Source organism: Schistocerca serialis, chromosome 2 (genome assembly GCF_023864345.2).
Source record: "Schistocerca serialis cubense isolate TAMUIC-IGC-003099 chromosome 2, iqSchSeri2.2, whole genome shotgun sequence".
In the NCBI taxonomy this organism is placed as follows: Eukaryota; Metazoa; Arthropoda; class Insecta; order Orthoptera; family Acrididae; genus Schistocerca; species Schistocerca serialis.
Window position 1 is genome coordinate 1,055,441,324 of NC_064639.1, and position 253,547 is coordinate 1,055,694,870.

The 253,547-nt window shown below is 43.1% G+C and overlaps 1 protein-coding gene and 1 pseudogene across 1 annotated transcript; both read left to right on the top strand.

The window, feature by feature from the left end:
• Window positions 1-26,026: 26,026 nt before the first annotated feature.
• Window positions 26,027-243,545, top strand: LOC126458507 (clavesin-1-like). Its single transcript, XM_050095601.1, has 8 exons — window positions 26,027-26,182; window positions 81,761-81,911; window positions 137,641-137,735; window positions 174,608-174,758; window positions 213,742-213,935; window positions 218,607-218,717; window positions 241,299-241,443; window positions 243,257-243,545. Exons 2-8 carry the CDS (start codon window positions 81,773-81,775, stop codon window positions 243,316-243,318), a joined length of 897 nt encoding a protein of 298 aa, XP_049951558.1. The 5' UTR covers window positions 26,027-26,182; window positions 81,761-81,772; the 3' UTR covers window positions 243,319-243,545.
• LOC126459433 (5S ribosomal RNA) lies at window positions 174,103-174,220 on the top strand (annotated as a pseudogene).
• Window positions 243,546-253,547: the final 10,002 nt, after the last annotated feature.

Consider the following 253,547-nt stretch of genomic DNA (forward strand, 5'->3'; position numbering starts at 1 on the left):
AACCTCTAATAGTCGAATTAGTACGTCTTAGTACGTGGTCCTGTGGAACCATGAAAGTCAATGGAACAACATTATTATTCACTTAATACAGGTGCATAATAGAGTATCCACTTATTAATGTAATATACATGTGGGAAAATTAACATTGTGAGATGCCAACGCCTGAAGTACTTGACCTTTATTTGAAATTGTGTTAATTTATAGGGAAAAAGTGGCGGTGGCAACTAACTCCTTTTTTTTTTAGGGAAAAGCCAAGTTTAGAATTTGGGGAAACACTGTGGAACTCGAGTGCAGAACGTGTACTCAAAGAAAGAAAAATTAAACTGTGGCCTAACGTGCACTATTAAAACCAAACTTTGACTCTTGATTCTGTAGCCTACGTTATTATTATTCTCAAGAAATAATGAGACTAGGGAATAGAAAGAGAAATAGATTTTTCTCCCATTTGATAAGAAATCTTTCAACTGTCAAACATAAATGTAACATATAATCCAAAACAAGAGTCAGTAAGTTAACATATAAAGATCGTAGTATCTATAAACTAGTAGCGTATTCTGGTATTGTGAAAAGAAGTAACTAAGATATTCCAAGGTTACGGTAAGATGAAAGTTAATTCAATAAAAAATAATTTTGATAAAGTTTAAAGGAATATAATTAGTTTTATGTCCTTTAAGCTCGTTAGAAATAATCGCTTTAGTAGGTATAATCCAGAGTTAGTGTGTGTTCTCTGACTAGATACAATACCGCTGAGTTATTACTTCACTAATAAAACGAAAGATATTAGCTACGTGAAGAGCCATTAGCCTAACGCAATATTTGATTCTTCTTAGTGGAATTAACCCCCCCATGAACCATGGACCTTGCCGTTGGTGGGGAGGCTTGCGTGCCTCAGCGATACAGATAGCCGTACCGTAGGTACAACCACAACGGAGGGGTATCTGTTGAGAGGCCAGACAAACGTGTGGTTCCTGAAGAGGGGCAGCAGCCTTTTCAGTAGTTGCAAGGGCAACAGTCTGGATGATTGACTGATCTGGCCTTGTAACAATAACCAAAACGGCCTTGCTGTGCTGGTACTGCGAACGGCTGAAAGCAAGGGGAAACTACGGCCGTAATTTTTCCCGAGGGCATGCAGCTTTACTGTATGATTAAATGATGATAGCGTCCTCTTGGGTAAAATATTCCGGAGGTAAAATAGTCCCCCATTCGGATCTCCGGGCGGGGACTACTCAAGAGGATGTCGTTATCAGGAGAAAGAAAACTGGCGTTCTACGGATCGGAGCGCGGAATGTCAGATCCCTTAATCGGGCAGGTAGGTTAGAACATTTAAAAAGGGAAATGGATAGGTTAAAGTTAGATATTGTGGGAATTAGTGAAGTTCGGTGGCAGGAGGAACAAGACTTTTGGTCAGGTGACTACAGGGTTATAAACACAAAGTCAAATAGGGGTAATGCAGGAGTAGGTTTAATAATGAATAAAAGAATAGGAATGCGGGTAAGCTACTACAAACAGCATAGTGAACGCATTATTGTGGCCAAGATAGATACGAAGCCCACACCTACTACAGTAGTACAAGTTTATATGCCAACTAGCTCTGCAGATGACGAAGAAATTGAAGAAATGTATGATGAAATCAAAGATATTATTCAGATAGTGAAGGGAGACGAAAATTTAATAGTCATGGGTGACTGGAATTCGAGTGTAGGAAAAGGGAGAGAAGGAAACGTAGTAGGTGAATATGGATTGGGGCTAAGAAATGAAAGAGGAAGCCGCCTGATAGAATTTTGCACAGAGCACAACTTAATCATAGCTAACACTTGGTTTAAGAATCATGATAGAAGGTTGTATACATGGAAGAACCCTGGAGATACTAAAAGGTATCAGATAGATTATATAATGGTAAGACTGAGATTTAGGAACCAGGTTTTAAATTGTAAGACATTTCCAGGGGCAGATGTGGACTCTGACCACAATCTATTGGTTATGACCTGTAGATTAAAACTGAAGAAACTGCAAAAAGGTGGGAATTTAAGGAGATGGGACCTGGATAAACTGAAAGAACCAGAGGTTGTACAGCGTTTCAGGGAGAGCATAAGGGAACAATTGAAAGGAATGGGGGAAAGAAATACAGTAGAAGAAGAATGGGTAGCTCTGAGGGATGAAGTAGTGAAGGCAGCAGACGATCAAGTAGGTAAAAAGAAGAGGGTTAGTAGAAATCCTTGGGTAACAGAAGAAATATTGAATTTAATTGATGAAAGGAGAAAATATAAAAACGTAGTAAATGAAGCAGGCAAAAAGGAATACATACGTCTCAAAAATGAGATCGACAGGAAGTGCAAAATGGCTAAGCAGGGATGGCTAGAGGACAAATGTAAGGATGTAGAGGCTTGTCTCACTAGGGGTAAGATAGATACTGCCTACAGGAAAATTAAAGAGACCTTTGGAGAAAAGAGAACCACATGTATGAACATCAAGAGCTCAGATGGAAACCCAGTTCTAAGCAAAGAAGGGAAAGCAGAAAGGTGGAAGGAGTATATAGAGAGTCTATACAAGGGCGATGCACTTGAGGACAATATTATGGAAATGGAAGAGGATGTAGATGAAGATGAAATGGGAGATACGATATTGCGTGAAGAGTTTGACAGAGCACTGAAGGACCTCAGTCGAAACAAGGCCCCCGGAGTAGACAACATTCCATTGGAACTACTGACGGCCTTGGGAGAGCCAGTCCTGACAAAACTCTACCATCTGGTGAGCAAGATGTATGAAACAGGCGAAATACCCTCAGACTTCAAGAAGAATATAATAATTCCAATCCCAAAGAAAGCAGGTGTTGACAGATGTGAAAATTACCGAACAATCACTTTAATAAGCCACAGCTGCAAAGTACTAACACGAATTCTTTACAGACGAATGGAAAAAGTAGTAGAAGCCGACCTCGGGGAAGATCAGTTTGGATTCCGTAGAAATACTGGAACACGTGAGGCAATACTGACCTTACGACTTATCTTAGAAGAAAGATTAAGGAAAGGCAAACCTACGTTTCTAGCATTTGTAGACTTAGAGAAAGCTTTTGACAATGTTGACTGGAATACTCTCTTTCAAATTCTAAAAGTGGCGGGGGTAAAATACAGGGAGCGAAAGGCTATTTACAACTTGTACAGAAACCAGACGGCAGTTATAAGAGTTGAGGGACATGAATGAGAAGCAGTGGTTGGGAAGGGAGTGAGACAGGGTTGTAGCCTCTCCCCGATGTTACTCAATCTCTATATTGAGCAAGCAGTAAAGGAAACAAAAGAAAAATTTGGAGTAGGTATTAAAATCCATGGAGAAGAAATAAAAACTCTGAGGTTCGCCGATGACATTGTAATTCTGTCAGAGACAGCAAAGGACTTGGAAGAGCAGTTGAACGGAATGGATGGTGTCTTGAAGGGAGGATATAAGATGAACATCAACAAAAGCAAAACGAGGATAATGGAATGTAGTCGAATTAAGTCGGGTGATGCTGAGGGTATTAGATTAGGAAATGAGACACTTAAAGTAGTAAAGGAGTTTTGCTACTTGGGGAGCAAAATAACTGATGATGGACGAAGTAGAGAGGATATAAAATGTAGACTGGCAATGGCAAGGAAAGCGTTTCTGAAGAAGAGAAATTTGTTAACATCGAGTATAGATTTAAGTGTCAGGAAGTTATTTCTGAAAGTATTTGTATGGAGTGTAGCCATGTATGGAAGTGAAACATGGACGGTAAATAGTTTGGACAAGAAGAGAATAGAAGCTTTTGAAATGTGGTGCTACAGAAGAATGCTGAAGATTAGATGGGTAGATCACATAACTAATGAGGAAGTATTGAATAGGATTGGGGAGAAGAGAAGTTTGTGACACAACTTGACCAGAAGAAGGTATCGGTTGGTAGGACATGTTCTGAGGCATCAAGGGATCACCAATTTAGTATTGGAGGGCAGCGTGGAGGGTAAAAATCATAGGGGGAGACCAAGAGATGAATACACTAAGCAGATCAGAAGGATGTATGTTGCAGTAGGTACTGGGAGATGAAGAAGCTTGCACAGGATAGAGTAGCATGGAGAGCTGCATCAAACCAGTCTCAGGACTGAAGACCACAACAACAACAACAGTGGAATTAAGGATCTAAAGACGATCGTGCTGCTGTAAGGTAAATAAAGAAAAGCCATTTCTTTTTTTTTTTTTTTTTTTTAGATCGAGTTGACAGCATTTATAAACAGAATAAGTTAAGCGATGTTTGCAGTCAGAGATTTTTCATCGTATAACATAATAACAACCGTTTCGAAGCGTTTGAAGCGTCGTACTTAATTTTTGAACGTGCAGAAATACATTTATGTAACACTACCGTTAAACTTGGTAGTATAAACTGAATATTAAGGAGAATAAGAGTATAGGAAAGTAATTTTTACGAGAGTGGTGTGTCAAAATAATTTAGTTTACCAAAATCGTAGTAAATGTTTGAGATAAAGTCTGTTTAGTCTGATGTAACGGATGTTTGCATTAGCGGTTATTACAGTCAAGAAACGTTTAATTCCATCTTGGTTAGATATGTTCACTCCAAAGGTTGAATGTTTACGCAGACACAATTTGTTATGTATTGCTACTAGGAGATAAGAACTAAACATAAAAGCGATAGGACATACTTTGGGCCATACATGCGTTAAATCCATTGCAGACGACATTTGAAAGCGTTTGAGTTCCTAAGATCTGCTATATGTTTGTAAGTACGTGTTAAGTATTCCTTTCATATATGTTGCTGTGACTGTGCGTACCATTTAGAGCTTCAGAAAGGTTTTTTCACGTGATTTTATAGATTCCTAAATTTGTAAACTTTTCTGTCTGCTTATGGTCTGAATTAGTTTCTAATGTAGCTTATTTTGCGGACAACGCTATTTTCAATTTACGTGACTTACGTAGTTTCGGTTTTTTTTTTTTACAAATGTTAGCTACGAAATGAATACTGGCAACACATCTGCTTGCACCATTAATTTCTTTCACAGATTCAGTATTTTGTTCCATTTTTCCTATTGGTTTCTTCATTTTCTGTGTAATTAACTGGGAACGTCGTTAGCCACTGCAATTTTCCATTGTGATGTCCAATGCCCTCTCTCTATTCTCTTTGTAAAATGGAACTTTGTTGATTATGTACCATGGCTTTAGGCTTCTCGTGTCCAACTTGATGTGGCAGGTATTGTGATGTTCGAAGTTGTCTTTTTCCTGTATGTGTCGGAGTTATGTGTGTTGTTATGATTTTATAATTCGTATTGCTGCTCAGGTACATTCCTTTTATTTAAAGTGATAACCCAGTAATTTTTCCGCTTCTTTGTTTTAAACAAATCGTAAGTTTAGCCTATTTCAAAAAGTCTTCGAGTAATTTTAAATTTTGTTAAGAATCAATCGCTCAGTTCAGTTCATTTAAAGGTATTTTGTTAATTGATGACATTAATTTATTCATGTTATTTGTGGTTGAGCTCCGTGGCTGTGAATATAATTAATCGAAGAAATGCAACAATCATCCACTTGCTGGCTGCTGTATTTCTTCAAATAATGGATGACATTAAGGGTAGGCTTAGTTGTGTGGGGAATACAGGTGGTTGTGAAACAGCTTCCACCCACTAAACTTAATGTTTAAATATTTGCTTTTTTTGCTATCAACAGTTTGTTAATCTTCATATGGCTGCAGTGCCTTTTTAAGGATAAATGCGGGTCCCCTATAACGCGCTTAGGTGCCTAGGTATCCTCAAGCAGAAAATACGACTGTGAACATGAAGTTAAACTTCCCATCTACATAATTAAAAAAATTTTTTTTTACTCTGCTGCTTCAGTGCATGAAACAAAAAATGTAAGAGATGATCAACGTTCCCTCTCATAAATACACAGCAGCCGTCTGAATTTGAACATCCTGTTCGAAACAGGTAGTGTCATAGAGCAAGAAAATTATTTTATTATTTCATCACTTTGGTGGCTAACATCAGTTTAACAGTGAGTACATATATTCCTGAGTGTTTGAAAAAAAAGATACTCTCTAAAAATAAGGTCAAGATCCAAACAAAGCCTTGAATTAATAATTAGCTACGAGAACGCCACTGGCTATAGGTTGTATTGCGAGGCCACTGGGACTCGTGAGAGCGGTTACGGGGCCGGAGTATAAAATCTACGGCAAGTAAACCGACAGTTTAGTCCGCTGTGAGCGGGGCCGGAGTATAAAATCTACGGCAAATAAACCGACAGTTTAGTCCCCTGTGAGAGGAACTCGGCATTGCTGCAGTTGACACCGGCATGAAACAGAGCGGACGCGACGCGAAAGACAAAAATATATGACGTTACGAGGTAACTACAATGTGATGCCTTAACATTAGCGCGGTTTTATTCAGGAAACAGTCTGACATATTGGTTAAGAAACCACCGATATAATTTGACAAAAGAGGAAATTTTCAAATCTCACTAAAGCCAATTTAAAAATTATAATGAAACAGAAGAACAGGGGTTGTGAGGTTCAGTGGCAGAGTGCTGATCTAAACCCTTCGGGTTCGATCCCCGATCAGCTCTGCGACTGTCTGTCTCGTATTAATTATTTCATCTCCGAATAGATTATTAATCTCAAAAAGGCCGAGCTGCACCACTGACTTCCCCTTATAACTAAGGGGTAGATTAAGTCGGTTGATAGGCTGGAGGAAGGTAACGATGTACGACCTCGAATGGGACCATGCTTAGTACAACAATGCAATATTCCACCCAACCTTCGGGTTGACGACAGCTTTGCCTTTAGGAAAATGTATCTGTTACATTTACCATCATATTTATATATTTTTGGATTCTTTCGAGAGTACACCGGAAGTAATCGAAAATATGAGACAATAGAGGAAATGACGCAACATTTAGATACCAGAAACTGCTAAATAAGACCACGTATGATACTGGGTAGCATAATGCCCTTCAGTGGCAAAAAAAAAAAAAAAACCTCCTTATCGTTAATTTGTAAGCTGATGGTCAGATTCGGAATTGCTATAGTTTCAAAACATTGTTAGCAAAAAGATTGGTGCTATTATTAATAATGATTTAAGTATTATTTAAATGATATACAAAAAAGGTATCTGGAAAGATCGTCATACGTAACAGTTGACAGTTATCTACTACTGGCATTAGCATGCGGGTTCGCGAGTATCTAAGATAAGTATAATTATTTATATGGACAAGTTGTTTACATCTGTGAATGTAGCGACAGCGAATAATCACCAAGGAATGGGGCAACGTGATTAACGCAATGAATTCGTATGCTGGAGAACTGACAACCAAATCTCCATTCAGGAACTGTCTTTAGGTTTGCAATTGATTTCCTTAAGTCAGGAAAATGCCGGAAATGGTCTTAATGGGTTGCGGTCCATTTATTCTTGCATTATTTGTGAATATCAGTCAAACCGAGTTATTTCTCCGTTTCTAGGCCTTTGGATGCAGTGAGCTATTACACCCTAAACTTCATCATAGGTTTTTTACTTAACTGGACAGGCCACTGCTAGAGTATATATGCACCTTTTTTCTTGAACCGGACCTTAATACATGATCAGTTATCCCCCTTACTCTACCTGTTCACAGTAACTCAGTCTTTGTGCTGCTTGCCGATTCATGACGGATACCACTCTCGTTACACAATTTTCTGCTGCTGTTGATTGTTCTGGGGCTCCGTTTATCTATGGCGTATTAAACAGACCTTTCTCCTCGTCCCTATTTTTAGCTGTCTTCTCTTAGATCGATTGGAGCTGATGTGTAGTCGTTTTTAACTCCCCTCTTCGTGTTCTACAGTTTTGATATGGGCGCGTATGGCCATAGTTGTTTTTGCGCCCTAAAACAAAACAAACAAGCAATATTACTCTGACCAGAAAACCTTGTCTTTGTCCCATTTCACATCTCTGAATCGCACTGCTTTGCATTTTCCTTTCTAGCTTCCCAACCACATTCAGATTTCTGACATCCCATTCTCCAAATCGTGGCATGTTATGCTTTCGTTGGTTATTCAGTTTTCTCGTGGTCACTTCGCCCTTGGCAGCCCCGAATATCCGAATCGGAGACTAACCAGGGATCATTTGCCAATGGAATTATCATCCTGGAAGTTCTTCAATTGCAGGCTACATATCCTGTGGATAAAAATTATGTCTCTTTAATGCAGTCGTTTACAACGCCTTCTGCATTTTCACTCTGTCCATCATTGTTGCCTATTCCGCCAACGAGGGGCAGTTTTCTACCCGCCCACCCCGACGGCAACAGGGGGCCCCAAACCTCCGTTCGCTTCTCTCTGACAAGGCCGCTGGCAAAAAGAAGGTGACTAGTTATACCGGAAATTTGGAGCCGCCGTTACTGATGATTTATACATTAAATTTAAGTAGTACCTGAGATCGAACAAGGGACTCGCGATGTTTAGATTACTAGTCAAGTCAACCCGTAGACATACACAATTTCCTCTTTAAACTAACATCATTCCTTGTATACAGTACTTTCTTGTACTGATAATTCTAAAAACAAACTCTCATAATTATGAAATTTCAATTTTACTCAACTTACCAGACAGACATGGTAGTACCGGAGTATCTAATGGTGTCATGGTGTTCATGACGTAACACTTTCCATTTCCGTCAGCGTGCTTCTCCAGTCTAAGTCATTATATGGAGAATAGAAAAGAGTAAGGGAAACAAACGACAGTATTGGTGTTAAAGTAGTCATTCCAGTATATTCATGAATTAGCAAGATTTCTGCTACATTCGAATATTTATCAAACATGAAATGAGTATACGTTTATATTTTGGTCTTTATTGACAGAAATCTATATACCTTTGCCATACAATCAACATAACATGCGCTTGTGAACACAGATCCTCGTTGAAACTCGCTATGCTTAGCCTCAACAGCACTCAGCGATGGTTAGCTTCTTCTCGCATCCGGCAAGCGTCATCTCTGGAGAGGCCGTCAATATTTCACCTTTTGCTTGTATGCAGAGAGGCATTACCGCCGTCTCCAAGAGAGATGAATTACTTGGTTATTTTTAGGTTCTCAGGCTCACGCCCACGCAATAAAACACCGTTACGTAAGACCCCTACATCGACTTACAGCAGTAAGCAGTTTTCCAATATATATCTAAATACTGAGAATTTACAAATGTGGTTTGTAATCATGTTTACGTTCTACTTTCATCCCTCTCCCGAACTCCCTCTCTATAATTAGTCCTGCGCAAGGACGAGACGTACTTATTTCGAACGTGACTTGGGGAAATATATAAAATCTAATTTAATTGAATGGATGGGTATTTGGCCCTTGTTTGTCGTGTTTGCTTCAAGTGATGCACCGACCTCAGTCTGATAAGTTAAGATTGCCATCAGTGTGAAGGTTGATTTGAGTAGCACAGTGCTTTACTAGGCACGGCTCTGTAGGATTTTGCATGCCCTTGCCATCCTACGACCTTAGAAGTGACTTATCCAGTCAATTATAGGGGAACAGTGTTTTTTGCTTGTATTCACAGCCGCTGAAAATATTCTGAAATAAGCAGTTTTCTTGCTGCAGGTAATTTCATTATCTGAGTTAAACACTTCATGTCATTTCATTTGCGATTAACTAATTTCGCCTCCTATAAATAAAGAGCGCGGTGCAAGCACACAGCGTTTCTTTCTTTTCTTTTTTGTGACGTTACTTCGTAATGAACAAGGTCGTGAAATTATCTAAACCTAAATGAAATGAAATAAAGTGTTTATTTCAATTATTTATTTTAAAAAATTATCTTCGCGCATTAAAATAAATTTCCAAGAACAGTGGAGGTCGTTCAGTTGATATAGACTCTCAATTACGGTGCAACTGCAACCTGGCATTTTCGTACATACACATCAGCATACAGACGAAAGAAATTACAAGAAAAAAACTCCCAGGCCCAATTTGGGACTGAACCTTGGAATTCGGGAGCTATGTTCTGATACACGTTTACCCAAATTAATTCCAAAAACTCTTTTCAGTTCCATTGTGGCGGTGGCTGAAAAGAAGGTAGGATGGAAAATTAGGATTTAACATCCCATCCCCCGTGCCTAGATACCTCCACAAGTTGAAGTTTTCAGTTAATGACAAAAATGGTCAGACGCTTGATTGAGAGGCAAGCTACGAAATACACTCTAAGAGAAGAAAAGATGCATCACGAAGGAATTATCCGAATGGGATGGAAATCGGCAGAAATCATCCAATTTTTGTGAAATTATAATCATTTGTTTGTCTGTCCATGTGAATCACTTCTGTCGACTTCTGTTCAATTCGCATAGTTCCTTCGTGGCGCATTGATTTTCAGTTTTTTTATTTTATTTATTTTTTCTTACGGTGTAAATTCAGCCCGTCACCTAAGAATGTGACCGAGGCTACAAAATTTATCGAGCCCTCCATTCTCCTCCGGATTCATTCACCTTGATCCACTTCATATGGTAGGAGGTTATCTCTGGGCACCTAAAATGCAAAGGATGGCTTACACCAACAATAATCCCAGCACATACTAGGGCATAACTTAAGTGACGTAGAAACCTCTCATTTATTTGCTCGTTAGATTTTACGCCAATAATTAATCCAAACTGTTATACCGAGTTGCAAAATGTAGCATTGGACAATATTTATGCACACAAATTTGTGTGTGCATTATGAAAAAAGAGTGAACCATGTGGAATACTTTGTGCCACAAGATTGACTCGCCGTGCTTGATAAACTTCTGAACCACGTCGGCTTTAGAGAAGAGACGGCTCATATCTCATGGCATAGTCACAAGTATTTTAATTTATCCGAGCATAAGAAGCTTTCCATGATATTTTAGATGAAATGAAATGAGGTCCCATGAGATCCGCACCGCCGTACTAGGCAAGGTCCTAATGGAGGTGGTTTGCCGTTGCCTCCCTCCGACCGTAATGGGGATGAATGATGATGATGATGATGATGATGATAAAGACGACACAACAACGCCCAGTCATCACGGGGCAGGTGAAAATCCCTGACCCCGCCGGGAATCGAACCCGGGACCCCGGCTCGGGAAGCGAGAACGCTACCGTGAGACCACGAGCGACAGACAATATTTTAGATAAATGTAGTTTTTGCCTCGGACATGAACTACAGACCCGATGCACGATAGATAGACGGACGGCAGAAACCTGTTTTCCATGCAAACGGGTTACTGCAGCTACTCCGTTTCCATGCCGCCTCATCGGAAACAAGCTCTGCGTCTAAGGAATTACAGTATAAAACGTAATAACAGTTTACCTGGCGCCGGCGGAGAAGCTGAATGGACATCTTATAAACACCGTGACTCACGATAAGGTACATTGCGCAGGACCGTCTGCGGTAGGAGCTAAACAGACGGCTCCATGTGTGTAGGAGGAGTCGCGAATAATGCTGCTGACTGGCAAAAAGCCGGTAACTGGATTTCAGTCATCAGGATGACGCAGCATTGTTGCTGTGGTTTCTGCGTCACTCGGCACCATCAGCACTGTTTGTCAGCAGTTGAAGCAAATAGAGCCCGCGCTAAGCAGTTGTGGGACGTGTTAAAAAGACCCCAGTAGCACAACACAAAGAGGCCATTGACCACTATGCCACTTGACAGAAATTCTGAATTCACCGATTCTGTGAGGAGAACGTCTTCCCATAAATTTTCACAATATATTCTGTCGTTTTATGGAAAAAGCGTAATGATTCCAGTGCGCAGGCAAATACGTTTTATGTTTCTTATGCGACGCCTGGCTTTCTGAGAGATGGCACGTATTTGCCTGCGCACTGGAATCATCACTTATATATATATATATATATATATATATATATATATATATATATATATATATATATATATAAGTGACGTATACGTACAAACTGAACGTTTAAATATCGCTTAGCAAAGGCTGAGAAAGCTACAGATAATATTATTTGACAACATCGTGTCCTCTAAAATCTGAAGACAGTACAGCGTGGCGGAAGAAGCTACATTAATGTAATCGCTGAATGGCAGGCACCAAAAAGAAACTAAACAAACATACAGCTGTATTCAGGAATAAATCCTCGCTGCGAGGGATTAGTAACCCAACAATGAATACGTTAAAAACAAATTCATGCACGTAGCTTCATACTGAGGCGACCTGCGAAAACAGGGAAGAAAAACAATGTGGAAAACGGTAATATGCACCGACAGAAACGGAAAGTATTATACCACAAAGCAGGCGAGATGCGAAGATATTCATCACCTAACCGGTGTTAATTCCTGCTCGGAACTGATTTCCATCACCATCACTACGGAGCGACATGGGGCATTGGCAAGGCACTTCACTCGCTTTGGGGAGGACCGCGGTTCGACGCCGTCGGGTTATCCTAAAGGGTTTTTCCGCGGTTTCACTGGGATAACAGCATGGTCCCTTTAAAAGGTTGCGGACGATGGCCTTCTCCATGACCCTCCCAATCCGAGTTAACGCTTTTTCTTCAATGATCTCGTAGTTGACAACACGTTAACCCTTTCGTGGTCGACTGAACATACATACTCCACTTAAGTAGTGCGTAGTTTTCAGCACTGTGATGTCTGAGTCCTATCTCTCTCTAGAGCTACCACCTAGCGAAAATCTTCTGGAACTTTGAGAAAAATGCTACAGACCATGGGCTAGACATATAGAACGCTTTTTATCCAAATAGTAGTGTGTTTTTTGACTTGTCCTATATTAGAGTACAATCTTTTGGTATTTGCGTTCAAGCATGCACACGCTTGAAGGTTTGCACATGCATGCATAATCGAAATTCGATCAAACATGAAGGCTGTGCATATGTGCTCGTCAAGCATACATTTACGTATATGGCGGTCTTATTACAGACATTGTTTTGAAATAATACTACAGTCGACAGAACGAAATTTTCACTCTGCAGCGGAATGTGCGCTGATATGAAACTTCCTGGTAGATTAAAACTGTGTGCAGAACCGAGACTCGAACTCGGAATCTTTTCCTTTCGCGGCACAGAATGTAAAACACATTTTTATCGTACGTGGTATGTCAAGCCACCTTAAATTTTTTATGTAAATTTGTATGCGATGTTTCATGTTTTTGTTTGCGAAATGTTTGGCACAAATTTGTTATAATTTTTCCGTATTTATCATCCTGATAAACTCACTCTATTAACAAAAATTTGATGTTTAATATCCTAGGTTCAAATGAAAAAATAGACCTAGGTAAGTTTGTGGGACACATGTGTACAACCTGTAAGGGGTCCATAGGCCCTTACTATAACTTTGCACTCGGCACAGGTCGATAGGGCGAACAATCGATTGTGACGTGTTGCGAGAGCGAGTGTCGAGATGCGCCAGTGTGGTTGGCGGGTGTATGTGTGTGAAGGCTATTGTTGAAATACAGGGCTTTAACGGAGAAGGGTGTCGCCATCGCCGTGGTTAGACCCCTATATAATAGATTAATACCGGGAAAGTGAAGAAGTATCATTACGAAAGTGATCAGTGACGTTACTAGTGCCGATATTTGGTTTCGCGTCTACCGCGCCGACCTAACCTTGGATTGCAGTGTTGGATGCAGTGATGGATTAGCGTGTGACGATAATGGAAAATGAAGAAAGCCTGTGCTGAGATTAGCCGTCATTAGATATGTATGACGAAGGCAGTGGCTATCTCCTTTTTGTGTTTTGAGAAGAATATAAGTTCGTAATTAGTAAAACTGTGTTGGTGTTCCTTTACCAGACATTCAGTATTATAGTATTGAACAGGACGAACTGGAAAGTAACAACTTCCGTAGCAGTCAATTCCGTTTGCCAGCCCCATTAGGTTCACGGTCATGTTACTAATAAATATTGGACTGCTATTCGATCAGATCAGGTCGGGATAATAAACGGAGGTGTTACAAACCACATTGTTTCTCGAATTCGGACAACACAGGGTTCTTTTTTTAGTATTGATAACAGTTGACAATTCTTGACGTTTTGACGTTTTATTTCTGAATAAGTGTAAAATTAGTTTTAAACACGATAAGTTTAAATCAGAATCTCCCGCTCTTCCTTCCCTAATAACAAAGTGGCAGAAAGAGGGGTTTGGAGGTGGGAAGAAAACCTCTATATGTTTGTGGAACTCCAATTTTTCTGGTGCACGTCATGTAGCAGGAGCTCTTGGACAAGTACACCGGTGTGCAAAACGGAAGGGCGAAAGGAACTTCCACATGATGCGTCACTGCCAAGCAGCAGACCTCGATGTAACTTGGACTACACTCAGAAAGAACTGCTACAATATAGTACAGAATGTAACTGAAAGAAACACGCAATGAGACTAAAAGAAATGACACTTTTCAAAGACAATAATTACCCTGCAGTGCCGTGATATATGTTTTGCCTCCTGGACACTGCAAAAGGCAGGACATGGTTCTTAATAGGGTATACGGTCACCACAGACGGCACAACGGTAGGTTCTTACACTCATTACACATTCAGCGGTTCAAAAATGGCTCTGAGCACTATGTGACTCAACTGCTGAGGTCATTAGTCCCCTATAACTTAGAACTAGTTAAACCTAACTAAACTAAGGACATCACAAACATCCATGCCCGAGGCAGGATTCGAACCTGCGACCGTAGCGGTCTTGCGGTTCCAGACTGCAGCGCCTTTAACCGCACGGCCACTTCGGCCTGCATTCAGCGGTGGTAGATAGTGGTCTGTGCCTCTGGTAATTTGCTTTCTGTGACTTGTTAAAATGTGCACTGCAGTAGAAAATCCCGTGTTTGTGAGGTATGTTCTATGATCATGTTTTTGTTGGCAAAATACTGCAAACGAATTGAAATTTGTCAAAGATTGACAAAGTTAAGGCGGGCGATACAAAACAAGTTCCAGGGGAAATTTAGCGTAAAAGTTTTGTTTTTTCACGATAACGCACGTCCACATTTGGCCAACCATACCCAAGAGCTTCTACATGGTTGTGGATGGGAGGTGTTTGACCATCCACCATACTGCCCGGATTAGACGCCAAGCGACTACCACCTTTTCCCAGCAATGAATACATGGCCTGCTACACAACGCTTTGATCCTGACGCCGAAGAGCAGGCCAGTATTAACCAGTGGTTGGAATCGCAAGCGGCAGATTTCTAAAAAGACAGTATTGGAAAGCTTGTGCCACAGTATGATAATTTGCTCAGTTTGAACGGCGATTATCTAGAAAAATAGCTTAACTGTATCTTTAACTTGTATGTAATAAAATGTGGTTTTTCCATATTGTTAATTTTTTATTTCGAAAGTCCTGTTACTTTTAGGATAGCCCTCGCATTTACCTAAACCTCTGCGACAGTTTACCTGTATCACCCCTTACCCAGAGTTGAGTGTTTCAAAGTCTTCATTGAGATATAAACTACTGCATCTTTACTTAGTTGGCTGAAGATATTAATCCTTATACTCGTTGTTGCTACAACTAACTCATGATCACTGATTCCGTTTTCAACTTGCACTCTTGATGGAAGTCACGTCTGTAGGCTGCAGCAGGTCTATGAATTTCCATCACGAATGGACTTCACGGAAGATACTTGGTACTGGTTGCGCGAAGTCTTGTGATGCACACAACTTACAAAACTGTAATGATCCCCAGTGATTTTTGCTATTACAGCCTCTTACAATGTAAGTGAAACATACGTACTAGAGAACTGAGATTTTCACTTCAGTTTTCGCTTACATCTGAGGGACAGTCTTATGAGCTTATGCCCATACTTGTTACCGAATCATGCCAAAACAACCTTATAGGCAGTTTCAGTTTCTGTCTCGGTGTATTTGGGTTTCTTATCTAAAAAATGGTTCAAATGGCTCTGAGCACTATGAGACTTAACATCTGAGGTTATCAGTCCCCTAGAACTTAGAACTACTTAAACCTAACTAACCTAAGGATATCACACACATCCATGCCCGAGGCAGCATTCGAACCTGCGACCGTAGCGGTCGCGCGGTTCCAGACTGAAGCGCCTAGAACCGCTCGGCCACAACGGCCGGCGTTTCTTATCTACTGCGACGAATACACCAACATTTCCCATTAGCTTATTGTTTCGCTATACGCATAGATTTACCACCAATCTCACTGCTGTCAGTTTCAGGTTTTAGGCAATTTTCTGAAGCTAATATCATGTGAGCTGCACTGCTTTTTAGGAGTGCTTCGAACTCTGGTTCGTTGTTGCGTATGCTTCGATAGTTATCACTAGGATTTTAGTAGCTTTGGATTTTACACTAATACGACGGATCTGCTACGGGTAGCATTATCTGGACTGCAGGGTGAGCCACCAGGTCTATACAACACTTGAGTGGACGCCACACACCGTCAGCTAGCTGGGGTAGCAGTCTCTGATGTGTCGTGATCACCTTGTCAATTTAAGGAGATCTTACAGTTCTCAATCCTATCGCACAAGTCCAGGCAGTCATAGCCTGGCACATCAAACGATCTTCCAAGTCTCTGGCTCGAGCTTTCCATTTGACTCGGAACACCTTCTTCAACACGCAAAACGAGGTCCTCAGCTACAGATATTGAGTGCAAAATGTAGTCCTTCCCATCCCTTGCTGCAGATTTATTAATGCGTCCCATTATTCGCTGTATCTTCGAACTGGCACCTATCCTTTTATGTTTGGCTTTCGCTTACATGGAACTACCCAACAGATGAAGTGTATCTTACTGGTTCAGTTTCAGTTTCAGTGGAAGACAACAGTTCGAACTTCTTGGTTGGAGGATGGGTGAACCCCCCTGAATTCTACCTTGTCCCTGTCTCATCCATACACCACTCACAACCGAGTAGACGAGTGGTAATAGATCCTGTACTTCGTTTACAGGATGCAGTTGTAAGTAGACTGTTTAGGTTTTTATGTTGGTAACGTCACGTAGCGTTCTGCATGAAAATCACTGGCTGTACTGTGTGCAGTCTGTGGCTGGTTGGCATTGTTGGAATATTCGCTATTGTAGTGTTGGGCAGTTGGATGTGAACAGCCCATAGCGTTGCGCAGTTGGAGGTGAGCCGCCAGCAGTGGTGGATGTGGGGTGGGAGATGGCGGAGTTTTGAGAGCGGACGATCTGGACGTGTGTCCATCAGAAAGAGTAAATTTTTTAATACTGGATATCATGAACTGAGGACTGTTGAACACTATTAAGGTAAATACATTGTTTGTTCTCTATCAAAATCTTTCATTTGCTAACTACGCCTATCAGTAGTTAGTGCCTTGAGTAATTAGAATTTTTTATTTAGATGGCAGTATTGGCGCTCACTGTATTGCAGTAGTTCGAGTAACGAAGATTTTTGTGAGGTAAGTGATTCATGAAAGGTATAGGTTATTGTTAGTCAGGGCCATTCTTTTGTAGGGATTTTTGAAAGTCAGATTGCGTTGCGCTAAAGATATTGTGTGTCAGTTTAGTGTTGATCAGAATAAGTAAAGAGAGTAATGTCTGAGTACGTTCAGTTTTGCTCAGCTGTTTGAAAATCAAATAACGCAGAGGTTTATCAGCACAGTAATTCATTAATTTTTCTAAAGGGAGGTTTCACAGTATTCATAGGAGAGGATAGTACTTGAGATACCTTCGGTATTTGTGGTCTCTTGGCAAACACATTCGAAGCAGCTTCCAATAGCTTAACGATAGTCACAATGATTTACAGGTTAGTAATACAGCAACCAGCTCATCTGGTTCAAATGGTTCAAATGGCTCTGAGCACTATGGGACTTAACTACTGTGGTCATCAGTCCCCTAGAACTTAGAACTACTTAAATCTAACTAACCTAAGGACATCACACACATCCATGCCCGAGGCAGGATTCGAACCTGCGACCGTAGCGGTCACGCGGTTCCAGACTGTAGCGCCTATAACCGCACGGCCACTCTGACCGGCCAGCTCATCTGGCGCCTAGAGACACCCCTCACGTGAAATTCTCTAGTACTTTGTGTTACAGCCTAACCAGTGTGAAGACATAGCCATTAATGATAGATAATGTTTTTCTACTTTTCTGTCATTTGTTTCGCTTTCTTGGACTGAATATTCATGTCTTTGATGATGTAGCACTGCTGTTTTTGGTAATAATGTTAAAAGATAACTACAGTTTATTTCTTTTTCTCTAAAGGATAAATCTGTTTTCTTATTATTACCTGGACATGGAAAGACTTTAAATTCTGTTTATTTTATCTGCATTTGTAATATTAATTGTGATTTGAAGAACTGCTATATAAATCGCAGGCATGAAACCATTGAGACAAATATCGAGAGTGGCAGTGGAGCAGCTATATATAGTGAGGAAATGTTAATCAGTACGTTTGCGGCAATAAGGCGAGACATGCGTTGTTCATTTGAGATGCAAGAAACGACTGACTGTTAACATTACAGTCGCAGAGCGTAATTAAAGTTGAAGTGATCATTATGAGCAGAAGGATCGTAGGGTTTGAGTAATACTAAATGGAATGTGTCTCAACAGGTACTGACGATGCTTTCGCGAGTAAACACTAGTTATTGGTATCATGTGAGTGAAACTGTTTTTTTTTATTTAACCGCAACGCGAGAGCCAAGACTTCATAAAACTGTGTGTTGTAATTGTCTTCTTAATGAGCAGCCGAGTCTTTTGAAGCCGTAATTGTCGCGGTGAACATAATTAGAATTATGGATCAAGTGTACGAGCGGTTTTACTGATCGTGAATTCGCGATCGCGGTAGTCATTTGTAAACATGACGAAATTACCACGAACGGTTGGCAAAGTACTGAAACGAGAATTTAATGTGTATAACGAGTAATTAAAGTCCACATGCTGAACCTGAGGATTTTCACCAACAACAGCGTCTACTCAGCCAGTGGCCTGTCAAACGCCACTGCGGATGACTTTGCAGCATAATCGAAAAGAGGCTTCACCAGCATACGTCGCTGTGGAAATAGGACAAACAGAGTTACTTGCTCTGAGCACTATGGGACTCAACATCTGAGGTCATCAGCCCCCTAGAACTTAGAACTACATAAACCTAACTAACGTAAGGACATCCCACACATCCATGCCCGAGGCAGGATTCGAACCTGCGACCGTAGCAGTCGCGCGGTTCCGGACTGAAGCGCCTAGAACCGCTGCCGGCAAACAGAGTTACTATAATAACTTAATCTATAACTTCACAAGCCGCCACTGTCATCTCAACGCGCCGTCTCTCCAACAACGAACAAAAAAGTTCAAATGTGTGTGAATTTGTATGGGACCAAACTGCTGTGGTCATCGGTCCCCAGACTTATACACTACTTAAACTAACTTACACCAAGAACAACACACACACCCATGCCCGAGGGAGGACTCGAACCTCCGACGGGAAGGGCCGCGCAAAACAACGAACAAATAAGCTTCATTGCCGTGCACTCTTCCCAGTTAAAGACTAATAGAATTCAACAGTTCATATTGTAAATCGTTTGTTTTATTATAAAACTAATTTCTTCCTTATTCTTCTCATAACTTTTGATACACGAATAAAATAACTTAAAGTGAATTACGAGGGTTGGAACTTTAATAGTGGCGACTATTTATTTACATCTCGTACAAAATAGATACGTGTTTCAATGTTTTACTGACCTTCAAAGTAGTCACCAGCATTGTGTACAACCCGTTGCCAGCGATGTGGAAGTCGTAGGATACTCTTAGCAGTGCCAGTTGTGTTGACAGTTCGAGCGGCGTGTTCTATTGCCCGACGAATTTGTAGCAGTTCTGAAGCGAATGCCGTGAAGTGTTTCTTTCAGTTTAGAGATCGAGTTGAACTCACAAGGGCTTAAGTCAGGGGAGTGCAGTAGGTGGTATAGCAGTTAGCAGTCCCATCAGTCAAACAAATCAGTAACACCTTGCACTGTACGTGCTTGAGCATTGTCCTGCAAAATGATGGTCAGGTCCTGCAGAAAGTCTCATCACTTCTGTATCTAAGCTGTTCGAAGGTTGTGTTCCAAAAATGAACGGCGTAGAGACAGAAGTGATGACACTTTCTGCAGGACCTGACCATTTTGCAGGTCAATACTCAAGCTCGTACAGTGCAAGCTGTTACTTATTTGTTTGACTGATGGGGCTGCTAACTGCTAAACCACCTTCTGCACTCCCCTGACTTAAGCCCTCGTGAGTTCAACTCGATTTCTAAACTGAAGGAAACACTTCACGGCATTCGCTTCAGAACTGCTACAAATTCGTCGGGCAGTAGACCGCGCCGCTCGAACTGTCAATACAACTGGCGCTGCTAAGAGTATCCTACGACTTCCACATCGCCGGCAACGGGTTGTACACAATGCTGGTGACTACTTTGAAGGTCGGTAAAACTTTGAAACACGTATCTGTTTTGTACGAGCTGTAAATAAATAGTTGCCACAATTAAAGGTCTATCCCTCGTATTAACATTCAATGTACCTTTGTTGTGACCCACCATTAGTTATAAGTATTTTTCTTTCACTTGAACTATCTCTTTCTTTTAAATTAATGTTACTACAATTTGTATACTTTTGTGTGCCTCTTGAGGGGATGTGTTACAAACACGTGTGCAGTGGTATTTTCAGAGTGAATTGGTATACCTCAATGTTTGATATGGTCGAGCGCGGAAATCGGTGCGTCCGCAATTAGTTTCTAGACGCTGACGAATAGCATTAAAGCTGTTTGTTCGCTATTGGTCCGAGATTCGCGGTGACGAAAGACTGAATGTGATGGCTGTCAAACCATTCACGATCAATAACACGGTAGTTGCTGATTTCACACATAAGTGAACATTGTGTAGTTTAATCTTACATTGTTTATGGGATTAGTAGCAGTATTGTGTGTGATCTACATAATTTAGTGATCAGATGGAATCACATTCTCCACGTGCACCCAATACTGAAGTGAAACGAGTTCTTCTGGGATGAAATACGAGTAATCAGACATCGTCTCAATTAGGTCATTTCTAACAAAACCTTGTGTAAGTACACTGTCTATAATCTCGCGGAGTACTTCCCTGGCAACCGTTTTCTCCACACCAGAGGTTCCCCACCACAACCCATTTAGGATTACGAAAAGTGGAGTTTTGCGTTATGATGATCATCATTATTTTCAGAATGTAAAAAATTCGTCCACCGGCTACCGGAAACCGCCCTCCGGAGTCCACATCAGCCCGGAAGAGGAAGCGAAGTGCACCGGCAGATTTTCATAGCTCCACCCCATACTACAATGAAGCGCCAAAGAAGCTGGTATAGGCATGCGCATTCGAATACAGAGATATGTAAACAGGCAGAATACGGCGCTATGGTCGGCAACGCCTGTATAAGACAAAAAGTGTCTGGCGCAGTTGTTAGATCGGTTACTGCTGCTACAATCGCAGGTTGTTATCATTTAAGTGAGTTTGAACGTGACGTTATACCCCGCGCACGAGCGATGGGGCACAGCATCTCCGCGGTAGCAATGAAGTGGGGATTTTCCCGTAGGACCATTTCACGAGTGTACCGTGAATATCAGAAATCTAGTAAAACGTCAAATCTGCGACATCACTGTGGCTGAAAAAAGATCCTGCAAGAACGGGACCAGCGAGAAATGAAGTTCAACGTGACAGAAGTGCAACCCTTCCGCAAATTGCTGCAGATTTCAGTGGTGGGCCATCAACAAATGTCAGGGTGCGAACCATTCAACGAAACATCATTGATATGGGCATACGGAGCCGAAAGCCCAGTCGCGTACCTTGATGACACAACACAAAGCTTTACACCTCGCTTGGGCCAGTCAACACCGACATTTGACTGTTGATGACTGGAAGCATGTTGCCTGGTTGGACGAGTCTAATTTCAAATTTTATCGAGCGGATGGACTTGTCAGGGCATGGAGACAACCTCATGAATCCATGGATCCTGTATGTCAGCAGGGGACTGTTCAAGCTGGTGGAGGCTCCCTAATGGTGTGGGGGATGTGCAGTTGGACTGATATGGGGCCCCAGATACGTATAGATACGACTATGACAGGTGACAAGTACGTGAGCATCCTATCTGTTCACCTGCATCCATTCATGTCCATTGTGCATTCCGACGCACTTGGGCAATTCCAATAGGCCAATGTAACACCCCACACATCCAGATATCCAGAAATGCTACAGAGTGGCTCTAGAAACACACTTATGATTTTAGACACTTACGCTGGCTACCAAACTCCGCAGACATGAACATTGTTGAGCACATCTGGGGTGCCTTGCAAAGTGCTCTTCGGAATAGATCTCCACCCACTCCTACTCTTACGGATTTATGGACAGCCCTGCAGGACTCATGGTGTCAGTTCCCTGCAGCACTACTCCAGACATTAGTCGAGTCCATGCCACGTCGTTATTCGCCACTTCTGCGTGCTCGCGGGGGCCCTACACGATATTAGGCAGGTTGTTGTTGTTGTGGTCTTCAGTCCTGAGACTGGTTTGATGCAGCTCTCCATGCTACTATATCCTGTGCAAGCTTCTTCATTTCCCAGTACCTACTGCAGCCTACATCCTTCTGAATCTGCTTAGTGTATTCATCTCTTGGTCTCCCTCTACGATTTTTACCCTCCACGCAGCCCTCCAATACTAAATTTGTGATTCTTGATGTCTCAGAACATGTCCTACCAACCGATCCCTTCTTCTGGTCAAGTTGCGTCACAAACTCCTCTTCTCCCCAATTCTATTCAATACCTCCTCATTAGTTATGTGATCTACCCATCTAATCTTCAGCATTCTTCTGTAGCACCACATTTCGAAAGCTTCAGTTCTCTTCTTGTCCAAACTATTTATCGTCCATGTTTCACTTACATGGCTACACTCCATACAAATACTTTCAGAAACGACTTCTGACACTTAAATCAATACTCGATGTTAACAAATTTCTCTTCTTCAGAAACACTTTCCTTGCCATTGCCAGTCTACATTTTATATCTTCTCTACTTCCACCATCATCAGTTATTTTGCTCCCCGAATAGCAAAACTCCTGTACTACTTTAAGTGTCTCATTTCCTAATCTAATTCCCTCAGCATCACCCGACTTGATTCGACTACATTCCATTATCCTCGTTTTGCTTTTGTTGATGTTCATCTTGTATCCTCCTTTCAAGACACTGTCCATTCCGTTCAACTGCTCTTTCAAGTCCTTTGCTGTCTCAGACAGAATTACAATTTCATCGGCGAACCTCAAAGATTTTATTTCTTCTCCATGGATTTTAATACCTACTCCGAATTTTTCTTTTGTTTCCTTTACTTTTTGCTCAATATACAGATTGAATTACATCGTGTTGAGGCTACAACCCTGTCTCACTCCCTTCCCATCCACTGCTTCCCTTTTATGTCCCTCACCTCTTGTAACTGCCATCTGGTTTCTGTACAAGTTGTAAATATCCTTTCGCTCCCTGTATTTTACCCCTGCCACCTTCAGAATTTGGAAGAGAGTATTCCAGTCAACATTGTCAAAAGCTTTCTCTAAGTCTACAAGTGCTAGAAATATAGGTTTGCCTTTCCTTAATCTTTCCTCTAAGAAAAGTCGTAAGGTCAGTATTGCCTCACGTGTCCCAATATTTCTACGGAAACCAAACTGATCTTCCCCGAGGTCGGCTTCTACCAGTTGTTCCATTCCTCTGTAAAGAATTTGTGTTAGTATTTAGCAGCTGTGACTTGTTAAACTGATAGTTCCGTAATTTTCACTTCTGTCAACACCTGCTTTCTTTGTGATTGGAATTATTATATTCGTCTAGAAGTCTGAGGGTATTTCGCTTGTCTCATACATCTTGCTCACCAGCTGATAGATTTTTGTCAGGACTGGCTCTCCCAAGTCCGTCAGTAGTTCCAATGGGATGTCTACTCCCGGGGCCTTGTTTTGACTCAGGTCTTTCAGTGCTCTGTCAAACTCGTCACGCAGTATCGTATGTCCCATTTCATCTTCATCTACATCCCCTTCCATTTCCATAACATTGTCCTCAAGTACATCGCCCTTGTATAGACCCTCTATATACTCCTTCCACCTTTCTGCTTTCCCTTCTTTGCTTAGAACTGGGTTTCCATCTGAGCTCCTGATATTCATGAAAGTGGTCCTCTTTTCTCCAAAGGTCTCTTCAGTTTTCCTGTAGGCAGTATCTATTTTATCCTTAGTGAGATAAGCCTCTACATCCTTACATTTGTCCTCTAGCCATCCCTGCTTAGCCATTTTGCACTTCCTGTCGATCTCATTTTTGAGACGTTTGTACTCCCTTTTGCCTGCTTCATTTACCGCGTTTTTATATTTTCTCCTTTCATCAATTAAATTCAATATTTCTTCTGTTATCCAAGGATTTCTACTAGCCCTCGTCTTTTTACTTACTTGGTCCTCTGCTGCCTTCACTACTTCATCCCTCAGAGCTACCCATTCTTCTTCTACTGTATTTCTTTCCCCCATTCTTGTCAACTGTTCCCTTATGCTCTCCCTGAAACTCTGTACAACCTCTGATATAGTCCGTTTATCCAGGCCCCATATCCTTAAATTCCCACCTTTTTGCAGTTTCTTCAGTTTCAATCTACAGTTCATAACCAATAGATTGTGGTCAGAGTCGACATCTGCCCCTGGAAATGTCTTACAATTTCAAACCTGGTTCCTAAATCTCTGTCTTACCATTATATAATCTATCTGAAACCATATAGTATCTCCAGGGTTCTTCCATGTATACAACCTCTTTCACGATTCTTGAACCAAGTGTTAGCTATGATTAAGTTATGCTCTGTGCAAAATTCTACCTGGCGGCTTTCTCTTTCATTTCTTAGCCCCAATCCATATTCACCTACTACGTTTCCTTCCCTTCCTTTTCCTACTGTCGAATTCCAGTCACCCATGACTATTAAATTTTCGTCTCCCTTCACTACCTGAATAATTTCTTTTATCTCATCATACATTTCTTCAATTTCTTCATCATCTGCAGAGCTAGTTGGCATATAAACTTGTACTACTGTAGTAGGCGTGGGCTTCGTGTCTATTTTGGCCACAATAATGCGCTCATTATGCTGTTTGTAGTAGCTTACCCGCACTCCTATTTTCCTATTCATTATTAAACCTACTCCTGCATTACCCCTATTTGATTTTGTATTTATAACCCTGTATTCACCTGACCAAAAGTCTTGTTCCTCCTGCCACCGAACTTCACTAATTTCCACTATATCTAACTTTAACCTATCCATTTCCCTTTTTAAATTTTCTAACCTACCTGCCCGATTAAGGGATCTGACATTCCACGCTTCGATCCGTAGAACGCCAGTTTTCTTTCTCCTGATAACGACGTCCTCCTGAGTAGTCCCCGCCCGGAGATCCGAATGTGGGACTATTTTACCTCCGGAATATTTTACCCAAGACGACGCCATCATCACTTAACCATAGAGTAAAGCTGCGTGCCCTCGGGAAAAATTACGGCTGTAGTTTCCCCTTGCTTTCAGCCGTTCGCAGTACCACAACAGCAAGGCCGTTTTGGTTAGTGTTGCAAGGCCAGATCAGTCAATCATCCAGACTGTTGCCCCTGCAACTAGTGAAAAGGCTGCTGCCCCTCTTCAGGAACCACACGTTTGTCTGGCCTCTCAACAGATACCCCTCCGTTGTGGTTGCACCTACGGTACGCGCATCTGTATCGCTGAGGCACGCAAGCCTCTCCACCAACGGCAAGGTCAATTGTTCATGGAGGTAGGTCTCTTTAATTTTCCTGTAGGCAGTATCTACCTTACCCCTAGTGAGATAAGCCTCTACATCCTTACATGTGTCCTCTAGCCATCCCTGCTCAGCCATTTTGCACTTGCTGTCGATCTCATTTTTGAGACGTTTGTATTCCTTTGTGCCTGCTTCATTAACTGCATTAGGCAGTTGTACCAGTTTATTTGGGTCTTCAGTGTTAGCTCCGCCCCATACTACCTCCTGAATAAAACGAGAAACGCGTGTAGGGACGGTTGCGGGTGACCCTGAGGCGGAAGGCGAGCACGCGGCCGGTATTCCGCGTGAGTGCCGCGGCGAGGTGCGGCGCGGCGTCGCAGATTGCTGCGAGTAGTGGGGGCAGAGAGGCCGGGCTGCGTGGTGGAGGCGGCGGCGGGCATTAGCGGCCAGAGCGCCCGCGGCCCACGCTCCGCAGTCGACAGTCGCGCGCCGGCCGCCGCCACGACCGCCACTTTGCACGCTGTCCCTGCCACCGCACAGCCGCACCACGCCGTCTACAGGTAACCGTCGGCTCCCACATCTACATCCATACTCCGGAAGCCACCTGACGGAGTGTGGCGGAGGGTACCTTCAGTACCTCTATCGGTTCTCCCTCCTATTCCAGTCTCGTACTGTTCGTGGAAAGAAAGATTGTCAGTATGCCTCTGTGTGGGCTCTAATCTCCCTGATTTTATCCTCGTGGTCTCTTCGTGAGATATACGTAGGAGGGAGCAATATACTGCTTGACACCTCGGTGAAGGTATGTTCGCGAAATTTTAAAAAAGCCCGTACCGAGCTACTGAGCGTCTCTCCTGCAGAGTCTTCCACCTGAGTTTATCTATCATCTCCGTACCGCTTTCGCGATTATCAAATGATCCTCTAACGAAGCGCGCTGCTCTCCGTTGGCTCTTCTCTATCTCTTCTATCAACCCTATCTGGTACGGATCCCACACTGGTGAGCAATATTCAAGCAGTGGGTGAACAAGTGTACCGTAACCTACTTCCTTTGTTTTCGGATTGCATTTAATTAGGATTATTTGAATGAATCTCAGTCTGGCATCTGCTTTACCGACATCAACTTTATATGATCATTCCATTTTAAATCACTCCTCATGCCTACTCCCAGATAATTTATGCAATTACCTGATTCCAGTTGCTGACCTGCTATATTGTAGCTAAATGATAAGGGATCTTTCTTTCTATGAATCCGCAGCACATTACACTTGTCTACATTCAGATTCAATTGCCATTCCCTGCACCATGTGTCAATTCGCTGCAGATCCTCCTGCATTTCAGTACAATTTTCCATTGTTACAACCTCTCGATATACCACAGCATCATCCGCAAAAAGCCTCAGTGAACTTCCGATGTTATCCACAAGGTCATTTATGTATATTGTGAATAGCAACGGTCCTACGACACTCCTCTGCTGCACACCAGAAATCACTCTTACTTCGGAAGGCTTCTCTCCATTGGGAATGACATGCTGCGTTCTGTTATTTCGGAACTCTTCAATCCAATCACACAATTGGTCTGATAGTCCATATGCTCTTACTTTGTTCATTAAACGACTGTGGGGAATTGTATCGAACGCCTTGTGGAAGTCAAAGGGATCTACCTGTGAACCCCTGAGTCTTGTGGACGAATAGCGCGAGCTGGGTTTCACACGACCGTCTTTTTCGAAACCCATGCTGATTCCTACAGAGTAGATTTCTAGTCTCCAGAAAAGTCATTATACTCGAACGTAATACGTGTTCCAAAATTCTACAGTTCCCACCTCGAGGACTCGTAAGCCCCTGATTGTTCATCAGCGTTGCCGTTGTTTCACTGGAATCGGTTACCACACGGGTCTGTTCTGGATCCATCGCTTTTCTAGATATGCAGGGTGTCTCAAAATTATACCAACTAAACAAATGGTTCAAATGGCTCTGAGCTCTATGGGACTTAACTTCTGAGGTCATCAGTCGCCTAGAACTTAGAACTACTTAAACCTAACTAACCTAAGGACATCACACACATCCATGTCCGAGGCAGGATTCGAACCTGCGACGGTAGCTGTCGCGCGGTTCCAGACTGTAGCGTCTAGAACCGCTCGGCCACCCGGCCAGGCTATACCGACTAATTTCTAGGAGATGTAGAAGGATGTTGGAAAATAAAGATAGGATCTCGTGTCCGGAAACGTAATCCAACGTCGCTACAAAACGTCGAAATTATAGGCACCCTCGCCTGTGTGTGTATGTTTATGCGATTCCATGAAGGTGTTACAAACTTTCGAGATAATGGAGAAGGATAAGTGTATCAATTTGAGTTGAGAGACCCTGATCCGGAAACGAACGACTGGAAAGCTATAAGCGAAAATCCTTCTGATACCTCTGACAATAGAACACATGTACGGGTACTGTCGTTGCTAAGATTGCTAGATTTCTGGGTAGGCTACTTTCAGATTTGGAAGTACTGACCAAAACAAGAAAAAATTTGCAGTAAATATGGGCTCAAGAATGCGTACCTGAGGAGCTATAAGCACTGTTCATCTTCACTACAGTGAAACACGTCTCATCTATCGAAAAATTACTTACAGCTCCTAAATAAGCATTTTAGAGCCCTTGTTTATTAGATATTTTTTCTTATTGTGATCCATACTACCTGCTCCGAAAGTAGCCTGCCCTACAACCGTATCAACAACAATACTGTTACATGTATTTCACTATTAAAAATCCTGCCTCAGGCATGGATGTGTGTGGTGTCCCCAGTTAGGTGTAAGTAGGGGACTGATGACCTCAGCTGTTAAGTCCCATAGTGATTAGAGCCATTTGAACCATTTTTTCCACTATTAAAGGTATCAGAATCGTTTTCACTAACAAATTTCCACTCGTTCGTTTATGGACCACAGGGTCCCTTTCATCACGTTGATACGTTTATCATTCTCCAGCAACCCAGAAAATCTGTATTATCACGGAATCTCCCTGTGTATACATAATATACAGGCACCGGCACCTATAACTTTGACGTTCTGTAGCATCGTTGGATGACGTTTCCTGACACAAGTTCCTACCCGCATTTTCTTCCTTGAAGTGTGTCGGTGTAATTTTCAAATACCTTGTGCGTCATGATTTACCACTAAACATGAAAGATGACAAAGTTGTTCTGTTTGCAGATGACGCAAGTGTTGCTGTGAAAGGCGTGGAACGTAATACAAAGGGTTGTCAGTGACATCAGTACTGGCTTTGAGAAAACACATTAACTCGTAGCAGCGAGAAAAGAAAGACTGAGAAAGAGAGAGAGAGAGAGAGAGAGAGAGAGAGAGAGAGAATGAGGGGGGGAAAAATCAGTGCATGCATTTTCTGATACGGGGCTCTTGTAAAAGCGAGGTTTTACTGTCGAAAGATGATCAAACAATCATTGAAGAATTGAGGACAGATGGAAGGTTTTCTTGGAAGTCATACGTTCAAGATCTCGTGCAGGATCTAAATGATGCTGTCTTTACTATAAAAATAATTTCCATTGTCTGGAACTGAAACGCAAAGGCTTGTTTACTTCACTTGCTTTCACTCTACAACTTCGTGTGGTGTTACGTTTTGGGGCAATTCGGTGCACTCAGCAAGTATATTCTTAGCTCAGAAAAGCGCGATCAGGCTGACCTGTGGTGTCAGTTCGCGAACTTTGTGAAGGCTGTTGTTTAAGTGTCACGGCAAGTTTGACTCTATCCCTGTAAATATATTCCAGCATGGGATTTCTTCTCGACAATATAGACTCTCATTTAGTGAACAGTAGAAGGAAAACGATATGCACTTCGATAATACACTGTAAGCTGTTACACACACACACACACACACACACACACACACACACACACATTAAATAACTGGTGAAGTTGCTATATACATGACTATGGGTTGACGACTCGTGTTTATATTGGATGAACCCGATGTCCATGGTCAAATTTCGTGAACATTTTATATTTTGGAACAGGCAACTCATGATCTCCGGTGGCTAGCTATACAGCAATAACGTAAGTATGATGCATTCGGTGTGTTACCCCATTTGCATTTGTTTCTCTGAACATAACTTCAGGTCGGTGGAAAAGTCTGTAATACGCAATCATAAAAAAGTGCAGCGGCAATACAGGATCCGGTTTCTCGTAGGCGTTATGTACAAATGGAAAGGAACCGGGACGTGGTTACAGTCGCTGCAAGATTAGTCCAACATGCGGCGTTGTGATCTTTGATTGCATTCACTGACAGCGTCCATGAGCTGCATGCTAGCCAACTTTTCATCAATAAGCCTATCCAGACTGTTGAATAACATTGTCAACATGCAACAAACACCACCGAAAAAACTAAGCGAGCCGTACCGAATGCAAGGTTGAAGGCGAAGAGAGAAAATAAATGCGCGTGAGAGAGAGGACGAAATGCAATTACTCCGTGATCAGCCACGTGAGACCAGGAATCACTTGTAACGAAGAACTCAGAAAATATTCCTGAGTAACATCCTAATTTTTGTTGACGTTCTGGCTCATCCTGGACTTTACGTAACCGAAGAGGGATTTGTCGTTTAATCCTAACATGTAAAGTATGCAAAAGGCGGTGAGAAGCACTGAGTCTTTTTATGTTTTCGATGGAAACAAATCCAACTCTAAGTTTGTTTATGACAATTTACTGGCCTTAAAGTAATATCTTTTTACAATTTACATAAGTCTCTAATACGAAAAACAAAAAAAAAAATATGAACAACTAGGTAGTGCTCCACGCCTCTTCCTCCCCCGCCTTTCCCCCATTAAATTTTTCGTAGTTTACATAAAATATATGTAAATCACAATGACAAAATACTTGCCGGAGATCCGTCTTACTTAACATAATTGTTTTCAATTTCAAAATGCGTTAAATGTTGCGCGAACGTAGACTTCGGGTCACAATATAGTTAAATTACCACAACCTTTATTCCGCATTGGCTTTAGTTTGATTTGCTAACTCTTAACCAAATTTTCACCTTGCGTCCTAATCTACACTCCAGGATGCATTAAAAATGCATCATCACAACCTGGGTTTGACGGTGGACCGGGCGCTATCATATTCTGGCAAAGACTGTATCGGCAGTTCGTGTTTGCAACCTATTTAAACGATTGACAGGATCACCGAGGCTAAATACACGCTCATATAATGGGACGCTTTGTCAACGCTGCCGCCGTAGTTCTAAATACAATGGAGGCAGTTCACACGAAAAAACGGCTGAAATTAACCGTTGATAATGTCTTCCGGTTCTGAGAGATCCCCTCCTACGTGAAGTTGACATTTATTACTCTGTTTTCATTTGTGTGGATGTCGACTTAAGCTTTGTTCCTTGAAGAATGGAGGCAAAGCTTACTCGTATTTGTTGTTTCACAAGCTATGCCCTTTACTGAAGAGCGAAAGAAACTGGTACACCTGCCTAATAACATGTAGGGCCCCCGCGAGCACCGAGGAGTGGCGAAACAAGACGTGGTATGGATTCGACTAATGTCTGAAGTAGTGCTGGAGGCGATTAACACCATGAATGCTGCGGGACTGTCCATAAATCCGTAAGAGTGGGTGGAGAGCTCTTCCGAAGAGCACTTTGCAAGGCATCCCAGATGTGTCCAATAATATTCATATTTGGGGAGTCTGGTCGCCAGCGGAACTGTTTGACTCAGAAGAGTGTTTCTGGAGCCACTCTGTAGCAATTCTGCACGTAGGGATGTTGCATTGTGCTCCTAGAATTGCCCAAGCCCGCATCTCGTGGTCGTGCGGTAGCGTTCTCGCTTCCCACGCCCGGGTTCCCGGGTTCGATTCCTGGCGGGGTCAGGGATTTTCTCTGCCTCGTGATGGCTGGGTGTTGTGTGATGTCCTTAGGTTAGTTAGGTTTAAGTAGTTCTAAGCTCTAGTGGACTGATGACCATAGCTGTTAAGTCCCATAGTGCTCAGAGCCATTTGAACCATTTTGAATTGCCCAAGTGCGTCGGAATGCGCAATGGACAGGAATGGATGCAGGTGATCAGACAGGATGCTTACGTACGTGTCAACTTCCAGAGTCGTATGTAGACGTATCAGGGGTCCCATATCACTCCAACTGCACACGACCCACACCATTCCAGAGCCTCTACCAGCTTGAACAGTCCGCTGCTGGCATGCAGGTTGTCTCCATACCCTTACACGTCCGTCTGCTCGATAAAATTTGAAACGAGACTGGTTCGACGAGGCAACATGTTACCAGTCATCAACATTCCAGTGCCTCTGTTCACGGGCCCAGTCGAGGCGTAAAGCTTTGTGTCGTGCAGTCATCATGTGTACATATCGATGATCTTACGTTGAATGGTTCGCACGCTGATACTTGTTAATGGCCCAGCGCTGAAATCTGCAGCAGTTTGCGGTAGGGTTGCACTTGTGTCACGTTGAACAAATCTCTTCAGTCGTCGTGGGTCCCGTTCTTGCAGGACCTTTTTCCAACCTCAGCGAAGTCTGAGATTTGATGTTTTACTGGATGCCTGATATTCATGATACACTCGTGAAATAATTGTTCGGGAAAATCCGCACTTCATCGCTACCTCCGAGATGCTGTGTCCCATCGCTCGTGCGCAGGCTATAGCACCACGTTCAACCTCACATGTTGATAACCTGCCATTGTAGCAGCAGTTCGATCTAACAAATGCGGCGATGCTTGTTGTCTTATATAAGCGTTGCCGTCCGCAGGACCGTATTGCCTGTTTGCATATATCTGTATCTGAAATCGCATATCTATACCACTTTGTCGCTTCAGTGTAAAGGGCATCAATAAATTTCATATGCCACAATTAATGGCAACAAGCCTTTGCAGTTGCTCTGTTGCACACCAACTCTTTTTAAATACACAATTTGTGATGATCCAGCAGTCATTATGAATAAAAACGCAAAGGAATTAGACATTGGCTGCGATTAGGCATTGATTGAAATCAATGGGTACAAATTTTCAACTTTTCCTATTGATTTCAATCAATGCCTGCTTGTAGCTAATGTCTGTAATTCCTTTGTGTCTTAAGTATCTTCAAATTCATCAGCCAGCCAACAGTTCAGTCAGTAAAGAAGGAAACCTCTGTAACCACGAAACTGTTGCCCTCTAATAAACCAAATGGCTGTATAACGAAGTTAAGCAGTTAACATAGGAATTAGTTATATAGAAGTGATTCGCTGCACGTACCACTCTCTCAAGGAAAGACCGCTAAAATACGTTTCTTTGACAGCGTTGATGGAAACTAAGATCACGTCAGCAAATCTTACGGCGGGTAAAGACAAATTACTCTGAGTAATCAGCTTTCTGAGAGATCGAAGAGCTTAAATAATATGATCATTCATGGAAGCTTTTCTAAAAATATTTCTATAAAACAAGAAATCTACTTAATTTGTTTCATTAATCCGAATTGGCAGTATGCGTAGCTGTTCGTTTTTTCTAATCGTCCAAGATAAAGCAATTCAATTATATCCCTATCTGAAAACTATGGGGAGTTTGCTAATCTTGGACCGATATCTATTAAGTCGTTTTCCCCAGATCTAAGACCGACTGGACTAAAAGAACCTAGTAAATTACGCTGGATGGTGAATGTTCAACAAAAAGTAGTAGTATCAGATAGCGTTAGAAAACGTAATAAAAACGCTAATGTTCTCAACATATTAGAGCGATTGGCAGGTGGAGTACATAGCACTAAAATACTGCTTGCTGCTGACGCTCTTATCTATAGCTCTTAGGACGAGTGTAAGGTTCAAATGGCTCTGAGCGCAATGGGACAACAGCTGAGGTCATCAGTCCCCTAGAACTTAGAGCTACTTAAACCTAACTAACGTAAGGACATCACACACATCCATGCCCGAGGCAGGATTCGAACCTGCGACCGTAGCTGTCACGCGGTTCCAGACTGAAGCGGCTAGAACCGCTCGGCCACTTCGGCCGGCCGATTGTAAGGAAGCGAACGACTTCCATAGTAATTAAATCTGGTATAACGAAAGACAACTTCGTTGATGTGGAAGGCAGCACCCGTGACAAAGAAAAGAACCTTTGAGTATCCAGGCAAGATCAGAGGTCAGCTTCTAAAAACTGGCACATAAGTTAGGGACCTGAAAATAACACTACGAAGCTGTTTGAAATGGAAATAGCACACTAATAGTGAAGCGGAATTAAATATTTATTGCGAGGATCCACCAAGGGGTCAGCATAAAAAACGATTGTGCCACATTTTAGAGATGTTAGTATTAGCGAGAATTTATCAATTACGCATGGCAACAGCAAACTGAACGGATCAAAGTCTTACTACGGGGATCGTAATAGGTCAGTGAATCCCCTACGAAAACGCAGTAGGGATTCTCAATGATGAAAAAAATGCGGTTGAGTAAATTTGAACTCTCGGTATTGGAAAAACTATACAATAGTTCTGCTACATCTGTGGCATATCAGGTGCAAGGATCGTAACCGATAGTAGGCCGTGTATTGACGCATGTAACAGACGATCAGTGAAGAAATGAAGAAATGAAAGAAAACGAAAAGTCGATACCGGTGTGGAATACCTGCCGCTATGCTCTAAGCAGTGACCTGTAGAGTATAGGCTATAGCGAGAGTTCCGTTGATTCTCGTTCAACTCCACTGGCAGATGGCGTTGTGCGTTACGAATCAGTTCGTTAAAACACCAAGAGCGAACGTTTCAACAAGTCAGGCAACATACTGCATCCTCCCATACACAACTCGCACAATAAGGATGATAAAATCCTATAAACTAAAGCTATAACAGACTTGTAAACAGTTCTTCCTCCCGAACACCTTTTGCGTATAGAATAGGAATGGGGGGGAATGCATATTGTCTATAACGTACACTCCGCCACAAAGCATAAGGTGGCTTGCGGGTGTAGATGTGGATGGATATTTCTGTATATGCTTCCTTCATGTTAAATACATGATACCTCACCCCACTATGTGACCATGCACTAGTTTCTTTTCTTATGGAACATATGAGACGCAACAGCAATGATAGTTCTATTACGTGGAGTTCAAGACAAATCTGTTCATACGACAGTATTGAAATGCAAAATTTAGGTGTTCAAAAACTACTTTCTGGAACAGCAGCAAATATAGCAATATTTTAAATGAGCTGTTTAGTCAGAACAAAACTTCAATGAAAAAACTGAGTACATGGTTGTGATTGTTTCAAAGTAGGTTTCTGGACTCAGGAGTAACTGGGCGGGTATAAACCCCTCCGCCCGCTCCCCCCTCCCCCCCCCCCCCCAACCATATCGACTTAGATTTTTCCGTTAACTTTCTTCATTGAATGTTTAGGAGGCTCAAGGTGACATTCAGTGACTAAATTCGAAATTGTCCCTACGACTTTTTCCGTCATTTCTCGCTTCCTTCACTTACGGAAGTGGCGTGAAAGAAAGCTGCACAGTGGCTCAGAGGCGTCTTTAAAATTTATGTCAGCCAATAACTGACGGAGTAAGTTGATATTGTTGAAGGAAAGGACGAGTTTACGACCACCCTATAACTCCTAGCAGAGTTTTGCGTTGAATTAAGGAGTCTCCACTGGGGGGGGGGGGGGGGGGGGGGGCCAACCGCAAAACCCTGGGTTTGGTGTGGGGCGGCGGTGGGGTGAGTAGACTGCTGTAGCCTGTTGTGTGTGGGGTTGTGAACCACTAAGGGGTACGGCGGGGACGAAGCCTCTCCGTTGTTTTTAGGTCCCCAGTTCTATAAATAAACAAATACATCTTGACACAGTTTTCAACTAGGACAGACATCCGTCTTTTCACATGTCACAAGTACTCGTGATCCAAATAGGCACTAAAAAATACGACTAACGACTTATCACTCTAACAAACCTTGTTGGTAATCCAGTAATTCACAACAAAATTAATAAACTCAAGTACCTGCATTCAGACATGTCGATTGGGATGTCAGTGGTAAGTGAAGTGAATTGTGGGGCGGGGAGGGGGGGGGGGGAGGCATCTACTCTCTAATTCACTAGGTAAATTCAACGAACTCGTTTTACTAAACTACTTGTCTGAATAATTCTCTCCAAATAAGTTACTAAATAATTCACTACTGGACTAATGACTACTGCGAACCAACCTTTCTTCCAGTCACAATAATTTTAGTGGAGAGAGTGCAAAAGCACTTGTCAAACAGATTATGGTTATATCTCGTGTGTGGAAGTACTGTTAAGTATCTGAGTCGAAATCTGCCCTTGCGTAGCAAATTAAAAATTAAAGTTTTGGGCTTTGCTGGGACGTGAAACTGAATTTTAGACTTTCGCAGCTATTCTTCCTCGGAGGTCAACAAAACACGTCTCACGGCTGCATTGAGGAATTATCTTTTTCGCCGGCTAGAGTGGCCGAACGGTTCTAGGCGCTACAGTCTGGAACCGCGCGACCGCTACGGTCGCAGGTTCGAATCCTGCCTCGGGCATGGATGTGTGTGATATCCTTAGGTTAGTTAGGTTTTAGTAGTTCTTAGTTCTAGGGGACTGATGACCTCAGAAGTTAAGTCCCATAGTGCTCAGAGCCATTTGAACCATTTTTGAATTATCATTTTCAACACGAAAAGGAAGATTACTCTATCAACCCAGTAAGTGTGTGAACAGCTTACTCGTGTCTCAAAAACCAATCCTCCGATGTAGCCTTCATACAGTAGTGTCTTAATCGGCAGTAAAAGATCAGTAGCACTGGCCTAATAAATATGTTTGATAAAACCTTCTTTTCCTTTCCTTTCGGCCATCCAGATTTTTCTTGATTTTTCTAAATTATCTTATGCAAAATCTAGAACTACGAATTAAACGAGCCACCAACAATTCCCTCTGCTAATCAGTTCAGTTGAGCTATTGTTTAGTTTCTAAAATTTTACTGTTGACAAGATATTGCATAGTAAGCTTCCTTATCCCCATTAATGCACTGAGAGAACTTAAAAGCACTTCGTCCTGTAAAGTGGGCGTATGGAGCCTTATTAATTCCACCGTCATTACAATTCTTGAGTTAATGTGTCTTCGTTTATTCATGGTGGAAATGCACTGGACAGTCAACATTAATTCTGTTGAAATCAGCAATTCTGGCACGACGGGTGAAGAGTAACCAAAGGAAGGAAATAAGTCTTTTTTTATTCATCGAAAAAAGACAGTTGTTGGTTCTCTGTTTGTTATCCCTGCGATAAATCTGCTGTCTCCCCATTCTAAATCTCCAACAACGCTTACTGTCAGCATTATAAAGAAATAATAAATACCACACGGGAATAAACACATTCTATACTTTGTCGTTTCGTACACTCACACCCTGCCATTACTGAACCTAAGCCTCGGCTAAGGCTACAGGTCACTAATAACGCAGATCAATTTTAAAATGTTTAAAATATACTGTACAATATTGAGTTAAATTTCAAATTTGCAAGTCGCTCTTTCACCCATACATGTAATATTTCTTCAGTTTCAAATTTACACATTCTCCTTGAAGACACAGACAAACGCGTATGGTATTAACTGTTACAACCTATGACAATACAAATGTTTTGAATGCTTTAGCATCTAACGGAAAAAAATACTCAGCTCGTCAACAGCTCGTAAGTGCTGCTGTACTGATACCAAGTGTTATTCACGTGGATCCCTGCTGCTTCGGCAAGTGGAATCCCCTGATGTCAGTCAGCAGTTGCTTTTCCTACTTTTACATGTTAAAGAGGGCGGTACGCCATTCTGCACAATCTAAAGAGACGAAACGTGAAGAAAAAGAAACGAAAATAGCCCTTGAATAAACCACATAATCAACTGACAAAGGGACAAACCTACAGCATTTGCAGTTGACATAAGCTTTGTGTGTAAGACGAGGTGTACGTTCCGTAAAAGCGCAAGTGGGAGGTGATCTATTCTACTGACTTTCACCTGCGTTCCTTCCGCAGAGAAACGACACCTTACCAGATTGTCTCTGCCTCTAGCATCACCGGTGCGGAGGCTGTTCGGTGATTCCATATTCGCCAATGTTGCTTTTACCGACACGCTGAGCACTCTCTGGCAGGCGTGTACGTTTCCGGCATATCCCGACTTGGAGCAGGTAGGAACAGAGATTGTAGCGAATCTGTTCTGAGAGTTCTCCGTGTTTTCCCTAAATGAAGGTGAATGCTGTGATGGTTCTTTTGAAAGGGACACGGCCTATTTCCATCACCCTGTCAGAGACTGTGCCCTACCCCAACCTGTGTCGAAGGATACTGTGGGAAATGTAATGCGCTCCTAAAAAATATCGCGTACAAGACTATAGTGTGACAAATTTCAGAGAATTCTTCTAGTGAAACTTCCCGGCAAATTAAATTGTGGCGTGTCGGAACCCGAACAAGGGACATTGCCTTTCGCGAGCAACGCTCTTACCCAGCACGATTCACGATCCACCTTCACCGCTTTTTTCCCCTCACTTCTGGAACCTTTGTTACCCTTAGGTTAGCCCTTATCAAGCAAGCTCGACAACGCACTGAACGAATTCAGAGACGCCCTGCCAGGATCCTAACGAATCGGTATGGTGCACATGAAAGGCAACAGAGATGCTCGGCGTATTTTAATTAAAATTCATGGATGAAAAATAAAGCTGTTCTCACGAAAAAGTGTTGGGTACTACAAAGAATGATTATTCGAAGACCATTATGTTGCCACCATCGTACACCTCGTGAAGGGATTAAGAGAATAAGATGAGAGAGATTAAATCGTGTACAGAGATGAATAATTTCCCCTGGCTCAATACGCGAATGGAATGAGACAGTAAGTCTAGAATACTGATAACGTACACTCCGCCATGGCCTGTACTACACCTGGTCATATACATACGTATGTACTTTGTACCTACGTATGTACCTTGTCGTCGACCTGTTTTTTGACTCTAATCTACATTTCTTAAGGAAGCCGGAACACTAAAAAAGGAAAAGGCTCCCAACGTTTGGGGAATTCATTACTCCAGAAAAAATCTTCGCGGATGTGTCCCTCCATCTCCTTTTGCCGATACCATTATTTTCATTGTTGCTATTGGCATATTCTTTATCTGCACTTCACAGGAACTACTATCTACAAAACCAACAACAGCACCTAGGTTTTCGTTCGATATAACAGATGCAGTGGAAGTTTCTGCTAAGTAATGTAGCGTTGATGGAAATGCATTTCTTCAATAGTTTCTTCTCTCAGAGCACGTGTTGTAAAAATCATGAATAAGCGTGTTTGTTTCAGAATTCTAATAAAAAATGGTTCAAATGGCTCTGAGCACTATGGGACTTAACATCCATGGTCATCAGTCCCCTAGAACTCAGAACTACTTAAACCTAACTAACCTAAGGACAGCACACAACACCCAGTCATCACGAGGCAGAGAAAATCCCTGACCCCGCCGGGAATCGAACCCGGGCGTGGGAAGCGAGAACGCTACCGCACGACCACGAGCTGCGGACTTGTAATAAAAAATCATTGCATAAATTTTTGTTTCTAGGACATCCACAACATGTTCTGCAACATGTTCATGGTAAACATATCCACCACATTTGTAAAATTCTTTTATTGACCGAAGTCTAACACGACAAAAGTCGCCACGTTTCGTGGTATTAGCCCCATCATCATGTGTATCTGAAATTTAAAGTACAAAATGGTTGTAACCTGTAGTGTGATTTGTGCTCTAACTTTGATCTAGCACGTGATTTCCACCTGATGTCCTGTGGTGGCTTTATTTTCGTAGGCTGTGCGCATTGCATTCCTGTTGACAATTTTTGTGTAAGAGGCATTCTCCCAAAGCCCGCTTGAAAGTTAGCGTTACTTGCAGTTTGGGATGCTATTATGACGATCCTCCTACGGTACATGTTTGCTAACTACTTGTTTGGGCATGGACATGACGTCCTACTACTGCTAGGTAGACTATTTTTTAATCATTTTATTTATTACTTTGTAAATTTTATTTCTTAATTTTTTAGTTGATTGAAGGAGTAGATTACAACTATTGTTTTACTTTAGATTCCACATATACTTGATGAAAGACTTATAAAAGCATTTTAGAACTGTGGCAGATTTGTTTACCATGAAAAAGCTTTGCGGTTTACAGAAAGAAAAGCAACTAAAGTAAAATTTTGAATTAACCTGGACGAACCACATGGAGAGATGTCTTACGTACAGTAAGTGAAATGTAGAATTTTAACGTTCTAGGCAAAAACACTAAACATCTCCTATTTGAAACTTCATGAGTGATTTCGTTTATCAGACCTGGACTCAAATCTGATTTAGCACAGTGTTTCAATTTACCAGTGGTTTTCGTTGCCACGCACAAGCCGCTGCTCACGCCAGAGCTAGTAACCATTGTGACACTTAGGAACAATGAAAAATGAGTGTCAAGTTGGAGCATTTAAAGGACAAAGCACCGTACGCAGAAGAGAGCGTCTCTCACTGGAGCATTGTGGTCGTTGACCGCTTCGGAGCGGCGTTCTCTTCCGTGTCAGCCCCGCGGTGTTCAGTGAACCCTGACCGCAGCTCTCGCAGACCGCACGGGAGCGTCTGTTCGTGCTGTAACTCGCGCTGATAAGCAGAGAAACTTACTGTCTCGGCAGTTACATCTCTGTACCCAGTTCTCACTGTGTAAGCACTCAGCCCCATGTCGGGGACATTAGTGAGGGGGGCAGAACCAGGGGCAAGAAGAAAAGGAGACGCGGGCGAATTCGCGGAACTGGTAATCACTGAGAAACGTACGAGCGTGTGGGTGGTCAAGAACTTAATTCTCATTCCTCAAAGATTTATTAGAACTGAAGATCTGAGATTTATGCAGCTCAGCCTTTAACTTTTAATATTGCTATCACACGTAAGTAACTTGGCATTATTCTTTGTGGTTTACGTTGTGTTTGTGAAACAGAATGGGTAGAGACCAACAACTGCACATCAGCATTACGAAATTTCCCATGTTCAAATCAATGGAGCTGAACGGCCGTACAATTTAGAATGTAAAATGTATGCGATTGTTAGTTTCACTCATGGAGGCATATAACGTAGGTATTTTGTGTTGTGACTTGGCAAGGCAGCCAAGCCACTAGGAGGTAGCCGAAAGGCACGCGTTTAAGCTCACGCAGGCTGGCGTGAGGTCTGGAACAGTTAAAGGAATAGAGACTAGCAAAATAGGTACGTAGCTTCTGGAATACTTAACTTTAACCCATAACTGGTGAACATCGGTCTGACGGTACATGCATCACAAGATAAATAGCAAATGATAATGGCGCCTTGCTAGGTCGTAGCAAATGACGTAGCTGAAGGCTATGCTAACTATCGTCTCGGCAAATGAGAGCGTAACTTGTCAGTGAACCATCGCTAGCAAAGTCGGCTGTACAACTGGGGCGAGTGCTAGGAAGTCTCTCTAGACCTGCCGTGTGGCGGCGCTCGGTCTGCAATCACTGATAGTGGCGACACGCGGGTCCGACGTATACTAGCGGACCGCGGCCGATTTAAAGGCTACCACCTAGCAAGTGTGGTGTCTGGCGGTGACACCACATTTTGAACGGACCCCGCAAGTTTCAAATGTGATAAGAAAACTTCACCAATTTAACTTCTTATTTTCAGTAGAAAAAAGCTCTGTTATAAGATAAAAGCCAGAGGAATCGCTCCTGCTCGAAAATTTGGACCATAATTCTGGTACTGCGCAATTATGATCTTCAGAATGTACAGCTTTTAAGCTTCGAGCGCCCTGACTCTTCGTCAATCGCTCTGCCCCAACGAAGCCGCGTAATGCCCGAGAGCGAAGTATTGTACGGTAGAGTGAGTACTAGGTTTATGTCCATAATATCGATGAACCAACAAGCGATAGAAATACGGAAACTGCAGGAGCATTACGGAATGACGTTTAAATTGCAACGTCTTATCGCCAGAGAACGAGAGCTCCTGAAACTCGTGACCGATAAGCATATTTATATGCCGCTGTTCGACTAATTTCTGTACAAAGCGAACGAAAGCGAATGTGCTGTTACTTATCTGTTCCAGTTTCGTTGCAGCAGTCATAAACAACTTCACGAATGAAGACGTGCTCGATAAAGAGCAATAGAGTAGATTGATGTTCGATGCTTCTTTAAGTGACAATGACGATAATGAGGTTGCCCTTTCACCAGGGTGAAGAGTCGAACATCTTCACTGGTACAACGGGGCAAGGATGTAAATAAGAGGTAATTAGTTATAATGAAGCTTGGTGTTCAAATGGTTCAAATGGCTCTGAGCACTATGGGACTTAACATCTATGGTCATCAGTCCCCTAGAACTTAGAACTACTTAAACCTAACTAACCTAAGGACATCACACAACACCAAGTCATCACGAGGCAGAGCAAGCTTGCTGTGCAAGCGTCATATCGTCGGTTACGACTTTACCCTGTCCGTTACAGATGACTGTATGAGACGGGCCGCCACCTTTTGGAAAAGTGGAGAGAAAGGATACCTGTCTTTCAAGACGGTCAAGGGGATCTATGCGTATTAAAACACGCAGCAGAAGCCCCTGAATCATCTGAATTATCAACACCGTCGTGTGCAATAAGGTACTGTCAACAGCTGGATGTATTAAAGGGTTTTTTGGCCATAGGTTTAACAACTCGGCACGACTTCTGGGTGTCGATGCGAACTTCTGAAAGCACAATAATATGCGATCTCTTCTTGGAAAACATCGTTCTTTCGGCCGGTCTTCCACTACGTATGGTATCGAGGTGGCTACGCCAGTGATCATATACACTGCTGGCCACAGTAAATGCAACACCCTGACGGAAGCATCCGAATCAAGTGAAATTTACACCATGAGTTTGCAGCGATGAGATATGCAACTGATTAGAATTGCAGCGCAGACGCACATCACGCGCGCCTGTGGCGCCACCTCATAGCGCCATTTAAGGCTTGGCGATTTCGACGAGTGTACGTTCGGCACGTGTGTTTACCTTGTGGTTGTTTCACAAGACGATCAGTTATGTCTCGTAGACAACAGCGAACATCGTTTGATCAAGTATCCGAGTTCGACAAAGGAAGGATAGTGGCTTACCGAGATTGTGGATTATCATACAGAGAAATCGCTAGTCGTGTTGGACGAAAACAAACAACTGTAAAGCGGATATGTGACCGTTGGATGCAGGAGGGTACGACGGACCGACGTGGTCGATCGCATTCACCTCGGTGCACCACTGCACGTGCTGATAGGCAAATTATGCGCATGCTAGTGACGGATCGCTCAGTGACGTCCCGAACCATAGCACAGCACATTGCGTCTGTAACGCATCATCCAGTGTCTGCGCGTACCATTCGACGCCGTCTACAGCAGAGTGGTCTGTCCGCAAGACGTCCATTGCTTCGTCTACCATTGACGCAGAACCACAGACGTCTCCGTCGCCAATGGTGTGATCACAGACGGATGTGGACGGCAGAGTGGAATGACGCTGTCTTTACTGACGAGGCACGCTTCTGTCTGCAGCACCACGATGGTCGGATTCGAGTGTGGAGACACCGTGGAGAGAGGATGCTGGACAGCTGCATTATGCACCGCCACACTGGTCTTGCACCGGGTATTATGGTATGGGGCGGTATTGGATATTACTCTCGCACGCCTCTAGTACGCATTGCCGGTACTTTAAATAGTGGCGCTGCATATCCGAGGTGCTGGAGCCAGTTGTCCTTCCTTACCTTTAGGGCTCGGCCACAGCCATATTTCAACAGGATAATGCGCGACCACACGTGGCACGCATTGTCCAAAGGTTCTTCGGCAATAACCAGATCGAAGTGCTTCCCTGGCCGGCTCGCCCTCCGGATCTTTCGCCGATAGAAAACATGTGGTCCATGGTTGCTCAACGAGTGACCCAGATTACATCCCCAGCTGCCACACCAGATGATCTTTGGCAACGTGTGGAAGCTGCTTGGGCTGCTGTACCCCAGGAACACATCCAACGTCTCTTTGACTCAATGCCGAGACGTGTGGCAGCGGTGATCTCCAACAATGGCGGCTACTCTGGCTACTGATTCTGGCAGGAACCACATGTCACAGACATCTGTAAACGTAATCATTTGATACTTGGTCAACATGTTATCTGCAAAATAAATTTTGTTGTGCTACCTCTTGTCTTTCTTGGTGTTGCATTTACGGTGGCCAGCAGTGTAGTACTTTATGAACATCCAGCGAAATACTTTTCTGACTTTGGTAATGTAGTTTGCTCGTGGACAGCTCGATATTTCTAATCTATAGCTGATGTCAGAGATTACTTTACTTTGAAATTCATGTAGCGATTCACAAATGGAGTGTAAATGAATGTCATTAAAGTAGTAGTGTAGCTCTAGGTAATTGTTAACATAGCTGTTTCGCGTTGTTTCCTTTCAATTGCAAAGCTGACGCTGTTAAAATAAGTGCATTTTCAGGAGTTATATTTTCAACGTGACTGGAGTGATTAAAATGTAAATCAAATGGTTCAAATCGCTCTAAGCACTATGGGGCTTAACGTTTGAGGTCATCAATCCCCTAGAACTTAGAACTACTTAAACCTAACTAACCTAAGAACATCACACACATCCATGCCCGAGGCAGGACTCGAACCTGCGACCGTAGCAGCAGCGCGGTTCCGGACTGAAACGCCTAAAACCGCTCGGTCACAACGGCCGGCAAAATGTGAATCAAAAAACATTTTCATTTCATAACGATTCTTCAGTTACTTATGTTAACTTTGATCTATAACTGCTGCAGAATACCGGTATGAGAATATTGTTAAAATAATATTGAACGTATATGTGCGTGAGGTTCTCATGTGCTCATATTACTCACCTCTCTTTCACGTTACGTAACATTTTTTCTCGAACAGTATTGCAGTAAACGTTAGACTGGTTTGTTCAACCACGGTCCTCTTCCGTCGCCTTCAACATCTTGCGAATAGGAGGGCTCAGGTTGTCAGTCTGCAAAGCAGTACTTGGCGCTCGGGCAATAGGCGGCTGCAGTGGAGCGGAGTGAGTGAGAAACGATCGGTGGGCGCGAAGTTTGAAAGCTCTACATTCAGGAGGTCATAACTGCGTACTATCAGAGCTATGGGCCAAATGTTCGGATATCTTGCTAGTGTGATGATTCCTCCTTAAAATATGAGGTCAATTTGTGATGTTTGTGAGAAAGTAGTTGACATATACTAGCTAAGGAGAAAACATGTGTGAGACGTGATAACATGCAGGAAACTAGGCCTATCATCATTACTAAGTAATAATCAGAGAAGTGGTCATTAACTAACAATGTGGACAAGTAAACATATTTTATATGTTAACCGCCGGCCGGTGTGGCCGAGCGGTTCTAGGCGCTTCAGTCCGGAATCGCGCGACTGCTACGGTCGCAGGTTCGAATCCTGCCTCGGGCATGGATGTGTGTGACGTCCTTAGGTTAGTTAGGTTTAAGAAGTTCTTCTACGTTCTAGGGGACTGATGACCTCAGATGTTGAGTCCCATAGTGCTCAGTGCCGTTTGAGCCATTTTATATGTTAAGCTAATCATCCTGCTTCGTGAAGATTTCTCTTAAATGTTTAATTTCCAAAAGTTGTTCTACAAAAGCTCGCTGCAACCGTCCTCTGAAGACCTTTCTCTTTTTGCTGGTCATGCTGCTTTCACGGCCACAGTGATTGTAGAAGAAAGCAGCCATGTTCATATTACACAGTATCTTTGTAATCTGTGTCCTTCCACTTGACATGAGTCAGCTAACTGCATGTGTCTCTCCGCTGTCGCTTGTGTGGTGGATTTTTGCTTAGTTGTGTTTCAGACGAGTCTTCTTATAAACAGCTTTTGTCACACCTATTGCTGCTACATGCCTGTTGTCTCAGAAGTAGTGAAATCCCGAAAGCCGAGCTGAACCAGCTGCCCTCGCCTGTCGCGACAGCTGTCCCCGCCTCCACTGCTTGCTTTGAGACGACGTGCGCCACCTTTTACGGTAGGCATTTTCTATTTGAGTAGCTAAAATGACTTGACACTTTCAAGAATGACTTACGGTTGTGCACTTGTCAGGGTTTGTGAAATGTCTGTTCACGTCTTCACTTAGTTGACAGAGGACAATCTTTAGCCTGAGGCCCAGTTCATTCACACTCCGTCGCGTAGTTCCGGTGCAGCCGCAACTGCAGTTGTACAGAATGTCACTTATTGATGCGGTGTCCATGGACAGCACTCCTTAACTAAGATCTCCAGTGTTTAGAAACTGTGTGCAATTAGTGGAGAGCGTAAGGGAGTGTAAGAGATCTAACGGTAAAAAGCGTTGAGAGATGATGTCTGGGATAGTTGGTTACCATCGTCTTACTGAGATTGTTCTCTTTAGCTCGCATCATTTTCATTGTCGTAACTTGCTAAGGCTCGATTAATTTCTCTTTTTACTTGGTCTTTAATTAAGATCCATCTCCTTTTCGTAGTCTTATGAATCAATGCAGCTCCGTATGTTTAATTTGATGCTCTGACTATGCCAGATGGGTTATCGGTTCATTCTTCTTATGTTATTGATACAAACGGGTCTTACGCACAAAAACTTAAACTGTGTGTCTACAAACGGAAATGCATAATAGCAAGATTTTCATTATCTTTAGACGCCATCTCGCGTCAGGACTGATAACTCAGAAATTGACAGGTCAATGAAACTCACGATCTCTATATTTCGAGCCTTTGTTTTTGTTTTGCTACCATCTAAAGTATTCCTTTGTGGCTGTCTTAAATTAGGGGTCTCGTACGACGCTACTGACAGTACATTCTCATTTGCTATCGACTTCATCTGTTGCCTCTTCGTGTTCATTCCCTCTTTCTGAACATCTTACATAGATACTTCACTAGGCTGCTAAAATCATACAGATTAGTTGTTAATTATACTGACTCATAGCCAATCATCAGTACATAATATAAAATGCCTTAATGCATAGTATTACCAAACATTTAAATTCTCGAGATCGGTGCTCAGGAAGCCTTCTGCCCGACTTAATGTCGCAACTTAAGCCTTCCCTTCTCGCAGTCTGAGAGGCATACACTCACGCCAGCATAAACGCCGCAGACGTTACGCATATTTCCTCGTATCTTTTTACTCTTTCCAAGAATGTATCCGCTAGCCACATTTGGATTTACTGAGAGTGCGTGTCGACTCTATCGGCATTTCAAGGGCTGCTATGCAGGACTTCTCTCCCGATCTGAGGAATTTAAATGTAGATGTAGGACAAATTGTTCGACTTGAAGACCTTGTCGCTCCTTCATATAATCCGTAGTCTGGGAATAAGAGAGGTTTTTTTATATTCTGATAGTGTTCTGATTTACTTTAGTTTCTAGAGATTACATAATGGCTGCATCGGTATCATGGCTTGGGGCCACGCATTCAGGTTACCATGTAAACGAACCAGGACGTTTGTTTCAACATTCTTGATGGGCAAGTGTTTTTCACTCGACGACATTTCCATGGTGATTGAAAAAGCCGTGTTCACAGCGTTCCAAGCACACATTCCTGTTTTGAACAACAATCGGGTACTCTATGGCACCTCGACTGTGATGCGCTAAATCATCCTGTCTCAGTCATAGGCGGATAAATCGTAGCAATCAGCTTCTCATTCATACAGTCATCAATGGGTTACCGCCATTTCAAATGGCGTATATGAAGAAACTAAACGCTTCTCCTCGCTGAACTCAAATCTTTATCAAGTCTGTAGTTCAGTCAACGTAAGTTGATCCGCGACAATTGCAGTAGGCTGGGCGTGGCAGCTTTTGGGCCTATCTCAACCAATAACGTAACTCGATTTTGTAAAATTATCTTTGGCAACGCTTCATTGTCATCACACCCCTGTAGACGCCTAACGTTTTCGCCTGCAGCCGTTAGCTCTTCGCAGCTGAAAGGTGGGAACAGTGCTGCGACCTGGGATCTTCTTAGACCGTGTCGACTCTAGAGGCGGTGATATTTCCTGTATGTGTGTATGTGTGTGTGTGTGTGTGTGTGTGTGTGTGTGTGTGTGTGTGTGTATGTGTAGAGGGGGGGGGGGGCAGGGAAATATTCGGCGTGCTAATGTTGCGTCCAGTGTGCTTACGAAACCTAAAAGTTTGCTAAGCATCAAAATTAAAGATGATTCAACAAGACATTAAAGAATTCTTCTATCTAAGAGTCGTAAAGATCACGTGACGGGTACGAAACAAGGAACCATTGAAAAAAAGAAGCGTAAATTGGAAGCGTTTCAAATTTGTGGCTGCATAAGAATGCCAGACCTTACTGAGATTCACTCTGTACGATGTCAGAGCTATTAAACATCTGAGGACGCAATTCTAAAGAACCCTTACACTCGAAGGAATAGTAACCTGTACAAAATCTACCTACGTATTTAGGACATTGGAACTGGTACGCAGAGAGATAAACAGGGAAAAAGCTCGCCATGTTACATTGCTGCACATCACTACGAAACAAGGATCCAATTGGTACATGGTCTGTTAAGTCCTGCTGAATGTGTCTGTTAGTTAAACAATAATTTCCTGGTTTGTGTAGTCGGCTGCACGGCCTATCGTAAGCATGTTATAGGCTGCGTGATATAGGAGGAATGTTCATTTTTCATTAATTATGGAAAATATGCGTGAAGAGATTCGCAAATATCCCCGATGGAGGATGACGGCTGAAAATGATGGACAATACATTCGCTTACTTACTTACTTACGTACTTACTCACTGGTCATACCGGACTCGAGAGTCCATTACCGCAGCAACATATTTTCGCCATCTGTCCCTGTCTTGGGCTATTTCCATCCATTCACCTTCAATACCTAGGCTTCTCAAATTAGCCTTCACATTGTCCTCCCATCTACGCCACGGTCTCCCCACAGGACGTTTTCCTTCTAGGTGCCCTAACAGTGCTCTTCACGCTGCCCTGCCCTCATCCATTCGAGCTACGTGACCCGCCCATCGCAGCCTACGTGATTTAATAATACTGATTATGTCAGGGCTTGAATAGAGCTCGTGAACCTCTTCGTTACGCAGTTTTCGCCACTCTCCGCTAATGTCATCCCTTTTCGCTCCGAAAATTTTCCTCAAAATTTTGTTTTCAAATACTCGAAACGGCTTTTCATTTTGCACAGTGAGAGACCAAGTCTCACACCCATACAGCATAACTGGTAGAATAATAGTTTTGTATATTCTAATCTTTAAATTCCTAGACAATATCCGTGATGAAAGTAATGTATTCAGTGAGAGGTAGCACACATTTCCCGCCCGTTATCTCTTCTTCAGTTCGGATTCAGTCTCATTCCTCGAAGTGATGTCCACGCCTAGATACTTAAATGTGTTCACTTTTTCAAATTGCATGTCTCCAACTCTTAACATTTCCTGATCTACTGCTGCTGGCATTCTAGTAGTAACCAGGTATTTAGTTTCGTCTTCACTTATCCTTAGACCTACATCTTCACTAGTCTTGATTAACGCATTCGCATTTGCTGTTACAGATTCTTTCCTATCGCTAATGATGTTTAGATCATCTGCATACCCTAATATGTTAATATTTCCATTTAACTCCACACCGTCTGAATTATCTGCTGCCATTCGTACAATATATTCTAGGACTAAATTAAAAAGTAGCGGAGACAGGGCATCTCCCTGCTTAAGTCCGTTCTTTATTACAAATTCTTCTGACTCCAATTTCCCCACTCGTACTCTACCTTTTGTGTTTTTAAAACTCGCTTCTACAAGTCTAACATACTTCTTTGGTATTCCAAGTTCCAAAAAAATTCTGTACAATTTTTATTGCAATACTGAATCATATGCTTTTGTAAAATCTATGAGAAGATTATGAACTGGCTTATTGTATTCCCATTTCTTTTCCAAAATTTGACGCGGGGTGAATATTTGGTCTATAGTTGATCTGTTCCTCCGAAAGCCGGCTTGGTAAACCCCCACAGTTTCATCTGCATATGGTGTAAGCCTGCTTAGCAGAATATTCGAGAAAATTTTGGAACATAGTGGTAATAGTGATATCCCTCTATAATTACTAAAATCCATTTTGTCACCTTTCTTAAAAATTGGCATCAGAATCGACTCCTGCCACTCTTCGGGTATCATCTCTGAGTTCCATACTTTAGTTATCACTTTGTGGACTACTTCCACCAATTTCTGTCCCCCATTTTTAACTAATTCTGCGGTTATGCAATCTGATCCTGGTGCTTTGTGGTTTTTCAATTTGTTGGTTGCATCTCTTACTTCCTTTAACGTTGGCTCAGGTATCTGGGGTTCTGCTGTATGTATTTCGTACGCCTGCTCATATCCTGCTTCCTGGTGTACATTTAATAGATGCTCAAAATACGCCCTCCGTTTACTTAATATAGCACTGGGGTCTATCAGTATTCCCCCAGCATCCCCTCGAAGTGCATTTGTCCTAGCCTTGAAGCCCTTCCTATACCAATTTATGTCTAGGTAAAGTTCTCTAATGTTTTTGTTTTACTGTTTGTTTCCATTTTTGTAATTTGATTGTTCAAATAATCCTTCTTCTTTGCCCGTAGCCTACGACCAACTTCCCTTCTCAAGTTCAAGAACTGCTCTCGTTTTCTGTCTCCCATTCTATCCCAATCTAATCGCGCTTTTCTCCTTTCCTTTACCAATTTCTTGCATTCCTCATCAAACCACGGTTTCCTCCTGCTCTTCTTAATTGTACCTATTGTGACCTTCGCTGCCTCTTTGATATTATTCCTCACAGTGACCCACTGTTTATTTACATCCTCGTTTTGATCTTCGTGTGTCCTGAGAGCATCAAACCTATTTGAAATTTCTATGATGTACCTCCTTCTAACGCTTTCATCATTTAGCTTGTCAGTGTCGAACCTAACAAGTTCTGCACTGTAACAACTTGATGTTGCTGTAGATAGCCGCTGGTGAACTTTGGCAACTACAAGAAAATGATCAGAATCGCAGTCTGCTCCCCTGAAAGTCCTAACATTTTCTATACTAGTGTGCCATCTCCGATCTACAAGAACATGATCAATTTGGTTTCGGGTGTGTCCATCCGGAGAGACCCAGGTTGCTTTATGAATGTCCTTCCTTTTGAAATATGTGCTCTGAACAATCATGTCTTTTGAAACAGCAAAATTAACCACCCTTGTGCCATTATCATTCGAAATGTTATGCAAACATTCTTTCCCAATGTTTCCTCCTTCCCTATCTTCGCATTAAAATCACCTATGATTAATTTTGTATCATACGAGGAGAACTCATCCCACAGTTGATCTAGTACTTCATAAAAGCCGTCTTTAACAACCTCTTCAGTGTCCTCAGTTGGTGTGTGTGCATTAGTTACTACTAGTCTATTCCACCTGCCGGACAACACTGTAACTGATAGTCGGTCACTAATGAACCTTATATCTCTGATTGCGTGAAGCACTTTTCCCTGTACTGCGAAACCTGTTCCGAAACTGTGAGCTTCCGAACCTCCATAGAAAACTGTATAGTTACCCCTCTTTATGCTACCCTCCCCCTGCCACCGAGTTTCTTGAATAGCTGTAATGTCTACATCGTATCTATCTAATTCGTCTAATAATGTCTGGAATGTACCTGGCCTGCTCAAACTTTTAACGTTCCATGTTCCCAACCTGAAAGTTCCTTTTGGCCTGAATCTCTTCGAAGTAGGTTCCGCCCGGAGATCCGAATGGGAACCTAGTTTACCTCCGGAATATTTTACTTCAAAGGGACCCATGCCCATTAATGTTGCTTGATTCTTGATGAATAGATTTGATAGTAAGAGAAGAAGAAACAGGGATGGTTCATCACGCCATCGCCTGCTTCCCACCGGCTGTCCGCGACTGCTTATTTTTTGTATTCGCAGCTATCCTTCATATCTGAAGGCCGTATCCCCTATCCGCAACCTGAGGACGCGCTGTGCCGTGGTGGTAGGGGCCCACGAGACAGGACAATACATTCGCAGTAATAATTATTTGTTCAACACTTTCATTCTCAACACACCATTACCTTCCCTTTTCTCACATTTTATGATAACTGATGCCATTCCTACCTTGCTTGCCATTTAGAGCACTCGAAATTTTCACGCACACCGCTCATTGAGCGCAGTTTTTTGAAAGGGAGTAGATGTAATTTCAGTATGTTGTGTGCTAGTTTTAGATAGTGGTCCCAAATAATTGTTTCATAGGATTGTTAAGGTTCAGAGGAGTGGTGCTGGTAAGGGTGGAGGTAAAGTCTGAGGGACAAAAACTGAAAAAAGTCAATCCCTGGTTTCATCAAGGACCAGTCGCCTTGCTGGAATAACATTCTGGCTTACAGCACTATTACGTTTTTCCTGGCATCATCTATGCGGCCGGCCGAAGTGCCCGCGCGGTTCTGGCGCTGCAGTCTGGAACCGCGAGACCGCTACGGTCGCAGGTTCGAATCCTGCCTCGGGCATGGATGTGTGTGATGTCCTTAGGTTAGTTAGGTTTAACTAGTTCTAAGTTCTAGGGGACTAATGACCTCAGCAGTTGAGTCCCATAGTGCTCAGAGCCATTTGAACCATTTGAACCATCATCTATGCTTTGCACAACCCTTTCGAAATGCCCTACTTCTAATGGTAATTGCACATCCACAGTAGTTAGTGCATGTTACAAGCACTTTGCCGTGCACTAACAGTGGCTTGTTTTCCACTTACAAATAAGTAATTTTTCCATAAAGTTGTTATGTTGACACCTTTGGACGTCTCGCGTGACACAAACAATAGTTGCGCAGTGTAGCTCCTGTTAATTGCATGTCACGCTGTCTGGTTTGGAAGTTACATTTTGCGCAAGCGCTGAGTGTTGTGTTGTTTTTCATTACGTATGTTTACTACTGAATGCTTCGCCCCCCCCTCCCCCACTTCCCCCCCCCTCCCCCACCTCCCCCCCCCCCCCCGCCCTACAGGTTGATGCCCAATGATAAGAGCTTCCATGCTATACATATTTGGTTTCTCAAGAACAGCCGTCTCGGATATGACGTCATCCCATTTCAGGTTCATGATATATCTTAGCTTCTGTTGGTTGAAGCGTTCTAGTTTCTTCAGATCACAGCGATATAAGGTCCAGGTTTCGCAACCATATAGCAGGGTGGAAATGACTACAGCTTTGTACACCATCAGTTTGGTGTACAGTGTTAGGTCTTTATTCAGGAAGACACGCTTTGTAAGACTTCCAAATGCTACATGGGCAGCACGTAATCTATTCTCCACATGCAGTCCGATAGTACGTCAGAAAGAAGGAAGGCAGCTTAGAGTTTAATATCCCGCGACGACGAGGTTGGAGATGGAGCACTGAGTAATGAAGAGCAACAAAATTCGTCGTGTTTTTTCAAAGTGACGTTCCAGACTTGCCGCAAGTGATTTAGAGAATGACAGGAAACATTTATAGGGATGGCCATAGGGGGATATGAACCTCCATTCTCCTGAAGACGAGTCTACTGTCCACTACGCCCCCCATTTGGTCGACGCTTAACTAACGAGAGTCGTGAGCCAACGAGATTGTCGTATGACCACTACCACGATTAAAACTTAACAAAAAGAATAATATGGGTTTGTTTGTAGATACTACTTTGAAGTGTTGGTAGTCCAACGACCTTTATGCCTAATTCCATTGTCGTCTTGTGTAAAATTTTTTGAATCGTACTGGAAGTTAATTATACAAAAAAATATGCGAAAGAAAGAGTTTGTCCTATTTATTGTGGTAGCCTTTTTCGAAAAACAACTTCGGCCAGTTCAAACGTGGAAGCTGAGGTAGGTGAAACTCTTAAAAACTCGTGTTCTGATCGTAGGGGGTACGTTCACTTCTGGCTATTTGAGCAATGCCGCAATTACTGTCTACGGAGATTTATTCCGCATTTGTGTTCAGTTCACAACTGCAAGCCGTTTTTGAAGTTTATTAATTTAAAAGTAATGCCTCTTTCCAAACACTTACAGGAAGGAAGGCAAATAAAACAATGGATACAAGGCTGCCGTTCTTGTCAGGAAATAGACGAAGTAGGAAAATAGTTCTTGTATTGTAGGATTCCGCTACATACAGTCTAGTATTTATCAGCACGAATTATATATATAATTTTAGTGACGAACGTGCTCTTGAACTGTTTCAAGAAACGCGTTTAAAATTTTTGTGCTATTATTCTCCACATCTAGCGTCAACATTTGTTTATTTGTTATACACAGTGTTCGGAAAATACCGTTACAGACATCTAGGACTTACAAAAGTGATTGAGTACATAATTTTTTGAATAAGAACAAATGTCCGACTACGTACCGTTTCCGTTCTACGACCGTTTAAGTTAAACATCTTAACTCCACTTCTGCTCGAGGAATTTATTAGGTAATAGTTCGAAAGGAAACATGACTAAACGTCCATTTATCACTGAAGCACGTTTGCATGTATTAACACTTAAACATTATGTGTTTACAGTATACCGCAACAAAAAATAACACAGCGTGTTGTACGTACAGAACAGCACCGATGCATTACAGCAATGGCTGGGTGTGGTGACCACCAACGATGTTGCAGACATTGTACCTGCGAAGCATGTGTTGACACACTCTCTCCATCTCACCTGACGTCTCTTCGATTTCTAGTGTACCGGTCAGAACCCGAGCCAGCAGATCTTCCTCTGTCTCCAGAGGAGTGACGTAAATTAAACTTTGCATACGGTTTCGCGAGAAGTACTGCACGTGATCGTATCTGCCCTATTGCGTTCCAGGGCAAGCATGTCAGACTTTTTCTCTCTCTCTCTCTCTCTCTCAGCAGAGGGTTACATATACCCGAACTGAAACCATCGCAGATCGGAAACATTCCGCTTCCGGACATAGGTTCCTGTTCAAAATATTATGCACTCTCTCCCCTCTACAAGTCCTAGAAGTTTGTAATTGGAATTTATGAACATCCTGTATAATCGTTGATGCAGATTTAGTTCCTATTGCCGCGCGGGATAGCCGCTCGGTCTGGGGCGTCTTGTCACAGTCCGCGCGGATCCCCCCGTTTGAGGTTCGAGTTCTCTCTCGGGCGTAGGAGTGTATGTCTTCCTTAGCGTAAGTTAGTTTAAGATAGGGACCGATGACCTCAGTAGTTTCCAATTTAGTTCCTATTGGAAATCGTCTTTAGATTTATGTGCCAGTTTAATAAATGGAAGCCCTAAGCTTGCACTTCATAAAAGACGTCTTTAACAACCTCTTCAGTGTCCTCAGTTGGTGTGTGTACATTAATTACTACTAGTCTATTCCACTTGCCGGACAACACTGTAACTGATAGTAGGTCACTAATGAACCTTATATCTCTGATTGCGTGAAGCACTTTTCCCTGTACTGCGAAACCTGTTCCGAAACTGTGAGCTTCCGAACCTCCATAGAAAACTGTATAGTTACCCCTCTTTATGCTACCCTCCCCCTGCCACCGAGTTTCTTGAATAGCTGTAATGTCTACATCGTATCTATCTAATTCGTCTAATAATGTCTGGAATGTACCTGGCCTGTTCAAACTTTTAACGTTCCATGTTCCCAACCTGAAAGTTCCTTTTGGCCTGAATCTCAGGAGAGAAATGAAAACTCGGATACGGGTATCAGCCGACGATCGGACTGTATTATGAAGCACCCGAAGAATTGTTAGAGACTCAGTCTGTCAGTGTAACAGCAGTTTTAGCTACGGAGGGCTGTCGTAGGCTGTGGCCACTCTGAGTGGGTGTTACGAAGTGCGCCGCCGCAGGCGCCAAGTTCGCTGTGGCAGCTGCGGCAACGGGAGTAGTAGCCTCGTAACACGTGGCCGGGCTGCGGACGTAATCCCTCTTGCTGACTCCCACGTCCTCTCTTAGCTGGCTTCCCACGCCGTAAGGGCCTGAAATGCACGCTCCGCAGCGTGTTAAGGTAAAATCCACCGTTTTTCTAACTTGATTAAAAATTATAGATTAAGGATAGGAGGTCTAGATTGACTACAACATCATGCTTTTTTCGTGTTTCCTGGAGACCTTTGTTATTTTTTAAATTTCACCACGACATACTCTTTACGGTCATGACAATGTTAAAATGATCATGTTCGATCTAAATCCATATTTCTTTATAAAAACCCTGTTTCATATAGAATATTCCTGCAGTTATTTACTGAATGTGTTTGAACGTACTTGTGAAACCAGTCGACAGCCTAGCTTGAAAACAGGAACTGATCCTGGATTCCAGGTATAAGAGCTTTCCGCTGTTTGACAGTTCTGAAGTTATGGTTGCATGATTTTATTTCTGCCGCAATCGCCATAATCTTAATGTTTAAGAAAAATGGGAAAAATTACGAAAGGAAATGCAGCTTGTACTCTTGTCGTTCGGTTATGATAAATGACTTACATGAGAACTAAATTTTATTACTGAAACAGTGTCGGAAGTAAGTCTAAAATTCGGAGTTCACACGCAGCACCAAAACACGCCGAGAAACTGTCTATTGAACGTCTGCGGAGTTAAAAGCCGCGAAGCAGGAAATCATGAGGACGTAGCTGCAATGTTAGGACACCTGACCTGGGGCAAAATGTGATGAACACTGGAAAGCGACCGCCGTGTCAGTACCAGGCAGTCGGCATGCCGGTACAGGTTAAGCCCGACGACCATGCGGAACATTCCCCATGACAATTGTTACTACCCGTATCACTCACATTATGTGTAGTGCTTACTAGCGACAGAAATTCGACATTTACAGCACTTTTGTCAGCGGTTTCTTCACCAGAAAACCACGATTCGGGGATTTGTCATCCATCCTATTCACAGATGAGGCCATCTTTACGTGGAAAATGGTTCAAATGGCTCTGAGCATTATGGAACTCAACATCTGAGGTCATCAGTCCCCTAGAACTTAGAACTACTTAAACCTAACTAACGTAAGGACATCACACACATCCATGCCCGAGGCAGGATTCGAACCTGCGACCGTAGCGGTCGCGCGCTTCCAGACTGAAGCGCATAGAACCGTACGGCAACATCGGTCGGCCTTTACGTGGAGTGTTATTTTCAACTTCCATAAGCCGTCTGTGGGATAGTATGCAAAACCCCCATGGTATGATGAAGCGAATTATCAGCATCGGTGCAGCCAGAATGTGTGGGGCGGAATAATTGGCGACCGTATTTTTGGACCAGTCACCCTCCCACGTCGCCTAACAGGCCGGAAATATCTCCGTTTCTTACGGATGACTTTGCCTCCCCTGCTGGAAGAAGCGCCAGTGATGATCAAAGGACTGTGCGGCTGCTACATGATTGTGCTCCAGCCCACTTCGCCGCTAACGTCCGGACGCACCTCAGTCGTGTCTTCCCTCGTCGATGGATCGGACGAGGGGATCGAGTTGTACGGCCTGCTAGTTCACCGAATCTCAACCAGTGCGAGTCTTGGTTACGGGGCCATCTCAAAACTATCGTGTATGTAGGGTCCATTCCAGATGTGGAGACACAGGAGCGGGCAGCGTATTCATGCTGCCTTCTACACTTAAACACATGATGTAACTGTGGCTGCATAGTACCATACGTATTAGACTTCAGTCTCTGCGACAATGTATGGCTGAACAAATGCCCTCTAGCGTGGAAACCATGCATTTCCGGAAATAAGTTCATTGTGTGTGTGTGTGTGTGTGTGTGTGTGTGTGTGTGTGTGTGTGTTTTGAGATAGAAGATGCGTTTTCAGTCACCAAGCTAGCAACTATTCAGAAACTGAGCGTCACAGAAAGTCAGTACAATGCTAATGGTCTCGCAAAAGGCATTAAAACTGAAGGAGAGAACAACCTGCCACAGGCAGGTTTAATAACCTTTACTTTATTATCGTGACGGGTTTCTCGCCCCACTCGTTTCATAAGTGTCAGAATCGTCAGCAGCACGTCCTCTGGTCCAGTACTAATATTCTTATGGAGTACAGTGGCAGACCACAGGCTGTTGACGATACCGACGCTGTACTGGGCCAAGTGTAGCAAATGAAGGGTATAAGGGCTCGTAGCTGGTAATGGTAATTAAAGTTTCTTAAAAGTATTTCCGGCTGGTGGCTCCGGTATCATCAACAATATAGCCGGATGAAAACCGCGGAGTGTAGCAAGATACAGCTTGGATAAGGATTCTTTGCACAGATTTTCTGTCACGTACATATCATCAGCATATCAATGTAGTGAGAAAAATCTCGAATAGATGACAGCCTCACAATATTCGGAAATAGAAAACAGTAAAAAATGTACATGTCGTATGGCATTATTGGCTTGGCAACCACGGGATGGGTTCCGTGCACATCGGCCCCTTTCTTATATGCGCGAATATTGTCGATTGTTTGTGTGTAGGTTACAGGTGAGTATAATGAATGCGTTTATAGTGTAGGGTAGTCCTGACCTTAATTTCGGACGGAACTCGCCGGAACGGCATTCCGGCACCTCCCAGGGAACTTTTATGGACTCAATGGGGCAATAGGCATCGGAGATCAAAATAGCACAGCGTTACTATAACTTGCCGCTGCACGGGCACCAGGCAACGTGACAGAGTATCGATTGTCTGTTGTTTACGACTGCCAGCAACCTCAGATCCACAGTATAACCAGGATAAATTGAGCTTCGTTCCGAAACTGTGATCGGTACAAATCGTCTTCGTATTAAACTCTACAGTTTTCTTGTTTGAGTTTGAGAACAGTATTGTGTAAAAAATTACCTCACCCTACGTTCTATCACAGGCTTCCACAAATTGAGACGTGATTTTTATGGCACGGGGAAGGGAGGACGTGTTGTGTGTTGTATGGTTGATGAGGTCCGTTCCAACACCTGAAACTTTTAAAATTAAGCACTGATATAGTGATAAGATTGTGTTGATAACGATAACGACGACGGCGACGACAATGAGAAAAGGAAAAAGATGAAAGCCGATGCCGGCACATAGCCCACTCCTCCCTGACAGCGCTAATGAGATCCCTACCCGACGGACAGGTCTTAAAGTGTCACACACCCCCGCTAAATGAGACACTGTGGAGAGGTTTGAAATTTAATCCGGAACAATGGAGCGAAGTCCAGCGATCAGGAACTTTGGCAACATCTCTCCTCCTCTTGTTGGCTAAATACTGATAGTGAAAATTTCCCACCAACATTTTTCATACCGATGTACCTCAAGAGTTCAGCGCCATCGCATAGGCCTACGTATAAGTTACCTCGTGTACAGAGGCGGGTCACCCTCCACCAAACACTGCGACTTATAGATTACATAAATATCAAGTAGCGCAGTTGGCAGACACATTAGGAGCATGATAAGCTGTTGTGTCAAATGGAAACACATGCTTGAGAACCTGTCAGGAAGACTTATTTCATGTGTGGAGGGGCGACATCACGTGCAAGGAACAGTTTTACTTTCCCAGCTTAGTCTCTCCACGGGCAAAATGAGAATGACCACAGCAGTAATCGTGTTGTCTTGAGGACTACCTCAATGCTGCTCAAAGTGCTTTTCGCAAATGCAGACGACGGCGCAGCGGCAGTTCACGGGAGCCAATCGGCCAAGGACGGAGATCGGAGCGTGACACTGCCCAGGCGGAGCTTTCACTCGCGCCAGGAACACACGTCCTGCTTGCACTCCAGTAGCGCGAACTGGAACTGCCTGCTTGATGATAGTTCTGTGTGGTGCTTAAAATTTTTTCGGCGCAGTGAGCATTCGTTGTTGACTGGAGAGTGCAGCCGGTCGTCGTTTACTACTGTTGTGTCTGGGCACCTCCAAGACACATTCAGGTGAGCAGTCGAAGACATTCTACACCCTGAGGAAGGTCGCTGCAACATGACCAAGGGATTGGACATTTTAGTATTTTATAATTTCAGTATTTTAGCTTATCATTTTAGTATTTTAGCATTTTATAGGGTGACACGGAAGCATACTATATTGAACTGGAAAAAACTGAGACATGAGTTAACATACGAGGTGCGATGATAAAGTAATGAGACTGATGTGAAAAAAAAGTTTACCGTTTTAGTCAAGTTTAGTGTTGTCACCTTCAAAGTAGTTCCCTTCTGATTGCACACACTTTTTCCAGTGCTTCTGCCATTGATGGTAACATTTCTGGGACTCATCTTCTGTAAAATTCTCCAAGAACCTCGTCACAGCGTTTTGAACATCTTGTGTTGTTTGGAAATGGTGTCCCTTGACTGCCGTTTTGACTCTTGAAAATAGAAAAAAGTCGCACGGAGCGATATCTGGTGAATAAGGTGGCTGTGGTAGTACTGAAATTTCTTTTTAGGTTAAAAATTGCTGTCCTGACAGAGCAGTATGGGATGGCGCATTATCGTGATGCAGAATCCAACTATCAACTATGTTGGCACGGACACGAAGAACTCTTTTATGAAGTCTTTCTAAAATTTCTTTGTAATAATATTAGTTAACTGTTCGTACAGGAGGCACCCACTCTTTATGAACAATTCCCTTGGAATCAAAGAAGCGCACAAGCATGCATTTCACTTTTGACTTTGACATGCGAGCTTTCTTTTGGTCTGGGTGATCCCTTTCAGCAACATTGCGAACTTTGGCGTTTTGTCTCTGGGTCGTAGTGAAAAAAAAAATAATTTTTCATCACCAGTGATAACACGGCTCAACAATTCTGGAGTGATTTCCGTTTGCTGTAACAGATCGGTTGCCACATTTTTCCGTGTTTCTCGCTGTTGCACAAATCTTTCTCATACCAAGGTCTTCAGTTATTATTAGATGAACAGTTTCTCGATTGATGTTCAGTTCTTCGGCAGTCATTTTCACGGATAATCTTCGATCAGATCGTACGAGTTCGCGCGCCGTGGGCAAGTTCACATCCATCCGTGAGGTTGATGATCGTCCACTGCGGTCTCCATCTTCAACATTCGTTCTGCCTTCACTAAACATTTTATGCCGACGAAAAACTTGAGCTCTTGACATAACCTCCTATCCAAAAGTTTTCTGTAGCTTACCATAAGTTGTCGTCGTGTTTTCAACCAATTTAACGCAATAAAAATGGCATACCGTTGTGCAGTATTATGCGGTTCCATTTCCGTGACGAGAGACACAAACACTTGTTAACTTATTACAGCACAACTCACGATTGAGAAGTTGCATCGATGTGCTGCTTGGACTAGAAGCAGCTAATAGACCAAGGTCAAAGATATTGTGCCTACGCAATCCTGCAGGGTTGCCACATCTTGCAAAGAAAATCAGTCTCATTACTTCATTGTCGCACCTCATATAAAGGGCCCTAGGTTAGCTGCCAATATCTTGGGCGCAGAAACGTACTAAATTCAAGGTATGGAGATGCAGATGAAACAAATTAATGAAAGGGTTAAAACATTCGATAAATGTACGCTTATCATGTAATAAATACATTTGTAAATCAGGGACCGATTTCACTGTGCTTAGACATGACTCAGTATTTGTCAAGTGGGAGTCGAAAATGGGCCATCTCACGACTCGACGTGGTCCGTTCTTGCGTGAAGGGGAGTCTGACGTGGTGCGTCGAATGTTTCTTTGTTGTTTGGCGACGATTTGAGAGCCAATAGCTTTCATCTTCGTTGTTCAGAGGCTTCGAGGCTACGGCCCGGAGTTGCTTCCACAGTGACTGACCGCCGTCCGCTATCCACTTCAGGTTGCACGCTCGGCTGCCGAGCGTGGCGTTCCTGTGTGTGCACTGCCAGAGGCTATTGCCCGCGGTAATTGTCTCGCAGAAGCGGTGTTACTGCAGTGTTTGGAGGTGGACGTCAGACGAGATAAACACAGTGCACAAGCACTGAGCTGCAAGTTAAACCCATTCAAAATAGAGCGAAAAGGAATATGTCAATAAGTGACAGTGAATATTAATGGAAGTAGGTATCTGACATCGGAAAATTTTAAGCAATGGATTGACAGGCCTCCATAAGGCGAAAGAACAGGATGATTTTCAGGCAGTCATAGACAACCCGAATCATCCGCCACATCGGCATTGTCATGGGCGGACCGAATTTACAGTTCCATCCAATGACTGACAGACGTTTCGTGACCAAGCCTCTGTATTTGCCCAGAGCGAAAATTTCAGAACTTGTGGCGGTCGCTGTATGACTAGAGAACTCCCGCTTGTTCTCATGTGTTCAGTGCCGTGCGGTTTCCAACACTCGCTGTGATGTCCGCACCAACAGACTGTTTCGAATTTTTGGCTGCTTTCCTGAGTAGTCCAGAAAGCATCCACACGCCAACCAACCTGCTCGCTGTAACGGGATGCCTGTGCTTCGTGCAAGTGCCTGCAAGTGTCCCTGACTTACCGGGATCCTACTTGCCGCCCGTCGACTTTGTGCATGGCAACCCTTCTCAAACGAGCCACACACTTCATAAGTACGTGAGTGACCTGAGAAAAGAATACGCGCCAGCTGCGAACATACCTCCTGCTACAATGCCCAGCGGTGAGGTATTACAAAACCCTGACTGATTTTAGTTAGTCTAAGTACGGTAAGAAGAAGAGGCTAAAATCTTATTTACTCTTATTTACTCTGAAGTTTAGAGTTGATTGCCATGTCGGTCTCCGGATATTTCTGCGCACTTAACGTGACTTTAACAAACCGTGAAACTACTTGAAGTCAAAAAGTCACGTTGTAACCTCATCAGATTGCAAGATTGTCGGATGAAAGTTATGGTCGTTGAACAGGATGCGCGTTTAGATCAACTCTCGGTTAACTGCTACTGTACTTTTTAATTAAAGAAAACCGCACTCAGTAGATTATGGTGAACGTAGGTATTTTAAGATGAAGCCCTTGGCATATAGCTAACATTTTCACTTTTTCTCTGGGCTCCACATTTGTTTCGCAGTATCGAAACTTTTTTTACTTGCCAACGCTATTTAGCCACTATCAAGAATAAATCGCTCTGAAATTACGAGAAGTTGTTACAGACGGTCTGTAGTCAATACCTTACTTCTGGATTGTGGTATCACTATTCAACATTGGGCGCTAATGACCATAGAAGTTTTGCGCCCTAAAACCACAAACAAAAAAAAACAAAAAAAAAAAAACAACTATTCAACACAAATAGTAGATTTAGATAGTAAGACTACGACAACATGTTCGTTGTCTATGGTTGCCTACAAGAGCTCTGCTAGCAATATCGTTTGAAACGCTGTCCGAGCGGTTCTGGCGCTACAGTCTGGAACCGCGCGACCGCTACGGTCGCAGGTTCGAATCCTGCCTCGGGCATGGATGTGTGCGTTGTCTTTAGGTTAGTTAGGTTTAAGTAGTTCTAAGTTCTAGGGGACTTACGACCTCAGCAGTTGAGTCCCATAGTGCTCAGAGCCATTTGAACCATTTTTTTGAAATTCTGTGTTCGATTCAGAGGGGCATCTTGGAATGAAGAGAAACACCTTCCACAGTGAAGATTCGACTGTTTTCCTGACAAGCGAGTTATTTTGCCAGTCGCCAGACCTGTTCTTAGTGAAACAAACAAATCTCGGTGACCTTCATAAAAGAGAAGCCAACTCCTCCCCTGATTAACAAATTTTTCTTCTGTTCTTCTACTGCTGCTACTACTATTATTACTACTGATGACGACGAAGTGTATTCGACATCTCCAGCCCCAGTGTCTTAACATCACATTGAGCTACCGATATGCATGCGACAGCATACGCCACCTAATACTCGTATGTTCCAAAACGCGTCGCATAAAAAGGGGATTCTTTCGCCTCATACCTCGGGTTCTGTTGGTGATAGATACGGTCAAGTGTTTTGGATAGGCTTTGGGCTAGGGACCATTTGTATACCCAACAGAAGGATCATCTGCCCTGCTGTGGCAGAGAAAAGAAGTAACACAAAAATTGCGAATATGTTGACGTTTAAAAGAATCTAACTGAAAAGTGGGATGCCAGCTACATCATTCTACCTTCCTCAGCACTTTTAAAAATTCTCACAAAAATTTTGGCATGTGAACTTATTCGCGCTTTTTATGCTGAGAGAGATGGAGACAGTGGCAGTAGAAAAGAGACGGAAACGTAATAAATATTGGAAAATAGTAGACAGTGGTTGTGGTTTGGAAAGAGCGAAGGAGACTGTGACAGTGTGAGAGAAAGAGAGGGACACAGTGGCAGTGGAACATAGTTGACAGTGGTGGGAAAAGAGTGAAGGAGACGAATGAAGAGACAGAGAAAGTGGAAATGGGTAATAGATAGTAGTAATGACAGTGTATGCAGTGTATGGCAATCACAACGAGGAAAAGAGGTAATGACAGTGAGAAGAGACAGCAGCAGTGGGAAGAAATAAATGAGATAATATCAATGAGAGAGGGAGAGAGAGAGAGAGAGAGAAAGAGAAAGAGAGACCAAGAGGGAAACAGTGACAGTGGGAGGAGACAGTTGTGATAGGAACGAAAGGAAACTATGGCTGCGGAACGGGAGACAGTGACAAAGAGAGACAAAAGAGATAATGACAACGAGGTGGGCTGAATGAATGAAATGAATGAGTGAGTGAATATGAGAGAGAGAATGCGCAAGTGGGACTGGATGGGTGTGAGCGACTTACAGCAAAGGATTAGTGGTTCTGAACGAGTTAGTTCAAATGGTTCTGAGCACTATGCGACTTAACTTCTGAGGTCATCAGTCGCCTAGAACTTAGAACTAATTAAACCTAACTAACCTAAGAACACGACACACGTCCATGCCCGGGGCAGGATTCGAATCTGCGACCGTAGCGGTCGCCCGGTTCCAGACTGTAGCGCTTAGAACCGCACGGCCACTCCGGCCGGCTGAACGAGTTAGTTAGGGGAGCTTGTGGCAATGGGGTGAGTTGCATGTTGAAAGCAGTGCGAATATGTTCACGAGCCAAAATTTTGGTGAAAATTTTTGAAGGTGCTGAGGAAGACAGAATGAGGCAGATGGTACCACACTTTTCAGTTCGATTCTTTTAAACGGGAGCGTATCTGTCTTTCCTGTGCTCCGTCATGAGCATTTTTCCGTTGGTATAACATTGCTTAAGCTTATGGGAATGTGATAAATTTAATTAATTTACTTTTCACCTCAAGTTGAACGAGATGTAAGATTAGTAGTTTGTAGAATACTTCAAAGTTGCGTTACAAAACGGTGGGAAACGTTTCATCTGCAGCGAAGTAGTGTGCAGTCGCACTGACGTGCCCAGCCTTTTTGTTCAGCCGTTTTCCATTTCTCTTATGCTCCACGCTTGGGTACTCGTTCATACTGACTGTAGAGCTTATAAATTTCTTGTAACACAGTCACACGTTAAATATCTAGGAGGAGGGAGGGGGAGGGGAAGGAGAGAATGACATGAATAGCATATATCAGCGAAGTACACAAATTGTTTTTGTACCTTTTCGTTATTTTACACTTTGCAGCTGTATTTATGTATCGGATAGGAGGCCTCACTCTCTCTCTTACTTAGACCCATTAGACCCACAGTTAGTCTGGTCGGTGTACTAGATCAAGAGTCGTTAATCCATGTCCAGATTTAATCCAGGTATGACTCACCACCTCGTCCAGAAGCAAGCTCCCTACTATTTTCACTGTGTGGCTAGGTTCGCACTGAGCAATCTTGTACTGTAATCGCTTAAAAACCGTGTCGGAAGAAACCTAGATCCGCCCCGGAGGCGCTGCAGCATGACTCCGTACCGAGTGGCTTGTGCAATGCTACTTCTCGTACAGCCGGCGCGAGATAAAAAAAAAAAAAAACATTTGTGTGGCGCAACGTAATGGACTATCACGTCGCTGTCCCAATTTGGCACGTGACCTTCGTCCGGCGCGCTGCTGCGGGCACCGCTCGCAAACTGAGGTTTCTGCGATCAAAGTGGGTAAAGGTCGGCGTTCGAATATCTGTGCCATCGTTACATCCAAATTATCACCCTCAGACATTGCGTAAGTAACAGTCACTTATACTGTTTACATTCACGCGGGAAACGTCGACATGACTGTTAACTGTTTCTTTCACTTTTATCGGGTTCCGCCTAGCCATGCGAACCAAGACTTCTTGACCATGGAACGAGCCTGTACGTAGTTCAGTGGTTAGCTAATTTACAGACAAAAGAATAAAACTAAAAACATTGAGTATACGAATAAATAATAAATTACTAATAAGTTATCAACTACTGCGAGGAACTCCTGTACAGAATCCTAGTAGTGCGCCTCAAGGTAACTATTGAACTTAGTCGAAGGTTTGGGGTTAGTCAATTAACTATTCATTTCTACTGGATGTGCTTATTGAAAATGAAACCTGTTGAGTAATGCATTCCCCTCTGTACCACGCTTAATGGAGTTCTGTGAAATTGCAAATTTATTCCTCATGTTAAAAAACATGGAACGGTTTCTGTGAATGCACGAGGGTATTCAGAAAGTAAGTTACACCTGATTATAGCAGGACAAGTAACTTTTATTGCATGCTGCACTGCGGCACTGCTCTTGTTGCGCGGTGGTCTTAACGTGGAAGTGTGCGTTTAACTTACACCCTGAAGTCCCTTCGCATATACTTGACATATATTTCTTTCCCCGCAATTTACTTGCCAGAGTTAGTCCTTCAGATATATTGAATAAAAGACACCATTTAACATGTTTTCACAATAATGATTTCCTTCGACCACGAATGTCGACAGTTATACAGCTATGAACCCTTGGCGTTTCGTTCTCATCTTAGGTGTGCCCTGTAGACACTTCATTACTTGGGAATGACTTTAGACTGCCAGTGGTGGTGGTGGAGGTGGTGTTGGTGGTGGTGTGCTCCGTCCACAAAGCAGAGCAATTGCAGAAATCCTCCAGGCTTTCCGCCATACATTTCGTAGCTGTATTTATCTTGATGTCAATTACCTAATATCTTCTTCTTTCTCTGGCCCTCTTCTGTCACCATTCCTTCTAGTGCATCTTTCCTTACTCAGTCTTTTCTGATACTGTGCCCTAACCAATTTATTTTCGTCCGCTTCATTGTTTCCAGTATTTTTCTTTTCTCATACGCCTTCTGTAATACAATCATGTTCACTATTTTATCTGTAAATTCCACATCTTCCATTCCTTTCTAAATTCACATCTCAAAATACCTTACACATTTCTCCTCTACGCAGCAATATCCCTGTATCGGTACCAGACAGTGATACACTGTATACAAAACAATTCATTAACATTTTCCTTAATTGTTACTTTACTGCACCACAGAAAATATTACTGCTTCTGCAAGACATTTTCAATAGTTACTCTCATTTTTATTTCATGACTGCATGACGTGCTACTAATAATTTTGCAGCCTATGTATCTGAAACTATTTCTTCCATTAACTCATCACAAAATTTAAGTTGTCTTTCGTTACTTGGCGTGTAAAAATCATTATCTTAGTATTCTTTGTTTATCTTCTTACATTTTACTCACAACTGGTGTTTAGTTCTTTTCATGTACTGTTAATTTTAATCTCACTATCCTTCTCCCTATTGCCACATTCTTTTATTTGTAGCAGTTTTTATCATCTAAACGCATGTTGAACAGGGGAAACACGACGACCTTGCCTAAACCCTTCCCCAATTTCGATTGTCATCTTCTATGCATACATACTTTTACTCTGTAACATACAGGTTGCTTATTAACTCCGCTGCAGAGTGAAAATCTCATTCTGGAAACATCCTTCAGGCTGTGGCTTAGCCATGTCTCCGCAATATCCTTTCTTCCAGGAGTACTAGTTCTGCAAGGTTTGCAGAAGAGCTTCTGTAAAGTTTGGAAGGTAGGAGACGAGATACTGGCAGGAGTAAAGCTGTGAGGACCGTGCGTGAGTCGTGCTTGGGTAGCTCAGTTGGTAGAGCACTTGCCCGCGAAAGGCAAGGGTCCCGAGTTCGAGTCTCGGTCCGACACACAGTTTTAATCTGCCAGGAAGTTTTATATGAGCGCACACTCCGCTGCAGAGAGCAAATCTCATTCAGGTTGCTTATTAGTCTTCTTTTCTTTCCAGTTAACTCAGATCTTCAGAACATCTAAAAGTTTAGTCCAAGGAACCCTGTCAAACGCTAATTGCCCTGCATGCTGCACGTTGTCGGATTTGTTTTCTTCGGAATTGGCACCATCAGTCTTTCTGTGACCACTCATCTTTCTTGTACATGTTAATGGGCAAACTCAGTATTGACGGTGTTTAAAACACTTTTATGTATCTTGACTTGTTTCTCATCTAATTTTCTACACACAAGTGCGAACGAACTTTACGTTGCTACGAACACATTGGTGTCTGATTATGTCGTCTCTTTCTGGGTGTTTGTGATACCCGATGGCGGAACCACTATCCGTATTTTCATATTCTATACTTCTCCACTGTGGCAATACCTCCCACACAGCCATAAATAAGACAGTTATTGGAAGGGATATTCTAAAGTGTGTTATTAGCCTTTCAACTGTTATGTTTTGTCTGCTTCTGGTTAGAGATGTTTTTCCAGTGTGCCCATAGTAAATTATACTCTGCACTAAAAAGCAAAATTCAGTCTTTCAGCTCAAGAACCATACCTACATCCAGTTTCCTTGTCTTCAATTCTTGAACTTCTCATTATTTTGTTTTCATCACTATCACGTTTTATTTTATACTGGATTATACAAGGGATTAAAGTTGGTCGTGATTGCATTCCCATTACATAGCAGCTTGTTCGCAGCTTTATAATTACAGCAACCTGAACAGCATTTCTAGGAACAACTTCTCCAATATTATAGCTTCATTTTTTTGTGAGTGCCTTTCGAATGCATTTTCATCTGCAGTTCACAGAGAATTGTAGAAATCACAGGTCTGTCTTAGACGCCACTGACCTTCACTGAACACTCTGATTGGCCGTTATAACTACTATGAGTTGCCAGTAACCAGAGATTCGTGTACGCTAATTTCAGAACAGGTGTTGAAGATTTTCATAATCTTTATGCCTCTTTCAAGTCCTCGTGTCTTCTTACTGCGGCTATGCACAATGCTTCAGGTACTGCAACTCCGTGCAAATCTATGCTAGCTTAATTGTCATTCCATTCCTCTATAGAATAACGTTTACTTTACAAGTTTCAGTGATGGAGTCATGCTGCAATTTTAGTATATTCTGATCACGAGTAAACTCAAATCGTGGAGTGTTCCTAAAATACTAATACGAGGGTTGGAACTTTAATAGTGGCAACTATTTATTTACAGCTCGTACAAAATAGATAAATGTTCCAAAGTTTTACTGACCTTCAGACTAGTCACCAGCATCGTGTATAACCCGTTGCCTGTACCATCCGAGCTCTGCTTGACTCATTGCCCAGGCGTATCAGGGCCGTTATTACGGCCAGAGGTGGTTGTTCTGGGTACTGATTTCTCAGTATCTATGTACCCAAATAGCGTGAAAATGTAATCACATGTCAGTTCTAGTATAATAAATTTGTCCAATGAATACCCGTTTATCATCTGCTTTTCTTCTTGGTGTAGCAATTTTAATGGCCAGTAGTGTATCATCCAGTGACTGGTTCGGTCAAAAGAAAGATTGCGGGAAGGCAAGAGTTTCTAAAGGGAACGGGTAAAATGTACAGTGAGCTGAGGGTAATTGTTACTAACTATCAATCTACAGACACACAAAGCTCTATTTTAATTTTCTGTTGGGAGTGATGTACGACTAGCTCGTGTACATGTTGCGTGCGGCATGAAACGGTATTCCAGACGTGGGGCAGGACGTTTCGCCAGCACCGGCGCTGCCTCCGGCAGCTGCGGAGGAGTCAAGGCGAACCGCAGCTGCAGGCAGGCTATCGCGTCCACTGGTCGTTCCCGCCTCTCGTTAAGGCGGAGCGCCTGGCCGCCAACTTCTTTCGACTTAACTTAGCACACGTCTGAACGAGGAGCTGATATACTGTAATGGCAATCACGTCAGCAAGACGTAATATCGAGATAGCGAGGACGTAACTACTGTTACGGTCACTGTGTAGCAAAAGGAGTCTGAACGATTGCGATCGCGTTTCGCAGACGCATTAGCAATTAGCGAATTTCTCGTTGTATTAAGGAGGAGCGGAAATGAAGTAAAGGGGTGCTGAGAGGTGGTGGTGGTGAAAGAATCCCTCTCAGCATCTCATATAGGGAAATTCGTTTGGTGTAAATGCCAAATGCTGTGAATGTTTTTCGTGAAAAAGGAGACAATGAGAGGAAATAAAATCCCTCATACCCTCACGTTCAAAATGTAGCTTGTCTGACCAGAGGCGAACTAGTAAGCTAACGGAGCAATCTGCATCTGGAAGGATGAATGTGGGAATCATATGCCACGAGTGATAGGATAAGCCACTCATCGAGGTGTGGTACGCCATAAATGCTACTTTTTTTTTAAATCTTTATTACAAACCGTAATAATTATACAATATCAACCCACTTCCTTATCTGATTAGTGGGTCATAATAATTATACAACTGGTACTTATATTGCAGCTAGTTACAATTTTCAGGTGAGCTACAGTTAGTATTACATACAATGGGCATTTAATGTCTAGATGTCTAGTATCTAGGACTTATATCTATTTGTTATAACTAGTTCCTATCGCCTGCAGCGTCACATGTGTGCCAGTGAGATATAAACCCACTTTTGATAGCCTTGCTCATCGAGCTAAAGCCGAAGAGCGTGCCCCTGGCACCGGGCAGGCCACGATGTTGATTCGCTGCAGTTCCCTACCATAATTTTCCTAAGCTAAGCCCTACAAACAAACTTGTCCTGCGTCAAATCCGGTGCATGTCCTTATCGGTAGCATTGACCCCCACTCCCCCTAATCCTGCTATTTACAAAGTAGAGGAGTTTTGCTATTTGGAAATCAACATAACTGAATATGGCAGAAGTACAAACTATATAGCCTACAATTCAGACTGGCGACAGCAATAAATGCATTTCTGAAAGAGAGAAATCTGCTGACACCTTATATAAATTTACGAATTAGTGAGACTGGTGGAAGTATTTATCTGGACTGTAGCCTTATATGGAAGTCCAATGTGGACGATAAACAGTACCGACAAGCAGATAGTAGAAGCTTTTGATATTTTGCTTTGTTGCAGCGTGCACTATTCGAAAGAACTGAAGAAAGGTGGGCTACGGAGGATGATGTGGGCAAGAACCGATCGTCGCATTGTTGGAGGTACTATACCAGAATTCGCCTGAAGTCATCCGCGTAAAATTCGACGAACCAGTGTCAGATCAGTGCGACGGACATCAGAGCTCCACAACAACGGGAAAAATTCACTGATGGGCATAAGAGGGCTTAACAAGCGAAAGTTACCTGAAACGGGACTGCTGTTTCATGACAGTGACAACATATGCCTCGAAAGAACAAACAGTAAAATATCAGACTTCCTGTAAACCAGACAACTGCAATGTAAGAACCTCAGTGGTGGACTGACTGAAACACTGTGTACTTAGTAAGGTAAACATGCAGTTTTGCCGCCTTTTCCATACAGCAGAATACATCTGCAGATGGAAATTGGCAGAAAAGCGTACTTCTGCCTTATTTAAACCAGAAGTATGGCCAAGTTTCTTTACTAGTTTAATCAGACGTATCGTCATTTTCAATGGATAACCACAGCTTCACTTAACTCTACATTAGCCAGATTTGACTATTTTAGGGCATTTTTCGCCTACATTGAAAAATTAATGGCTAGTGTCCTCTCCCAAAACATTTTTTTATGGATGTGATACATTCCCAGGAAGCCAAAGTTGACCCAGGGTCATGTAACGTGGGTACAAGCCGTTATTCACCTAGTTGGATGTGGGAAAACACCTAAAAATCACATCCCGACTGGCCGGTACATCGGCCCTTGTCATTAATCTGCCGTACGGTTTGGATCTGGGGCCGGCGCACCTCCCTGAATCACAAATGTGGCGATCAGCAACGGTATTTGGTCGTGGAATTTGTATTTTTGTATTTTCCTGAGCCCTGTAGTTCTTACGCAGAAAAAGTCTGTCAGACATCGTTGTTGACTGCGAGACAACAGAAGACTGCTCAGATGACCAATCGTTTCAATCTTCGCACTCGTGTTTGAATGACAGAGATGATAATACTTACTGTCAGCACACTGCCTACTTCTCTCCATCAGCAGCAAGGTAGCCGTTAAACTAACTGATCACCTTCAACACTGTCACAGAGCAAAACACCATAAAACGCTTTGAGATGTTTAAGCAACTGCAGTTGTGTACCAGTATGGTGACCAGAGACCGTGCGCCAGCAACTCCCTCTTTCTCGCAGGCCAGGGACGGAAGATTCCGTTGGGATACAAACCAGCTGCCGCCAGGAACGAGTCGACACTGTCGAGCTACGGAGGCAAGCCAGTTCTTACATAAAGCAGCTGACAGTGTGCCGGTCAGACGTAGCACTTACAGGATGCTGATCTAGTTTGTCGCTGACTTTCCACAATGGCCCACATGCGTGGTGGGACAGTCGCAGATGCATCGCACAAAAAAGATGCACGATAGAAAGAAAATCTCTGCGTTTACGAGCTTCACGATCAATGACTGAATGCGTCCTCTCTTTATGGCATTAGTGCAGCTGTGAAAGATACTGAACTTGGAGCTTGTACTGGTCGAGACTGCTACCTACCTCGTGATGTTTTAGTTTTTAAGACTCTTACTTCGTATGATACTAAAAGACAATCTTCTTAAGATGGTCGTTGTATTACGATTTGTGACACTTGTTTACATTTGCGCTTGTTTAAACCAAACATGGATGAACGTTTCTTAGAGCGAGGTTAGCCGGCCGGGGTGGACAAGCGGTTAAAGGCGCTACAGTCTGCAACCGCGCGACCGCTACGGTCGCAGGTTCGAATCCCGCCTCGGGCGTGGATGTGTGTGATGTTCTTAGGTTAGTTAGGTTTAAATAGTTCTAAGTTCTAGGGGACTGATGACCTTAGAAGTTAAGTCCCATAGTGCTCAGAGTCATTTGAACCATTTTTTAGAGCGAGGTTAACGTTTGGTACAATAATCACATTTTTCTGTGAAATTTATCAGTACATTCACAAGGGAAGAAATGTCGTGCAGCAACATGTCTACCTCATCTGTCATCTTCGCACATTTCAGAGGCCCCCACTTCGAATGTTACACTTTAATAGTGGTAACTATTTATTTACAGCTCGTACAGGTACAGCTGCCCATGCGGCTTCAACACGATACCACGGTTCATCAAGAATAGTGACTGGCATATTGTGACGAGCCAGTTGCTCGGCCACCATTGACCAGACGTTTTCAATTGGTGAGAGATCTGGAGAATGTGCTGGCCAGGGCAGCAGTCGAACATTTTCTGTATCAGAAAGGCCCGTACAGGACCTGCAACATGCGGTCGTGTATTATCCTGCTGAAATGTAGGGTTTCGCAGGGATCGAGTGAAGGGTAGAACCACGGATCGTAACACATTTGAAATGTAGCGTCCACTGTTCAAAGTGCCGTCAATGTGAACAAGAGGTGACCGAGACCTGTAACCAATGGCACCCCATACCATCACGCCGGGTGATACGCTTTCAATGTGCGTTCACCGCGATGTCGCCAAACACGGATGCAACCATCACGATACTGAAAACAGAACCTGGATTCATCCGAAAAAATGAGGTTTTGCCATTCGTGCACCCAGGTTCGTCGTTGAGTACACCATCGCAGGCGCTCCTGTCTGTGATGCAGCGTCAAGGGTAACCGGAGCCGTGGTCTCCGAGCTGACAGTCCATGCTGCTGCAAACGTCGTAAAACTGTTCGCGCAGATGGTTGTTGTCTTGCAAACGTCCCCCATCTGTTGACTCAGGGATCGAGACGTGGCTGCACGATCCGTTACAGCCATGCGGATAAGATGCCTGTCATCTCGACTGCTAGTGATATGAGGCCGTTGGGATCTAGCACGGCGTTCCGTGTTACCCTTCTGAAGTCACCGATTCCATATTCTGCTAACAGTCATTGGATCTCGACCAACGCGAGCAACAATGTCGCGATACGATAAACCGCAGTCACGATAGGCTACAATCCGACCTTTATCAAAGTGGTAAACGTGATGGTACGCATTTCTCCTCCTTACGCGAGGCATCACAACATCGTTTCACCAGGCAACTCCGCCCAACTGCTGTTTGTGTGTGAGAAATCGGTTGGAAACTTTCCTCATGTCAGCACGTTGTAGGTGTCGCCACCGGCGCCAACCTTGTGTGAATGCTCCGAAAAGCTAATCATTTGAAAATCACAGCATCTTCTTCCTGTCGGTTAAATTTCGCGTCTGTAGCACGTCATCTTCGTGGTGTAGCAATTTTAATGGCCAGTAGTGTATATGGTCTAACGTGAATTCAGAACCGCGGGATAACACAGCATTTTTCACATACACAGATACAATCCATCGTCGTCCCTTTTTTCACGTCTGACATTTCTGTGAACAATACCAACTTGCAGTATGATTCGTAGTTCACATTTGGCCGTGGGTCCGCCCGTTACGTGATCGGTGAGCGAACACAGAGGTTGCTGGAACGCAAGCGTCCACCAGACGCGTACCACCCCCAGTAGGAACATGGCTAGTAAACCGCTGACGTGTTCGCATGAACATAGGGTGTGAGTTTCGTAACATGACGGCTATATATTGCTTTGTGATGTTTTTCCATTTTTCTGGCACTGCTTCGTTCTTATTTTATTGAGAGTACGGAATATGTTTGCTCGGAAGCAAATATTTTCGGATTTCTCGCTCACTAGCTGGCCAAACCAGGAAATATTGCTGCGTTCTCTCCATAGTCTTCCATATAATTTTGTATTCCCTCCCACACGCACACAATGTATCCTATTTTGCGAAATTTTAATTGAGACCTTTGCTCTGTCAGTTTCGTTTATTTCGAGCATCATAAACAGCAAATAAAAAATCTACTATGTCCTGTCGGACAGATACGACGGGACAGTGGAGACTACCAGCGAGTGGCAAGCCGAGAGTTGGGTTCAAATGGCTCTGAGCACTATGCGACTTAACTTCTGAGGTCATCAGTCGCCTAGAACTTAGAACTACTTAAACCTAACTAACCCAAGGACGTCACACACATCCATGCCCGAGGCAGGATTCGAACCTGCGACCGTAGCATTCGCGCGGTTCCGGACTGAAGTGTCTAGAACCGCACGGCCACTCCGACCGGCCGAGAGTTAGGGTCGGACGGGAAGCGTGTCCGGAAGACAGGGGCGCTAAGGAGACCACTCACGTAAAGCGCGAAATCGGGGTTCGAGTCCTGGTCCGGCAAAAATTTTCAAATTTCACCGTTGAATTATTTCAGTGCACAACTGCGGGCGACGTCGGTCCCCCATTTGAATAAAAAATGTTATACAGAGACTTGACTTCGATTTAAAGATCCCATAATTACCCAACAACTTGTCCATGGTTAAGCGACGCACAAATAACAAAATCTGTTGTTTCCTTACGTTGTCGTTCTCACTGTGAAGGTGTTTTATTTGTGTACAGTGGCCAAACATAACCAACTGTTGCTTGAAGTTGGACCACCATCGACCCTCATATTTTAGTACGAAAAGCTCGAGAGGGATTCAAATGACACCTTGCTCAGGACTAAGAGTAATACAAAGGTGTCCACAATCGCTATTTTCAAATTTTATGTATATTTTTTGTAATGAGAGACACATGTAGAACATTAAGTACTTGCTAGCACATCCTAGGTCCGCTGCAGTAAATATTAGTGTTTTTTTGAGGAATGTAATACAAGGTAGCACACAAATAATATTCAGATCGGATAGTATCAGATTAAAAGTATAAGGATGATGGCTCTGAGCACTATGCGACTTAACTTCTGAGGTCATCAGTCGCCTACAACTTAGAAATAATTAAACCTAACTAACCTAAGGATATCACACACATCCATGCTGAGGCAGGATTCGAACCTGCGACCGTAGCGGTCGCTCGGTTCCAGACTGTAGCGCCTAGAACCGCACGGCCACTCCGGTCGGCTATAAGGATGAGAATTTGAGCATGTCAATTAATTAATTAGCGGTAATACTAAGAACAATTGAAATGGCACACTCACTCACAATCAGTATTAGGGAAGTCCATTAGAAGACTTAGCTTTGGTGGAAGGGTTCTGCGAAGATACACTGAATATGTAAAGGAAATCACAAGACACGAGTGCTATCTACCCTCATCATGTAGGCTTGACGACAAGCATTGAGTATGTCCAGACACGTGTTGCTAGGACCTTAATAGGTCGGTGTAAGCCATGTCAAAGTGTAGCAAAAATATTCCTTGGGTGAACTATCAAGTTCTCGCGAAAACCACCTGGGTAAATTTAGAGAACTTTATCTCGTGAGGACTGTACACCTTGCCATCATCGAATATCACACGTAGGTGTCACGACATAAGAGCGATTTGAGCACGTACAGAGACTTGTAGACACTCTCTCAGAACATGAGTGGCGTAGGACAGAAAATCGCAAGCCACTCTACAGCGCACAGCGGAAGGTTCCATCGTGTTAACGTCATCGATTTTCTTTGCGGTTCAGTCCAGGAAACGAGTGTCCATCTCCAGAGATTTCGTCGTCTACGGTACGTTAGTCTCTTCCTTCTTTTCTTGTACTGAATGTGGCTGTCTACATGCCTATCTACATGCTTAAATCTCTCATCTTTTGATACGTGCGAGAGATACATGGGTGATAGTGTAATGGTCGCGCAGATTTACCCAACGGGATCCGTGAGAACTAGATGTGGATGTAGCGTAGCTCTTTCGGGGAACAGTACCTTGACTACATTGTATATTATTAGAAGAGGGTTACTATTCGCATAGATAGTGATGTGCTACGATCTGCAACTGTAAAAAAGGTGTTTGAAAACTCTGCAGCATTTCTCATTCCTAATGCGACTCCGTACCGCGAGGAATGAGCATTTACGACCACTGCTTCACTATCACAAAATATTCCATTTAGGATCCTCTAACATCTACTTAATTTTGGCTGTAGAGGACAAAAGGTGACACTTCTTAAGGATCATAATGTGTATGTATAACAGCTAATCAGTGAAGTGACAACTAGCAGAAAGTTCATGTGCTCGGAAAAGTGGTTTTCGGTTCTCGTTCGCCAACGGAGTCCTCGTTGCAGTCTATGTTCTTTGTCCTTCCACGCTGCAATCGCGGAATTAAAGGAGAACGATGGTAAAACTGTCCTCTGGACATAACCACCTAATTTTTTAGTACATTGTCGTTAATATTTAGTGTTGAAAATCATCTTTCCATTAGTTTTTGTACGTATAGGACATAAAATACGGCGTTAAAACGCATAATAAGTTATAATAAAGGAGGGTGCAATCTGCAGTGATCAGCGTTAAGGAACGCCTCCCAAATCCAAGACTCACTCGCACGCCTCCCTATTAACGCACTACGAGCGAGCTTTTGCCAGTGACTGGCTGCAGCTGAGCTGTGCCCACCACACTCTTCTTTTGAATCATTCACAGAACTTCCCAGCTCTTGCGCTTTGTTAAGTCACTAATCATCCTTCCAGAATTTCTACCCTTCCAGCTTCTGTTCTGTTGGTGTACATGTATCCCAATACGTTTTAAACCAAAATTTTAATTTCGTTTATTTCAAGGAGAATGTGTTGGTACTGGATGTAGATTTGTATCAAGTCTGCGTAAAGTTATCAAAACATAACACTCGCTTTTACGCACCACCCATCTATCACTCCTCCTCCTGCCCCCACCCCTTTCATTTTCCTACAAGCCTTTGGCTTAATTGCAGACTGGAAATGAGAAAAACTGGAAGAGCGAAATGTCAAACTGTAAGGTACATAACTGGAAAAAACATGACAGATTAATGTTAAAAATCATTTTATTTGAAGGACAACAAATTGTCAAAGTTTCACATAGTTTGTAATGTCTGACAGAAGAAGTAATACAAAAGTGTAACAAGTTTCGCATTTAAAAATTATAAATATGAAAATTTAGATATAGACGCTTCATTTCCAATGATTCGCTGAATGTGCTCAGCCTCACCTCACTTATTTCTGAGCAATAACAAAGAACTCGGTACTGGCAACACTGACACAGTGCCCCCCCCCCCCCTGTGGACTAACAACTCTTTTGAGAGTACGTGCGTGGCCCTACCTTGCAGTACTCCTTCCTTTTCCGCGATGCACGTCTGTCCTCCTATTCTTTCTCCCCTCCCTCGGGTATCATGTCTTGTGAACACTAGGGAAATCGAAACTTGTGAAGGTATTGGAAGACTTAGGGATGACGAAAGACAAAAATTAAATCCACATGTGTGTGTCTAAAGGCCGGCACATACGTTTGAGGCACAAAGGGCGACTGGGTAAGGCGTAACTCCCAGCGCCCGGATCGAAAGGTAGGACTGCGTCAGGGCGCTGATGACCTCGACGTTGAGCGCCCGTTAAGCCCCAACACACACACACACACACACACACACACACACACACACAGGACTCGCGCATACCCCTGGTAAAAGCCAGGCCCAGGGAGGGATGGTTGCCTGAAATGTTACCTTCCCAATTGCCGATTGATTCCTGTGTCTGGAGTTCGGGGGGGGGGGGGGGGATGTGACCTCAGGTGTGAACAATCACCTAAGGCAGGTGTGCTCCTCTGTGAGGGCCTCCGGAAGGAAGGAGCATGTCATCGGAGGCGCTGGCAATCGTGGGGGATCATCAATGCATCTCTCCATCAACGCAACCTCTGTCTCACAAACGGGAATGGAATGAGGCCAAAGATAACACGAATCTTCCAGATGCAACTCGCTATCTCGTGGAATCACACATAGGAGGAGGTCAGGACTTTTCCACAGTGAAACTGTTCATCATTCAGGAAGGTGTGCATATAACTGCATGTCCGCCGAAGTCCTGCACTCGTTTGCGCAATGAGACTTTCTTTCTAGAGATAGACATTCCCTTTCAAGCTCAAAAACTGCTTAAAGCTACGCTCCTCCACGGATACCCTGTTCATGTAGAGCAGGGGTGGCCAAGATTTCGAAGCTCGCGGGCCATGCCCGAGCGCAAATGCCAAAGCTCTCAGCCTCGGAGCCTCGGTTCACGTTTCCCCCAGTGCCACGTTGCGCTGTCTGAGAACGAGGAGGGAGAAGAGGGGAAAACAGCGAACGCGCCGAATTTAAATGTCAATAAAGTCCTATTGCATACGACTTATTCCACATTTCTCAGTGACACAGGTCACAAACAAAACCAGTTTTCAGTATGAATTATTTTCGGGGCACTGAAGATATAATTATCTGGTACAAGCTATCGACATACGACAGACGAAGACAATTTCAGAGAGTTTCGCACTCAATTTGCCATGTAATCATAACTCAGTTTCATAAACGAAGGAAGGTCAGTCACACAAACACCATCATCATCATCATCATTTAAGACTGATTATGCCTTTCAGCGTTCAGTCTGGAGCATAGCCCCCTTATAAAATTCCTCCATGATCCCCTATTCAGTGCTAACATTGGTGCCTCTTCTGATGTTAAACGTATTACTTCAAAATCATTCTTAACCGAATCCAGGTACCTTCTCCTTGATCTGCCCCGACTCCTCCACACAAATATGTCGATCAAAATATTGTAGCACTTTTGCAACCTCATTATGAAGACTTGGAAAATGTACCTGAGAAAAGCAATGTAGACCTCCTGGTCAGTTTTAACGTAAAAAGATTTGTAATTAAAACTGAATTACCTTGCAGGTTAGTTAGTTAAATCTGCACATGTACAGGGGTGCTTTGAACTGAAACGGCAAATGGTCTCAAAAGCAGTTCGAAAACAGATTCCAAGATTGACAGTGTGTTCAAAACCTTTATAAAACTATCACTGTCATTCTTGCAAGTACACAATGAGTTCTTCAGACCTCGCGCTTTATTTAACGCCAGTGAGCTTGGGGAATTGGATTGTGTGTCAGAAGGCGTTCCATCCACAACGCGATTTTCTTTTTGAATGCATCCCCATCAAATCAGAAGTTAACCTGCAATGTGTTGCTTTGGGCAGTGTACAGTCAAGTCCACTTAAAATACGAAGTTTGCAATCCATTCCGAATGTTCTAATTTTCGTTCCTGCACTCCTTTTTCTCTCATAAATTCAATAACAGCGAGATTTAAATCGAAAAATCGTTCCAGGCATGCTCCTTGACTTAAACAAGGTACTTCTCAGTAATATATGAACTCTGTACACTCTTTGTTTCCACTGAAACATGGTGCAACTGGAACTGTAATAACGGATCGGACTTCAAAACCTTTACATTTCGTACCACAAATCTCTTACAATGCTCCATGTCTGCAAATTTAGCACAAAATGCTTCATGTACAGAGCAATGAATCCCATTGCGGCGGCGCGGTTCTTTCCGTCCGTTTACGACGTACCTGCACCTACCTGTGAACATTGTCTCAGCAGATCATCAGTAGGGAAGCCGAGCGAAACCTACTGTACTTCGGCGTGAACCAGGCTGCAATTAAAGTCACTAATCTACGTTTCGGGAGAAGTTTTCACACGAAATGAAAGGTTGGAAATTTTGTCCTTAATTAATATATTCTGAAACTTAGGTGAACAAGTATCACTGCCAAGCCCATGCTAGTCTTGACACAGTCACTCACAATCCCTTTCACTCACGTTAGCAAGTTTATGATGTTGCAGTTCCCGAAAACGTAATAGCTACAAAATTACGGATTGTTTTTGATTGAGAATGCTCGCCAAATATTAAGTCTGTCGATACCTAATGCAGTCACAGTTTTTAGTCACCTACCTGCTCAATACGCCACGCTGAATTTGTCTTTTCTCGGCACAAAATTTACTTAAAAATTCCGAAATTTCTACACACCCATCAGAATAATTAGGTCGTCACTTTACCACACTTTTGACGTATGAAACACGGCTAGATCCGGCAACTTATCATTTCCATCGGAACTACTACTACACACGTCCGAACTGTTTCATGGCTAGGCTTCGACTCTTCCCTAGGATACTCTGTCTTCTCTACCAGCAGAGAAAGGCGCGCGAAGAATATTGCTTTACCATTGGTCAGTTCACTCAACAGCCAATAGCAAAACAACATTCTCCCGCGTCAGTCCGCGCTTTTAATCAATAACCAATCGCAAAATAGTAAACCTAACGACTGCAGTTTTTACCGACGTAATTATCTAATATGCTGAAGTTTTGTTTATGCATAAAGTTATTTACTGTTGTTATTTATACCTGAATTAACTTTCCCTTTACCATAAACTTACTTTACAAATCTATTCTACAAAAATAAATTTGTCCACATCAATACTACTTCGAAATGTTCCCACACTAAAAAAAAAAAAAGGTTCAAATGGCTTTGAGCACTATGGGACTTAACATCTGTGGTCATCAGTCCCCTAGAACTTAGAACTACTTAAACCTAACTAACCTAAGGTCATCACACACATCCATGCCCCAGGCAGGATTCGAACCTGCGACCGTAGCGGTCACGCGGTTCCAGACTGAAGCGCCTAGAACCGCACGGCTACACCGGCCGGCTCCCACACTAAATCCCACTACATAATTCGTTAAACAATTATCTTCATATTAACCTTAAACCACACTTACGCATCATTCATACTGCTAAAACACGTTTATAACATTTTACCTACACAAAAAGACATAATAACACTTTATGAAAATACTAGAACAGTTTACGAAAAACACTCTATTACTTTATTGCACTCTAATGGACACAATCGAAACTAAAATCACAGTCCCCGTATCCAATATTGTCCTCTATCGGCTGATACATAAACTACGTGCGTGTCCAGTCTCGCGTCACCATCTGTCACTATCCAGCTCTGAGACACATTTCCCACTTAACCGCCTCCAAGGGAGGATCGGTATACGGCGCTACGCCTCACCATCTCTTACTCGTTTTAAATTTTTGCTGCTTCATTGTCATCTAAAAGTTAAAATTCCTTCTGCTTGATACTGTAATGTCGTTTTGTAGCAAATAAGCAGTACCCATCGCTCTCGAAACCCTGTACAATGTAACCCATTTTTCATCTGTGTTAGTAAGCGCCTATCTTGGGCACGGAACCCAAACCCAGTTGCAGGTTGCGTATCTAGCGGTTTCCAGGGACATAAAAATTTTATTTTCAGTATTTCATATATATAGTGAGCGAATTTAAACATTTAAAATTCTGACGAGATCCAGACATTGATTTAAAGAATCGGGGATTTACCCGTATTGAAGAAACAGGAAAGAAAGCGATAAGTGTGGTGAGTTTATGTAGCCTCGTGAGCGCTACGTGCTGCCCTGCAGTGAGCTCGTCTCTGTGCCCGCAGGATCGGGGCGCGATGCAGCCGGACGACGTGTCGTGCGAGCTGGACCTGGGCGATCCGCCCGCGGAGCTCGTGGAGTTCGCCAGGGAGGAGCTCGGGGAGTCCCCGGACACGAGGGCCGCCGCGCTCCAGGAGCTCAGAGACCTCATCTTTGGTGAGTTCCCGTCGACAACGTACCTGCTGTCTCACATTCGTGCACACCCACACCAGTGAGGCGATGGCTCTACGGACTTCAAGTTGCACTTGGTTTTGAAGGTGTACCGGTATGAAATGAGCGTTAAGATACAAATGTGTTGATTGGGAACATTTGTTGTGAAGAGCCACCGTGGTACAACAACCGCGTTAGAAAACTGCTGCGGAAGCAAAGGGAACTTCACAGCAAACATAAACATAGCCAACGCCTTGCAGACAAACAAAAATTACGCGAAGCGAAATGTAATGTGAGAAGGGCCATGCGAGAGGCGTTCGATGAATTCGAAAGTAAAGTTCTATCTACTGACTTCGCAGAAAATCCTAAGAAATTTTGGTCTTATGTCAAAGCGGTAGGTGGATCAAAACAAAATGTCCACACACTCTGTGACCAAAATGGTACTGAAACAGAGGATGACAGACTAAAGGCCGAAAAACTAAATGTCTTTTTCCAAAGCTGTTTCACAGAGGAAGACTGCACTGTAGTTCCTTCTCTAGATTGTCGCACAGATGACAAAATGGTAGATACCGAAATAGACGACAGAGGGATAGAGAAACAATTAAAATCGCTCAAAAGAGGAAAGGCCGCTGGACCTGATGGGATACCAGTTCGATTTTACGCAGAGTACGCGAAGGAACTTGCCCCCCTTCTTGCAGTGGCGTACCGTAGGTCTCTAGAAGAGCGTAGCGTTCCAAAGGATTGGAAAAGGGCACAGGTCATCCCCGTTTTCAAGAAGGGACGTCGAACAGACGTGCAGAACTATAGACCTATATCTCTAACATCTATCAGTTGTAGAATATTGGAACACGTATTATGTTCGAGTATAATGACTTTTCTGAAGACTAGAAATCTACTCTGTAGGAATCAGCATGGGTCTCGAAAACGACGATCGTGTGAAACCCAGCTCGTGCTATTCGTCCATGAGACTCAGAGGGCCATAGATACGGGTTCCTAGGTAGATGCCGTGTTTCTTGACATGCGCAAGGCGTTTGATACAGTTCCCCGCAGTCGTTTAATGGACAAAGTAAGAGCATATGGACTATCAGATTGTGTGATTAGATTGAAGAGTTGCTAGGTAACAGAACGCAGCATGACATTCTCAATGGAGAGAAGTCTTCCAAAGTAAGAGTGATTTCAGGTGTGCCGCAGGGGAGTGTCGTAGGACCGTTGCTATTCACAATATATATATATATATATATATATATATATATATATATATATATATACGTATGCGAATTGACGCATGGTGCAGGGAATGGCAATTGAATCTCATTGTAGACAAGTGTAATGTGCTGCGAATACACAGAAAGAAAGATCCCATATCATTTAGCTACAATATAGCAGGTGAGCAACTGGAAGCAGTTAATTCCATAAATTATCTGGGAGAACACATTAGGAGTGATTTAAAATGTAATGGTCATATAAAGTTGATCGTCGGTAAAGCAGATGCCAGACTGAGATTCATTGGAAGAATCCTAAGGAAATGCAATCCGAAAACAAAGGAAGTAGGTTACAGTACGCTTGTTCGCCCACAGCTTGAATACTGCTCAGCAGTGTGAGATCCGTACCAGATAGGGTTGACAGAATAGAGAGAGAGAAGATCCGACGGAGAGCAGCGCGCTTCGTTACAGGATCATTTAATAATCGCGAGAGCGTTACGGAGATGATAGATAAACTACAGTGGAAGACTCTGCAGGAGAGACGCTCAGTAGCTCGGTACGGGCTTTTGTTGAAGTTTCGAGAACATACCTTCACCGAGGAGTCAAGCAGTATACTGCTCCCTCCTACGTATATCTCGCGAAGAGACCATGAGGATAAAATCAGAGAGATTAGAGCCCACACAGAGGCATACCGACAATCGTTCTTTCCATGAACAATACGAGACTGGAATAGACGGGAGAACCGATAGAGGTACTCAAGGTACCCTCCGCCACACACCGTCAAGTGAGTTGGCTTGCGGAGTATGGATGTAGATGTAGATGTAGAGCCTAATTTTTTTTTGTTTGGTTGGTATGACATCTGTCAAAGATACTTAGTATACACCAAGTCATGGAACAAACAACATGCCGAATTTTGTACCAGAAAGTGATGATTTGCGGAAAGCATTAATTTTTGTTTTCATTTGGAAAAAAAGGTGCTGCAGGGTCGCATCGAATGCTTGTCGAGGCATATGGTGATCATGCTCAATCAGAAGCTACGTGCAAAAGATGGGTTCAACGGTTCAGAAATAATTATTTTGATGTAAGAAATGAGGAACGTGGAAGACCATCAAAAAAGTTTGAAGACGCCGAATTGCAAGTAATATTGGATGAAGATGATACTTCGAGTCAGAATCAAATGACAGCAATGCTAAATGTTGCACAACAAACAATTTTTGACCGTTTGAAAGCTATGGGAAAGATCCAAAAGTGTGGAAAATGGGTGCCACATAAATTGAATGAAAGACAGATGGAAAACCGAAAAACCATTTGTAAAAATTTTGCTTCAAAGACATGAAAGAAAATCAATTTTGCATCGAATTGTTACTGGCGATGAAAAATGGATTTATTTTAAGAATCCTAAACGGGAAAAATCATGGGTTAATCCGGGACAACCATCAACATCGACTGCAAAACCAGATTGATTCGGCAAGAAGACAATGCTCTGTGTTTGGTGGGATCAGAAAGGTGTGGTGTATAATGAGCTTCTAAAACCCGGTGAAACTGTGAATACTAATCATTAAAGACAACAAATGATCAATTTGAACTATGCTTTGATCGAAAAAAGACCAGAATGGGCCAGAAGACACAGCAAAGTATTTTTTTTTTTTTACACGACAATGCACCTGCACACAAAGCAAAACTGGTTCAGGATACAATCTAAACACTTGGCTACGAGATGCTACACCACCCGCCGTATTTATCAGTCTTGGCCCCTTCCGACTACCATTTGTTTTCATCAATGGGACACGCATTGGCTGAGGAACACTTCGATTCCTACGAAGAAGTCGAAAATTGGATGTCTGATTGGTTTGCTTCAAAAGACGAACATTTCTATTGGCGTGGTGTACAGAAATTGCCAGAAAGGTGGTCAAAATGTATAGAAAGCAATGGTCAGTACTTTGAATAAAATGTTTTTACTTTTCAGTTCAAAATTAGTGTTTCATTTTCACAAAAAAACGCCCATTTCATACCAGTACACCTGGTAATTAGTAAATGTCAAAATGCTTTTGTGAATAACACAGTTAATTGCGTTTTTTGATGTTTTTCTGGTCCTACATGCATATTTGATACAGTAATAGGATGCATTTCTAACTTTTCTGGTTAGACGTTTCCGATATAAAGAGGAGAAGTATGGGATGCGTAAAGACTGTCCTCGTAATTCAGCATTTTCCTTGATCCGGGATGACGATACTGATATTTGGTTTATGTTCTCTTCCCGAAAATGGCGAGAACATGCTTTGCTGTGTTTGGTCGATTTCCAACCTTTCGTTCTCAGAGCGCTCACTCAGAGGGTTTTTCGAGTTGGATTTATAGCAAATCTAAAGTCAAATGACAGAAATAAAACCAATACAGTAAAAGTAAACAGCACAACCAAAATTAATGCATATAAAAGATAAAATAACTTGAACAAATCCACTTACGAATGAAATGATTCTTTTGCAGTTTAGACCACATTATCACAACATTACTTTCATTTTTGATCAAAAGACTTCCACCGGAAGATAATTTTTGGAGCAACTGACATAGCGGACTTCGCCTCAGTCTTTGATGTCATGGCAACTCATTATACCTCCATTCGCCACATTCAGTCATTCATTTTTATCGTGTTTTCTTTGTATTATTTGTGACAAATGACACATGACAACTAGGATGGATTCCCAGAAATATCGATCTTGTGAAATTCAGCTATTGGTCAAGGCATTTTACCACGTTTTTAATTCGTCGCTTCTTGTCATTGCGTCCGTTCCGAACCAACTTTGCAATTGATATTAAACTAACTTCACGATTAGCTCAACACGTGAAATTTTGAACATAGCTCAGAAATGAATTAGAATGCAATATCAACTCGCTTTCTTGTCTGCTGTGTGGTGGAGGGACCTATCTGTAGCCCAATCATTTCTCCCTTTTTCTGTTCCAACACCGAAGGGTGCGTGAGAAGAATGATAGTAATCGTCTGAATCAGCCCTAATTTCTCGAATTTTCTCGTCGTGGTCATTTCGCGAGAGGTATGTGGAAGGAACTAATGTGTTGTCAGACCCTACCCGCCTCTGGAAATTTAAATAAGCAGTATATTCGTTCAGTCAGGTGAACAGAAAGTCAAATAAATCCGAACTTTACCACGTATCTCTGTTGTAATCTCACCAAAATATCTGAAATTGATTGAAAAATATCACCCACACAAGACTAAAATGCAGCCTAATTTAAATACAAATGAACTCTAGCCCCCTACAGATTCCTTACCTAATGCACATAGACATGAATATGTGTGCTTTTGATTTTGTAATAGTTATGAAAATATTTGTAAGATTTAACAGGAAAAACACGGGACGCATGCAAAACATAACCGATGCATGAATAGTTCACCTCCTTACTATTACAAGAATTACTAATTACCTACTGCATGCTCCCCACCCCAATACTCTTCTCGTTTTTTAAAAAAAATGGTTCACATGGCTCTGAGAACTATAGGACTAAACGTCTGAGGTCATCAGTCCCCTATAACTTAGAACTAGTTAAACCTAACTAACCTAAGGACATCACACACATCCATGCCCGAGGCAGGATTCGAACCTGCGACCGTAGCGGTCACGCGGTTCCAGACTGAAGCGCCTAGAACCGTTCGGCCACCCCGCCCGGCCTCGTTTTAAACGTCAAAAATATTTTCATAGCTATTAAAAATTCCTAATCACAAATTTTTGGGACTATCTGTATGGTGGTAAGGAATCTGTATGGCGCTAGCAGGAATTTTTGAACATGTTAGTCAAATTTAAACACGTAGTATAATGAAAATCATTTTCATTTAAGTGATTATTTCGATTTCAGAAAAACGACTGTCTCAGTACCACACCAAAACTTACTAACGAAAGTACGGCTATATAGAACACCAAACTAAATTTGTGAATGTTTTCTTGCTAGGGAAGACGGTGTCATCGACAGATGTAGAAGTACTGTCAGTTGAGCCCCAGGCTAGTGCATTGTAACACTTGCTGTTCATGTGGCATATTAATGACATGGTAAATCATATGTAATACAGGGAGTAAGATTAGAGTTTAACATTACGTTGACAACGCAGTCATAAGACGGAGCACAAGTTCGGATTACGGAAAGATGGGAAAGGAAATCCTCCGTGCCCTTTTCAAATGAAACATCCCGCCATTCGCCTGGAGCGATTTAGGGAAACAATAGAAATTCGAAATCTGTATGGCCTTTATGGCTCGGTATGCAAGCAAATAGTACTTGAAAAAATCTGCACACATATGCGGTCGGACCTTCATAAGACATCAGAGCGATACCACGACTGGCAACTTACTTTAAACTACAAATGTAAAATTGTGCACTTTTTGAGATGCAGGAAAGTAGTATTATAACATTATAAAGATATGTCACACCTGGAATTAGTCACCACTTATAGAAATACCTGGGTGTAACGATTTCTGTGGGGTCACAGAAAGTGGCCATCTTTAGGAAAGGCAGACAGCAGATATAGCACACATAGATACAGAGAAAATGCAATCAATCTGCAGAGTAGACTGTTTACAAATTACTCGTGCGTTCCATTGCTTAAGTATGTGGGACACACTACAAATAGGAGCAGTAAGAGCATATTAATTCACGCAAAGAAGGGCAACACGAATGGTCAAAGGCTTGTCTGACTCGCAGAGGGCCACGGATAAGCAGAAACAAAGAACTTGCAGACAATCGCTATCTCCCAACAGCTTAGCTATAAAATTTGAAGCTCCAGTAGTAAGTGAGGAATGTAGGAACGTACTACACAGCCTTCTATGTTTCACTACCGCAGGGACTGTGAAGACAAGATTATTTATCTACTGCACACATTGAAGCAGACATTCTCTAACACATTGCACAAAGGGAAATACCCTCAACCATGCAGCCCACAATAGTCTGCAGTGTTTAGACGTGGATGTAGAAATACTCTAACCGCACGCAATATAAAAAAAACAATATAACTTTCATTTTTTACACTAAATTTCAAAACAAAAAAAATCCTCTTTCCCTGCCACACTCGCTGAGCAGTAGTGCCGTCTGACCTCGTACTCTGCTAACGAGTGAAAGGCGGGTGCTCAGTGAGCCTTCTTTCCCTTCCTTACCACAGGCTGTAAATTCCGCAGCAATAAACAAGAGTGGTGACAGGCAGTGCCATCGGTATGGGAGACAGCTGGCTGACACTTCAGGATCAGCTCTGCCAGTCACTTCGACGTCAAGCTCTGGCCTTGTTTCGTTCCTTTCTTCCTTGTTACAAGAGGTAACGATGCGAACGATGACCTTAAACTGCAAAATTCGGTGTACGTACTGACTCCAGTCCAGCCGCCATTGTTCCGCATACGTAAGCAGGCAGGGTAAACTGGCCCGTTACGAAACACGACGGGAAACAGCTGTGTAAACTGGAAGAGTTCGGACAGGAGTAGCCAACAAGGTCCAGCAAAGTCAGCTACATAATAAGAGGCGATTTCTTACTGAAGGACACGCTGGACCGCATAACACCAAGAAACTCTGCAATAAGGCAGTGCAGCGTTACACTCGATTGGGATGGAGAAGGAAATTAAGGATATGACGATATATTGTAACTCTACCATGTCGAAGACTTTTTTATTCTACGTGTACATCGTAGCCGGCCGAAGTGGCCGTGCGGTTAAAGGCGCTGCAGTCTGGAACCGCAAGACCGCTACGGTCGCAGGTTCGAATCCTGCCTCGGGCATGGATGTTTGTGATGTCCTTAGGTTAGTTAGGTTTAACTAGTTCTAAGTTCTAGGGGACTAATGACCTCAGCAGTTGAGTCCCATAGTGCTCAGAGCCATTTGAACCATTTTTGTACATCGTATCCTAGGGTGAACTGTAGGAAAAAAGAATTTCGCATAATTTCTCTAGACAGCCAGGATGGCAAAGAGAGCTACTGTCTGGGAACTAGGTGATTCTTTGTTTAGAGTTCAGAATATATTCACCCAGTGCATATGGACATTTGCGAATATGAGATTATGGAGGACCAGATGAATGTGAATGTTTAGGGAAATGAATCAGTGTATCGTATTACCACCCAGTCAGAGTCCGTGAAGGTAGATTTGCACCGATGTCAGTGTTTATTTAGCTGAAGATCAAAATTTCGAATTGAAATTCTTTCTTCTAAGACTGTCAGGGACGAAGCAAATTTATATTAGATTAATGTATTGGTGAGCTTCGTCCACTCCTGGAGAAAATAATTTCGTCTACTCATTTGCGTGCATGATACAATACAAGAATAAAGTCAAAAAATGAAATGGGTTGGTTTGTAGAAATGGAACTTTTCCTTACGCGAAACTCGTAACTTGTCAATACTGTGCTCCAACTTCCATGGTTACGTACACTGTCCTCCATAAGTTTGGAAACGCCACGCTGCGTATTACAATGGAGCAAGATGGAAGTGATCTATGTGAGTTATTGATTAGAATACGGAATAGCAAGCTCAAATAACGGTTAATAATGACAAGTACAGTATTGTACAGTTAATTATTGTACATATATATACATATTGGAACATACTAGTACTGCTCAGTTTTATGTAAATCGACGTTACCTGTCCAAGAAGTTCTACTAGACACGCCAGGTGGCGCGAGTAGACCGCATGGCTATGTAGAGGTACGTTGTTTACATTTCTGTTCACTTGTAGCTGCGTTTACATAAAGGTATAACACGCCGCGAAAGTAATTCAGAACGGCCCAAAAGTGCCAGATTCCTTATGAATAACGGGTAATGATAATCACTTTGCACCAAGAAGGCAATAGCGTCCGACAAACAGCAAAGAAACTGATGATTTCCATCAGCGGAGTTGTCAAAACCATACACCGGCATCGAGAAACAGAATCCTATGGAGATCGTCCTCGCTCAGGAGCACCCAGGAAAATATCAAAACGCCGGGAAAAGTAATTGGTAGTGACCAGTAAACGTAACTGTCCGTGAATTGACTGCTGAACTAAACGCAATACACCGGTGAGTGAGTCAACAGTGAGACGATGCCTGGCACACAACCACCTCCGAGGTTATGTAACAAGAAGGAAACCACTGTTGCGCCCTGTTAACAAGAAGAAGTGGCTTCAGTGGGCTAAGACACACCAACAATGGACAGCGGGGCATTGGGAAGGAGTCTTATTCGGTGATGAATCCAAGTTCGAAATATTTGGAAGTAAACGCCGCCAATTTGTACGCCGTTTACCCCATGAACGCTTGAATCCTCAGTGCATAATTCCAACTGTAAGGCGTGGAGGGAGTTCTGTGATGGTATGGGGATCCTTTGGAAGGAATAAAGTCGGAGGTTCGGTGAAAATAGATGGAAAACTGTACCAAAAGGATTATCATACCATTCTCCAGCGACATGCTAAGACATCTGGTTTGCGTCTGATTGGGAAAGGGTTTCTCTTGCAGCAAGACATCGACACGAAACATACGTCTCGCTTGTGTCAGAACTATGTGAAGTCTCTAGAGTTTCGTGAAATATTGAAAAACACGGAATGGCCTCCGCAGTCCGCTGATTGTAACCCAATCGAGCTGCTATGGGATGAATTGGACAGGAGGATCCGAAAACGGAAAATCATGAGTGGTTCACGATTGTGGGAGGTTCTGCAGCAAGAATGGAGATTAATTCCAACTGAAACCTTGGCAAAACTTACGCAGCGCATGCCGAGAGTGTGCAAGGCAATGATGAAAGCAATGAGTGGCTATTTTGAAGAATCGAAAATTTAATTTTTGCACCTTTCTGTGTATTATTTGAGCTTAGTAAACATTTGGAAAACAACAAAATGCATTTTTATACTGTATTTCTTTTCAATTGTCTATAATTACTAGGTGTTTCCAAAATTATGGAGGGTAGTGTAGATAAGAAAACTTACTAGTAGCAAGTCACCAGATAAAACTTTTTTCATTCCTGTATCTGCCTCCGCAGACCTATAGTGTGCTAGTGAAATGTCATGCTATCCCTATTTAGCCAGTTCTAACTCGGGTGGTGAAAAAAATTTTCACCACTTCTTGTGTGATACGCCTAGGAGAGCTGTGTACATAATACCGTTTCTGCTGATTCACCGACTGTCCCTTCGATGCTATTTTGGGATACAGGATACTACAGGCGTTCAACAAGTATTACAATACTTTTTCCAGAAAGCAGGTTGATTTTGTTCATGATTCCAGTACGTCATATTATTTCCACTCTTTTGGCTACAAAACCCTATTTTTCAACATTATATCTGTTCAGTGCGACGGCCTTACGCCATCTTCCTGGGAGGGCCTGTATGCCCGCACGGTACCACTAAACTGCACGACGTCGGGGCCAATGTCTTGCTGCTTCCCGCAGAGTGCATCCTTCATTGGGCCAAACAGATGGAAGGTGCAAGATCCAGGCTGTATGGTGGATGAGAAAGAAGAGTGCATTGTAATTTGGTGATCTCCTATCAGGTGCGCAATATTGTATGAGGTCTTGCGTTGTCATGAACAAGTAGTTCGTTTGAATTTTTGTGGCGTCGAACGCGCTGAAGTCGTTTCTTCAATTCGCCGGTCGTAGCACATACACTTCAGAGTTGATCGTTGCACCTTGATGGATGACATCAAACAGAATAACCCGTTCAGAGTGCCAAAGACGGTCAGTATGACTCTATCGGCTGAAGGTTAGGCTTCGAATTGCTGAGGAGGAGAGGTGGTGTGGCGCCATTCCATGGGCTGCCGTTTTGTTTCCGGTTCGAAATGAAGAGTCCATGTCTCATCACCTGTAACTATGTTCAGAAAAACTGTCACGATCAGCCAAGTACCAGTCAAGCAATTCCGCACAGATGGTCCTTCGTTGCTCTTAATGGCCTCCTGTTAGGCGGCGAATCGCAGCGCGCGCACACACCTTTGAGTGCCCCAATTTGTGGAAGTATCAGCACTACCAACAGAGACGTTCAGCTGAGCAGCGAGGTGTCCGATTGTGATCCGTCGATCCCACATGTTCCAACACTGCAATCACAACTGTGTGCGGCCGGTCGGCACGCGGGCGGTAGGAGAATTTTGCGCGACCTTGAGATGACAGACACTTCGTCCAACGATTCTCCGTGCTTTTGTTCACTGCTTGGTCTCCGTAGACATTCTGCAAACGCCTATGAATATATGCGATGATCTAGTTTTCCGCCAAAAAAGAACTCAATGACAGCTCTCTGCTTCGTACGGACCTCAGTTACACAACTCCGTTACACACCGCCGCCACCTACCGGAACTTCATGAAACTACGGGGGCTGAAGCATAAATTACGATGGTCCCAAAACAAATCGCGCACTTACTCAACCGAAAAGGGCTGAGAAAAAAATGTTGGGTTACTTACTGAACCCCCATCGTATTTGCCAGCAGCGAGTTCAATTTTGTTCCTTTTTGGACCGGCTGTAACACCATATTTCATTTCACTACTCTAGAAGTATGAGACTTGAGCCGCTGCAAAACAAAAAATTGTTTAAATGGCTTTGAGCACTATGGGACTTAACTTCTGAGGTCATCAGTCCCCTAGAACTTAGAGCTTCTTAAACCTAACTAACCTAAGGACATCACACACATACATTCCCGAGGCAGGATTCGAACCTGCGACCGTAGCGGTCTCGCGGTTCCAGACTGTAGCGCTTAGAACCGCACGGCCACCCCGGCCGGCCGCTACAAAACAACTTTGAGGGGAAAAAGTAATTGCTAGTACGTCGTATAATCCTGTTGCAGTGCGAACCAAGCTAGTCCATAATCGAAGGCCATTGTCGACCTGTCGGCAAATGCCGCCAAACAATGCCGACGATGCTTGTTCTAGATGTGTGCTTTCACAGACTTCATCCACAACTTCATATCAATATCTGATATCATTAGATGTTTTACAGTATCAAGAAAGGTTTCCTTCGTCTGTATGTACTTATTTCTCATATCTTTTTCGCTTTGATAATTCTATGTTATTTTCCTTCCTAGCTGGATCTCTCTTCACACCTTGCATTGATATTTCGAGGGATTCTCGGACATTCCACACGCGGCAGTTGCAGAGTCACGTACAATACGCAACTTTCCAGACAGGTGTGCCTTGATCACAAGGTCAGGCGAGCCGGCGTGCAGGACTGAACTGACGCCGGCTAAATGGGCCCTGAAGCTTGTGCACATGCCAGGGTAACGTAACAGCTTCCTGTAAGAGCTTCCTGAACAAGGCTTCGTAATTCGCACGCGAGGCACTCTACTCTTACGTTAAACTGTGGAAGGTCTAGGTGCCATGAAATGCTTCATCATGTTCAGTTTAAGCTTGATGTTATCACCCAATAGTGAAAAGGGATCAAGGAAAGATGAGATATGTGAGAGATTCTACAGAGATGATGCGAAAGAATGTGGTCCCCTAACATCTACGAGTAGTTTCTCATAGGTCGCTGGAACAACGAAGAGTACCAAGCGATTGGGAAAAAACACAGGTCATTCTTGTTTTCAACAAGAGTCCTAGAATTGACGCACGTAATTATAGGCCTATATCGCTGGCATCAATCTGTTGTAGAATCTACATCTACATCCATACTCCGCAAGCCACCTGACGGTGTGTGGCGGAGGGTACCTTGAGTACCTCTATCGGTTCTCCCTTCTGTTCCAGTCTCGTATTGTTCGTGGAAAGAAGGATTGTCGGTATGCTTTTGTGTGGGCTCTAATCTCTCTGATTTTATCCTCATGGTCTCTTCGCGAGATATACGTAGGAGGGAGCAATATACTGCTTGACTCTTCGGTGAAGGTATGTTCTCGAAACTTCAACAAAAGCCCGTACCGAGCTACTGAGCGTCTCTCCTGCAGAGTCTTCCACTACAGTTTATCTATCATCTCCGTAACTCTTTCGCGATTACTAAATGATCCTGTAACGAAGCGCGCTGCTCTCCGTTGGATCTTCTCTATCCCTTCTATCAACCCTATCTGGTACGGATCCCACACTGCTGGGCAGTATTCAAGCAGTGGGCGAACAAGCGTACTGTAACCTACTTCCTTTGTTTTCGGATAGAATTTCCTTACGATTCTTCCAATGAATCTCAGTATGGCATCTGCTTTACCGACGATCAACTTTATATGATCATTCCATTTTAAATCACTCCTAATGCGTACTCCCAGATAATTTATGGTATTAACTGCTTCCAGTTGCTGACCTGCTATTTTGTAGCTAAATGATAAGGGATCTATCTTTCTATGTATTCGCAGCACATTACACTTGTCTAGATTGAGATTCAATTGCCATACCCTGCACCAAGCGTCAATTCGCTGCAGATCCTCCTGCATTTCAGTACAATTTTCCATTGTTACAACCTCTCGATACACTACAGCAGCATCTGCAAAAAGCCTCAGTGAACTTCCGATGTCATCCACAAGGTCATTTATGTATATTGTGAATAGCAACGGTCCTACGACACTCCCCTGCGGCACATCTGAAGTCACTCTTACTTCAGAAGACTTCTCTCCATTGAGAATGACGTGCTGCGTTCTGTTATCAGGCCGGCCGGAGTGGCCGAATGGTTCTAGGCGCTACAGTCTGGAACCGCGCGACCGCTACGGTCGCAGGTTCGAATCCTGCCTCGGGCATGGATGTGTGTGATGTCCTTTGGGTAGTTAGGTTTCAGTAGTTCTAAGTTCTAGGGGACTGATGACCTCAGATGTTAAGTCCCATAGTGCTCAGAGCCATTTGAACCATTTTTGTTATCTAGGAACTCTTCAATCCAATCACACAAGTGGTCTGAGAGTCCATATGCTCTTTGTTCATTAAACGACTGTGGGGAACTGTATCGAACGCCTTGTGGAAGTCAAGAAACACGGCATCTACCTGGGAACCCGCGTCTATGGCCCTCTGAGTCTCGTGGACGAATAGCGCGAGCTGGGTTCACACGACCGTTTTTTTCGAAACCCATGCTGATTCCTACAGAGTAGATTTCTAGTCTTCAGAAAAGTCATTATACTCGAACATAATACGTGTTCCAAAATTCTACAACTGATCGACGTTAGAGATATAGGTCTATAGTTCTGCACATCTGTTCGACGTCCCTTCTTGGAAACGGGGATGACCTGTGCCCTTTTCCAATCCTTTGGAACGCTACGCTCTTCTAGAGACCTACGGTATACCGCTGCAAGAAGGGGGGCAAGTTCCTTCGCGTACTCTGTATAAAATCGAACTGGTATCCCATCAGGCCCAGCGGCCTTTCCTCTTTTGAGCGATTTTAATTGTTTCTCTATCCCTATGTCGTCTATTTCGGTATCTACCATTTTGTCATCTGTGCGACAATCTAGAGAAGAAACTGCAGTGCAGTCTTCCTCTGTGAAACAGCTTTGGAAAAAGACATTTAGTTTTTCGGCCTTTAGTGTCTCATCCTCTGTTTCAGTACCATTTTGGTCACAGAATGTCTGGACATTTTGTTTTGATCCACCTACCGCTTTGACATAAGACCAAAATTTCTTAGGATTTTATGGAACATGTATTATGCTCACGCATTTCGACATCACTGGAGGCCGAAAACGTCTTACGTAAAAACTGACATCGAGTCTGTTAACAGAGATCTTGCGAAACATAGATCGCTGCGTTAATCCCTCAAATTCAGAGTGCTTGATCCTCGGAAGACACTAGACATTGTTTCACGTTTATAGGGCATAAAGCGAGATTACGGAATATCCGACCAGATTTGTGACAGGACTGAGTACGTTGTAAGCCTTAGAACTAAGTTTGTTATAAGGGAGGCCGCTACTAACAATTTACGTTAATGAACATGCGGATAATGTCGGATGCTCCGGGAGTCTATCAACAGACGACGTTGCTGGATTGTAATCATTTTGTTGTGTTAGTTCCTTTGTTGTGCTAGTTCCTTTCGTATCACTGCTTGTTGTAGTGGTAGATCGGTTAGTATATACATCATTGTATGGAAATGTGTTTATGTGCTTTAAGGTGACATGATATTGCATTTATGACGTTGTCTGTCACTCAGCTCTAAAAAACGGGCCAAATAAACACACAGTGACATTCATAAGGACACAAAACTACTAAAAGAACAAGCAGCGAAACATAAAATTTTATACATATGTACACACATACATAGGAAATAAATCCGACAAATTAAATGCATTACTGAAAAATATAGGAGTAAAATTGGCCTGTTGAACCAAACAAACTAAAACTCAAATTCATTTATGGAAAACAAAACTATCAGTCCACAAAAATTCAAGCATATACAAATCAAATGCCAAGGCTGCGATAAATATTATATAAGACAACAAGGATGAAATTTATGAATTAGACACCGAGAACATGCCAGAAATACCGATACAAATGTATCCACTGTCTTCAAACACATGAAAATAGAAAACCTACAAAGTAAACCAGACAGACTCAGTAAACAAATATTAGATATAATCCCGAAGGGACTAACCATGAATATCTTGTAAAAAATAGAAATTTATATGCACGCATATAGCTACCCACAGAGCATACTAAACAAAAAAACTAATCTGAAACACACATTATAATGAAAATTTTATGGAAACCCAAAATGTATGTAACGGATAAACACACATAGCTAAAATATTTTACGAGAAAAGATAAAAGTAACGGCAAAATTCAGAACACTTATACATAGAAACACATATTTTAATACATTAAAACAATTGTAAACATATAAAAATCATTGGTGTACTGTCAAATGTACAATAATCAGTAAGCAGAACAAAAATGCCATAGCCAACATAACATATCCTCTAAAACATTAACGATCGAGATATGGCAGTATAGCTGCAAGTTTTGTACACTGACGTGACAATAGTCACGGTACACCTCCTCATATCGTGTCAGACCACCTTTTGTCCGGCGTAGTGCCGCAACTAGACATACCATGGACTCAACAAGTCGGAAGTCTACTGCAGAAATACAGAGTCAGTCTGCGTCTATAGCCTTCCGTAACTGCGAAAGTGTAGCTGGTTCAGGATTTTGTGCACTATCTAACCTCTCGATTATGTCCCATAAATTTTCGATGGCATTCATGTCGGGTGATCTGGGTGGCCAAATCATTCGCTCGAATTTTCTAGAATTCCATCGCTGTTTGGGAACACGAAGTCCATGAACAGTTGCAAATGGTATGAGAGTAGCCGAACACAACCATTTCCAGTCAGTGATACGTCCAGTCTGACCAGAGGACAACGTCAATTCCATGTCAACTCAGTCCATATCACTATAGAGCCACCATATGCTTGCTCAGTGTCTTGTTGACAACTTGGGTCCATGGCTTCGAGGGCTCTGCTCCATACTCGAACCCTACCATCAGCTCTTACCAACTGAAATTTAGACTCGTCTGATCACGCCACGGTTTTTCACTAGTCTAGCGTCAAACCGATACGGTCACGAGGCTAGGAGAGGCGCTGCAGACTATTTTGTGCTGTTAGCAAAGGGACTCGCGTCGCCCATTAACGCCAAATTTCTCCACACTGTCCTAACGGATACGTTCGTATATACCACATTTATGCGGTTATTGCATGCAGTGTTGCTTGTCTGTTAGCACTGACAACTCCACGCAAACGCCGATGCTCTCGGTCGTAAAGTGAAGGCAATCGACCATTGTGTTGGCCGTTGTAAGAGGTAGTACCTGAAATTTCGTATCCTCGACACACTGTAAAAACTGTGGATCTCGTAATATGTATACCCACGCGTCCAGCTCTAACTACCATTTCGCGTTCAAAGTCGGTTACTTTCTGTTGTGTTGCAGTAATCTCGCCGGAAACTTTTTTACATGAATCACCTGAGTACAAATGCCATCTCTGCCAATGCACTCTCCTTCTATACCTTGAGTACACGTTACTACCGCCATCACTAAATGTGCACATTGCTATCCCATGACTTCCAAGCGTAATCACACCATCTATAACACGTTGCTCGTTGTTGTGGTCTTCAGCCCGAAGACTGGTTTGATGCATCTCTCCATGCTACTCTATCCTGTGCAAGCCTCTTCATCTATCTCCCTCTGCGAGTTTTACCCTCCACGCTGTCCTCCAATACTAGATTGGTGATCCTTTCATGTCTCAGAACGTGCCCTGTCAACCGATCCCTTCTCCTAGGCATGATGTGCCACAAATTCCTCTTCTCCCAATTCTATTCAGTACCTCCTCATTAGTTGCGTGATCTATCCATCTAATCTTCAGCATTCTTCTGTAACACAACATTTCAAAAGCTTCTTATTATCTTCTTGTCTAAACTGTTTATCGTCCATGTTTCACTTCCATACATGGCTAAACTCCATACAAATTCTTTTAGGAAAGACTTTCTGACAGTTAAATCTATACTCCATGTCAGCAAATTTCTCTTCCTCAGAAATGTATTCTTTGCCATTTTTTTTGTGTCAGCAGTTATACATAAAAATAGAAACGAAGATTGACGATGGCACGTATTATTCGCAAACTGCTAGAAAATGACACAATAGCCGAAATAGGCCATTCGCAAACCAAGAAATAAAGCACTAAATAAACGTACCAGCGGTTTGGATCTTTCTGGGTATGTCTCCGCAAGACAATACACTGTGTTGCGGGTCCTTAAGAACACACACTTTGCTGTTCGGTTACACTGTTGGTGAAAGCTCAATGGAAGCAATATCAACTGTAAAATACGTCTGGAGCAACCTAAAGTGGAAAAATCAGTTTGACCACAAAGCTAATTGTTAATTGTAGGCACAGAAGAGGTCACGCTTTCGTTGAAAGAATGTAAAGGAAATGTAATTCATCCACGAAAGATGTGGCTTACAAAGCATTCGTTCGACAGATTGTTGAGTGATGTTAAACAAGGCGAAAGCGTTTCGGACATTCTCACTAAAGTGCAGACGCTACAGGGGAGGCGCCGTGCATGGTAGAGAGTTTGTGTTGAAAATTAGACTGTGTACATTCCAAGAAGAAATGAGAAACTCATTAGTTTTTCCCACACACGTTACGCGAAATAATCGCGACCGGATAATCAGAGAAATTAATGCCGTACGGAGCTTCACCGACAGTCGTTCTTCCCACGCGCCGTTCGTGAATGAGACAGGAAAACAGGGAAGAGACAATAATTAAACCACAAGTATCCTTCGCCACATGCCGTGATGGCTTGCGGAGTACAGACGTAATGTTGAATGTGGCGTGAATTATGAGCAGTGTGAGGGATGATAGTGTTACTGTCACCAGAATTTTTACCGGTCGAAGTATGATTGCTCCCCGATCGTGTTGTTCAAAGTAGTTTCTTGAATCGCAACTCTTAATTGTTAATAACTGTTCGTACTTTCTGATGCACAGCAAGCTATGCGACTAATTGTAACAGTGTACTGATATTTATCTGTGTACCAAATTAAGTTTCTAGCTGCTCAAGAATTTCCATTGCCATTTTTTGACCGTTAAGGAAACGAGCTCCTGATAACGAAAATGTGTTTTACAGATTGAATACGCATGACACTGTTCCCTAAGACTATTTAAATGGCCTCCTTACTAATATTAGAGAGTAGAAACATCTAACAGTATTGCTGTAAACACCTTCTCTTACACCATTTTAATTCAGAATCTCCCCTTGATTACATTTATGCTCTTTGAATCAATTTTCATGTTATTGCATGTGCAGAGTGTACGGTGCAATTATCTTAAAGTTTCTCTCAAAATTTTCTTAAGTTTAAAAGTCTCACTATGCCAGAGAGAAACTAGTTACTCTGTGTGATCGCTAGTTCATTAGCGAACAGACAAAAACTTGCATAGTACATACTATAATCTCCGCCCTCCTTCCTGATTCCATCCATTGTCCAAAAAACAATGTCAAGTCCAAATTATTAATAAGCAAAATCTTTTATGAAGATTCTAGAGGAGTGGAGATTACAATAAACTTTCAAGTTTACTTAGCTTGTCATGTTGAGTTGGCTCCAGTTCTTCTTGTCTAGGGGTCTGATTCTTCAAGCTGAAAATCTCACATCAGGTCCTCGCGGTTGGTTTGAACTAAATAAATCTGAAGATTGTTGTTGCTGCATTTTCTACGTAAATATATTGTCTCACATTTTAGTGTATCATACAGCATTTTGATTTTTCACCTTAACAAAGCCGAAATTATATTGTTCACGCAAAAATACGTCCGACCAATCAGAGGCAAGCCTACGACTCTCACACTCTGCGGAAATAACAATATTCCAAAGAGTTCACAATTTTTGTTAACAAATGAATTTCTACTAGTTTCCGTTATATTATTAATTTTAATTATTATTTCATAAATAAATCAAGAAATAAATATAGCAAACAGTACAGGCTTGCGTAATTAATAATAGAAATTTTTAGTATGCCAATAATTCGTAATTTCAAATGTTTCTAAAAAAATAATTTTAACTGTACATTCAGGACTAGTACTTATCGATTATAACATCGAAACCAAAATATTTTATAAAGTAATTCCTTTTCATATATTTTAGCTTGAAATATAACATACTGTGTATAAAATTGTATGAAATGTTTCAGAAATTCCACTGAAATAATAATGACTTATCCAAAATTCGAAAAGTAATGCTGGTATTGACAACTACTGTTGAAGGAAAGTAATGCTAGAGGAGGATGTCCCGTTACAATACCCAACAGATTTTTCACTGTCACAGCTGATTTAACATACATTTCTAAAACTCAATACACTTGACCGAAAACTCTTACTGCTCTAAACGCATCGCACATGAAATAATTTCTTTTAGACTGAAAGTGGTATTCGAAAAGATTCTTTAATTTACTGAAATCAGGTTCATTAAAAAAATATAACATAAGAAATCAAATTTTTCTGAACTGGTTCAAGGACTTAGTAATTGCTCTTAGCTACTCTGTTTCATTGTGATATAATAGTGATACTTCTTGTGAATTACGTGCAAAATAATTCTGTGTCAAGACTTTGTCAGGGAGTGTGAGATTTCACATACCCATTACAAATTACTGTAGCCACTGAGAAACATGGCCGGCCGGAGTGACCGAGTGGTTCTAGGCGCTTCAGTCTGGAGCCGAGCGACCGCTACGGTCGCAGGTTCGAATCCTGCCTCGGGCATGGATGTGTGTGATGTTCTTAGGTTATTTAGGTTTAAGTAGTTCTAAGTTCTAGGGGACTGATGACCTCAGCAGTTAAGTCCCATAGTGCTCAGAACCATTTGAACCATTTTGAGAAACATGTAGTTTCGTGATTTACTTTATGGTATCTCTGAACAGACGTAAATTTCCATCTGTATTTGAAATATTCGCACGAAATGGTTTTTATTTGTTTTGCGAGGACCGCGGTGGTCTCCAGAATTTACCTGACTTTCTAAACTTCTTGTGTCGAGTATTAGCTGCTTATACCCTAGGCGGATTTTCGGCCGATGTGATAACTGAGATAAATCTGTTGTTTCTTTGCGATGGTTAATGGCGATAAATCTGACAATTTTATCTTCATAAAGATCAGATTTCTTTATCTTTGTTATATATATACAACCAAGCCACAGTACCGTAAACATTGTTAATAAATTTCATCAGCACCTATTCCTTTTGTCCCCAACTTCCTTCGCTCCTTTGGATCTTCTGTTCTACTTTTGTATGACCATCCTTTTGACTGGAGGTCTGCCGAACCACGGCCATTCACTATTGTAAGAAAATGAAACGCCTATAGGCGTCCTTACGACCTTATTTATTGTATGTCTACCAGTTTCGGCGCTTCAACGCGCCATCTTCAGGCCTTACTTGATGCTGAAGAGGTTTCACGATCCATATACACGATGCATCAGAAACTGCTTGTAACTGTGACGTCGTCACTCCAACCATCTGCTGTCAGCTGACTCATGTGACAGTTACAGATAGTCTGCGTAAACCAGTTACGTTGGCCCTGAGGCTTCGTATATATGAATCGTGAGAACCCCTTCAGCATCAACTAACATCTGAAAACGGCACGTTGAAGCACCGGAACTGCTAGCTACACAATAAATAAAAACATAAGGACGGTTGTAGCCGTTTCATTTTCTTGCTTCTGTTCTACGTTCGCTACAGTGCTTTCTTTCTCAAACTATTCCCTTATTCGGCTAATTTCTCAACTATTCGGTTCATGTTTCCATTCGCATAGTCCAAAAGTACGGAAACTATCTAAACAATCCAGTTCATCCATTTATTTATTCTCCATAAATCTTGTCTGAAGTAGAAAAATGCTATACGCAGAATAACATATCTGCACCCATGAAATGGATCGGATTCCTCGATATGTTTCGAAGCACTGTGACTCGGCAAACAGAAGAATCTGACGTGTTCTCTCGCCCGGGAAATCTTTCGACACTACATGCTAACGGAGATATCTGTACCGATCCTGATCTCCCAGACTGATTATATCGGCTGATAAATCGTGTCGAGTATAAGCACCTGTTGTCTACTGTCTGACGGCGATCAGTTCTTTGTCGGTTGTCAAGTCCCTGGTTATCCATTAACAAGGCTCTACTAGGCCACACAAAACAGCTCGAAAAAACGTACTCCACAAGATGGAAGAGCACTAGCCTGTGAACAGCTATTATTAAACCGCCGAACGGTGCCTGCGGGAAACCACACTTACATTATGCCGCCGAAGCATATAAATAGAATGGTGACCTAGGATCCGTGTTGCCCAGAACTAACCACAATCGAGGTTATACGCATATCCTTATCTGCTGGAACTGCAGTACGTGTCCCAGTTAGTACGTGTTAATCCTACGTTCGCACATCCTTATCTGCTGGAACTGCAGTACGTGTCCCACTTAGTACGGGTTAATCCTACGTTTTATCCATGGAAACATTCGCCGACAGCGCGTGCTAGCTCTAAGGTGCTTAAGATTTCAAAGTACAAACACAAGTTCGTTAGTATGAAGACGCAGTTCATATTTTCACAATATACAGAAACAGGATACGGCCACTCCCGCCGGAGATTATAGTCCTCCCTCGGGCATGGGTGTGTGTGTCGTTCTTAGCATAAGTTAGTTTAAGTAGTGTGTAAGACTAGGGACCGATGACCTCAGCAGTTTGGTCCCTTAGGAATTCACACACACATAAACAGGAAAATGGTCAATCTCAGTAGTCGTTTCTAAAAAAAAAAAAAAAAAAAAAAAAGGCTCTGAGCACTATGGGACTTAACATCTATGGTCATCAGTACCCTAGAACTTAGAACTACTTAAACCTATCTAAACTAAGGACATCACACAACACCCAGTCATCACGAGGCAGAGAAAATCCCTGACCCCGCCGCGAATCGAACCCGGGAACCCGGGCGCGGGAAGCGAGAACGCTACCGCACGACCACGAGCTGCAGACAGTCGTTTCTCAGTTCGTGTCGTGTTGACGAAACGTAAATTCTGACTGCATGCTTAGAACGCAGCAGTTTCCAGCTGATATCTATTGAACTGAAGAAGTTCTTACAAGCAATCGAGAAAACGTAGGGGGGGGGGGAGGGGGGGGGGGGTGGAATGGGAGACCTGTCAAAATTTATCATATAACACATATTCCATCTCCATTGGGCTTTAATTTGTTTTCCTTACCTGATTTTTCTTCACATATCACGCCTTTTTAATTTCAAGAGGACGAGATGGTGGTGGTGGTGGTGGTTATGATGTAGTCTCCACTGCGAAGTTTAACGTAGCTCCCCAAGCTAGTCAATCTTGTGCAATCTCCTTTATCGCTACATAACTACTACAACGTCAGTCCACTTGAGCCTCCTTAGAGTTGTCAAGACTTGGTCTTCTACAATCTCCCCCCCCCCCCCCCTTTCCCGGCCCCACATTACCAATAACAAAGCGACAATATATTGGGATGCATCCCATCGAAAATTGTCTTCTTTCAGTCACATTATACGATAAATTTATTTCCTTCAATTCGATGCAGTATCTCTTCATTACTTATTCGACTTAGCCGTGTAATCTTCAGCATTCTTCGTAACAACACATGAAAAGCTCGTAATTCTCTTTTTGTTATAACTGGTTGTTGGCCATGTTTCACTTCCGTATAAAGCTAGTCTCTAAACAAATGTTTTCGGAATGGGCTTCCTGGCATTTAGATTTATAGACTTACATTTAATGGTAACAAATTTCGGTTTCAAGAAACACTTTCCACTGCCAGTGGCCATTTTATATCCTCAATTCGGCCGTCTTCAGTAGTTTTACGATCCAAACAGAAAACCTCATCCATTAGGTTGAGTATCAACTTTCCTGATACAGTTCCCTGAGGATCGTCTAATTCGACTATATTCCACCTTTTTTTTTCTTTTTTGTTGTTACTATTACATCATCTTTCCAGGACTCTATCCATTTCGTTCAGCTGCACTTCCATATCCATTGCCATACCTGAAAGAATTAAAATGTTAACGGGAAATTTTAAAGCTTTTATTTCTTAATGCTGAACGCCCATTTCCTTTCCATACGGAGCATACTCCTGCTCCACGTATTTTATCCCACTTACCGTTCTTTTCCCCCTTGTTGTTGTTGTTGTTGTTGTCTTCAGTCCTGAGACAGGTTTGATGCAGCTCTCCATGCTACTGTATCCTGTGCAAGCTTCTTCATCTCCCAGTACGTACTGCAACCTACATCCTTCTGAATCTGCTTAGTGTATTCATCTCTTGGTCTCCCACTACGATTTTTACCCTCCACGCTGCCCTCCAATACTAAATTGGTGATCCCTTGATGCCTCAGAACATGTCCTACCAACCGATCCCTCTTCTAGTCAAGTTGTGCCACAAACTCCTCTTCTCCCCAATTCTATTCAATACCTCCTCATTAGTTATGCGATCTACCCATCTAATCTTCAGCATTCTTCTGTAGCACCACATTTAGAAAGCTTCTATTCTCTTCTTGTCCAAACTATTTCTCGTCCATGCTTCACTTCCATACATGGCTACACTCCATACAAATACTTTCAGAAACGACTTCCTGACTCTTAAATCTATACCCGATGTTAACAAATTTTTCTTTTTCAGAAACGCTTTCCTTGCCGTTGCTAGTCTACATTTTATATCCTCTCTACTTCGACAATCGTCAGTTATTTGCTCCCCAAATAGCAAAACTCCATTACTACTTTAAGTGTCTTATTTCCTAATCTAATTCCCTCAGCATCACCCGAGTGATGAGCCTTCCCCCTTATAACCACGATATTCCCAAAAATAAGTGGGGTTTGTATATGAATTCACTGATGGTGCTATTTTTCGTTAACGAACTTCCTGACAATGTATTTGAAATTATAACAAATTATAACCACCTGTTTGACGGTGTTATATTCCTTCTCTGCAAGATTGTTATTCTACGATTCTAGAGTTAAATTGTTTCTACGATAAACTGGATAATTACTGCGCTTTGTCAAAGAAATACGAACAATACAAGAACTTAACTTTTCTTAAATTCGGGTGGCGGATTGTGAGAGAAGAGACCATTAGTTGTATTGGGTCGCTTGTTTTCATTGGAACACGTATAACATTGAGCAAACCAAATTTCGCCAAACTCGACTCTTTAAACATTTCGTTAGGTCGTCAGAGTAATAAACCGATATGGACTCTAGTGATGAGAACTCTGTGCCATTTTTTTACTGTGGAAGATCCCTGTGTCTCATGCTTCGTGTACTACTGGGAACAACTAAATGGTAGGCATAAAATCGAATATGTCACGCTTGGGTGACAGAGTGGAACTGCTGTTCAGTGCTCCTTTGAAAGCACACATTAACTGAAGCAGTCAAACTGAAAGTAAACCAGAGCGAGTGCTTATGTTCGCTGCTGCAGTGGTCATCAGCCACATGTGCTTCTGTGGCAGCTATCGTCACGCACAGAGCTACAAACACATCAAAGTCTCATAAGGAAGTCACTATCTCGGCTTTATCTCGCGCAGCTCTCGCCACATCGCAGGGCTCTTCTGCAGAGAGAGAGAGAGAGAGAGAGAGAGAGAGAGAGAGAGAGAGGTCAAGGTCGATAGATACAGGACAACACTAGCCAAATACTGTTATTCACTGACATGGTAAATCATGTCATAGCGATATGCACGTAACAGGTGGTGGTGGTATTCGGTATGCAACGTATAATAGCGCAGTGCATTAGCAGAGAAGTCATTTGTACTCAGGTGATTGATTCACGTGAAAAGGTTTCCGACGTGATTAGGACCGCACGGAGGGAATCAACAGACTTGGAACGCGCGATGCTAGTTGGAGATAGATTCACGGGACATTCTATTTAGGAAATCGTTAGGGACTTCAATGTTGCGAGAGCCACAGTGTCAAGACTATGCCTAGAATACAACATTTAGGGCATTACCTCTCACCACAGCCTAACGAACGCGAGCGACAATGGTAACATTGAGGAACGGACTGACGCGAATGCGTAAGTGTTTGTCGATACCAGCTGATGAATGTCGTGATGGTGGTGTGAGTGTTGCGCTTTGTCCAGGAAACGTGCCTATTGATCAACACTTTAATTTCCTCACATTGTATTATTGTCTTTCGTGTATCACGAGACTGATACACTACTGGCCATTAAAATTGCTACACCAAGAATAAAAGCAGATGATAAACGGATATTCATTGGACAAATATATTATACTAGAACTGACATGTGATTACATTTTTACGCAGTTTGGGTGCATAGATCCTGAGAAATCAGTACCCAGAACAACCACCTCTGGCCGTAATAACGGCCTTGATACGCCTGGGCATTGAGTCAAACAGAGCTTGGATGGCGTGTACAGGTACAGCTGCCCATGGAGCTTCAACACGATACTACAGTTCATCAAGAGTAGTGACTGGCGTATTGTGACAAGCCAGTTGCTCGGCCACCACTGACCAGACGTTTTGGATTGCTGAGAGATCTGGAGAATGTGCTGGCCAGGGCAGCAGTCGAACATTTTCTGTATCCAGAAAGGCCCGTACAGGACCTGCAACATGCGGTCGTGCATTATGCTGCTGAAATGTAGGGTTTCGCAGGGATCGAATGAACGTTAGAGCCACGGATCTTAACACATCTCAAATGTGACGTCCACTGTTCAAAGTGCAGTCAGTGCGAACAAGAGGTAACCGAGACGTGTAACCAATGGCACCCCATACCATCACGCCGGGTGATACGCCACTATGGCGATGACGAATACACGCTTCCAATGTGTGTTCACCACGACGTCGCCAGCCACTTATGCCATCATCATGAAGCTGTAAACAGAACCTGGATTCATCCGAAAAAAATGACGTTTTGCCATTCGTGCACCCAGGTTCGTCGTTGAGTACACCATCGCAGGCGCTGCTGTCTTTGATGCAGCGTCAAGGGTAACCGCAGCCTTGGTCTCCGAGCTTGATAGCCCATGGTGCTGCAAACTTCGTCGAACTGTTCGTGCAGATGGTTGTTGTCTTGCAAACGTCCCCATCTGTTGATCAGGGACCGAGATGTGGCTGCACGATCCGTTACAGCCATGCGGATAAGATACCTGTCATCTCGACTGCTAGTGATACGAGGCCGTTGGGATCCAGCACGGCGTTCCGTATTACCCTCCTGAACCCACCGATTCCATATTCTGCTAACAGTCATTGGATGTCGACCAACGCGAGCAGCAATGTCGCGATACGATAAACCTTTATCAAAGTCGGAAACGTGATGGTACGCATTTCTCCTCCTTACACGAGACATCACAACAACGTTTCACCAGGCAACGCCGGTCAACTGCTGTTTGTGTATGAGAAATCGGTTGGAAACTTTCCTCATGTCAGCATGTTGTAGCTGTCACCACCGGCGCCAACATTGTGTGAATGCTCGCGAAAGATAATCATTTGCATATCATAGCATCTTCTTCCTGTCGGTTAAATTTCGCGTCTGTAGCATGTCATCTTCGTGGTGTGGCAATTTTAATGGCCAGTAGTGTATTTACTGTAATCTATGAGATCCAGCTCTAGCAAGTTTCGACGTATCGATACGAGGTTGCCAAAAACCTCTTTGCTGCATCACGGTGACAAAGCTGTAGCCTTTGAGCACACGTTTGGTTTCGACCAGTTTCACTTCGTTTGCCGGCATGTGACGTGGAGTTTCTTTTCGTCTGAAAGCAGTCCGTGTGAGTTCGCCATTTATGCTGATCATTCTGGTGTTAAATTGATGTCGTGTTGACGAAAAGATAGTTTGTGCCGTGCCATGTTTCTGAAGTTCAGAGGACAATATCGTGTAGCTGAGGTCTGCAGCATTGAGCAGAGATTAGAACACATAAGGAGTACGTGGAATCTAATCCATCTATTTGAATGTTAATTTTTCGAGGCGAGTTTAGTCTGTGAATATTTGCTAGTGTTATTCCGTGCGGAGGAGGAAGAGACGGAGGAGATGAGTTTTTAACGTCCCGTTGACAACGAGGTCATGAGATGGAGCACAAGCTCGGATTGGGGAAGGATGGAGAAAAAAAGCGGCCTTGGCCTTTCAGAGGAACCATCCCAGCATTTGCCTTAAGCGATGTAGGGAAATCACGGTAAACCTAAATCACGATGACTGGACGCGGGTTTGAACCGCCGTCCTCCCGAATGCGAATCCAGGTCGCTAAACATTCCGCTATCTCGCGCGGTCCGGTGCGTAGGGGTAAGTCTGCGTGTTGCTACATTGTCTGATAGGCGTTTCGGAGTTCCTATTAAAACATGATTGGGAGCTGGTTGTTCAAAAAAATGTTGAAATGTGTTTGAAATCTTATGGGACTTAACTGCTAAGGTCATCAGTCCCTGAACTTACACACTACTTAACGTAAATTATCCTAAGGACAAACACACATACCCATGAAACTTCCTGGCAGATTAAAACTGTGTGCCCGACCGAGACTCGAACTCGGGACCAGCTGTGAGTACCGGACGTGAGTCGTGCTTCGGTAGCTCAGTTGGTAGAGCACTTGCCCGCGAAAGGCAAAGGTCCCGAGTTCGAGTCTCGGTCGGGCACACAGTTTTAATCTGCCAGGAAGTTTCATATCAGCGCACACTCCGCTGCAGAGTGAAAATCTCATTCTGGACACATACCCATGCCCGAGGGAGGACTCGAACCTCCGCCGGGACCAGCCGCACAATTCATGACTGCAGCGCCTGAGACCGCTCGGCTAATTCCGCGTGGCGAAGCTGGTTATTGCATTTATTGACTGCTTGGTTCAGTTCCATGCTATCTTGAATTCATAGATGTTAATTTTCATGGAGTGTAAGATAAGATTTTCAGAACGCTAGAATCGATTACTTCAGATAGTGTTGCATTGGTTTGTAAAGTTGAATGTAGGCTGGGAGATCGCAACAAGATTTTACAATTTTTCCTTTTCTCCTTGCCTCACTGACCTTATGCAGCCATGTGCTAAAAGCGAATTAACGTTACAAGTGATCATTCGGTTAACTATTTTTCTGGCTTCTGATTTCATGCGGCCCGCATCTCGTGGTCGTGCGGTAGCGTTCTCGCTTCCCACGCCCGGGTTCCCGGGTTCGATTCCCGGCGGGGTCAGAGATTTTCTCTGCCTCGTGATGGCTGGGTGTTGTGTGCTGTCCTTAGGTTAGTTAGGTTTAAGTAGTTCTAAGTTCTAGGGGACTTATGACCACAGCAGTTGAGTCCCATAGTGCTCAGAGCCATTTGAACCATTTGATTTCATGCACACACAAATGGTTGGACTGACTCGTTGAACAGCTGATGCTGATCTGTTGCAATTACGAACTTATTGATTTTAGTGATACACATGTAAGATACGCAAGCTCACAATGTTTCCGATGAGCTAAGTATGTGCTGTGCCGGCCGGGGTGGCCGATCGGTTCTAGGCGCTACAGTCTGGAACCGCGCGACCGCTACGGTCGCAGGTTCGAATCCTCCCTCGGGCGTGGATGTGTGTGATGTCCTTAGTTTAGTTAGGTTTAAGTAGTTCTAAGTTCTAGGGGACTGATGACCTCAGAAGTTATGTCCCATAGTGCCCAGAGCCATTTGAACCAACCATATGTGCTGTGTGACTATTTTCTGTTCTTATTTTCGAATCAGATTGTGTTATTCGTTTCTTCTTGGGTATAATAAAATTTATTTTCTGCATATCTTCAAATATCAAGGCTTATTTGCGACGACCTATATGGGTAGTCCGGCCAGCTTTCCTAACTCGTACACATCTTTCACCGTGCTGCACGCTGATGAAAGGCAGCCTCTGTGAGTGGCGCCTGTCTTTCAGCTGCGTCTCAGGGCACGACATGAAAGGTAACTACCATCTAAATGGTTCAAATGGCTCTGAGCACTATGGGACTTAACATCTGTGGTCATCAGTCCCCTAGAACTTAGAACTACTTAAACCTAACTAACCTAAGGACATCACACACATCCATGCCCGAGGCAGGATTCGAAGCTGCGACCGTAGCAGTCGCGCGGTTCCGGACTGAGCGCCTAGAACCGCTAGACCACCGCGGCCGGCCTAACATCTAACAGCCATGAGTCTGCTAGCCATTGTGCTCAGAGCGATGTAATGTGCGATCTCAGAGCCCTGTACGCAGTTTTGCGCGAGCGTCCCAGTCAAGTCTCTTACACTGGCAAACTGTCTCCCCTAGCCTACTGCGGGGCTGCCTATGGGTGAGTATCTATGACTGATGGGCAAGACCAGCTTTTTGTACTCACCAATTGTATTATTTGGCAACTTTTATAGATGCTCCATAACCAATTGTTTCCCCACTCTGAAAAGTCACATATATTCATGAAGAAAATGTTTCTCTGAAAGCATTGCATCGTCATTGTATAAATCTCCTGATCCCGAAATCTTCAGTCCCGGTGGACATACTCAGTTGTCATTTCCGTCTCTGAAAGGCACATTTATGCTGTAAACTGTGTGTTCCTATAGCTTCAGGTACCGGGTTCGATTCCCGGCGAGGTCAGGGATTTTCTCTGCCTCGTGATGACTGGGTGTTGTGTGATGTCCTTAGGTTAGTTAGGTTTAAGTAGTTCTAAGTTCTAGGGGACTGATGACCATAGATGTTAAGCCCCATAGTGCTCAGAGCCAGAGCCATTGCTTCGTGCTCAGAGATCATCGCGTGCAGATATCCCTATGCACATTTTATAACTAGCCACTATCATTTTCAGCTCTTCTGTCCCCAATCGTTCAAACACTGAAGAGACCACTGATACCATGACGTCACATCAGTAATCTAGACAGGTATTTCTGACAGCACCTATTTTTATAAGTTGCTTTTCCGTGACTTTCTGACGGGAAAAAGTATCTGGATTTTCTGCAGAACATTTTGCTTCATCCACATGACTTCAGCCACTACTAGATTCGTTTATGACGGAGCTGTAGCTTTAATATTTTCGTTCGTCAGTACCTCGACATCGTCCTCACGAAGGGGAACAGTGCGAACAATTGACTAACAGCAGCAACAAGAGGGAAATGGGATCGACAGACTAGTCGTTCACATGATAATCAGAACTGTCCGGCACCTACATGCGTTGTCGAATGTAGGAAATTTCAGTAAGATAATACTACCAACTCCATATCTTTTGTCCTTCTGAGCACTAAAACTGCATTTTAATACATGGCATTGTTTCTACTTGAATTTTGTACTTGCAAATGTTCCTAAGTGAAACTGGCATTTAGGTTTCTGGTGCCTTCGACCAGTAATATAGAGAAATACCTATTTCTTTTCGTAAATCATAGTGATTTCCGGTGTCTGTGTAACTTAAAACCACAACTTTCTTGAGAAGTTGACAGAAAAATTGTTTAAAATGCTGCTGGTACAATATTTTATTAAATTTACCTTCCACTCATTTCTACATTGGTCATAATTCGAACTGGCATTCCTGTGTCCGCCACGAAGCAGAACCATATACAGAAAGGGCGCCACGCAGCAAGGCCGATATCCGGAGGCGCATAATATAGTTATGGGCACCGTAGAGGGTGTACACCTCATGACTGTTATGCCTACACCTTACATCACACAAGTACTTCCCAAATTAACAGTCATCCGCCAAACGCAGATACAGGCAGACGCACGGCCCTGCTCATTGTGAATGGATCAACATTTAGTTAAACAGTGTCAACACAGTACCGCAAAGCAGCGTAGGACTTAAAATCAGTCGCCGTTAAGAAGAGCCCGATAGTCTACGTTCACTGGATACAGAGTTCTCAGGTAGATCAGTGGAAGTGAACTTTAAACACTAAAGAAACGTAATGCATAACTCCATTTAATAAATTATTGTAAATAATGTTAATCTGTGCTGCCATAATTTCTATCATAGTTTGCCTAAACCTTTTTGGCCCTGTGACGAGACTGTAAAATTACAACGTGCTAGCAAGCCACCTCCACAACAGCAACTACTTTAGGTGGTTCGACAACAAGACGATTTGGTGAATATTCTTCTGTTCTGCATGGAAGGGATAGAAACTGTTTATCGGCACTTGCTCTGATGGGTACATCAAAACACAGGGAAACGAACAGACGTTTACTTAAGTCCACAACAGAGTTCACAAAGTGATCGAAACACTAACAAGTTGGCTATTTTGAGGCGGCATCTTCATTTTCCTGACACACTACCTCTGGTGCTAGCAGACGACGCCAACTCGGCTGACCTAGTGTAAAGTATTGCCCGCGAGAGTGATTTCTTTTCATCCCTGTAAGATAGGGCCTTTTGGCCTCATTGACCACCTGAGGGGTTGGAGGGCACCCTTCTCCCTTTCTCCTCCTCTCCCCTCCTGCCCTCGCCCTCCGTGTTTCCTTGACGGCCCTTGGTCGGCGGCCCAGCCCGGCACACTTTCCACCTTTTTATTCTTTTTCATTTCTTGGTTTTAATGCCTTGTCTTGACTGATCTTTTAACGTCTTTTTTCTGGGCTTTTATCTTTCTTTTAAAATTGTTAGGCTTTTCAGGATTTGCCTTTCTTTCCCTTCCTTTGACGACCACTCCTGGTTTGCCACTTATCTGTTGCAGGGACTCATGAGTTTGCAGTTTAGTCCTCTTCACTCCAAACCAATCAACCAACCATCACTAAAAGGTCCAGGACCAGGCGAAGTCGGCGTAGCAATTAAGAAAAGTCGCAAATTAGTAAACGCTAGAGACCGGAATTAGCAAAGTTAACATGGCTCTCCAGTGCCGCGATACGAACAGCTACAAAGGGCAGCCGCGCCGTGAGCCCGGGCCACAGGTTCAGCAGCTGAAGCCCGTCTCACACGGAGCAAGATTCGCTGCAAGTTTCCTTGCTGGCTCGCGCGACGGCTACCTTGCGGGCTCCGTCGTCTGCTAGCGGGCTACCTTGTAAGATTTCCAGGATAGGTCCGGTGCTATTTTTCTTGTAAGGTTCCCTGTGTGCTACCTGCGTTGGCCAGTAATGAGACGTTTCGTTTGTGACGTCAGACGCGGAAAGCTTGGGCGGGAAGCCTTTGTTGATAGTCGCTTTTCTACTGTTGTGGGTGCGGTAGGAAGTTCTTATAATTATTAAATAATGGCACCGCAGCGGTCGAAGGAAGCGATTGAAGCATTGATATGTACTTATAGGGAAGAACAGTGTCTGTACGTCGTGAAAAGCGCAAACTATTATAATAAACACTTGCGTGCAGAAGCACTCGAAAGCGTTGCAAGTGCCGTTTGTCTTGTTCGACCATATACGACGAGCAAGGAGTGCTATAGCAAAATGCACAATTTACGTACTCAATTGAAAGTGGAGTAGGCCAAAGTAAAATCATCGAAAAGCAGTTGCGCTGGGACGAACGACGTAAGTACAAAGCTATGAATTTTGTGTTGAATGTAGAAACGTACTACTTGCAAAAATCGGACACATTTAAGACTATTTCCTAGAAATATCACACTGAATATTCACACGATTTTTGAAACCACATAATCTTGAATGATAATGGATTACGATGTAGCTTTCTTCAGAATCAGAGGCGAAACCATACAAAGCAGTTCTTCAAATACCAATACATCCATTCGTATAAAATTTGCTAAGGATGTACAATCTTGTACCCTATAAAATAAAGTCGTATATAACAGTCATTGTTGGTATATTTATTAAGTCAAACAGTAATGAAATGGTGATACTTTTCAAGCAAAAGTAGGTTTATGGGAACTAACCTCAACTCTTTGTGAAGCATGGAGAGCACTCCTTTTCCAGCGTTTCTCCTCTTAATCCAGTTTTTCGTCCATTCTTTCTTTCTTTCTTCTTCTCTCATTAGCATGCATTTCTGCATCGTTTAGCACCAAAACAGCTAATAACGCCAGTTTGCTCTGAACATCTTACCTGAAGCAGTCATCTTCGTTCGATACAACTTGCAGCCGATCACAACACAACCAGCTGCCGATCTTGCACCGTGGGAGAGCTTCGGCATGGAAGATAGCCGGCTCCTTTCCCTGCAAGCCGGCAGGCGTGCACGCCATCTCGCAAACTTGCGGCGAACCTTGCTCCGTGTGAGACGGGCTTAACAGTCGGCACCGGGTGGTGTCACGTGACGCACGTATCCCGGCGGTGACGCCCCTTAACGACGGCGGCCCGCAGCCTTAGTTCCCCTGACATGCACACGTCCTTGCTACGCGGGGAATCCGAAACACAGTCGGGTATAAAAAATAGAAATACATCGAGTATGCTACTCAGGATGTATGCAGACAGTGAAATACTCGAATTGGTGTTCACTGAATTCCAAGAGCAAGGCTCCACTGAACTAACCCGTACCTAGATATCGTCACACACATTTCGCTGTAGCAATGGCAAAGGTTTAAAAAATATAATTCCGTACCTTCTATTTCTCATTTTACGACCGTGTGAAATGATTATTCTGTCATGTATTGACGGAAATGTGCAGTACTGGACCCGCATTTACGAAATCAGTGCAAGATGATAGCATTAAAGGCCTTCTCCTTCTTCCACGATTCTTGTGTCTGTTAGTGAGCATACGAATTCTTGTCATCCATCTGCTAGACGTGCCAGAATTCTCTTATTCTGACTCCACGTTTTCCTGATTCGATTGTCTTTTGCTCTGCTTCAGTCAGTGGTATTCACGTTATCCGGCGAGAACACTGGATGTTTGAGATAATTCTGACTACTGGCTGCTGATCTTTGACCAGTCGTCAGATAGTCCATTAAGCACTTCTTTTTTTGTGTTAGTGTCACAGCCATTATTCCTTATCTGCAGCCACATTCTGTAAAGCATTCTGAACTTCATCACAATTTATGCCTTTCATTGTACAACGTGTTTACGTTGCGTGACATTTGCGCATGGAGCGCGGAAAAAATGAGCACTTAGCTGCCTCTGTGCGGGCTGCAGTCAGTCTAACGTGCTCTTGGCAGTCTCCTTCGTTTTCTTTTGCTTTTTATCTTTTTAACTCACCAGCCTTCTGACTGGTTTGATGTACCTCGCCACGAATTCCTTTCCTGTGGCAACCGCTTCATCTCGAGCTAGCAGTTGCACTCTACAACCTCGGTTTTTGTTGAGTACAGGGTTATTACAAATGATTGAAGCGATTTCACAGCTCTACAATAACTTTATTATTTGAGATATTTTCACAATGCTTTGCACACACATACAAAAACTCAAAAAGTTTTTTAGGCATTCACAAATGTTCGATATGTGGCCCTTTAGTGATTCGGCAGACATCAAGCCGATAATCAAGTTCCTCCCACACTCGGCGCAGCATGTCCCCATCAATGAGTTCGAAAGCACCGTTGATGCGAGCTCGCAGTTCTGGCACGTTTCTTGGTAGAGGAGGTTTAAACACTGAATCTTTCACATAACCCCACAGAAAGAAATTGCATAGGCTTAAGTCGGGAGAGCGTGGAGGCCATGACATGAATTGCTGATCATGATCTCCACCACGACCGATCCATCGGTTTTCCAATCTCCTGTTTAAGAAATGCCGAATATGATGATGGAAGTGCGGTGGAGCACCATCCTGTGGTACGTTTAGCTCCCTGCTTGCTTTATTCGTCGACTTCCGTGGGCTACGCGTGAAACTTGCCCGCACGCGTTCAACCGTTTCTTCGCTCACTGCAGGCCGACCCGTTGATTTCCCCTTATAGAGCATCCAGAAGCTTTAAACTGCGCATACCATCGCCGAATGGAGTTAGCAGTTGGTGGATCTTTGTTGAACTTCGTCCTAAAGTGTCGTTGCACTGTTATGACTGACTGATGTGAGTGCATTTCAAGCACGACATACGCTTTCTCGGCTCCTGTCGCCATTTTGTCTCACTGCGCTCTCGAGCGCTCTGGCGGCAGAAACCTGAAGTGCGGCTTCAGCCGAACAAAACTTTATGAGTTTTTCTACGTATCTGTAGTATGTTGTGACCATATGTCAATGAATGGAGCTACAGTGAATTTATGAAATCGCTTCAATCATTTGTAATAGCCCTGTATATTCCATTCTCTCTTTCCCTGTAGATTTTACCCTCATCATGGAGGTTATTCCTTGATACCTCAACGCATCTCCTACCTTCCTGTCCCTTCTTCTTGTCAGTGTTCTCCACATGTTACTTTCTTTGCCAATTCTTCGGAGAACCTCCCCCCTCATTGCTTTAATCAGTCCACCACATTCTCAAAGTCCTTCCATAGCACCACAACTCCATCACTATGATTCGTTTCCGGTTTTCCCACCATTCTGTTTCAGGACGTCTCTGCGCTCCAAATGTATGTTCTCAGGAATTTTTCTTCTTCCTTTGCTAGGAACACTGTCTTTGCCTATGGTGAACTGCTTTTTATATTCTTGCCTCGCCCATCATGATCTTTACTTCCAAAATACCACATTTCCTTAACTTCTTCTACGCCGTGGTCGCCAGTTACAACGTTGCGCTTCCACTGATCTTATTTCTGCTCTTTATTATTTAAGTTTTTCATCGCTTTATTCTCAGTTAATACGTACTCTGTACTCAGTTACTCCGTAGGCCGCTCATTTAATTCAACAAATCCCGCAAGTATACCAGTCTCACCAGCGATTCTTATCATCGTAACGTCTGACCCCGAATTATCCAGCTCCTTAAAATTACTTTTATTGTCTTCAGTGTTCCTTCGATTAAACAGTAGTGGAGAAAGACTGCTTCCTATCTTACACATTGTTTCATCTGAACAATTGGTTCAAATGGCTCTGAGCACTATGGGACTTAACATCTGAGGTCATCAGTCCCCTAGAACTTAGAACTACTTAAACCTAACTAAACTTAAACCTAACTAACCTAAGGACATCATACACATCCATGCTCCCAGGATTCGAACCTGCGACCGTAGCAGTCTCGCGGTTCCAGACTAAAGCGCCTGGAACCGCTCGGTCACAGCGACCGGTAATAATTGGTTCTCGGTCTTCCATTCTTCCATGGCTCCCGTGGGAACGATGCATAAGGCGTTGTAGCATATTCCTAGTTTCCTCACAAGTTGCTGATTTTTGAAACTTTGAAAGTTTTCACGAAGTAGTTGGCGTCTGTTATGCCATCTGCCAGCTAAGGTTTTTCGGTATTTCCATGACGCTCAGCCGGGAGTGAAACAAACCATTCATGCTACCATTTTTAAAAGCGTTCAGTTACTCTCTCACGCCGCCCTATTTGGTACCGGCCCCATATTCATCAGCAATATTCTCACGAGCACTTAAGTGTTTTCAAGCAGCTTCTTTTCTATATTGACTGTATTTTCTAAGTAGCCTACTACGCACACGGTGTCTGCCACATGCTCTACCTAAGCCTGAGGCTGTCATTACTCTATTTCACATTCCTAGAAACTTTTACACCCAGCTATCCATATGAGCTGAGCTTTTTCAGTTGTGACTCATTTATTTGGTAGCACTAAAATACTCGTGTTTTATGTTCTGTTAGGGGCACTGTTCCACAGATCTGGATGTTTAAAACATGTTTTGGATCTTTGCACCTCTTTCAAATCTTGTCAAGACGTGATTGGGTGTATCTACAGCTTTTTTCTTCATTATAGAGTGTGGTACAAATAAAAGTGGCCCGGAGTACAGAGTTCCAGGACACAAAGAAACACAACAGACGAAAGTAAATAAAGTACTAACGTGACTATAGCAGATGCTGAATATGACCAGCATTCATTTCTTGCCATTTTTGAGCCCTGTTCAGCAAGCTGCTGAAGGCGGTCCGAAACTGGACTGCTGGAATTGCTGCACTCTCGTCCGAAGTATTCTGCTACAGTTCTTGAAGACTATTAGGGTTGCTGCAATACACCTTAGGCTTGAGGGCTCCCCACACAAAGTAATCGCACATCGACAGATCAGGTGACCTGGGTGGCCAGATAAGGTCGCCACCAGACTGGCCTCTGCTAGCAACTCTGACAGGCAGGAAGACCGTGTAAATGTTCTCCAAGATTCGGTGGGCTTTATGGGTAGTTGCTCCATCCTGTTGGAATTAACTGTAGGTCTTTTCCTCCCCCGCTGATGCTACCACAAATGGTTTCAAACTGTTGGCAATGTAAGGCGCCGAAACAAGTATCTCATGAAAGATGATGGGACCTATAATGCGGCGTACAAACAATCTTCTGATCATGCAATGGTGTTTCGTGGATGTTAGGCGGATTGCCCGGTGCCCAGGACCTGTTATTCTGTGAACCGACTTAACCACTTACAAGAAGACGGCACGACCCTGGGGTCCGGGATTTGTCCGAAATTTTGTGTGGTGAAAGAGGACCCCTAACACCTCACGTGGTTAAAATATTAGGACGCACTACTAGGAAAATCCCGAGAAAAATCGATCCCAAGTTTCTTAGGTGCCTTATGAGTATAAAATGTTAGTCCATTGCAAAGCCGCCGTCTGGCCTACACGGTTAGCAATCGGACCCTTACGCTAGAGGTCTCGGGTTCGATTCCTCCTCTGGCACTTTCTTTTTTTTTTTTCTTCTGTTGCTTGCAAAATTGCAGCGCATTGTTACAGGAGAATCGTGAAATTAATTCCCAGGAAGACTATATAAAATTCATTCTGTAATTCATCATCAGTTATCGTCACCAATATTCCGAGACATGATTCAATATGCCTGGTTTGGCTCAAAATTATCAGAAACTCAAAACATTTTCGTAAATGTTAATGGGGCATATTTTTGTACAGATTTATTGCAAACACCCTGTGATTGTAAAAAAATCCGCTTTTATATGTTGCGCAAGATGTCGCAAAAATTATTGCTTTGTTTGTTTTTACGATAATTACCACTGCAGTTCTTGTTTATAATTATTGTATGTATAAAAATTGAATGTTTCCCAATCAGAATTTTTTATTCTGATTAAAAACCCAATGATTCTCCTTATATACTTTACAATGAAAATTGGAAAACCCACCGCCATGAATTGTGTTGTTGGACAAAAAGAAAATAATTTTTATTCAATAATGTAACTAATTTGCTAAAGATAATGTAGGTTTGGGAAACTTTCTGAATAATTGGTGGACCAACAAAAGAAAATGAAACAGAAGAAAAAAAAGTGCCAGAGGAGGAATAGAACCCGAGATCTCTGGCATAAGAGTCCGAGCCCTAAACATCTTTTTTTTTTATTTATTTATTTTTTTTTATGACTGAGTGCCAAGAGTGCACGGGAGACCGGATGGTCATCCATCCAAGTGCTAACCCAGCCTGACAGCGCTTAATTTTTTTTTTTTTTTTTTTTTTTTTTTTTTTTTTTTTTTTTTTTTTTTTTGGGAGCAGGAAGGCAGGGTAAACAAACAATCTTTATTCGTACAATTGTACTATCGTAGGGATAAGAAAAGGATCGAGACAGCAAAACAAAGCAAAAACAATTTGTAAACCAGAAAATCAACGTAAAGGCCGCCCCCCCCCCCTTTTTTTTTTTTTTTTTTTTTTTTTTTTTAACATGAATAAAGTAATGACAATCCCAGTCACGGGTGGGAGTAAAAATGAAGTTATCATCTGCATCACAATCCCTGCAGCACACGGTGTCGCATCATAAATCTGGCAGACAGCCATATAATCGTGACCATTTCTGCCTTTGTGGGCGGCATATATTTATTTATTTCTTCTGCGTCGACCATGTAGGGGCCAGTTTTCTTCTCAGTGTGCTGTATGCCAATATAACTGAACCGCGCAGTATTGTCTCTAGTCGTTCTGCTGCAGGAGTCTTCTCAGTTCTGGGACACCCCAGCTGTCGGGCGGATTGTGAAAAACACTTCCTAAAAAATTGGAAAAGTAAGTCCTGTATTTCGTATGACTCCGTATGAGCTCGTGTTGTTCTTGTAAATACATCCAATAATCCATCACGGACTTAATATCGTACGAATACAAATATTTCGTCGCATGTCCAGCGATCCAGTTGACCGCATACGTCTTTTGTTTGGGAAAAAAGGTCTTGTCCGGTAGAAAAAGTACATCCGATGTGATTTCTGTGTAGTTAGTGCGCCGAAGGAAGGCCAATATTCGACGCGTCAGCATCCAGACGTCCCTCGCTGCGCCACACACTAAACCATGTTCTTCCGTTGCTAACAGGCCACAGTTAGTGCAAAGAGGAGAATCGACCATATGAATTGTATGTAATCGACTCCTGGTCACAAGTTTACGGTTTATAAGAATGTACCACATCGATCTCGCTGCTGTTGACAGTAATGGAGTATGCACTGCACACCAAATGTGGTTCCACGTTCTCGACGGGTATTTGAATTCCATTACGTTGCGGGCATGGCGATCCATCAAGAACCTATAGATCTCCCGAGTCGTGGATATTCTCGTCGAAGGTACTTTCAGACGAACATAACTGTAATCAACAAGAAATGAGGCAATGTGTGCAAGAGAAGGCGAAATATTGCCCACCGCAATAGGGGGTTCGTACGAAGGCGGAACAAGTACTTCTATCAGAGCTGACGTTATGGTGTGCTTTCGTTGTTGCCAATTTCGTATCATCGCTCGCATGTAAAGCGCCAGAGCTTTGTTTCGCACGTTTGTGAGGTTGAGGCCACCGTTCCGGAATTGTAGCGTTAACGTGTCATATGTGATCTTAAACAACATCCCAGTACTAACATAGTAACCAAAGGCAGCCATGAGGCGGTCTGCAATACCCTTCGGTATTGGTAGGATCTGCGCTAAATGGGGCAGTCGTGACGCTATGTGAACGTTAGTGTATGCCACACGCTGGATCATGTCAAAGGCTCTCAGTGAGTTGTTCCGTATCGCCAGACGAACATTTTGCAGAAGCCGCTGAGAACTCGCCGCCGCTGACCGCCGTAGTGAACGGGTAAATGTGATCCCCAGACATCTCAGCGATTCCACCGTCTGAAACGGTCCTGGTACGTCTTCCAGACCCCGTCCAATGTGCATAATTTTGGATTTCGTCATGTTAATGACACTGCCTGCTGCCGTCCCGTAAGAGTCTAGATATTCAACAGCCTGATGCACTTCATGACCTGATCTGACAAGAAGGATCAGGTCGTCCGCATATGCGCGACAAACGAAAGAGGTCTCATTAAGCGCTATCCCAGTAAGTGAGCGCCTCATAACACACATCAGCGGCTCAAGCGCTATCGCAAACAGCATCATGGAGAGTGGGCACCCTTGTCGGACGGAGCTGTTAATAGGAACCGAGCCCGCTTCCCGACCGTTTACAATCACCTTCGATGTAGCCCCTCTTATTAGCCTCATAATGATGGAGATGAAAACAGGTGGAATCTCCATTCGGCTCATGACTGACGCCAAGAAGTCATGGTTTATCCTGTCGAACGCACGATCGAAGTCCACAGATATCATCGCTGCTCGCATTTTACACGTTTCCGCAAGGGCGATAACGTCACGGTATTCACTTAACGCCGAGGAGATGTTGCTTCGCACCCCTAGGCAAGCCTGATCAGGGGATATTGTCCTGGATATCGCCAGCTTGAGACGAGACGTTAGTAGCCGTGCAAAAATTTTAAAATCGGTGTTTAGCATAGTGAGAGGCCGATATTGATTAACACTGCGACTCCCCGCCATCTTCGGGATGGGAAGAAGAAAGCCCGTCACAAAATCCGACGGTAGGCGCATGTCCGGACGCATCGCCTCATTGTACATCGACACCAACTGTGGCATCATCATGTCCACGAATTCTCGATAAAACTCTAGCGTAATCCCATCTGGCCCCGGTGATTTATGGGCCGCTCCTTTTGTGAGTGCCACCTTTATATCGTCTTCTGTGAGTGGCTCCATAAGCGCTGCCTTATCCGTCTCTGTCAGTGTCGTTTGCAGATGTTGCAGTATCTCTTCCCCTACCTGACGATCCGTCGGTGTACCGGCATAGAGATGGCGGAAATGCTCTAAAAATTCATTTGCAATGTCCTGTTGTGTTGTCAGTTGACGGCCATCTAAACCGTGGAGCACTGTTACCAATGCCCGGCGGTAACGCTTATGTTCCCGCGACACATGGTGCATCGAGGTACGTTCCCCAGTGATGGTGTCAAGACATCTTGCCCGTATTGGGATGCCACCCAGTCGTCGTCGCGTGATCGATAGGATTTGTGCCTTGACACGATGAACTTCCGCATGATGTTCTGCCGACGGCACCTGGAAGGACAGCTCACGAAGCATGGTGTAATAATAATCAAGAGTGTCTCTCTGCCATCTCGCCTTATCCCGACCATACTGTATTAGAGCTCTTCTTATTGCCGGCTTAGTGCACTCGAGCCACCATTGAAGCACGGAGGTATACGTTGGTAGACGGCGTTGACATGTGGCCCATACCTCCTCGACTCTCTGACGACATTCGGGGTCCGCCAAAAGGGACGAATTGAGCTTCCATGTCCCGCGGCTTCTCCACACACTTTGCCTAGGGAGTGACATGGTACAAATGTAAGCCAGATGATCAGTAAATGCCGCAGGCCATCGTTCCGCGTCGACCACCTTATCCTGTAGGCCAACCGAAACATATATTCGATCGAGTCTGCTCGCCGAGTGACTCGTAAAAAAAGTATATCCCTCACGGTTCCTATGAATCATGTCCCAGGTGTCGCTTAACTCCAGATCCCGGCATAGCACATGTAATTCACGACAGGTATTGTAATGTGGTGTCTGGTCTTTTTGGGCTAAAACACAATTGAAGTCACCACCTATAATGAAATGATCGAATCTGCCGGTAAATAAGGGCACAATCTCTTCCGAATAATATCTCGCACGCGCCCGTCTGTTGTCTGTGCCGGAAGGGGCATAAACATTGAGAATGCGAATTCCATTAACAGTTATCGCCAGTCCTCGTGCCGAAGGTAGATAAGCCAGGTCTTGGACCGGAATCCCATCCCGGACCAATATCGCCGTTCCACTGTCGTTGTTCGAGTGCGGCGAGGTGTAGGAGATGTATCCATGTACTTCCTGGAACTCAGGAATGTAAATTTCCTGCACCATCAGTATATCCACATCCGACGCGTATATCATGTCCCTAAACAACTGCTGTTTCACGGGCGATCTAATGGTATTTACATTCACTGTCCCTATTCTGTATGCCTGGGGTCGAGTAGCTGTCATCTCCACATGATGTTAAAATGACAGTTTCACCGTGTCGATAGTCCCTTTGCACATCCGCCGAGGGTCGCCCGAGGAACGTGTCCCTGCGGCATTAGGTTTCTTGAGATTCGGACGGATGCAAGGCCCCGCCAATAGAATGGTCCGCATCGGTGATGTCGTCGTTCTGCTCATACCAGCTGATACTATTGGTGTGCTCCAAATTTTCCTGTGCGGCATTGATGTGTGACATCTGTTGTTCTTTCGCAGCTGTAGACTCCACCGCCGAAGGGGTAGCAGGCCCCTGAGCGGATGCGTCGTCTGAACGATATGACATCATTTCACTGTCCGAATTCATATGATCTGCGACATCCGAAGCTTGTGGTTCCATGTCAGACAGGTCCATAGTGTTAGACTCGTCTGGGCTCCCTAGAAGAGAAGGGAGTGTCTCCGCAGAGTTTAGTCGGCGCTTCTTGCGGCGCTTTGGCGAGCGTTGTTTGCGGGCCCTAACCTCGGCCTCTGGTGTTGGCGCATCTTGCATCTCCTGCGTTCCCGCCGCCGCCACAATGCCTTGGGGCCGTTCCACTTCAGCTTCCATGCCTATTGTGATGCTCTCATCCTCTTTCTGTGCCACCTGTAGTGTCTGAGATTGGAGGTTGGTCGGAGCCATTCCTTCTTCAGTGGCGTCCGAAGGCGCCTCAATCAACTGCGGCGTCGGTTCAATGGTGCGCTCCGACCTCGGCGTCACCTCCCCGCGAAGCGCCGCCACGTAAGTCATCGGCAGTGACGTTGGTGTAGTCGGATTCTGGAAGTCTCCGCTGGGGAGTTGCACGAGTCTCCTCTGCATACACGCTGATCGAAGATGTCCTTCACCACCACACCCGGAGCATGTCCGGGACTGTCCATCATAGATGACAATAGCTCTACAGCCACCGATGTTTATGTACGATGGCACATGTTTCGTAAGGGCAATTCGCACCTGTCGGACACCATTGAGCACTGGATACGTGCTAAAACTTGCCCAGCGTTCGGCCGTATGACTAATAACTCTGCCATATGGCTGGAGTGATCCAGTGACCAATGATTCGGGTACCTCGAAAGGCAGCTCGAAGATTCGAATCGTACGCATGCCCAGGCCCGAATGAGCGACTAAAACTTCGCCAATATGACCATCGGAGTGTCGGAACTGGAATCCTCGTTTGGCGGCTTCAGTGATCCTATCACATGCTGCGTCGTCAATCATCTTTACGTAAAGAGTGCTGCTCACGATTGATAAATGAATTCCAATAATCTCCGTGTAATTAAGATGCACTTCGTCCCTCAAGAAACGTTCGATTTCGAAAGCCTTCGGTCTTGCATACTCGTTACAGAACGTGAACTGTATCGTGGTTTTTCGGAAATTGTGTGCCATTGCGTTCGATTCAAACAGTAACACACGCGAGTGACGACGGTGTAAACACCGCTTCTTCCGCGACCGTTCGCAGCCGAGACGTAAACAAGTCCGAGCTGCTCCGCGGCGAAAGGCGGACTGGAACATCTAGGCCAGACGGCGGCTCGGCAATGGACTAACATTTTATACTCATAAGGCACCTAAGAAACATTGGATCTATTTTTCCCTGGATTTTCCGGGTAGTGCGTCCTAATATTTTAACCACGTGAGGTTTTAGGGGTCCTCTTTCACCACACAAAATTTCGGACAAATCCCCGACCCCACGCTCGTGCCGTCTCCTTGTTAGATGAAACCAGTCTTCAGCACAATTAAAGATCAGACCCACGTCCAAGCCATTCAATGTTGCCTCAGTGAACAGCCACTAACAAAATGGAGGCGCTGAGAAGCATCTGCTGGTCTTAATAAATGAACAACGTGCATTCGATGGGGATGCATATACAGGTTCAGGTGGAGTATTCGTCCGCATGATCGACGTGATATGCCACTCTCTTGCGACAAGCATCGCGTAGATTTGGTAGGACTGTGAAGCATTTTGTGGTGAACTGCAGCCGCATTTTCTGGTGCGCGGGTACGTTTCAGAATGTTTTTTGACTTGTTCAAAACAGATCCTCCGTTTCCGTGACTTTATTGTCACATAACTTTCCATAACAACACCCGCAGTTCCACTGTACCATCGTCCCCTTTGCATTGCACTACCCATCCTGACACAGACCGCTCTACGCTCTGAAGCGTGTGGATCACGCGGTTGGCGCACACGAGGTGTGCGCGTCACGGAGTGTAGTTTGTATGCATACATTCACGTCCAAGCGTATCCACTCGTCCGGGCTACTTTTCTTTGCCCCACCCTCTACGTAAATAATTGCGTATTTTGCATGAAGTATGAAGCGGCTGTTACCATTAATGTACAACATGAACGACAAGCGTTGCCTCACAGTTTCCTAGGCCATGCTGGAAGTTATTTTGATAACTGCATCGAAGACAACTTGCCATGTCCTCCTTACGAATAAATTGTCAATTCATTCAAAAATTTCCCTTGATGCCCCATACGATCGTACATACGTAAACAGTTACTGATGGATCGTACTCACGCAAACTGGCATTGGTGTGGTGCTGCGCCATATGCTTGCTAAAGTCAACAAATTCTATATCTTCCTGACAGTTTTGATCCACGGCCTTCAGAATGTTGTGCGAGAAAATTGCGAGCTCGCTTTCGCATAAGACGTTTCCGAAATCTATGCTGGTTGGCACGGAGGTTATTCTGTTCGAGGTAGATAATAAGGTTTGAGCTCTGAATATTTTCTAAGATTTTATAGCAGATGGACATCGAATATATTGTACGGCAGTTTTGTGGATAACTTTTTCTGCCCTTCTTCTAAACATGCGCGACTTGTGCTTGCTTCTAACAACTGGGCGCAGCTTTTTGTTCACTAGATCTAATTACAATTGAAGCAGGACTAACAGACACAAATTCTGTATAGAATCTGACAGAAATTCCATCCGGCCCCAGAAATTTGTTAAACGCTATCGATTTCAGCTCTTTGAATGTCGGGGTTACATTCCAGCCGTTGTCTGACGCAGGAGGAGTTAAGTTCCACGTATTTGATCATCACCACCATCGCCGACGTGATGCAAAGTTAAAAACATTTGACGAAAATAAATAGCGAGTAATAATTGTCCTAAACGTACAGCAATACACACACACACACACACATCTGACAAACTAATCACACCAGAATACAACTTCCTAATACCACGTAACACTGCCTCTAGCCCATATAATGTCCTCAATCCTTCGAGGAAAATGGTCAACATGTTTCTTCAGGTATGCCACATATTGACGATCAGATCTCGGAAGGTTACCAGATTGCAGGGATGTTGATTGTCACTCGCTGTTCCAAGTAGTCTCAAACATTATCTATGAGATTTCATCGGATGATTTGCGAAGACAGTCGAGATGCGTAAATGCGTCTGAGTATTCGTTAGACCAGGAAAGCACGTGTGCCGTCCTGTGAAGATGGTTTTTGACATCTCATAAGTTGGCGGTGGCCCCATCATACTCTCTGTGAAGAAGCTGAAAAAGGTGCAGCAATTGGTCATCAAGAAATTTTGAAATAATCATGCTCTTTCCACAGTAACCACTATGAGTAGGCCCAAATCGTACTACCAGAAACACCCCCGAAACATCACAGAATCACCTCCGACCTGAATTATATTCTCCACACACTGTTCGTTAAACGTGTAATTGGGTCGTCTGTGCAGTCGACGGCTTCTATCGCTTGAAATGAGGCCAAATCGCGAGTTGTCGGGCAACACAACACGCCTCCATTCAGCTGTTATCCAGTTTGTGTTGTTCGCTCATTAATGATACTCTTTATGCCGCTGTGAGTGAAGTTTTTTTTTTCATAGTATGCAGGTCTCTTCCCATTGGGCAACTTCAGTCGTGGTTTGGCATTTGACAAGGTGCCAATTACACGCCGTCTAAACCGTTTTAAAAGCGACCAATCTATCTTGTAATGGGAGACTTCGTCCTGTCACGGTTACTACTGTAGATACTCTCCATTCGCAAGATCGGCCGTTACTTTCACCAACGTAAATTCTATAAGGACTACTTTGAAACCGCTATTCTGCTTGATTTTTCTTTTCTTTTAGAAGTATTAACACTGCACACTGTCAAAGCTTCTTAGGTCTGGCTAGATTATTTCCCAGTGTATCCAAATTATTTGACAACGTCCCTTGCAGTTAAGTAAATTTTGAGATGATAGATACGCAATCTGAGCATCTCACATCCGAGATAGAAGTGAAGACATCAAAGACATTAGAAGCGAAAAGTTTAACTGCGTTGTTGCTACGGAGGTGGTGCAGCCTTGTGTTCAAAGAATAGTACAGATATAGTAAAAGTCTGAATAATAGAGCTGAACACACCACAGTAAGAGCAGCTCATATGTGGGTGCAAAACTACTGAAGTAGCTCTTCAAGAGCCGAGACACTAGCCGTGAAAGTGCCAGTATATACATGGGCTTAGTCGCTTGCATCAGGCTAGAGACCAACCGCCACCTGGCTAAAAAGTGGTTCGGTCACTATAGCCACCTGCCCGGTCGTCTCGCTTCACCTGGCGCGTGCAATCTCTCTCTCTCTCTCTCTCTCTCTCTCTTTTCCCCTCTCTCGCAGCACCAAGCCATCATCTACACAAGTGTCATACTTCAGTGTGCCAACGGTCACACACACAACATTGTTAGCCAAGCTATTGTTGTTGTTGTTGTTGTTGTTATTGTTGCCTTCAGTCAAGAGACAGGTTTGATGCAGCTCTCCATGCTACTGAACAAGGTTCTTCATCTCCGAGTAACTACTGCAACCTACATCCTTCTGAATCTGCTTATTCTATTCGTCTCTTGGTCTCCCTCTACGATTTTTGCCCTCCACGCTTCCCTCCAATAGCTACTTCGTGATCCCTTGATGCCTCAGAATGTGTCCTACCAACCGATCACTTCTTCTAGTCAAGTTGTGCCACAGATTCTTCTTCTCCTCAGTTCTATTCAGTACCTCCTCAAACCCATATAATCTTCAGCATTCTTCTGTAGCACCGCATTTCAAAAGCTTCAATTCACTTCTTGTCTAAACTATTTTTCGCCCATGTTTCATTTCCATACATGGCTACACGCCATACAAATACTTTCAGAAAAAGACTTTCTGACACTTAAATCCATATTCTATGTTAACAAATTTCTCTTCTTTCCTTGCCATAGCCTGTCTACATTTTATACTTCTTAGGATATAAAATGTAGCGTAGCTACATGTTTATAATTAGTCATACTAAAACTTTCAGTACATATGTTCGCAGGTGCACGGTCCATTCAATAAATAACCGGAAAAGTTGTATAAAAAAACACGAAAATTCGACTAAGTTGGTGCTCCTTTGCTATTTTTGGTGGTGTACTAGAACTATTACCAGATGCGCCTGGCATGCCTGCCTCACGAACGGGGTGCTAGGACTCAGTGAAAAAAAATAGCGGGAATCCTGCAGGTATGCACCAACTTGGAGCAGCGGAGTATCATTAGATTTTTGTTGGCTGCAGGGTTAAAACCAATAGAAATTGTCCGTCGGATGACTGTGCAGTATGGTAAAAGTTTTGTGAATCACACAAGTGTATGAGTGGGCAGATAAGAAGCTCAAAAGGAGTGTAATGAGTGTTAAAGATTCGCTACATTCAGTACGCAGTCACGGAGAACAGCTGAGTTGATGAATTTATACAGGAAAACGGGCGTATTATGGTTGAATGATACTGAAGCAACGCTGAACATTTGCGTGATGAGCCCACCATATTGTTCATTACGTACTGATGTTCAGGAAAGTGTGTGTGAAGTGGTTCCAAAACATCTGACGTGATAAATGAAAGAATGGCGCATCATTATGTGTAAGGAGCGCCTGCGACAGTACGATGCTGAGGCGGAGGCATTTGTTCATCGTTTAACAGGAGATGAAAATTGGCTGCATTTTTACGAATCTGAATGAAAGTGGGCTTCAGTGGAGTGGCGACATTCTTCCTCTCTAAAATCCAAGAAATTTTGAACTGAAAGTTGAATAATGCTGTGATATTGCTGGCTTTGTTTTGTGACCATAAGGGAGAAATTGTTGAGCATTACATGCTGAAGGGCCAAAAAGGGAACAGTGCTATGTATGAAACCCTTACGCGTGAAATTTGAAACTGTGATATCAGTCCATAAACAACACGAAGCCAAAAAAATGCAGGACATAGACGATGATTTCAAGAAAAACAAATCCCGAAACTTCTACAGAGTATTTAAACAAAAATTAACAAAGTACTCTCCTCCATCACTCCAACTGAAAAATGAACATAGGGAAATTGCGCATACCAACACCGAAAACTGTGAAATTCTTTCAAAATACTTTTCTAAAGTACTGAATTGTGGAAAGCCTGCAGAAAAATTTGAGTTCCGTCATACACAACGAAACCCAGACTCAAAGCCACCAAGTTTACAGGAGATTAAAGAGATAATTCAGTCACTAAAAAATAACAGAGCATCAGGAGAAGACCAAATCATCGCAAAATTATGGAAAAATGCAGGAGAAAATCTTATTGCAAAACTCAAATTATAGATGAAATCTGGAAAACTGAACAAATCCCCACAGATTGGAAGACAGCAATCATATATCCTCTGTACAAAAACGGAAGTAAATCAGACCCCAACAACTATCGTGAAATCTCTTTATTGTCAATAACATACAAAATTCTGTCTAAAGTCCTACTAAACCGAGCAGAACCTCGGCTAGATTCAGAACTAGGCGAATACCAAGGTGGATTCAGAAAAGGTCGATCATGCGTAGAACAAATCCTTAACTTGAAAAACTCGATGAAATATTTGCGTAGTACTTCAGACAAAAGTTACGTCATAACGTTTGTCGACTTTAAAAAAAGCATATGACAGTATAGACCGAGAATCCTTTTTTGAAGTGTTAGCAGAATTTCGACTAGATCAAAAGACAACAAACATCATAAAAGAAACACTCATGGAGACGAAATGCAAAGTAAAACCTATGGGAGAATTGAGCACAGAATTTGAAATAGACACAGGAGAAGGACAAGGGGATGGACTGTCCCCAGTGCTCTTCAATTGTGCTCTTGAAAAAATTGTTCGAGAATGGAGAAAAGCAGGTGCGCCAGCACACAGACCGGGACCAAAACGTAAGGGCACAGAATTAGACTGTTTAGCATTTGCTGACGACATGGCATTGATCGCCCAAGACATTTCCGCTGCACAGAAACAGCTAGAACTATTATAAGAACAGGCAGCAAAAATAGGATTAAAAATTTCATTTGAAGAAACAAAATTTATGATTGACATCAAAGATGCACCTTCTGATCTCAAAATTGGTAATAACTACGTCTCTCGAGTAAAAGAATTTAAATATTTAGGTGAATGGATTGCATAAAATTGTAATGAAAAGAAATCTGTCAGATCAAGAGTCCAGGAAATGGAGACGGCGTCTCAGTCAACAAAAAAGTTTACAACAAAATGAGTCTCACGTGGAACTGCAAAATACGACACTACGCAACAGTAATTAAACCCGAAGCTCTCTACGCGTCTGAGACACTAAATCTTCAACAAAGAACACTAAAAGAGGAATTAGAAGTGAAAGAACGTAAAATAATGAGGAAAATCCTAGGACCAAGAACTAAAGGTGGCGTGCATTATCCAAAACCCAATGCGAAATATATATAAATATCTCCAAAATAAGACACAAAGCGGATGAGAAGAATCCAATTCATGGGGAATTTAGAAAGAATGGACTGAAACAGGTTAACGCACAAAATCCATGCTACAAGGTCGGTTCAATCGCAGTCTTTGATAGTGCTCAACCTGTTAACCTTCGACAGTTCGCTTATGCATTAGCAGCAGGAGCTTCACTCTCCACTGTGCGCCTTTGTTGCGTCTTGTAATAGCTGCACTTCACTGCTATTTGTTCTTTTTTAAAGTTTCTCCGCAAAGCTTGGAGAAGGCTACATGTGAAGTAAAACTTTCTGTTTGCTGAATTTACGCGATCGCTAATCGTTTCTGCCCTGTCCAACTTATCTACGACTGCAGCTGCTGCACCACTCTGTAGCCCACCTCCCGTTACCACTGTGTACTGAGGAGTACGTAACAGAAGCCAGCAATTTTGAGGACACGTCGTGAACTGGTGTCCAGCGGCGACTTGTTAGTGCGTGACAACGCTAGAGCACACACTGCCTGAGTCACATTATATACCTTCAGAGACCTGGAGCTCGTCTGCTTCCCACACCCGCATATTCCCCGTATCTGCCGCCTTCAGCTTATCACATTTTTAACTCGCTGAAAAAACCTCTTAGTGGATGAAGATTCACGGATGATGAGGAAGACCAGGAAGAAGTTACGCACAAGTCCCCAAAAATTCTTTGCACGTAGAATTGAGAAGCTTGTCCAGCGCTGGCATCAGTGCATAGAACTTGAAAAGGATTGCATTGTAAATAAGTATTCCGTTCCATTCTCGTAATAGATTCTCTTAAATTCCGGTTTTTTATTGAATTAGTCTTGATATTCTCAGGTTTCCTCACCTCGTCGTAGACCCTTACTATGGAATAGTTGTGCACCGTTCTAGGTACAGGAACTCAAACTCTGCAAAGATTTAATGACTTACTGTTGCTACTGATTTCACATTTTATCTTTTTTATGTCTTACATTGTTTCTGTGATAGAAATGTTTTTGCATCTTCATAAGAAAAAATCTCCTCTGTAAATATGAACACGTGTTCCCGAAACAGAAATCTTGAAGTCAACTCGCTTTTTTCATTCGTTAGATACAATACGCCATAGACAACTGCGCGCAGGTTGATGCCGTATTGTCTGACTTCCGGAAGGCATTCGATCATCTCCGTACTGTCGTATCGCGAAAAAATACAGATTTTCAGAGTACTGGGCCCGAATTGTGACTGAACTCAAGACTTCGTAGCACATAGAACTCAACCTGATGTTCTTAGCGGAGGGAAATCCATAGATGTGAAGGTAATTTCGGGAGTAACAGGAATGTAATATGGTCTTCTTTTTTTTAGTCATTAGTTTTCTGGTTGATTTGATGATGCCGTCAGAAACGCCTCTCTTGTGTCATCCTCTTCGTCTCAGAGAAGCACGTGCATCCTACGTCCTCATTTAAAGTCTCTCTCTTTCCCCCCAATTATTACCCTCTAAGGCTCCCTTTAGCACCAAGGACGTAATCCGTAAATGTCTTAGCACATGTCCTATCATGCTGTCATGTCTTCCCTCGTCAATGCTTGCCATATGTTATTCTTCGCCGATTTTTCTCATTTGTCGTTGTTCGTTTCATAGTCCCAAATTTGTAGTAAAGCAAGTATATTTCATAACTTCTTAATTTTTGTGACATACGTAACCGCTTAAAAAGACGAATGGAGTAACAACGCTTGTTAATGTTGACACTCAAACTTTCCACAGAAATATCCCAGAAATAAACTAAAATTGAAACGTACGGCTGCTAGAATCGACTACTCAGGCGTAACTCAGTGAGGTTCTGATCTAGTCTCTTCCGTTGTATACACTGGGGGCGGCTACTTCTGGATGAAGTCCTTTACAAGTTTTGGAGCCCTCAGAGCTTCCCTCCCCACACTCCCGCAACCCTTGACCATTACATACATACCACATGTAACTATGACGTCTTTCACGGCCGTGTCTAACGCGGCTGCCAGAATACGAAAGTGTAAAATAACAACAGCATCGAGTGCATAAAAAAGATACAGTAATCTCCATTTTCTGTTTATTCTACTCGAACGACTTTTTGTTCTCCATCAGTACATATGGCTTTGTCCACCGCAGCAGCAATGTTTTTCAGCACTTACATCTACGGACACATCAGAAGTTTGCAACACCCCGTTTCCCAGAACTCCTGAATATAGACGTTGACTGTGGACGTATTATCACAGACACAGCCCCCTTTGACAGTTCAGAGTTGTCACTAAACCCGCCCGAAGATGTAAACAATCATGCAAGAGCAGCGCCTATGAGACGGAGGGGGTCAGACAACTGATTCAATCAGGAAGGAGGTACACGGCTCGTGTTGTCTGTAGTTCAACCAGGCCTAGCCGATCAATACGGCGGTTCGATCGCGTGCGCATTGTTACTTTGTGCAACGAAGGGCTCTCAACAAGGGAAGTGTCCAGGGGTCTCGGAGTGAACCAAAGCGATGTTGTCCGGACATGGAGGAGATACATAGAGACAGGAACTATCGATGACGCCCCGCTCAGGCCGCCCAAGGGCTACTACTACAATGGATGACCGCTAACTATCGATTATGGCTCGGAGGAACCCTGACAGCAACGCCACCACGTTGAATAATGCTTTTCGTGCAGACACAGGGCATTGTGTTACGACTCACACTGTGCGCAATAGGCTGCATGATGCGCTACTTCACTCCCAACGTCCATGGCGAGGTCCATCTTTGCAACCAGGACACCATGCGGTGCGGGACAGATGGGCCCAACAACATGCCGAATGGACCGCTCAGGATTGGCATCACATTCTCTTCACCGATGAGTGTCGCGTATGCCTTCAATCAGGCAATCCTCGGAGACGTGTTTGGAGGCAACCCGGTCAGGCTGAACGCTTTAGACACACTGTCCAGCGAGTGCAGCAAGGTGCAGGTTCCCTGCTGTTTTGGGATGGCATTATGTGGAGGCCGACGTACGCCGCTGGTGGTCATGGAAGGCGTCGTAACAGCTGTACGATACGTGAATACCATTCTCCGACCGATAGTGCAACGATGTTGGCAGCATATTGGGGATGCATTCGTCTTCATGGATGACAGGTCATGCCCCCATCGTGCACATCTTGTGAATGAATTCCTTCAGGATAACGACATTGCTTGACTAGAGTGGTCAGCATGTTCTCCAGACATGAACCCTATCGAACATGCCTGGAATAGATTGAAAAGGGCTGTTTATGGACGTTGTGACCCACCAATCACTCTGAGGGACCTACGCCGAATCGCCGTTGAGGAGTCAGACAATCTGGACCAACAGTGCCGTGATGAACTTGTGGATAGTATGCCACGACGAATACAGGCATGCCTCAATTCAAGAGAACGTGATACTCTGCAGGTCTCGCTGTAAGGTGGAACAACATACAGTGTGCGGTTCTCATAAGTAATAAAGAGGGCGGAAATGATGTTTATGTTGATCCCTGTTCCAATTTTCTGTACAGGTTCCGGAACTCTCGGAACCAAAGTGATCCAAAACTTTCTTTGATGTGTGTAGTCTTACACCTGTAAATAACTTCAACAGGAAGCTACAGCGATCGGATATCACTAGGAGAAATTTTCGACTGTGTATACCATTGACACAAAGAAACCACCCGTTTCACAGTATTGTCAAAGAAAATGTATTCGGTTGTTTTTTAGTAACATGATGGTGTTCTACTACGCCAAATCTGACACTTCAACACATGTAAATTTTTTGTGAAATCTAACACCTCCATTGGGGTGACGGTTTTAACATTTTAAATGATGCAAGCCACCCACGCAACTATTGAACATAAACTGAATCTACAACGAACTCGGTAGTCGTTTCGTTGGTTTCTATGTGCGTTGCGTATGGTGGCCGATGCGAGAGAGCGTCACCGCTTACAGGACAAAAACCACACGCACAGTGCCGGTGCGACGGAAGTTGCCATCAGGAGACCAGAACATCAGCGCGAATGTGCATCACTCAGCAGCGAGGACAGCTACAGGTGCTCCTGGGGGTGGCTAACCGAGTCTGAGCGCCAAATACTGTCTGAGAAAACGGAAAAGACATTAATCATAAGCCGGCCGAAGTGGCCGTGCGGTTAAAGGCGCTGCAGTCTGGAACCGCAAGACCGCTACGGTCGCAGGTTCGCATCCTGCCTCGGGCATGGATGTTTGTGATGTCCTTAGGTTAGTTAGGTTTAACTAGTTCTAAGTTCTAGGGGACTAATGACCTCAGCAGTTGAGTCCCATAGTGCTCAGAGCCATTTGAACCATTTTAGAGCCATTAATCATACACCGGTAACTAAAGTATATAAGAGAAATAGCTGGCTGAGCGACAGAAGTAGTACCACGGACAGGATGGAGCGTGTCAAACGCGTGATTGGCTGGCGCTTCTCAAGAAGTGTTTGTTTAGCAGAATGTCCCATCTACTCTAACACGTAGACATTGTACAGCTCACTTGTCACGTAGGTTTGGCGGCCTCCATTTCTAGTGGAGGGCGGCGGAATGCAGGTGACTTACAGGTGGAATCGTATGCCGTCTTGGTAACTGCTACAGATGTTCGAACATCCATTTACATGCCATTGAGAGTTGTGAGATTGTTGTGCACTATCTTACTGTGAGATATATATTTTGTTACGACTATCGTACTAAACACGCTCATACTTGCAGTAGGGCCTACTTACCTAAAGTTGTGTTAGAAGTATTTGTAATGTGTGACTGGTAACAGTAAATGTAGCGGGCACATGTATGTTGGAGTGTTCAGGCTCCTAGCGACCTGAGCATAATATTAGATTGCTCCGTAAGTTCGTAGCATTCTTTTTTTTAATTTTATATACAGGATGAGTCGCTTAAGAAGTAACACCCCCATTATTCCGGGGGCGACTGCGCGTATCGACAAGCGGTGTTCGGCGAACCATAGCCGACTATGTGGCACATACTTCGGTACATGCACAATAATCACAACGTTTATATTGACCGAGATAATGAGGCAAGTACATGTTTTTTAAATGGGACGCTATACTTCTTTTACCATCATTCGAACGCTCTGGAAAAGACGCGTATAATGATGTAACGCATGTTGCTATTGTAATTCAAACTTCGCTTAAAAGACGCTGGGAAATACTGTACGATTGGAGGTCGAGGCGGTCGAAAGCGGCTGCAGACTGTAAACACGCCTCGCGCGACCCATGGGCTGAGTTGCCGTGCTCTGTGCAGCATGCACGGCCTACGCTACGTCGGTAAATCTTCATCCGCCCTCTTTTAGGAAAAGTTTGAATCACAATAGCAACGTGCGTTACATCACTATACGCGTCTTTTCCAGAGCGTTCGAATGATGGTAAAAAAAGTATAGCGTCCCATTTAAAAAACATGTACTTGACTCATTATCTAGGACAATATAAACGTTGTGATTATGGTGCATCATGTACCAACGTATGTGCCCCACAGTCTGCTATGATTCGCCGAAAACCGCAAGCCGATACGTGCAATCTCCCCCGGAATAAACGGGGTGTTACGTCTTACGCGACGCGAGATGGTATTCCGAGAGATAAGTGTTCATTTATCGATTGTCATTTTTTTATTTCTGGTTCAGAATTGATCATTCATATTGTCATTTGGATATAGTGAATGGAACTGTGGAAGCTAGAAAATGAAGTGCCAAGTGTACAAATTCGAACGTTTCCTACATGTTCTTCTGTCTGAGTTCAAAACAGGGGCTGACGGCAGCGGAAGCAACCCAGGGACATTTGCCCCGTGTATGGGGATAACGCCAATGGACAGAGCACGACAAGAAAATAGTTACCTCGTTTTAAAGAGGATCGCTTTGACTTTAGTTCAAAATGGTTCAAATGACTCTGAGCACTATGGGACTTAACATCTGAGGTCATCAGTCCCCTAGAATTCAGAACTACTTAAACCTAACTAACCTAAGGACAGCGCATACATCCATGCCCGAGGCAGGATTCGAACCTGAGACCTTAGCGGTCGCGCGGTTCCAGACTGAAGCGCCTACAACCGCTCGGTCACACCAGCCGGCGCTTTGACTTCAGTGACTCTTCACGTTCAGGAAGACTGTAAAGTGAAGAAAAATATATTAATGACGACTAAATTATCTGTTACGTGCATCTTTTGTATTTATTAAACCTTGCCAAAAACGCTCCGAACTTACGCACCAACCCAGTATATTTTTGTCATTGTATTTTCAGAAGTCTCGTTGTAGGTCGGCTAATGACAACCAATATGTACGCCTATAGTATCGGGCACCAGACTTCTCCACCCGGGTAACGTTTTTATCTATTACACAACAGCAGAATCAAAAAGCGACACTGAAGCGAAGCTTACCTCCTTGAAACGTCTGTAACCAAAACGTAGTAACTGTATGTAAATAAGGTATGACGTCAGTAGCTTGAGTGCAGCTGCGGGCGGTTTTTATGACGCGGCGGCTCGGTGTTTCAGAGCGCGGGGAGGTGGAACCACACCGCACGGACGACTTGTTCCTGCTGCGCTTCCTCAGGGCACGCTGTTTCCACGTGGAGCGCGCGCACAAGCTGGTGAGTACTGCGGCAGCCTCTGGTGTCATACTGGGGCTCTGTTGCTGTTTCCCTACATTGTGCGCCTGTGCTGTGTGATTGTAATTATCCTCGTTTAATTCTTCAACTGCAGACTGCGCAAGAGAACCAGTTACGTATTAGAACGCAATGTTGATTTGCGTCATTTGAGCCGCGCGGGATTAGCCGAGCGGTCTCAGGCGCTGCAGTCATGGACTGTGCGGCTGGTCCCGGCGGAGGTTCGAGTCCTCCCTCGGGCATGGGTGTGTGTGTTTGTCCTTAGGATAACTTAGGTTAAGTAGTGTGTAAGCTTAGGGACTGATGACCTTAGCAGTTAAGTCCCATAAGATTTCACACACATTTGTTTTTTTTTTGCGTCATTTGATGCAAAAATCAGCCTTTTCTTCAGCTTTTGTGCACGTTCAAAATTCCTGTTTCCTGTCGCCATCTTTGAATAACATTCTACATGTGATTTATTTACTTATTTATTTATTTCATTTAGCCTCACTACATTAGGGCATTAAGGCTCTGTGTTACGTCAGACAAGGAACTGTACATGCTAAAAAATATGAAGTATCATTCTATATTTCTGCCTGGACTTGTGTCCCTGTAAAGGTGATAAGAGAAATTACCAACACAAATAACACCTATTACTAATATTATTCTTATTACTATTATCATTTCTTTCCTTTCTCAGACGTTATGTCTGGTTAAAAATGGAAAGTGACGCGGACCTTGATCAAGCGTGACTTCCTTTTAATTGTACGGTATATGTTACATTGCATTTAGGAACTTTCGGGCCATTGAACATGTATCAATAATTACGGATTTCTGTAGTTGTATATATACGTTTGGATGTAGCTGTATTGCGTTGATGTACTGATGGATATTGTGTGATATAACTCCTGTAGTTGATAGTATAATTGGTATAATGTCAACTTTATCCTGATGCCACATGTCCTTGACTTCCTCAGCCAGTTGGATGTATTTTTCAAGTTTTTCTCCTGTTTTCTTCTGTATATTTGTTGTATTGGGTATGGATATTTCGATTAGTTGTTTTAATTTCTTCTTTTTATTGGTGAGTATGATGTCAGGTTTGTTATGTGGTGTTGTTTTATCTGTTATAATGGTTCTGTTCCAGTATAATTTTTATTCATCATTCTCCAGTACATTTTGTGGTGCATACTTGTATGTGGGAACGTGTTGTTTTATTAGTTTATGTTGTATGGCAAGTTGTTGATGTATTATTTTTGCTACATTGTCATGTCTTCTGGTGTATTCTGTATTTACTAGTATTGTACATCCGCTTGTGATGTGATCTATTATTATTATTATTATTATTCACGTTTTCGAGCCTCCGATGTACAACAGGGTCATTTTCAGAGTTCTGTTCTAGCTTTTCTTTGTGCCTATATTACTTTCATTCTCTATGAATGCGCTTCATCATCCTTATCTTCCTTTACTGCACCGATCCATTTTACTGTTTCAGTTTTACTACAGATTTCCGCAAAATATCACTGCCCGGAATGGATTTTTTCACATCCGAAAAAACGATGGAGTACTTTTCTCTTTCTGTATTTGCTCTTTGTACATTCGTATTGTCTTTAGTTTGGACTTAAATTTCTTCAATGTCTCCAAGTTTAGAACGAGTTTCCAGCCCCATAAAGAAACTCTGATTTCGTTGCTGTGCCGTAGTGTTTGTTTTGTGTGTTTTAAGATGAATTTTCTTGTTGCAGATATCTGTTTGCATTTCTAAAAACTGTTTCCATTTTGTGGTGACGAAATTCACGATCAATCTTTCCTAGGCAAGTCTCCTGTATGGTTACTCCTAAAATGATTTGAAGTGAGGTCCTCTCTCAGTTTTGACGGATTATATTGTTAGGCGTGGCAACGGCCTTGCCGCAGTGGATACACCGGTTTCCGTGAGATCACGGAAGTTAAGCGTTGTCGGGCGTGGCCGGCACTTGGATGGGTGACCATCCAGCCGCCATGCGTCGTTGCCATTTTTCGGGGTGCACTCAGCCTCGTGATGCTAATTGTGGAGCTACTCGACCGAATATTAGCGGCTCCGATCAAAGAAAACCATCATAAAGACCATGAGAGCGGTGTGCTGACCACACGCCCCGCATCCTCAACTGAGGATGACACGGCGGTCGGATGGTCCCGATGGGCCACTTGTGGCCTGAAGACGGAGTGCATATTGTTAGGCGTAAGACAGCCAGATTATTGCCAGACATGTAATTTCTTAATGATATTTTGAGAATTGCTTTTTCTGCTTTTATTTGAATATTATCTCGTGCTGAGTGAAAGTCCTGGCGTAGAATCGTTAGGTCTCTGCGAAAGCTAGGCAGTTTATCTTAATATCGGTTGTTGCTGATTCGATTGTTTCGTCAGTTTTAAGCATAATTTTAGTTTCGTCACTCTTGGATTACGTCTCCTAAAACACATTTGGAAAGTAATGAAGAGAGTCCATAATCTTGTTTCACTCCTGTATTGATTTCAAAATGTTCCGAAATATCTCCCCTGACCTTTACCTTACATTTTTTTCTGTTCAGTGTTTCGCCAATAATTGCAGTGGTTTTGTTCTCTAAACCTTGTTCTTTGAGAATATGGAATACAAACTTCCAAAACATTCAGTAAATAAACCGAAAACAACATACAAAGCAATGTCTTCTGTGTAAAAGGAAATACTTATATTTTCCTTTACATAAGGGAAAATGAAGCAGTCACACAAAGAACAGAATCACAGAAGTCATGTTGACTTGTGGAACTGAAAGGTCAAGATTTATGTTCTTTCCTGATGCTAATGTGCTACTCTGGCAGTTAGGGTCGCCTTTTCTCACAAGAAAGATTTTTATTATTCGCGTTCACACACAGACATCTAAGCTGCAGTCGTACATCGTTTTAATTCTCTGCTTAACCTTCATGACGCAGTCCTCGGCTTTGTGACGGTTGTCCTTCACACCCATAGCCTGTTGGTATTTTCCATTTTCCACGTAATGAGCGGGCACGTCCGCTACGCTCAATTCTATTAGAAGAAATGAGCCACGTTTTTACTTGCGTGGTACGTCCTTTGCACTAACACAGGCTTTCCCAGTAACTGGAATTTCTATTTGAGGAGCGCATCAGGAACTGAGCTGCTTTATTAGACAAGTTTTGCAGCGGAATATCTTTCGGTTGAACTGTAAAATCACGACGGAGACAGTTGATTTTTCCTCATTGTTTGTGGTTAATTGTTACCGTCCTTCCTTGTGCAGTCAGCAGTCCTTTTGTTGTGATTATATTGAAAATGCTATGTTTGAAATTTGGTTTCACACTGATGTCAACACTGCGCCTTCATTTATATAAACGCGGTTACTATTTTTTTTCATCGGAGCTTTTCTGCATTATACCAATAAACCATTTTGCGATGAAACAATAACTACTGACATTAATACTTGAAAACTGGTTGTAGAAATATTCATATGGTTACAGTATTTTTTAATATGTTGTTCCAGTATTCATGTTACAATTTTTTTGTCGAGTGCCAGAACGTGTGGATAATGTATTCATATGGTTACAGTATTTTTTAATATGTTGTTCCAGTATTCATGTTACAATTTTTTTGTCGAGTGCCAGAACGTGTGGAAAATGAGTTTTACGTACAGGGTGTCCAGCGAGGGAGTCCCTGATTTCAAAATTAAGTATCTCGGAAACTAATATTGATAGACGAGTGCGTCAAACGGTACGTTGATTGTGAACGCTTTAAGAATTTTATACAAAAGTTGCGAAATAGTTCGAGAAGTTGCTAACAGATCGTGCTAGAATCGCAATACGTAGCGCCTATAGACAGTGCGCCGCTGCTGAAACTCGGCAATTTCACCGTTGAAACGTGAGATAAGGTTAACGTATCATTGAATAAGGTGTCCCTCGGGTACTGGAATCCCACAGGTTAGAACACAGTCCTACAGCAACAAGACCAATTTTCAAATTCTATTTAATATTCCAAAAGGCCAGGATGCGAAAAACATTAGCAAGCTGAATGGTAAATTCCAACGGACAGGCAGCGTGGTTGGTGATCTTGATGTGTCGACAGAAGTGCCGACACAGTGTGGTTTGAGGAGACCGCAATGCACGCTATAAGCTCACAAAGGATGGCGTGAGGTCTGAAACAGGATACGTAATGAATGCTACAAAGAAAAGTACGTAGCTTCTGGAATACTTAACTTTAATCCATCCTTGTTGTACATCTGGAGATTGTGGCGCTACAAGTGAGACTCTTTAGATACAAGCTATGTAAGGCTAATGGCGCCTTGCTAGGTTGTAGCCATTGACTTAGCTGAAGGCTATTCTAACTATCTGCTCTGCAAATGAGCGAGGCTTCGTCAGTGTGCATCGCTAGCTACGTCGTCCGTACAACTGGGGCGAGTGCTAGTACGTCTCTCTAGACATGCCGTGTGGTGGCGCTCGGTCTGCTATCACTGAAATTGGCGACACGCGGGTCCGACATGTACTAATGGACCGCGGCCGATTTAAAGCTACCACCTAGCAAGTGTGGTGTCTGGCGGTGACACCACAGATCTAGCGTGGAATGTTGACCCCAGGCAAACCGTAGCTACTCCTGAAAATGTCTACACAGTTTCTGGAATCATTGAGCAAAAGCCAAGGAAATCTGTCGGAACAGCAGCAGAGGCTGATTTGAAGCGCTCCAGGACGCAGAAAATGGTGAGAAAGAGGCTACACTTGTTTCAATCCAAAGCCACCAGACCACACGTATACGAGCTGTACGACAGAGGGCTGACATTGCGACCCAGATTATCGCAATGGTTAATAGTGATGGATTTGATATTGGCTGTATCTGATTCATAGATGTAGCACTCTCCCACCTGAATAGTCGTGAGGAAACAAAACTGATGATTTTGGAGTTCCAAAAAACACGCATTTGTGTGAAGCGAAACCACTGTATTCTCCGACAGTTACTCTTTGGGTTTCTTGATGCAGCAGACGCATTATTAGCCCCTTTTTCAAGGGAGAAGCGATTGCTGGTGAACGTTGCGTTGTAATTTTGGAACATTTTGTCTCAAAACAGCTAACATCAGAAGACCGACCAGCCACGGAGTGATTCATGAAGGATGGGCCCAGACCACGTCGCAGAGAACAGGTGTGTTGTGTTCTTGATGAATAGGCCTACTTCGAGAATAGAGTCACTGCGTCGGATTATTGCAAATTCACTGGCGCAGGGATGGATCGGGCTGCGTATTCACTTGATTCGATTTCTTGTGCTCATTTTTTTGTGGGGGCACATCAAAAGACACTCTCTACCGGAACCATCCCACCATGCTGGACGAACTTAAATTTCCATTGAGACACTACAGGTTGTAATGGCAAATTTCGTTGTTCGTTTGCTCCACCTCTGTTCTGCGAGTGATGGACTTGTCGAAAAGACTGCGATGAGACAGCAAAGATTGCTTGCAGAGGACAAGTTTAATTATTCACGCTGATACTGTAAAAAGTGCACAGAGTACAGCGCCGTCTATTAGCTTTTCGAACTATTTCGAAACTTCTGCACAACTTCTGTATAAAATTGTAACATCTTTGACAATAATCACGGTCTCCTTGGCTGGACACCCTGTATTATGTACAGTGTGGATGGGTGAGTGGATGACAGATGGACAGGGACAAAATGCTTCAGACTTCAATGACGGAGCTCATCTCCTACATTACAGTTTTAACTAGTGTAGCTGCATTCGTTCCAAAATATAGTGTAAGTGGTGCTGGAGACCTCGAGCGATAGTGAATATTTCACAAACAGTGACGTATTTTTAGTGTCAGACTGCTGTTTACATAACTGACAGGATCCCGTCACAAACAATTCCATGTTACAGACTCAGCGCGCCATAAAGCTCGGATGCTTTCATACAGTCTTATACAGACTACAAAATTAAAACAAGGATAGTGTTACGAAGAAATAGGTTCTCAGATCGGTAAACTGAACTGGCGTTGCAGTCTAAATAAACGACGACCAACGAAGAGGATAAGACCGAGAAAGAAAAAGACAAGGATAACTTATCTGCCTCATGCTGGCCCAACCTTCACAAAGATCGGTATATGTCTATGAAGTTGTTAATCTATACAAGGTAGTCAGAAACAGTCCGAAAACCTTTAGGGTGTTGTAGGGGAGGCTGTGCTGGGAAGCAACTATTCCGAAACAAGCTTCGTGCGTTAAGCGGTTTGAATTACTTAACATTGAAGTTAAATAAATTTAAGAAATTTAGGCTGCCTGCCAGAGACAGTGTTGCCAAACGTGTTCTTTAGTTAAATTTCTTCAAACCGAACAAACGTGGTTTACGTACATCTAGCTTAAAACTGACACTTTAGAAAACGGCACATTTTTAACTGGAAATGGGCATTTGAACATGTGGTAACTCAGGGATCCATAGATTTCTGTGCATTACCGCATTTTAACGGCCAGCGTCCTTGCCACAGTGGTAACACAGGTTCCCGTCAGATCACCGAAGTTAAGCGCTGTCGGGCTGAGCTAGCAATCGGATGGGTGACCATCCGGTCTGCCCAGCGCTTTGGCAAGCGGGGAGCACTCAGCCCTTGTGAGGCAAACTGAAGAGCTACTTGACTGAGAAGTAGCGGCTCCGGTCTCGTAAACCGACATACGGCCAGGAGAGCGGTGCGCTGACCACATGCCCCTCCACATCCGCATCCAGTGACGCCTATGGGCTGAGGACGACACGGTGGCCGTCGGTAGCGTTGGGCCTTCCAAGTCCTGTTCGGACGGAGAGAGAGACCACATTTTAACGCTTGAAAGTGCTTGAAATAGCGCTCGTAACAACCTGATTGGCTAACTTCAACGCTAAATAACTCGGAAAAAGGGCAAAGTATCCAATTTTTTTCTTAAAAATTATTTCTCATCACAACGTCCCCTACAACAAGCTTAAAAGCTCTACAGACTGTTCCTAATCATCCTGTATATACGATTTAGGAGACAATCTGAGTAGCTCTCTGTGTTGTTTACAGATGATGCTGTAGTTGACCGTCAAAAGTAAAGTCATCAGAACAACACAACGAATTAAAAAATTACTTAGAAAAGACTGCCTACGCTACGCTTGTCCGTCGTCTTCTGGAGTATTTCTGTACCGGATAGGATTGACGGAGGATGTCGAAAAATACAGAGAAGTGCAGCTCGTTTTACGTTATCACTAGGAGAAAGTGTCAAGAATGTGATAAACAAAAAGAATTGTTCAAATGGCTCTGAGCACAGTGGGACTTGACATCTGAGGTCATCAGTCCCCTAGACTTAGAACTACTTAAACCTAACTAACCTAAGAACATCACACACATCCACGCCCGAGGCAGGATTCGAGTCTGCGACCGTAGCTGCAGCGCGGTTCCGACTGAAGCACCTAGAACCGCTCGGCCACAGCGGCCGGCGATAAACAACTTGGGGTGGCATTCGCAAAAAAAAGGCAGTTTTCATTGCTACTAGCTTTTTCAAGAAATTTCGATCACGAACTTTGTCTTCCTAATGCCAAAATATTTGGGTGGCTCCCATCTACATAGGGAGAAATTAGGATCGTGATAAGAGAAACAACAGATCGCACGGAATTGTGTATTCCCTTTTCTCACAGGCTACTAGAGTGTAACGGTTGAGAAGTGGTCTGAAACTGGTGTTATACACGATGTATCAAATACCTTAGTGTAAACTGTAGACTAATTATGTAGTAACGTGGCACTATATGTATTTTATTCTCCGTTTAAAATATGAAAGTCGGTGTAGGTCTCCGAAAGCTTGGCGTGTACCGCACTCGACGCGAGTGTGGCCTGTCCTAAGTGAGGCAGAATGTTAGAACAGTTGAGGAGATGTGCAGAAAGATCAATGCCACACGGGACTAAGACAATGAAGAAAACTTTGTCACCGAGCACTGCTTAGAGTATAATCGTGAAATGAATTGCAAGGAGACATAATCGTGCTACAAATGTAAAGATTCTAGGACAACGCAATTAAATATTTTATGGAAACATACACGCCAGAAAACCCAATAAATGGGGAGGGCTTCAGTTGAAGAAAGCCCTTCAGTTTATTAAGATCTTGGCGACCATCTCATTTATCAGAGTTGCAACACACAGAATGAACGCGGGTTTCAAGGAATAACAGTGCGGAGCTTTGAAAAACGGATTTTCTGCGAAGATGTATCAGTGGGCATAGTGCGCACCGGAAGTCATACTCGCCCATAAATAGCAGTGCGACGGTAGCACTGCTTCAGTCTGGCTGGAGTCAAGACAGCGGGTACGGTGGGCAGCTGATGCGGTTGACTGCAAGGGGTAATAAGGGGCCCGGAGGAGCATGTCCCTCCTATCGCTCTCTTCTCCGCCCCGCGACTGTCCATAGACCTATTTGTGTTATTGGTCTCCTGAAAGATATTGCTTTACCAGTAGGCTGTAACGTCCGCCTTGTTGTGTGTCATTCACTTTTTATTTACAGCACCAGAGCTGAAACGGAATATTCTAGTGAAACGTGAATGCAGGTATCATCCACATTAAATAAAATAAATGGACGAGAAAATCCTACCATTGGCTATTTTGAACAGACTAAAACGAAACATTTATCGTAGCAAAAAAAAATAATTTATGTAGTTGCCTACACAGCACCAGTCTTAATAAACTGTTGATGCTGCAGTTAGTGGTACCTATACATGTAACTGGAGGATTTGACCGACATCTTTTCGGAAGTATTGGCGCACTGAAGACTTAGCACAATCTGATATATTTACGTCAGTCAAAACTGTTAGTCAGTCACAATTTTCAAGTAGTAGCATTCATGAAAATGTTTTTACAACAGCACCTACTATCGTGTTCAGACCATGCCACTCGACTCGCGGTCACATTACTGTCGCGCGCTTTCTTCTCAGCCGCGGATAGTGCTGTAAGCGCAACGCACAGTTTCCAGCGCCTGATCGTGCATAAAATTGGGATCAACCCCTGAATGTGCACGGTTAAGGTCTATACCTATTAAGGTATTACAGGGTCGCACCAGCACTGTAGAAACTGTAGAGTGAGGTATGACCGTGCGGGCAAGATAGTCATTTTGTGGTGTGCTCACATTGTGATTCCAGTTTTCTGTCTTCCTCTCCCACACAGAATCTTTTGAAGTACTGTTCACTGTTGTCAATACGTGCTATCTGAGTACTGATACTCCGTAAACTTCCAACACGGACACAGCGTTATTATGACATCCAACGCAGTTTAAATTTCGCCGACTCTCACTTTCGGGACCAATGCAGTCTAGTTATTACTTGGAAATTGCAAAAGTAGGCATTAGTCTCTCATCTCATTCTCCAACATGGTCTGTGCTAGCTGAAATGTCGGATATAACAAACCAGTTTGGTGAAGACCAATCATTCAGCCTCGTTCGAACTCCCTGTTTCGAAAATGTATTCGTAGTTGTTAATTTGTTACTTCACATTTACATAACACATAAGAGCCAGTAAAATAAAACCATCTCTTAATGCCCATAAACATTTACATGATGATATCGATGACCGTTCGTAACAATATAGTAATCCAAAATGGTAGTATGAAACAAATTCATTCAGTCTTTCATCCTTCTGACATCCTACGTGGAATTAACCGTTACGTTTCCAGAAAGAAATTTTCACACTGCAGCAGTGTGTGCGCTGATACGAAACTGGGACAGGCCGGGGTGGCCGTGCGGTTCTAGGCGCTACAGTCTGGAACCGCGTGACCGCTACGGTCGCAGGTTCGAATCCTGCCTCGGGCATGGATGTGTGTGCTGTCCTTAGGTTAGTTAGGTTTAAGTAGTTCTAAGTTCTAGGGGACTGATTACCTCAGAAGTTAAGTCCCATAGTGCTCAGAGCCATTTGAACGAAACTGGGTTGGGGTTGGGTTGGGTTGTTTGTGGGAAGAGACCAAACAGCGAGGTCATAGGTCTCATCGAATTAGGGAAGGACGGGAAAGGAAGTCGGCATTTGCCTGGATCGATTTAGGGAAATGACGGAAAACCTAATTCAGGATGGCCGGACGCGGGATTGAACCGTCGTCCTCCCCAATGCGAGTCCAGTGTGCTAACCACTGCGCCACCTCGCCCGGCGGATTAAAAGTGTGTGCCGGACTGAAACTAGAACTCGGTAGAGCACTTGCCCGGAAAAGGCAAAAGTCGCGAGTTCGAGTTTCGGTCCGGCACACAGTTTTAATCCGACCGCAACTTTCAACAGTTATGTAGCGAGCTATTCAGTGTAATGATCACTAATGCAAAATAGACGCTAAAAGTACTTACGTAGCACATAAGCTATATTGGTTTCTCTCTAGGTCTTCGAAAAGGAGGATGAACTGGGTTTAATGTCCCGTCGACGATCGGATCATCGGGGACGAAGCATAAGCACGGATTCTGGGGTTGGATGGAAAAGGGAATTGACCCTGTTTACAAAGGAACCATGCTGATATTTGCCTTAAGCGGTTTTAGGGTAAATCCTAGAGAAACTAAATCTGCGTGGCCGGATGTGGAGCTGAATTACAGCCCTCCAAAATATGTCCCCAGTGCATCCGCCCCTGCTCTCTCCCGCTCGATCTTCGTCTTCGGTTTTTCAGTAAAAGTTTAATTGGCGAATATGTTCTTCAGAATAAAAATTAAGCTAATTGGTTCCAGACAGCAGAGATAGCTGTACAAATGTCACTTCTGAAAAACAGCAGTCTTACTTCCTTGTCCTAATTAGTCATAAAAATGCCGGAGATCGACGAACAGGCCCGCTATTAAATCGCGCCTACACCCACTGCCGCCCTGTAACTGTTGCAAGTCTAGATTGCCCTCGGTGTGCTGAGTCATGCAGTTACCGGGTGCTGCTCAAAAAGAGGTGATATAACCCTGCAATGCGTGTGACAGCTGTTCCAAGCATGTTAGTTGTTCTGCGAAGTATGTGGTTACCTCATTGACAAACATGACCCATTTGATGTCTGAGTGGGGAAAGACAGGAAATTTTAAACAAAATTGTAATCCATTTATGTGATCTTATTTTCAAATTAGTAAAATTTTTGAGAACGTCGTGTTATGGCTGGTCTAACATGCAGAATCGTCAATTAGCATCCGTCGGAATTAAACAGCCGAGAAATCGTGGCGTATAGAAGCGTTTTGTTCCAGGATACTACTTCGGCGTCAAGGTCAGATTCCAATGCAGCGGCCGTACTCAGTACAAGCCGTGCGGCAGTGGCCGTTGTGACCGAGCGGTTCCAGACGCTTCAGTCTGGAACCGCGCGACCGCTGCGGTCGCAGGTTCGAATCCTGCCTCCGGCATAGATGAGTGTGATGTCCTTAGGTTACTTAGGTTTAAGTAGTTCTAAGTTCTAGGGGACTGGTGACCTCAGATGTTAAGTTCCATAGTGCTCAGAGCCATTTGAACCATCTAATACTGGATCCCCCCATCTCTTCCACATTGGCTCCCATTCCCTCATCTATCACGTCATCAGACAGTTCTTCCCCTTCGTAGAGGCAGTGTACTTTCCACCTATATGCTATTTCTCTGCGTTTAACAGTGAAAACCTTACTGCATTCTTAATGTGACGCATTCGCTTTTAATTTCAGAGAAAGACTGTTAAGACTTTCCTGTGTCCTGAATCTGTCCTTCCGACAATCATTTCTTTTCAGATTTCTGCACATTTTTCCTGCAGTCATTTCCCCTTGGAACTCCTACACTTTCTGTTTATTTCATTCCTAAGTGTCTTGCACTGCTGTATTCTACTATTCTCTTTAGCATGTTCTTATTTCATTCAACCGATGAATTGAAGTATTTTTTCTGGCACCCAAAGGTTTTTTTTCTTTTTTTCAGTTATATTCCTTAGGCATAAATACCTCTTTCCAACTTCTAAGATGCCCTCGTAAGAGATATCCACTCCTCTTCAGCTGAACTGCTTGCTGTGATAACGAATATCATAGTATTTACTGCCTTAGGCAGCTTGAAACACATCATAATTCCTCAGTGATACAGTATCTAATTCAGTTCCACGTTGATTCTTCCAGACTAATGTGTTAATCTTAGGTCTACTCTTCGTTACTAAATTGTGATGTGAATCTATATCTGTTCGTGCTCACGCCTTTCAGTGCGCAGTTTGATGTCTGAATCTCTGCCTCAGTGGGACTGACTCATCTGTAAACTTAATGTGTGTCCAGTTTGTTTCACATTATACGTCGTCCTCTTGTGATTTTGGAACACTGTATTTGCTGTTACTAGCTGAAATATATTGGAGAACTGAACCTTTCTCTCCTCTCTTATTCCCACTACCGAGCTCATATTCTCCTGTAACCCTTTCCTCTACTCCTTCGCCTATAACCGCGTTCCAGTCCCCAGGACTATTAAATTTTACTGAACTACCCGTTATATACTTTCTCTATCCGTTCACTTTCTGCTTGTGACGTCGACATGTATATCTGAACCGCTGTTGTTGGCGTCGGTTTGCAGCCGAATCTAATAACAGCACTATCACTATACTGTCCATAATAACACTCTCTGCCCCATTTTCCTTTTGATCACGAATCCTGCTCCCATTATACCATTTTCTGCTGCTGTTGATATTACCCTATACTGATCTGACGAGAAATCCTTATCCTGTTCCCTTTTTCACTTCACTGACTCCCACTATATCTAGACTGAACCTTTGCATCTGCCTTTCAGATTTTTTAGCTTCTATACCAGATTGACTTCTGGCTTTCCACGTTGTGATTCGTAGACCATTATCCTGTTACCGGTTATTCAGTTTTTCCCTCATTGTCACCTCCCCCTGACAACCCCCCCCCCCCCCCAGAGATCCGAATGGGGGACTAATCTGGAATGTTTCACCAACAAAAAATCATAATGACACTTTCCAATTGCAGGCCACATGCTCTGCGGATACACAATACGCTAGAGCACTTGCCCGCGAAAGGCAAAGGTCCCGAGTTCGAGTCTCGGTCCGGCACACAGTTTTAATCTGCCAGGAAGTTTCATATCAGCGCACACTCCGCTGCAGAGTGAAAATCTCATTCTGGAATATGTACCTCAATTGTTTCCATTGCGGTTATGCATCTTCATGTCGTTGATCATTGCTTATTATTCCGCCTTTTACGGTCAGTTTTTCTCCGCAGGTGCTAAAGGATGCCCTGAACCTCTGTTAGCTCCTTTGTCCTCTTTGATGCGGTCGTTGGCAGTAAGACGGTGCCGGAAATCTTCGGCCGTCATTGCTGATGGTTTTACCCTTTCCTGGCAGTGAAGCAGAATCCTCATCGTAATACAGTACACCTGGGATACAAGCTACGTGTCACGCGTGCAAGAGCTCGGCACTAGTGGTGGGGAGCTCTGGGGAGCTCGTGAATGAATCGTTCAAATGAACGCTTCACTCCAGTGAAGTGTGAACTAACCACTCAATTTCAATAAACTGGTACTTCAAACTCTTCAGAGATAGCACACTCCTCACTTTTTTCTAGTTCACTCACTCTCTTCTCCTCTCCCTCTCCCACTACATCTGCGCTACGTCACTCATCCTCCCTTCACTTCAGTCCTCCCTCTATTGCCTGTCGACGAATCGCGCGGTGTTTGTGGAGTTGGGTTGGTGAGGGGCGAGGGGAAAGCAGCGTCAGTTTGCTTTCTGCAGTGCTGACATCATTAACCGTGACTATTTGTGCAGTTATACTTAGCGTCTACGGGTAGCCTACCGTTGGCAGCGCTTGCAGACAAATGAATATTAAAGATACAAACGAAGAGGCTGGCTGTATGAGCACGCACAGCCAACATGAAAATAAAAGGTTTCTTAATAACACTGAAAAAGGGATTTTACCTGAAATCGTACCAATGACTACAGGTGACAGTTTACGTTTCGAAGGAGGGTTATTATTCTCAACAAAAATAAAATCTACAGGAAAACTTCTGAATAATTACTTAACGTAGGTACATAGACTTTGTGACAGTGGTAAACATTCTCATTCTATTTTGGATTAAATTTTAAAAGGAACATACAATTGGACTGCATTTCGTTGGTAGCCCTAGTTTTCAGTCCATGAATACAACAAATAATGTTTCATTTGCCAGATAAAGACTTTTTTGGGCGCTTCATGAGAAAATGTCGAGCAAGATTAAATACAATATACCTTCTTTATATGTGACAGGCTTCTCTGTGTATTTTTCCTTTGTCCCCTTCGACCATGCTCTATTTAACTCAGACGCTGTAAGAGCTTAAAACGTTGCGTGCACGTTACTGCATAGTTCGGCCATCTGCTGGTAAAATTATGAAGTATTACGAAGCTTCATTGTACGAGCGAGGCGAAGCGAGCGTAGCCGCGGCTGAGCGGCGAACTGGGCAACTTCGCCAGGCTTTCGTACTTCATGAATGAACTACTTCATTTGAACGCTTCACGGCAAAGAGTGAAATGAATGAAGTAGTTCACGGGAATGAACGAGTTCGACCCATCTCTACTCGGCACACGAGATGGCGTAGCGGATGCCCGAACCGCGCATTGTGACAGATGGGACAGTGACCTTCGTATCTCTGCGCCGTTGTGGAGGGGTCAGCGGGTGTAGCGACCCGTGCGCTGTGCGCCGAACTGCTGTCGGCGACGCAAGCAGGTTCCACACGCCCTCCGCGAGTTGCGCGACTGCTTTCTCCGCTGGCCGTTCGCTTCCTCCTACTTCCGTCCACACTCCGCAGCCTCAGGACCGACTTCAGAGGCGAGCCTCCTCCACACTTTCTCTCTGTCTCCCTTCCGGAAGTATCAGTTTCTAACTTTTTATGCGAGCAATTTGTTTCGCGCTGGACGCCTTGCATAAGCGGAAAATTACAGTACGTGCGCCACCTGAATGCATGGGTTGGCGCCCGAGCTGTGCATCTACGGGGTGACTCCGAACTCCACTGACAAAATATCGGAACTTGTTGACATTTTCTGAATACTTTGGTACAAGCGAGCCGCAGTCTCCAGTGCCTCGTTAACAAAAAAGTAAATTTTGTAATTGATTCATTCGATTTTCCCTTTGTTTTTGTGAAACTATCTTCACAAACGCAAAAAGGTCTGTTACGTGCAATCAAAAATACGTACAAACGCAAAAGACAAAATACTGTGACAACTCTCAGATACAAAAGCTCTGTAAATATTTTCTGGCCGTACCTTTGTGCTCTTCCTGTGGCTGTAGGCCAACTTCCTGGCAGATTAAAACTGTGTGCCGGGCCGAGAGTCGAACTCGGGCCCTTTGCCTTTCGCCGGCAAGTGCTCTACCAGCTGAGCTACCCAAGCACGACTCACGACCCGTCCTCACAGCTTTACTTCCGCCAGTACCTCGTCTCCTACCTTCCAAACTTCACAAAAGTTAGTCTCGGTCCGGCACACAGTTTTAATCTGCCAGGAAGTTTCATATCAGCGCACATTCCGCTGCAGAGTGAAAATCTCATTCTGGAAACATCCCCCAGGCTGTGGCTAAGCCATGTCTCCGCAATATCCTTTCTTTCAGGAGTGCTAGTTCTGCAAGGTTCGCAGGAGAGCTTCTGTAAAGTTTGGGAGGTAGGAGACGAGGTACTGGCAGAAGTAAAGCTGTCAGTACCGGCCGTGAGTCGTGCTTCGGTAGCTCAGATGGTAGAGCACTTGCCCGGGAAAGGCGAAGGTCCCGAGTTCGAGTCTCGGTCGGGCACACAGTTTTAATCTGCCAGGAAGTTTCATATCAGCGCACACTCCGCTGCAGAGTGAAAATCTCATTCTGGAAACATCCCCCAGGCTGTGGCTAAGCCATGTCTCCGCAATATTCTTTCTTCCAGTAGTGTTACTCCTGCAAGTTTCGTCCGCAGCTCGTGGTCGTGCGGTAGCGTTCTCGCTTCCCGCGCCCGGGTTCCCGGGTTCGATTCCCGGCGGGGTGAGGAATTTTCTGTGCCTCGTGATGACTGGGTGTTGTGCGCTGTCCTTGGGTTAGTTAGGTTTAACTAGTTCTAAGTTCTAGCGGACTGATGACCATAGATGTTAAGTTCCATAGTGCTCAGAGCCATTTGAACCATTTGAACCTGGAAGTTTCGCAGGAGAACTTCGCGAAGTTTGGAAGGTAGGAGGCGAGATACTGGCGGAATTAAAGCTGTGAGGACGGCGCGTGAGTCGTGCTTGGGTAGCTCAGTTGGTAGAGCACTTGCCCGCGAAAGGCAAAGGTCCCGAGTTCGAGTCTCGGTCCGGCTCACAGTTTCAATCTGCCAGGCAGTTTCATATCAGCGCACACTCCGCTGCAGAGGGAAAATTTCATTCTGGAACTAAGAGGTGCATTCAGAGTGTAACATCTTCGACTTTTGTTTCCAGAACTCGAAACAGAAACTCGTTGTTTTGAAAACAGATATGCGCTCGTTGTAAATGCGTGGCAGAGGTGACAGCACTACACGACACAGAGATATCTCGCGGCAGCGGCGAGAGTAAGAACTGTTTCTTTACACCTAAAATAGTGACATTTTAGTTACAAGAACAGTGGATAATCCATGCTTTTCTCCGTTTGCGTGGTGTGACACTGATTGAAATTCGTAAATGAGAGATGTAGTGACGGAGTCATGGGTACGTCTGATGTAGGCCTACATTCGTGGATGCAACAGTTTAAGAAAGGCAGCACGTCGTGTGAGAACAAACCAAGACAATCTTGGCTTCGCACAACCGGTCTGACGACGAGATAGAGCGAGTGGAGAAAGTTGTTCTTGAAGATTGCCGAATGAGTGTGGAACACATCGCTCCCAGCGCTGACATTTCCGTGATATCTGTGCACGTAATCCTGTGGGGATACCTGAAGATACGAAGTGTCCTCCATGTGGAACGTTGCAGTTTCTTCGTGACAACAGCTTTGAAAAGGTTTCTCATGCTTCCTACTCACCTGATCTGGCTCCCAGCGACTTTTGGCTGTCTCCAACAATGAAAGGCAGTCTCCCTTCCCATACTATTGTGTCAGCGATTTTCCAGTGGTCAAACCAGACTACTAAAAAGCGTTCGCAGCGATGAGGGAATCACGACTTCTACGTTGTGAAAGATCTGTACGGCTGGAGGGGGATTAGGTACAGAAGTGACCCAAGTTTGTTTTCATGTGATTAGCACGTGAGAAAAAATATTGGAGGTGTTGTATTAAGTGCTACCAGGAAGCCGCATGATACGCAAGCACTATTAGCGGTAGTAGCAAATGGCCAGTGAAAAGACGCCGTTCTGCTTGGAGCTCATGAGATCGAGAAGTCGGTTAGTAGCCCTCGTAGGGTGTGGAAACAGGGTGGTGTGCCCTTGGTGGCGGAGCTGGTGTTCTCGTAGTGAATTCCTGAAGGCTAGAGTAGCTGATCCTTCGTGAATAACCGGGTTACTTGCTGCAGTACAGCAGAAAGAGAACACGAAGCGTTTTCGCGGAGCGGGACGAGAACTGTGCTTAGGTACTTAATCGTCTTTCACGGAAAGCGTTGTGGACTAGTGAGCTAGTACCTCTTCAGTAAAGGATACACAGATTAGAGCAGTGTGTGAAGCCACTAGCAAGCTGAAGGAGGTGTTAATACGCTAAAAGTGACGGGTTAATTCAGGCCAATAAATTCCATTTGTTTTCGTGCCCAAATGAGCGTACTGTTTCTATATGGTTCTTTCCCTATTGACTCTGAACTGTGTTCCTGTTGTGCTGTTCTCGTGGGGAGCGACGTGTTCCACACTCATTCGGCAATCTTCAAGAACAACTTTCTCCATTCGCTCTATCTCGACGTCAGATCGGTTCGTGCGGAACCAAGATTGTCTTGGTTTGTTCTCACACGACGTGCTCCCTTTTTCAAACTGTTGCACCCACGAATGTAAGCCCACATCAGACGTATCCATGACTCCGTCACTACATCTCTCATTTACGAATTTCAGTCAGTGGCACACCACGCAAACGGAGAAAACCATGGATTATCCACTGTTCTTGTAACTAAAATGTCACTATTTTAGGTATAAAGAAACAGTTCTTATTCTCGCCGCTGCCCAAGCTCTTGGAATCCATTCTTTCCTGGCGCATCCGTCACCACCTCCGCCAAAACCACCTCCTCCTCAACACCCAATGTGGCTTTCGACCTTCCTTCTCTGCCGATGACCAACTCCTCCGCCTCACTCATCTCCTCTCCCTCCAGCTTAACTCCCGTCGCTCCGCCATTTTTGTCTCCCTTGACCTCGAAAAGGCCTACGACCGTGTCTGGCATCCCGTTCTCCTGTTTAAACTCCAAACCTACGCCTTCCTATCAACTACATCCGTCTGATGGCCTCCTTCCTGTCCCACCGCCCCTGCTATGTTACTGTCCACAATGCCAATTCCCACACCTTCTACCCCTCTGCAGGTGTGCCCCAGGGCTCTGTCCTCTCCCCTCTCTTCTACCTCCGTATACGGCAGATATGCCCCAACCCCCCCCCCCCTCTCCAGTACACGTCTTGCAATATGCTGATGACACCGCATTCCTCGCCCTCGCTCCTACCCTCCAACGGTCCCAACGCCTTCTCCAGAATCACCTTGACCTCTTTGCTGCATGGTGTAACCAGTGGCTCCAGAAAATCAATCCTTCCAAGACCCAGGCAATCATCGTAGGTCGTACCACTCGCTCCTTCCGGCTCCTGGATTTCTCCCTTACTGTCTGCGCCCGTCCTGTTCGCCTCACCCCCACCCTCACCTAGCTTGGCCTCGCCATTGACCGTCACCTCACCTGGATCCCTCATCTCCGCTCCATCCAATCCAAAGCCCACAACCACCTCCGACTCTTCAAACTCCTCTCTGGCCGGACATGGGGGTTGCACCCCTCTACCACCCTCCACACCTACAAATCCTTAATCCGTCCCATCCTCTGTTATGCCAGTCCCGCCTGGATATCTGCCCCCCCCCCCAAATTCTATAAGTCCCTCCAGATCCTTGAGCATCATGCACTCCGCCTCGCCTTCTGTATACGCCTCCCGTCCCCCACGCGGATCCTCTATGACCTCATTCCTTTCCCCCATCTGCTCCTATTCCTCAAACATATCTGCATCTTCTACACCTCCCGCCGCCTTGATCCCCCTCACCCCCTGGTTGCTCCTCTCCTCTCCCATCCCCACCCCGTGCCACGTCTTCACTGTTATGTCCCCCATGCCCTCCATCTCCACACCCTTCATCTCCTTTCCCAAGGTGGCTTCCATCAACTCCCCCTCCCGGATGATGCCCTCTCTCCCTCCATTTATCCCTCCTATCAATTCTGATCCTCACTCCCCCTCCTTTCCTCTGTCCTTTTCCCAGGCTCCCTCTCCCCCCCCCCCCCTTTCCCTCCTCTTTTTTCCCAACTCCCCTCTCTCTGCCCCCTTCTCTCCCTCGAGTCCTTTTTGCATTTCCCTCCTCTGCCTCTTCTCATTCCCTCTCGCGTCTGCCCTGCCCCTCCCCCCCCTTTATGAGTCCTCTCCCTTCTTGGTTCCCCCCCATTTTCGTTTTTTCCTCTCCTCCCTCCTTGTTTTTCCCCTCCTCCAGGTCCCCCCCCCCCCCCCCCATCTGCCTTTGGCTCGGGAGTGTCATATTTGTGCCGCCATTTTTGTGCAGTGTTTTACAGTGAGTGTTCTTTGTTGTGTCTTTTGGGAAGTGTAGCGAACAGCCATCATACTGTCGCTGGGTGTGATTTTTTACCTCTTGCGAACAGCAACCAGACTGTCGCCATGTTTTTTAATTGTGTGTCTACTATGTTACTTGTCTGATTCCTGTGTATGTCATCAACATTGCCAACCCCTTTTACTTTCTGTTTTAACTTTTCGCATTTTTACGCCATTTTACACTTTAAGTCACCATTTTATCGCCTGTTTTTCTTGTTTCTTTCTTCTTCTGTAGGCTGTAGAGCAGCGTACTAAGCTGCTGCCACCCCGACCCCTTCGGGGCGGGGGGGGGGGGATTGAAAATCAATAAAGAAAAAAGAAAAAAAATCTCGCAGCTGCCGCCAGAGACCTCTGTGTCGTACAGTGCTGCCACCTCTGCCACACATTTACAACCAGCTCGTATCTCTTTTCAAAACAACCAGTTTCTGTTTCGAGTCCTGAAAAGGAAAGTCGAAGATGTTACAATTTGAATGCACCTCTTAGTTCCTTTGCCAAAGATACTGTAACACAGCAGCCGTCTCGGGAAGTTACTCGACCTGTAAGCCAGTCACGTAAGCTCCGGTCACAATCCATGGAAGTGCTGTTTCTATATGGTTGTTTCCCTACTAACTCTGAACTGCGTTCCTGTTGTGCTGTTCTCAGTTTACGGCGATGTGTGAACTGTTAACGGTGTAAATGATCCATTCAGTTTGTCCTATCTCGGTATCTTTCCAAAAGTAGCTAGAGTGCTACAGGCCCTCTAATTATTAACTTCGAAGTAACGAGAAGTTTAACCCTGTCTCTCGGGACAAAGCAAGAGTCGCGACCCCATTTAAAACTGCTTGTGTGGTGTAATGGTGCAGACGATTAAGCCGGGTCCACCAGTAATCTTCTCCCATTAACTCCACGGAGCAGTACGTTAAATTTTGCTCATGCGACGCACATCGCCAAGAGTGCGTGGATTCTAGCCGTGGCCGCGAGTGTGTTTCCGCACGGCGCTACGCGAGCTCCCAAGTACGGACGAAAGAAACTTTACAGTACTTTGGTGTGGTTGCAGTCACTGCGGAAACAGATCAGATGTCTCTAAATCAGGCAGAAAATCCAAAGAGGTTCTGGTCGTATGTATAAGTTCACCAACAGAAAGACACAAACAATACCTTCACTGCGTGGTAGCAATGGTAATGTTACTAAAGGCAGTGCCGCTAAAGAAGAATTACTAGACACGGTTTTCCGAAATTTTCACCAAAGGGATTATAATTGTGAAGAACTTAAAAGGGAACGATGTTGTGGGGAAGGCAAATCAAAGACGAAGTTTCGTTTGCAGAACAAAGCGCAACAGATCTACTAAAGAGACTGCCTACACTACGCTTTTCCGTCCTCTTCCAGCGTATTACTGTGCTGTATGGGATTTTTACCAGACGGGATTGACGGAGGACATCGAAAATGTTCGAAGAAGTGCAGTTCGTTTTGTATTATCGCGCAACAGGAGTGAGTGTGCCACCCATATGATAAGTGAAATTAGGCGGCACTCATAAAACGAAAGTCTTTTCCGTTGCGTTAGGATATTCTCAGGAAATTTCAGTCACAACGTTCTCCTCAGAATGCGAAAATACTTCGTTGGCACCGATCTACATAGCAAGAAACGATCATTATAATAAAATACGAGAAATCAGAGCTTACATGGAAAGACTTAAGCGTTCCGTTTTCCGACACACTTTTCGAAAGTTGAACAATAGATCAATAGCTTGCAGGTGGTTCGAAGAAGCCTTTGCCCGGCATTTAATTGTGAATTGCAGAGTAGCCATAACATCAAGATATAGATACGTTACCGTCGTTCTGCCTCTATCACTGCATTCAGTGAGGGCTACGCGAGAGGCGTTCAGTGAACTCGAAAACAAAGTTCTATCTACTGACTTGGCAGAAAATCGTAAGAAATTTTCGTCTTATGTCAAAGCGGTAGGTGGATCAAAACAAAATGTCCAGACACTCTGTGACCAAAATGGTACTGAAACAGAGATGACAGACTAAAGGTCGAAATACTAAATGCCTTTTTCCAAAGCTGTTTCACAGAGGAAGACGGCACTGTAGTTCCTTCTCTAGATTGTCGCACAGATGACGAAATGGTAGATATCGAAATAGATGACAGAGGGATGGAAAACAATTAAAATCGCTCAAAAGAGGAAAGGCCGCTGGACCTGATGGGATACCAGTTCGATTTTACACAGAGTACGCGAAGAACTTGCCCCCTTCTTGCAGCGGTGTACCGTAGGTCTCTAGAAGAGCGTAGCGTTCCAAAGGATTGGAAAATGGCACAGGTCATCCCCGTTTTCAAGAAGGGACGTCGAACAGATGTGCAGAACTATAGACCTATATCTCTAACGTCGATCAGTTGTAGAATTTTGGAACGCATATTATGTTCGAGTATAATGACTTTTCTGGAGACTAGAAATCTACTCTGTAGGAATCAGCATGGGTTTCGAAAAAGACGATCGGGTGAAACCCAGCTAGCGCAATTCGTCCACGAGACTCAGAGGGCCATAGACACGGGTTCACAGGTAGATGCCGTGTTTCTTGACTTCCGCAAGGCGTTCGATACAGTTCCCCACAGTCGTTTAATGAACAAAGTAAGAACATATGGACTATCAGACCAATTGTGTGATTGGATTGAAGAGTTCCTAGATAACAGAAAGCAGCATGACATTCTCAATGGAGAGAAGGCTTCCGAAGTGAGAGTGATTTCAGGTGTGCCGCAGGGGAGTGGTTGTAACAATGGAAAATCGTACTGAAATGCAGGAGGATCTGCAGCGAATTGACGCATGGTGCAAGGAATGGCAAGTGAATCTCAAAGTAGACAAGTGTAATGTGCTGCGAATACATAGAAAAATCCCATATCATACAGCTACAATATAGCAGGTCAGCAACTGGAAGCAGTTAATTCCATAAATTATCTGGGAGTATGCCTTAGGAGTGATTTAAAATGGAATGATCATATAATGTTGATCGTCGGTAAAGCAGATGCCAGACTGATTCATTGGAAGAACCCTAAGGAAATGCAATCCGAAAACAAAGGAAGTAGGTTACAGTACGCTTGTTCGCCCACTGCTTGAATACTGCTCAGCAGTGTGGGATCCGTACCAGATAGGGTTGATAGAAGAGATAGAGAAGATCCAACGGAGAGCAGCGCGCTTCGTTACAGGATCATTTAGTGATCGCGAAAGCGTTACGGAGATGATAGATAAACTCCAGTGGAAGACTCTGCAGGAGAGACGCTCAGTAGCTCGGTACGGGCTTTTGTTGAAGTTTCGAGGACATACCTTCACCGAAGAGTCAAGCAGTATATTGCTCCCTCCTACGTATATCTCGCGAGGAGACCATGAGGATAAAATCAGGGAGATCAGAGGCATACCGACAATCTTTCTTTCCACGAACAATACGAGACTGGAATAGAAGGGAGAACCGATAGAGGTACTCAAGGTATCCTCCGCCACACACCGTCAGGTGGCTTGCGGAGTATTGATATAGATGTAGATGTAGAACCCATGCATGAGATCCATACCGGCCAAATGTTCATCTGTAAATGTATCCATACTGCTGAGCATCAGTGTTAACGGACAGCTGATACTGCCGGGGACATATACCCCACAAACAAACAAACTGTACTAAAGATCAGGTTGAGGATGAAGAGTAAAATGAATATTGTTGTTGGCAGCCGCAAGTACCGTGAGTGAGTCGAAAAAGTTCGATTCCAAACAAGACACACGCCGCATACTGTGTATATTCAAACTGGCTTATTTTCTGTTTTGCAACTGGTTGGCTGATTTTTCAGTCTCTTCAGATTTGCACAGTTGCTGATTCGCAGCCATGTATAAGATTTTTAATCATAAAATATCTCCGAGCAAGTCATGAAATTCATGTTCACCCTGTATGTTCAGCAAGCCAACATAAGCTCGTGTTACGCAGAGTAGGGCAGTACGTCTCGCGCAACGTCACTCAAGCAGTCGCCCTTGACAGCCAGGTTGCTTCCCTTCAGGGAACTCCTCAGGTTTTATGATGACAGCTCCGGTGCTATTTTCCTTCTAAGAGTCTTCGGGTGCTACTTCTGCTGGCTAGTCAGGCCGTTAGACGGCATATGAGGTGGAACCTTCATTGCTATCGACAAAAATATTGTCTATCAAGGTCGGAACCGAATCTGACTGAAGTACCTCGACACGACTAGCAGGCCTAGGTGAACTCAAGTTAATTATTAAACGTTTCTACCGTCCAACTCATTCCGCCACAACAGCTACCCATATCGTGCATATTAGTTGGAGCCGATTTCAGTCTGTCGAGTACAGACGACGACGCCTATGGATTCACAACAGGTGGTACGGGGAGTCTGGTGAAGTAATTTTGAACACGTTTTGCGAAAACGACCTTGAACAGGTCGTTAAACAACCCAGAAGCCATGGAAATATTTTACACCTTATATTTACGAACAGGCTCGACCTTATCAAAAAAATGTTCAAATGTGTGTGAAATCTTATGGGACTTAACTGCTAAGGTCATCAGTCCCTAAGCTTACACACTACTTAACCTAAATTATCCTAAGGACAAACACACACACCCATGTCCGAGGGAGGACTCGAACCTCCGCCGGGACCAGCCGCACAGTCCATGACTGCAGCGCCGTAGACCGCTCGGCTAATCCCGCGCGGCGACCTTATCGATGGTGTCAGTTTAGAGACAGCGGTTAGTGATGATGATGTCATCACCGGCGAAGAATACAACTGCTTCCAGTCATACTTTCCCGAAAGATCTTGCCGAGAGTTCGAGAAAATTCTGATCACACGTAAAATCACTATGTGCTTCGAAAACTTCTATCCAGTCACTCGTTGATCAGTCTGGTGCGGCAATAGAATACAGCAAAAGAAAAGCTGAAATTTTAAATTTCACGTTTAACAAATGGTTTACCCAGGAGCATCGCACATACACTATGAGATCAAAAGTATCGGGGCAACCCCAAAAACATAGGTTTTTCATATTAGGTGCACTGTGCTGCCACCTACTGCCACGTACTCCATATCAGCGACCTCAGTAGTCATTAGACATCGTGAGAGAGCAGAATGGGGAGCTCCGCGTGACTCACGGACTTCGAACGTGGTCAGGCGATTGGGTGTCACTTGTCATACGTCTGTACGCGAGATTTCCACACTCCTAGACATTCCTGGGTCCACTGTTTCCGATGTGATAGTGAGGTGGAAACATGAAGGGACACCTACAGCACAAAACCGTACAGGCCGACCTCGTCTGCCGATTGACAGAGACCGCCCACAGTTGAAGGAGGTCGTAATGGCAGACATCTATCCAGACCATCACACAGGAATTCCAAACTGCATCTGAATCCACTGCAAGTACTAAGACAGTTAGGTGGGAGGTGAGAAAACTTGGATTTCATGGTCGAGCAGCTGCTCGTAAGCCACACATCACGCCGTTAAATGCCAAACGACGCCTCGCACGGTGTAAGGAGCGTTAACATTGGACGATTGAACAGTGGAAAAACGTTGTGTGGAGTAACGAATCACAGTACACAATGCGGCAGTCTGATGTGACAATCCGATGGCAGGGTGTGGGTATGGCGAATGCCTGGTGAACGTCATCTGCCAGTGTGTGTAGTGCCAATAGTAAAATTCTGAGGCGGTGGTGTTATGGTATGGTCGTGTTTTTCATGGAGGGGGCTTGCACCCCTTGTTGTTTTGCGTGGCACTATCACAGCACAGGCCTACATTGTTGTTTCAAGCACCCTCTTGCTTCCCACTATTGAAGAGGAATTCGGGGATGGCGACTGCATCTTTCAACACGCTCGAGCAGCTATTCATAATGCATGGCCTGTGACGGAATGGTTACATGACAATAACATCCCTGTAATGGACTGGCCTGCACAGAGTCCTGACCTGAAGCCTATAGAACACCTGTGGGATGTTTTGGAACGCCTACTTCGTGCCAGGCCTCACCGACCGACATCGATACCTCAGTGCAGCGCTCCGTGAAGAATGGCTGCCATTCCCCAAGAAACCTTCCAGCACCTGATTGAACGTATGCCTGCGAGAGTGGAAGCTGTCATGAAGGCTAAGGGTGGGCCAGCACCATATTGAATTACAGAATTACTGATGGAGGGCGCCGTGAACTTGTAAGTCATGTTCAGCCAGTGTCCGGATACTTTTGACCACACCGTCGTTTGAGTGCCGCGCAGACTTGCGTATGGAGAACATTATGGTAGGCGATGCTGGTGTAGAGAAGCAAGCCGCCAGGTCCAAGGTAATTATGATGCACAGTTACACAATGTTATCCTCTCATGCGGAAATTAAAATATTTCTTTCAGTGGTTTATGCGTTATTTCTATTCCGCATGTTCTTACAAGTATTTCCACAAAGTGTCGTTGACATACTATCACTCGTTTTTCATGGGGGCCCTCTCAAGTAGCGTAAGCTTAATTATAACCACTCTGTATGTTCTTTCGGTTTAACCAGATGTTTCCAGTCTAAATTATATAATTGTTATATGAACCATGTTTCCCATATGCGATGAAGTTTATACTTTATAGCTGCAGCAGGCAAACAGAAATTTCCGTCTAGCTCTTCACTTTCTTGGCATGTGAAATCGTAACACATAGAAGTCAGTAGCAGTGAAATTTATGCACTAAACTAGAAAATGTTTGTACACTTGAACGACGATTCACTATTTCTACCGCAACCACGCAAACAGCTTGTGCATTTCTTCTCGCCCACTACCATCTTCCACACTTTCAACTTTCAGCTGTCTCTGAAGTGAACGGAAATTACAGATACAAAACAACGAGAAAAGCAGTGACTAGGGCCGGTGTCTCGACCGCAGATAGTTCTCTGAGCCACCGACGCAATGACTTCCGCATTGTTTACACTGCGGTCGTTAGTTCTGTAAGTGCCCAGTTAAGACTGCTACCGTCTGACTCGGGGAAGCAACAAAATACTGTAGCGCTACACATTAGTCTTCCACCTGGGAACGCTGATGGCTGAGTGGGTGAGCTTAGTCTTATTCACTGCCTAGACTGAGTAAAAATAATTACCACAAATACAGCCGGCCGGAGTGGCCGAGCGGTTCTGGTCGCTACAGTCTGGAACCGCGCGACCGCTGCGGTCGCAGGTTCGAGTCCTGCCTCGGGCATGGATGTGTGTGATGTCCTTAGGTTAGTTAGGTTTAAGTAATTCTAGGTTCTAGGGGACTGATGACCTCAGTAGTTAAGTCCCATAGTGCTCAGAGCCAGAGCCAGCCACCACAAATACAGAAAAGATTGGTTTACATCAATTGTTTAGTAGCATGCGATTCTAATCTTGAACAAACCTTATGTGAAACTAAATACTAATAATTATCTGAAGTAGTAATAGTAACAACACAGACCCACCTAGGAGACAACAGCCATGCTTGAGGTTTTGCAGAGGACAGTAGAGATCTTACGACGATGCATTAGAGTGACATTATCAAGCCGTACGCTACAATACATACTGCTAGTCGACGCATCTCGCATACGGTGCAGTAGAACGTTATCACCCTATTTACCTGCTTTATGTGCGATTCCGAATTGTCACGATGTACAGTGGACGGGGTTGACAATGGCAAGTACGTTTAGAATGGACACGTCAGAACTGCAAGATATTCTACAGACAGTGCTAGAAGATTTACCTATAAGGGCAGTACCAGCTGCAGATGGTAACTATTGCAACTATTTTTGCCTTCATATTAATCGCTACTGTTGAGACAAAAAAATCAGTAAGTCAGCTTATTTTTTATAATGTCGTCTACTGATAACTTCTCTGAAATTATATTCGTATAACGCTTCAGTAACAAAACATATGCATTTGCACTAAACAGAAGAATGGAAAATTTGGTAGAAGGTGATCGCGGGGGAAATGAGTTTGGGTTCCGGAGGAAAGTAGGAACACATGAGGGAATACTGACCGTACTGCTTACCTTAGCAGACACAATGAAGGAAGAATGGTTGCAGGAGACAGAAAACACTGTGGTAGATTAAACCGACCACACAGGCATAGAGAACTTCATGTCAGCCTCTCCACTGGAGGGAGGTTCTGCTCACCAGGCTGCGCATCGTACATAGCCCTCTGACACATGGGCGGGAGGATACCCCACTCTACGAAGTTTGTGGTGTGCCACTTTCAGTTCGGAAAGTTTTGGCAATGTGTGTCCTATATAATAATATTAGGGGAGACCTCAGTCTCTACGGAGATCTGCCCACCATCCTCACCGATACTAATTCCAGTGTTAAAAGAGTGGTGAAATATTGTGAACTGTCAAGCCTTATCCCTGAATTGCTGGAAGAGGGAGGCAGATCTCAAAAAATTACTCACTGCTCCGCATGTGGGGACAGCCTTCATCCCCACCCAAGAGATTGGCATGCTGACTTTTCATAAGGGCGCTGATGACCGTGATGTTTAGTGCCCCTCAAATCACCATCATCAAAATGAAGAAAGACAAATCCAAGTTTATGGCAACTGTGGATTTAAAGAACGTTCTGAAATTCTGAAGGTGCAAGGCGTGGAATGTAAAGAGCGAGAGGTTACGTACAACTTCTGCAGAAACCTGACAGCGGTTCCAAGATACGTAGGACATGGAAGGGAGCTTTGCTTGAGATGAGTGGGACATGGTTGCAACCTATCTCCAATGTTTCTCTATCTGTACATTGCGCAAACAGTAAAGGAAAACAACAATAGGGTTGGAAAGTGAATTGAAGTACAGGGATAAATAATAAAAACTTCAAGAATTGACGATGGCATTGTAGTTCTAACATAGATGGCAAAAAATTGGAAGAGCAGTTGAACAGAAGGGACAATCTCCTGAAAAGATGTTATAAAATAAAGGCGAACAGAATAATACAAGGTAAAAAGAAAAGTTATCGAATTCAATCACACGGTTCTGAGGGAATTAAATCTGAAAATGAAACAATAAAAGTAGATAAGTTTTGCTATTTGGATAGCAAAATAACTGGTGATGGCCGAAGTAGAGCGCATACAAAACGCAGACTAGCAATAAGAAGAATGTGCTTCTGAAAAGCAGGACTTTGTTAACGTCTAGTAAAATCCGAAGTGTCAGAATATATTTTTAAGGCTTTTTTATGGAGTCAAGTCATAGGCGGAAACGAAACGTAGACGATAAGCAGTCAGACAGCAAGAGAACTGAAGCTTTGGAAATGTGATACTAGAGAAGAATGCGGAGAATGGATTGGTAGATCGAATAACAAATGACGAGGTATTTAATCGAACTGGAGGAAAGAGAAATGTATTACTTATTAATCTGCAACGTCACTGATACCGCTATGTTTCGTAATAATACTCAAAAATATTCTGTTCATGCCACCATTGCAAGTGCGAAAAATTAGAACAACAAGCAGAATAGAAATCTGTTTTTAGCGATGTACCAATTGAAGATTAATTATGTATTACGTCACTGAAGATGGGTGAAAGGTCGAAACACCTCTTGCAAAAAAAATGTATAAAAATGTGGCTGGTGTTGTATTTGTTAAAATAATCCACAGCTCAAAAACCAGTAAAATCGATAAATTAGTAAACACAATAATTAACACCGTTTGGATTCGCATGTGTAGGCTACATGTAGTTCGCATTTAAGCAGTATATAATCTTGACTACGGTCTCACACCAGTATTTTGCTGAACTATACGTATATTAGAAAAAAAAGATGGTTTAACGTCCCGTCGACGAAAGTCATTAAGGACAGTGCAAGCACACACTGGAGAAGGATTATGACGTAAACCGACCGTGCTCCGTCAAAGGAACCATCCAGGCATTAGCATCGGGCGATTTAGGGAAATCACGGAAAACAGAAATAAGGATGGTCCAACAGGGATTTTAAATGCCGTCCCGAATAAGAATCCAGTGTCTTAATCAGACCACAAACATTCTCGACAATACAATTGAGGTCTACCCAGGGCAACTGAAAGCAGTAACAAAGTGATTGTTTACAGTTTACAGTTGTTTGACCTTGACAACTATTACGTCACACATGAGTTACTGAATAAATGTAAGTAGCGTATTACATAACTGTAGAGCAGTAGGGTACGTGAAACTGACGTATGATGGAGCATATCTGCTTCAGTAAATAATACGAAGAGCTCACAAGTCCGGTAATACCAGGTAACGTGATTGAGAGTTTTCACATCGTTTGCAGTTAAATATAGCAGTCTTCCAAATCCCACCTTTCCACCCATCAGCCCATTCTTTTCTTTGGCGTAATAATTCATCCATCATGAACACTAAAAGCAAGAAATGGTATTCCCCAGCACGAAGGCGACAATGAAAATGACAGCAGAATACTTACAAAGAATAAGGCTAGGCTAATTAGCTTCTTCCTTGCTGATGTCAGGCATGCAGCGCTTCAAGGCTCGCAAGGCAGGGCTCAAAGCGCTTTCTGTCGTCGTCTTTTCACTGCGTCCTCTTTTCTGACGTATCTCAAAGAGAAAAACTAGCTGAAGCACAAATCATGTCTGCCTCTCTCGCAGACCGAACTTGATTTTCTCATAAATGTAATTCCAGACTATTGAAAAGTTTGCCATTTAAGTTGTGAAGTTGTTTCATCTGGTAGTTTACAGTTTTCTGCCTGCCTTTCTGACATCACCAAAGTAAAGTGCTTTCACTGAGAGGAATTTCTCACCTTCTCTACATACTAAGCTGTCAAAAGCTCAGGAAAGATAACGTCCAATTATTTCTGCAGTTGTGAGAATTAGTGCGAGAGAACGAGTACATTCTACTTTCACGTGTTACATCACGATTTCTTCCGCTCTGGTTGCTGTCATCAGCGACAGTACTAGGTGTTCTGCCATTTACTAAATATCTTCTCTCCGCTAGAGTTTGTTTTAATTATTCGAATAAATTTAACTGCGCGTATAACCTGTTAAGTCTTCCCAGATAGAAAACAAGAGGCCTATTTTTGACGATGACATGTATACATACCGTAGGATTTTAAAGTCTAACATGTGCTGAAGGAAACTCTTTCGCAGCACCACTTGAAAATGTCCCAAAGGCCGAAACTTCAATTATGAAATAAATAATTTCTACGGTCAACGGCGAATATGATGGCACTTAAAAAAATTCGACATGACTGTGAACTCCAACCATGAGAAGTCATTTTTAAAAATGTTTTCTTTTGCAGTACTGGTGTTTTGTAGAGAAGACGCTGTAGACCTTAAGATACTTTCTGCAAAATTATCTGGAAACGAGGTTGATGTCAGGTTGACGGATCCCAGTACCGGCACATTACCATGTAAAAATGTTAACATGACGGGGATTAAGCTGAATGTGACGTCATTTACGCCTCACATTCAGTATGCTTACAAACTGTTCGTAAAGTAACTTCCACTGCGAACATTGGGGTGTCCCATGTCAAAGCATCGACCACACAGAAAATACTCGAAACTTTACAGCTATGACTTTTTGACAACTTTGTTTCGATATGTTCCATTATGACGGAAATGTTTTAAGTTAACATCCTAACTGACACTCGCTTTATGACTAAAACAGATAGTGTTCGAAAAGTACAAGCAGTTACCTATACGGAGACATGGTTCAAATGGCTCTGAGCACTATGAGACTTAACAGCTGAGGTCATCAGTCTCCTAGAACTTAGAACTACTTAAACCTAACTAACCTAAGGACATCACACACCTCCATGCCCGAGGCAGGATTCGAACCTGCGACCGTAGCGATCGCGCTGTTCCAGACTGAAGCGCCTAGAACCGCTCGGCCACCCCGGCCGGCACGGAGACATGACATCGCTACTTCCATGACGTAACAGTAATTTTATGATTGAGGCTCGTTCTTTGTAAGAATCTTTGGTTGCTACTGCTTGCTATTGAAGGTAGCCCAGAGTGAATTTGACACCAGCTCCTTCCTCCAAATTATGTGGATATCCTCGTGAACGAACTGGCCGACCGTTTGGTTAGAGAAAAGATTTCTTGCCCAACATTTTGCAGATACGGCCTCCATCTCAGATACGGAGATGGAAAATCTGATGCGCTACTGTTCCCTCTAACAAAATACTCGCAAAGAAGGAGACGGGCTACGTGGCACTCCCTCCTTCCATTCCTCCCGCAAGGAATCCACCGTCGTATGTCGCCACCCTATCGGCCATACCAGATTAACCCATAGTTCTATATTTATTAATGAGTCACGTTGCCGTAGCGGAGCATTACAAGATATTAGCTCATATCATGTTGGACTGCCCCTTCCTCCTTGCTCTCGACGCCAGTCATGTTCTTCCGGATTCCTTACCTTTAATATTAGGAACGACCCTATCTCCTCCGCCAGTCGGACTGATTTCTCTTTTACTCTGTTTTAATTTCAGATGCTTAGCTCTTTCTGCGACTGCACTTTATTTTATTACCACTGCATCCGGTCGGTCGCCATCAGACGTGGAGTGGTGCCTTTCGCCGCAGTTGAGGCACTGAGTGGGGGGTGGGGGGGGGGGCGTTTCTCGCAGACCAGCCCAACACTTATTTTTGCTCTCTCATCTCTAATTACATTTCACCTGCTTTCGGCAACTTGACTTTACCATTGCTGCGTACTATGATATTTCGATGATATTCCTGGTTGTTGTTCAAAAAATGGTTCAAATGGTTCTGAGCACTATGGGACTTAAATACTGAGGTCATCAGTCCCCTAGAACTTAGAACTACTTAAACCTAACTAACCTAAGGACATCACACACATCCATGCCCGAGGCAGGATTCGAACCTGCGACCGTAGCGGTCACGCGGTTCCAAACTGACGCGCTTAGAACCGCACGGCCACACCGGCCGGCCTGGTTGTTGTCACCAACTCCAGATATACTACTGGCATTCCCTGAACGAGGGACTGCTGTTTAAATCGTTAATCCTCTCCCTCCGCCTCCCTACGGCAGCCAACCAAGCAACACCAATTTCGAAGAGGAAAAAATTGTTCGTGGATACTACATCTACTGAAGTCAAGTAGAGTTCAATGAGAACGTATAGTTCTGAACGTACACCGAGATCTGTAATATCTGATTTCACTTAATGCACTGGCATCTCAGTGGCAACTGCGTTCTTCAACTGTAATAAAGTCGATAAACTTCCTTGACTGATACACTTGCAGCACAGGTGGAAAAATTATTTCTTGCAAAACAAGTTTTGCAAGAATGATTCTTTCGCTTTAGAGTGCGTTTTATACTAAAATGGAATTTCGTGACAGAGTAAAACTGTGTGGTAGACAAGCATCCTGGACAAACGCTAGTAATGCTGTCACCAAATGGCTCGGGGAAACATTCCTAACGACCTGGGCCTAAGCTCTTATTTGTCACTAGAACTCTCCAAAGCACAGTAATCATACAAGACAAGCAGACGAGACACTTTGAAACTAGGAATGCAGATGAAATTTACTGCAAATTCAGTTTTCTATAGAGGACATAGATTATCTTCTTACTACTTTTCCACCCAAGTGTTTGTTATGATTTATTGTTATGATTTATGTGAACTCGATTTCGAAGCAAATTCGCCTCTAACTTCAGGTACTGGAACGTTGTTATCTATATGATACAGCTCAGGAAGTATATTCCGTTGAGCTAATCCAGAATCTCTGTCCTGAAAACTAGGAGTTCCCTTACTAGAGGTGCATTAGCAGGATATACTTGCGGTACTGAATCACACCGGTAACAGTGCTCAGTTCTTGAAGATAATGCCATAGTTGATTCGAAGTGGATTACAAATAATTCAAAACAATAAACACGGCTGAGTGGAAATGTAGTAACAGAGTAGTCTTCAGTCTTCACAATAAAACAGCGCCATGAAAGCAACAACATTGGCAGATCGAAGTTTTTAGCTGGACGTTCATGAATGTTCACATAGCTCACTCTGAGAGATTCTTGCCAGCTATTGGTAGTGGTACGGATTGGACTTCACGCTTGGTATACCGGTTTAATCCATCGTGAAATTTTAGCACTGCAATCAGTTTTACATTTGAGTGAGACACGCCTCTCTTCCCCCTCTGCGGAAAAAAAATCGTAGCACCAAGGAGGAGTTGTTCGACAAACGAGAGTTGGCAGGCGTATTTCTACATCTGAAACATGTCTTTACAGATTCCGCGCCAGTCGCATAAAAGTGGCGTTAGTAGCGCCAGTATGAGGCTGCAAATCAGGTTTACTTTAAATACGCGCTGTAACGCTCGTGAGCGTTAGTTAAATTTGAGATTGGACATGGTGAGTTGATATTAGTCAAGAATGCCTTTCAGGCGACAAAGATGCCATTATGAACACGTCACTGAGTATCAAAGAGGGCCGGCCGCGGTGGCCGAGCGGTTATAGCCGCTTCAGTCCGGAACCACGCGACTGCTACGGTCGCAGGTTCGAATCCTGCTTCGCGCATGGATGTGTGTGATGTCTTTAGGTTAGTTTGGTTTAAGTAGTTCTAAGTTCTAGGGGACTGATGACCTCAGATGTTAAGTCCCATAGTGCTTAGAGGCATTTTGTTGCGATATTGGAGGAATGCAGCAATCTGAGAAGCAGCTGGAACTGCTTTGACCCAGCAAACTGTTACAGATGTGTTACTTGAAGGGCTGCTCCTATCTAGAAGCGCTGTAGCGTGCATTCCACTTATCCCGAATTACCCCCATATGCGATTTCAGAGGTGTCAAGCGAGAGCTCACTAGAGCGCAGGGTGGAGGTCTGTTGTGTTTTCTGATGAAACGTGTTTCTGCCTCGGTGCCAGTAATGACCGTGTATTTGTTAGGAGGAGGCCAGTACCACATCTGCCACATCTGGAGTTACAGTCTGTGGTGCGATTTCACATAACAACAGAAGCACTCGTGGCTATCCCAAGCACCGTGACTGCAAATCTTTACTTCAGTCTGGCGATTCGACCTGATGTGCTGCCATTCATGAACAGCATTACAAGTAGTGTTTTCCAACAGGATAACGCTTGTCTGCATTCCGCTGTTGTAATGCATCAAGCCTTACAGTGTATTGACATTTTGGTTTGGCCTGCTCTGTTACCAGCACATGTTGTGACATCACCGGACGACAACTCCGTCTTCCACAAACACCATTAACCGTCCCTGTATTGGCTGACCAATTGCAACAGGCATGGAACTCCATTCCACAAACTGACGTCAGGCGTCTGCGCAACACAATACATGCACGTTTCACCCTTGCACTCAACATACCTTCGGTTACACCAGTTATTAATGGAAGAGCATATAACATCTGCAATGGCTTATCTCGCGCTTGGATTAAAATGTGATCTTGCAATGTTAATCACTTAAATGTGTTACCTAGACAAATGTATTCTCGAAATTTCTTTACATTAATTAGATTTTCCCGTCAGTGTATTTAGTGCGTCCACTTAGTCGCTCTAGTGCAGTGGTTCGTGACCTTTCTTAGCACATTACCCTTGAGTGCAACCAGACATTACCTAGTACCCCCAGCCCCCCCTCCTCCTGCCGTCTGTTGCACCCCTCCCCCCTCTCCCACATTATTACCAACTTTAGCACTTAAGTAAACTGTAGGATGAAAGACTTTTCGTGTTGGAACAGTTTAATTTTTACAATGATGAAAGATGAATGATACTTAGTTTGTGCGTGTGTGTGTGTGTGTGTGTGTGTGTGTGTGTGTGTGTGTGTGTGTGTGCGTGTGTGTTGGGGGGGGGGGGGGGGGGGGGATTGTTAGAATGAAAGACGAAGGTACCCATGGTGCATCGCAAGTGCTACCCACTGGGCGCTGATGACCACGCTGTTTAGCGCCCGAAAACCTCAAACCACACACAAGTGCTACCCACAACTTCTTCTCAGATAGGAAAGCCAACAATCCACAGTGCGGGTAGACACATATACAAAACAACTTCCCCTGCATTATTGGTCTCTGTTGCGACACTTACTTGAGCTGCACACTGCAATCCCATTTAAAATCAACCGAGTTAAGATGTGTGCACTATACTTACTGCTAGTAAATCACTTGCTTGTTGCACTCCTTACTTCTGAACTGGCAGGAATTGGAAGACTCCAGGCTGTTAATGCCACGGAGGGTAGCCGCGCGGTCTGGGGCGTCTTGCGACGGCTCGCGCGGCTTCCCCCGTCGGAGGTTCGAGTCCTCCCTCGGGCATGGGTGTGTGTGTTGTCCTTAGGGTAAGTTTAAGTTAGATTAAGTATTGTATAAGCGTCGGAACCGATGACTTCAGCACTTTGGTCCCATAGGAACTTACCACAAATTTCCAATTTCAGGCTGTTAATGCTTTGTGCCTGCCCACAGCCACTAGTAGTGGTAGTAATACCATTGTGTTCACCATTGTATGGAGCCGAGCGACCGCTACGGTCGAAGTTTCGAATCCTGCCTCGGGCATGGATGTGTGTGATGTCCTTAGGTTAGTTACGTTTAATTAGTTCTAAGTTCTAGGCGACTGGTGAGCTCAGAAGTTAAGTCGCATAGTGCTCAGAGCCATTTGAACCATTTTGTTCACCATTCTGTGTACAGCACTATAGTAGCCCTTATGTAGTTACTGCAGTGTCGTGCTGTCAATTCATTTATCTGTTTCGAAGCGAGTAATGAATCAATTTCTGGACTACTGCAGGTACTGTCTGCAACTTGGAGAATACATTTTCTTAAGATATTTAGCATCTGTTAAGTGTATGCTTTACTTTTATCATCAACGATGTACGGGACAAAGTACGTCATATGTGTGTACTGGGTGGACTATGTGAGAAACCTGTAACCACCATCGCATTAACGCTGCCAACTGAGCAAAAGTAATTACTGATAACTTACATAACGCATATTGGCAACGGCCTTGCCGCAGTGGATACACCGGTTCCCGTCAGATCACCGCAGTTAAGCGCTGTCGGGCGTGGCCGGTACTTGGATGGGTGACCATCCGGGCTTCCATGCGCTGTTACCATTTTTCGGGGTGCACTCAGCCTCGTGATGCCAATTGAGGAGCTACTCGATCGAATAGTAACGGCTCTCGTCAAAGAAAACCATCATAACGACCGGGAGAGCGGTGTGCTGACCACACACCCCTCCTATCCGCATCCTCAGCCGAGGATGACACGGCGGTCGGATGGTCCCGAAGGGCCAATTGTGGCCTGAAGACGGAGCGCTCATATACAACGCATATTAGAGTCTTACAAAACTGTAATAATAGCAATGATCTTTTGAAAATAATTTAATTTCGTCACCGAAGCAGAATCGAATCGTTTAGTTTTTACCACTCAGGAAATTTCATTGTGTCCTCAGGTTGGGAACCACTGCTCTAGTAAATGACAAGTGGTTGACTTTGTTGCAGCTGGTGAGCTACTACAAGTTCATCGAGGAGAACCCGTACATCCAGAAGGGCGTGTCGCTGCTGGAGCTGGACTTCATCGGCGAGGACGACGTGCTGGGCGTGCTGCCGTACCGCGAGCAGACGGGCCGCCGCATCATGTACTACCGCATAGGTGAGCAGCTGAGCCCAGGCGCCAGCGGAGCAAGGTTGCATCCATCGCCTGCAGCTGGCAGAACACTTTCCCTCGCTGGCCACGAGCCACGAGATGCAGCTACAACACGGTCTGCTGCAATGCGCTCTTGATGTAAACACACAGTAACGGGCGGGGAGGTCACGTAGAAGAGTTAACGGAACGGGACAGGCCGCAGGAGAGGCGCTAGGTGCGAAAAATGTTCGGCTAGGTTGTAGTAGTAATTACTTAACCACGTCCAGATGTCCTGTGGTTGGGCGGCCGCCCCTCACTACAAATGTCGGACGTCGTAGGCTGGACAGACTTGTAAAACAGGACAGGTGGAAAACTGTGACCGAATTAACATCAGACTTCAATGCTGGCAGAGTACACGTGTGTATGAAAACACGGTGCACCGAACAGTCCTAACGATTGGCCTCCGAAGCCGACGGCCCATGCATGTGCCAGTGTTAACACCACGACATCTGCAACGACGACTGAAATGATGGGCACATGAACATTGGCACTGGACGTTGGCGCAGTGGCATTGCATGGTGTGGTCTGCTGCTGCTGCTGCTGATGATGATGATGAAATGATGAGGACAACACAAACACCCTGTCCCTGGGCAGAGAAAATCCCCAACCCAGTCGGGAATCGAACCCGGGACTCCGTGGTCCAGAGGCAGCCACGAGAGGTATGGTCTGATGAATCCCGATCCCTTCTTCTTCATGCCTATGGGAGGGCACGAATCCGTCGTCTTGCAGGGGGACAGTTCCTTGATAACTGTACTGTGAGACGGAGACAAGCTGGCGACGGCTCCATTATGCTCTGGGGAACATTAAAGTGGACATCCATGTATCCATGGGTACTAATGCAAGGCACCATCACGGCCAATCAGTATCGTACACTGGTTGCAGACCATGCCGATAATTTTTCCCGGCGGCAGTGGCATTTTTCAGCGAGACAATGCGCCATGCCACAAGGCCAGGAGTGTGGAGTAGTTCGAGGAACACAATGGCGATTGATGTGCTGGGCCACCAACTCTCCAGATCTGAACCCGATGGAACACACCTGGGATGTGATTGAACGTGGCGTCAGAGCTCGTCGCCCTCCCCCGCCCCCCTCCTCCCCGGAATTTACGGAAATTAGGAAATTATGTGACTGGTATGTGTGTATATGTGTGTGTGGGTGTGTGTGTGGGTGTGAGAGAGAGAAAGAGAGAGAGAGAGAGATGGAAAAACTTACTGAAATGAAAAGACATTCTGAATACGCCTCGAACTGGATTATATAGTACTATTCGAATCAAATAGTTCTCGAAATACTATCCTAGCTTTACCAGTCTATAACCATTATTTATGTGTGTACAACCGTGAAGTACCATAATACATTTTTGTACAAAAAATAAACTTTCCATCTTTGAATCTTTCTTCACACATTTTCAGCAGCTTGCGTTATTGTAATGAGTGGCTTCTCAGCGGGAGAAATAGCAAGTAGAAAATTGTGTCCCGCTATGTCAGAGTAGCTGACTGTAGTTGCTCGAAAAGTGGAAACTGGACTCACTCCGTAGAATTCGTGGAATGTGTGTTGATGTGTGGAGAACTAACAGGAAGCCACATTGTTCAATGTTTGATATTTATAGCATTGTACGTTTGCACCTAAAATTTCTTTTTCTTTCTCAATTTCTTGAGCTTTGAATAATAAGCCACAATAACGTCTTTTCAAAAGAGCTCATGGTTGTAACTGAAACTGACACCGAAACGTGATTCGTGCTGTCTGTCTTGTTTCTTGTCATATGGGGAACTGCATCGTATCGTATCGCATATAGTATCATCCCAGTTTGGAAGATGATTAGTTTTCATGCATCATATTTCACCTTTAGGATGGAAGTTCGTGAACTTGATCTCATCCCCTGATATTGACAGGACAGAAAGCAGTGCCTCACGAGTTTCCTCAACAGCGTCTTCCAGTTTTTGATGGATGTTGGCCATAAAACAAGCTCTCACTTGCTACCGATTTCGGCGTTCCATTAGATGATCAAGAAAATTCCATGCTCGCTGCAAACAAAGTGAGGGACATGGCACAAGAAACGAACTCTAAATTCTTCCAAGCATCAAAGTAATATGCCCAAAAAAAATTGCATTGACCTCGTGACTTATTTAAGCATTTATGCTTATTTAAGCATTTCCCCTCGTAACCTGCGGTATCAGACATTGATACACCAGTGAGAGATTTTCAGTAATGTAATTAAAAAAAGAGCGAAACCTCGCCGGATCGCAGTGTTGAAATTCCATGCCCATACTGCTGGCAGAACTGTAATACGTGACCTTTCTGTTACCACGGGCACGAGATCAGTCTGCTGGGAAGAACACTGGCTGTCGTTGGGTGCCATTTATCAGAAAATCACAGTGAGCACTTGGTGGACATACTCCGTGCAGTCCTTCCTCAGTCTCGTTATGTAGGGCCCTTCTCCGTCAAAATTTTAGCGAACGATCTTTCTACACAATTACGCGAGGAGAGGAGGGGAGGGGGGGGGGGGGTGCAAAAGTGGGAACCTACCATTACAACTAGTAGTCAAGGCGCGCAAGTGAATTTATATAATAACAGGGGCAGTTTACTGCACTCGTCTCAGAACGTATAATTCCCGAAATACTGCTACCGAGGTCGCTAGTTAACGGTAAATTGTGGCCATCTGTGTAACTACCACGCAACAGCAACGCTTGAAACGTGATTACGAGCACCGTCGACGAATCTTCAGCAGTTTCTTGGGTTTTCGCCGCTTTTGATGCTTTGCAGTCCTCTTCATAGAAGACAGGGCAACACACAGACTATAATATTTCTGCTCCGGTTCATAGTTAACCATTAAAAATATTTACAAACGGAACTGATAAGAGAAGCAGTATCATAAGGAAAGGCGAGACGTTCTGCTAAATACATGAAAATGAATAAAAGTTGTACTATAAAATAGGCGTAGCTGGTTTTCGTTGTTAGTTAAGTACGAACTTATGGTTTTGGTGAAGCATTGAAGCATCGTGTATGAACATCTGAAAAACTTACCAATTGTTGTGATTATTTGAATATAGAAGACTGGGCAGTTCTGAGGAGGACGTAACTGCCATTACAGGGAACGAGTAAAGACTCGGCATCTTGCAATGTATCGATCACTTAAAGTCAACCTACAGAAATAAAATGCATTACTACGATTTTAATTAACGAATTAGGATGTCGAGACATTTTTTTACTGTGCGACAACGGGTCACACACCTGGAAAAACAAATAAAACCATCAACAGCCATCGTGTTTTCTTTCAACTGGAAATTTAAAAAATTTGCAGGAAATTCCACAGCGTTGTTAAAATATGTATTCACTTAAGTACACTAATCTCTGCTGTTCGCTGCGCCTAACACCTCCGCACACTATGACCTCCAAACTTGGTGTGTGTGCACGCTTTTTAGTCCCTTTAGTAGGGGCCTTTGTTCGTTCTCACTGAGCCATTCGGAAGCCAGGAAAAAACCACACATCATTAGAAGGTTATGCTAAATGTCTGTTGTGGCATAAGTTCACTTCTATCTCTAATGGGAGACGAGTCCGCCTCCGTAACAGTGATCTGCGCAGCTATCTGCCATGCGGAGGAACCGGGTTTGATTCCCGGCACTGCCAGGGAGTCTTCCTTGGTGGGAGGACTGGAAAGGGCTGCTGTGTCTCGTAATGCCAGCTGTGGAGTTACTTGATGGAGAAGTGGTGGCTCCAGGTCTGGAAAACTGACGAGCGGGAGAGCAATGTGCTGACCCCATGCACCTCCATGCTATATCCAATGACGTAATTGGCGGAGGATTACACAGCGGTCAGTCGATACCGATGGGCTAACGGGGGCTTGAGGGTGAAGTTTTATGTTTTTACGTTATGAGAGACAAGGAAACTTGTTGTTACCTTATCAAGCATTATCACAAATCTCACCACGTTGCATACCCCTGGAACAGTGAAAACCAGTGCCCAAAATATTGTGTTAAGCACGCCTACCTCTAAACCAGTTTGATTGCTCTAATTGACGTTGAGCTTGATGTAGTTTTTGCTTTCCAAAGTACCTTGAGTTTGGACCAGTCGAAATGCTGGATAACGCACTCTAAAATATAATGCAAAATGGCTCTGAGCACTATGGGACTCAACTGCTGAGGTCATTAGTCCCCTAGAACTTAGAACTAGTTAAACCTAACTAACCTAAGGACATCACAAACATCCATGCCCGAGGCAGGATTCGAACCTGCGGCCGTAGTAATATAATGCAACCCTGTACTGTTTCTCAAATATACATGCAGAGTCTCTGCATGAACACTCCACTTGAAGTTCTTCTACCTATTACAGTTATGTGGAGGAAGAGAGTAATACTTCTGTTGACGTTAAATTAAGGCTCATAAGGTTCACCGATTTATAACGTCTACCACCTGCGTACGGTTTATGTGTAGTGTCATTACAACTTGTATTGGCTGCTATTCTCTATATTTTATACGATATTTACAAAGGTCAATTATTCGCTGCTGTATAAAGTCTGATACTTCCTCAAATGACTCCCTTCGGGATCGACGAGCCAGAGAGACTTCTCGTGTTACGACCACTGCTAAACACATCATGCGTCGTTCAGCACTCTTCAGTAGTTCTTTGTCGTGTAAATGGATATTTTTGGCTGTCTTAAGGTGTTTTCCAATCCCGGCACCACATCTGTTTTTAATTCTGCCTATTCAGAAGTCGTACCCCTCTTTCCTTGGTATATAACTTATACAGGGTGAGTCACCTACCATTACCGCTGGATATATTTCGTAAACCACATCAAATACTGACGAATCGATTCCACAGACCGAACGTGAGGAGAGGGGCTAGAGTAATTGGTTAATACACACCTTAAAAAAATGCACGGAAGTATGTTTTTTAACTCAAACCTACGTTTTTTTAAATGGAACCCCGTTAGTTTTGTTAGCACATCTGAACATATAAACAAATACGTAATAAGTGCCGTTTGTTGCATTGTAAAATGTTAATTACATCCGGAGATATTGTAACCTAAAGTTGACGCTTGAGTACCACTCCTCCGCTGTTCGATCGTGTGTATCGGAGAGCACCGAATTACGTAGGGATCCAAAGGGAACGGTGATGGACCTTAGGTACAGAAGAGACTGGAACAGCACATTACGTCCACATGCTAACACCTTTTTATTGGTCTTTTTCACTGACGCACATGTACATTACCATGAGGGGTGAGGTACACGTACACACGTGGTTTCCGTTTTCATTTACGGAGTGGAATAGGGTGTGTCCCGACATGTCAGGCCAATAGATGTTCAATGTGGTGGCCATCATTTGCTGCACACAATTGCAATCTCTGGCGTAATGAATGTCGTACACGCCGCAGTACATCTGGTGTAATGTCGCCGCAGGCTGCCACAATACGTTGTTTCATATCATCTGGGGTTGTAGGCACATCACGGTACACATTCTCCTTTAACGTACCCTACAGAAAGAAGTCCAGAGGTGTAAGATCAGGAGAACGGGCTGGCCGATTTATGCGTCCTCCACGTCCTATCAAACGCCCGTCGAACATCCTGTCAAGGGTCAGCCTAGTGTTAATTGCGGAATGTGCAGGTGCACCATCATGCTGAAACCACATACGTCGACGCGTTTCCAGTGGGACATTTTCGAGCTACGTTGGCAGATCATTCTGTAGAAACGCGATATATGTTGCAGCTGTTTGGGCCCCTGCAATGAAGTGAGGACCAATGAGGTGGTCGCCAATGATTCCGCACCAGACATTTACAGTCCACGGTCGCTGTCGCTCTACCTGTCTGAGCCAGCGAGGATTGTCCACGGACCAGTAATGCATGTTCCGTAGATTCACTGCCCCGTGGTTTGTGAAACCCGCTTCATCGGTAAACAGGTAGAACTGCAACGCATTCTCTGTTAATGCCCATTGACAGAATTGCATTCGATGATTAAAGTCATCACCATGTAATTACTGATGTAGCGACACATGAAACGGGTGAAAGCGGTGACGATGCAGTATGCGCCTGACACTACTTTGACTCAGTCCACCGGCTCTCGCAGTGTCCCGTGTACTCATGTGTGGGTTCATGGCAACAGCAGCTAACACACCAACTGCACCCGCTTCTCCTGTGACGGGCCTGTTACGGACCCGTTTGCGTGCAACGACCATACCGGTTGCATACAGTTGGCGGTAGATGTTTTGCAATGTGCGGCACGTTGGATGCTCCCTGACCGGGTACCGTTCTGCATACACCCTGCGGGCTTCAGCTGCATTTCGTCGACACTCGCCATAGATGAGTATCATCTCCGCCTTTTCAGAGTTCGAATACACCATGGTCACAGTTCCTACAACACTACACTATCACAGACGTCTGGTAACACGGTGTACTACAGTTGGTCTGCGTGCGGAGACGAATGCAGAATAACAATAGCAGCAAGCACTACATGCGGACACTGCGACAGCTAGACCAAACCACAACAGTGCACTACAGCCACACTCGTAAACACGGTCGTCATCGTAAACATGTCCCTGCAGATGCTGCTCGTCGACCGTGGCCCGTGTTTGTTACAACACGCAACTGAACGTCGGAGGTTTCAAGCGTCAGCTTTAGGTTACAATATCTCCGGATGTAATTAACATTTTACAATGCAACAAACGGCACTGATTACGTATTTGTTTATATGTTCAGATGTGCTAACAAAACTAACGTGGTTCCATTTAAAAAAACGTAGGTTTGTGTTAAAAAACATACTTCCGTGCATTTTTGTATGGTTTGTATTAAACAATTACACTAGCCCGTCTCCTCACGTTCGGTCTGTGGAATCGGTTCGTCAGTATTTGATGTGCTTTACGAAATATATCTAGCGGTAACGTTAGGTGACTCACCCTGTATATCATTCGTATACTTCATTTATGGTTTTACAGTTTCCATATCTTAAATTGCAGAAATGATGCATATGACAGTTTGTGATGAATAAATGCCTTTAAAATCCCATTCAGGTTCAAAATGGTTCAAATGGCTCTGAGCACTATGCGACTTAACTTCTGAGGTCATCAGTCGCCTAGAACTTAGAACTAATTAAACCTAACTAACCTAAGGACGTCACACACATCCATGCCCGAGGCAGGATTCGAACCTGCGACCGCAGCGGTCACGCGGTTCCAGACTGAAGCGCCTTTAACCGCACGGCCACACCGGCCGGACCCATTCAGGTGATAGAATTTGGTTTAAAAACATGCTACATTATTGGACAGCGTTTTATCTGAGAATATTTAACATATTTGGATTAGTTAACTGTTACTGTAATGGTGACCATAGACGCAGTACATTTTAATGTTCCAGTCTGTTGTCTTCATAGCCTTCGATTAAAAAAGATGACAACCATGAGTTCTCTCTTGAGCTGGATCAATAATACACACAGCAGTTCTTGCATCGATTCAGGGTTTTACTTTCATGAATCACTTGGACTCTGCAGTATAATTTTCCTTAAAAAGATCGAAAAAAATTGCAATTTAAATGAATGACTGCAATGCATATATAACACAAATAACTGGTTTGTCTGTGGAGAGTACTGCTTACATTATGGGGATGCGATTATTCTTATTCTTATCAGTAGAAAGATATTTTTAGTTTTCTAAACACAAAACTGTGTTGTAAGACCGTAGCAATCTTCGATTTTGCCGGCCGAAGTGGCCGTGCGGTTAAAGGCGCTGCAGTCTGGAACCGCAGGACCGCTATGGTCGCAGGTTCGAATCCTGCCTCGGGCATGGATGTTTGTGATGTCCTTAGGTTTAACTAGTTCTAAGTTCTAGGGGACTAATGCCCTCAGAAGTTGAGTCCCATAGTGCTCAGAGCCAATCTTCGATTTTAAATAGTCTTTAATGCAGCAAAAAGTACGGTTTAAAGTGAGTCTTTTCGATTAGAGGCTACGGCTATAAATGCGATAATACTGATTTTAGGGTATACTGAAATTTTAAAGATTTTATGTGATTTGCTTTTATATTTCGCATTCATTTTTTTGAACTTGCACTAATTGTCTCCTGACCTGAGGAGAAAATTATGCTACAATTGTGCTGGTAGTCGGTAAATGCTTCTAGAGAATTTGCGCATATCAAATGGTTCAAATGGCTCCTAGCACTACGGGACTTAACATCTGAGGTCACCAGTCCCTTAGACTTTGAACTACTTAAACCTAACACACATCCATGCCCTCGACAGGATTCGAACCTGCGACCTCAGCAGCAGCGCTGTTCTGGACTGAAGCGCCTAGAATCACTCGGCCACAGTGGCCGGCTGCGCAGATCGTAGACAAGATTGTCCATATGGCTTAAGCACATTCAGCTGGTACTGAGAGGCAAATTAACTCTCAGGGTCAAGCTGTCGGCGTCAAAACTTATTTTAAATTGCCCTTTGGGTCGTACCTCAATTTCTAGTGTCTACCTTGTTCTTTTTATTCACTTATTGCAATTGATTCGCTCACTTTCAAAATGTTTGTCGAGCTTAGGGCAATGCAGCAGGATAACGTCCTCGAGATCCGCCGGTATTTCGGCAGATGAGCACCCTGCAATGTTAAAGGCACAAAAGAATTAAAGAAATAGAATAATGCGGTTGTCGAGGACATTACCAGGCTGCATTCCCGTAAGTTATTTGGACATTCGATACGAAGGGAAAAACTCAGGTGATTTCCTCATTCTTCATTTGGATGAGTACCGTACAAAATTTCTGTATTTTGCTTTTACAACCGCGGCCTGTAGAATGCAGAATTTAAACAAACTCGCCCCATTTGTAAGTAGAGAGAAGAGCCCACGACCAGCCGCGGCGCCTTCATTTATCACTGAGGGTAATGGTACTGCAGAATAACAACAGTTGGATAAAGACACGTGTATGTCACATTACCAAGACTAAGATTCCTTCGCTCTGCCTTAAGCTGCAGCTGACATCGCTGTGACACGTTATTGTACGTAGTACTGTGTGTATTAGAGCACCAGATGTGGCATAGTAAGTCGTGGTTGAAAGAAATAGTTGGGACTTTTAACACGACATTCAAACCAAGCTACAGGGTACGATGGTGACTGAAGATAATGGGTTGTCTGAGAAGAAGAGTATAGCGTGAGCGTGGTCCAGCATACGGCGAGTGTCCTGTGATAATACGTACTCCTGTGGAAAAAGTCCTAAAAGTATTATGTCCTATTTCTGTACCAAACGCACAGTGCTTTCGTCGTGACAGCACTACGGACAGCACAATAGATCTGGCACTATTCTCCCCCCCCCCCCTCCACCTTGCTTCACCCTTCTTCTATTCTTGTAGCAAGTTCAACATACCCCCTTTCAAAGTAAACAAAATCCGATTCCATTAATTAAACTTGAATTTGATAGTGGTCATTTGAATATAGGTCGGAGTGGGGGAAGAAGCTTACAAACTCCAATGGGAGACAATATCAGAAATACTATAAGCATTACCGAGCGACGTGACGCAGTGGTTAGCACACTGGACTCTCATTCGGGAGGACGACTTTTCAAACCCGCATCCGGCCATCCAGATTTAGGTTTCCCGTGATTTCCCTAAATCGCTTCAGGCAAAAGCCGAGATGGTTCCTTCGAAAGGGCACTGCCGACTCCGTTCGCCGCGTTTCCCTAATCCAGTGGGACCGACGACCTCGCTGTTTGGTCCCCTCCCCCGTATCAACCATCCAGTTATAAGCATTTCGCAAACGCCTCCTCGCATGAGTCCCAAAATAAACATCCAAGACGCATTAAGAAATATAATACTTACTTCGACAAATCTCGTGCAATGCATACAAAATACGATCAGCACCAGAAGTAGATGTAACAGAATGCAATAGATGCGGAAATTATTTGGAAAACTCAAGTAGGCGTGGTACTTAAGTAGGAGACTTTGTTAGCGCTTACGCCGTAACCGCCGTCCTGGCGCGCTCCTGCCTGCCGTAGAGAGGCCGCCTGTGACACATCTGCACGCGTGGCGCACAGCTGACTTGGCCTGGACAGTCAGACTCACGCGGACAGCTGCGGCTCAAGGCCGCTCGTTTTGCAGCCCGCCAGTGACCCACGCCGACCGCACAGACACTCCGCTCTACTAGAGCGGCGTCCAGCATGCAAGGTGGCGGCACCGTGGCTGGAATTACTGCTGCGCTTTCGAACGCGTATTAACTAAGGGAGTTTTTGTGCAAGAGCGGTATACGCTGATCACAAATTATAGCACACTTCCGCGAAGCTGTGCTTACACCAAGCTGAACACGTAGTCTTTCCATTTAGTCACAGAAGAAAACCACGATTAGATGTTTGTTTCCGTGAGACAGCTAGTAGGATACGTGTGAGGCGTTGTTATTTGTAGTGGGGCTGCAAAACGTTGTGTGTGCAGGTACAGCGGGTGCGTGGTCAGGATAGGAAAGGTGTGGGCTTATCTAAGGAGTGTTTATTTAGAAGATTAAGTTTTCCTGGACGAGCCGTTTATGTGTTACAGCTGGGCGCGACCGGTTTGCAAGTCCTCCTTCAGCAAGCTTTTGCAGGACTGAGTCGTAACTATAGAAATTTGGAACTAGGTCCACAGTGAAATCAGGAAGGAAACGCATACTAGGTAGCGAAGACACGGCGCTCGAGAGAGCTTTCTGTTTCGGTTGACTTCCATGCGGCAGCCAGCAGTCAGCAAATGATTCCAACCCATTGTCCCCTACTGACTATACACAAAGAATGCATCAGTATTTCAAGAGAACAAACCACATCTGCTGAGGCGACAACATTTCTTGGAACGTATATCACAATGAATTGTTGTTGTTGTTGTTGTGGTCTTCACTCCTGAGACTGGTTTGATGCAGCTCTCAATGCTGCAAGCTTCTTCATCTCCCAGTACCCACTGCAGCCTACATCCTTCTGAATCGGCTTAGTGTATTCATCTCTTGGTCTCCCTCTACGATTTTTACCCTCCACGCTGCCCTCCAATACTAAATTGGTGATCCCTCGATGTCTCAGAACATGTCCTACCAAACGATCCCTTCTTCTAGTCAAGTTGTGCCACAAGCTCCTCTTCTCCCCAATTCTATTCAATACCTCCTCATTAGTTATGTGATCAACCCATGTAATCTTCAACATTCTTCTGTAGCACGACATTTCTAAAGCTTCTATTCTCTTCTTGTCCAAACTATTTATCATCCATGTTTCACTTCCATACATGGCTACACTCCATACAAATACTTTCAGAAACGACTTCCTGACACTTAAATCTATACTCGATGTTAACAAATTTCTCTTCTTCAGAAACACTTTCCTTGCCATTGCCAGTCTACATTTTATATCCTCTCTACTTCGACCATCATCAGTTATTTTGCTCCCCAAATAGCAAAACTCCTTTACTACTTTAAGTGTCTCATTTCCTAATCTTATTCCCTCAGCATCACCCGACTTAATTCGTCTACATTTCATTATCCACGTTTTGCTTTTGTTGATGTTCATCTTATATCCTCCTTTCAAGACACTGCCCATTCCGTTCAACTGCTCTTCCAAGTCCTTTGCTGTCTCTGACAGAATTACAATGTCATCGGCGAACCTCAAAGTTTTTATTTCTTCTCCATGAATTTTAATACCTACTCCAAATTTTTCTTTTGTTTCCTTTACTGCTTGCTCAATATACAGATTGGACAACCCTGTCTTACTCCCTTCCCAACCACTGCTTCCCTTTCATGTCCCTCGACTCTTATAACTGCCATCTGGTTTCTGTACAAATTGTAAATAGCCTTTCGCTCCCTGTATTTTACCCCTGCCACCTTTAGAATTTGATAGAGAGTATTCCAGTCAACATTACAAAAGCTTTCTCTAAGTCTACAAATGTTTACAAATGAATTACAATGTCATCGGCGAACCTGAACGTTTTTATTTCTTCTCCATGGATTTTAATTCCTACCCCTAATTTTTCTATTGTTTCCTTTATTGCTTGCTCAATATACAGATTGAATAACATCGGGGAGAGGCTACAACCCTTTCTCACTCCCTTCCCAATCACTGCTTCCCTTTCGTACCCCTCGACTCTTATAACTGCCATTTGGTTTCTGTACAAATTGTAAATAGCCTTTCGTTCCCTGTATTTTACCTTTCTCACCTTAGAATTTGAGACAGAGTATTCCAGTCAACATTGTCAAAAGCTTTCTCTAAGTCTACAAATGCTAGGAACGGAGGTTTGCCTTTCCTTAATCTTTCTTCTAAGGTGAGTCGTAAGGTCAGTATTGCCTCACGTGTTCCAGTGTTTCTACGGAATCCAAACTGATCTTCCCCGAGGTTTTCTTCTACCAGTTTTTCCATTCGTCTGTAAAGAATTATAACTGAATAATACAAGAAAATATTTTATAAAATATCAACATATTTAGAATGGTTGGGCTACCTTCACACGTATCCTGAGTTTGAATGCACACCAACACACAGTGATGGTACAGCGCGACAGCCATGTCTGCAGTTTGCTTGTCTTTCAACGTTAGTCTGAAGATGACATACATTTCTCTGCAGGGGATGCATAACGAGCTAAGTAGTCAAATAGACTGGTCTGCAAAGCTTACGAACGAAAGTAACTCTCGCACGATGTGTTATTCCAAGTAACACAGCTCTATGGAACTTGGATCACCCACGAAAGAACTGCTACATTATTGCACGAAAGGTAGCTGAAAGTAATACGCAATGAGTCAAACAGAAATGACATTTCTATTCAACAACAATAATTATTACACTGAATTTACCACCATTCTTGCCTGGACATTACAAAAGACGGGATATGGTTTTTTTAATAAAGTGATTGTTCATAGACGACAGTGCTTTTTCCGCAATGTGCTCCATTGCTGACCAGAAGGTGGTTGTTCAGTTCCTGTTGCATATATGAATGTACGGACATGTTCAAAATGTTTCAAATGGCTCTGAGCTTTATGGAACTTCACATCGGAGGTCATCAGTCCCCTAGAACTTAGAACTACTTAAACCTAACTAACCTAAGGACATCACACACATCCATGCCCGAGGCAGGATTCGAACCTGCGACCGTAGCAGTCGCGCTGTTCCGGACTGAAGCGCCTAGAACCATTCGGCCACCGCGGCCGGCAGGACGTGTTCGACATTGTTCCTTGGGGCACTACGTACCCTCATATGGCGGAGGTGGTTGTTATATTGCTAGAGAAGGCCGAAATGCACGCTATAAGCTCACGCAGGATGGCGTGAGGTCTGAAACAGGATACGTAATGAATGCTATAAAGAAAAGTACGTAGCTTCTGGAATACTTATCTTTAATCCATCATTCCTATACATCGTTCTTGATGAGACATGCTTCATACGATAACTATCAATTGCTATGGCGCCTTGCTAGGTCGTAGCCATTGACTTAGCTGAAGGCTAGTCTAACTATCTTCTCTGCAAATAAACGAGGCTTCGTCAGTGTTGCATCGCTAGCTAAGTCGTCCGTACAACTGGGGCGAGTGCTAGTAAGTCTCTCGAGACCTGCCGTGTGGTGGCGCTCGGTCTGCGATCACTGACAGTGGCGACACGCGGGTCCGACATGTACTAATGGACCGCGGCCGATTTAAAGCTACCACCTAGCAAGTGTAGTGTCTGGCGGTGACACCACAGTGGTAGTACGTAATGCACTCAGGAACGTTGTCAAAAATGATGGTTTTCGTGGTCCAGATGCTTTGGTGTGGGGGCATAATGTTGTGGGGCCGTACTGACCTCCAAATCTTTCGAACACGGTACACTCACTGTCCAGTGTTATCCTGACACTGTACTCCCTATGTAATTCTGCAGGCTTTCGTGGCCGTTGTCACTGAAGTTAAAATCTTCTGGGTAATTAGGCCGCGTCATATTTTTACTAAAATGATCGATATTTCGACCCCTCTGTTGGGATCTTCCTCGGGATCTTATGGTGTCCAGTACTGCTAGAACACAGTGTTGTAACACTAGTGGACATCATAAGATCCCGAGGAAGATCCCAGCAGAGGGGTCGAAACGTCGACCATTTTAGTAGAAATATGACGCGGCCTAATAACCCAGAAGATTTTAACTTCACTGTGCTCCTTCCCCATGTGCATCTTTTCAGAGGTACGTTAGGCCTCACTTCGCTTTTATGGATGACGAAGCGCGACGCATCGAACTGCGCAGGTGCAGGAGCTCGAAATGTTCATAAGTGTGTGTGAAATCTTATGGGACTTAACTGCTAAGGTCATCAGTCCCTAAGCTTACACACTACGTAATCTAAATTATCCTAAGGACAAACACACACACCCATGTCCGAGGGAGGACTCGAACCTCCGCCGAGACCAGCCGCACAGTCTATGACTGCAGCGCCTGAGACTGCTCGGCTAATCCCGCGCGGCGGTGCAGGAGCTGTTGGAAGGAGAAGACACTCGGCGGATGCCCATTTCCCCGACTTCAAACCCATAGAGCGCGTGTGGAATGCTTGGAGAGAGGTTTTGGAGCACGTTCACATGCACCAAGGCCCGTTCAGCAATTGTCAACTGCGCTGGTGGAGGAACGAAGTGCCGTACCAAAACAACTTTTTACCAACCTTGTGGCCAGTATGTGATTACAATCCAGAGTATGCATTGCTATCCATGGTGTCACACATCCTATTACGAATCATTTCCCGACTTACGTAAGTCCAGGGGACCATCATAAGTGCCAAGACACTTCAGTGTAACAGTTGGTTGAGTAAAAGTGTCGTTCATGTTCGTCTGAGTGCGTATTTCTTTGTTACCTTCTGTGCTGTACTGTAACAGTTCGTTCTTTGTGTGATCCAATTGTGATCAAGCTATGTTAATAGGCAGTGGCACGTCATGCGAAAGTTGCTTTCATGCTGTAGTTTTGCACAACAGTGTATGGGTGAGGACATGGACGAGAAAGAACGTAAACGAAAATACTAATTATGATCATGGAGCATTAATGCGATTTAATTATAGTGCTAAGTCACTAAATGCTTCAGTCAAACTAACCATATCTCGTTGTGTACAATGAAATGACTTTGCTTTCTTCCTGCTGCATTGCCATCAACAGTTGCTGCTGGTGGACGGAAAGTTAGTCGAACGGCACGTGATTCGCAGTGGATCAAGGGAAAATCTGAACTTCACACACTTAGGACGACCACGTGAAAGAAAATATTTTTTTATACAAACCTCGTGTTTTCTCAGTCTTCATCTTCAAAATTTATACATTTGTTACATTCTTCCACTGTGATGTTTGTATGTTCAAAATGGTTCAAATGGCTCTGAGCACTCTGGGACTTAACTTCTGAGGTCGTCAGTCCCCTAGAACTTAGAACTACTTAAACCTAACTAACCTAAGGACATCACACACATCCATGCCCGAGGCAGGATTCGAACCTGCGACCGTAGCGGTCGCGCGGTTCCAGACTCTAGCGCCTAGAACCGCTCGGCCACTCCAGCCGGCTTGTTTGTACTTCAGATATCCTTTTCGAAAGACTCATCAGCTTCTAGATCTGACGAAAAGTGCTATCCAGGATGTTCTTTTTGTGGACATGAGGAGAAAAAAAGGAGTCGTTAGGTGATAAATCAGGAAATACGGGCAGTGGGACATAACTCGCTGTTTCTCTACGTCAAACTATCATTTGATTTGTTATATGACAGCTGGAATTTTCACGATGAAGAATGATGCGAAGTTTCCGGTTATTTTTCCTGACTGCAGTTGTAACTTTCGGAAAAACATTTTATACCATTCAGCGTTAGCTGTCTCAGGTTCTCTAAAGAAATTATGCGGAATTACAAAGACTTGCTCAAGACAGAAAATAACGACGAAGATCTACATCTGCATCAGTCCTCGGCTAGCCATCCCACAGATTGTCACGGAGGTTACTTCGTTTACTAGCGTCACATCCCCCTTTTTGTTGTTCCTGTCTCTGTCGCGCATCGGTCTCTGGAAGAAGAGCTGCTGGTAAGGAAGCAGCATATTGATTGACTCTTCTAGGAACTTACGCTACCGGAACTTTAACAGTAAACCACAAAGTGATGCGTAACACCTCACTGCAGCATCTCCGTGACGCTTTCCCGCTAACCGAATGAACTTGTAACGAAACGTGCTCCTCATTTTCGGATCTTCTGTATTTCCTCTATCAACTTAATTTGGTATGGATCCTAAACTCACGACCAATAGTCAAGTATTTTGTAAGCTGCTTCCTATGCTGATGAATTAAATTTCCTGTGGATTCATTCAGTGAATATGTCGGGCATTTACTTCAACCGCAATTACACGTACATCTAGATATTTTGTGAAAGGAATTGCTTCCCCTGGTTGTGCTGCATTCTTGTAGTCATGCAATAAATGGTCTTTATGTCTGTGTAGATGCACTAGGCTATGTTTAATTTGTGGATCACTTGCCACTCCCTGCACCAAGCGTCTACACTATGTGGGTCTACCTGCATTAGCGTCATCCGCAAGAGCTTCGTGGGACTTCGGACCTTATCTAGTAGGCCTTTTATACACAGGGTGAGTCACTAGATATTGCCACCTAGAATAACTCCGAAAGTATGATAGTAGCTGAAAAGTTTGTGGGGAAAATGTTACTTTGGACAACGGGGGCCATAATATGACGTTGGTTTTTTTGTTGCTAGGTGGGGTCGCTTCAGAGATATGAAGGTCAACTTTGTTTGTTTAAAAAATGGAATGCTATAGTTTGGTCCTTAGTTTCTGATAGCGGCTATCGAAACGAATCCAATGATGTAACAGTAAGGTCTTTGAAGGTCAATGAAGGTCAGAACGGTGGCATGAACGTCCATTCACAGAAGGTGTTTGAAGTGATGACCATTGGTATCAGTGCAGTGCTGCAATGTTCTTATCATGGATTGAGTGGTATTCGCAATACAAGACTAATAGGAACGGTAAGACTAGTATCGTCGAATCAAGCGAATGTGAATGATGTATTCCTTATGTGCTTCTCATTTACGGAGAATGCCAACGAAATTCAGTGAGAGTTACAGACTTATACGCTGAAAGATATCCTCAATGTACTCACCCTACACGTCGTACATTAAAATACGTGTATGATAAATTGAGAACAACTGGATCTTTAACGCATCGGAAACATATCCGTCAAAGGAAAGTTACTAACGAGGAGACGAAAATTGGTACTCTCACCACTGTGGTTCGAGATCCTTGTGTTAGTTCACGTCAAATCGCAAGGGAATCTGGCATGAGCCAGAGTAGTATTGCTCGTGTTCTGCATCACCATAAATATCATCGTTACCATATCAGTCTCTACTAAGAATTAACTGGTACGGGTTGTATGCGTCGCATTGAATTCTGCCGATGGGCTCGACTTCAGATTCAGAGGGATGAAACATTTACCATCTTGATTTTATTCACTGACGAGGATACATTCACGAGCCATGGAAATGTTAACTTGCATAACATGCATTATTGTGCAACTGAAAATCCATGTTGGCTGCCGAAAGTTGCACACCTAAAATCGTGGTCGGTGAATTTATGGTGTGGCATTCTGGAGGACAGAATTACAGGCCCGTATTTCATCAAAGGAAATCTTAATGGTAGGAAGTAAACCACATTCCTGCAAGAAACATTAGGCCTGTTACTGGGAGAAATACCTTTAGGAACAAAGAATAGAATGTGGTATCAACACGATGGGTGTCCAGCGCACTTTTCGCTGATGGCTAGAAATGAGCTGCAGAGACAATTCCCAAATCTTAGGATTGAACGTGGAGGAAATATGTCATGGCCGCCTCGTTCGCTAGACTTGACGGCTCTGGATTTTTTTCTTGTGGGGATTCGTAAAAGACATTGTCTATAAAAACGTTCCAACTACACTTGAAGATATGCGAGAGAGAATTGTCAGAGCATGTGCTTCGATAAGTGCCGATGTGATAAGGAATACCACTCAATCCATAATAAGAAGATTGCAGCACAGCACAGCAATGGGTTTCACTTCGAACACCTTGTGTAAATGGATGTTCATGCCACCTTTGTGACCTTCGTTGACCTTCAAAGACCTTTCTGTTACACATCATTGGATTCGTCTCGACGTCTCGATAACCGCTATCAGAAAATAAATACCAAACTATAGCATCCTATTTAAAAAGAAAGTTGACCTTCGTATCTCTGAAGCGATCCCACCTAGCAACAAAAAACCAACGTCATATTATGGCCCCCGTTCTCCCATGCAACTTTGGTCCCACAAACTTTTCAGCTCCTATCATACTTTGAGTTATTATTGGTGGCAATAGTTAGTGACTCACCGTATATAATGGAAGGTACTTGTGCTATAGCATTAGCGCCTGAAGTTATTTTTGCTTCTGAAGACTTCTCTTGAAAATGACATGCTTTGCTCTGTTTGATAGTAACTCTTAAAGGTACGCTAATGTGCAACCTCTTTAGTAGAACTTCGTTGGTACACCACAGAGTTCGGCAAGGATGGATTTCGTATACTGTATAAAAGGCTCACTGCATATATGTCCTCTCCTCCAATGCATTCTGTGTGATTTCTTAAGCTGCAAAAGACTTGTAGAGACGAACGTCTTAATGAAAGTCTGTCATTTTCCGGCCTCAACCTTCACAGCTGAGGTTGCTGTTTCATCAATCACCACCATTGAAATCTCCTCACAAACTCACGGTACGGTAGGTACAGAAGAAAGAAGGTAAGTAGCAACTGTCGTTATTAACAGTTAGAGCACTACTGCTGTAACCATAGAGTCGGTCATGCAATGTACATAACATGCAATAGGACGGATAATACTCGTCTCCACAGGTGCTCCGGGAACCTTGACCCTGAAGCTGGGGGGAAGCCATTGTTCAAGAAGCCAAGCGACGGAAAATCGTTGGTCTCGCAATTTATATAACGCATCCTTCAGAACACTTCGACAAATTGTCGTCCGCCTCCAGATTACTGCGTGTTCCCGAGCTTCCGTGTTCCACCAGCACAGCCAGCTGGTTTCACGCTCCGGTCGTTTGCTAAGCGCCACGACCTTGGTCGCCGCCTAAGCAGACCCGAGTCATGCGATAGTTAAGGGAACAGACAGCAGATAGAGGTCTGAGAAGAACAGAAAATTGCTATTGGTATCCACATCCGCGGTTGTTAATATTCTGGAAACCACTTTATCTGGTCGTGGTCGCTTCTGTGGTGCTCTGGCCTGAAATTTCGTCTGCTGAAGTTTGCTCTCATAATATACATTTCATATCCTACACAGAGGCTAATCACGACCACATGGTAGTACAACATAGCCTGTCATACTCCTGATACGTTTCGTTAAGTCACTTTTCTTGAACTACCGGCATGTCAGGAGGTGCAGTAAATTGTAGCTACGCTACAATTACACATAGGCGCTACGCTATAAAATTGAGGCAACGAACGGTTTCGACTGAGAGATGTTCCATTCAAGCGACATGCGGTTTATCACTTGACCACGGGCGTAGTTGTCGCAGAATACTTCGAACAGAAGACAAGACTACTTCCAGAAACTGCCACAGCCTACAGTGTTGTTAGTTTATGCAGACAGCCGGACATAACCGGCGTGGTAGTGTTTTTTGTCTCATGTCGCCATCGGCGCGGAGTCACTGTACCTCAATCGGACTGAGCTTTCTAGCAAAAGCCAACTTAGAAGCATGCTAATTACGTTGATAACACTGTACCTATCTGTATGATTATGTTTAAGAAATTTAGCTGTAAAAAGAAATGTTCTGTTAACTAATGAGTTTGCTGACAACTAGTCTAGAGGTGAAAGTCGGAAGCCCGATGAGGTTATTCGCACGTGATGTAGCTGTCTATAAGAATGTAGCAACGCCAGAAGACTAGAGAATTGCAAGAAGAGTTGCAGAGGATCAACGACTGGTGCAGGGAATGGAACATGACGCTGAACGTAAATAAATGTAATCTACTGTGCATAAATAAAGAAATCCACTGTTGGCGACAAATCTCTGGAAACAAAAACTACCGCAAAATACTTAGGACTAACTATGTAAGGTGACCTAATATGGAATGACCACGTAAAATAAATCGTTGGAAAAACAGATGCCAGACTGATCTTCAGGAAATGTGATTTAGACACGAGAGAAATGACTTCCAAAACAGATGCTAGACTGACAGTTACAGGATCTTGTATGTATTGTATTGTATGTTAACGGGGGGCCTAGAAACGACGGAGAGGCTCCGTCCCCGCCGCAGCCGCAGAGGTCCACAACCCCACGACGACTACCACAATCCACTTCACCCCTCCACCGCCCCACACCGAACCACTCTTTCAGGGTTATTGTGCGGTTCGCCCCCCGGTGGGCCCCCCTAGGGAACGTCTCACACCAGACGAGTGTAGCCCCTATGTTTGCATGGTAGAGTAATAGTGGTGCACACGTACGTAGAGAACGTGTTTGCGCAGCAATCGCCGACATAGTGTAGCTGAGGCGGAATAAGGGGAACCAGCCCGCATTCGCCGAGGAAGATGGAAAACCGCCTAAAAACCATACACAAACTGGCCGGCTCACCGGACCTCGACACAACTCCGCCGGGCGTATTCGTACCGGGGACCAGGCGCTCTTTCCCAGTCCGGAAAGCCGTATGTTAGACCGCACGACTAACTGGGCGTGCTATAGGATCTTATGGAAATGTAATTTAGCCACGAGAGAAATGGCTTACAAAACACTTGTTCGATCGATCCTAGAGTATTACTCAGCAGTCTGGGACCCTTACCAGGTTGGATTCATAGGACAGATAGAGAAGATCCAACGAAAAGCGGCGCGTTTCATCGAGGGATCGTTTAGTCTGCACGAAAGCGTTACGAAAATACTAATCGAACTGCAGTTTAGGCCGTGCAAGACAGGTGTTCTACATCACGGAGAGGCTTGCTATTGAAATTTGAAGAGAGTACGTCCCGGGAGCAGTTGGGCAACTTATTAATTCTCAAAGAGTGAGGTGGCGCAGTGGTTAGCACACTGGACTCCCATTCGGGACGACGACGGTTCCAATCCGTGCGCAGCCAAAAAATGGCTCTGAGCACTATGGGACTTAACATCTGAGGTCATCGGTCCCCTAGAACTTAGAACTAATTAAACCTAACTAACCTAAGGACATCAGACACATCCATGCCCGAGGGAGGATTCGAACCTGCGACCGTAGTGGTCGCGCGGTTCCAAATTGTAGCGCCTAGAACCGCTCGGCCACTCCGGCCGGCCGTGCGCGGCCATCCTGTTTCCGTGATTTCCCTAAATCGCTTCAGGTAAATGCCGGGATGGTTCCTTTTAAGGGCAAAGTCGACTTCCTTCCCCACCCTTCCCTAATCCGATGGCGCCGATGACCTCGCTGTTTGGTCCCCTCCCCCAAACCAACAACCGCTACTTCCTCTCGCATACGTCTCGCGAAATGAAAATAAGAAAATCCGAGAATTTAGAGCTGATACAGAGATTCACTGACAATCATTCTTCACACGCTCCATTCGCGATTGGAAGAGAGAAGACAGGAAAAGACAGGGGGGACCAGACGCAAGCTCTGCCACACACCGTAAGGTTGCTTGCGGAACACAGATACAGACGCAGATGTTGTAACAGAAGGAAGAAGAAGACACCGTAGAGAAACATCATAATGCACTTGACATTTCTTTACCAACATTCGTGCCTGTGACGGACCATTCGAGCAGGACTACCGACTGTTATTGAGTGCCACAGCGGAGATGGAAACTGCCGTCGTTAAACGCCATGTCGAAATTTACAGCTGACGTTAGTCACCACTCCCCGAAAAACATTCAGGTGTTCCACGTGAGAAGCTTTCGAACTACTTACGGAATAACGACAGTGTTTTGATGAACTTGGATCCTACAGGGCGGTGTTGGCCACTTAAGCGGTGTTGCTGCCCTGTTAATCGCGAGTTGCCGTGTCTCGTCGCGCATCCTAAATGAGTTCGTCAAAGAATGTTTCCAAAGTACTAATGAGATTAAATGGCAACAAACAGAGTGAATTTGTTGATAATTATCCTTGCTTATTTTCCGAAGCAAAAACTATGAACTGGTTGTACGGCTATATTTTCAAAGGCAATTTGAGAATGGAATCAGAAGTGAGTAGTACTTACATTCACAGGGTGAACCTGAACTACGTCGACAAAAATCTGGATTTTTTCGCCGATATTTCCTGAATATTTTGATACAAGAGAGTTGTGGTCTCTGGTGGTTCGTTACGAAGCAAATTATTTAATTATATTGACTGACTGTTCCGTCGTTTCTCAGTAGGATATTTTATACATTATGAATGAAACACACACCACGCCGATGTAATGGTCTACAATGTTTGTTATTTATATCGCAGACAGGTTTTCGGCCGTTACTCCATCATCAGATTCACCGTATTAGCCAGAGCATTAAATGACCTAATAAGATCAAAGCTAAGTTCAAACCTAGTCATGGTATCCTTAGTTTAGTTGACTTAGTTAACAACTTAAAAGACGTGCAAATCCACCCTAGCGCCAAGCGCAGTTTCTTTTGATGTCAGCGCCGGCCGGTGTGACCGTGCGGTTCTAGGCGCTTCAGTCTGGAACCGCGTGACCGCTACGTTCGCAGGTTCGAATCCTGCCTCGGGCATGGATGTGTGTGATGTCCTTAGATTAGTTAGGTTTAAGTAGTTCTAAGTTCTAGGGGACTGATGACCACAGATGTTAAGTCCCATAGCGCTCAGAGCCATTTGAATCATTTTTTATGTCAGCAACTTTTTCAAATGGTTCAAATGGCTCTGAGCACTATGGGACTTAACATCTGAGGTCATCGGTCCCCTAGAACTTAGAACTAATTAAAGCTAACTAACCTAAGGACATCAGACACATCCGTGCCCGAGGCAGGATTCGAACCTGCGACCGTAGCAACTTTTTCACTAATATACCTGCTCAGGAATGCCTAAACATTCTCACAGATTTACTAAGTAAATCAGGAGTTACCCTGGTATTCACAGATAACATAAAGTTAGCTACATAAACTTGCGTAACACAAAATTGTTTCAGTTTTAATGGCAGGATATACAACAGTTGGATGGTCTAGGTACGGGAGCCCCCTCAGTCCAGTCCTTACTGAAATCTTCATGGATACTTTTGAATAACAGGTCTTGGAAAATAATCCACTCTCCCCCATGGTTGGATACTAGTTTGGGTATGTTGATGATGTGTTGTGCTCCCGGACAAGTACTACCTCACAACTTCAAAAATTCCTCAAGTAACTGAATTCTAAATATAACGGTATAAAATTCACAATGGAGTTTTGGGTAACCGCACAAATTATTCAGATCTAACAGTAGATGTCAGTGACCGTATTCACACTTCCGAGATTTGTAGGGAACCTTCCACCACAGATATTACGGTATTGTCAAATGGTTCAAATGGCTCTAGCCACTATGGGACTTAACATCTGAGGTCATCAGTCCCCTAGACTTAGAACTACTTAAACCTAACTAACCCTAGGACATCACACACATCCCTGCCCGAGGCAGGATGCGAACCTGCGACCGTAGCAGCAGCGCGGTTCCGGACTGAAGCGCCTAGAACCGCTCGGCCACACTGGCCGGCTACAATATTGTCAGTTCTTAACACCCCATGATCCATAAACGTGCTGTCTTTCTTTCAGTGATACATCTCCTGATACCCATCCCTATAAGTAAAGACAAGTTCCAATTAGAAATAACTGCAAACAAACAAATAGCATAAAACAATGGCTACTCTCCTACCTTGGTGAACTCTATAATGCACAAAAAGCTGAAACAGGTGTACTCTTCTTTACTGTGTTATTGACTCACCGCCTAAAGAACACAATAAATGGTACACAATTCCATATTTAGAAAAAGTCCCACTGGATGTTGCCAGAACCTTAAATCCAGGAACGTAAAAGAATCATTTTGTGTACAGAACACTGTTGGACACTTTTCCCAATGATAATGACAGCACTCCTGGTTTGGAAAAGAGTGTGATATATGTATAGTTACTTGTAATTGTGGCAGATTCTACATTGGCCATTCTGGCTGGGCTTTATGTACCCGCTTGAAGGAATACCACAGAAGCTGGAAACAGAAAAGGAGTCTCTACTTTGTAGACCACCTGCTTAAAGAAGACCAGAGCTGGAAGGTGAAACATGAAGTATTACACCATATCCATAAAAGGAAGGAAGATGAATTACCTTGAAATAATGTAAATTTATAAGTACGTGTCCATTTACCCAAGCTTAGTAGTGAATGACCAGGCACAGTTCCCTTATTCGCCACTTCTAGCTGCATATACTATTCATAATCCCATTCAAACCATGTTGTAGATTATCTCCCTTATTCATATGTCTCATTTTTTTCTTTATTTCAGTTACTGTAATTTCACTTGTCCTGCTAAAATAAAAATAAAATACTTTGTATAATCACAGCGAATGCTGAAGATTAGATGGGTAGATCACATAACTAATGAGGAGGTACTGAGTAGAATTGGGGAGAAGAGAAATTTGTGGCACAACTTGACTGGAAGAAGGGATCTGTTGGTAGGACATGTTCTGAGGCATCAAGGGAGTGAGTTTAGTATTGGAGGGAAGCTTGGAAGGTAAAAATCGTAGAGGGAGACCAAGAGATGAATGCACTAAGCAGATTCAGAAGTATTTAGGTTGCAGTAGATGCGGGGAGATGAAAAAGCTGTCACAGGATAGAGTAGCAAAGACAGCTGCATCAAACCAGTCTCTGGACTGAAGGCCACAACAGCAACATAATCACAGCTGCTTCACTTAGTTACTTAATATCACTACTATATCTTATCTGTTTGTAATTTAAGACCTATTGAAGACAAGATTATTTTGTTCAGCCACATCTGTGGAATACGTCATCAAACTTTGTTCAGTTCGCTTCTTCTATGCAAGACTGTTGTAATTTGCCTGTAGTTCATTAGTTAATGTGTCACGTATTTCATCGTAGTTAAATAATCTTACATCGCGTTTATACTGAAATAATCCCTCTTGTTTTATTCCTAATTCTAACATTAACATTTTTCATCTATGAAAATGGAGACGCTCTGTACAACCATCAGTTTATAATCTTTGATCCAACAAAATTTCACTGCACCACATACTCAACTTTGTTCCTGATAATGGCGTAACAGCTAAAAACCGGTTTGTGAATAAGTAATAAATAGTGTATTACAGTACATGTGTTGTTTCATTCATAATGTAATTATAATGTATTCGGTTTTTTACACCAGTTACTTTTGTTTCCATGAAAATGACTGCACAACGGTGAAAACATCTGTCATGTGCAACCACCGAAACGCCCGATAAACTGCAGGATGACACGGTTTCTGTTGTACTCCTATGTACAGAAGCAAAAGTACTGTGGTTACCGTCGTTACGGAAACAATTCAGCGAAGCGTCCTTGTGTCGCTCTTCCACTACATTCACTGACCCATACACGGTGCGATTACTCGCCAACTGTAAAACAGTAAGCCTGTCCATGCTGCTGTGTATCATTATTAACGTGCAACTAACACTTCCAGAAAAATAAGCCCTAGACAGAAACGCGCAGCAGTGAATGCAAACTTGAGAGCGAAATGTAAGGTGGGCGTCGCTGTTGCCAAGAACGAAGTTTGTTTGCGACCAAGACACATAGCGCATGCCGTCGACGTTTACACTGTTGTGCAGATATTTTCAGTGCGGTACATATACAAAGAAACATGTAAGTAAAGAATCCAGCGAAATGCAATTACTCTGTAAGGCTCCACGAGATAGCACAAATTCTTGATTCCAAAACACTCGGAAAATATCCTCCAAAACTCTTCGAAATTTTGTCAGCATAGGGTTCACCCTGAATAACAGGGGTGGTCACAACGCGGCTTGCGAACTGCAAGTGGCTCTTGTCTCAATCTAGAGCGGTGCTTGTCGACATCACAACGCTGTCTGTACATGCACAATTTTCTTGATGCGTTGATCCTGTTGTGCATGGCAGTTAGCGGTTACTCAGGAGCTCTGGTAGCCAATAAGGGGGCTGTTGTTCGAAGCCAGAGTGGAGTTAAGTTCAAAAAAAATGGTTCTGAGCACTATGGGACTTAACATCTTAGGTCATCAGTCCCCTAGAACTTAGAACTAATTAAACCTAACTAACCTAAGGACATCACACACATCCATGCCCGAGGCAGGATTCGAACCTGCGACCGTAGCAGTCGCGCAGTTCCGGACTGAGCGCCTAGAACCGCGAGACCACCGTGGCCGGCTGGAGTTAAGTGTATGTTTCCAAAGCAAGCAGGTATAACAACGGAACTGAATTTGTGTAGTCCTTTAATGCTGCAGCAGGGAAGAAAAGAGAGGAGGAGGGATGAGGGACGGAGAGTTTAGAAACAATAACATTATGAATTAAACTCTTCGAACCAGTTAGATAATTTTGTGGTCCCCAAAAGACAACTTCGTCGCCAACACTGCTAGTTAAGGAGAGTGTAGACTTGAGGGCAGAACTTTGAAACAACGGTTGCCTCTTTATTTTACTAAAGAAATGATGCGGTTGTAAGACTAACTTGTACGCGGGAGAAAGACGCTTAAAATCCTTATCTGACCATCCAGATTTAAGATTTCGTTGGTTTCCCTGAGTTGTTTATAGCAACTACCGCAGAATTCCATGGAAAAGGACGTGGCCATATTCCTCTCCATACCGAGCGAGGTGGCGCAGTGGTTACACACTGGACTCGCATTCGGAAGGACGACGGATCAATCCCGCGTCCGGCCATCCTGATTTAGGTTTTCCGTGATTTCCCTAAATCACTCCAGGCAAATGCCGGGATGGTTCCTCTGAAAGGGCACGGCCGACTTCATTCCCCATCCTTCCCTAATCCGATGAGACCGATGACCACGCTGTCTGGTCTCCTTCCCCAAACCAACCAACCAACCTCTCCATACTTCAAATGGTTCAAATGGCTCCGGGCACTATGCGACTTAACTTCTGAGGTCATCAGTCGCCTAGAACTTAGAACTAATTAAACCTAACTAACCTAAGGACATCACACACACACCCATGCCCGAGGCAGGAGTCGAACCTGCGACCGGAGCGGTCGCTCGGCTCCAGACTGTAGCGCCTAGAACCGCACGGCCACACCGGCCGGCCCTCTCCATACTTCTCCAACCTTACCCATCCGAGCTTGTGCTTGGTGTATAACGACCTACTCGTCAACGGGACGGTAACCCCAATTTTACCTTTCTTCCTTCCTTCCGCGTGATCCTCTTACCTGCTGCAAGCGACATCTCGCGTCTGACACCTCATCAGTACTACACGGGTCGCCCTAATAAACATGCTCCTAACGCAATTCTGCTGTCAGAACCTTAGAAGTCGCGTGGTCTCAACTTTTCCTCGTACACGCTCATAGGTGAACCTCATAAAGTAGCTCTCGTGCTGGTGAGTTGTCGTGGAAAACACTGTAATGTTCACCAAGTCTGAAGACGTGTGCGGAAGAGAGAGAGAGAGAGAGAGAGAGAGAGCCCTGTGTAGAGTTTACTCTTCGGTATAACTGCAAGTTCCAACGTCGAGCACATAAGGCTCAGTATACCACGATACGAACCATTCTACCACATAAGAATCTATGGTGACAGTTTGGCATCAGGCAACGGTACTGTTGTATGAAACGCCGTCAATTACACTATGAAGCCTATGATAGCGCAGTGTCAGGAAAGAGTACTCCATGGTCCCCTCAAGGATCAGCACGCCAGTAATTGCTCTGGAATGTGGATCAGCCGGTACTGGAACTTACTAACAAGGGAACCTCCCCATCGCACCCCCCTCAGATTTAGTTATAAGCTGGCACAGTGGATAGGCCTTGAAAAACTGAACACAGATCAATTGAGAAAACAGGAAGAAGTTGTGTGGAACTGTGAAAAAATAAGCAAAATATACAAACTGAGTAGTCCATGGGCCACATATGCAACATCTAGGACACTAGAAACGCAGGAGCGCCGTGGTCTCGTGGTAACGTGAGCAGCTGCAGAACGGGAGGTCCTTGGTTCAAGTCTTCCCTCGAGTGAAAAGTTTACTTTCTTTATTTTTGCATAGTTATTATCTGTCCGTTCGTTCATTGACATCTCTGTTCACTGTAATAAGTTTAATGTCTGTGTTTTGCGACCGCACCGCAAAACCGTGCGATTATTAGACGAAAGGACGTGCCTCTCCAATGGGAACCGAAAACATTTGATCGCAAGGTCATAGGTCAACCGATTCGTCCACAGGAAAACACATCTGATATATTCTATACGACACTGGTGACGGCATGTGCGTCACATGACAGGAATATGTTGTCGACCCACCTAACTTGTACACTTGGCAAATGGGTAAAAAGATTCTTCTACCTTGCCCGATTTAAGTTTTCTTGTTGATGTGATAATCACTCTCAAAAAAGTGATGAAAACATAAGAGTTTGTCACATAAACTGAAAATAAAAAAATTAAATTTTTCACTCGATGGAAGATTTGAAGCAAGGACCTCTCGTTGCGCAGCTGATCACGTTACCACGACACTACGGCGCTCCTCCGTTACCAATGTCCTTGATGTTGCATATCTTCCCATGAACTACTCAGTTTGTATATTTTGCTTATTTTTTCACAGTTCCACACAACTTCTTCCTGTTTTCTCAATTGATCTGTGTTCAGTTTTTCAAGGCCTATCCACTGTGCCAGCTTGTAACTAAATCTGAGGGGGGTGCGATGGGGAGGTTCCCTTGTAAGTGTGTGATTCAGTCACTTAGTAATTTGTAAGCACCATTCACAACTGCTGTAATGTCTACAGCATAGGTACAAAAATGTTCCGCAACTGTATTCATCATAGTGCGACAGTGTGGACTTCGTACTCAGTGTCAATACTATAATTTGAACGAATTGTCACAGTCGCGTAAGATTACCAACTTTGTTTCAGGTTCTTTTTCACTTTACGTCTACAGGAAGATACTGGGCAACAATGCCGAATGTTATGTGTAACATAGACCAAAGGCAGTTTAGTGACACAGGGAAGCCATTGTCGATTAAAAGTCTGAATTCATTCTGCGAGAACAGGCTTAGCGTGATGTTTATGACTGAAAGTGATAAGTGAAAACTTACAGTAAATGTTTCCCTGCAGCAAACTCGAAATCTAAGTACTGTGCCTAAATTAAATGATGGAGCAAAACCCAGGAACAAACTTAAACAGAATAACGCATAGTCAGTAGTTCGAATCCAAACTAAATGTTTCTCAATGGTGTTCGTGGGAAGTACGAGTACTTCAATGTGTGTGTGTGTACGTATGTCGTCCTGTGGTCGGTTGTGATGAATGCTTCCCGAGTATAATCTGTGATGTTATATATGACAGTAGAAGCGAAAGGATAGTGTATTCAGACTCAGCGCCAGCATAGGTGGCCACCATAGTGTAGGAACTGACGTGATTATGATTACCGATTCTGGTGTGAAAGTGAGTTTTAGGTATGCCATGTTTCCAAAATGATTTTCTCCTTCAGGAATCCAACTTGGAAACGATCTTCCTCAAAATCTCCATCTCCATTCTAACTTCAAGAGAGGGCTAATAGTTCACTTATCACAATAGCCATCTCATCCACATATTCGGCTAACAACTGACTCCAGTCCAACCTTCTCCGCCTCTTCCTCCGTCCTGCGATCCTACTGCCTTATCTACAGCGTCCTATTTCGAAGCAGTCTCTTTAAGCCGTTGTCACTGTCGTTTCAATTCAGTCACTATCGTTTATGACTACACTAAACAGCCGGCCGATATGGCCGAGCGGTTCTAGGCGCTTCAGTCTGGAACCGCGCGACCGCTACGGTCGCATGTTCGAATCCTGCCACGGGCATGGATGTGTGTGATGCCCTTAGGTTCGTTAGGTTTAAGTAGTTCTAAGTTATAGGGAACTGATGACCTCAGATGTTAAGTCCCATAGCGCTCAGAGCCATTACGCTAAACACTGCTTCAAAAGTGCTAAACTGCTCAGTATTAATTTATCCATGACAATAGTGGTTGAGTTCCATGGCTATGGATTACATTAATTGAAGAAATACAGCAACCACCTAGTTTCAACATAACGTAATGTATGCCAAGATTTGTATCAGGTATTCATCTTCAGCTGACATAAAACATTTACATCTTCATCAAAATTATGTTTCTGTTGACTGTTTCGAATGCTGAATCTGCCTTTCATTCTGTAACTTGTAGCTCCTTGTTTCACACTTACATGCATATGTAACACGCACACTTTAAATTTCGTTGATTCACTGATAAAGCACTTCGGTGGGCCACATGTTAAACGCTGCGATGCATCAGTACGCCAATTAAAATAGAAGTCCTAAGGACGGAGCACCAACAACAACAGCAGCAGCTGTTCTCATTCCTGGAGGCGCGGCGGATAGGTTTGTGGTTTAACCCGGGATATCAGTATACTGTCTAGAAATCAGAGACTGCGTGCCATCGCATCTCTAAGCTCAAACTAGTTGCGATGCAAATCTATCCACATCTAGGACTCGATCCACATATTCTCTGGTCAAGTGACAACACACTAAGATACGTAAGAAGCGACCTCATTTGCGGATGCAGACGTCAATATCAGATGGATGAGCTGCACATGGAATTTGCTTTCCTGACCTGGTTTACTTAAGATCTAGTTTCTTAGTTTCGTTACACGGACTCTGGATAATTTGCTCGATTTCTTCAGAAAATGAGATGGAATGTGTTAGTTTACATGCCGCATATAGCAGGGTCGTTCAATAAGTAATGCCCCACATTTTTTTCACAGAACATATTTATTGTTAAGTCAGAATTTGCTGACAATATAAATCAACATGTCCATGTCCTACTTTTCTACGTAGTCTCTATCACGTTCTATGGCCGTACGTCAACGTTGTGGAAGCGCGTGTACTTCCTGCTGGTAAAAGCTCTCGTCCGGTAGGCGTAGCCACGTTTTCACTGCATCACTTGATACTTTAAAGTGTGTTCCCCGTAGAAAATCTTCAAGCAGCCCAAAGGGATGGACGTCCGAGGGTGCCAGGTCTAGACTGTAGGGTGGATAAGGCAATGACGCTGAACCCTATTTGGCGATTGGTTCCCGGGCTCTCAGACTTGTATGTGGACGTGCATTATCGTATTGCAACAAGATTTCTGCTGGATTCTTGTCGCATGCCTCTGACTTGATGGTTGACCCTCTTAGCATCACATCCACGAATGGCGCCATCACAATCCCAGAAGACTGTCACCATGACTTTTCCGGCAGAGGGGTTTTCTTGAATTTCTTCTTTTGTGGTGAATGAGGATGATGCCACTGCATGTTCTGCCTTTTTGTTTCCGGCGCGAAGTGGTGCACCCAGCTTTCGTCCCCCGTAATGATCCGTGGCAGTAAGGCCTCTCCGTCGGTCTCAAAACGCTCCAACAATTCAGATGAAATGGCCTTTTTTTTTGGAAATTTGGGGTAAGTTCCGTGGGACCAAACTGCTAAGGTCATCGGTTCCTAGGTTTACACACTACTTAATCTAACTTAAACTAACTTACGTCAATGGCAACACACACCCCCATGTCCAAGGGAGGACTCGAACCTCCGACGGGGGAAGCCGCGCGAACCATGGCAAGGCGCCTAAGAGCGCACGGCTACCCCGCGCGGCGCAGTGGCCTTTCTTTGGGGGGGGGGGGGGGGGGTCATCGGTCTCATCGGATTAGGGAAGGACGGGGAAGGAAGTCGGCTGTGCCCTTTCAAAGGAACCATCCCTGCATTTGCCTGGAGCGATTTAGGGAAATCACGGAAAACCTAAATCACGATGGCCGGACGCGAGATTGAACCGTCATCCTCCCGAATGCGAGTCCAGTGTGCTAACCACTGCGGCACCTCGCTCGGCGGCCTTTCTATGAACCTTGTGGTCTGCTGTGAGCATTCGTGGAACGCATCGTAAGCACCTCTTTAAATATTCGAGAGTCTCGATCATTCAGACGCACTTACAATGCTGACCGAGAAATGTAGAGCCAATTGTCGAATTGTGATGGGCCGTTCGGCACAAATAATGGCATCTGCACGATTCAGCACTTCTGGAATAGTGGCTATGACGGGATGTCCCGAGCGTGGCTGATCATGGAGCTCTGTTTCTCCATTTCCTGAGGCTGTAGCTTTCTTTCCCCATCGGCCAACTGTACTCCTATCAACTGCAACATCGCCACACGATGCACACAAACGTTTATGGATGTTTACCACGGTTTCTTTTTCTGCACACAAGAATTCAATAACAGAACGCTGCTTGTAACGTGGGCCGTATGTGGACGCCACTTTGACGCTGTACTACGGCTCTGCCATCTGCCAGAACGGTTCGAAACTTCACCGGCGCACAGAACAAACATCAAATGTGATGCACCACCAAGGACGTTTGCCTGTCTATACTAATGGCTTTAAAAAAAATGAGGGGCATTATTGAGCGATCCTCGTACACGATTGATTGTGGGTAGAGCCACATGCTAGCTATAAATAACTGCAAAATAGCACAGCGGCATAACTTTTAACAGGAAATGAACATACTAGTCTTCGTCATTATTCATAGTAAAAGTGAAGCACAAATTCATTACTAAATACTACACATACTGCCAGCGTTTAATTCAATATCCTACTGTTGTAAGAGAGTTCTCCAGAAGAAACGAATTGAGATTAAGTTAAAATTTGCTTTGCTACCCAACAGGCATTTCATGTTGTTGCGAAAGCGATGAAAAAGATTTTTGGAGCGTAATACTGACTCAGAGATCAGTTGTTCAAGAGTTGTATCTGTGAATATTAACACACTTCTGAAATTTAGTGGTCGGTTGTGATGAATGCTTCCCGAGTATAATCTGTGATGTTATATATGACAGTAGAAGCGAAAGGATAGTGTATTCAGACTCAGCGCCAGCATAGGTGGCCACCATAGTGTAGGAACTGACGTGATTATGATTACCGATTCTGGTGTGAAAGTGAGTTTTAGGTATGCCATGTTTCCAAAATGATTTTCTCCTTCAGGAATCCAACTTGGAAACGATCTTCCTCAAAATCTCCATCTCCATTCTAACTTCAAGAGAGGGCTAATAGTTCACTTATCACAATAGCCATCTCATCCACATATTCGGCTAACAACTGACTCCAGTCCAACCTTCTCCGCCTCTTCCTCCGTCCTGCGATCCTACTGCCTTATCTACAGCGTCCTATTTCGAAGCAGTCTCTTTAAGCCGTTGTCACTGTCGTTTCAATTCAGTCACTATCGTTTATGACTACACTAAACAGCCGGCCGATATGGCCGAGCGGTTCTAGGCGCTTCAGTCTGGAACCGCGCGACCGCTACGGTCGCATGTTCGAATCCTGCCACGGGCATGGATGTGTGTGATGCCCTTAGGTTCGTTAGGTTTAAGTAGTTCTAAGTTATAGGGAACTGATGACCTCAGATGTTAAGTCCCATAGCGCTCAGAGCCATTACGCTAAACACTGCTTCAAAAGTGCTAAACTGCTCAGTATTAATTTATCCATGACAATAGTGGTTGAGTTCCATGGCTATGGATTACATTAATTGAAGAAATACAGCAACCACCTAGTTTCAACATAACGTAATGTATGCCAAGATTTGTATCAGGTATTCATCTTCAGCTGACATAAAACATTTACATCTTCATCAAAATTATGTTTCTGTTGACTGTTTCGAATGCTGAATCTGCCTTTCATTCTGTAACTTGTAGCTCCTTGTTTCACACTTACATGCATATGTAACACGCACACTTTAAATTTCGTTGATTCACTGATAAAGCACTTCGGTGGGCCACATGTTAAACGCTGCGATGCATCAGTACGCCAATTAAAATAGAAGTCCTAAGGACGGAGCACCAACAACAACAGCAGCAGCTGTTCTCATTCCTGGAGGCGCGGCGGATAGGTTTGTGGTTTAACCCGGGATATCAGTATACTGTCTAGAAATCAGAGACTGCGTGCCATCGCATCTCTAAGCTCAAACTAGTTGCGATGCAAATCTATCCACATCTAGGACTCGATCCACATATTCTCTGGTCAAGTGACAACACACTAAGATACGTAAGAAGCGACCTCATTTGCGGATGCAGACGTCAATATCAGATGGATGAGCTGCACATGGAATTTGCTTTCCTGACCTGGTTTACTTAAGATCTAGTTTCTTAGTTTCGTTACACGGACTCTGGATAATTTGCTCGATTTCTTCAGAAAATGAGATGGAATGTGTTAGTTTACATGCCGCATATAGCAGGGTCGTTCAATAAGTAATGCCCCACATTTTTTTCACAGAACATATTTATTGTTAAGTCAGAATTTGCTGACAATATAAATCAACATGTCCATGTCCTACTTTTCTACGTAGTCTCTATCACGTTCTATGGCCGTACGTCAACGTTGTGGAAGCGCGTGTACTTCCTGCTGGTAAAAGCTCTCGTCCGGTAGGCGTAGCCACGTTTTCACTGCATCACTTGATACTTTAAAGTGTGTTCCCCGTAGAAAATCTTCAAGCAGCCCAAAGGGATGGACGTCCGAGGGTGCCAGGTCTAGACTGTAGGGTGGATAAGGCAATGACGCTGAACCCTATTTGGCGATTGGTTCCCGGGCTCTCAGACTTGTATGTGGACGTGCATTATCGTATTGCAACAAGATTTCTGCTGGATTCTTGTCGCATGCCTCTGACTTGATGGTTGACCCTCTTAGCATCACATCCACGAATGGCGCCATCACAATCCCAGAAGACTGTCACCATGACTTTTCCGGCAGAGGGGTTTTCTTGAATTTCTTCTTTTGTGGTGAATGAGGATGATGCCACTGCATGTTCTGCCTTTTTGTTTCCGGCGCGAAGTGGTGCACCCAGCTTTCGTCCCCCGTAATGATCCGTGGCAGTAAGGCCTCTCCGTCGGTCTCAAAACGCTCCAACAATTCAGATGAAATGGCCTTTTTTTTTGGAAATTTGGGGTAAGTTCCGTGGGACCAAACTGCTAAGGTCATCGGTTCCTAGGTTTACACACTACTTAATCTAACTTAAACTAACTTACGTCAATGGCAACACACACCCCCATGTCCAAGGGAGGACTCGAACCTCCGACGGGGGAAGCCGCGCGAACCATGGCAAGGCGCCTAAGAGCGCACGGCTACCCCGCGCGGCGCAGTGGCCTTTCTTTGGGGGGGGGGGGGTCATCGGTCTCATCGGATTAGGGAAGGACGGGGAAGGAAGTCGGCTGTGCCCTTTCAAAGGAACCATCCCTGCATTTGCCTGGAGCGATTTAGGGAAATCACGGAAAACCTAAATCACGATGGCCGGACGCGAGATTGAACCGTCATCCTCCCGAATGCGAGTCCAGTGTGCTAACCACTGCGGCACCTCGCTCGGCGGCCTTTCTATGAACCTTGTGGTCTGCTGTGAGCATTCGTGGAACGCATCGTAAGCACCTCTTTAAATATTCGAGAGTCTCGATCATTCAGACGCACTTACAATGCTGACCGAGAAATGTAGAGCCAATTGTCGAATTGTGATGGGCCGTTCGGCACAAATAATGGCATCTGCACGATTCAGCACTTCTGGAATAGTGGCTATGACGGGATGTCCCGAGCGTGGCTGATCATGGAGCTCTGTTTCTCCATTTCCTGAGGCTGTAGCTTTCTTTCCCCATCGGCCAACTGTACTCCTATCAACTGCAACATCGCCACACGATGCACACAAACGTTTATGGATGTTTACCACGGTTTCTTTTTCTGCACACAAGAATTCAATAACAGAACGCTGCTTGTAACGTGGGCCGTATGTGGACGCCACTTTGACGCTGTACTACGGCTCTGCCATCTGCCAGAACGGTTCGAAACTTCACCGGCGCACAGAACAAACATCAAATGTGATGCACCACCAAGGACGTTTGCCTGTCTATACTAATGGCTTTAAAAAAAATGAGGGGCATTATTGAGCGATCCTCGTACACGATTGATTGTGGGTAGAGCCACATGCTAGCTATAAATAACTGCAAAATAGCACAGCGGCATAACTTTTAACAGGAAATGAACATACTAGTCTTCGTCATTATTCATAGTAAAAGTGAAGCACAAATTCATTACTAAATACTACACATACTGCCAGCGTTTAATTCAATATCCTACTGTTGTAAGAGAGTTCTCCAGAAGAAACGAATTGAGATTAAGTTAAAATTTGCTTTGCTACCCAACAGGCATTTCATGTTGTTGCGAAAGCGATGAAAAAGATTTTTGGAGCGTAATACTGACTCAGAGATCAGTTGTTCAAGAGTTGTATCTGTGAATATTAACACACTTCTGAAATTTAGATATATTATTTTATAACTAACTTCGTCAGCTGGTACTTGCGTCTCATAAAAGAGGCCAGGCGCAGTTTCTCCCGTTTTTGGCCGATATCTACAATTTTTCTGAAATTCGTAGATCGTATCATCCCAAACAAATAATGCTCTTCTAGCGTTTCATCTGAGGTTCCGTGTTAACTGAGAGTGTCAGATGTCGGTTTGTTTCTTGTTACTAAAAATGTGGTCAACAGATGTTTACCTATATGAAGAGGGCCATAACACTAGAGCTAGTTTTTTTTTCAGCCCAGAAACTCAGTAAAATACAGGAGATATTATCATGTTAGGAGTCTGAAAACTGAAACATCAGGACTCCGTGGGGCAAATACAGTATCTAGAGTTAAACTCTATCGGACTGTATTTGTTCAGTGCTATGTTTTTTCACTCTCCATCACACTCTAATTCAGTTGATAAAGATTGGTAAACATTTGCTTTCGTATGCGACTTGTCCCTTCTATCGTTTGTTCGCTCACATCGCATGGTCTGTCTGTCAGCCTTGCAACGGCGCTACTCGGCCGCTGCTGAAGCACCGGTCATTCTTCGTGTTTTGTTGTCCTCTTCACACACATCGTTAAACCAAATATCGCTCTTGTTGAAGAAACTTCTATCGAATTGGGACATACAATTTCAATTAAAAATATTTTGTTTGTAAGGAGAAACAAAGCGACATTTTTCGCTGACCGTGGGCGTCACATGAAACGCATGATGAGAAATGTTTCTTCAGATGAGCTGCATCCGCGCTTTACAAAAACATGCTGAATTGAAAGTGTCTGCCGAAACAGCAGAAAGAACGCGTCAGGCGACCCTTAACACACATTGTGAAGCTGCTAGCAGAACGCATAAAGCTGGAGAAGCAGCTACCAGATAGTTGTTGATTAACACTTTATATTAATTCCCACTCTTCACTTTTGCTCAATAAGTACTTCTTACTTAAGTGATGACTTAAAGATATAACAGGAAACCAAGTCGTAAGACGCTGAGTGAAAATCAGTGAAGTATTACATAACTAGCTATTAAGCAGTACGCAAAATTTACTGAATTAAGCGTATTGAGAAACTTCTTATGTTCCGTCCATTTCAGGGTTTCATCCATACATCCAAAACTTTGGTGCATTCACCCTATGCACTGACCTCTGACATTAATTGTTATATCATACTATTTCTTGTCTAGAAGTGAACGTACTGAGTTTTTTCAAAATTAAGGGAAAATCTTTTTGCGGCGAAACGCTTATTAATTCTTTTAACGCTCAAAATATTAAAAATTTATGTTATAGTGGCCAGTATAAGCGAATTTTCTGTGTCAGTTGCCACCTGAAAAAAGTACCAAATAATTTACCCCTCTCAAAATGAAACATACTGCATCTGGTTGTGAATAATACTGCGAAACATTGAATGACTATATTTTTTTTATTTTATTGCGTTACATCAACAGTCGCGCAAATAATACATTTTTAATTTGTTGGCCAAATCACAATTGTTACTGCTCTCTAGCAATTTATATAAAACCAATATGCCTTTGGTCTAAATACAGACTTTCTTGCAGTTGCGAAAAGTTATAACTATGTTTCAATTCTCTACTCATTACCTTGGTTATCATCTTGTATATTCACTCATGCCACCTGGTGACATTAAATTCTGTCACAGAAAATAATCACCATACGCCATAGCTCTGAAGGTTGTACATAGGTTAGAACTAGCAAAGCGTCCTGTAGACCGTAACACAGTGATTTGCTTTGTTTCGACTGACTGGACTGAGTCCCTCAAATGAAGTCACACTCCGTCAAAATAAGAATCGTGTGTTAATATTTACTTTAAAATGCTGCATTTCCAATGACTGATTTAGAGATAGGGAATAAACTTTCTGTACATAACTACAAACTCCGAATTTCTGGATATCGTTGGATCATACATCAACCCACGCAGTGCTATTTTGTGTTGGCACATCAGTTTGTGATCCTATGCTTGTCAATTTATAATCTTCGATTCAGGGATTGTTTTCCACTTCTTACAGATGTGCCTGTAATCAGAAAGGACAATTAAAGTGTGTTTATCACTTAACAGATCTGTGGCATGTTGCTACACATTCATTTACGCTTAGCTATGGGTTCACTAGGAAACTTTTATAAAGTTCATGCATTCATACCTGGAGCATAACGTTCGTGTATATCGTGTGTTTTACAATCATTATGATAACCTATTAAATGTTCAAATACTAAATTACGAACAGCACAACGTGATATTAATGAATGCTCATCTACAGAAACCTATTGCTTTGCAGAGCTTACATTTAAAAAATGAAAAAGATCTGTCTTTTTGTGTGTTCTAAAATGCATACATATCGTCGCCATTTTTAAGTGGTTGAAGCATATGTTAAGCACAATGTTCCATACTTTGAGGGGTAATATGACGATTCAAACAAGTCTTTTGTACAAATAATACGACAGTGTAAGAAATTAGTAAATAAACTAAAATGCTCTGTACAATACGTAATGAAAATGCAGTTATGGCAGTCAACATAAATTTTACACAGTTATTTGCTGAACACTAGTAAATTAGAAGCGTATAATCTTGCGTTGCCCACGTTTCGTTATGTATATGGGATAAGTTCCGCTTGCAACAGCCTCATTTGTTGAGTGGAGTGTGCAACGCGTGTGTGTTTGCAGGGAACTGGGACCCGGGCAGGTGTTCGGTGGAGGACCTGCTGAAGGCGTCGCTGGCGGTGCTCGAGCTGGGCATCCTGGAGCAGAGGGCGCAGATCCTGGGCGGCATCGCCATCTTCGACCTGGAGGGCCTCTCGCTGTCGCAGACGTGGTACCTCACGCCCTCCGTCGCCGCCAAGGTCATGGCTCTCATGGGGGTGCGTAAACGAAAATTACGGCTGCCCGTGCTCCAAAACCAAAGTAGTTTCTGTATTTGCTAACGGTGATCAAAGAGACGAAATACAGACACGCTAACACCAATCATGTCACTGGTTTGCATAAATATCTCGATGTCACTTGCATCTGAAGTTTCAAAAATACACTACTGGCCATTAATTTTGCTACACCAAGAAAAAATGCAGATGATAAACGGGTATTCATTGGACAAATATATTATTCTAGAACTGACATGTGATTACATTTTCACGCAATTTGGGTGCTTATATCCTGAGAAATCAGTACCAAGAACAACGACCTCCGGCCGTAATAACGGCCTTGATACGCCTGAGCATTGAGTCAAACAGCTTGAATGGCGTGTACAGGTACAGCTGCCAATGCAGCTTCAACACGATACCACAGTTCATCAAGAATAGTGACTGGCGTATTGTGACGAGCCAGTTGCTCGGCCACCATTGACCAGACGTTTTAATTGGTGAGATATCTGGAGAATGTGCTGGCCAGGGCAGCAGTCGAATATTTTCTGTATCCAGAAATGCTCGTACAGGACCAGCAACACGCAGTCGGGCATTATCCTGCTGAAATGTAGCGTTTCGCAGGGATCGAATGAAGGGTAGAGCCACGGATCGTAACACATTTGAAATGTAACGCCCACTGTTCAAAGTGCCGTCAATGCGAACAAGAGGTGACCGAGACGTGTAACCAATGGCACCCCATGCCACCACTCTGGGTGATACGCCAGTATGCCGATGACGAATACACGCTTCCAATGTGCGTTCACCGCGATGTTGCCAAACATGGATGCGACCATCATGATACTGTAAACAGAACCTGGATTCATCCGAAAAAATGACGTTTTGCCATTCGAGCACCCAGGTTCGTCGTTGAGTACACCATCGCAGGCGCTCCTGTCAGTGATGCAGCGTCAAGGGTAACCGCAACCATGGTCTCCGAGCTGATAGGCCATGCTGCTGCAAACGTCGTCGTACTGTTCGTCAGATGGTTGTTGTCTTGCAAACGTCCCATCTGTTGACTCAGGGATCGAAACGTGGCTGCACGATCCGTTACAGCCATGCGGATAAGATACCTGTCATCTCGACTGCTAGTAATACGATGCCGTTGGGGTCCAGCACGGCGTTCCGTATTACCCCCCTGAACTCACCGATTCCATATTCTGCTAACACTCATTGGATCTCGACCAACGCGAGCAGCAATGTCACGATACGATAAACCGCAATCGCGATAGGTTACAATCCGACCTTTATCAAAGTCGGAAACGTGATGGTACGCATTTCTCCTCCTTACACGAGGCATCACAACAACGTTTCAGCAGGCAACGCCGGTCAACTGCTGTTTGTGTATGAGAAATCGGTTGGAAACTTTCCTCATGTCAGCACGTTGTAGGTGTCGCCACCGGCGCCAACCTTGTGTTAATGCTCTGAAAAGCTAATCATTTCCATATCGCAGCATCTTCTTCCTGTCGGTTAAATTTCGCGTCTGTAGCACGTCATCTTCGTGGCGTAGCAATTTTAATGGCCAGCAGTGTACATCTCTTGCTTTATGTACACCAACATTTGTCCATGTTGTTATCCTCAGTCTCAAGAATACTGTGATGAAGTTATGTATAGCTACTGCAGCTTATAAAAATTTGCTTAAGGTAGTAGATCCTTGGCCGTCTCCCACAAATTTTACCCCCATACTTCTCCCCATAACCAAATCGACCCTTCCTAATCGGCCTACTGCATTGTGATAAAGTTGACCGGGATCGCGTATGTCTAATGAAATTTTACAGTGAGTAAGGCTATCGTTACCGAAGGGAAATAATACCAGATAGTAGTAGGAAAGTGTACAACAGACCCATCTGAAGGAAGAATCTATTCTAAACCTAACCTAAACATTGATGATTTGGAAATGGGTGGAAATTTAGTGCAGTCGCTCACGAGCCACATGGGGGAAAACGGTAGCATGTAATATTTTTAATACAAAGGAAATATTGATAATAAAAAAATACTGATTAGCAAAAGAGGGATAATTAAACGGTCGCCAGCCTACTAGAGCAATGAATATCCAAAATCCAAGGAAGGATAATGGTAAAGAAAGTAAAGCAAATAATCACTGGCGTGGCAACAAAATATTGTGTCGCTTTTCCACAACACAAAATTTCACGAGAAAATAAATGAATCAGAAAGCACTGAGCTTGCAGTTACTTGTTCTGAAATACTACATTTTGAAAGTAAAATTAAATGAAGTTGCTGGTTAAATAAATGATTGGATGTAACAGAAACTTGGTTTCGTAAAAAATGATTTTCAGTAACCTCATCTTAACGTAATACAAAATTGGAAAAGGGCAAGCAATTTATTTTTAATTATTGAACTACTGAATTTAAGAAAATGGGCAACTGAATTAATATCAGAACAATAAGACACCAAGCCAACAGAAGTCACTCGATAAGCTAAACACAGACTAAGTAAAATTGTGCACTCTTAATTTTTGCTTTATCTTTACTTGTTAGTCTTGCCAGTGAAATTTTACCTTGCTTTAAGTGAGTGAAGTTAAAACTGAAAATAAGTAGCGAAGTTTCTGTTATGGAGTACAAGAGTGAACAGTTACTGAGGCGACAAAATTTAGGCTGAAACTGGTCATTAGCAAACAATAGTACTGGCAGTAAGTAGCTAATCAATGTTCATATTTTTACGACACTCGGTGACTGCATGGAAAAGAAAGGGACCCTGCTTGGTAATGGAAATGCCATGTGGCTAGAGCCTCCCGTCGGGTAGACCGTTCGCCTGGTGCAAGTCTTTCGAGTTGACGCCACTTCAGCGACTTGCGTGTCGATGTGGATGAAATAATGATGATGAGGACAACACAGCACCCAGTCCCTGAGCGGAGAAAATCTCCGACCCAGCCGGGAATCGAACCCTAGCCGTTAGGTACGACATTCCACCGCGCTGACCACTCAGCTACCAGCGGCGGACTGTTTGGTGATAATGTCTGAGGACAATAACACAAGAGCCCTACATGTTTTAACTATTTCTGGTTATTGTTAATTACAATTAGTCGAAAATTGTGAAAGAAATGCCACTGGGTAATGCCTCTACAATATTAGTTACACTTCGTACCTTAAAGAGTATTACGATGCTGTAGCTGTGCTGACGACAACGCTGAGCTGCTGTTGTTGCTGCTGCTGCTGCTGCTTATGAAGCACGAGTCATATACAGAGCCACGGATAATTACGGGATAGGCAATAGAACTGCAGCTACTTTCGCCTGTCCACTCCTGCATCCGCGGGAGCGCCCAGCACACACTTTCGCACTCTTTCATGACTCAAGCTGCTTTGCCCTCCCTGTTCGCAGCGCGACAGACTCCCATAAGCCAAGATAAACAATGGCACAGCTACTGCCTTTTCATCGTTGCTGTCGATACTTTTAAATAAAGTTCCCTTGCCTATTACCCAGCAATTTACAATAGCGACACTATAATTACAACCAATTATATATTGACAGAAATATCCTATTACATCCGTTACATATTAACTACAGTTCCTGTAAAACAGTTTACATATGCACAATCAGAAGTACATTATAAGTTATCAACGGTTATTAAACGGCCAAAAATTTTGGATGGTACAGAATGTATTTTATCTGCATTTTCGGTGTTCCATAAGGATCCTTTCTCTTGAATCGATTCAGTACCTCTTTGATTCGTCATCCTGTCTACCCCCTCTTATCTTCAGCATTCTTGTACACTTATCTTGTCCGTATTCCATCCTACACTGCTTCATAAGGCTACACTGCAACTAAATACTTTCAGAAAAGACTTCCTAGCACTTACATTTATATTCGATATTAATATTTTTCGCTTTTTGATATTGTCAGTCTGCATTTTACGTCCTGTTTGGTTCTGTTGTCAGTTATTTTGCTGCTCAAATAGCAAAGCTCACGTACTGCTTTCAGTCTCTCTTACGCCTATCTCTCTCACGCAGCATCGCCAAATCAGTTAGGATACATTCTATTACCCTTCTTTACTTCAGTTTCTCGAAACTTGTTAGATTCGAACCATTCCGTTCCTTTTATTTCCTAAGTTCTTTGTCGTCTCTGCTCTAATTAAAATATCGTCGGCAAACCTCAACGTCTTTATTTCTTCTCTATGAACTGTAAGGAGGATATAAAAAAGCAGACTAGCAGTACCAAAAGGCCATTCCTTGCCTAGAGAAGTCTACTACTATCAAACAAAAACCTTAATTTGAGGAAGATATTTCTGAGAATTTACGTTTGGATCACGGCATCGTTTAGAGGAAGCAAACAAGTGGCTTGATTATTGGTATGATAGGTTATATGTTAAGACCTTAGGGAATAACTTTTTGGTACTACAGGGAGCTATAGAAGCTAAAAAATATAAGAGAAGACAGATACTGAAACACATCCAACAAATAACTGAGGCCATCGGATGCAAAAGCTGCTCTGAGATGGTGATGTTGGCACGATCGACCATTTGAAACCAGTCAGAAGACTGATGACACAAAATTCTTTATAGTCTGCTGAGTTAGTAAGCAATTAAATTTGATGTGACAAATACTGACAGCAGTTTACTTGCAGCAGACAGATATCTTTCTGTTCCTGCTCTAACTCGATATTTTTTTTATCTGTTGCAGATGGCCTTTCCTATGAGGATCCATGCCATCCATATAGTCAACCAGTCGTGGTTGTTCGACATAGTGTTCTCTATGTTTAAGCCATTCCTGCAAGAGAAGATGCGTGAGAGGGTAAGTATATCGGTTATCACTAGTGAAATGCAATGTTGATTTGAGCTACTTCAGTAAGAGCATTATTTCAAATTATGTGACAGAGTAACGAACATAGTCTTAAAGATTACGGCAGTAACGAAAAAAGATTGTGAAAAGTCATTACACTTGAAGTAATTAGACAGCACCCGCCCCCCTCAATTACTCAAACAATACCGCATTGTAGCATGCCGTAAACGGCATCTTGTAACAAATGGGCCTTCGTATGAAATACATATATGAGCCCTTCTAGAGATATGGACATCGTCAGTTACTATCAGTGTGAATATGGTGATTTTGAGATAAGACCATTGAACAGTGGAACGAGTTATCCGGCCATCCTCGTACAGCAACTCCATGATTGTTGGGATACCTCGTCAAGGACAACGTGTAAGACACTGACAGCGTGGGTAGGTGCAGGCGCGTATTGGCAGTATTATAGCACAGGAAAAACTCAGCTGAATCTCCTTTGCTCTACCCACAAAAGGTTGTAAATTACGTCAAGAACATTATCTGATCGCTTGTTTCCCTTGATGACCAATGTCTACTTCACCACATACGCTGTTTTCGATTAGGGCAGATGTTCATACGACATGTCTAGAATTTTTATACACTACGTGAAACAGAAAAATGAGTCACAACTTGTCCAAGGGGCACTGATACATGGAAGTAAATGCAGTTATTACTGAAAGCATCGTGACCAAGAGAGATAACGTGTGTTGCCGTGGCAACCATTTTGTAATCAGTCCTCGGACATGTATGCCCGTCGACATGATTTCCTCTTCTGTGCCAAACTCATCCTCTCGCAGTTTCACTTACATCCAACAGCGTAAATTATGTCATGTATTTAGTCAAATCTACCTCTTTCCCTGACGTATTTACACGTTTCTCATCCTCTCCATAATTTTACTCAGTGTTTCCCATATTTTCCTTTTCCTCGCCGATTGTGCAGACAACTTTTCTTATCTTACCGTCGGCCGCTGTGGCCGAGCGGTCCTAGGCGTTTCAGTCCGGAACCGCGCTGCTGCTACGGTCGCAGGTTCGAATCCTGCCTCGAGCATGGATGTGTGTGATGTCCTCAGGTTAGTTAGGTTTATGTAGTTCTAAGTCTAGGGGACTGGTGACCTCAGATGTTAAGTCCCATAGTGCTTAGAGCCATTTGAACCATTTTCGTATCTTACCTGTTGACTTAATTTTCAGCACTTTTCCATAACACCTTACACGTTGCTTCTATTCTCTTCTTTCTGGTCTTCCTACAGGGCACTTAACTTGCGTGAAACGTGCTGTGCTCAACGTACAATCTAAATGACTTCTTTTCCAAATTAAGTCAGATTTTTTTAATACTAGTTGACTTCTTTCAGCGAGGAACGCTCTCTTCGCCTGTGCAAGCCTGCTTCTTGTATCATCCTCTATTCGTCCGTCACTCATAATTTTGCTTCCGAAGTAGAGGCATTCCTTCGGTTTCTCTGCTCCGTGTTCTTCAGTTTGATAAGTTTGTCATTAATTTCGTTTATAGTACCCCTCAACAATTCCATCTTTCTTTGGATTATCTTCAAACCACATTCTGTGCTCAAACCAGATTCCACACAACAGACCCTATAATTCTTCCTGACTTTCACAGAGGACAGCATGTTATTAACGAATCTTACCATTAATATACGTTTGCCCTTAGTTTTATCCTACTCCTGAATTTCTGTAAATTCCGTCATTGCATCATCGATAAACAGGTTGAACAGTAGTGAAGAATGACTGTATCCTTACCTTAAGCCCCTTTCGAATCCGAGCACTTCTCACTTGGGTCTTGTGCATACTGAATATTACCACTCTTACCCCCTAAAGTCTACCTGTTTTGCCGGCCGGAGTGGCCGAGCGGTTCTAGGCGCTACAGTCTGGAACCGCGCGACCGCTACGGTCGCAGGTTCGAATCCTGCCTCGGGCATGGATGTGTGTGATGTCCTTAGGTTAGTTAGGTTTAAGTAGTTCTAAGTCTAGGGGACTGATGACCTCAGATGTTAAGTCCCATAGTGCTTAGAGCCATTTGAACCATTTTCTTATCTTACCTGTTGACTTAATTTTCAGCACTTTTCCATAACACCTTACACGTTGCTTCTATTCTCTTCTTTCTGGTCTTCCTACAGGACACTTAACTTGCATAAAACGTGCTGTGCTCAACGTACAATCTAAATGACTTCTTTTCCAAATTAAGTCAGATTTTTTTAATACTAGTTGACTTCTTTCAGCGAGGAACGCTCTCTTCGCCTGTGCGAGCCTGCTTCTTGTATCATCCTCTATTCGTCCATCACTCATAATTTTGCTTCCGAAGTAGAGGCATTCCTTCGGTTTCTCTGCTTCGTGTTCTTCAGTTTGATAAGTTTGTCATTAATCTCGTTTATGGTACCCCTCAACAATTCCATCTTTCTTTGGATTATCTTCAAACCACATTCTGTGCTCAGTAGACCGTACATTCCACACAACAGACCCTATAATTCTTCCTGACTTTCACAGAGGACAGCATGTTATTAGCGAATCTTACCATTAATATGCGTTTGCCCTTTAGTTTTATCCTACTCCTGAATTTCTGTAAATTCCGTCATTGCATCGTCGATAAACAGGTTGAACAGTAGTGAAGAATGACTGTATCCTTACCTTAAGCCCCTTTCGAATCCGAGCACTTCTCACTTGGGTCTTGTACATACTGAATATTACCACTCTTACCCCCTAAAGTCTACCTGTTTTGCCGGCCGGAGTGGCCGAGCGGTTCTAGGCGCTACAGTCTGGAACCGCGCGACCGCTACGGTCGCAGGTTCGAATCCTGCCTCGGGCATGGATGTGTGTGATGTCCTTAGGTTAGTTAGGTTTAAGTAGTTCTAAGTTCTAGGGGACTAATGACCTCATCTACCTGTTTTTCTGGGGCTCTCAAGCATCTTGCCCCGTTTTACGAACATTTCTTCTGGATCGACAAACGCAAAGGGGACTCCTTGATTTTTTCTTAGGTATTGCCTCCATTAAGCGCAACGTCAGAACTGCCTCCCCCGTGTCGTCACATGTCCTAAATGCAGAGTGATAGTCATTTAACAGACCTTGAATTTTCCTTACCGTATTGTATGTTATTCTGCTCAGCAATTTGGATACTTCAGCTACAAACCTGACACTGTAGTAGCCGCATCTCCATCTGCACTCTTAGTGTTTGAAGTTCTTGCGTTCGAATTCTCAGAAAATTATTTGACTTATCGATACGCTGAATCTTTCCTTCAGACTACCGTTTCTCTTTCGATATTGTCACTTTTCTCCTGAAGCCATTTCGCTTTACCTTTCTTGAATGTCCTACAGATTTTATTTCTCAATGCTGCACTTCTTTCTTTTCGTCAGTCAACTGATATATTTGTTCGGTTACTAACAATTTACTTCCAGTTACCTTCTTCATATCTATTTTTTTCGGATCCAACTTCTTTGATGATCCCTTTCTAGAGTTTTCCGTGACCTCTGATATTCGTTATCACTATATCTATTGCCTCAGTGACCTTAGTACACACATCGTCATTCCTCAGTACTTCAGTATTTCTCTCCTTTGTTTGTTGACTCTTCCTGACTTTCCGCTGAAATTTCAGCCTACTAATTTCAGATCTGAGTTTGTATGTGATATGTGTAACATTAGTCTGTATTCATCTGACCACATTCTTTCTATTTCACTTCACTTACTGCAATTGGTAAGTTGCCCGGTCTTTTAACGATTTTATAATCTGTTCATTGGCTCACTATGTCTTTTAATCTGTTGGTTACTGTTGTATTGACTCGTTATCGAATCGTTTGTAGACATCATTTCTGGACAACTTGCGTTCACCACGTATCAACTGTAATAATTTCCATAACAGAACGCCGAAGTATGCATTCTCCATCTGTTACTGCCACGCTTCAATATATCTAAATCAATTATCACAGTATGATGAAAGCAGAACTTGAAATTAAACCATGTTATGATTAACACTGGGCTGCTTTCGTCTTGAGAGTATGAAAAGGTCCCTACGTCAATCTTATGTCAATTCCATGAACACGTACGCCATTCCCATTTTCAGTTGAGTTAATCATTGCCGTTTCTTACTGCGTTCGGCCGCCGTAGTGATTGCTTATGAGTGTGGAAGCAACGACATTGACGAACCTTGGCGTGTCCTTCAAACTGCAGTGCAGGACACCAAAGGAACACCAAAATTCTAGAACTTGAGAAACCAGCAGTTGCTGAACAGTCTCCAATTGACGTTCCTCCGAGAAGGCTGGAATTACTTGTGCAGACGATCTCTGGCAGCATGACGTAATTACGACGTCCACTGATCAGTCACAAGCCGTCTGCGGCCCATACGAGTAAATGATTGTCACACAGCCACGACAGTCACTCGTTTCTGAGGAAGACTATGGAACATTTCGCCGAAAGTTCGAGATTTTGCGCAGATTTGAAGCGACAAGTAAAAAGAGGATGTTTTGAGAATACTGCACAGTAATAATCATAAAATAAGTACTTCGCGTTCCTATTCACTCCATCACATCCACGCCCCCTAGCCGTACTTGTTCACTGAGTGAGCACACCCCTAAGACAAGCGACCTAACACGCCTTTCCCGCAACCGGCAGGTGCTCGCTCCCCATTTCTGAGGCAAAGGGGCATCTATCTCCAAGTTAGCTGTGATCTTGGGTCCAACCGAGAAGGATAAAGATAAGATTCCGACATCGTATCGATATTGACATCTGTTCCTTTAGAAACTATGTTCAAGTTGAGCGTTTGTATGTCCCCTTCCAGATTTACTAGCTTCCATATCGTATTAAGGCTTTTCACATTTCACACTCCGACTGTAAGAATGCTACCCTTTCGTTAGAACCGAGCAATTAACACATTGGACTCGCATTCGGGATGACGTCAGTTCAGATCCGTATCCTGTCATTTAAGTTTTCCATGATTTCCCTAAGTCACTCCAGGCAAATGCCGGGATGGTTCCTCTGAAAGGCCACAACCCATTTCCTTCCCCATCCTTGACACACAATCCGAGCTTGTGCTCGCTCTCAAATGACCTCGACGTCGACGGGACGTTAAACCCTTCCTTCCTTCTTTCGTGTCGTTGCCATATCAGTCTTCCTCTATGAACACTTGCCTACTGGGAGTTTCTACCCTCTCCTTTTCTGGTGATGACCTAAATGGAAGACTATTAGAGGTACTGCCAACGGAGAGGACACCACAACACTTTTTCAGTTAGTGGCCACAAGTTCTGTATGTTTATTTACCAAGGAAAATTGCTCAACAGCCGTATGTTTTGGGAAGTTATTTTATTTAGACAACCAGTTTCGGCATGTCATTAACGCCATCTTCAGGTCCTTACACGCTAGTACTCGTTAAGATTATCACAGAAAAAGCTGAGTAGCACCGTGGTGTAGTGGTTATGTTACTAAACTGTTGCATGGAGGGTCGAGAGTTCAAAACTCGCGTGGACTGTGAACAATTTTAACTTCTATATTCGTTTCGAGTACATTCTGGAAGATCCACAAATGTGAAGAATCGTTGTACTGGAATGTTCTGTAGCTGTATATATACTGTATGTGTTCTGGCCGGAGGCACTTCGCTCCGCGCTCTTGTATGTGCAAGTGCTGAATAAACCTTCGTAAGTGAAGTTAGTGTTCGCCATTCATCTAATTACACCTTCTACGTGACAATATGCAGGGACCTGAAGATGGTTGTCTAAGTAAAATAACTTATCGAAACATACGTTTTTCCTTGGTAAATATTTGACCGGCCACTGTAGCTTATCCGCAATGGATCAGTGGAGATGTCCTGTGTGTATATGCTTTCCATATTCTTAATGCAGTAGTTTCCATACTTCCGTTTTGCATCCCAATGCTTCTGATCAGAAATGATTATTCCGTGTTTTAAGGGAGTTTTTGCAACCCTACGCATATCGAACCAAGTATTAACCTTTGATACACAAGGTTGTGAGTATGCCTTAATCTGGAAACTCAATAATGACGGATTGCCCCACGGACTAGTCCGAGCTAGGTGGCTCAGTAGTAGGGCACAGGACTCGTCTTCTGGAGGACAGTTGTTCATTTCCCCGTCTGGTCATTCGGATGTGACTTATAAGCGATTTCCCTAACTCATTTTAGGTGAATGATCTTAACTTTCCTTCCTTCCTTCATTCCTTCCCAACGTGCTTGATGTGGGGTATCAGCTGTGTATCACTGTTAGCACCATTGGTCTAAGGGAGCGGCATAAGTGCATTATTTTGGTTCCGGACTGTCGTGGACCATAGTTCATCGCACGGCAACCGCAGCGCGGATTAGGACCAACGTGTTATCAAAGAATGTAAACTGCTTGCTCGCAGTTGGTCTTCGAGCATGGACGCTTCTTTCCATACTCACTCTCAGCCCATCACTGTGTAGCCCGCTTCTAATGGTGTAACGAAACTGAAGGTACGAGTTGCGTGAAGCTGTGTTTGGGAGCAAAATAATGCGTAACGGACGAGCCAAGCAGCGCATAAGAAACAAACCAACAGCCAAAGAACATGGCTCCCACAAAATAAGTTTTGTAATTTCAAATATGAGCGTTAGCGTGAGGAAAAATTTCTGATGAAGTACATCTGGAACTGAATGATGTTCCGGGAGAAAGCGGGAAAAGAGAATCTAAACGTATGAGATGTAGAGTTGCAAAAAGTTGCTGCAAGTTAACGCTTTGAGCCCCAGTGATTTTTGCTGCAATGCCCCATTTTATTCATTTTATTTTGATGTACCAGTGCCTTTAGCATGAAACCACCGATGTTACGGAACCCCACATTCGTAGCATCGTCGGTTTCATGCTAAAGGCACTGATACTTCAAAATAAAATAAATAGTGGCGGGTTGCGCCAGACTATGGATTGGTAAGAAATAGGTTCTCCCCATAATAGGCAAGGAAAGGAATTAGTGTAAAATACTGGTCAGAAGAAAGAACAGGATTGTAGGATATGCTTTAAGACACCAGGGAATGGCTTCGGTGGTGCTAGAGATAGCCATAGAGGGGAAAAAGCTGTAGTCGAAGACAGTTGTTGAAATAAGCGACTCAAATGACTGACGCCGTTGACTGTAAATGCGTCTGAGATCAAAGACTGGCATAGGAGAGGACGTCGAGGTGAGATGAATGAAACTGGTCTGAACATTGATGAGAGCGCAGTATCGCATGGCGAGTGCAACATAGTACAGTCCATGAGTGCAACTACCGGAGAGTCAGCAGACAGCGACATGCAGATCGATGATGGAGAGGCATACGTGACAGTACGTATTGGGCGTTTGTTGAGGGATCACCAGAGCGTGTAAGCCGCGTCATCGCCACCATCTAGTCCAATTTGTTGCCGGGTCTATGACGTCAGGGTGACGTGCTGTTTCAGTGCAATACCAGTCTACTTCCAAAGCGCATTCGGTAACGCAGTTTCGTGAAGTACCCAGTTAAACTGATCACCAGACAAGACATGGTATCTGGTCCAGCAGTACTGCTTTACCAACTGCGGCAACAGTTGGAGTGCGGAATAATCACTTTCAAAATTGCACTGAATACGTCTGATTGTCCCTACTGTATATATGATCGCGGAACGAGATTGTAGTTACTGGATATTGTAAAAGAACAGAAACTACTGTACGAAGATAGTCTTCCCATATATGGACACGCCACTATGGCCTGTTCAGACTATAAGGGTTACCTTTCCACCAGTTGCTAGGTACTTCAAAACAGTTTTCATTAACATTAATGATAATACTTAAACAAGTACAGCAGCCAAAGGTCTGTCTTAGATTAATTAAGAAACGACTTTTTATTTTAATGCCAACTTTTAACAAGAATTCCTTAAGATCTTTATAAATGTTGACAATCGATATCGGTAAGATTATCAACTCATTCGATGGAAAATTCTCGTTTCAGCTTTACCAGCTCGTTAAGTAGCATGTCAGATTCCTTTCTGTGTCTAGAGCAGCCAAAGTACAGGGTGTTTCAAAAATGACCGGTATATTTGAAACGGCAATAAAAAGTAAACGAGCTGCGATAGAAATACACCGTTTGTTGCAATATGCTTGGGACAACAGTACATTTTCAGGCGGACAAACTTTCGAAATTACAGTAGTTACAATTTTCAACAACAGATGGCGCTGCAAGTGATGTGAAAGATATAGAAGACAACGCAGTCTGTGGGTGCGCCATTCTGTACGTCGTCTTTCTGCTGTAAGCGTGTGCTGTTCACAACGTGCAAGTGTGCTGTATACAACATGGTTTATTCCTTAGAACAGAGGATTTTTCTGGTGTTGGAATTCCACCGCCTAGAACACAGTGTTGTTGCAACAAGACGAAGTTTTCAACGGAGGTTTAATGTAACCAAAGGACCGAAAAGCGATACAATAAAGGATCTGTTTGAAAAATTTCAACGGACTGGGAACGTGACGGATGAACGTGCTGGAAAGGTAGGGCGACCGCGTACGGCAACCACAGAGGGCAATGCGCAGCTAGTGCAGCAGGTGATCCAACAGTGGCCTCGGGTTTCCGTTCGCCGTGTTGCAGCTGCGGTCCAAATGACGCCAACGTCCACGTATCGTCTCATGCGCCAGAGTTTACACCTCTATCCATACAAAATTCAAACGCGGCAACCCCTCAGCGCCGCTACCATTGCTGCACGAGAGACATTCGCTAACGATATAGTGCACAGGATTGATGACGGCGATATGCATGTGGGCAGCACTTGGTTTACTGACGAAGCTTATTTTTACCTGGACGGCTTCGTCTATAAACAGAACTGGCGCATATGGGGAACCGAAAAGCCCCATGTTGCAGTCCCATCGTCCCTGCATCCTCAAAAAGTACTGGTCTGGGCCGCCATTTCTTCCAAAGGAATCATTGGCCCATTTTTCAGATCCGAAACGATTACTGCATCACGCTATCTGGACATTCTTCGTGAATTTGTGGCGGTACAAACTGCCTTAGACGACACTGCGAACACCTCGTGGTTTATGCAAGATGGTGCCCGGCCACATCGCACGGCCGACGTCTTTAATTTCCTGAATGAATATTTCGATGATCGTGTGATTGCTTTGGGCTATCCGAAACATACAGGAGGCGGCGTGGATTGGCCTCCCTATTCGCCAGACATGAACCCCTGTGACTTCTTTCTGTGGGGACACTTGAAAGACCAGGTGTACCGCCAGAATCCAGAAACAATTGAACAGCTGAAGCAGTACATCTCATCTGCATGTGAAGCCATTCCGCCAGACACGTTGTCAAAGGTTTCGGGTAATATCATTCAGAGACTATGCCATATTATTGCTACGCATGGTGGATATGTGGAAAATATCGTACTATAGAGTTTCCCAGACCGCAGCGCCATCTGTTGTTGAAAATTGTAACTACTGTAATTTCGAAAGTTTGTCTGCCTGAAAATGTACTGTTGTCCCAAGCATATTGCAACAAACGGTGTATTTCTATCGCTGCTCGTTTAGTTTTTATTGCCGTTTCAAATATACCGGTCATTTTTGAAACACCCTGTATATGCGTTTGACGTCATGGATCTCCCCACAATCGCAATGCTGTAATATCACGGCGCGAATTTTTATGGAAGTTATGTTAGCAGCTGCAATGATCATTACGAACCACTTCTCCCCTTCGGCAGTAGAGCTACGTTTCATACCCTGCATTTCATTGAACCATTGTGCTTTCGGTATAAGTTAGTTGATTTGCCTGTATCTGATGCCCATGTGTAGATCTTCGGTCACCCACTTATCGTGGCCACGTCTCTGACTAGAACATTTAGATCATCTTCTGGAACAAATCTTCGTTGTATTCCATTTTTAGCTGCGTTCGTTACCAGCTGATAGATCTTCTCGTTCTCCATAAACTGGCCTGCCCCTTGGCTCATTCAATTAACACTTCTGTACCGTTTCTACGTAGTTCTGACACATCAGTAGCTATTCGCTATGACATATGACAGCTTCTTTTCTCCTCAGCAACGGTTGTGTTTGCAGTTGATTAAAACTTCATTCGTGTGGCAGTACTGCTTCAGATGGTTTATTTTCAAATTTCCAAAAGCAGAGTAGATCGAGGGAAAATAGATTTCTTGGCACCCACATTCCTCATTTATCAACTCCCACGAAACTATTCGTGATTTCATAAAGTACATTCTCAGAGTTCACAAATTATTACTGCTCTACAGGAGTTGCGATAATATTTCACAGATAATTTAAGCATTTACTTCTGATCACTTGTGAAAACATGATAGTTCACAGCACGACGAACAACGCCTGGTTCCTTTCCTGGCGAGTTCAAAATATCACTAAAAGGACCTAAAGTTGTGGCTGAACAGTGCCTGTTAGTGTCATCATCGTCTTTGGCGTTAACTGTAAACTCTACAATAGTTGCCAGACCACCTTCTAGTCACAGCCCAGTCTCCCATGTTGCGGCGATTCATCGGATAAATCTTGTCTGCTAAGCATTTCGGTTGCTTTCACTCGCCAAATGTTACCCAGCCACTCTAACATTACTTCTCTGTGACGCAAAGTGAAAGGCTTGCGAGATTTACCTCCGTGGCATGTAATAGAATGCTCCAACACTGTCGCAAATGTTACGTCTAAGGTCTACGGAAGGTATTCGTTATTCCTTATTTCACATTGTGATCTATACGTTTGTTTTTCCATTCTCTTCTACATATTTAGAGCTTCATATAAACTTACCTGTTCTTTGCGTGCAACAATATTATAATAAAGGCTGCGTTTGTGGTCGTAGTTGAAACTGTTGAAAGAACGAGAAGATTCCAAAAACAGTCTTACAAATGTGCACTCTTTAATCACCAAGATGGGGCTAGAGCTCCGAAACGTTTGGTGACTGCTAAAAACTGTATTTTAGTGACTGTTTAATGAATGTTTTTCGTTAACACTTTTCTTTTCTATCCCTAATTCGTGTCACACAATTTTAGTGACGGAGATTAAGGGAGGTGGGAGTGGGGTTGTAGGAGAAAGGACACAGACAGAATAAAACAGTGAATCTGGATGATTAATGTTGAGCTTGGAAGAAGGAAAAGACATAACAGGAAACACATGAAACCTTGGGAAAACTTCGGTGCCAGATCATTTTGTGAAACGGATTGTCGTCATATTACATTACACACCTGTTCAAGCAAATACAATAATGTGATTTCTTCTTCACTCGCGACCGCAACCCTGCTGTGTTTCAGAAATGACGTCTCACACTTGGACTGTTCGGTTGTACGAGGCGTGTTTTTTAAGTAAGTACCGTTTTGAAATTGAAAAAAGACGTGCTAAGATATCTCAATAATTTTATTTTTACATGAAAGCCTGTACCTTAATCTACGCACTGACGCCATTACAGTCTGATTCTTCCTTGTTTAAGTTGTGTACTGAGTGTTTAAGATGCCTCCGATAATCGTGAGTCCCGCCGACTGTGAAGTACGGGCTGTTATAAGATTTCTTAGTGCTAAAGGGCTAAAAGCGATCGATATTCATCGTGAGATCTGTGGAGTTTACGGAGAAAACATTATGAGCGATGGAATGGTAAGAAAGAGGGTGAGAGCATTTAAAGATGGCCTCACAAATGTGCATGATGAACAACTGAGTGGGCGTCCTTCGGTCGTTAATGAAAGTTTGGTGCAGGAAGTGGACAATAAATTGAGAGAAAACAGACGATTTACGATTTCCTCCTTGCTGGATGACTTTCCTAATGTTTCTCGTAGTGTTTTGTGTGACCGAGCACTAACATTACCGAAAATTGTGCACACGTTGGCTACCGAAAATATTGACGCATGTACACAAAACCAAACGTTTAGACAGTGCGTTGCCTTTCCTTGAGCGGTACCACAACGACGGTGATGATTTCTTATGCCAAATTGTTACGGGCGATGAAACATGGGTGGCCTACGTCACACCAGAATCAAAGCAACAGTCCATGGAAGTTGAGTAAGGGCATCGTTTTGTTGCAAGACAATGCCCGTCCGCATGTGGGGTATCAGATCAAAGATCTCATCACATCGTTTCGATGGGAAACTCTAGATCATCCTCCGTACAGCCCCGATCTTGCGCCCAGTGATTACCATCTGTTCCTGCACTTGAAGAAACACCTGGGCGGTCAGCGTCTTCAAGACGAGGACGAAGTCAAAACAGTGGTGATGCAGTGCTTAACAAGTCAAGCGGCAGACTTCTATGAGGAGGGTATTCAAATCTGGTACAACGATATGACAAGTGCCTCATTATTGACGGAAATTCTGTAGAAAAGTAGATTAACGTACAGCCTTTCATGTAAAAATAAAATTGAGATATCTTAGCACGTCTTTTTTTTAATTTCAAAACGGTACCCACTTAAAAAATACGTCTCGTAACAACATAAATTGCTGGAAGACCATCTAAATTTTAGTTTGGTGGTTAGACCACAGTAGTTGTATCGAAATTCAGAGAATTGCGCGTGACAGGCTAGCTCGTCCGATCGATACAGTTGGTTTCGAAGCCAGAAACTCTCCATCTCTTTCGGGCTGCTCTGGTGTTGGTATGAAACATAGTTAGTCACGTCCTAGCTCTCAAACCAAGAAAAATCCCATGGCAGTCACCTGTTTGGGTCAGCCACGTCAACAGGTCAGCTGCGAATGCGTACAGTCTCAGAGATAATCAGTAAGGGTAGGGGAGACAATTGGCGTCGTTTTTTACAAAGGAACTGCGTAGGCATTTGCCATGAGCTATTTAGGAAAACTGTAGAAAACCTAAATCTGGTATTTGAACCGCCGCCCTGCCGAATATGGATGAAGTGTATTATCATTGTGCCTCCCCATTAGATTGCAAGCATAAAGAATGAAGACGGAATAAATGCTAGAGTTCAGAGGTTATCGACGTAGAGGTCACTGGAGACGGAACTCTTACATAGTTGAAGGATTTGGGTCAAGCCAGAGCGGTCTTATAATATTCTCATGAAGTGAATCATTGAAACTGTGGAAGGCGTGAATCGAGATTGCGATTTGCGAGTTCATAAATTTCTCGTTAGCTGTCCGTACTCGTATTTTCGCAGGTTCCCTGGTCAAGCCCGCAGGACAATATTTCATTCGAGTAACTACTGCGAAGCAGTGCTTTAGTTTTTCTCCTGGGAGAGACACTCCTGTAGATTTGGAGGAGACTGTTGCCTTGTTTGGGAGGAAGGAGAATCGGTAACAGATCCAACCACTTGACTGGGTCTGATAACTGTGCTCTGACATCTGAGCAGGCATATTTCTGGGTGCGATGTGTATTGAAGTCAAATCGAAAATTTTCATTGTGCAGCAATAGTACAATACAACAAATACTGCATAACTCTAAATTTAAAAAAAAAATATGACAAGGCTCGAGAGCAGACTAAAATATTTTATTAGGGACTGTACGAAGTGGCAGATTGGTTTTGGAAGGAGGAGACAGAATTCCCTTCTCGACTTACCGATGGGTTTCTCTGTTGCTTTCCTAAATTCCTAAACAACGTGCGGGGCATGACGGCATGGTTCCATCGGCATGGCCGCTTCTGACCACCCTTTTTCCATTGAGCTAGAGCTTCGAGAGGCATTCAAGTCGATGGGACGTTAAACTTCAGTCGGTGTTAATTTTCTTTACCTTTTTTACGTTACTTCACTAAAATACAGTTCTCGGATTTCACTGGAAAATAACTTCAATACAAAACTTGAAATGGGTCGTGGATTAATAAAAAAACATTTCAGTAACTAAAGCAGATATGTAATAAAACCATAATGATAAAACAGTGGCAAAATGCATCCATTAATGTAAACTGAGAAGTTTTATTTTTGACATATTATTTACTTATTAGTTCTTTCTTTTCATGCACCAACTACCAAACGATGCGGTTGTGCAGCTAATTCATAATAAAAAGTTAGAAACACACATACGTAAGAAGCCAAGCTATAAATGATAATTCTCACGAGGGAAATAAATGGTTCAAATGGCTCTGAGCACTATGGGACTCAACATCTTAGGTCATAAGTCCCCTAGAACTTAGAACTACTTAAACCTAACTAACCTAAGGACATCACACACACCCATGCCCGAGGCAGGATTCGAACCTGCGACCGTAGCAGTCCCGCGGTTCCGGAAAGCAGCGCCAGAACCGCTAGACCACCGCGGCCGGCGAGGGAAATAAAATGCAAACAAGAAAATGCACAATAGAAAACAGAGTTCTCGCGAGAGGTCTGCAAAAAAGAATGCTAAAAGTGTTTAAAGTCACAGCCAGTTGAATATCTTTAATGTTCAGTCGAGTAAATGTATGTTCATTACAAGAGAATCGTGAGATTCGTCCTTTCTTCCGTTTTTACAGTACAGGGCTGTACTTTTTCTAGTTAATTAGTTTTCTGTAAAGAAGCCTGAAAAAGAGTAAACTTCGAGAAAGATTTTGAATTAGCAATGAACAACGGATCAATTTTTTTCTATTCATGCGTTTAGTTTTGATCTACAATACGTCTGAATAACGTGCTTTCCTCTTGCAAGCACCTCGTGTAGTTTCCATATGAGAATACGAACTTCATATTGTATACGTCCCTTCCAAAACTTCTTTTGCAAGTATTTCTGAATAAATTGTGCAGGTAGGGACTGGTAACAGATGTATTTCTTTTTTGTGTAACATTTTAATTTAATTACTTACATTTTTTATTTTTCTTTCGGACATCTCGGTGTTAGTGAAACACAGTCACATCACAAAAGACGGAACAAGACAGAGTAACGAAGCTTGAAACTGTGAGACGTCAAAAGTAAACTAAGTCTGAAAACGACGATGCCAACAATAACAGTAATATGAATGATGATAATAAACACAGTTTAAGAACTGAATTTTGTAAGTCCTAATAATGAGCAAGAAAAGGAAAAGAAATTTATTTTGGAATGTTAAGAGCGCAATCCTGGCTTTCACTTGGACTGATTCAGGGCAACCTTGGGAACCTGTAATCAGATTTTTCAATAGTTTTTAAGTTCATTGATCTCTTCAAATGTCATCTCTACTATAATCCCTGTACCATCTAGATTAGATATATTTATTAGCAGAATACTGGAGAAGTCTAATCAGTCTAGAAAGAAGATTGCTTACAAATCACTCTTGCGACCCATTCTAGAATATTACTCAAGTATGTGGGACCTGTAGGAGGGGATATTGAATTATACAGAGGCAGAGAGCACGAATATTTGATTTGCGGAAGTGTGTCACAGAGATACTGAACGAACTGAATTGGTTGACTCTTGAAGAAAGACATAAACTATCCCGAGAAAGCCTATTTACTGAGTTTAAGGAACCAGACTTCAATGATGAAACTAGGAGTACACAAAAATCACCTCTGTATCGCACACTCAAGGATCATGAGGACAAGATTATACTCTCTGCCATGCACTTCACGATGTGTTGCAGAGTACAGATGAAGACACTTTAGTACCATAGATCCAAAGCGAAAAATCCTTAAAGGAAGCATTGTGCATACAGGGTGCAATTATTGAACTATATGGGAAAAAAAACGTAAATTGGTTGCAAACTGCGACCCCACACATTTTATTCAACATGTAAACGTCACTACAGATATGCCTGCTATCTTTGGCAGTGATGTGGCTCAGACGAATAGCGAAATTCTGCCTGACCCTCTGAAGTGTCGGGACATCGATGGTGTCGACGACCTCCTGAATGGCTGTTTCCTGCTCAGCAATGGTTTTCAGAGTATGTTATGCTACACTTTAGGCTTGTCCTTCACACGTGTGCTAAATGGCAATCATTGAAGGTTTATTGACGTACGCCTGCAAAACTTTAAACATATACTGCGAAACAGTGTGTTTATAATTTGCTTTTCAAGGTCACCACGAATTGTCTCAAGAATGTAACCGTTTCTCACGTCATCCCATATATTCGTAAAACCTGCCTTGTTACTCCGATAACTTAGGACAGAGTGTGCAGTATTAGCCACGTTATTTACGAGACAGGAAAGCTCATTCACATGCATTTGGCGCCTCTTTAGTAGCAGAAGCCGCTATGCAGCACTTCTATCCAAGGACAGAAGCCTCCTGGTATCCATTCCACCCTAAGAGGTTAAAATCTAACATACTTTATAAATAAAATAGATTATAACGTAACCTGACCTAACCTAACCTTCTTGACCCTGCCGAAATCTGATGGCGATCAGACGCAATATGACCATTATGACGGCCGACGTTTTCAGACGAACTTCGGCGACGGTGACGGCCGGTCGGTGCCAGCCAGAATGCTACGAGTTCTAGGGCCCCTCTTCCTCGTATCAGAACGTAAGTGACCTGCCCTGTGGATCACACACATTTACGTCCAGATGGACCAGCACGAAAAGCATAACGATGGGTCAGCGTCCCAAATACGCGAAACCTGCAGAGCAGGAAGCTGTGACGTCAGACGCGAGGCGCCGCGCCTGGGGCCAGTGTGTTGTAACGGGACTCGCAGGTAATAATGCCACCGGGCTGCAGGTGGTGTTGTCTGGACAAGTAGTCTCAGCATGACGTGCGTGTTGTATTCATAGACAAAACAAATGTGCGTCTGGATTACTCTGCGGCGTTGTGCGGGTTTAAGGCTCCGAGGTCGTTGACTCAGCAAGAACCGTTAATGAATACGGCTGTTACCTGCGACCTCCTATTTGGTATGTTAATGCACTGCGTAACGCCATTACGCCCTTCAATTAGCCACTTACATCCAGGGACAGTTAAGGGTTATAGGACAAACGGCGTGCGGGGCACGTTATTCACCGGAAAATTAGCACAAGTAAATATTCTGTCTTGTAGCAAGTGTTCACGCACAAGAAAGGGAGCTTTGGAATGTCTTAGGAACAAACATTTTCACACACTTGTAAGCAGCCATAAAAAGTTCAGCTACAAATAACGTGCAGTTTAAAATGAGCCTAAAGGACTTAGTGGTGACCAGATCATCCATGGACGAGGTGGAACCGATTTATGTGTATGTTACCAATAATAAGCAAAATAACTCTAGTATTATGTAAACTGTGACTTCTGCAGATCTTCAGTACAGTAATGTGATTAGTACAAACGAGTGTTGTAAAGCGATTGTCTGTTTGATGATGCGTGTCTGCATTAACATAAGAATTGTCATAAGCACTCAGTGTATTCTAAGTTCACAAGTTTTGTGACAAGTTTATTATTAAATCGTAAATAAAATGAAGTTTAAGATTTTTTTGGTTACAAAGACGAAACAAATCGCAACACAAAAAAGCAATTAATGTAGGGTAATGAAGTTTCGGGAATACATTTTCTAGATAACATATTTAAGTGATTAACATTGCAAGATCACAGGTTAATGGTAGGGGCAGATAAGCCACTGCAAATGTGAAATGCTTGTACATTAGTTACGGGTAATGGCCAGAATGTTGAATGTCCTCTTTTTTTTAAAAAAAAATACTGGGTGACAATTATTGAGCTATATGAAATAAAATCGTCATCACTTCTGAACGGTTTGCATTCAAACTGCAGAGTTGGGCTCGGGGCATGATGGGAGATAGTATGTATGCATGGTGTAGTTTAGCGACGAAGCCCTCTTTCATTTGGATGAATTCGTCAATAAGCAAATTTTGTTCATTTGGGGGGACTGAGAACCCGCATTTCGCGATCAAGAAGTCTCTTCACCCTCAACGGGTGGCAGTGTGTTATGCAATGTCCAGTCACGGAATAATAGGTACGATATTTCTTGATGGCATGGTGACTACCGAACGGTACGTGAAGGTTTTGGAAGATTATTTCATCACCATTATCCAAAGTGACCCTGATTTCGACAAGATGTTGTTCATGCAAGAACCCATTGAAGCAGGAGAATGTCTGATGTCCTGGAGGAGCACTTAGCGGACCGCATTCTGGCTCTGGGGTACCCAGATACCATGCGTACGGGCCTCGATTGACCGCCATAGTCTCCAAATTTGCAAACTACTTCATATTAACAGAATCGCTACCCAACTGGCATAAAACACCAGTTAGCAGTAGTAATAATTTGTAGACAACTAATGGCAACCTACCACAAAAAGATCCAGTACGCTTCAGTTGTGATACGCATATAAGATACGCGACCCTTTTCTCTTGAACAAATTATTTTTTGAGGTTATAATCTACACCTAAAATTTTCAATAAAGATTTTGCATATTTAAGGTTTCGAACAAACGCGCGATTTCGATCCGTAGATTCCAAGCTATAACCCAATTACGATACTTTCATTCTCAGGATCCACAAACTCACTCTTTCTTAGACTACAATCAGTTTCTCACACTCCATATTTAGTGTGCGAGAACATCTGTCGATTTGACTGAAGAAAACAAACTGATTTGAATTTTGCCGATTGTCTTTTGAAGTCTGTACATTCGGAAGATAAGATCAGCTACGGTGTGACTGCGCACATAGTGGTGTACTGATGTGAAAAAATCGGCTGTCTCCAGCCAATGTCGGCCATATGCAGAATCCACCAATATCGGCGCCACTGTGACCACAGCCTTAGGTCGTGAAGCTGTCTTAGCGTTATTGATGCGGCTTCCTGACCTGCAGAATTTCTTTTGGAAACCCACATCTGTATATTCGGTGGATGGAGGTTTGTCTTCTTCCTTCTGAATGCACGTCCATTTTTTAATGATTTCTTTCTTCATTCCGAGTAGACGTATAATCAGTGCTTCAACTATTGCACTTGGTTTTCTCTATATTCTTCATACATTTATATTCTATAACTTCATTCATTCATGCATAAATGCATCTTATTCCAAAGGAAGTATATCTAAAAGTTATTTTGCTGTGCCTTCTGTTTACAAGTGCATCAGTACTTGGCACATCAGTCTGAAATGCATGGCAGAGAGGACTTCCCACATCCAACTGTACTAATTGTTATGGCTTCTTCCCATTCCATTCAACTATGGAGCACAGGAAGAATTGATTGTTTAAACATCTCTATGTAGGCTGCAATTAATCTAATCTTCTTCTCATGATCCCTAAAGGAGTGACATGTAGTGGGTCGTAGTATCCTTCTACATCAATTATTTAAAGCTGGTTCTTGAAACTTTGTAAGTAGGTTTTTTCGGGATAGTTTGCATCTATTTCAGAGTATCTGCCACTCTGGGTTCTTCAGTATCTGTCACACTCTCCCACTGGTAAAACAAACCTGTCACCTTCCACACTACTCTTCTCTGTATGTATTCAATATCCCCTGTTAGTCCTGTTTGGTATGGGTCCTACACTTTTGAGCAATGTTGTAAGATTGGTCACCTGATTATCTTGTAAGCAATCTTCTTTATAGACTGGTTGCATCTTCATAGTATTCTGGCAGTGGGCTGAAATCCACCACTTTTAGCTACAACTGAACCTACGTGACTGTTCCATCCCTACAAACTGGACAGCCAATTGCTTGAAAGAGTTAACAGATTCCACTGAAAAGCGTGTAAATGTGGATGTGATGACTAGCAAGAAAGGTGCTACTCGGTAAAAAAAGCAGCTGTTTCCTTAGCTGCATTAAGTAGCTGCTGCATACATTGTGCTGAATATTGAAGGAAGGAACTATGGTAGATGTAGATGGCACAATTTTAGAGAGGTGACTGCAACTCACATTGGCCAAGAATAGATATCAGTCATGGATTTTTCAGTGGGACCCACCCTTTACTATTTGCATGAGCACAATTGTAATTATCAGAGATTATTAGAGTTATCTACCTGTTGTATGGATACAAGCCTGTTGACAATGAGCTTTATCATTTGGTATTTTAATTAGTGCCTTACAATCGGGTAACTTATAGCAGTGACTGATGACTTATTTTCCCAATTGTATGTAGAGTTTGTGGAGATTCCTAATTTTCTGCTTCATCTTTTGGTATATTGTGGGAGGCAACTGTGTAATGAAGCAGAACAACACTCTCAAAAGAGTATAATGAACTTCATGATCAGTTTATGCACATCTTGGATCCATCATAGTTTTTCCATATCAACACCAGGAATTTTTATATGTAGGACTGTTATGACCAAGCGAAACTACTTTCGTCTGGCCATAACTATGGGTTTTTTGATTGCTTGGTGAGATGGCACATAAGAACTGAACTCAAGAAATATTAATTGACTTTATTACATTAATTAATAAATTATTTATTTAACTCTGATACACTTCTTTGCCACGGGAATACTGGATAATTTACAACTGTCATTGACTATGTATGCATCATTTGATGCACAGGTTAACAAACTGTCCTCTTGAGGTACAATGTCCAACATTTCCTAAACTAAAAGTTCATCAGAAACTTTAGCAACTCATTGGTTCTGCACTATGATGAGTACTTCAGATGAGGTCACAAACTGGAGAGAGCTCTTGCATGCTTGGCCTAAGCATGAAGCCACTGCTATACTGAGATGAAGGGCATGTCTTCAGGAGTGTCTCCCATTGGTTGCAGCTGATTGGTGTGGCATTGCAATCTCTGGATGATGCCACAAGGCTTTCATTTTGTGAAGAACAATGTTGTGTTGTTGCATCTTCTGTCAGAAAACTGGTATGATGTACCTCTCCACAGTTGTCTATCCTACACAAGCTTCACCTTCACATATCTACTGCAACCTACATTCATTTCAACTTGCTAACTGTATTCAAGTCATGGTCTCACTCTACAATTTGTACCCCCCACATTTCCATCCCTTGTCATATCAACAATTCCATGATGCCTCAGTGCATATTCTGTTGATTGATGCCTTCTTTCACTCAAATTGTGCCATAAAATTAATCTTCTCTCCAGTTTGATTCAGTACCTCCTCATTAATTACCTGATATATCTCTGTGACCTTCTGCATTATTCTGTAGCATCACATTCAAAAAGCTTTTGGCCCATTCATGTCTGTTTATTGACGATGTTTCAGTTTTGTGTAAAGTTACGCATAAGATAAATACCTTCAGAAAAGGCTTCCTAGCACCTAAATTTAAACAATATGTTAGCAGACTTCTCTTCTCCAGAGATGCTTTTCTTGCTATTGCCAGACATCATTTTATATTCTTTTAACTTCAGCCCTTGTCACTTATTTTCTGCTTAAGGGCAAAATTCATCTACTACTTGTAGATCAGTCCACCATAATGTATAATGACCAAATGATTACATATGTTAGTGTTACAGGAACAGATTCAGGGTTCAAATCTGGAGGGGTCAGTATTTGGCAAATCCAAGAAATTGAATTTGCCCAAAAATTTGAAATGATGATGTCTGATACTCTTAGTTTAGGAACTAAAAACTGACAAGCTCTTTTAACTTTGACAACATCATGATTTACACAGTATAAAATTGAAGTGTTCAATCAAAGTTAGCAGTACTTCACTTAGTACCATGACTGTGAACACAGGTCTGAAGTCTATGGCTACATGAGCTTGTAATTAGAGAGAATGATGATTCTTTCAGTCCTTTGCACCTATGTTAAATAAGCCAGTCTTCTGTTTATTTTCTTAATTGAGGTTCTTTTTCTTTCTTTTTCTGTCTTCCTTTGCTCAACTTCCTATTGTTTGCTGGTTCTACCTGTGAACTTAGGAAATCACATCCCCTCTCCCCATCCTACATAGATGTGCATATGCTGTAGTACCAACCTTTAACTAGGCCTTACATGAAGTATGATTATAAATGTATTTTAAACTGCTGTAAAAGTAAAATATTGTCATCCCAGCAAAAGACAATGTTGGACTGTCAGTAGCTGTAGTACATCACACCAGTGGATCTTATTGACCTCTGTCCATTATTATTTACATTTCACCTAAAATGATGTTCTCTCACTTTCTACTATCTTATCAAATTAAAAGAAATAGCTGTCAACTCAGTACTATCTCTTTGCAATATCTCACTGAATTGGTTACCAAGTATTCTTTCCTACTCTTCGGCCACACACACAACACTGTTATTACTGTCTCACGTCTATCACCCTCTTGTATGTGTTCACACTCCTGTCCCAGGGAGTGCCACATTCCAGACAAAATACTTACCAAGCCTTCCCTTAGGCCTTTTTCTAGTTTGCCAGATAGTAATTTGCTCCTTAGCAATCCAGATGTCCCAATTTACACTTCAAGTCTTCACTGATCATACTACCAAGATACTTAAATGCTCTAACATGGGGAATTAATTAAATCAGTAATAAAACATGAATTAACATGACATTGAAAGCAAAGATAATTAACAAAAACTAATAATTCTGTTAAATTGGTACTTACTAGTTGCAAGGAATGAAAATCTCCAGCTTACATTGTCATATTCTACGGGATAATAGTTCCTACTATTCTAGTGAACTAGGTATAAGAATCACAAGTGGCAGTAAGAAAAGCAATTAACTGCTGTTTAAGTGCTTCCTGAATCACATCACTTCAAATTTCTGTAGACCTAATTGCACTACCTCATCACCACATAGTTGGTTTTGAACTGAATACATCTCACACCACTAATTCATGACTTCTACATTTCACATACAGTTTAACAAACAATGGCCTTATGAGACATTCCCAACACCATCAAGCTCTTTAAGGGCCATAACCATGAATATTGAAGGAAGACTGTCTATTGGCTGTTACAGATCCACATACATGGATCCAATCTGGAGAGCCTACATGCGCACATTGACCCCAAGTTCCTGCCCGAGAAGTATGGCGGCACAAGGCCAGAGTACTCCTACCGACAGTGGATGGACTCACTCAGCCAAAACCCACTGATCATCAAGGGTAAGTTCTCTTCACACAACACTGCATCCATGTCTTCTCCCTCCCTTCTTCCTTGGATATGACTTGAGGAACTCTCTACTGTAAGTGCTACAACCATAGAATAAAATTTTATTTCTTGTTACTTTCTAAACTTATTTTAAAGAAAGTAAAATGAATAAATAGATTAAGGTTAACTTTCTTCCTCTTCTAATTGCATAATTAAGTGGAAACACAGCTGTTAACAACTTACAAAAATTTTTATTGTATGGTACTAAAACATAATTTCCACTGCTACCGTGGACAAAATTTCTCTGGTTCTGAAGAAGAATCTTCTATCTTTTTATGTATTTAAAACAATTATTAATGTGTTTTGGATCATCTCTTGTGAATCAAAGTGCATCTTCAGAAAATCTAATTAAAATAACTACTGACACTTTTCTTTCAAAGTAAATTATTCTTCACATAAAAACACACACTACAAGCAGCCAAAATACTTCTTTTCACATGACGAAGACATCAGATGTTACATGTGATGACAAGAAAGGTTCTCATGAAACACATCTAAATGAATGTTTCTTTTAGTAACAGTAAGCTTCATTTTCCTTAGCTGTCAGTCTATTGGTACAATTGTTGGTCAGATTTGTTCTTGCAATCAGTGTGTGATTCCATGACTCCAGGTCCATGTGACTTCTGCAGCTCTCTCAGATTTGACTATGAGCATCTATATAAACACAATTGGGACGTAAATGATAGAAATATTTCTAAATATATTTTAATAGCTCAATAAATTCTGGAGCCAAGTGTCTACTAAATTTACAAGTTTCCCTGTTATTACTTACAACAACTGTTATTATTAATGTCAAAGTACAGCTCCCTTGTAAGGTAGGTAGTATTTTGTGCATTACTAATTCTTAAGTACTGGAGAACATTTACAAAAGTCTTTCTCAAAATTGAATTTTCAAAGGCCTCTACATGGGTAGAAATCAGTGAGCCAGTGAATAATAATAGTAATAGTTCATTGCTGCTGCTGCTGTTTTATAGCTACCTTGATTCCTTAGGCTATGAACACTTTTAGTTCTCAAGAAGACTGTTTGCTTAAAGCCAACTGCAGTCATCTTCAAAACAGTGTCATCTGCAAGGCAAGTGCAGCGCTATTGTATGCTATAAAAATGTGAACAAACGTAAACTAAGTATTATTAAGTAATTTTTATTATTATTAAATTTTCTGAACTAATAAGAGATGTTGAATGCAGATAATTGCAGTGAGTAGACGAAATCAGCCCAAATGAATATTCCTTATCACAAGTTCTATACTACACTAACTGTCAATGAAAAACATTGTTTTTCAGTTTCAAATAACTATTTTGTAAATGTAATTTTGTGTGTCCATTTGAGAGTGGTCCAGAATAAGTTCATCACCAAATTAGATTTAAAAAAATATCCTTTAGCACTTATTAATTTGCCAAACATTTATTCATCCTGTGTTGCTTGCCTAATTCACCCCATCTCTTGCCAGCACTGCCCATGCTACTTTGTCTCTGCTACTGTTAATCAACAGCACTACTCAGTCACTGCATGAGTGGGAGTCATTCTTCTAGTATTAATACATATCACTAAACTGGATGCTGCACCATGTTAATATGAAACCTCTCCATCTCTCACACACACACACACACACACACACACACACACACACACACACACACACACACAAACAATTTGGAGACAAAGTTTTTTAAAATATGTAAATTTCAAATGGAAATATTCCCAATAACAATTATCCCGATTTCACATCATTGTACCTTAATTAACTACAGTGTAAATTGTGTTTCAGAGCTGAAGTCCCTTGGGTACACAAGAGGAGATGAGGAAGAACTCCCATCAGATTCTTCCTGAGTTCAACATGTTTTAGCAATTACTGTACAATAGTCAATGCTGGCCAATGTTGAAGTGCCTTTAAGTAGTGCCTTATCTATATATCTTAGTCTTGCAACTGTTGTATATGAATCTTTTCCTGCATTGCCAAGTGTGCCTGATTTTTGTAAATTTAATTTTTGTATTATACTGAGTATAAGTAATTTTGTTACAAGTGTATTTTAATAAATATTTAATGAGAGTAAAAATCAGTTTGAATTGTAAATATACAGACTCAGCCCTACTACCAAATTAATTTCTTAGTGACAGTTACCCCACAGCCATATTACATATTACATGATACGACCCCTGTAAGGCATCATAATTCTTCGAATGGAATGTCAGTTTATTAGTGAACAGCAGTACACTGTCTGTGGAGGTGGACAGCATATATACCAGGGAAAAAAGTTAAAATTTTGAAACACATTTGGTAATGATCCATAAGAATAATTCTCAGCTGAGTTAAATTGTTCTTTAAATAAAAAAGTATTGCAGCCAAAAATCAGTTTTAGTTATTCATATCTTATATGGCATTATTACACCACCACCACTGTCATAACAACAGGAAAACTCTGTTTTTTGTAACACTGGTTATTTTAAGGTTTTACAAACCAGAAATATTCTGTATTTAAGTCTCAAAAAAAAAAAAAATTGTTCTCAAATGCTTCTAAATGAATGCAAATGAAAAATGCTCTTTGCATTTGTTACTGTTTCATTTCCAGACTATCTCATACATATATAAAAATTAAATTAAAAAATGAAATAATAGGTAGAGTATCACTGAAATATACTGAAAATTTATATTGCATCTGCTGTTGTTAAGTAGTACAGTAAACTGTTCAATTATGTACACTGCATTAGTGTTTCTCATACAGTTCCAGAGAAAGATTCACTCATGTTATAAAATGATTATATTGAAAATGAACCATTACACATGATTTCAAATACCTCATTATTTCAGAGTGCCTGAAGAAACCAAGTAATGATATGACGAGTGAGTGGAACAGCCCATTCTAAAAATTTATCCTTTAGAAATTTTGGACCTCATTTTCATAAATCTCAGAACTTGCTTAATCACCACAAATCTCAATTTATACCATCTCAGGCTTGGAAATATTCACCAGTTAATAGTTCAGAGGTGCACTTAGACTCACAAGTTGTGATGATAATATTATTTAAACATAACAGTTTCATCAAGCCCTGGGCAAATGATTTTTTTTTGTCAGTATCAAGTACACTATGTGCAGCTTTTAACACATTTAACTTCCCTGTAGCTGAACTAATAGCTCAACTAATGTGTAAACCATACAGTCCCAATTACTGTAGAAGCAGTAGTTAATTATAAGTCGAATTTTAGTATTTATGCAGCTATGGAAGTGTCAGGATGCATATTTTACAGTAACTGATAATAATTTAGGAGAAAAGGACACTGCTAATCAAATAGTAGAAGCGTTGAGTTGTCAGCATGCACAAAAGAGAGAGAAAACTTGCCACATTTTGAATGAATCATTTGCTTTTGTACTCTAGCTCAACAAAGGAGTTATGCTACAAGCTAGCAAGTTTTCTTTCTCTTTTGTGTGAGCCTGTTCACAACTCCATGCTTCTGCTATTTGATGAGTTGTCCCTTTTACTCCTAAATTATTTACATTCTATCTGAACTTTCCTATTGTAATTGTCAAATAGAATACACATCATCACAAGGACAACAAAGGTAAGTATTGTAGTAGTAATAGTTTTATTCGTCTGTGGATCACATTTAAAAGCACGCATGAATAGTTACAGAATTAGAGTTTAAAAACAAAAGAATTGTCATATATACAGACATTCGCTTTATTGCAAATCTAGTTTGACAAGAATAAGCAGATAGTCTGTGGGTCCTAATAGTAAGAACCATCATTGCATTTACCTGAAGTAATTTATACAACCTTAGAAGACCTACATTAAGATGGCTAGATGGGGTTGGAGATCTCATCTTTTTTCAAATACAAGATCATTCTCTTAAAAACAAAACTATTTTTAAGTTTCCCTACTGTTGAGTTTGATAAAGGCCTGATTTTTTATTCTCTTTTCATTCCAAGTAAGAAGACCAAATTTTTCAAAGGATGTCACAGCGAGAAGATTTGTACCATCACTTTAATTTTGAAGATGTGTAAGTTAAGAATGGAAAAAATGTAATACAACTAGATTTGTAATTTTTATTTATACTTTTTGTCACATTTTCAATTATTTGCCACTAAATAACTTTTTAAGAGTAAAGCAACTTTCCCCTGAATGTTTATATTGGATGCACCACAGAGAGTGATTAAAACATTAACCCAACAGCATGCCAGGCCAAGACAACATCGGCAAAACAGCTTGAACAGAAGTGCCACTAGTGCAAAGTGGTAGCTGCCACTCACATACTCCAGAATTACTGATGCAGCAAGCTATTTCCCAATTGTTGTGGACACTAATGAATATTCTCTTCCATGCTACAAGGCAAAGTTACGTATCTTGTTTCAGAAATGGTGAAGTTGGTCAGCTGTTCTTGTGCTACTGTGGTACACATCTATGGAAACTGTCGAAGGCCAATGAAACGACAAGTATCCAACAAGGTTTTAATGTCAATGCCTCATCACTGAGTATGGAAGTCAGAGGCTTGTCCACACTTGTAAGCAGGATAGGTGGCAGTCTGTGGCACATCTGATAAGAGTAAAATGTTTGTGCAAGCACAAGTCTTTCAGAGCACACCGTCCTGTGTGCATTGTTGAATATGGAGATCTGCAGCAGACAATTTCTACATGTTCCCTTGTTGACCCATTTACAAATGCAGTAGGCACAGAATCATTGAGATTGGACTGTAGATCAATAGAAATAACTCCTTTTTGGATGAATAATGTTTCTTGTGCCAGGTCGATGGTTCTCCTCGGAGATGTCATTGAGGCAAATGGCTGCTCAGTACGCTCATTACTCTATGAACAAATTCTAGTAGGGGCAGTACTACACTAGAGGGAGGGGGAATAGTCATTCACCTCAGCTCCATGAGACCTGTGGCAGCAATTGAAGGCACCACAGCAGCTGAACATCGTTGCAGATCACCTACATAACTTTGTGGTTGATGTGGTCCCTGATGGAGATGACATCTGATGGAACGGTAACTGTCTATTCTTTAAGGCCACAATCATGCTGCAGCAGTTTGAGGAGTGTGTCAACAAATTTATGCTGATGTCTTGGCCACTAAATTTGCCTGATCTGAACCAAACAGAACACCTACAGAATGCTTTTGGGCACCAACTCCATGCACACAAACCATTAGCCTATGTCATGGGAACTGCGTGACTTGTGTAGTCATCTGATACTGAATACCTCCTGAAACTTACCAAGGACTTGACAGATTCATGCTGCACAAATCTGCTGTTGTATTCAGATTCAAAGGTAGATCAACATGCTGTTAAGCAGGGGTTATAATGTTTTTGCTATCAGTGTATCAGCTTACCTCAAGTTTTAATTTTGCACACTGCAACTTGCCATTTGCTTTTCTGAAAAACTGAGTCAGCATCCCACCATAATGAGTGAGATTTTGAGCTCAGAAAGAGAATAAAACTTTGTTATTCATTGCTAGAATTTGGTGTAATGTTTCCCAAGGAAAAAAGTACAAAAGTAACAGTGATCTGTATTCCATAAAGAGCTATTTGTAAAGAGAGTTGATAGCTTTCAGTTTATTTAGAGCATGAAAAATAAGTAACTGTGTTAATGTGTTTTACTGAAATGTTTGCACATGCTAAACTCATGTTGGGAATACAACTTAACCAAATCCCAACCACTAGTGCACTGTCTGCTAAACACTTATATGAATTATCTCTCATTAAAAATACATAGTGGTCTGACATTTAATTGACTTGGTAAGATGCATACAACATGTAAATGTTTCTTTTATAAAATAATACATTCTCTTTTGTTGCGTAGATGGCAAAAGATCATGTAATAAGTTTTTGTTAAACCTTAATTGCTAAATAATTTTTGTATACAGAAAAGATATTCAACAATGGACAAGGTCCAGTCTCATCAAAGCAGTATCCATTTCACACCAATGATTTCCAAAATGCTGTGTATGCCTTTTTAGGGTAAATTCTACATCCATATCTGAATGATGGAGCTGGAGAATAAATTGGTTATAGTTGAAACATGTAGTTGCAAAACAAAATGTTATAGCTTGAGCAAAGTCATGGGTAATAAGAAAATTCTTTTTAAGTCATCCATGAAGGTATCAGAATCCTTATTAATAAAAAGGAAGAACTTAATGAATCTATACAGAAAAAATGATAAATTGAATAAGAACAGAATACCACATGGAAATCAGTTAAATTTTATAGAATCTTCTTGATGAATACAACCTAATATACTACTGTAAAACCAATAACAAGAAAGAGGGTTGGCTACAAATGCAAAACAGGAGTGTGAAGTGCAAGGCCATTCTGATTGATGAAACAAAGACTTACAGTACTGACACATAGGCCACAAACTGGAAATATCTTAAGCTCCATAAAGAAGCTAGAAACAGTTTTAACACACTGACTGCAACAAATCAGCTGCTGGCAACAGCAAAGCCTCATGTTTGATGCCATATGTCTCTTGGTGGCCATAGTGATCAACATTTTAATACGGTTATGTAGATTCAACTGCAGTATCATTGCTTGTAAAGATTTGAATGCCGATTTTTCATGAATGCTGATCAAGGGCACCTAGAGTTGTGTATGTCCAACTTTGAATTATTACTCCCAGAAAAATTCCTGAGAAGGATTGAAGTACATCGTGTAATAGAGCATGATGGTGAAATGTTAATGATTGAATGATGTGCACACTTTATACAGTATTGTATTATAGAATCCCAAAATTATTTTGATATGGAGTTTAGAAAGACAGTATGGAAGAACGCAGAGGAGAAAAATATAAATCAGACAGTGTAGATGGAAAATTTTCTTTCCTCCATGTACCCCTAACAGCACTTTGTCTTGTTTTCACTAAAACATACAAGAGAACAATCAAACAGTAGCAGGGGTAAGGGTAAGGGTAAGGGATGGGTGACCTTGGGATCAAAATATCTTGAGATAATATGATTTACCACCCCTATATTAAGCCAACTGAATAAAGATATCCATGTTCAGCTACCTCCATCACAACCTGTCAGTTCTTTAATTGGTATCAACTGGATCACCAGACTTACTATAAAAGTTATACTGCATGAGATAAATGCAATTTTCTACATACAAATCATCAGGCTACTTTATCTTATGGGTAACCAGCATCAGTTCATATGTTCAGTGACATCAATGCTGGAAGACTGTCTAAATTGATGAACACCTCCTCTGTTCATGTATACCTACCACATTCAAAGTTTAAAGTGCTCACTAGAGATACAGGAACAACACAAACTATCTGAAAACACAGAGGAAAAGATTATCAAAAATGGCGTGCCAATATTCAGGGTGACTCAAAATTCCATTAACATTTGAAAATGCATTAATTCACAGAATATGTGGTAGTTAGAGAGGTAAAAATTGAACACACATGACTGAAATGACATTGGGATTTATTGAAACCAAAAAGAGAGCAAAAGCTGGCCAACAGATGGCACTCAAAGGCAACATGCACATGATGCCACTTGAGAATCATTTATAAAGTTAGCCACAGTGAGAGACGGAGTCAGATCATTCTTATCCTGGCTGATAAACACCTGCAAGATGGTGCTCCAGCCCATGTTGTTACATGTGTGAAAGACCTCCCGTACACCTCATTTGGTGAGGATCATGTGCTGAGCTGCCATGTCCTTCATGCTTGGCCTCCCAGGTCCCCAGACATCAATCCGTGTGATTATTGGTTGTCGGATTACCTGAAGTTACAAGTCTACCGTGAGTATCCAACCTCTTTAGTGATGCTAAAAGACAATATCTGACAGCAGTTTCTCACAATGCCTACTAACATGCTGTACAGTGTTAACAACATTATTCCTTGCCTATGGGTATTGTTGATGAATGACTGCTGACACATTGAGTATTTGTTATAAAGAACATTGTCTTTGCTAAAAATCAATTATTATGCTAATTATTGCTTTTGTATCATGTGAAGCGCCATCTGTTGGTCATTTTGTGCACTTTGTTTTGGTTTCAATAAAACCGCATGTCATTTCAATATGTGCATCTGTATTTACCTCTCTATCTACATTATTCTGTGAAGTAGTGAATTTTCAAATGCTAATGAAATTTTGGGTCACCCTGTAAATTAAAAGTGAATCTCTGATAATAATACCTACTTCCACACTTTCGAAAATATGATGTCACAACCAGACTTAATGAACTTTCCTCCATATGAAGACAAATAATTACTAAATGACAGTGTCTAGAATGCGTAAGTGAAACAATATTTAATTTTCTATCTATGAAATGTAGCAGTGCACAAATACGCCAATTAGTACTGAGATAAAAACTATGCAAATATAATATGGTTAGAATATTATAGAAGGACGTGTACAAAAAGCTCTCTTTCAGTCTTTTTCTCTTGTTATTAAGTCTTGGATGGAATTAGGTCTTCGTTGCTGAGCTGTATTACTAAATGTGACTCATATTTACGTTTGAAACTGACTGAATGCCCATTAAAAGAATTAAAAAATATTTTATGACATTAAGACTATGTCATTTAAGGAACATCTTTTATTTTGTATAAAAAGGAAAAGATCCATTTCATTCAGTGCTAGGGAGATAACTAAATACAGAAGCTTTTATTTGGTTTGTGATTATTTCAAAACCTATTTTATATGTGGTTACTAGTTGCACATTACACTAATTAGAAGCTGCGGTTGCTTATTTTTCTCAAAGTAAGATTTTTGTGACCAGCAAAATACCAAACAAACTGCTTCCAAACTAACTGTAAGCCATAACTATTTGGCAATTTTGAAGTAAATGTTTTTGTCCTTCTTCACTTCTACAAAAATAAGTGAGATTAAATCAAACTGGGCACCCACAACAGATTAACTATAACAGCCCACACTCCCCCATACTCCAGTACTGTGACACTCTTTTGTGCCTTCTTACTCTTTTGTTTCGTTCTCTCACCAAAATCTAAAAATCTGAGCTCCCATAGGTTGTATAGCTCCTGTGCTGCTCCCCATTGCCTTTGTAAGCTCTCCTAGGAGCATTTCATGTACAGCCATTGCCTAGAAACAACAGATTGTATGTCTTGGGGAGAGGGCATGGTGACTACAGTGATAAATAATCTCTTGGTGAGGCTGTTGGTCTGCCGGCGATGGTCTCCGGGTTATCAATTGTTATGAAGTGCTCTGGGGCTGACACAAGCAGGTAGCTGTCGAAAGAAAGAGGGGACTTCAGACCTGTTGTGTTGATCGTAGGTGGAAGCGGCATGGACTGCTCTAATTACCTTGAGACTGTGCTGTAGCCCGACTGTCTATTGTCAAATTTGGCCCTAACCATGAGTAGTGAGTGAGTCCTGCAATGTTACAGAAATGTCTTCTGGGAGGTAGTCTCGCAGGTCTAGGCTGACTGTAAATTGGCTTGATAGGCCTGGAGCTGGGGCTGATGGAGGGTAAACATTGGGTGTGTCCACTAAGGTCCACGCCAGTTTTGTGTTGCTCAGTGACAGTGTTGTCATTTTTCAAGCTTGCAAGATATCAAAAGTGTTTGGCCCTCATTTTAACACCTTGTACGGACCACTGTACACATAGTGGATTGTGGGTTTGATGGCAGCAGTTCTGAGTATTTTAACGAAATTGCTATTGTTTTCATTAAAGAATAATTATTAATTATCATTGCTTTTAGTTACTTAATTTGCGTTTCTTTAACTTTCTTCTGTAAGTACGAACATTGTTGTAGAACCTCTCTCTTATTTACGTGTGGTAATAAAAAAATTCACTTTCAAAAGAATTACGTACATTTAAAAATTACGTGAACTCATATTAACTGATTAAGAATATTTAGTTGAGGATTAAATCCTTTACATCATTCGGCCTTGGCACACATTTTCTAACTGCAGTGGATTTTTTGTCAAATATTTACTGAATTCTATCCCGGCGTTAACTATGGAACACAAGATTATCTCTATTAGCAGAAAATGGTTAATTATTGCCAAGCCGACATTTAATTATCACTGATCAAACCTACTTCGCTATACATTTAAGTTATTTGAAAGAACCAAAATTGTTAAATTTCAATGTTAACTAACATTAACTATCTGCCTACGAATGCACAAACGTATAATTAAAATTCATCAGTCTCAGGATCACTGTAAAAGAAGAACAATTTCTTAATTCACTGTTAATTTTTATCTATCTGTTCCCGATTTACGAGTTTGGTTGATTTTTCCTTTAGCGGAACAATTTTTTAAATGTGCCGCCGCTGCAAATCGATCGGTCGCGGCACAGCCCACCAACACCGCTAAAAATGCTGAAAATTCTTTAAAGAAATTTTATAGATGACATGGGCAAGCTAATTTACATTAATAATACACACTTTTGATAAATTCTGATATATTTAGATCAAACAATAATTGAACTCACATTAATTTGTAACGTCTGCTCTAATGGCGGCTAAATCTAGACAGAGACAAAAGAAGTCTACCCATTCGTAAATCGCTTCGACACAGCTTCCTCTCGCATTCAGCTCTACACAGAGAAGACCAAAGAATACATAGTGCATTGTGCTTTTATAGTATTGCTGACTATTAACATTTCTTTGTAATTTCACGACATTATTTCCCTCTGGCTGAATTTCACATCTCTGTTATCTCAGATATTGACACATTTCGCAATTACATATTTAATATAGAAATATTACCATCCTAAATACAGAGAGAATATTACTACAAAAAATATTACAATAATAACAAATGTCTTTTACACAAAATTCAATAATATTTTTTGTTAAATAATTACATTATATACAAATTGCTCAGAGTGGCGTATATGGTACAAATAAACTCTTGTTCATTAATAGCGTGAGTTTGCCAGGGAACGTTACAGTATGACGTGTGTACATGATTGGAGGTCCTTGTTCACAAAGATGGTCAATTTGGCATGATGGGATGCGGATGTGGTGGATGTGATTCCTCACACGTTTTACTAGGTCTGGCAGGTTGATATCCATGGGATCAGTGGTTTGTAATACAAACTCTGCTAAGAGAATGGTCAGTTCCCCGTAGAGCACCTCTGCTGGTGAGTCATCCATATCTTCTTTGTAGGCAGTTAGTATACCCATCAGCAGCCAGAGGAGGGCCACCATTCATTCCTGGTCATGGCATATGAGCACTGTCTTGAGGGTGCAGTGCCACAGTTCCACAAGTCCATTGTATTGAGGATGGTAGGATGTTGTGTGGAACAGGTGACACCCACAGAGGTGGCAAAGCTTGGAGAAAAGAGCCAACTCAAACTGCTGGCCCTTTGTTAATTGTCAGGGACTCAGCAGCTGAAGAGTGTAATCCATAGTGCGATGAAAAATCAGGTGATGGTGTTGGCCCAGATATCAGTCAGAGGTGCGGCCACTACCCATTGAGACGTTCTTTCTGTGGCTGACAAGATGTCCTTGTATCTGTTTGAATCTGGGAGTGGCCCCATCAGGTCTATGTGGGCATGCTGGAAATGGTCTTCAGGATGGAAAATTTCTCAAAGGGTGGTTGGGCATGATGTCTAATCTTGGCCCATTGGCATTGGATACAGGCTCTCATCCACACAGCACATATCCTAATAAATCATGTCTGTACTTCATAACCCAGGTATGTTACTATACCCTAATGAATTCAGAAATGTCTTCATTCACGTGACCAACTGTCACTCAAAAGTCTTTCATTAGTTTTACAAATAACATGTTAATACCATTTTGTGGGTAGATACTGAAAAGTCTTTAATTATTTATCAGTGTAAATGTCCAAAATACATTGCCTAACACTAAGTATAAAGGTGCAGAACATTTCATTGTAATGTACCTGACCCACAGTACCCTCCCATGGATTTACCTACTCATTTCTACTTACTTTAATCCTAATGTGGGTGCACTTCACCTTATATCCCATATTAGCCACACTGTAGTTACTTTATAACACTACATGAAGAAGTTCCTTTACTGTATCTAGATGCCAATCTAAATCTTCTGTCACTTCAGCTTTATTTGTTTTGTTTTGTTGCAGCCTGCCATGGATTCCTCTCCTGTGCCAACATCTTCATTTCCAAG

What these genes read in the sequence shown, in the direction of transcription:
- LOC126458507 (XM_050095601.1), top strand. Translation starts at nt 81,773, where the DNA reads ATGCAGCCGGACGACGTGTCGTGCGAGCTGGACCTGGGCGATCCGCCC. An exon ending in TGGAGCGCGCGCACAAGCTG is followed by an intron (nt 137,736 to 174,607) that starts GTGAGTACTGCG and finishes ACTTTGTTGCAG; the next exon opens with CTGGTGAGCTACTACAAGTT. An exon ending in CATCATGTACTACCGCATAG is followed by an intron (nt 174,759 to 213,741) that starts GTGAGCAGCTGA and finishes GTGTGTTTGCAG; the next exon opens with GGAACTGGGACCCGGGCAGG.